Below are 268,155 nucleotides of genomic sequence, written 5' to 3'. Positions count from 1 at the left end.
ACAGCTGTCCTCATATCATAGTAATTGTGACGAGGGAAGAAGAAAGAAGTCTTTCAAATTGCCTAACTGGCATGAGGTACCTCCTACTTCTGTGGATGAGAACGAGGACCTCAGAAAGATGAGTAAGCTAATTATTCATTATGGTGTTGGATCTCTTCAAGTGGAGATAGTGAAAAGGACTGTACTAGTTGCTGTGTCGATATAGTCAGAGGATATATGCACCCTGCATCTCGAATCAGAAGTCCCAATGGAAACTGTTTATTTGCTCCTCAGAGCAACCACTGAAGCCAGAATGAAGGTCTGCTCAAAAGAATTCGAGGGACTTCGGAGTAATGTGGAAACTAAGGGTAACAACGATAATAAACAATTAGGCACAGTGGTTGCGTAGTGGTTAGTCGACGCTATTCAACTTGGGGCATTGGAGTTTGGAGTTCAATTCCAATGTCATCTGTACGTCCTCCCAGTGGAATACATGGGTTTTCTCTGGATGCTCCAATTTCCTGCCAGGGTTAAAAGACGTTAGTAGGTTAATTTGTTATTGTAAGTTGTCCTGTGATTAGGCTAGAGTTGATCGGGTTTATCGGGGGTTGCTGGGGCAGCGTAGCCAGAAGGACCTATTCAGAGCTGTGTTACTATATCAATAAATGTACTGCTGGTAGGTTAGTTAGTAATTGTAAATTGTCCCGTGACTTGGCCGGGGTGAAATCGAGGGTTTCTGGGCTGTGTGGTTTGAAGGGCTGGGAAGGTCTATTTCATGCTGTAGCTCAATAAATAAATAAATAAAGGTAATGTTCTATGGATTGTTCCTTAAGACACCCAAAAATTTACAGAGTGTCATACAAATCAGGCAGTTTAATGCTTGGCTTAGGAAATTTGAAATTTCAGAAGACTTTTCCTATGGTCCAACACATGTTTTGACCGGTATGGTTAAAGAGGGATATTATGCTGACATTGATTGAAAAAATGATTATTGGTGGGTAAGCAGTGACAATGGTGGTACCACAGGGCTCAATTTGGCCCCAACTATTTATTATAAACAATCTATGATAATGATCTGCACAACAGCAGCAAATGTCTTACTTCTAGTTTTGCTGATTATATTAATCAGATGGGATTGTGTGTTAGGAAGTGGACGTAAATAGAAGGCTTTAAGGGGGTAGAGAGAAGCAGCATGAATGGCAAGATGCAATGCAGTACACAAAACAGAAAAGCCGAGTATTTTTTTAAATAGTGAGCGATTGAGTGACGTTTGTTTTCAAAGGGATCTCGGTATCCCAGCACACAAGTCATTGAAAGCCAGAGAGGAGCTGTAGTGGGTGACTAGAAAGATAGATGGTCATAGCGTCATATAGCTATATAGAAATAGGTCCTTAAGCCCACCATGTCCATGAGGAACGTTGACCCTTATTGAAATAAGATTTGAATACAGGCTCGATGCTGTTTTATGCAATTATACAGGGCCTTGTTGAAGCAATGTAACATTTTGGTCTGCTTATCACATCTTATGTTTTTAGAAACATAGAAAACCTACAGCATAATACAGGCCCTTCTACCACCAAAGCTGTGCTGAACATGTCCTTTCCTTAGAAATACCTAGGCTTACCCATAGCCCACACAAAATGCTGGTGGATCACAGCAGGCCAGGCAGCATCTATAGGGAGAAGCACTGTCAACATCTCAGCCCGAAACGTTGACAGTGCTTCTCCTTATAGATGCTGCCTGGCCTGCTGTGTTCCACCAGCATTTTGTGTGTATTGTTTGAATTTCCTTGTGTTTACCCATAGCCCTCTATTCTTTTAAGCTCTATGTACCTATCCAGGAGTCTCTTAAAAGACCATATCATTTCTGCCTCCAGCACCACTGCCAGCAGCCCATTCCACACATTCACCGCTCTCTGCGTAAAAAACTTACCCCTGACATCTCCTTTATACCTACTTCCAAGCACCTTAAAACTATTCCCTCTTCTGTTAGCCATTTCAGCCTTGGGAAAAAGCCTCTGACTATCCACACGACCAATGCCTCTCATTACCTTGTACACCTCTATCAGGTCACCTCCCACCCTCCATCGCTCCGTGGAGAAAAGGCTGAGTTCACTCAGCCTATTCTCATAAGGCATGCTCCTCAATCCAGGCAACATCCTTGTAAATCTCCTCTGCACCCTTTCTATGGTTTCCACGTCCTCCCTGTAGTGAGGCGAACAGAACAGAGCACAATACTCCAAGTGGGATCTGACAAAGTTCCTATATAGCTGCAACATTACCTCTTGGCTCTCAAACTCAATCCCATGGATGATGAAGGCCAATGCACCGTATGCCTTCTTAACCACAGAGTCAACCCATGCAGCAGCTTTGAATGTCCTATTGACTCGGACCCCAAGATCTCTCTGATCCTCCATACTGCCAGGAGTCTTACCATTAATGTTATATTCTGCCATTGAATTTGACCTGCCAAAATGAACCACTTCACACTTACAATAGCACTTCTGTAGAACTCCTTGCTCACCACTGACCAGGAGAGACTTTGTGCTGTTAAATAAACTTTAGTTGGGAAATGAGACTTTAAAATCCTGCTTTCTGAATGTCCCACAAATCTTCGTTCTCATTAGAGGTATATATGGAATGGCTATGATTAAATTCAGGCGAGGAATTTATGAAATACACATTTACTATTTTACTGGTTGCAATAAGCCAACTTTGTTCAACAATGGATTTTTTAAATTGACAGATGTCATTCAAGATTAAACAAATCAATTCAACAAATCACAGTAAAGGGCACTAAATATAGCATTTATTCAGATTAACAATTATATTATCAACATGAGTCAACTGAGAATTATTATGAAACAATTGAAACAGTTTGCCTTTGTAATATATGGATCTATTTGTTTTAGAGCAATGACTCCCCTCGGCACTACGTATGAACTGTTGTCTATGCACGTACCTTGGTTGGTTGTCTACACATGCACATTGTTCTCTCTCTCTCTCTCTCTCTCTCACTGCAGTGTGAATACGCCCGTTAAAACTATCTCCCGTGTGTGTGCTTTTATTTAATTGATATGTAGTTACACAGACAAAACAAATTGATGATGAGTACAAAAATGAATGTCAGAGAATATCACCATCAGTTATGGGACGATTATGGGATGAAACAACGAGAGGAAAGAATTAAACAGTAGGAGTAGGCTGTCATGGACTCTAACAAAGGGACGCATGAGTAACTGCATAGTACTCAGTGAAAGACAGCACAACTAGCAAAATTTAAACAGAAAATAATGTGCTGACAGCTTTAGTCAGGAAAGTTGATGAATTTGATGGTGCTAATGAAGGCACCATCGAGAGGGTTGAACAGTATTGTAACCTGAATAATGTGGAGAAACAAAAGAAATCCCCCATGCTTCTTAGCTTAATGTGTGCAATAACATACAGTTGCTTACACAACTTAGTGACATCTGAAAAGCTAGCAAGCAAGACATTTGATGAAATTGATACAATTTTACAAGATCAACTGAGCCCTAAACCAGTGGTAATAGCTGAGAGATTTAGATTTTACAAACGAAAGCAGTCAAAGGATGAAAACATTTCTGAACTACGCAGACTTTCCCAGTGCTGTGACTTTAGAGATGGACTTTATGATGCATTATGTAACAGGCTTGTGTGTGGCATGCATAGTCAAAGCACTCAAAAGAGGCTACTGTCAGAATGGGACCAAACCTTAGAATGGGCATTAACCATTGCAATATTGTTAGAAACTGCAGCAAAGGATACAACAGAACTACAGAAAAAGAGTTTAGAATGTGAAATGCACAAAATGTCCCTGTCCCTGAATGGTACAAAAAGCCAAACATGTGGCAAATCTTCCTATAATGGAATTGACTGTTGGTTCAAAGATAACATTTGCAGAGAGTGTCACAGACAAAGTCACACAGACAGGGTGTGCAAGTCAGATAAAAAGTACAACCAAAGCAAAGAACCACTCTGAGTGAAAACTTTCAAACACAAAACTAAGCAACTGCTGAGAGTGGCAAAGGTGAATCAGAATCAGACAACATAGAGTCTGACACAGGTGTGATGTCATGTCTAGAATTGCATAGTATAACTGAAGCAGATCACAAAATCATATGAATTTCAATAGGTGTGTCTGCTATAAAACTGAAAATGGATCTGCATATGGGTCAGCTTTATCTATATAAGCAGTGGGGGTGCTTATCCCCACTAACCACCCACTCCGCTCCCTGGATAAGGCAACCTAAAGGAACTGATGATTTCCAAGGGTTATAGGAAAAATAACTACACTTAACCACTAAGCCCTTGATTACACAGTTAAATTTCTCCCTCAACATTTGGTAATGAAATTAAAACTGGGTGGATCCCCACCAGCCAGGCAATGCTCTCTTCTTGGTGCTGCCATCAGGTAGAAGGTACAAGAGCCTCAGGACCTGAGCCACCAGGTTCAAGAACAGTTACTACCCACAGCCATCATGCTCTTGAATGAAAAGGGGACAACTACACTCACTTACCCGTCATTGAAATGTTCCCAAAACCAAAGATCTCACTTTAAGGATTCTTTATCTCATGTTTTCATTATTTATTATGTATGGCTATTAAATAGCAATAAATAAAAATAATTCCTATTTGAATTTTCAAAGTTTGTTGTCTTTTGCACTTCATTGATCCTGTTATAGTTACTATCCTATAGATTTGCTGAGTATACCCAAAAGAAAATGAATCTCAGGGTTGTATATGGTGAACACATTTGATATTACATTTTTCAACTTTGAGTTCAACTGACATAGAATTGGATGAAAACAATGGCTGACTCATAATAACTCTGTAGCCATGCATGCATGTAAAATAATTTTAGTTCTTTTCTAACGTAACCTGTATTGAGCAGGGTTAGACTCACTTGTTTGTAACAGAACAGAGTAATAATAAGCAAGAAAACCCAGTGTTACCGGATTTAAAAACAACCATCATTCCGTTGTATGAGGTTAGAAATGATAGAGCCATTCCTTTACACACTGTTGAAATCAGAGAATAATTTGTTCCAGGCCCATCATATAATGCAACAAAATGATATTTGCAATTTGTTTCAAATTCTAACCTGTGAAGAAAGATCATAGATTACATAGAAGCATAGCAAAGTCCCAGCAGGTTTAAGCCATTCCCTTAAGCCAATGTGAACACAATGATATTATAGCCTGGGGCATTCCAGAGTTCAGAGTTCAATTCCAGCACCATCTCTATAGGTCCTCCCCATGGAATGCGTGGATTTCTCTGGGTCCTCCAGTTTCCTCCCACAGTTCATAGGCGTACCGGGTAGGTTAGTTGGTTATTGTAAATTGTCCCGTGATTAGGTTAGGATTCATGAGCTTTGTTAAGTGTTGCTGGCTCAAAGATCTGGAAGGGCCAACTCCACACCGTATCACTAAGTAAAATAAAATTATGTTCCTGCTCTCTCCCTATACCCTTTGATGCTTCTTGTGTCTATAAATGTATCCATCTCCTTGTCAAGCATATTGAGTGATGTAATCCCCACAGCCTTCTGCAGGTTTATCATCCTCCAAGTAAAAAAATTCTCCACATCTCAGTTCTACTCTGCATCTTGTGACTGAGATTTCTGTTTCCAGATGCTGCAGCCATTGGAAGTATCCTCCTCACATCCAATAAGTTTCAATTTGATCCATTCTCATTCTTCTAAACTCTAATAAAAACAAGTGTCGTCAATTTATTCTCTCCTCATTCAACATCTTAACAAACCTTAATTGCATTCTCTCTATGAGAAATTTGTCTTTTCCTAGATAAGAAGACCAAACTGCACATTGTACTCGGTGTGGTCTCATCAAGGACCGGTATAATTGTAACAAGACACACTTGTGCCTATATTCAAACCCTCTTGCTCTGATGGACATAACGAGTGAACATTACAGGAACACCCGAACCTGTCCGTGCGCTAGTACTTTCCAGTCTAAAAATACTGAAAGAATACATTCCTTTTTCTTTCCCTACCAAAGAGAATAACTTCATCCACAATGTATTTGTATCTACCATGTCTGTGCCTACTTGTTCAAAGACACCTTGAAGCCTCTTTACATCTTCTCTGCAAGTCATAGTAAAGTTTAGTGTCATCAGTGCACTTTAAAATACAGGCGTCCCCCACTTTACGCCACTTTGCTTCTACAAACGGCCTACATTGGTAACCTGTTTTCGCATTACAAAGAGGACTTTCGCTTTTATGAAGATTTTTCCCATATAAATTAATGGTTCTTTGCTTTATGCCATTTTAGCTTAAGTAAGGTTTCGTAGGAACGCTCTACCTTTGTAAAGGGGGAAGGGACACCTGTATTACATTTTGTTCCCTCATGCAAACAACTGGTATGTTATAACAGAGAGGCCCAGGAACTGGTCCCTACAGTTCCCCACTGGTCACATCCTGCCACCCTAAGAAGGACCCATTTCTTTTACCCCTTTTCTTATCAGTCAACCAATTTTCAGTACATTCCAATTTATTACCCTAATACTACGTGTTAATTTTAAACATTCATGTCTTATGTAGGACTTTAACAATGCTGCAGAAAATCAAGTATAACTCACCAATACCTTTCCCTCTCCAGTTGCACAATACATCATCAACAACGTTCTATACCTTTACAGAAGGCTGTGTTCCTTGTTTACTTTAAATTGTGATGGTGTGCGGCCGAGCAGTAACTGAAAAGCTTCGACACACATAGACTTTGTTGCCACACAGCTGCAATTTTCTTTTATATAATATTAATATAACTTTGAAATCATGCTAATATAATTCTGAAATCTATGGTAATATCATTGTGAAATACTGTAAGTATGAATATAATACATAATTTTTCTAAATAATATATGTACCAGAACCTTTACTTACTTTGAAACATTTTAGAACTTCAATGTATTTACATTGCTAGTGTTTCAAGTTACAATACTGTTACAAATTGTAACAATAAACACAAAATGGAAGTCGGTGTTAATAAATCATTAGATGCTGTCTAAGTTTTTAAGAAATGTGTAAAATTTTCTTTCTTATACTGTGATTCATTATACCTTTTAATTAATAAATGAGAAGTATGTGATTTTTCAATTTTCTTTCTAAATATTCATAGCATGCATGTTGCCAAAAAAGATATTTAAAGTGCCACTCAGTTTTCAGACCCTGTAAAAATTAAAAGCTGAAGGATGTGTACTAACTACCCTGAGGATAAGAACACCCTCAAGTTCAGCTGCAGGTTTTGACTGTAGTGAGGCAGCCTACTGTTTATTATAGTTAATGAAAGGAAAGTGAGAGTTTGATGCTGTGCTGTCATCACAAATAAAACAATCGTCCTTTGGCTAAGCAGACTCAAGGCTACCACATTCATGCATGTGGATGCCTATTTATTTACTTATTGATACAGCACAGAATAGGCCCTTTGAGTCTCACTGCCCAACTACTATCCCCTAATCCCCCTTACCAACCAGTACAATTTTGGACTGTGGGAGGAAACTGGAGCACCCTGAGGAAACCTGCATGGTCATGGGGAGAACATCTAAACTCCTTACAAGCAGTGGCGAGAATCGAACCCATGTCACCTGCACTGTAAAGTACAGTGCTAACCGCTACACTACCGTGCCACCTGAATCCATGAAGCATTTCGCAGAATTCAAGTGAGTTTTCTGCAGAAAAGTAGCTGTATTTCTGCCCAAGGAGTGCGTAAAACACCAATCTGCCATCCGACTGCGATCCACTCCTGCCATGCTGACAGTGATCTGGCTGTTGCCTAGCCTGGCAGCCAGCTCAGGTTTCTCTTGCAGGCGGAAGAAGGCCAGAATGCCTCAAACTTCAATGCTCAATAAATATTCCTGCATAGCCTGTTAGCATCCTGGCACCAGATGTGCTGCAGCCGTTGGGTAAGCCAGCTAGAGTACCATGACCAGTAAAGGAGCAGAGAGGACAGAGACCGGGGGAATGAATACACATGCTCAGTTAATGTTTATTTGTGGGAATGATCTGCAAAGATAATTTCTGCTTTCTCTATTGTTCTGTTCAATCTGTTGCTGTAGCCATCAGTAACAAAGGGATTAAAGCTCACAGGCTTTGTCAAAGCTGGAGACCAACCACAGCCTCAGCCCAGATCACCAGCAGGCTTGCTCGCCACAGCCTCTCACTGGCAACTGAAAGACAATCTTGGCAAACAACTACAGTCTCCTGACTTCATTGTATCATCATCCCTGAGACCTGACATAGTCATTCTGTCAGAAACCTCGAAACAGGTTGTCGTGGTGGTTAGTGCCTTGGGAAGACCGGATTAAGGAGGTGTTTGAACGTAAGAAAGCCAAATACAAGGAGCTGGTTGAGTAGTGCCAGAGACAGGGATGGAGGGCTCGATGCAGGGTTGAAAGGTGTTGCTGGCTGCTCGCTGTGCAGAACCTACCCTCCCCTTGGCAAGATGGGGACTGCAAAGAAAAGAGCCATCAGGACTGTCGCAGAGGCTGCTGAGCGAGACTCCAGATGACTAGGGATCAAGAAATGTGACCTGTGGACCAATGCTGCTGGGACTCCCTGATCAACCCTGGCTGGGTCACTTGGGTTAGAGTGCCTGACGTTGAAAGATGCAAAACACCCGATGACGCCAGGTTACATCGCTGATGATGTGTCCCAGCGCATGCTAGGATGTATCTTAGCATCCTAGTGGCCTAGAGAACTGGAAATGTGTTTACTAGGATCTGTTGTACTGTTATTGTTCTCAAAATAAAATGCTTATGTCCTTCAATCAGGAAGCTTTTCTCCTCCTCCTCAGCTTTTTGCAGCACAACTGCTGATGAAGGCTGAGTCCACATTGGTCCTCAATGGACTAATTCTGACACTTGACTGATAATGAGATGTTGAGTTGTGCCTGGTTCCTCGGACACTTTATAACACCTGCAAAGCCATTGTTTAAAGAGGAAATAAACTGGCAGTTTGATCGGATCAGGCTTTTCTGTCTCGAAAATTAATCAATGCGGCTGGCAAACGAGAGGAACATCATCCTAATTTAGTTAAAAAGTTGTCATCCATGTAATGAATACTCTTAAGTGAATCCATGGAGAATAATTATGTTAAGCAATAGATATCTCTGAAATTACCTATAAGTACCATGTGTAGGTAGTAATACCATTACTTACTGGATTTCTATGTGTTCTACTTTTACTTGTTAGTCCTTGTCCACATTTAAGTACCAGTTACACTGGGCATTGTTTGGATAATCATAGGGATAACGTGGAGAATGAAAAATTCCACGGTCAGCCAGAAGAAAGCCTCCACAGGTTATAATAACGAGCAATGATAAGAGATAAGTTATAATCAAATATCTTTCAGGAGACAAAAACTTCACTTTCTCTTCTGAAGATTTCTATTCTTCACTAGATTACTATTTGTTGGAAGGTGCCTAATAAAGTGCACCTCTCCCACAAAAGTAAGCCTTAACTGAAGATCCACAAGACTTTGCTCAGTAAGGCTGACCTTACTTGTTACACGCACCTGATATCAGTTCCTCCTAACTCCATATAAAACTTACTGAGTTTCCCCACTCAGTTTCATTTTAGAAATGATTGCTCAGTGCAGCATTAGTTCCATCATTGAATTGCTTCTGTTGAAATAACTTCACTTTAAGTTTGCTCACCTCGTGGCCATTCAGTCAATTCATCAAGTTATTTACTGATTGATAAGTTGAACACGTTTACAGTCACAGTGTTTGAGTGGAAGTGCAAATACTTACTTCAAATTAAGAAGATTCAATCTTATATTTCGGTTTTGTGACATATATATGTACCACGTGCATTCCATGTTATTTGGATAGTTCTTTGGATAACTGGGGCTTGTAAAATAACCATTGTTTTGAACAATAATTCCTCCACATGATTCTTCTTTATCTAGTAATAGTAAAGAAACAAGTAAGTACATGAAAATTAAACTACCTTTTCATCTCTTTTTCTGACAACATGAGTTTTTATTGAGTTTTGTAACTTCAAAACATTAAACTAATTCAGAAGAAGACTTGGGAGTCTGAAGTGCAAGTCTAACTTCAAGTTTACTTTAAACGGGGTACACACATATCATATGGTAGCACGATGATATATGCAATTAAGGTATTTTTACGTATAACCCATAATTAATTATTTAAATGAACAGGAGTCCTTCATCAAGCAAATACAAGATTACTCAAATACTATTGAAATATTAAATACACAACAGTTTCCTCTGGGTGCACAAGTTTCTTCACAGAGATGGATAAGTTGCTCCTCTAAATGCCCAGCTGTGTAGGTAAATGACGAGACTAGGGTGCTGTTGATGAGAATGTGGGGATTAATGTACAATTAGTGTAAGTATGATTCCTTAACATTGCTATAGCTGGGGGAGGGGGGGAGGTAGTAGGGATAAACTTCCACTACCTCCTTAATGGCGTACGACTCAAATAACCTCTGATAACCAAGTCCAGCTCCCGGCCTTCACACGTGGCTCGGCTACGAAGACCGCCAGAACTGTTGCTACTGACAGGAGAAGGGGCAAAGGTGGGTTACTGCCACCTTTAAACTAGTCGCTTGGGGCTGATGGGTCTTGTCAGCCATGGTTGGTAGCTCACCTAGGAGAAGAAAAGCGCTGATTTCTAACTTCCGCTGCCTTGCAGCTACACCGCTCACGGGGAAGGCTTTGGGAGTAAACCCCAAGGGAAAGATCCGGAACTGGAGTCCTTAAGGCTGTCCTACATTGAGTTCAATGCTGGCTGGCACCTCCTGCGATGCGGCTGGTGCCAAACTACTGTTCCTTTGTGGAGAGGGGGAGCTTGCTACATGGGCACCGGCTTTCTCTCTGTATCGTACTGCCCTGCTTGCATACCTACACAGCTAGGAGGCAACATTTATGTTTGACCCTGACCAATGGAGTCCTCTCAAAGTGTAACTATGCGGTTGACAATTGACATGAACTTGGTGAGTCAAAGTGTTGTTTCAATGGTATAACTCTCTTCTGTGACCCATTGTAAACACTGGGGTTTACAACTGAACAAGATTTTATTCTTTTCTAAAATTCAGGGTACCACGGTTACTGCGAGGCTAATACAGATCAGGGCGTTGGAGTTCAGAGTTCAATCCCAGCATCCTCCATAAGGAGTTTGTACATCCTACCCATGGAATGCATGGGTTTTCTCCGGCTGCCCTAGCTTCCTCCCATAGTTCAAAGACATAACTGTTAGTAGGTTAATTGGTCATTATAAATTGTCCTGTGTGTTGTGTATTTAATATTTCAGTGATATTTGAGTAATCTTGTGTATATATTGGTTGTTTAAGCATTATTGTTTATTTAAATAATTAATTATGGGTTATATGTAATTTTGTGTTAATTGCATACGTCATCACGGTACCATGTGAAACGTGCACCTCACTTAAAGTAATGATGAAGTTACACCCACATTTTTCTGACTCCTGTCTTTACTTGAATTATTTTAATTTTTTTGAAGTACAAAAAGTAACACTGTAAACGTCTTGCACACAGTTCACAAAACTACCTCTTCCCCTTCTTCTTTTAAATATGATTCTTCTACTAATCTGTGTGTGATTGGAGCCTGCAAATGACATGATTCTGGGACGTCTGAGCAATCTGGCGCTTTTGGCGTCTCCTAGGGAATTCGCTGCCGTTGAGAGCGAGGTTGTGAAGGCAGTGCAAGCACCTGACCAACTCCATTACTCACCGATCTCGCTGATGAAAGCATTGAGCAAGGTTGAAATTGACAAGGTCGGGAGAGGAAGTCAAGCGGGTGTTCAGCACTGCCTGCCTGCAGTTGATCAGTCTCCCACTGCTGCCAGAGGAAGGTGCAGGAGATTTGGATCTTGGGCAAGGCCTGATTGGCACAACTTTGTGGATTGGACTCATTATTAGAGGGCTCTGTGGTCCATGTTACACGTCTGTTTTGTTTCCAGTTACTCATTTTTTATTGCTATTTTGAGCAATTTTGATTGGGGCGCTTTGATGTGGACTCGCTCCGTGGCCTGCATTTAATGAACAGCACAGAGCTAAAAGGATTTGAACATTCCCAAACTGTTTCAAGACTGTAGTTTGATGCTTAATATTCTGTGTGTTATTCACTCATTTTTTGTTGTTTGCACGATCTGTTCTTTTATCTGGTGCTTGCATGTTTGATGTTTTCCTTGAATAGGTTCCACGGTGTTCCTTTGATCCGTGGCTGCCCATGGCAAGACAAATCTCAGGGTTGTTTTCTGTATAATCTTTGATCAAGGGTTGCTGGGCAACACGGCTCAGAGCCAGAAGGGCCTACTCCACACTGTGTCTCCCCCTAACTAACTAAATAAATAAAATAGAATTGTCAATCCAATTTTTTTTTGTAGGAAAACAACAAAGGAAATCCTGGTTGATTTTTTTTTTCATTTTTAAGCATTTAGGTTGACATTCTTTCCATCTCTCAAAGGATAAGAAAGGGGTTTTATTACCAAACTGAGGTTTTAATTAGAAAAACTCAGAGCCTGCGGAAGTGGGCCAGATCTTACTGTGTAATCTCAACAGTTCCAGAAGGAACTATTGATGATTAGCCATGTAGACGGGGGTAGGTCCTAAACTTGGTGACAGATTTGAGCTGGGGAAAATTTGTCCGTTCACCTTATGGTTGAACTTCACAAGGCAGCTTATTCTTGCTGAGATAGGACTGCAGTAAGGAATTACAGGTCCTGCATCAGGTTAGGTGTGATATAGGGTTTGACTCTCATCTATTTCAAAGGGGATTGAAGGGGGGTGCAGTGGTAAACAAAGGATATTATTTAAAATAAATTTTAATGCTGTTTTAGTGCTTGTAATGGTTTTAGTTCCTTTTTAAAAGATATGTTATAAACTAAAATTGAGAAAGTTTTAGAAATTCACAAGCAAATACTGATCTTATGATAAATAGATATGTGATTATATGTAACTAATTACATTTAGTCAAGGTATTGTTGCATCAGATTGGAAGAAATGTTTGAAGAAATAATAAACACAAGAAAGTCTGCAGATGCTGGAAATCCAAAGCAACACACACAATGCTGCAGGAGCACCAGGTCAAGCAGCATCTGTGGAAATGAATAGACAGTCGACATTTCAGGACCGAGAAGGAAGGGGGGAAAATGCCAGAATGGAAAGGTGGGGGGGAGGGGAAGGAGGCTGGCTGGATGGTGACAGGTGGGTGGGAAAGGTCAAGGGCTGGAGAAGAAGGAATCTGATAGGAGAGGAGAATGGACCACAGGAGAAAGGGAACGGGACCCGGTGGGTGGGAGGGGTGGGGGGTAGTAGGCAGGTGAGAAGAGGTAAGAGGTCAGAGTGGGGAATAGAGGAAGTGGGTGAAAAGATTTGTTTACCAGAAGGAGAAATCAATAATCAGGCCATCAGATTGGAGGCAACACTGACAGAATAAAAGGTGTTGCCTTGAAGAAATATCCGTTCACTGGCTTTTCCTACGCTTTCAAAACTGGGGCTACAGATTTGGCATATTCCTGGAGCTTAAATTAGTTATACAACATCTTATTGATGAGGGTGATCTGTGGAAATTAATCAGTTCTGATTTGAATTCACTGTTTGCCAGAGCTTTCATTCTCTAGGTAACTAATTTTTGGCCAGTAATTTAAAAATGTGATATTGTATCAGCTTTAAAGTGCAATGCCTAATTGCTACTAAATTGGACATTAAGCACCATTAATTGTGAATGAATTCCATTCCAATTTAAATTGTACGAAGCAGGACAGGAATAGTTCCATACTTACGTTGACACAAGGGCAAGGAGTGGTAATTTGCAACAAAGACACGATTACTTTTAGTCCTATCAGTTTTAAACCTAATGGTCATACTGCTAGACGTTGATTTAAATATATTGTTTGAAGAAGCACAAGATACAGCAATCAGAGCAGAATCTTCTGAAGGCCCATCGTGTACGGCAATGTGGTCACTTGAACAGCCTATGGAAACCTCCACCCTGTGGAGAGAATGATCAGAGAGTGAAACTATAGTCTTCACTGACCCCTTGTCATTTTCTGTTTTACTCGATGAAAATGATCGCCAATGTTCACATCCTCCTGCAATTTTCATTATCAACACTTGGTTGTCCTCATTCCATTCCTAATTTTAAAGCTGCGACTTCAGTCCCGTTGGCCCCCAGTTTGAGACAGGCTGCGGATGCACCGTCCACAGTGCACTACAGCCACTCACAGAACAATGGCCCCTACTGCCAAGAGCAAGAACACCCAATGCTCCGTCTGCTCTATGCCACATGCCTTCCTGACTTGGAGTTACTTTGCCATTCCTTCATTGTTGCTCCCCAAGCCTCGTTAAGCTCAGCCCGCAGCAACCTTGCCGTTTCTTTAGCGCTTGTCTGTTTTATGAGGCCAAGTTGCTAGCTCAATGCTCACCCCAGCACGAATGGAAAGCATGCAGGGAGTTGGTTGGTTTTGAACCAGAGACAACTCGCCCCGAAGTCCAGTGTAGATGTCACTACACCACTGGTTGCTTAATATTCCTTCACGGGGAGTGGTTTAAATAGATAGGTATCATATGGATAGGGGAATCAAGGGCTATGGGGACAAGACAGGAACCGGGTATTGATAGTAGATGATCAGCCATGATCTCAAAATGGCGGTGCAGGCTCAAAGGGCCGAATGGTCTACTTCTGCACCTATTGTCTATTGTCTATAAATCGCGGAAGGAATAGAAAAGGAATAAGAATGAATGGCAGAGATCATTGATACATTTTGACTGTCTTTAGTTAATTAGTTATTAGCTCTAGTTGATCGGTAAGGAATCAAACATGAGCACCAAGCAGAATGATAGGTCAGTGATCAGTAATCATTCTCGCCTAATCCTGAGGTAGGAAGGATGCAGGAATAGCTGGAATGCAATTAGAATAGCCACAGTGAAATCTAACCCCCCAACAATGAATGATGAGGCCTGGGATGGTGCAGTTCCTCATGCTCACCAAGCAAGACCTCTGGGTGCCTAGGGGAAGGGTGAGGATGGTAGCTAGGCTGTTTCTGGTATAGCATTCAGTCAGGGCAAGACAGCCCATTCGATTCCCATTGTGCAGGACACCCAGGCCCGGGTGAAGGCACAGGGTGATCAGACCATGTACTCATCTCTGTAATGACTGAAATAGATAAAGGTGGTGAAAGAAGCTCCACCATATCTCCGATTAGAATAAAAATACAAAATTCTGTACAATTGGAGAAGCATTAGCCGCCATCTCCCACCTCTGATTGAAACATCAGAGTGATTCTGTTTGATGTGAAGAGCGGTTGGTGTGAATAATCCACTCAACAGAAAGCTGCATTTTTCCTTAACTCAATAACTTGATACTGCAAATATGCTAACCCTTATCAATGTTGAATTATTTTCAATAGGGACCAGAGGGAGAAGCCGAGCAACATTTGGCCACAGAGGATTCATCTTAAATATACTCAGAGAGACATTTCCATCAACATTTCCTTCATTTTCTGCTTGCAGGAATGTCAGCTATAACAATTCCCAGCTGAAACATAAATTGAACAGTCATATCCTGACACACATTTTCTTTGATTCTAACGTACCCATGTAATTTTTCCATGAATTTTGCAAATTTTGAAAAGAAAAGAATTTCAGGATGTATATTGTATATATTTCTCTGACATTAAATGTACCTATTAAACCTATTGACCTATTGAGGAATAGTTACTAAGTAATTAATACCTTCTACATTACCTATAGATAAAATGTCAATGTGTAAACTCTATTGCTTACTCAATGAAAGTGAAATTCAAAACTATTCTTTTGCTCATGTCCACAGAAATGCTCCAGATACATTCCACATTATCTCAATAATCCATTGGATAACTGGGACTGGTGAAGGTTCCTCGGTCTTCAGTAAGAGCTTTTCCACATGTTTTTCCATCTAGTAATGGGAAGAAATAGATAGCAATTAAAAATGGATTTTTCTCTCTTCCATCCCATTACCTCATGTTGATCTTTCCTCTCACAGGTTGTAATTCAGCAGGTTATTTTCACTCTTTTTCACTTCTTTTAGCTAAAAGATCTTCTTCGTATCTTGTCAATAAGTGACCTATTTGGAGAGATTGGGTTGTTTTCTCTGGAGCATTGGAGGTTGAGAGAATACGTGATAGAAGTTTACAAAATTCTGAGAGACATAGAAAGGGTTGATAGTGGGTGTCTCTTTCCCAGAATAGAAATGCCATATACTAGAGAGCATAGCCTTAAGGTGAGAGGAGAAATGTTAAAGGGAGATGTGCAGGACAAGTTTTTTTAAAGAGTGATAGACACCTGCAGAGGGAAGTGGTGGAAGCAGGTATGATAAATGCACTTCAGAGCCATTTGTTAGGTCACATGAACATGAAAGGGCTGGAGCGATCTGGCTCACGTGCAGGCAGATGGAATTATTTTCATTGGGCATCATTGTCAGCACCAATATTGGAGGCTAAGAGGTCTGTTTCTTGGTTATTGTTCTATGTTCTGTGTTCTACAGATGTTGAGGGCATTGAGTAAACCAGCCAATGCAGATTGAGTATCAATTAGAAGGGAAATTTCAATTTAATTTTATAATTTAGTTCCTTATCAACTTATTCCATGATCATTTACTTCTTCCTGTCCTGTAAACATCTGTTCATTATTTGCCATGTTGTATGACATGGGCGATCATGGTCTTTCCATGACCATGATAGTTCTTGACAATTTTTTCTACAGGATTGCCATTGCTGCCTTCTGGGCTGTGCCTTTACAAGTCAGGTGACCTCAGCCATTATCAATATTCTTCATAGATTGTCTGCTTGGTGTCAGTGGTCGCATAACCGGGACTTGTGATATGCATCAGCTGCTCATACGACCATCCACCACCTGCTCCCATGGCTTCACATGGCCCTGATTGAGGGGCTGAGCAGGTGGCCTGCAGGCTAGCAGAGGGAAGGAGCACCCTACTCCTCATTTTGAAAGATGTATCTTCAGCCCGCCACCCACCCTATAAATGTACAGTGGTCATTGAAAGCAAACATGCAAGTGGAGTGATGTTAGGAAGACAAATGGTTCAATGGCCTTATGTAACTAGAGGTTTTGAGTGCAGGAGCAAGGTGTTTTTGCAATTATATAGGTCCTCAGTGAGACCAGCTTGGAAGGTAGTGTGTAGATTTGGACACCTAAGATAGTTTACATTAAACTATAGAGGGAGTCCAAGCTGATTTCTTGGATAATGGAGTTGTACTATGTGGAGAGATTCAGTCAAATAGGTTTGATTTTTTTTTTACGAGAGATGAGAAGAATGAGAGCTGATGTAGCTGTATCTTACAAAATTCCAACAGGGATTCATAGATTGAATGTAGGATGAAAATTTCCCCTGCTGGAGTATGTACAACAAAAGCTCACACTAACAGAATAGAGGATAAGAGACTTAGGACTGAGATGATGAGGAATTTCTAATCAAAGGTATTGGATCACTGGAATTTGTTGAATATTTTTAAGAAGTAGAAGGCGGAGATTGGGGCTGAGAGGAAAGCTGGATCAGCCATGATGAAATGGCAGAGCTGACTCGATAGGCTAAATGGCTTAATTCTTCTCCTATATCTTATGGTCTTATGTTCTAAGTCATATATGTCTCATCAAAACAAAAAAAAAACAACAGACAAATTGATCCTGCTGTGGCTATATAAATTGTTTTGCATTAAAGTTTATTATGCTGCTAATAATATTGGTGGCGGACAATTGGGGAAAATGTAGACTGCAGCAAAGGAGACACAAGACCACAAGACATAAGAGCAGAATTTGACCATTCAGCCCATCAAGTCTACTCTACCATTTCATCATGACTGATTTATTTTCTCTCAACCCCATTCTCATGCCTTCTCTCCATAACCTTCGACATCCTTATTAATCAAGAACCTATCAACCTCCACTTTAAATATACCCAATGACTTGTTCTCTATTAATATTTGTGGTGGACAATTGGGAAAAGTGTAGAATGTTGAAAAAGAAAAGAGAAAATGGAATACAGTAGTAGACCAAAAATAGTCAGGAAGGAAAGGATTATCTAAAATTAATATAGATCCCTTGCAGTCTGAAACAGGAGAGATTACATTGAGAAATAAAGAAATGCACAAAAAAATTAGTATTCTTCATGAAGAAAATGTGGTGAGATTTGTGGAAAGAGTTAATGAGCGGCTCCAAGAAATTAGCATTAATTTAAAAAACACTGGAAAAAATAAAGGGATTGAAAAACAATAACTTTCATGCTGACAAAGGAGATCATGGATGTACCATTTCCAAAATTCCATAGATTCTGAAATTTAGAATTTAGAAAGCACCAAATGTAATCCCAGTGCTGTATTTAAGAAATGGCTGAGACGAATAACAGGGAAGCCTTCTATCAGAAATGGGGAAAATTCTATCATTAAGGAAGTAGTGATAGGGTACTTGGAAAGATAATAATAAGTTTGGGCATGGATTTATGAAAGGGACATTGAGAAATTTCAGCTGCTGGCACTAAATTCAGCCACAATGAGCATAATCCATCAAAATTAACTATTTCTCTTTGTTGTGAAACATGATAGCGTACCCTAAAGAAACTATTCTTTGAACACCTTGAAGGAAGTTTCAGCTTTCTTTTATATGGAAAAGATGAAGAAGCTCATCTGTGGCAAAGGGTCTGCCTTAAATGTAAACACAAAACCCATCAAAATACATCAGGATTTTTACTCACAAACAAGAGAGAATCTGCAGGTGCTGGGTTGCTTGGATTTTTACTATCTCCATTTCCATGTGTCACTTTTCTAACTGCACAACTCCAGTCTCAACGGATAGATTTCAACTAATAATCTTTATAAACCTATCAACACCCACAGATACACTGATTATATCCCCCTTCATATGCTAACTCAATTCCATTCTCTCAGATTCTCTGTATCTGCTATATTTGTACTGATGACGAGACTTTTCACACCTTTGCTTTAAGATATCTTATATTTTCCTTAACTCTGTCTTTCTCACTCCCATAATTTGACAGCCTCCCAGTTCTGTTTTCTCTGCTTCCCACACTTCTGTTCTCAGCCCCTCTTTTTCCAGACGAAGGGATTCTCCATGTCCTCAGCCTCCACATTCACTGGATCATCCTTCATAATTTCCAATAGTATTGCCAATGGTATTCCACCAGCAGACTGAACTTCTCTCTTTTCAGCACTCTAAAGAAAGCATTCCCCTCACTAGTCACTAGTTTGCTCTTCCATCGTCACCAACCATTCCCCATCTCATGCAACAATGGTAAATTGAATACCTGCTTTTTTACCTCTTCTCTTCCCTTTCCACCTTTCAGAGATGTTACTTCTTCCAATTCAGTGTATTGCATTCAGCACTCACCATGTTTCCTCCTACATTGACCCAGAAATGCCTAATTTAAGCTCAATAACAGCATCTCATTTTCTTTTTGGCTACATGGCACTGCATTTAATTTTAGGTCATCGGTTTAATTTTTCGCTTTTTCAACACATGTGGTTAAAACTTTCTTTTTAAGTCTGTTTCTTTTTGACTTTACTGTCTCCAAACAGAGATTTTTGAAGAGATTGTAGTTTGACAACCTTGATATGAACAATTTCTGACATGCCCTCTTTTCTCTTCATTGTCCTCTTCTCTGTGGCTAAACTTAACTCAATTTGCTGTTTTATTGAAGATCTCTGACCCAAAGTATCAGCTCTCTTTCTCTTTCCCCGTGACATTGCTTTCTGCAATTTTTGCAGTTGTTTCAAACTCTACAGTTTTTGCTTTTGTTTTGCATTTATAAACTTAAAGCATTCACTTACAGCAGGGGTTCCCAAACTTTTTGATGCCATGGACCCCAGGTATGTTTATTCAAGGTATGGAAATCAATATAATCATTGCACATGTAGATCTTCAATAATCAATGAATCTTTCTCTCTTACCTTGCGCTTCACCCTAAGTACTTGACAAGCAAAACAGAAGCAATGAAGAGAACACAATAAGGAAACCCATCAATGGAAGCCATTTGGTCATTTATGAAGTGGTTTCAATCGAAGCCTTTATTTATAGACAGTTGTGTTGTTATTTGTCTAATTAGGTGTTTTTCTCTTTGCCAGATTACATATTGTTTGTTATAGATATAAAAATTGATATTATTTTGTTAATTATTAACCTCGCTGCCCATTGGCCATCATAGGCTGCAGGGGACCAATCAAAAGGCAGTTTAGTCAGTTACAAGAGCAGAGTGTTGCCATGAAAAGTTCTCTGAATTTTGTAAAAGACATTCTTATTGGGACAAGCTATGAACAAAATTTTTTTAATGAAAATAGAGTAAATAATCATGGTAAATTGCATCTGCACAGACACTGACAAATTGACATGGAATATTTTAATTACAATATATCATTCAACTGCAATATGGCTTGCTTTAACACGTGCTTTCCATGAAGGGAAGCTTATTTTCCTTCACGAGAAAGAAAATAGTGTAGAATAATTGTATAGAAATGAGAAAAAGGACAATGAGGGATTTCTCTTGGATGGGTAAAAACATTCTTCATAGGCAGTTGGAGATGGATTACTGATCATGTGACTTTTTCAAAATTTGCACTATTTGTTTTCTTTTGGACATTGTTTGTTTGTTAATCAGTCTTTGTTTATGTTGTTACGAATTCCTGTAACTGGATCACTTACCAGCAAAGATAGAGCGGTCCGTTGAAGTCTGATGGTACTATTTTTAAAAGTCTTTATTTATAACGGGGCACAAAAATAAGATTAATACAGACATTCAGATAAAATACATCCTCAATACTCAATCGAAAAAACGCGGGTATAATAATAATCTTCAATTAAGCAATAGCTCTATCATTTTTCTAGGGGATATTGTATTGTCCGATGGAAAGATAAAAGTCACTGTCCTTTCAAGCTGCAGCTTTTGGGTTTAAGAGAGATGGTTTTAAACTTGCCCAGGACTTTTATGAGGCCAATCCGTTGCGTCGGGGGAGTTGGTTCCCCGTTGTTAGTTCCAAGTCGTTTTCCGTGGTACCAGCCACCAGCCCCCCAGGCAAGGGAACCGAACACACGTGGCTTCCTTCAAATGGCTTCCCGCTATTGCGGGATCGCTAGCGTTTCTTCTGGTGCGTCTGAAAGGGGTTGTTCCCCCAGACCCTCTTTTATACTTCCTCACAGGGTCTCAGATGTCAATCAGGTTGGGATGATGCAATCTCTCTCTCAACCAGCCCACTTTGCCCGAGGGCTTGCACATAGCATAGTCCCCAATCCACAAGCGTGGTCTCCAGGAGACAATGGCCAAGTCTCTCTCACTTCCTGGGTCCTCTGAGCCAGCCCAATAATGCTCTTGCGATTCTCACAAAGGAGGGGGCTCCCCCACCCCTTTGGCCCCTCAGAGCTGTGGTGCATTCATAACAATGTAGTTTCATAAATTCTATTGTATTTCTTTATTTTCCTGTAAATGCCTGCAAGAAAATAAATCTTAAGTAGTATATAGTAACATATATGTAGTTTCACAATAAACGTACTCTGACTTTGACCTTGATGTTGATGAGTGTGTCAGGCAACTGAAGGAGTCGGGCACTGAGTGCAGGAATCAGTACTGAAGAGGTTAAAGTTTGGAAGCAGATTGAGAAACTCAAAGAGAGAATTGGCTTATTGCAACTTTATTGTTTGAACTTCTCACTTTTTGATATACACAAGTGAACTTGCATCATTACACATTCTTTTTGTCACCTTCAGCAAAATGAAAGGACTAATCAGATGTCATCTGCAATTTTGGTGCTGAATCACTTGTTAACCTTGGTACTTAGTTTCTGTTTGCCCCTGCCATAAACTGCACAGCGTGAGTCAATTCAACACTAAATCTGCATGGGAAATGCAACTGACTATGTAAGGTCCCTAAAGATGAAGCATTCGAAAGTAAATGAGATGAGAGGATTAGGGAAACATCTGAGGTGCAGCAGAAGATAAATGTCAAAGACGAGGAAATCTGCAGATGCTGGAAATTCAATCAACAACACACACAAAATGCTGGTGGATCACAGCAGGCCAGGCAGCATCTATAGGGAGAAGTACAGTCAATGTGGCTTCTTCTACTTCCTGTGTACATGATGGCACATGCCACAACAAAATACGTGGACGACAGTCCATCATCTTTCCTTTGATAAAATTAAAGAACAGTTAAATGTGGGTAATGTATATGCCTCAACCGCTTCCCCTGGCAGTGTGTTTCATATTCTTACCACTCTCTCGCATAAAAAAACTACCTCTGGAATCCTTCAATTACCTTTAAACTCTGCCCTCTCTTATTAGCCATTGCTGCCCTGGGAAGAAGGCTCTGCCAATCCACGCTACTGTATCTAAGCTTCTTACACAGCTCTACCAAGACACTTGCCTGTTTTAACACTCATGTTTGACATTCCTTCTTAGGCTGCCCTGCTTTGGCTTTCTCGTTTCAGTGTTCCTGTTCGAGGGCTCCTGTTTTAGCTCTCAGTTTGAGAAATGAGAGTTGCAGAGAATCAAAATCCTCAATGCTATTAACTGAGTGACCTTGAAGTTCTTAGTTCTAGATTCTCCCACAAAGTGAATCTTAAATAGTTAAGATAAGTAGTGCAAAAGCAGATACTTAAAAAAAGTAGTGAGGTAGTGTTCTTGGGTTGAATGTCCATTTGGAAATCAGATGGCAGAGGGGAAGAAGCTGTTATTGCATCACTGAGTGTGTGCTTCAGGCTTCTGTATATCCTTCCTTAGGGTAACAATGAGAAGAGGACATGTCCTGGGCATCTCAATCTCCTGGAAATTTTTTCCCAGAATGTCAAAGAAAGGAAAGGGAATAGACAGGGTGGGCGGCATCCTCGATGATACTATTAGCTTTCCTGAAGCTGTACACTGTGGAGATGGACTGGATCCTAGGAAATGGCAAGTCTGTGATAGACTGTCTGTAGGTTCAATTAGTCCACAACAGATTACTTGACATAACAGCTTGACAAGCTGAATGCTTACGGAATGCTTTATCAGTCGAGGCACTGAGTTTGGAAGTCAAGGAGTTATGTTGCAACTTTATGAAACTCTAGTTCGGCCACATCTGGAGTGCAGTTCTGGTCGCTCCACTATAGGGAGGATGTTGAGGCTTTGGAGAGCTGAACCTCTCAGACACCTAAGAAAGTACATACAGTGATAAAATTTCTTGATCACTGCATCGGAATGAAGGTATCCCTCTACCCACCCAGATGACGTTGTGGTGTTATGAATGCCCAGGAACTAAATGGTGTCAATTATCCCTATAGTCGCTCCATTGATGATGTCAGAGTTCTGTTCCTTCGGGTAACAATGATCAATTTCACCTCTCAAGTTTGCCATCTCTTTCCTGTACCCTTTATCTTCATTGTTATACAAATTACATAATGACCAGAACCCTTTTTCTCCAAGATCTTTAACAGTGTTGCTAAGCAGAGAGATCTTGGGATCCAAGGTCATGGCTCCTTGGAAGTGCTACTCAAGTCGAGGGTGGTTAAAGAAGGCTTACGGAATGCTTTATCAGTCGAGGCACTGAGTTTGGAAGTCAAGGAGTTATGTTGCAACTTTATGAAACTCTAGTTCGGCCACATCTGGAGTGCAGTTCTGGTCGCTCCACTATAGGGAGGATGTTGAGGCTTTGGAGAGGCTGCAGAAGAGGTTTACCAGGTTGCTGCCTGATTTAGGTTCATGTGCTATCAGGAGAGGCCGGATAAACTTGGATTGCTTTCTCTGGAGCGCCAGAGGCTGAGGGGAGATCTAATAGAGGTTTATAAGATTATGAGAGGCAGAGATGCAGTATAGAGGGGGTACCTATTTCCCAGGGTTGAAATGTCTAATACCAGAGGGCATTTATTGAAGGTGAGAGGCAGTAGGTTGAAAGGGGATGTGAAGGCTAAGTTTTTTACTCTGAGAGTGGTGTCTGGCATGGTCGTAGAGGCAAATACAATAGAAGCTTTTAAGAGACATTTAGTTTGGCACATGAGTGTGAGGTAGGAAGGTATGTGTTGAAGGTGTTTATGAAGGTAGGAAGGATATGTGTTGGGTGTTTATGAAGGTAGGAAGGATATGTGTTGGGTGTTTTCGAGTAGCTGCTTTGGCACAACATTGTGGGCTGAAGGGCGTTTTCCTGTGCTGAGCTGTACTGTTCTATGTTCTATGCTCAATGTTCTCGGGGAAATTTATTTTCACACTTCACTATTTTCACAGTTAGAGCATAGCAATATCTAAAGAAGAAGTCTTTGCTGTTGTCTTGTACTTAAATTGATGGCAAAAACAATTTCCCAACAAACACAACAATCTCAAATGCAATAAGGAGCATTCACCCAAGAATAAAATTATTGTAGAAATTGAAAATCTAAAATGAAAACTAAAAGTGCTGGAATTGCTCAGAAGGTCAGGCAACATTTGTGGAGAGGGAGAGACAAGCAGGAGTTAAACTATTGGCCCAATGACTATTTGTCAGCACAGTGATAATGATTGTCCGTGTTCTGTGCAAGGAAAAATGTATTGGACCATAACAAAGTAAGCATTTACACTTTGCCATTACGTGTCCTGCTCAGATTTGTTTCTCTGATGAACAGCACTGATTGCATTTTTCAATGCTGATGTCACTTACAATGCATTAAAACAGCATGAAAAGAGCAGAACGCCTAAACTGCTGCATATCTGCATTGATAATGTGCAGTTTTTAAATGGCAGTCTACAGAGATTTTATTAAAACAACACACACAACACGCTGGAGGAACTCAGCATCCGTGGAAATGAACAGTCAACATTTCAGGCTGATACACTTTGTCAGGTCTGAGGCCTGCTGACTTCCTCCAGTGTGCTGTGCGTGTTGCTTTGACCCCAGCATCTGCAGTGTACTTTGTGGTTTTATTAAAACAGCTGCTCCATAGTCTGAAAGCATTATTTAGCAATGACGCTGATATGTAGCAAATATTCAAACACATAATGTTTTAAAAAATGACCAACTGACAGTTTCCGATGGAGGAACACATCCATTTCTCCGTTTATTTAATATTTTGTAGATTTATTATTATTATTGGTTTATTATTGCCACATGCACAAAGATACAATGAAAAATTTGTCTTGCATGTTTTTCATACAGATCCTTATTATATCCTCTAATGTTACCCTCTGTGGATCAAGAGGTGTGACCCATAGACCAGTGTTGCAGGGGCTGATCATTCTGGCTGGGTCACCTGAGCAAGATGATTAGTTTTATTTGTCACATGTATATCGAAATGTACAGTGAAATGCACATTTACCAGATTATTTTGCTCTTTTTTCTGATGTTCAAGTTTCTATATCTCATAATTAGATTGACTAAGTGTGTATATTCCAGTATGTCAGTCGCATGCAAATACAAATACCAATTTGAATGATCAACAGGTGATTCACCACTGTTCTTTCAGGTACTATCTGAGTTATTCTTTGATATCATAATAACACAGCCAAAAAGTAACCAGTGGGAAATGTAAGAAGGAAATAAGAAAGTTAGTTTTCATTCAGTGTGGTCTCAGTGTGCCAAGTCACACAAATGTGTAGTTGCTTTTGTATGCTGCTTCAGTTAAGTTTTTTCCAATGTGACTGTACTCCAAATTCCTCATTCCTGGTTTTTTTTTCCAGTTAAGCCTCCTCCTTTAGATTCTTGGTGTCATGATGAATCATAGGGTCATAGAAAACTATAGCACAGAATCAAGCCCTTCGGTCCATCTGGTCTGTGCTGAACCATTTAACCTGCCTCATCCCGTTGACCTGCACAGGGTCCATAGCCCTCCATACCCCAAACATCCATGTACCTACCCAAACTTCACTTAAAATTGACATTGAAGTCACATTGGCAGGTCCTTCCACACTCACACCACCCTCTAAGTGAAGAAGTTTTCCCTCATGTTCCCTTTGAACATTTCACCTTTCACCCTTAAACCATGACCTCAAACTGTACTCTCGCCCAACCTCAATGGAAAAAGTCTTGCTTGCATTTACCTTATCTATACCCCTCATAATTGTGTATACCTCTATCAAATCTCCCCTCATTTTCATATGCTCTAGGGAATAAAGTTCTAATCTATTCAATCTTTCCTTATAACTCAGGTTCTCCAGTCCTGTCAACATCCTTGTAAACTTCTCTGTACTCTTTCAATCTTATATACATCTTTCCTGTAGGTAGGTGACCAAAACTGCATGCGATATTCCAAATTCGGCCTCACCAACAAACTCCACTTCCCCTTATGGGCAACAATCCCCTTGTCCTACTTGAGGAATGTTTGTCTTCATCGATTACCATACCTTTGTTTCTATTTTTTTCTATTTGATACCATTCTGCACAGATTGTCCCCTATGAACAGAAACACCATTTACTCACAACAAATAAAGATAGAGCGTAATTCATCACTTATTGCAGATTCTGAATAGCAATTCCAATTTTGTATGTCAGCAGTAATCTCCCTTAGAAGATAAAATTAATATTTACTCTGCTTAACTGCTTAAGATCTCTATTCTCATTTTGCACAAGTTGATTGTACTTGCCTTTACCAACAACAAGAATGTCTTTCAGTAATGTCACTGCCTGGATTACTGATTTCATGTTTCCCTGCAGATCATTACAGCTGATAACTGGGGGATTAATATTTAACAATCTAATATACTGCAGTCTCACAGATATCATTCTTATACAAACACTACATTATCAGTGACTTTCTGATTCTTTCAGCAAACAATCCATGTAGCAATTAAAAATCATCTGATTAGCAATGACAACACAGTTGTTTATTAATAAAAGATATAGGTCAGGACCTCATTTCATAATTGAAACAAGAAACTGGTATCCACACAAAGGCTTCTTTTAAATGTTTTCTCACTGCTTTGGATCTGCATGGCAGGAGCTAGGGAGAAACACAGAAGGTAAGACACTTAATGTTTTAAAAATATTAACAATAGCAATACTTAGAGCAACATGGATAATATGATGGATGCGGAGGATACATCAAAAAAGTTCAAAATATATTTCAAAATTAAGTCTAATATCGAAGTCCTTATATATCACCACATACTGTACAACCCTGAGATTCATTTTCTTACAGGCATACTCACTAAATCCAATGACCACAACAGAGTCAATGAGAGACTGCACCAACAAGGTGTTCAACCAGTGTGCAAAAAACAACAAACCGTGCAAATACAAAGTGAAAGAAATAATAATAATAAATGAATAAGCAATAAATATCAAGAATATGAGATAAAGAGTCCTTGAAAGAGAGTCCACAGTTTGTTGGAACATTTCAATGAAGGAGAAAGTGAAGTTGGTTCAAGAGCTTGATGGTTGACGGGTAGTAACAGTTGAGATAAAATAGAAGTTGAGAGGTGAATCCAATAATAAGGTTTGAATATGTGAACATGTCACTTTCTTTAATAAATGTATGTTGTTGCTATATTAAGAGTGTTATTGGAAAAGGGTTTTATAAATATTCACTAGTATCTTCCATCACATCTATGGCCTCATCCAGAGACACAAGGAGACCATCAATCTGTAATAATTATTTCAGAATTGCTTCACTGGTTACAGTGCACTTTCCTTTCGACCACAGGGATCAAACAAAGAATGAAACACAAAATAGTATCCTCATTCCAGTTCAGATCTATCTGTGACAATTGTAGCATCAGTTTGCTAGTTCTGCTTCGAACTGCTGCTCAGTGGTTAAAGCAAACGGGCCTAATAAATGTGTTTCTGTGTTGATTGATTTGATATCGGCTCACAATTTGAGGTTCTACTCCCTTTTGGAGAGGCCTTTTGAGTGGAATCTCACAGCAAAAGAGTTGGGAATGCTCTCCGTTCACTGTCCTTCAATGGGAGGACAGCTGGGCAAAACACAGTAAGCAATCAACAAGCTTCAAGGCTTAAAGGCTTCTGCACCTGCACAGGGCCCTAGGTCAGTAAGGGAAGGGTTGGACCGGAAGGTAGATGTCAGAAAAACTATTGAAAGACAAAATTGAAATACTGGGAATGATAGGTCGGATAGTTTGAAATATGTGTATTATAATTCTAAGAGTATTATGGGTAAGGGTGATGAACTTAGAGCATGGATCAGTACATGGAACTAAGATGTTGTGGCCATTACTGAAACTTGGTTGAGAGAGGGGCAGCAATGAGTGGTTAATATACCAGGTTTTTGAAGTTTTAGACAAGATAGAAGAGGAGGAAGTAAAAGAAGGGGTGGAATTGTACTACTAATCGGGACAATATCACAGCTGCACTCAGAGGACACATAATGGAGGGGTCAGACACTGAGTCCATTTGGGTGAAACTCAGGAATAGGAAGGGTGCAATCACACTGATTGGATTGAACTACAGACTGCCTAATAGCCACCAGGACTATTAATCAGATTAAGGAAATGTGTAAAAATAATAGGGTTGTTGTCTTGGGAGATTTCAACTTCCCTAATTTAAACTGGTATCTTCTTAGTGTGAGGGGTTTAGATGGGGCAAAATTTGTCAACTCTATCTAGGAAGGTTTTTAAAATTAATATGTGGATGATCCAATGAGAGAAAGGGCCGTAATGGACCTGGTGTTGGGTAATGAGCCTGACCAGGTGACTGAGCTTTCAGTGGATGGACAGTTAAGGAACAGTGACCACAACTCTTTATCTTTCAGGATCACTATAGATAGATAAGGATAGGTATAGTCCTTGTGGGAGAGTTTTAAATTGTGGTAGGGCAAATTACAAGGGTATTAGGCAGGAACTAAACAGTGTTAACTGGAAATAGCTTTCTTATGACAAGTCCACATCCGGCATGCAGGGAAGTTGATCTTAAAGATCAATTGCATGGAGTACAAGAAAGGTACGTTCCTGTTAAAAGGAAGAGCAGGGAAGGGAAGAGAAGAAAGCCGTGGATGTCCAGAGAGGTGATAAATTCAGTCAAGAAGAAAAAGGAAAAGTAGGCAAAACTTCAGAAGTCAGGATGCTCGATCAAATGATGCCTGCAAGCAGTACAAAGAAGCCAGAGAAGAACTAAAGAAGGGAATTAGGAAAGCCGGGAGGGGCCATGAAAAGACATTGGCAAGTAGGATTAAGGTGAATCCCAAGGCATTCTATATATACATCAAAAGTAAAAGGATAACTAGGGAGAGGGTAGGACCACTCAAGGAAAAAATGGGAGAGTGACATTTTCTTGCATGCAGAGAATGTGAGTGAGGTACTTAACGAGTACTTTGCTTCAGTATTTGTCAAGGGAAAGGATATGGATGACCAGGAGATCAGTGCTGAGCGTATGTTAGAGCATTTACAAGTCAAGGAGTATTAGGTTGGATAGGTTCTCAAGGTCTGATGGGATTTACCCCAGGTTATTGAAGGATGAAAGAGATGAACTTGCTGGGCCTTTGACCAGTATTTTTGTGTCCTCTCTAGCCACATGTGAGTTGCTGGAGAACTGGTGAGTGGATAATGTTGTACCTCTGTTTAAGAAGAGAACAAGGGAAAATCCTGGGAACTATAAACCAATGAGTCTCAGTCAGTTGTAGCAAAAATGCTGGAGAAAATTTTTAGGGATAGGAGGTATAAGCATTTGGAAACTCATGGCCTAGTTGAGGAGAGCCAGCATGGCTCTCTGCATGAAATTTGTGCCTTACCAACTTGACGGAGTTTTTTGGCAAGGTGAAGAGAGAGATTGGTGAGGTTAGGGCAGTGGATGTTGTCTACATGGATTTTAGTAAGTCTTTTGACAAGATCTCTTTTGGGAGGCTAATCCAGAAGATTAAGATTCATGGAGTCTGTGGCAAATTGTCTGTTTGGATTCAGAACTAACTTGCACACAGAATTCAGAGGGTAGTGGCTGAAGGGACTTAATCATGGTGGAGGTCTGTAATTGGTGGAGTTCCACTGGGATCTGTACTGGGGAGTCTGCTGTTTGTGAGTGTATAAATGACCTGGGTGAAAATGTAGATGGGTGGGTTAGTAAATTTGTGGATGATACCAAGATTGGTGGAGCTGTGGATAGTGTAGAAGACTGGCAAAGAATACAGCATGATATAGATCAGTTACAGATGTGGGCGGAAAAATGGCAGATGAAGCTTAACCCAGATAAATATGAAGGTGTTGCATGTTGAAGAGCAAATGCAAGGAGACAGCAGATAGTTCAGGAAAAGGTCCTTAGCCGTTTTGCTGAGCAGAGAAACCTTGGGATCCATGTTCATAGCTCTTGAAAGTGGCTACACAGGTCAATAGGGTGGTTAAGAAGGCTTAACTCTGGTTAGGCCACATCTGGAGCATTGCATACAGTTCAGGTCACCCCACAATAGGAAGGATGTTGAGGCTTTGCAAAGGGTGCAGAAGGGGTTCACCAGGATGCTGACTGGTTTGGAGGGCATGTGCTGTCATGAGAGGCTGGGTAAATGTGGCTGTTTCCTCTGGAGCGTTAGAGGCTGAGGGGAGCTCCGATAGAGGTTTACAAGATTATGCGAGACAGAGATAGAGTGGACAGGGAGTGTCTGTTTCCCAGGGCTGAAGTGTCTAATACCAGAGGGCATACATTGAAGGTGAGGGGGGTAGGTTCAAGGGAGATGTAAAGGGTAAGTTTTTTACTCAGAGAGTGGTGGATGCCTGTAATGGTGGTAGAGGCAAATATATTAGAGGCTTTTAAGAGATGTTTGGCTAGGTGCATAGTTATAAGGAAAATGGAGGGATATGGACATTGTGTTGGTAGGAGGGATTAGTGTTTGGGTGTCTTTGATTTGATTTTTAGCTGGTTTGGCACAAATTGTAGGCTGTATAGCCTATTCCTGTGCTGTACTGTTCTATGTTCAACGTTCATCTCATGTTCTTAATATTTATTGCTTATATATTTATAAATATGTAATGCCCTGGTTAAGATTTCCACTGCTATGCTGTGAGCAAGTTTATATTAGCAGTTTTCTGTAAAAGCAGTGCGTCATGCTGGAAGGTGTGTTCTGCTTTTGACAAAGATATGGAGCCATGTTGTCCAGCTGAGGAACGTGGGGCAGCCTATCAGGATTGTGGGATGTAAGAGGTCATTCTGGAGAGCTGCGGGGAAGAGTTTGCTGAAGGGCTGTAGTTTGGTTTGGGGTCATTTTGGTGGGAGGTGTGGAGCAGGGCACCAAGGAAAATGCTGCAGAAAGCCGTGGGAAGGAGAGTCTCAGTGCTTTGTGCAGGCGAATGGCTCCAAGCAGGAAGGGCCAATACTCCTGAGAGAGCCAGTTCATTCAAGATGGACTCCAAGGGAAGTTCAGAATGTGCACATTGGACTGATTTAACTATAATGGGCCCTTTCCTTTTCTTTTTTTTCCCCCTAATAACTGTTTGATAAAAAAATTGGTAAATATACTTTTTTATGATATTTTGAAGTGCACAATCAGTTATTTCTTGCCAACTGATAATTGTGCATGGGCAGTATTTACACAGCATTCACTCAAATCAAGGTTTCTTTGCTCGAAGCATCACGGCGTTCCTATTTGGTTGAACCCCAAATCATACCAAACCTAGACGTACTTCGTTTATGAAAGGTGACCAACTCACTCATGAGTCACTTGGCTGTTAGCAGAGCTAGTTAATGAGCCAATTTGCATATGAACCCAGAGAGAGGGTTAAAATTATAATTCCTTTCTTTTTGTATTTGCACAGTTTGCTGTCTTTTGCACACTGGTTGAACGCTCGAGCTGGGTGTGATCTTTCATTGACTCTGTTATGGATTTATTGAGAATGCCCGCAAGAAAATGAATCTCAGATTTGTACATAGTGACATACCTGTGTATGTACTTTGATAATAAATTTACTTTGATCTTTGACTTTGTGGAAGCTGCAGCAAGCAAGGGTTAACATAATGTCCAGCCAAGGATACACTGGAGATAGTGCAGGCTGTTCAGGCAAGAAAGAAACATCCTTCCCTTTGCACAGCAAGGTGGTCAGAGCCATTTCACTTCCTGCAGAAGAGATCAGAATGTAACAGAAGGATTCAAAGAACAGACATCAACTAAAATAAAGTATGGGAAGCAGAGGATTGAAAGTTCAGTGATGAAGAGCATTACCCCATTTAAAAAATGGACCTAGTGCTTTCCCAGTGTACTGTATGTGACAAATAAACTCTTCCCAGGCTTCCAGCTGAGTGCAGGTATCGATTGTAACCAACGTTTCGATGACAAACTCTGCCATCTTCATCAGAGATGCTGCTTGGTCTAGTCTGGGAGCATGTATACCCCCCGTAGTCCATCCTTCCTAATTGGTTAGTCCTCATCCAATCAGGATTCTGCTCTCCCACCTTGCTTATCATCGAAATTCCTGTTCTTACATGGAGCGAGACCTTCACCTTTGTTAAAATTCTTTTCCTTTACTTTTATTTCAATGGCTTCTTTACCAGGTGGTCCCAAAAGCCATTGGAATGCTTTGTAAATGTGGAGCAGCATATATCAGCCAGACAGGATGCATGGTGGAAATCCGTATCAAGGAGCACAGGAGGTGCATCTGTTTGAGTTACCCAGGGAAATCGATGGTAGCAGAACACTACATTCGCAACAGCCATTGGATTGACTTCAATGGCTTCTGGGACCGCCTGGTAAAGGAAACCATTGAAATAAAACTAGAGGAAAAGAATTTTAACAAAGGTGAAGGTCTCACTCTAAGTAAGAACTGGAATTCGATTACAAACAAGTTGGGAGAGCGGAAACTTAATTGGATGAGGACTTACCAATCAGAAGGGACAGACTGTGGGAGTATAAATATCGCTGAACTGGATGTGCCCAGGCATCATCCCTGAAGATGCTGGCAGAGCTCAGCATTGAAATGTCAGTTATAATTGATAGTTTTACCCGGCTGGAAGCCCGAGAAGAGTTTATTCGTCAGTATCCCATTTATTCCTACAATCCTTCCTCAGTTATAATACCACCGACATACCCTGCATAAAAATATAATAATTACATAAATCAGTCCAATTCTCTCAATAATGAAAAAATAAGTTTACGAATGTTACTGATAATATTTTGACTGAGATTTCATGTCACCTCTTATATAACTCTGAAAGAACACAGGAATTCTAGCTTCACTAACTGGGTAAGAAAAGATCTGAGTAGAGAAAGATTCTGGAAATTATTTAAGACCATAAGATATAGGAGCAGAATTAGACCATTTGGCCCATTGAGTCTGTTCCACCATTTCATCATCGCTGATCCATTTCCCTCTTAGCTCCAGTCTCCTGCCTTCTCCCTGTATCCCTTCATGCCCTGACCCATCAAGAATCTATCAACCTCTGCCTTAACTATGCCCAATAACTTGGTGTCCATAGCCACCTGTGGCAACAAATTTAACAGATTCACTGTTCTCTGGCTCAAGAAATTCCTCCTCATTTCCATTCTAAAAAGATGCCCCAATATTCTGAGTCTAAGACTCGCGCCCCTTCAATGGGAAACATCCTCTCCACATCCACTCTTTTGAGGCCTTTCTACATTTGATAGGTTCTGATACCTTTGCCATTGACTATGGTATCTAATATGCTTAAAACATAAATCACTTGTAGATACTCTGGTGCCATGTAAGAAATCTTCAATAATAGATATCAATTTGGTGAACTTAATACACATACATTCATGTTTAACTTGTGTTGTTACCTTTTTTTATTCTGTTATTTTTTACTTCTTTCAGGAGAAGCAACACAACCAACAACAGGCAAAGTGACTGTGCACATTAATCATGTTTATTCCAAAGCACACTGAACAATTATGAAGACATTATATTTTGCATTGTTATGATTCAAATATACATTATTGGAAAATCAGACCAACTACATGATGGATTAACTACTGAAAAGTCAGTACAAATTCTTTCTTAAAGTTTTTACACCAATCCAGTGATTCCAACAGTGAATCTTGTCATTTTGGTCAAACATTTAGTCATCCATATGACACTGACGGAGATATTGGTACCTGTTGAATTCCTTCTAATCCTTCCTCCAGGAAAGAGAAAGGACCGTGAGACATTTCAGTCACACTCATATTCAGCAGACAATTAATAAAACTATAAAGGATAATTAATTTTTCTAGGGAAGCCAATAGCACAGGCAAAGATTATGTCATGTTTATTTCAAATTGTTTATTTTTTTCATAGGACCATAGGGAAAGAACTCCGAATAAGACAACTTATACACAGTAAAGATATTAGTGAAATAATCTTTTACGGGAGCAGAGGTAAGATTCGCCAGCTTCTTTGAGCTCATCTGCAAAACAGCTTAATTTCTTCTCCTTAATGTCTCTTTCTTTCTTTTCAAGGTGGCTGGGGTTCTGTCAGAGATCTACAACTGTTCTCAAACTGCAGCTTGTCACGGCGGATTTGTTTCCGCTCCCGACGTTCACCAACCAGCTGTTTTCGATAGCTCCAGGAGCAGCCTGAAAGACAACCGCCCTTGGAGTATGGCTCTGCGGGCCTCTGGATGAACTGATTCCATGCCGGTGTCGCTGACTGAGGCGCCGTGGGAGGATGGAACATCATGACAGCGGATGTTGCTGTCGAAGGCCTCTGTACTTGGGCAATTGCACTCTTACCCTCTCTTTCTCTCGATTGTGGGCAGACTTTGCTGCCAATTCTCAAGTCACAGAATCTCGGAGTGAAAGCAACGCGGCAGACTATAACATTGCAACAGTGACTGCTTGTTTAGTCGGTCTCTCCTCTTACTGTGGAAAGGGTGACACTGCTCTGTCCCATGTTAGAGAGAGAGAGAGAGAGAGAGAGAGAGAGAGAGAGCGCCTGTGGCATGTCAAATTGCCGGGTGAACAATAGTTTTTTGTTGGCCTGCCGATCATGATCTCTCTTTGGGGGCTTTGCTATTGCTTGCTTGCTTGGTGCTGGGTGCTGATGCTTCCTGTTGAAATAAGTGAAGGAGAGATGGGGGAGAGTTGATGACTTGCTTCTGCTTGTGCGTGAGAGGGGAGAGAGGGGATCTCGGGGTCCTAATGGTTTTCTGTCATTCGTTTTTCTGTGTTCTGTTTTTGTGGATGTCTGTGAAGAGTAAGAGTTTCAGGTTGTATTCTGTGTACATTGAATGGGACCATTGAACCATTGAACCATTGAACCATTGAACCAATGGGACCATTCTTCATCTCTCCTTAAAGACTGGCTTTAATCCACACGACAGGACATGGGTTAGAGCTGGTAACTCACAAAGCTGGCACGTGGTTATGCATTAAGGCCAGCCGTAGTAATGATGCCAGCCAGTGGTGTAGTGGCCTCCATACCGGACTTCAAGGTGAGTGGGCCCGGGTCAAATCTGGCCGGCCCCTCGCAGGCTTTCCATCCGTGCTGGGTTAAGCATTGTGCTAGAAACTCAGCCTCATAAAAAACATAAATGCTAAAGAAGGAGCAGGTTTGCTGCCCAGTGCGCCACAAGGCATGGAGAGAAACAACAATAATGTGGATGGAATAGGTTGCGCTCTAAAATCATGTTAGAAACGTAGAAAACCTACAGCACAATACAGGCCTTTTGGCCCACAAAGCTGTGCTGAACATGTCCCTACCTTAGAACTACCTAGGCTTACCCACAGCCCTCTACTTTTCTAAGCATGTACCTATCCAGGAGTCTCTTAAAAGACCCTATCATATCCGCCTCCACTGCTGCCACTGGAAGCACGTTCCACGCACTCACCACTCTCCGTGTAAAAAAAACTTACCCCTGACATCTCCACTCTATCTACTTCCAAGCTATGCCCTCTTGTGCTGGCCATTTCAGCCCTAGGAAAAAGCCTCTGTCTATCTACATGATCAATGCCTCTCATTATCTTGTACACCTCTATCAGGTGTTAATGAAGTTGCAACATCAATTTTATGTGCATTCTGCGCTCTGCCAGATGGATGTGTGTTCATCCTGGTCTCGGTGTCTGATTTCCAAGACTATCTGATTTATTCTCTCCATGCATTGGCAGTTGCAATGCCACCCACATTCCCTGGATAAAAAGTTATCTCTGATCAATAATTGACAGCTATCTTTGCAAACACCTTGTCATCTGAGATTGGTTGTCACCTGTATTTAACGTAATTCTATGAAAAGCCAGGAAATCTGGCCTCTCCACTTGGAGACAAGGGAAGGGAAGATCTGAGTAAAGGAAGATTCTGGACACTACTTCTGATATTTTGGTCTGTGTTTATGGTTTCTGAAGGACCTCAGTCAATTTTTAAGATATAACGTTGCCCTGAAAAACTGATTGAACAATTTTAATTGTAGGAGTTAACCTGGCATCTTTAATGTATATTCATAATTGACTCCTGATGTTATTACTGCATTTTAATTTTAAACTGTGTACATTTTTCAGGAAATAACTCACAACCAACAGTAGGAAAGTGAATGTGCACATTGAACATCTTTATTTTAATGTAAAATAAAGATTTATTCTGAAATTATGTTTGTTACGTAATAAAGTAATGTTACAATAGCAGAAAAAATGTCAATGTTATTATAGATTAAGTAGAGTTTCACCAGGTCTGGCTTTTTACCAATCCCACATCACATTTTCCAGTTTAGTGATCCATATGCAAAACAAAATGGCTGAAGTGTTGATAGCTGGCAAATTTCTCTGTAATTTTCCTCAAAGGAAGGAGCAAGGAGAAAATTCAGTCATAGTCTGGCTCAGTAGAGTGCTCTTTCTGGACAGCTAACAACATAGCCATGGGGTATATTAATAGGAAACTTTTCCACTGTATCCATGTGCTCCTTACCTCCATTGAATCATTCAAGTGAATGTCCAATTTCTCCATTGTTTTATGTATACATTGTGTTCATCATTCCCTGAAAAAGAGATGCAATCATTACCATGAGAATGGTGCTGTTTATTAATTCTGTTGTGCTGGAATAAATAAAAGTATTTACACTCCATGGTGTGGGTGTGGTGAGAACCTTAAGGTGCGAGTATCTACTGAGGTGTCTCAAAGTTAGGGGTGAGACCCAGCCTGTTGGATTCTTCATGGTTCAGTTATGGAACTCATTGCTATGTACCTGAGTGCAGCCATTGGCGGGTAGAGTGTGATAATGTATGCATTGACCTTCTGACATCATGTGTGTCAATGTCAAATAATGTGATTCCTTTGGTCACATTATTTAGCCCATAAGACATAGGAGCAGAAGCAGGCTATTCGGCCCATCAAGTCTGCTCCGCTATTTCATCATGGCTTATCCATCTCCCTCTCAACTCTATTCACCTGCCTTCGCCCCATAGCCTTCCACACCCTGACTTATAAAGATCATACCAACCTTTTCTTTAAAATACGCCCAATAACCTGCCCTTCATAATTGCCTGTCACAATGAATTCAATAGATTAAAGAAATTCCTCCTCATCTCCATTCTAAGTGATGTCCCTCTATTCTGATGCCTCCTCCAACATTTCTTCACTTCCTTATGCATGGCTTCCTCATCCCACGCTGTTAAAATATATTTACCCGTCATTCCAGCTCAGTCATTGACTCCTCAGAGCAGAATAAGTTTCATTGGATCCACACATTCACTCTGTTCTGCCATTTATTTCCGCTAGCTGCCAAAAACTTCAGGAAATCATCAAGGATCTCCCCTGAATTTAGTAAATATTAGTTGGATTGGGCTGAAGAAGGCCACTCACATGATTGGTCCCAATGGTTAATTGGTCAAATCGGCAATGGCACAGTTAAGGCTAGCTGTTCTCTGAAGCACATAACCACTGTTCCCTCTAAGTGCACAGGTGCGTGACCACACAGTTACTGAAAGACTCCTGTGCATATAGCCTTTGTTGCTATGTAACTGGAATTTTCTTTTATATAAGTTTTTTTATTAAAGTGCTGCATAGTTTTCAGGCTGTGTAAAAATTTCCTGGTTGGTCTGGGCAGCTGTAAAAAAAATTAGAAGGAACGTTGCACATAATGCAGGACGTGGCATCAACTTTATAGTATGTCTGTTCTGCACCAAGTACTTAAATGCTAGATAATTCAAATCTCAGATGACCAAGGATATTCAATATATTCCTACGATCCTGAAAGTTGTGCTGCCAACAAAATGACCTTATGAAATATTCATCATTATATAATTCAATCCAATTCCTGTCAATAACCTACAATGAACATTCCCTCTACTTCTTTTGTACAGCTGCACAGACCAACCACTGCTCTGAGCAGGAAATTTTTACACAGCCTAAAAACTCCATAGCACTTTAAATGATTGTAATAAGCTGTTATGAATATTTGAAATGAAGATTGAAAGATCAATATTTATTAATTGAGGGGTATAATGAAATACAGTACAACAAAGAAAATCTTTCATGTTTCGTAAACTTTTTCTTCTCTGTCTTTATTCCAGCTGTGCGGTAACAAAGGCTATGTGCGTGGGAGCGTTTCGGTTACACCGCAGCCGCGCACTTGGGGGAAACAGTGTTACAACCACTCTTGCTGAATTGAAATGCAAACTTTTTTTTCTCTCTTTCCAGTCTACAATACTCCTCTCGACAATTTTAGCAACAACGACAGGGTCATCCATTCACCAAAAAATATTCATGAAGCTACTTTGAATACTGTTCATTATTCAGAGGAGTGATCTTGTATCCCTTTTTATTCCTTTGCAATAATCTCCTGATGTAAAACTTTTTTATCAAAAGTGGTTACAAGGCAAGAAGACATGTCAGTTTAATGACGAATTGGGATAGTCCAGTCCAAGATAATTGAACCATAATCACGGTAAGAATGAAAATGTTTCAGGAACAGCTTCTTCCCCTCCACCGTCAGATTTCTGACCAGACAATGAGTCCACAAACACTTCCTCAATATTTATTTTTTCTCATTTTGCACTACTTATTTATTTTTAATATGTCCTTCTTACTGTAATCTATAGTTTTTTATTAAGTATTGCAATGTACTCTGCCAGAAAACAACAGATTTTACAACATACCCACTGTCTGCCATGAAATATACGTCACATGTTTGTAGACCTGACCATGGGGAAGATGAAAATGAGTAAAAATAAATGGTACTTTTCTCCCTACCAATAATTTCATCTCCTTTCATGAATATGTTTCAGAACCAGAATCAGAATAAGTTTTAATATCACTGGCGTACAGTACTGTGCAAAAGTCTTAGGCACATGTATATAGCTAGGTCATTCGGACAGGACTGTATTTGTCAATGTGGAGTAGAGAGCGAGTTTGTAAAGCTGATAAGAACAATGGATGTTGGAAATGGCAAGGGTGGAACACCACAGGAGGGGCGTGGGACAAGTGGCAGAGAAGGAATTCCATGGGTGGGGAGGGTAGCACAGGTACAGACACACACACCTCTGAGGCACCAGGCAAGGTCATTTGATTCTGAACAATCGGTTTATTGATCATTACAGAATGTCCCTCTGGTTCTTCCTGCCCCCTCTCCACCTCTCCCCTTTTCCCAAGCTTGATTCCACTTTCCCACTCTCAGTCCACATTAGAGACACATTTCAGAATCAGAATCAGAATCAGGTTTAATATCACCGGCATACATTGTGAAATTTAACTTTACAGCAGCATTAGAATGAAATACATGATAATTAAATATGGAGAAAAAAGTCTGAGTTACATTAATTATATAAATATGTGTGTGTGTCTATTAAATAGTTAAGTGAAAAGAAGTAATGAAAAAAAAGTAGAGAGGTAACATTGATGGGTTCAATGTCCATTTAGAAATCATATGGTAGAGGGGAGCAGCTGATTCTGAATTGCTGAGTGTGTGCCTTCAGGCGTTCTGTACCTTTTTCCCAATGGTGACAGTGTGAAGAAGGCATGTCCTGGGTGGTGGGGGTCCTTAAAGGTGGATGCTGCCTTCCTAAGGCACCACTCTTTGAAGATGGCTCGGATATTATGGAGGCTAGTAACCATGATGAAGCTGACTAATTTTATAAGTTTCCGCAACTTATTTCAATCTTGTGCAGTAACAACACTCCCCCCACACCAGACGGTGATACAGCCAGTCAGAATGCTCTCCGCTGTACATTTGTAGAAGTTTTTCAGTGTTTTAGTTGACAAACCAAATCTCCTCAAACTCCTAATGAAATATAACTACAGTCTTACCTTCTTTATAGCTGCATCAATATGTTGCATCCAGGTTCGATCCTCAGAGATATTGATAATCACAAACTTGCTCACTCACTCCACTTCTGATCCCCCAATGAGGATTGGTTTGTGTTCCCTCGTCTTACCCTTCCTGATGTCCACAATCAGCTCCTTGGTCTTACTGATGTTGAGTGCCAGGTTGTTGCAACCAACTAATGGGTATACCTTGCTCTTTTCGACGTATCTGAAATTCTATCAGCAAAGTTTGCATAACCAGAAAACTTATAAATGACATTTGAACTCTACCTAGCCACACAGTCGTGTGTATAGACAGCAGAGCGGTGGATTCAGCACACATCCCTGAGGTGTGTCAGTGTTGATTATCAGTAAGGTGGAGATTGTGGCCTTCCGATTATGAAGTCAAGGATCCAATTGCAGAAAGAAGTACAGAGGCCCAGGTTCTGTAGCTTTTCAAAGAGGCCTGTAGGAATGATAATGTTAAATGCTGAGCTATAGTCAAATAAATAGCACCCTGACATAGGATTTCTGTGTTGTCCACATGATTCAAGGCTGCGTGGAGAGCCATTGACATCACGTCCAGGTCCTTCCTTAAGCAGGAGGTCATTCTGGCCATGAAGAACCTCTCAATAGATTTCATCACAGTAGATGTGAGTGCTACTGGACGATAGTCTTTGAGGCAGCTCACGCTGCTCTTCTTGGGCACTGGCATGATTGTTGCCCTTTTGAAGCAGGTGGAACTGTAGCAGTGAGAAATTGAAAATGCTCTTTGAATGCTCCTGCCAGTTCGTTGACACAGGTTTTCAGAGACTTACCAGGTACTCCCTTGGGTCTTGCTCCCTTGTGAGGATTCATTGTCCTGAAAGACAGCCTGACGTCAACCTTTGAGACAGCGATCACAGGGTCATCAGATGCTGCAAAGTTTTGTTTTGTAGGAAGTAATGGCCTGCAAACCCTGTCAAAGTTGATGTATATACATCCGATGTTGCCCCTAACCTCTCCCGGAATTGTTTCTTGGCTCTTGAAATAGTCCTCCGTGAGTCATACTGGTTTTCTTGTACAGACTTAGATCACTAGACTTAAGTGCCACAGATCTAGCGCACAGCAGACGACGTATCTCCTGGTTCATCCATGACTTTTGGCTTGGGAATGTGCAGTAAGTTTTCATAGGCACACACTCATTCACACAGGTTTTAATGAAGACAGTGACAACCGTGGCATACTCATCCAGGCTTGAAGATGACTCCTGAACACAGTCCAGTCCACTGATTCAAAGCAGTCCTGTGCCTCCCTGCTCCGTACCTTCTTGCTCCTCACTGCTGCTGCTGCAGTCTTCAGTCTCTGCCTGTACTCGGGGAGTAGAAAAACAGCCAGGTGATCAGATTTACCATAGTGCGGGCATGGGAGAGCACAGTAGGTGCTCTTGAACTTAGTGTAACAGTGGTCCAGTGTATTATTTCCTCTGGTATTGCAAGTGATTTGTTGATAATAATTATTTAGTGATTTTATCAAGCTGGCCAGGTTAAAATCCCCCAAAGTGAAGGCTAAGGCATCAGGGTATGCTGTTTCATGCCTGTTGATTACTTTACCCAGTCCATCTAGAGCCTGTTTGCCACTGTAAGTTTATAGATGATACAAAGATTGGTGGTGTTGTGTATAAGGGACAAGACTGCCAAAGGATACAGTGGGATATATATCAAATGTGTAGTGTTGTCGTTTGAGTTTTGAAATGTAAAGGGAGAGTACATTGATAATGGCAAGATCCTTAACAGAGTTGAGGTGCAGGGGGATCTTGGGGTCCAAGTCTTTCGCTCTCTGAAAGCAGCTACGGAGGTGTAGAGAAGGTATTTGTCATGCTTGCCTTTATTTGTTGAAGAACTGAGTTCAAGGTTACAAACGTAGAAAGTTATATTGCAGCTTTACAAAACTTTAGTAGACCTCATTCTTAGTAGACCTACATTCTCTGGGTGAGAAATTCAAATTAAGATCAGAAAATTACTCCTGTTTAAATTCATTGGAAATAAGTATTAGTCATACAAATATTACAACCAGGAGTGTTATATAATGTTTATTAATAAGGTCTGTTGGAATAAATTGCTGCTCCTCTAAGCTCTTAATGTGCAATGTAGTAACGTGTGCTCAATGAACTCATTTCTGAGTACAGACCCACAGGAACTCTACGCAGTGCACACATCCATTTCTACCAGTGGCATGTTTAGTGCCATTTGAAATTGATACTCTCATAAATACTGTACTGTGCTAAAGTCTTTGGCACATTTATATAGCTAGGGTGCTTACGACTTTTGCATAGCAACTGTAGTAATTTTATGTATTGCTCTGTACAGCTGCTCCAAAAAAAATCATATTTCATGACAATGATAAACCTGGCTCTAATGTGGACTGAGAGTGGGAAGGAGCAGGGAGAGGGGTATTACGGTTGGGAAAAGGGGAAGGGAGAGAGGAGGAAGTGTGAAGCAGCAATTGTGCAATGATCTATAAACCAATTGTCTAGAATGACACCACCCTCACCCTGCCCCTGGCACTCCTTCTCTGCTACCTGTCCCACACCCCTCTCCCAGCATTCCACCCTCACCATTCCCAAAATCCTTCACTCCTGGTAGATTTACAAACTTGCTCTCCACTCCACATTGACAAATAAAGTACTGTGTTAGGCACCCTAGCTATATACCGTAACACTTGGCGACAGCTGTGTAGGGATGGGGTTCGTATTCTGGAGATGGAAAGAACAACCGGAAGACAGCAGAAGAGAGCCAGGAGAATGCAGCCATGGTTGCCATCACTACCACATATACATGTCCCAACTGCAATCGAACTTGTGGGTCCAGGATAGGACTGTATGGTCATCAAAGATCTCACCGTTAAAGGAGTGGACGTCGTCATCGGATTCCGATGGACAACCAAAGAAGAGAAGCTATATACAGTATGTATGTGCCTAAGACTTCTGCACAGCACTGTAAGCCTGCTGGGTTGCTGCTTGCAAAGAGTTGTCATGCTCCGGTGGGATCTTGAGATGTAATAGAAGGCCAGACTATAGAAGTTACCAGAACTGAGTTATCTGTGTCTCTACGTACACTGTTAAAAGGTAATTGAAAGGATTTTCCTTTCCTCTTGTACTGTGCCACACCCTGCAAGTGGTATTTCAGACACCCCATCGCCATTTATAATTTCTAGTCTGCAGCTATAATTATTTAGGTGAAGATCTTTTTCTCCAATACTGTACAATGCAAAGAGGTAAGATTTACTAATTTTTCCTTTCATGCCATTTGAAGAGCAGGCTAATAAGTCTTTAAAAAATTACTCACATGAGATGGAATTATTGAACTGAAATTTCTGATAATTAATTATCAAATAAGAAAACTCTCAAATTTCAAACACAGCGAGTGCACATATATAGCACATTGTATTCCCTTTGACAACTATAGTGAAAAAACATTGCACTAAATCCAGAACCATATCTGGGGAAAAGCCACCAAATCTTCCTAATGTCATGGATTATATTTCCTACTTAACAAGATTCCATAGACAGAAGATGCAGATTCAAATTCATATGAGGATTCAGTGGCATCTTCAGGCCAAAAGCTTCTTTCATGAACACAATGCAACGAGCATGAGGTGAAAATAGATGTGAAGTTATATCAGAGTTCCTGCTTAAACTCCTTTGCATTAGCCTGGGTTCCTGTAAGTCAGAGAAATCCTTCAAAACTGTTCTATTTGTCAGATCTTTTCCTGGTCTGTCCATATCTGGTGTTGCTGATTTACATTCCTAAAACATCCAGAAGACATCATAAGCATTTTCGTGCTGGTGTCACTTTCTGAGTGTTACAACGAGCTCAGTAGCCAAGAATCCCTTACACATCTTCTCCTATAACAGTCAGCCTTTTTCTTCAGATAATGATCAATGAGAATATGTCAAGTTGAGTTTATTGTCATGTGGACAAGTACGGTGAGGTACAGGTACAATGAAAATCTTACCTGAGAAGCATCACAGGCACTCAGATACAGGCAACACAGAGAACATCAATTATACCCAAGTTACACATAAATTGTACAAGACACAGAAAAGAGAGAGAAGAAAAAGATTGCAAAGAAAGGACTTAAGTGCAAAGAAAAAGACTTTAAGAGAATCAGATAAGCTGTAGGCCAAATCAAAGCTGGTGATGAATCAGCATGTAGGAGGGAGGCTGAAAATCTGGCTGAGTGGTGCCATAACAACAACCTCTTACTCAATGTCAGCATTGCTTATTGACCTCAGGAGGAAGAAACCAGATGACCATAAGCTAGTCCTCATTGAAGGATGAATAAATTCCTCGGTGTTAGCATTTCGAAGGAACTCTCCTGGGCCTAGCACGTAAGGGTGAATATAAGGAAAGCATGGCAGTGCCTCCACTTCCTTAGGAATTCGGCATGACATCTAAAACTTTGACAAACCGCTATAGATGTGCAGTGGAGAGTATATTGACTAACTGTATCACAGCCTGATATAGAAACACCAATGCCCTTGAATGGAAAACCCCACAAGAAGTAATGGGTATAGCCCTGTTCATCACAGGTAAAGCCCTCCTCACCATTGAGCATATTTACACAAAGATTTGTCGCAGGAAAGCAGCATCCATCATCAGGGACTGTCACCACTCAGAACACGCTCACTTCTCACTGCTGTCATCAGTAGGAAGGTACAGGAGTTGCAGGACTCTCACCACCAGGTTCAGTATCAGTTATTACCCCTCAACCATCAGGCTCTTGAACTAAAGGGGATAACTTCATTTACCTTCACTTGCCCCATCATTGAAATGCTCTCACAGCCTATGGACTCACTGTCAAGTGCTCTTTATCTCATGCTCTTGATATTTATTACTTATTAGTATTATTTCTTTCTTTTTGTATTCCTACAGTTTGTTACTTTTTGCACACTGGTTGAACGCCCAAGCTTGTGTGATTCTATTACGGAGTTACTGAGTATACCCACAAGATAATGAGTCTCAGGGTTGTATATGGTGATGTATTGCATTTGAACTTTGAACTCTAAGATAGAATACGAAGGGTGTTGTCACAGGTCAAACATCTGGCTAAGGTCAAAGGCCATTTTGTGTGCTAGTAAATGTGAGGATCTGGGTGTGCTGGAGGCCAGGCTCAAAATCTTGTCATTCACTCTTAGCTACACCTCCCATACTAATAGTTTTAAGTAACCTATGTCTATTCTTCATTCTGTGCACGAGCACAATCTCATCTAGAAAGCAGAACTAACTTTTCTAATTTAATTTCCAGGAAGTAATCACTGGTTTGTGATACTGCTGCTCACCTCCTGATGTGGGGCTGCTTGAGACGTGACAATTCTGAATGAAATTAGAACGGAACAGGAAGTTAATGATGATTTTCCCTTTAGTATTGTTTGCTGCCTTCTTGCAACAGAAGAGCAAAGTAGTCGACCTTTGATGCATATTCGGGAAGATGCAGAAATACTCTGAGGGATCTGACTGTATGATGATGAACAGATATGATTTGCCTTCATATGAGGTGCTGGGGACCAAGAGAGAAAGAATTTTTCTCTTCAAACATTTCAGAGAAATATTAGGAATTTTAAACATTCATTAATGATATTAGAAATTCAAACAATGAATTTTCATTTAGGGGCAAAATAAGCATGTAGGATAAAGGAAACACATTCTTAAAATGTACAGTAGGTACTAATAGATTGTTAGTTATTTTGCTGCGTACACTAAGGCAAGATAATTCAAAGGTTTCAATAGGTACATTCAGTGTTAGAGAAATGTATACAATATACATCCCGAAATGCTTTTCCTTTGCAACCATCCACAAAAACAGAGGAGTGCCCCAAAGAATGAACAGCAGTCAAATGTTAGAACCCCAAAGCCCCCCCACCAGCTCCCCCTCCCACACATAAGCGGTAGAAAGCAACAATTCCCCCTCCCCCCACCGGCAAAAAAAACAGCATCGGCCCCCACCACTGAGCCCTCAAGCGTGAGCAAAGCAACAGCAAAACTCCAGGCTTGCAGTTACCCCAAAGACTTCATGTTTCACCCGGTATTCAACATACCACAGGTTATCTCTCTCCCTAATAAAGGAGAAAGAGATGTCTCCATTTCCCCAGTGAGCGGGGAGATATAACAAACAACTCGCTGGTTTACGATGTTAAAAGTCTGCAATGTCGCTTTTTTTTAGCTCTGTGCCCGGAAATCTGGGCACACAACCGCTGATATTCCAACTCCTCCGACAACACGCTGATCTCCTGTCATGGCACCGACCCTCGATCCACCCAGCTTCAAAGCCTCAAGATCCTAGGTTTCCAAATCCGACCTGGACTCTTGGGCCGAGCCCTTGGAGTGCCAAACACCAATGGCTAGTTATGAAACTCCAAAAGTGGGTCCCATTCCAGCAAAGAACTGTAGTTAGCATGTAACTCCAGGTCAGGTTCTTCAAAAGAACCCAGAAAGGTTAAAATAAAGATATGAAAGATGGAAATACAGCTGTTCCCGAAGATGCAAGCAAAGGAGTCACCGTTTAACACCATCATCATTCCACTTCGCCTTCTTGACTATTATGAACATAGGAAGATAAGATTAGGAGTTGGTTGGTTCTTCTATTTCATTTAATGACATTGTGGCTGAACAATGATGTCCTTCCAAAACAACACACTGTATATACAAACGTATGGATGAAGAGAAGGAGGAGAGCACATGGCCTCATGACCCAGCTCTGCTAATCAACTGGATAAAAGTTGATCTGAATATCTGAGTAGCCTCCAACCTGATGGCATGAACATTGATTTCTTGAACTTCCAGTAATGCACCACTCTTTTCACCATTCCCTATTCCCATTTCCCTTCTCTCACCTTATCTCCTTACCTGCCTATCACCTCCCTCTTTTCTTTCTTCTAGGGGCTTCTGTCCTCTCCTCTCAGACTCCCCTTCTTCAGCCCTGCATCTCTCACCAAATTTCCTGCTCTTTACTTCACCCCTCCCCCTTTACCGGTTTCACCGATCACCTTGTGGTTCCTCCTCTCCTCCTCCCCCCCCCCCACTTTCTTATCTGACTCTTCATCTTTTTTTCCCCAGTCTTGATGAAGGGTCTTGGCACAAAATGTTGACTGTACTCTTATCCATAGATGCTGCTTGGCCTGCTGAGTTCCTCCAGCATTTTGTGTGTGTTTCTCTACAATCTCCATCAGCACAGGAGCACTGCGGGGATGTGTGCTTAGCCCCTTACTCTATTTGCTTTACACCTACGAGTGTGTGGCCAAGTACAGCTCCAATACCATATAGGGGTTTTCTGATGACACCACTGTTCTGGTGGTGATGTATCAAAGGTGGTGATGAATCAGCATACAGGAGAGAGACTGAAAATTTAGATGAGTGGGGTAATAACAAAAACCTCTCGCTCAATGTCAGTAAGATCAAGGAACTGATTGTAGACGTAAGGGAGGAAACCCAAGGTCCATGAGCCAGTGATCACTGGAGGATCAGAGGTGGAGAGAGTCGGTAACTTTAAATTCCTGGGTGTCACTGTCACAGAGGGCCTGTCCTGGACCAATCACATAAATATAATGCCAAAGAAAGCACGACAGTTCCTCCACTTCCTCAGCAGTCTGCAGAGATTCAGCATTGTCATCAAAAACCTATAGATGTGTGTGGAGTTTACTGACTGGCTGCATTATGACCTGGCATGCGAACACCAAAGCCTTTGAACAGAAAAATCCTATAAAAGGTAGTGAATTCTGCCCAGTACATCACAGGTAAAACCCTCCCAACCACTGAGCACATCTATATGAAACATTGTAGAAAAGCAGGATCCATCATCAACGATCCTCACCACCCAAGCCATGCTCTTTTCTCACTGCTTTAATCAGGTGAAAGGTACAAGTCCTTCAGGACTTGCATCACCAGCTTCAAGAACAGTTACTATCCCTCAACCATCATGATCTTAAACCAAAGGGAATAATTACATTCATTGAATACCTGGGATTTAGGGCGGCAGGTGTTTACAAGATTTCCTGTGAATGTGAAGCAACACATATCAGCCAGATGGGTTGCATGATGGAAACTCACATCAAGGAGCATAGGAGGTGTATCCATTTGGGTTACCCAGAGAAATCATCAGTAGCTGAACATTGCATTCAGTGCCCGTAGGATTGACTTCAATGGCACAAAACTACTGTGTTGCGCCAATTGCTTTTGGGACCGCCTGGTGAAGGAAGCCATTGAAATAAAATTAGAGAAAAAGAAGTTTAACAAAGACGAAAGTCTTGCTCTAAGAAAGATCTGGAATTCAATCGTAAACAAGCTGAGACAGCGGAAACCTGATTAGATAAGGACTAACCAATCAAGAGGGGAGAATGACATGGATATATATGGGTATATGTACCACCTGACAACACATGACTAAGCATCAACCCTGGTGAAGATGGCAGAGTTTGTCATTGAAGCATTGGTTATAATCAAAACCTGTGGCTGGGAGCCACATTTACACCGGGAAAGCACTTGATCCTTTTTTACACTCATTCTACTTCTGGTGTTCCCACTTTAAGGACTCTTTATCTTGTTATTTCATGCTTTTTATTTATTACTACTTATTTATATCTGTATTTGCGCAGCTTGTTGTCCATTGATCCTGTTTACAGTTACTGTTCTATAGATTTGCTGAGTATGCCCACAGAAAAAGAATCTCAAGGTTGTATGTGGTGACATGTATGCACTCTGATAATAAATTTTACTTTGAACTTTGAAAAGAACTAAAATTTTCAGTATAGAAGTGTGCTAATTGGTGCAAAAGCCAGAGTGGGTTCTGTATAAGAGCTGTTGAGGCAAATTCCCAAGTTTGGGGATCATGCAGCTACAAGCAAATGTATAAAAGGTGGGAGTGAGAGATTTTAAGGATTCATGAGCAACTAACTTGGAAGAAAGCAGATTTCTAGAGGGTTTGAGGATATGGAGATGTAGAAAGTGAAAGGAAAGCTCAGGATTTCTGGCCTAATATTTCAGGGAGACAATTCTGGATACAGGTCAGTTAACTAGAAAGCTTTTAAATGCCAGTATCATCAATGGTGACTGCTGAAGTATAGAAATTCATCAAATTCACTGATGTTTACTTCAAGGTTAAGAAATCTGTCATTGTGAACTGAAAATCTGCAGATTCTGGAAGTCCAAGCAACACACACGAAATGCTGGAGGAACTCAGCAGGCCAGACAGCAACTATGGATAAAAGTACAATCTACATTTCGGGCCACTTTGAGACTCTGGATTTGGTTACATCTTCTGGCCAAGGGTAAATATGGATAGATAATAAATGGTGGTGTTGCAGGTGATTCATATTCCGTGACAGTTTTGTTAATTAATTTGCATACAAACATACCAAGTAGTCTAGTAAGAAAGGAATATGGTTGTTACCATATTGTCTGAAATCTCATCTCATTCAGCACACAGAAAATTATATACAGTTTACTCGTGTTCTGCTCGAGGTACAAAATGTTGCAACGTAGCAAACTGAACATTCAGCAAACTTCTGTGATTTCACATTTTGCTTTTATACACAGCTGTGGAAACTTAATCTCTGATTATAAATACAGATTACATGATAAGAGTGAATGAACTACATAACTTTGCAATTAGTTGGCATCAAAAGGTTACAGTGCAGAACACACTGCTTAGCTACACCAACAATATGTTGACAGTAGCCTGAAGTGTATGTTAAATTTATCAGATCTACAGATCCTCAAAGTTCAATCATTGACCTCAAATGTTGATTAATAAAGGAAAGACAAATGTACATTCCAATAAGCAAACACAAGGAAATCTGCAGATGCTGGAAATTCAAACAACACACACAAAATGCTGGTGGAACACAGCAGGCCAGGCAACATCTATAGGGAGAAGCACTGTCGACGTTTTGGGCCGAAACCTCTCGGCCCGAAACGTCGACAGTGCTTCTCCCTATAGATGCTGCCTGGCCTGCTGTGTTCTACCAGCATTTTATGTGTGTTGTTGTACATTCCAATAAACCTGATTGAGTCAGTTGTTTCATTTAGAGTTTCTAATGCTCAGCCATGAAGTAAGACATGGACTGTTTATCATGCAAGCCCGTAAGCATTGAATTTGTCATTTTGCTTTGCTACTGAACTCAGTGTGGATTCCTAGTGACAAGGCCAGATCTTGCTTGAATTCCCCAAACACCATACAGACTCTGTATCTGTACTGACCTGGTGCAGGAGCTACAATCATAATGAATTCAGTGAGGCTTGTCCAATTTTCAGGAGGCAACAGGGGGAAAAACACTTTTTGATACGTTGTTTTGTTGTAATGTATTTGATACTTTAGTTCTGTGCTTTTAGTCTAATAATTTTAAGTACAAAATTAAAGGGAGAACAGCTCTCCACATCCACCCCAAGCTATGCAGCCAGACAAAATATGAGGAGTTACTCCAAAGCTGAAGGGCCAGGGGCCAGATCCAATAATAGAACTTTGCCAAAGGATCTGTTAGTGTCCTTAACAGCATTTGAAAACTTGTTGCTTGTCCAAACCATGTTCTGTTGCTTCTTCATGGTACCCTTTCGATGACTGAATCCTGACTGAATAGAGTATTTTGAACTTTATAGCTCTTTGTAACACATCTGATTGTTCCTTACTCTTAACTAGTAAGAGCCTACAGTTAGTTATAGTTTAGGTCTAGTTTATGCTGTAGATTAAAGATTTTGGGCTGTATATTTACTTCAAATGATTATGTGGAAGAGGTTTTTAGTTTTAGTTTTTATCCAGGATATATTCTCAAAGTTAAAGTCATTTATTTTTCTTTGTGAATACAGTATTAATATCACAATCTATTCTCATCTTCCACTGAACAGCACTTTGCAAGCTCAGAAACAGCAGAAATGAAATTTCTATCACTGTAGCTATAATGAAATACTTAACTTTTCACTAAACTGCACTTAACTGTAAAGAGCATAAATTTCAGCTCCAATGTATCATTTATCCTGATATAAATACTGAAAGATCTGTAATATTTTTTCTGCATTTCTTCTACATTTATAAATATTAAGTTGAAATGGAGAACGTTGTGTTAATGATCAGCAAGAGAAACAAAAAATTCAGTCTCTAGCTCCCTCGTGTGTAACAACATTGAGAAGCACCAGTTGAGTTGATGAAAGACTGATGAAAATTCTAAAGAAATACACATCATCCTTGCAATAAGTATATATGCAAAGTATTCCTTTTTTTTCTCTGCATCATTTGGTTTCAAGGAAGACCCTCCCTTCTCAATATAGATTTATAAGTGACAGGGCCAACTGTCACAGTGAAACAGTAATTAAACATTGTTCTTACAGTCTGAGGCCTAAATTCATCAATAGTATTGCTGATTCATCCTGAGCAATGTATTATTACGTACTTAACATAAACAAGACTACCTTGTTGTAGAAGAAGCCACGCCTCCCCTTCTTAACCATAAATCTAGAATCTGACCTGACCCTGTTTGGGAGGAATGAAACAAATCAAGGCTCATAAAATGACGTGTTCCTTGAATAGTTTATTGTGTTATGAATATTAACACAGAACTACCTTTAACATTAAATAGGGTTGACTTTAGATCGGTTATGTCATTTTGTTTTAATGTCGATTTCAAACACCACTCACCTGAAGTGTATTTTTCTGTTGATCAAGGTCAAAAAGAGCAAATTAAATCCACTGGGATTCAATGCTGTAAAACAATAAAACATGAAAACTTCTGGGGGTGGGGGGTAATACTTTTATACGCACTGTATGCATTGCCAAATGGCATAGGTTAACACCACACCTCATGGATGAAATGAGAAAAAAAATTAGCAATAGAGAATTCTTTTACTTGCTTATTCTATAACTTTTGTTTTGAGATTCGCCCCCACACCAGAGGATTTACATCATTTTTAAAAAGATAAGCATATTCATGTGTAAAAGTGGTTGTTCATAGAATCATAGAAGTGGAAACAGACCTTTCAGCCCATTGTGTCCCGCTGGCCTTCAAGTATCGATCTATATCAATTTCACATTCCAACATTCCGCCTGCTATGCTGTGATTTTTCCAAATGCTCATCTAAATATTTCTTCATTGTCCTCATCATCCCCTATGGCAGTGTTCCAGATTTTAACCACTCCCTAGGAGTGGTTAAAACACACATTCAGCACACACCCTCTCACATCACAAGACTCTCTTCAGCACCCTATGGACAAAAACTTTTCTTCTGCATTGCCAACCCTTGGGCCATAGCAGTTCAAATGCTTGCCTTAGATAATTCTTAAATGCTGTCTGTGACCCTGCTTCAATCATTCTTTCAGGCAGTACTCAGTGCTCTCTGGGTGATAAAAGTCTGCCTCATATTCCCTTTGAATTTCTTCTTGTATCATAAATCTACCTCAGATACGGAGTTTCTGCAGTCTACCCTCTCTATATCCCTCAATAATTTTATATGCCTTAAACATGTGCCCTCTTAGCCTCCTCTGTTCCAGAACAGACTTAGCTTCTTCAGTCTCTCCTCAAACTGAAATGTTCTAACCCAGACATCCTGGTGAATCTCCTCTTCACTCTCTCTAGTGCTTTAACAACTTTCCTATAGTGTAGATCCCAGAACTGCACAGAATACTCCAAATGAAGCCTATCCCAATTTTTATAAATTTGGAGCATAACCTTCCAGCTGAACTGAAACCATAAGCTTTGCCAAGTAAAAAAGAATTTTGTTATTATAAGAGTTATGTTTGTCTATTATAGAGTGCTTATTGAGTGGTTTAGAAAATGGATGTGCCTCAGTCATTGTTTAAAAAGGACCCTCATTCAGTGCATGAAGATCACATTGAGGAAATAATTCTAAATTTAGCACTGGTCCAATTCCCAAGCCACATGCATAAAAATATGAAACCTATTCAATTTCTGATGGGCTCAATCAGGTAGTATAAAATAGATAGCTGGAAACAGTACTGGTCTTCAGGGCAACACAACCAAAACGCTGGAGGAATTCAGGTCAGGAGGGGTGTGAACAGTTCACACTTCAGGTCAAAGCCCTTCATTAGTCCTGATGAGGTTATGGCCTGGCACAGCAATAAGCCCTGATGAAGAATCTTGGCACAAACTATCCGTAACTTATTTCCCCTCTACAGATTCTGCCTGATCTACTGTGTTCTTCTTACCAATAAGCCTTCTGTTCACCAATCTGCTCATCCAAACCTTTCCTAAATTTATTTATTCATTTACTGAGATACTGCAGAGAATAGGCCCTTCCAGCCAAGCCACCCAGCAACCCGATTTAACCCTAGCCTGATCAGCGGAAAATTTATAATGACCAATTAACCTACTAACTGGTACATCTTTGGTCTGTGGGAAGGAACCAGAGCACCCAGAGGAAACCCATGCATACATAGGGAGAATGTACAAACTCCTTACAGACAGCAACAGGAGTTGAACCCGGGTCGCTGATATGTACTGTAGAGCATTGTGCTGTAATCACTACACTACCATGTATAAATAATGATCTAATAATTACTGTGTGAGTGGAATTAATCTAAGAAATGAATGCAACAGGTAATGGAAATTGACAATAGGCTGCAATGGACTAACTGGGGATAACACATTCAAATGGTGTGATTAAGCTATTAATAAAAATAATGCACAAACCGACAATGTCCTGATTCTGATTTACTTGAGGATATAATTCAATTTATCCCTCTTCTCAAATAAGACCAAAGTGAAATGCACTGACTCACCCATTAATACCGATGATGAATTTGTTGGATCTCCACAAATATACAAAAACTTAAGCACATTTTACAAAGCATATACATATGCTAATTTTTTGTCCTATCCAACTTTAAATTAAGTGCAAATATTTTTTTAAAACTGCAGTCATGTAGTCAGTTATATGGCATGGAAAGAGGCCCTTTAGCCCAAGCTGCCTCTCTGAGATAGTCCCATTTGCCTGTATTCAACCCACATCCCTATACAACAGAGCACAGAATGTAAATAATTGCCTTATATATAAAATTCAGATGGTAGATTCCAGTGACTCAGGAACAGAAAATCAATCACAGTCCTTCCCCTATCAATCCATCACCAGCAGGGTTATAAGCACCAATAGTACAGATTTGACTATTCTTTCCACAGTTTCTGCACCTGGCAAATTTCAGTCACTCTTTACAGTTACAGTGTTTAACAGGATTTACTACAGTCTGTCTGGACACCAACAACCTGGTCATTGAACTCTAAAATCTTAGCTTTGGAATCCCAATGTTAAATATGCTGCTTATTAAACATTCGAATAAATTTTCTGAGCTGAACTGATGGTAACTTCCTCATATGTCATGACAGTGGGAATGGTAGCTAAGGGAAGGGAAATTTTAGTTCCTACACAAAAAAAAACTAAAGATTCTAAATATTTCTTCTGACTAGGCATTGAAATGCATTTATAAGAGGCATAGATTGAGTGGACAGCCAGAGACCAGGAGCATAATTTTAAGGTGATTGGAGGAAAGTATAGAGGGGATGACAGAGAGTGGTGGCTATGTGGAACACCCTGCCAGGGGTGATGATAGTAGGAGCATTCAGAAACTCTTAGATAGGCACATGAATGATAGAAAAAATGGAGGGTATTTGTAGGAGAAAAGGGTTAGTTTGATCTCAGAGTAGTTAAAAGGTCACCAATAGTAGTCAATAAAAGGGCTGAAGGACCTGTGCGTGGTGTAATGTTCTACATTCTATAAGTTGTCTTGACAGTTCTTGCATAATAGCTTGACTGTTGCCTCAGAGGAAATCAATTAGGACATCTTCTGTATTAATATTATAACCATATAACAATCACAGCACGGAAACAGGCCATCTTGGCCCTCCTAGTCCGTGCCGAACCCTTAATCTCACCTAGTCCCACCTACCTGCACTCAGCCCATAACCCTCCACTCCTTTCCTGTCCATATACTTATCCAATTTTACCTTAAATGACACAACTGAACTGGCCTCTACTACTTCTACAGGAAGCTCATTCCACACAGCTATCACTCTTTGAGTAAAGAAATACCCCCTCGTGTTTCCCTTAAACTTCTGCTCCCTAACTCTCAAATCATGTCCTCTAGTTGTCCCTCATCCAAATCTTAAATATTGTCCCTCAACCAAATCTTACTCAGCTTTAAGTGAAGATAAATTAGCATATTTATGTTAATTTTCAATGAAAAAGTGTGGGCTAGTACTATTTAATTCTTCAGCACAGCTTTGTAGCAAGGAAATCCATTCTACTTTATACTGTCTTTGTAGATAGTTATACCAGAATATTCTGTGTGTATAGATAAATGAATAAACTCAGTGATACAACATGTAAAACCAAAGTGCTTTATCAAAGGATGCAAATTCAAAATCCTAACTCACAGAAACATAAACAGGTTTAATATCACCGGTTGATAACAATGCAATGCATAATAGAGAAAGAAACTGAATTACAGGAAGTACATGTATTAAATAGTTAAAGAAGTAGTGCAAAAAATAACAACAAAAATTAGTGAGGTAGTGTTCATGGGTTTAACGTGCATTCAGAAATCAGATGGCAGAGGGGAAGAAGCTGTTCCTGAATCGTTGAGTGTGTCCTTTCAGGTTTCTGTACCTCCTACCTGATGGAAGCATTGAGAAGAGGGCAGACCTGGGTGATGGAAATCCTTAATGACGGACGCCACCTTTTTGAGGCATCGCTCCTTGACGATGTCCTAGATAATACGGAGGCTAGTGCCCATGACGCAGATGACAAATTTTATAACTCTCTGCAGAAAACTTTGATCCTGTGCAGGAGTGCTCCCCAAACCAGACTGTGATGCAGCCAGTTAGAATACTCTCCACTGTACATCTGTAGAAATTTGTGAATGTTTTTGGTGACATACCAAATCTCCTCAAACTCCTACTGAAATATACCTGTCTTGCTTCTTTATAGCTGCATCATTATCTTGGGTCCAGGTTAGATCCTCAGAAATATTGACACCCAGGAACTTGAAATTGCTCACTCTCTCCACTTCTGATCCCTCTATCAGAAATGGTGTGTGCTCCCTCATCTTTCTTTTTCTGAAGTCCACAATCAATTCTTTGGTCTTACTGATGTTGTGCAAAGTTGTCACTGCTCAACTAGTTGATATATCTCACTCTTGTAAGCCCTCTTGTCACCATCTGAAATTCTGCCAACAATTGTTGTATCATCAGCAAGTTTATAGATGGCATTTGAGCTGGGCCTAGCCATACAGTCATTGGCATAGGGAGTAGCGCAGTGGGCTAAGCGCACATCCCTGAGGTGCACCAACGTTGATTGTCAGCGAGGTGGAGATGTTATTTACAATCTGCAGACTGTGGTCTTCCAGTTAGGAAGTCAAGGATCCAGTTGCAGGAGGTAGAGGGCCAAGTAATGGAGCTGTAGAAATGATGGTGTTGAATGCTGAGATGTAGTCAATAAACGGCATCCTGACATAAATATTTGTATTGTCCACGTGATCCAAGGCTGTAGGGAGAGCAAATCAGATCACACCTGCCATAGACCTATTGTGGTGAAAGGCAAATTGCAGTGGGTCCAGGTCCTTGCTGAGGCAGATGATTCTAGCCATAACCAACCTCTCAAAGCACTCATCACCATAGATGTGAGTACTACTGGATAATAGTCGATACGGCAGCTCACCCTGCTCTTCTTGGGCACTGTATTCATTGTTGCTGCTCTTTTAAAGCAGAAACCTGACGATATCAAAATCAGAATCACTTTACATCTGCCAACTGAAACAATCATGCTTTCAATCACCAGTTCCCAATGGCTGCACTGCATATAACACAACGGCACCATGGTAGTATAGAGGTTAGCCTGATGCTATTACAGCTCAGGAGTTGGAGTTCAGAATTCAATTCCAGCATCCCCTGTAAGAAGTTTTTGTATGTCTTTCACACGGAATGTGTGGATTTTCCCCAGGTGCTCTGGTTTCCTCCCATTGTCCAAAGATGTACGGGTAATTGGTCATTGTAAATTGCTCCGTGATTCGGTTAAGATTAAACCGGGGTTGTCAGGGTTGCCAGAAGGCCTATTCTGGGCTATATCTCTAAATAAAATAAAGACCCACTACAGTAACTCATTAAAGCTTCTATGATACAATCTCCCAAATCTTTGATTTCTATCACCTGGAAAATCAAGGGTAGGAGGCAATATCTTCAAATTCTTTAGGTTAGATTAGCAATAGACTAATGTGGGATAGGGTCTGGCTCAAACTGTCTCGGACTTTTCAAACAGGATCTCCTCAACTAACCTTAAAGCAGGTCTTCCCTGCTGTTAAAGCCTACTACTGCACAAGTTGACCACATCTAACATGTGGCAAAAATTTTTTTAGGAGAAAACTGCACAGTGGCATCAAGACTACTAGATATGGTTTAGTAGTATCTAACGTAATATCTTGTGACGTACAAAACCAAACCAACCATTCCCAAGCATTGAATGTCACAAAGGACCAAGAGAGAAAATCATTCATTCACAATCCACTTATTCGTTCATTTTTTTCATATAAATTCATTTGTGTAGGACACTATGCTATGAAATTTGAAGGCCAAGACATTTTTTGTACTGGAATTGATTTGGATTTTAATGCCACTTATGATGTCCAAATCCATCAAAACATTACTAATACCTCATGAATGCAAGCACGATACAAATTTTCTTTAATTTAAATATTTAATCACACTCATTTGTATCTTGGGTAATAAATGGCAGTCAATAAAGGGTCTAAAATCAGAAGTGAATGATAGAGAGACAAATAGAATATACCTGATAGTTTTATTAAGAATTACGCTAAACTATGCTGTTCATGTAATTTTAAGTTTCCAATGTACCCAAAAAAGCACTGGAGGGCCAAGGATCAATTTCAGATCAACTCTTCAAGGGTAGTACAAATATGAAAGAAAAATCAGTAAAACAGATTAAATTCATTCGCAAAGTTATAATGCTTTTTCACAAACATTATTTTTGTACATATTATAAATTTAACATTTAAATTTTTTTTACAGCAGTGCTGTTTTCAGTTTTTTCTGCTGACATGTTGAAAGTTTGCAGTAAATTTTGAGTGCCCAATATTTTCCTGTTAATCATTTGTATACATATGGATGGGTCATATATAGACCTTACTTTCTGCATCAACCTATATCCATCCAAACTGCCAGCTTTAAACAGTCTTTAGGATTTATCCATTAACACAGCAAAAGAATTAGAATTAGACTTTCAAAACTGGCAAGTTGGTAGGTAAAAAAAGATGTAGGAGTGAATTAGCTGGGTTAACTGGCCATGAATTAATGAGTGTATACATCACTCAAAGAAAAACAAACCAAACACAAATTTAATATGCATGAACCTCAAATTCATACAGCCCAAGTACATTGCGTAGACTTCCCTGCATTAAATGCTACATTTAGTGTTTCTCAAAACTAAATCTGTTTAGTTGCATTTTGAGGAGTGTGAAGTTACTTAAGGTCCTCCATTTGTTAAGACAGCACCACATTCAAAACTTTTTGTTACAGTCCTATTCACAGTAATATTTTCAATCAACTTGGTGAGCGAAACAAACTTTTTATCAAGGTCATCTTGCAATATAGTTAACCGATGATCAATATAATCCTTAAGTCTCTTTTCTACTGACTCCATATGTTCAGCGATATGCTTTTCCAATTCGAAACAAAATGTCTGTTGGTGTAGCCTGTGAAGAAAGGAAGCAACATAAATTAAGCAGACAGGTCTTAAAATATATATTTAAAAATATAACAGTTTACTTCCTGAACAATTCTTGATTAAAATAAGGTTAGAAAGTACAAACTTTGGGGCAGCAGTTTATCAAAAACAGCCAATGTGGCACAAAATGTGGGATCAATGAATTCCTACATCTTTGCAGTAAATGACAATTATCATATACATACTGGTTTGAGAGAATTAAAACCAAATTGAATGTAACCTTCAACAATCTGGAGAGCAAATTTTCATAAAATACTTTGTACAAGGATGCAGGCTCCATTTCCTTATAAAAATCATACCTGCTATTCATTCCATCCTCTGTTGTTGAATCATTTTTGACAGTTTTAGTTTTTTCTCCTATGCGAAGATCATTGACTTGGCTGGACAAATGCCGAAGAAAGGGGAGCATTTCAGAACTAATGGTGTTTTGCTCTCCATTATTTTGTTTGCACAAGTAAGTTGATACAGCCTCTTGCATATCTCCTCTGGCAAACTTCTGTTCATCTGCATCCATTGTGTCGGCTTCAGAAACACACACAGTTTTTGTATTATTTATTCCTGTAGCCAGGTTTGAAGCACCTGTTTTCTCTGCACATTCGACATTAGATACAATTATTTCTTCTGGATCCTTTGTTTCTTCCAGCCGTGAAATGGCTATTGAATTAGTTTCAATACTTTCATGAGCAGTTATCCTTTCCTTGGATTGTGCAGTTATCTGAGATGAACCAACTGCCTTTCCAATTTCTGCCAAATGTTTTGCTCCAAGCATTCCCTGAAACAATCCTCCTATTGCTGCTTGGTTATGCTGAAATAAAAACAAGGTTACAGCCATTTATATTCATTTGAAAGTCATAAGCAGACTGCCCAATTCTTAATGACTCAAGGTCACCTCAGATGTGATCTACAAATTCAAAAAACATAAAACCTTTGGGTTTAAGATCATGATAATAAGCGTAGGTCATCTGGCCCTTCGTCCAGGTCATGGATGATCCCATACCACAGCCTCACTATTATGCACTATCCCCAAATCCACTGGTTCTTTTAAAAAGCAGAAATCTATACATCTGTTTTGAATGAACTCTACAACAGAACCTCTGTAAATCTCAGTGGTTGATAATTACCACTTTCTAGGAGAAGAAATTTCTCCTCACCACAGTTCTAAATGAATTACCTTTTATTTTGAGACAGTGACTTCAGCTTCTATATCCCATTCAAGAAAATATCAGCCTTCGGAAGCATGTATGAATTGTGTAAGTTTCCATGAGGTCGACCACTCATTCATCTAAACAATGAAGAATAATGGCCAAGTCGCTTAGTGTCTTGCAGTAAACCCAACATTCCAGGAACTAATCTGGCAAATCATCACTACTCTGCTTTTATAGCAAGTACTCTGATTTTTAGCATAGGGATTAATACTCACAGGTGGTCTCACCAAAACCCTATGTAAGTATAGTAAGATATCTTTATTCCTGCATATATATCCTTTCAAAGGTAAGCATACCATATACTAATTTGTCACTATTTTAAAAAATGCTCTGTGTTGTGTGTCAAAATGAAGGACTTCACATTTTTCCAGAGATATCTGTCATCTGTTTATTCAATTTGTCTACAGCCAGTTACATAGTTCTCTCTATTCAGAATCCCACCTAGTTTTGCATGAACAAAACTAGATATCTGACATTTAGTCTATTTTTGTAGCCTTAAGTCACAGCCAAGAATGATCCATTTATTCCCACTTATTTTTTTGTCTGTTAACCAGCTCTCATTCCATGCCAGTAAAATGATACATGGTCTAGCTCTGTAGACCAACATCTTTTTTGGGACACTTTTCTTTTCTAATAACACCTTCAAAAGAACTTGAATGGCTAAACATCATTTCCTTTTGTTCAACCTACGCTGACTCTGCTCGATTCTATTATCCTTATCTAAGTGTTCTGTTATTGCATTGTCCAATACAGATTAAAGCATTTTCCCCTCATACTGAGGACGTTATATTGTAGTTCCATATTTTGTCTCATCTGTTTCTTAAATAGTAGTGTCACATTTACTATCTTCCAATTCATAGAGACCATTCCAGAAATTACTAACCCAATTCATCCACAAACTCTAATCCAATCTCTTTCAAAACTCTGGAATATATGCCATTAAGTTATTGGGATTTCTGAGCTTACAGTCACACCAACTTCTCTAGTAACATTTTTCCACAAATGATCATTTCCATCTGTTCCTTGCTGTCACCAGACCCTTGGTTCTCAAGTCTTTCTGACAGGATTTAAGTCTTCTTCCAGCAAGACTAACAAAGTATTTCTTCCTCTGCCATCATATTTCCTGTTACAAATTCCCCTCTCTCTGTATCCACACTTGCACTCAAATCTATCCTATTTACTGTTCCACCACTTTTTTCTCATATTTTACCTTCCCCTTTATCAACTTTTTAGTTCTCCTTTGCCAAGTTCAAAATGCTCCTAAATTTCAGGCCTACTACCACCTCAGGAAACTTCATAAACCTGCTGACTTAAACTGTTTTATGTTACTTCTGTCAGGTAAAACTAGACAATAACAATTATTTTTCCAAATAATAAATTAACAAGAGTTATTTATTTATTTAAATGATGGCTATTCCATGTCCTCGAATATTACAGTAATGTGCAAAAGTCTTAGACATGTATATAAAGCTAGGGTGCCTTATTTTTGAGCTGTACTGTATGTCTTTCCAATGACCAAATAAAACTTAATACTACTGAGCTAATACAACTCTAAGTGCTCTTATTTCTGTTTACCAGCAAACTTCCTATTTTAACCAAAACACAGAAATGTGCAAACCTTAGGCATTCTAACTATATATACGTGCCTTTGACTTTAGCACAGTACTGTATCTTTCAATAAGTTTGCATGCATCAATCTAATATTGCCTTCAGTAATTATTGGACCAAGATATTTGTTAAGTACCAACTTTCTCTCCAACATCTTTTCAAGACACTGCTGCTTTCAGTACTGAAAACAGTTGTGAACAAGCTATATAACCATCCATATTGTTGAATTACTATGTTATTTTCCTATCAATCTAATCCCATCAAACAACTTGTTCTGTCCAAATAAAGAAATATTTTTAAAAATCAATTTGCTCAAATGCGGGCATCTACTTTCCCAAACTGAGAGGATGATGCTCGCCACTTCCATAAGCTACTGCCATACATCTCGGGCTGACACTCTCCAAATATCATGCTTACAGAACTCCAGATAAAATACGAAGTGACAATGTAAAAACCAGGATATTGTGTAACATGAATATGGAACTACAGGTAGTTGTCTTCCTACATGCCTGTTGTCCTTGTCAGTTTCGTTCACTGTGGCTGCAGGTTTTGGTGGGTATACTTAGACCAGTCTAGGCAAGTAATTACAATGTGTTTTGTAGATAGTCCACAATGCTTTCGGGGCCAATCCAACAGTCTGCTATGCACCAAGCTTCTGTGGTACTGTTCAAGCCGTGGTCATCCAAGCAACACATGCTCTTGACTTGTGGTTTATAGTTAGGAATCTCTCACCTCGGATATAAAGTCCCTAAGCTGCTTTTCTAGTTACAGATTGTGTATGACTAGTTAAACTTCCAATCAATGATGATCTCCAGAATAATGGAAGGAAATGGGCAATGAAGTATCAAGATCATTAGCAGGACTCTATTTTTTTGTTGGAGATCATTGCCTTTCACTTGCATGATGTATGTATTATTTCCTGCAATTAACCTACAGTACAAAAATCAACACTTTTTGTATGCAACACACACAAAATGCTGGTGGAACACAGTAGGCCAGGCAGCATCTATAGGAAGAAGACCTGTCGACGTTTTGGGCCAAGACCTCCAGTGTGTTGCTTGAATTTCCAGCATCTGCAGATTTCCTCGTGTTTACTTTTTGTATGCAGACCAGTGAATAATTTTGACTTAAAACTGGCTTATGAGAGTGTGAGAAAAGGCTTAATTGTGGCAGAGATTGCGAAATACAAAGCAAATGTCTTGGAATCATGTTAAAGATGGAGATTCGTAGAGCCATCTCCTCCCATGAGCTGTTCAATGGGATTGTTTAGCCCTTCGTTTAATGTCTGCTACTATTGTTGTTTAAGATGTGCTCTGCCAGGCTAGGAACTCATTCATAGAATCATTTGGTGCTGAAGCAAAAAGAGTCAAAGTAAAAATACTTTAATGCAGAAAATACAAGCAATGCAGCCCTTCATCCTAAAGTAACTTACCTAAAATAGAAATACAACATTTTATTCAACTCTTTACATTCACTTAATATATTTTTCCTGTCATTCACCTTTTGTTGAAACTGGACCATGTTCAAAAGCTGCTGAGCTCCTGGTGATAGCTTTGTTCCCATTGAATCCATCATTGTCTGAACTCGCTGTAAGTTGATGTTTTTTCCTAATGGAGAAATGCCTCTGAAGATATCAACCGAAGCATGTCTTATGCCCAGCACTATTTCACCAATTTGTATTTTCTCCTTTCCACCTAAAGAAAGCAACTAAGAAACAAACAATAATCAGATTTCCTGACTAAAACATACCAAATAAATGCTAAATGCAAATTTCAACAGCTTACCTTCAGTTCACAGGATGAACTAGGAAATTCCAACTTAAAGTATTTCTTAAACATGATAACCTGCTTCTGGCCACTGAAAAAGATTTAAAAGGAATCCTCGTGAGTTAGAAAACACTCAATTACATCAATGCCTTTCAAACATCCATGGCACCAGTGCAGAAGCTACTACTAAAGTGAATCTTAAAGGATATATCTGAAGAGAGAGCTTGGGGATTATATCTGTAATTCCAGATAAAAGCCATGCATATGTTTGAATATAAGAACATAAGAAACAGGAGCAGGAGTAGTCCATCCAGTCCATCAAACCTGCTCCTTCATTTCATAAGGTCCGGAATGGACTCATCCCCACCTACCTGCCTCTTCCCCATAACCTTTAATTCCTTTAACGTACAAATTTTGTCATAATTTTAGCATACAAAATCTCCCTAAGGCACAACACTCTGACCAGCTTAACTTTTTCTCTGATATCCTTAGACAGGGAGCATAGCATAACTTTACATTGCTACCAATCTGGGTTCAATTCCCACCACTGCCTGTCAGGAGTTCCTCAATGTGAATTTGAGGGTTTCTCTAGGCACTCTGGTTTATTTACACATTCCAAAGATGCACAGGCTAGGGTTAGTAAATTGTGGGCATGTAACGTTCGTGCCAGAAGCACGGTGACAACTGCGGGCTGTCCACCAACCCCCGCCCACATCATCAGACTGTGTTGGTTATTGATGCAAACTGTACGTTTTATTGTATGTTTGATGTTTTTATGTATATGTGAGAAATAAAGCTAATCTTTATCTTCATGACTTAATGGCCACTTTTTCTTATGTATATGTGAATTCAAGCAATTTGTTTTTTTCTTATATTTGTCTTATTTAAAAGTTTGTTAAAACCATTAAAAAGGAAACAACTTCGAATTTTTCATTTGAGACACCACCACTATTAAAAAATGAAAGCTCTATCTCAAAAATAGTGTGATCATTTTAGAAAATAATTAAGAGCATTAACAGCATAGTTAGCTACACTGTGTAAATTGCAATCTGTCATGCAGATAGCTACTTTATGAGATATGGCACCGTACATACACCTTCACGTGGACTTATTTTACCTAACCTGTTGGTAGGATTGGTAGAAACTAAAAATTGAACTGAAAAATAATTACAGATTTCCACAAAATTACCTCATTTGCCATTTATAGGGTATTTAACCATTTAAGGATACAAGAATCTGCATTTGTTGTAATCTGAAGCAAAAAAAATCTTCTGGAGAAACTTAATGAGTCAAACAGCATCTAAGGAAAATGAGAGATGTTCAACATTGCAGGTTGAGAACCTGCATCAGGACTAAGAATGTAGAGGGAAAGAGCCAGAATATAGAGGTGAGCGATAGGGATGAGTCTAGAGCTGCAGGCGCTAGCTGGAACCAGGTGAGGTAGGGGATAATGGGCATGTGAAACCAGGTAGGATTGGGATGAAGTTGCAAGACAGAAGCTAAGGGAGCTTGGTAGAGATAAGAAGGGAGATAAAAGGAGGCAGTTGGAACCAGTTAGGGGAAGTCAGAATAGGGGTAGAGACAGAGGTTGGAATGTGATCAGTGGAGACACAAGGGACTGCAGATGCAGAAATCTAATAAGGAAGATGACGTGGAACCAAATAGAAGGGTGGGAGAATGATCAGCAGAAGGAACCAGTTGTGAAAGGAGATAAGAAACCCAGTAGATTAAGTGTATGGGCAATAGGTGGATGGAAGCAGATGGGGGTGGAAGAACCAAGGGTGGATCTCTATAGTTTCATATCTACATTTGTCATCTTTCAGCCACCATCACCCACAACTGGATCCTTGTATCCCTTTTCATTCCTCACTAATTTGTCTCTACCTATCACCCACCAGCTAGTGTCTACCAACTTCATCCCTCCCCCTCCTGATTCTGTCTGGCCATCATCGCCAGCCTCATTTGGGTCCACGTCACCTCCTGCTTTACCCCTCCCTCTCTACATAGGCTTTCTGCCTCCATTATTTTGCTTTTTCTAAAAACCCATTCTTCTCTCGCAGTTTCTAGCATCTGCAGATTCACTCGTGTTGCCTTCTCTCGTAGTTTGTTGTTTTTTGGTTTAACACCATCAATATCAAATATTGTATTGAAATAAGAGCAAAACAGCTATACCACAACAATTTCCTAATCGTTGATTCCATATTCATTGTAAAGTAAAATAAGAGATTACCTGTTTTTTTGTGGATTATCCACTCTTTGGCCTTGGCATGTTCCACAATACTCTTCTTCTGTGTAAACTTCCATTGTTTTTGCTTCACTAACTACTTCTACAAAGATTATCTCAGCAAGCTGTTCAGCACACTGGAGATACAAGATGCACAGCGTTTCCACAGCATTGGTTTCAGGTCTTTCCAAAGTAACTGTTTCTGTACTGAAGCATAACAGGAACATACAATAAGACATTTCCAATATTAAGATGATTTTCAGCTTTAATATTGTCACAATTTTTTATCATCCTTGGCCTGATACATGTTACTTCCACTTACAGTAAAACAGGCTTTGCATGTTTCCAATGTTAATTGAGATTTCCTAATACTCATTGTGCAGTGCTTTCCAGATACTGATAATATTCAATGCACTCACATTCAGAGCTTCATAGAAAATGGATTCACAAACAAGTGAAGATCTGCAGATGCTGGAAATCTGAGCAATATACACAAAATGATAGATGAACTCAACAGGCCAGGCAGCATCTATGGAAAAATATACAAAGTGTTGGGCTGAAACCCTTCAGGATTGGTGAATATAAAGTGGATTGGTGCTTTCTTCACATATCACCATCGTTACACAAGGACATTCTAAAAAAATCTACTAGTACTGTAATGTACTACCTCAAATCACTAAGCTCTTGAAAACAGCCAAAAGGATTGATGCAGATATACAGCATCATAATTATAACATAAGACCATAAGACATAGGAGCAGAATTAGGCCATTCAGCCCATCTAGTCTGCTCTGCCATTCCATCCTGGCTGATCCCAGATTCCACTAAACTCCATTTATCTACCTTCGCACCGTATGCTTTGATGCCCTGACCAATCAGGAAACAGTCAACTTCAGCCTTAAATATACGCACAGACTTGGCCTCCACCACAGTCTGTGGCAGGGCATTCCACAGACACAGAACAGTACAGCACTAGAAAAGGTCTTTCATCCTGCTGTGATGTTGTGCCGATCCAATTAAATTAGTAATTAATTTTTTGATATTTTTGTCCAAGGCTTGCCCCACAAATCAAGTGTAAATCATTTTTCATTCATAATGTTGACATAGATTATCACAGACAGTGAAGGATCCCAGGTATATTATCTTGAAGTCTTGGACACACCACCAACTTTTTTCTTTGGCTATTAGATTAGAAATATAATGGGTTACACAAGACACAGTAGATGCTGAGATCAGGACCAAAAAAAAAGTCTGGTAAAGAAACTCAGTGAGTTTCTTTGCGGCATCTAAAACAGGAAATGGACGTTGAAACCCTTCATTTGATGATCCTTCATCCTCTCCAACTGTCCATTTGCATCTGCATATGCTGTCTGGCCCACCGACATCCTCCAGTAGTTTTTTTTAAAACACAATGGGCTGCTTCGGGGCATACAATTAGCCACAAATGGACAGTGACTGACCGGTCAGCAATCACTTCTACCCGTTTAGCATCTCACTAAAGCCCAGCGCTGACACCGCTTCGTGGATCACGTTATAAGGTACTGCTTGTATTAAGAAGGGTGAAAGTCAGTGCCAACATTACAGCAGCATAAAACAGCGGTTTCTGGCACCCCGGCGCTGTTCTGCACCTTTGGGCAACTTTCTTTCCTGTGGGGAGGTTAAGTTGCAGCGGATAACGGCACCTGGCCTGGAAAATGGGAAACCTCCCGCCTCAAAGTACCGGCCCAGAGGCTGGAGAACAGTCACCCGTTCTGCCGCGACAGCAAGTCTTACCGCAGGGCCGTCTCCCCGCTGCCAGCTCCGCTCTCCGAGTCGGCCGCCACCAGCCTCAGCACCTTCCGCAGCCCCCCCTCGCCGCACTGCCAAGCGGCCCTGACACACAGGCCGGCCGTCGGCTCCATGCTCCCCACTCGGCCGCCGGGCGCTCCCGGAAGCCGCCGTGTGCGCAGGCGCCGTCGCCTCCCGCCGTCCCGCCGCCCGGCCGCGGGGCCGCGGGGCCGCAGGAGCAGCGCTTTCGCCGGCCTGGCTGCTGTCACTCCAGCACCAAGCCAGGCCCTTTAGCCTAACTGGTCCATGCATTTGTTCGTGTTGACCCATATCCCTCCTTTACTCAACCTGTTTTATACCATTAAGGAAGGGATCCGTGGACCCCTGCGACATTTCCTATCCCAGTAGTCCTGACGAAGGGTCTCGGCCCGAAACGTCGACTCTACTTCCTATAAATGCTGCTTTAAAAAGTTGTTAATGTACTTCCTCCGGCAGTTCATTGCTTATGCGTTCCACTCTCTGTGTGTAAACAAAAAGGCAAAAATCCCTATTAAATCTTTCCCTTCTCACATTAAACTTATGCCCTCTAGTTTTTAACTCCCCGGCCATGGAAAAAAAGACCAAATGCATTTGCCCTATCAATAGCCTTTATGATTTATGCACCTTCATACCCTCAGTCTCCAAGGAAAAAATGTCTCAGCCCGACAAGCCTCTCCCCATTTATTGTGAGTTAAGGGCACCGTATCCCCAAACAGCGAGTAGAATCAGCATAGACAGGGAATGCAAACTAGCAGGAAGCAGTGGACCAGGGATTAGATGGGAGTTGGGTGGAATATGGAACAGCATCCAGATCGTAAATCAAGTTGCCAGTAGAACTTAGTTGGTCTTTAACGAAACCCAATTTCCCTCGGGATCAATAAAGTATGTCTGTCAGCCTGCCTGCCAGGCTGAGGCTGTGGAATTGAAGGAAGGTCAATCTTTTGGGTCAAGATGCTATATCAGGACTGGATAAAGAGGAGAGGGGTTGGAGAGAGGCAGTGCTGGAAAGTGATAGATTTATCCACATGAGCTGAGGGGCAGGTGGAGCCAGTGGAGGAAGGAACGGTGGAGATAGTTACAGATGATAGTGGCGACAACAAAAAGCTGTAGTGCAAGGAATCTGACAAGAAAGGATGGCAATGAATAGAACCAGATAAGGGAGGTAAGCTGATAAAGGGGAAGAGATAGAGGACCCAATCAGATAAGCGTGTGAGTGTCAGGGAGTGGGACCAAGTGGAGGAAGGGGAAGTCATTGGGTAATGAAAGGGGAGTGGTTGGAAAGAAGGGAGCATGTGGGAGGACCTGGGAGGATGAAAAAGAGAAAGAAAGGAACAAGGCTTGCAGGTTTACTTGAATTTTGAGAATTCAAGATTCATACCATTGGGTTGTAGGTGGAATGTGAGGCCTTGTTCCTTTAGTCTGTGGCAGTGGAGTGTGGGAATTAGCGGGGAAGCTGAAATAGCTTACATCCAGGAGCTCAGGATAACTATTGAGGAGGGAGAGCACCTGCTTGGAAAAGTAGGACTTGGTCTTGCTAATGGAAAGGAGGCCACATCAAAAGCACTGAATGCAATAGGTGAGATTGGAGGAGATGCATGTGAATCTGGAAGGGCTGTTTACCTATTGTGCTCTGAATGTTGTGCCATACACCTGCCCTTCTCCCATCCACGTTCTGACCCCAACTCCCAGCAATTTTCCAGTCCCTGTTCCTGCCTCTGCTCCTGCCACTGCTGGTATAAGAAAGTTATGCCTAGCCAATATCTGAGAATAAATTAGAGGAGCCAGATTGGGGACCAACTATCCAATCAGTAAGACAAAGGAGATGGTGATGATTTGCTTCCTGTTACTATTGATGGTGAGGATGTGGATATGAGAGGACCTTCAGTATCTGGGGATGCACCTGGGTGACAGACTTGAACGGAGCACCGTGTACAAGGGCCAGAGTTGTCCTTACTTCCTGAGGAGACTAAGGTCCTTTGGAATATGCAGGCCTCTCCTTTACATGTTCTACCAGTCTGTTGTCACCAGTGCAATCCTCTATGCGGTGGTGTGCTGAGGCAATGGCATCAACACGGGTGATGCCAATAGTCTCAATAAACCGATTAGAAAGGCTGGCTCAGTTATAGAGTCAAATTGGACACACTGGAGGTTGTGATTGGACAAAGGCCCCTGTGGAAAATCCTGTCAATTCTGGAAGTTGTTTCTCACCCTCTGCATGCCACCTTGGCTGAATAGTGGAGCACTTTTAGTAACAGACTAAGAGAACTGCACTGCTCCAAAGAGCACTATATGAGGTCATTCTTCCCTTTAATGAGTCAACCTACAACCATGGAAGAGATGACCCCCTCCTGTTAGAGTTGACTTATTTTTTTTATTCTTTTTTACTTCCCTTCTAATATTTGTATATCTGTGCACTTGTAATGCTAGTGACACTGTAACTTCCTTTGGGATCAATAAAGTATCTGTCCAATAAAATGATAACCATGATGTTTGCAGGTATGTCAATTAAAGAAGATTAAACGTTAGCTTTATTTGTCACTTGTACATTGAAACATACAGGGAAATGTACATCAACTCAAATGAGCAAGGATTGTGCTGGAAGAACTCAGCAGCCAGGCAGCATCCATGGAAAAGAGTACAGTCGACATTTTGGACCGAGACCCTTCGGCAGGACTGAAGGGAGTCAGATCTTCTGGCCCTTTGAGCCAGGCTGCACCAGCAACCCCCGACAAACCTGATTAACCGTAACCTAATCATGGGACAACTTATTGCTGAAGGTTTTCAGCCCGAGATGTCGACTGTACTCTTTTCCAGGATAATGCCTGGCCTGCTGAATTCCTCCAGCATTTTGTGTGTGTCGCTTGGATTTTCAGCATCTGCAGATTTTCTCTTGTTTGTGATAGGATTGCACTGGGCAGCCCACAATTGCCGCCATGCTTCCAGTGACAAAATAGCATCTCTCTAACCCTAAACTGAAAGTCTTTGAAACGTGGGAGGAAACTGGGACATCCAGAGGAAACCCATATCATCATGGGGTGAACATACAAACCCCTTACAGACAGCAGCGGGAATTGAACCCCATCGTTGGGTGCCATGCTAGCGTAGCGGCTAGTGCAACACCATTATAGCCTAGGATGTTCCAGAGTTTGGAGTTCAATTCCAGCGCCATTCTGTAAGGAGTCTATACGTCCAATCCTTGTTTTGCTCCCACAGTCCAAAGACATACCAGGTAGGTTAATTGGTCATTGTAAATTGCCCCGTGATTAGGCTAGGGTTAATCAGGTTTGCTGGGACAGTGCAACTTGAAGTGCCAGAGGGGGTGACCCCATGCTCCACCTCTGTAAGTAAATTACAGCTGGTACTGTAAAGTGTTGCATGAACTGCTCCATTATTGTGCCATCCCCAACAATATGTGACCCAAACACCAAGTTCCCTTCTCACCAAGAATGTAAGTGAACATACCAAGGACAGAGTAGCAGACAGTCTCACCCTGGCTCCATTTAAAGTCGTGGAGCAGTAGAGTTACAGACACAGGCTCTTTGGCTCAACAAGTCCATACCAACCATGGTGCCCACCCTGCTAGTCCCAATTCCATGTGTTTGTTCCATTAACCCTCTAAGCCCCAACCCTCCATGAACTTATCCATGTGCTTCATAAATGATACTATTGTACTTGTCTTGACCAGTTCTCCTGGCAGCTCATTCCATATACTCATCATCTTCTGCATGAAAAAGTTACCCCTTTTAAATCTTTACTTTTTTCATCCTAAACCAATGTCCCCTACCCGAGGGAAAACACTTTTACCAGTCACCTCATCTATGCCTCTCATAATTTTAAATATTTCAATCATGTCACCCCTCATTCTGCTACATTCCAAGAGTGGAGATCTAATCTGGCTATCTTCTCCCTGTAATTCAGGCTGACTGGTCCTGGCAAGGAATCCTTCCTCAGGTGCTCCAATTTCCTCCCACAGTCCACTCTTGGCAGTTTAGCCACAACTTTCCTATAACAGGGTAACCAAAACTGTACACAGTGCTCCAAGTGCATCTGACAATAAACTTTACTTTCATAACAACCCTGAGCTCACCTCATCAGAGATATTTCTTTTGTCCTGTCCGTCTCCAGCCCACCTTCTCTGCAACTTTCAGCTGTCTTGTTTTCTTACTTTCCTGTGCCTGATAAAAGATCTTAAGTCATAAGTGTTGACTCTGTTTTCTCTTCCTGCATATGCTGCCTGACCTGTTGAGTGTTTCAATTGTTTTGCTGTTCTTACTTCGCTCTGAGCTCCATCAGAAGAAGAGGTTTTCAAAAGTTCAGAGGAAACACTTTTAGCACGTTCTCAAGCCTTACTGAAAAATGTAACACTCATGGAATCTTGGTGTACCCACCACTCACCATTGTGAAGGATCAGTTGGAATGACTGTGAACTTCAATCCAATTCATCAGGACCATGCAGACAGCCAAAGAAAATGGTGTGAGGAGTGTTCCACCTGCCACAATGCCCCTACTACCTGTCAGTCAAGCTGTCATAGAATAAACAGAAGCAGGCGCTCTTGGATTTCTAGGAGCTGCCCAAGAAGTAGACCTGCAGAAAAGACCTTTCCAAAAACTACTTAGTGCCATACTTTCCTCTGGAAGATGCTTCCAGTTACAGACCCTCCTAACAGATACTCTGGTACTCCGCTTTAACTCAATCACAAGGTTAAGGAATGGACATTCCGATCTAAATCTGACGCAAGCCATGCGAGGTTTAGTCTGATGTCATCAGTGGCCAAACTCGTTTCTCTGGTCCGTTTGGATGTTATTTATACCTGACTACAAGTTGTTTGGACCACATTTCTAGTGGTTGAAGCACAGAATGAGCCCTGGTCAATGGCGCGGGGTCTGATCACTGGGTGCCCGCCCAGACCGTCCAGTCGGATGTTACCTCTGGTAGAGCTTTTACTTCTGGGACTCTGCGTTAGCAGTGGGGCAGGTAAGGATAAGTGCAAGAACGGTTCCTTTGTATCCAATTGAGATTATTGTTCGATCCATTCCACTGAATGTATAATTACCGCAACCTTTTCGTTACGACCCATTCCTCAGACGGAAATTGGCTCGGAAGACGGGGCTTTTCGATAAGCAATTTTATTAGAAGGATTTAAGTAAAAACCAGTTCCTCGTTAGCAGCTCTTCCGTCTCAAAGAGCGTTTGACCAACCTTTCTGTAACTGTTTAAAATACCTTACGTTGTTTCCCTATACTGTTAAGCAAGACAAACACAAAAGACCGTGCTCAGAACTGGATGGCAAGCTGTAAATCTCACTGATAATCACCAAACTTGTCTCTCAGGAATCAAATTAGTCCTCAGGGTGCAGTCTGGGTGAGCATTACCCCCACCGCAGAATCACTTCAATTCCATCGTTCAATATTTCACCGTTTACTCCCTACCCCTGGTCTTCCTAAATTTAGTTCTGTACCGCCCACGAGTGTTTCGAGATTTCTTTCGACTTCACCTTGAAATGATTTACTGTGCGGGTGCCGTGCGTTCCATTCTCCACCAGTATTAAAGTCATATTCGATACAAAATCAATACTGGGCTTTCTCTGCATCGGTTCCACATACGCAATTCCTCCATTTCATTTCTATTTTCGCCTGTCTTCCTTGGATTGATATTGTGATCGGTTTATTTTATTCTGACAATAAAACTCGTTTCTCTATGCAAACAGATGCTTTTTGAACATCTGAATTATTCTAGCATTTTTTGTTTTTCTTTCATTTTTCCAGCATCTGCAAACTTTTCTCGCATTTATGTCTTTCCAAACTCCAATATTCAGCGGGACATTGATCAGTGGGAAATATGGACAGAGAATTGGTAGATGAAGTTTAATCCAGGCAGCACTCAGAAAGTGATGCCGGAACTCTGCGGGTCAGGCACCACACACCTATTTAAGTTCCTTGGTGTTATCATTTCGGGTTCTCGGTCCAGTCACGAATAAAGCACGGCAGCAACTCTACTTCCTTATAAAGTTTGCGAGGATTCGCATGGCATCTAACTTCTGTAGATGTGTGACGGAGAGTATATTTGGGTTGCATCACAGTCTGGTATGGAAACACCAATGCCCTTGAACGGAAAATCCTACAAAACGTAGTGTATAAGTTCAGTCCTTCTTGGGTAAAGCCCTCAGCACTATTGAGCACATCTACACGGGGCGTTGTGGCAGAACATCAGTATCTGTCATCAGGGATCCCACCACCAAGGATATGCTCTCTTCCCCTGCTGCCATCAGGAAGAAGGTACTCAGGACTCACACCACCAGGTTTATGAACAGTTATTACCCCTCCACCATCAGACTATTGAACCAATGGGGATAACTTCACTCACCCCATCACTGAACTGTTCCCGCATGGACTTGCTTTCAAAGAGTTTTCATCTCATGTTCTCAACTTCTATTGCTTATTTATTATTGTTAATATTTTCTTCTTTTTGTATTTGCACAGTTTGTTTTGTCTTGCACGTGGGCTGTCTGCCCTATTGGTGTAGTCTTCCATCAGTTCTATTATGGTTATTGGACTTACAGAGTATGCCTGCAAGAAAATGAATGTCAGGGTTGTATATGGTGATATATATATACAGTGTGTACTTTGATAATAAATTTACTTTGAACTTTGATCTATTCAATAAGTAATTGTATTAAAATATTTAAGTAAACTCAATTTTCATTAGCAACTCTTCCTAGTCAAAGGGGACCTACCTTTATGTAACCTTGATTGATGTGGAATGTCGACCACTCCTTTCTATAGATGCTGCCTGATATGCTGAGTTCCTCTAGCATTTTGTGTGTTAACTTGGATGCCAGCATCAGCAAAATTGCTTGAGTTTAATCCAGACAAATGTGAACTGTATTACTCTGAGAAATCAAATGCAAGGCAGAAGTATATAGTAAATGGCAGGACCAGGACCCTGAGGAGCACTGAGGTTTAGAGGAATATTGGAAGGAAAGTCCATAGATTCCTGAAATGGCCACACAGATAGTATAGATTGTGTAGTATTGAAGGTACAGGGTATACTTGCGTTCAATGGTTGGGTTGTTGAGTACAAGAACTGGCAAGCCATGTTTCAGCTTTAAAAAAAAAACTTTGTTTCAGCCACATTTGGAGTATCATGTGCTGTTGTAGTCAGCGCATTACAGGAAAGATGAGGAGGCTTTGGAGAGAGTGCACAACAGGTTCACTAGGAGAATGGCTGGATGAGAGATAAGGAGAGGCTAGACAAACTTGGATTGTTTTCTCTGGAGTTTCAGAAGTTGAGGAGAGATCAGATAAAAGTGTATAATTTTAAGAGGAGCAATTAATAGAGTAGATCGTCAGAGTCTTTATGCCAAGATGGATGAGGCTGATGTTAGGCTGTCTTTAAGGAGGGTGAACTCTCACAAGGTGGTAAGCCTCGATGAAGTACCTGGTAAAAAAAGCAACAGTAACACCAGTGCCTAAGAAGAGTAGTGTGAGCTACCTTGTTGATTATCACCCAGCAACACTCAGATCTATGGTGATGAAATGCTTTGAGAAGTTTGTCATGGTTAGAATGAACTCCTGCCTCAGTAAGGACCTGGACTCTCTGCAATTTGCCTTTTGGCACAATAAGTCTACAGCAGATGAAATCTCAGTGGCTCTTCACACGGCCTTAGAGCACCTGGACAACACAAACACAACATAACACAAACAGGATGCTGTTCATTGATCATAGCCCAGCGTATAACACCTTCATTCCCATAAGATCTTATCAAGATCTCCGAGGAGCTAACCTGGTCCCAACATATCAATAAAGAAGGAAATAGAACCGCTATATTTCAGCAGGAGTTTGAAGAGATTTGATTTGTCAAATAAAACACTTGAAAACTTCTAAAGATGTACCATGGAGAGAGCATTCTGACAGGCTGCATCACTGTCTGGTATGGGGGTACTACTGCACAGGACCGAAAGAAGTTAAAGAAAGTTGTAATATTAGTCAGCTCCATCTTGGGTACTCATCTTCTTAATACCCAAGACATCTTCAAGGAGCAAATCCTCAGAAAGGCGACATCTATTATTAAGGACCCCCATCATCCAGGGCAAGCCCTCTTCTCACTGTTACCATCAAGAAGAGGTACAGAGGCCTGAAGGCACACACTCAGCAGATTAGGAACAGCTTCTTCCTCTCTGCCATAGAATTCCTAAATGGGTATTAAACCCATGAACCTACCTCACTTTTCAAAAAAAATATGTATTATTTCTGTTTTTGCACTATTTTTAATTTATTCTCTCTCTCTCTCTCTCTCTCTCTCTCTCTCTCTCTCTCTCTCTCTCTCTCTCTCTCTCTCTCTCTCTCTCTCTCTCTCTCTCTCTCTTTCTCTCTCTCTCTCTATATATATATATATATACACACACACACTAATTAATTTGTTTATTCTTTCTATATTATCATGTATTGAACTGCTGCTGCTGTTAACAAATTTCATGGCATATGCTGATGTTAATAAAGCTAATTCTGATAGTAGAAGGAATTGTTTTAAGAGAGAGAGAGGGGGGGAAAGTTTAAAGGGGATTTTCAAGATAAGTCTTTTCCATTAAAAGTGGCAGGTACTTGGAAGGCACGCCCAGAGGAAGGGGTGGAAGCAGATACTACAGTAATGCTCAAAATCATTTAGAATGGAGAGATATAGACCACTGTGACTTGAGCTTCATCTTCAGATCTGAATGAATGCACCACAGTTGTCATCAACTCCATCAAGACCTATGTGGACGAGTGTGTTAGGTCTTTGGTCTGTTCAGGGTTGGCCAGCAAGGGCAGATATAGTTCCCTCCTAATTCTAATGCAGGCAATTGTCCACTCAAATGGAAAGGATAATCAGTGCATCCAGATCACCTTCATTCATAGATTGGTGATGCTATCTCATCTTTGATGGCATCTGAAAGCAAATGTTGAAAAGCGGCAACGAGCTCTTCTGAGTTCCACGGACTCTCAGCAGCTGGGGTGCAGAAGGAGATGGCATAATCACTGGTGCTGAGGCTACCATTGTGAAGTTTGAGGAGTCGTTTGGTTGCTTCGCGACCACTGACTGGGTAGTTGAAAACCGTCCACATCTTATCCATGAAGACTCGGTAACTGAAGCAAAGAGGTCCCTGCTGTGCCCAGTTGGGCTAACCCAAGCTAGTGCCTTCCCAGTAGGCAAGGTAACAACTAGGATATGAGGAAGATAGTTGATCAGAGCTGGACCCAAACACAAACTCAGCAATCCAAGATCTTGATGTACAGTTAAGATCCAGAAATGGCAGGCAGCAAGCAGACATCAAAAAGTACAGAAAAGACTCCACACACAATAAAAAACAGAGGCTCTTGTTACATAAAAGGTAACATTTCAAAGTTGAACAATGTAAGATACGGGAAGCAGGGTTTAAATAGACAGATGTTAATTACATTCAATGATCAATAACAAGAGGAGTCCAATCAGTTCTGAAAAAAATCCTTAAGGAACTATGTCTGCTCCCTGCTGGCCAACTCCAGAATGCACCGAGTCTGAACAGAGTGTGAGCCTTCGAGAATATACTGGTCATAACCAAACCAAAAGCTGTGAATGAACCAGGAGATTTGTAGTCTGCTGAGAGCTAGTTCTGGAGCATTCAAGATCGGTGATCCAGAACTATGCAAGAAGTCCAGGTATGACCTACAGAAGGCTATTTAAGAGTGAAGAAACAATTCTGATTGAAGTTTGAGACAGAATTGGAAGCATGTCAGCTGTGGTAGGATTTGCAGGCCATTACTTCCTGCAAGGTGAAACCTAAGATAATGAGTGTTTGTGTTGCTTCATTCCCAGATGAGCTAAATGCCTTTTTATGCATGCTTTGAAAGGTAGCATAAAACTATACTTGTGCAAATCTCTATAGCATCTGGGGAGACTGTAGTCTCTGTCTTGGAGCCTGACCCTTGATTATGGTGGGATAAGTCCAGTGACTGATGTTGTCAAGCTTTTGTACCTTCAGCCTGATGGGAAAGGGGAGCTGACAGAATGACTAGGCTGAGAAGGGGTCTTGAATAGGTTAACTGCATTCTGAAGGCAGTGGGAAGTGTAGACAGAGTCAATGAAGGGGAAAAAATTCTTGTGGGCTTGAGCAGAGCAATTGCTATACTGTGTTGGCTTTGTGGTACAACTATAACAATTGGTAAGAGACATACTGAATTTCCTTAGCTTTCGGAGGAAGTAAGTTGCTTTATTTGACCATTGCATCAATGTTGCTGGACAAGTTGTTGGTGATATTGATTTCTAGGAACTTAAAGTTCTCAACCATCTCCAGCCCAGCACCATTGATTCAGATGTGGGCACGTACTCCACCCTGCTTCCTGAAGTCAACTGCTTTATTTTGAAGGAAATGTTCTTCTGAACCATGCCACTTCCTGCAGAAAATCTCAAACCCGCCCACCATGGTGGTGTTATCAGCAGACTTGTGTATAAGTTAGTGTTAAAGTGGAATCTGGCCACACAGTCGTGTGTAAATAAGGAGTATAGTGAGGAGGTAAGGACCTGCCTTCTGGGGCACCCATGTTGAAGGTAATTATGGAGAAGGTGTTGTTGCCTATCTGATTGTGGACTGTTGGTCAGAAAGTTGCAGTGGGTGGAGGTACAGAGTTTTTGTGTTTGGAGATGAGTTTATTTGGGATTTTGATGATAAAGGTGGAGCTACGGTCGATAAATAGGAGTCCAATGTAGGTGTTTTTGTTACCCAAATGTAACAGAGAGGAGTGTAGGGCCAGGGAGTTGACAGCTATCATGGACCTATTTCAGTAGCAGGTCAATTGTAGTGAGTTGTGGTTATCTGGGAACTGCTTCTTGTATCTGAACATATGACCATAAGACCATATGACATAGGAACAAGATTAGGCCTTTTGGCCCATCGTGTCTGCTCTGCTAGTCTCAACACCATTCTCCTGCCTTCTCCCTGTAACCTTTGATGCCTTTACTAATCAAGAAATTACCAACCCCTGCTTGAAATATAGCCAATGATTTAGCCTCCACATCCATCTGTGACAAAGAATTCAACAGATTCACCAGCCTCTAGTGAATCTGTGCATGCTAAAGAAATTCCTACACATCAAGTCCTATTCATCCCGAAGTTTTGGAAGTTGCTGCATAAAGTGAAGTTGTTTATTCTGTAAGCAACACGTGATCAGTGTTTGGGAATGAATTGAGAAGGCTAAGTGTTGAGAACACCAATTGAGAAGGTTGTGGTAACATTGCTCATCTAGCAAAGTTTTGATTCCCTTAGAGCATCTAATCCCTTTCCTGTTACTGAGCAGATTTAATTTTTAAATTACAACATGCATGGATTGATAAATTGCAGTGGATCTTTGGGCAGCTGAACAAGACATTGAAATTTGAGGGTTGTTCTTGTCATAATTCTTATCTTGTTTTTTTATTTTGCTTTTTTATTAGGTGCATCATCCCAGCAAACACCTAACCTGCCTGGCTATGAAATCACAATTCCTAAACTTATACCAGAACGGACGAGACGAGATGTTGCCCAGGTACTTGGAATGTTTTAGAATTCCTCCTTTTGGGATTTTCATCATTCTCTTAAATATTTTTCATTTTCAGTGTTAGTCTGATTCATGAAATGCAGCAGAATAAAATATTAAAAGATTTAAAAGAACAGTAAAAAGTATTGTCAACTGTTGTATTTCATATTTTAATAGGCTTTTTTGGGCAGTCACTGAGTTTATAATTCCATAAGATGTTGACCAATGAAGATTGCTTTTACCAGTGTTTTGTGACTGATATAACCTGACATAGAATGGAATTCAGAATGAGATTTGTTACCATTCACATATGACATGAAATTAGTTGTTTTGTAGCAGAATTGCACTGAGTAAATGGTGATTGTGAGCATTTCCTGGATCAGATCTGAACTGATCATTGCACGTAACCTATGGAATCACTTTCAAGGACTCTACAACTCATGTTCTCAGTGTCATTTACTTATTTATTTTGTCTGTTTTTTTTCTGCATTTGCAGTTTGTCTTCACAAGCGCATTGGTTGCTTGTTAGTCTTTGTGTAGTTTTTCATTAATTCTATTGTACTTCTTTGTCCTACCGTGAGTGCCTCAAGAAAATGAATTTCTGGGTAGTATTTGTCGGTGATGTACATGTACTTTGATAATAAATTTACTTGGAACTTATTAAACTTTGAAGTTGTACAAGTTATGAAATTTGTCAGAGTATCTCCAGTCATAAATCATTGTTATAACCCCAGTGTGATTTCTGTGTCAAGAAATAATTCTTCATTTAACTAGGGGAACTTTGGGAATACCTAACATAGGGCATTGCTGGGACTCCATTCACTTAAGTATACAGATAAGCATGAAACCTCCATATCCTTGTGCTATCCAGCCCCATCTCGGCAGAGAACCATTCTCTGAACACCTCCATTTTGCACCTGCCCTGGATGTCCCCATTTGTATATCTCGGATCCTGTGTTCCTTTGCTCCACCCTCACCATTCCCAACATCCTTTGTTCCTACCATATTTACAAACTCACTCTCTGCTCCATGTTGACAAATACAGTACTGTGCGAAATTCTTAGGCACCCTAGCACCCCAAGTCTTTTGCACAGTACTGTAAATGTATGGAGTTTACATCACACACAAATGCCATTCCACAGCCTTATCTGCAATCTTTAGAGGACAGAGGACTCAAGTAGGTCTCAAGTAAGTCCAATGTTTTGGGCTGAAAGCCTGTCTTGAGAAGGGAAGAACATCATTGCAGGAGGCTTTGGATTTTTGTTCAGCAGAGAAAACTCTTGAACATTCAGACTTTTTGGGGAGGGGGAAACATAGCTTTTCCTGCTGTGATTGAGAGAATATACTTGGTTTGCCATCAATGTATATGCATTGCCAAATTCCACTAACAAAACTTATGAACCATGTTCACCTCAGAGCTTAACTCTACTACTTGTAATTCAGCCATCGCAAAGTGACATCAAACTATGTCTATAGCAACATCCGGCCAAACTTTAGATTTACAACCACTGGGAACCTTTTCTCATTGACAGCCTGATATATTTCAATGTCCATGTTATTGTTCTTATGTCCTTCACCTCATATTATTTTACCACTCTGGTTCTGTAGCCTTTCCCATTCTGGACTCTCCTTATATCTGCCCAACATTTGGAGTTCCTTCCCTTCGTTCTTTCCCCTTTCATTTATTTAAAGATATAGTGTGGAATAGCCTCTTCCTGCCCTCTTAGCCCCACCGACAAGCAATCCATGATTTAATCCCAGCTTAATCACTGGACAATTTACAATGACCAATTGACCTACAAACCCGTGTATATATTTGGACTGCAGGAGGACCTGAAGACAACCACGCATTTCACGAGGAGGACTCCTTACAGATGACTTTGGAAATGAACTTTGAACTCCGAGCTGTAATAGCATCATGTTAACCGTTAGGTTGCCATGGCATTTTCTTCCATTTTGCAATAAAAGCTGATTTGAAATTGCTTCCAGACAAGCCTCTGGTGAAGCCTTCAAACCTAACAGGAGGACTTCATGCTCTTTCCAAAGTGTCTTTGGATTTGTATTGGATCAGAGGAGTTACAGATTATTTTTCTATAAAACAGATAAATAGTCAAGCAAGAGTCTTTTGTCACCTGTATAAAATCTGAAATTAATTTTTATTGTTATTACTGCAGGAACAGAGGAAGGATAAAGTATCATATTCAATTGTTTTGGAAGGCAAAACATATATATTAAAGCTTGAAAAAAATAAGTAAGTATCAATAATAACTTATTTGCATTTTAAATATGTTGACCGAAAAATTACACTGCCTCTCTTGTGCAAAGTGTTGTGCATTTTATAACGTGGTTGCATTCAGCTGTGTACTTTCAATGTCATTAATGCAAGTCATGCCTTTGATCCATGATCTCTACGTTCACCTGCCTGTGATCCTCTCAGCTTCCTATGATCCTCTCCTGTTCTAGTGCTATTTCTAGACTATTCTCTCACCCATAGTCATCCAAATCCACAAATACCCTGCTCAATGTACTTCTTCCTTCTTCCACAATATTTCCCATCTACCATCTGCACTGCACAAAGCTTCAAGCCTTATCCAGGGTATCTGGGGCCTTGCACTAGACTGGCATGGATACCATGTCAAGGACATCAACACAATTTTTCAGGCATTTTACAATTTCCATGATGTTGTTTACTTTTGGGTCTTTGTAAATATGATGTTGAAATCATTGTAGTGTTGAAAATGAAGCTGTGTGTTCAACTACACTGATTCACTATGCTGTTATTCTACAAATCAAGAGGATTCCCCTTTCCGTCTTTGCTCTGTGCTGTTTGGCTGATTTCACCAAGGGTGGCAGTAGAGGGTCGCAATGGAAATGAAGTCACTACAGCAAAGGAGAAACAAAATAGTTCTCTTTCAATCAGGGTCTGAAAATGACTATTACAAAATGCAACTGTTTGACTTCAATGATCTGTTGCTCTTCATTTCTTGATCTCAAGAACGGTCCTTGATACGGATCACAAAAGATAGGCCTGTATTTATAATGTTTCATTATTTCTCAGAGGCTCATCTTGTTTTGAAGTTCAGCCTTGTTTATCGGGTGAGTTAGCCTTTTTGCCCACTGCAAAATAAGCTGCAGAGAGTTGTAAGCTCAATCAGCTCCATCACGGGCACTGGCCTCCGTAGTGTCCAAGACATCTTCCAGGAGCGATGTTTCAAAAAGGTGGCGTCCATCATTAAGGACCCCCATCAACCAGGTCATGCCTTGTTCTCGTTGCTACCATCAGGAAGGAGGTACAGGAGCCTAAAGGCACACACTCAATGATTCAGGAACAGATTCTTCCCCAGAGCCATCCGATTTCTGAATGGGTATGTAACCCATGACCACTACCGCACTACATTTTAATTTCTGTTTTTGCACTATTTATTTAATTTAAATATTATATATAGTGGCACTTCGGGGTTGGGGGGGGGGCTGTGGTCGACAGCCTGCCCCAGCATTCCTAGTGGTCAAAGCTATTTATTGTTCTTGTTTTAAAATGTTTTCGTAAGATTATGGTGGGAAGTTCAAGTTCATTCACTGTTACATTTTAGCTTGGGTTATACAGTTGTTCGCTTGTGTGTTTGCGGGTCACCCTGACTGTAACCAGGGTATGTAATAATCATCTCCCCATCTGTATGTGACTGAATGGGTTCTCTCCCTGGGTCATAGGGTCCAGTCTGTCACAATAAAACCTGCAGTTGAGCTAAACGAGCTTCTGTTGCTTGGTGTCAGGAGTGGAATTAGAAATTGGCCTGCACCGGGGAACCCAACTCTGTGGCCATGGGAGGACGGGCAGGGCCGCCAGAGCAAGAGCAAGGCAACAGGCCCCAGCAGCTCACGCCACAAGGTCCACCCTGAAGCTGCCCAGGTACCATGGTGCCAGCTGTCCGGAGCCTTACCTGGTGCAAGTCAAACTTGCCACATGGCACAATGGGTGGAGCCCCATTGAGATGGTGCTGCACTTACCCCTGACACTGGAGGGGGACGCCCTCCAAGGCCTCCTCGACCTAACGCCAGCTGAGCATCATGACTACACGGTCCCCCTAGTGGAACCGGAGTGGCACTTCAGGCAGAGGCCATTGGAGGAAACAATGAGAGAAGAACTGGGCTGCTAGCGGTGCCGTGTGGGAGAAAGCCTGGGGGCATTCCACTGTGCTTGGCATGGCTACCTCCTAGTTCCCTCCCGTGACCCAAGAAGAGCTTGACCTCTGTGCTTTAGGCAGCATGTTCACCTGACATCTTTGTCATCACTGGCAGAGGCAGAGAGAGCAGGAGCAATTTTACCCTTCAAAGGTATTCCAGCGTCACCCTGCACACCGCAAGCCCAGGATTGTTTCACCGAGGTGGAGGAGTAAACTGACAAGGAGGGGCCCGTGAGACGGGCCTGACCAGTGTCACACATCACGGAGCAATCTTTGCCTCTGGTGTGGAGAGGCAGGCCACACAGCCTGGGTCTGCCCCGCACCAGCACCACACCACAGCCATCAGGAGATACCGAGCGGGTGACCAAGGATTCCAGCAGAATACCTCTGTTGTCATCTCCCTGGGTGGGCCATTTGGGTAAAGAGCAAACGTGGACTGTGTGGTGGAGGGCATCAGATGCCGTGCGTCGATGGACATGGGGGTCAACCATCACTATCACACATCCCAGCGGTCTCCCCAACACGGACCAGCCGTCCCCGCCTGGGTGGACAACAGCAGCATTCGCAGTGGGGAAAAGCACAGTGGAGCACGAGGTGTGGCTTGCCAACATCTGGGAGTCCTACATCATTGGCCTGGACATGCTGTCCCACCGGGGGAAGCCATGTGGATGTGTCAGGGGCAACACTCTACTTCGACAATGAAGTACTGGCTTTCCGGAAGGGCAGCTCCGTGAAAGCGGACCTGGCGGGGGGCAGCAACAACTACCACCGGTCAGTCTTACAGCGGCCCGCCACAGTCCAATACACCCCGCAGCGGCCCAGTGCGATCCAGTGGAAGCAGCAGTCATTAGCACAATGTGTTTCATAGAGCAAAGTTGATTCACCAGTGACAATATAGACAGCAATATATAAATTACAATATACCGCATATAGCAAAACCTGAAGGAACATTGAAAACTGTCGGGGAATACATGCCTGATTTGCTAATTCAACACACAATGCAAAATGCTGGAGGAGCTCAGCAGGTCAGGTAGCGCCTATGGAGGTAAATGAACAGTCGACATTTCAGGCGAGACCCTCCATCAGGGCTGAGAAGGAAGCAGGGGGGAGATGCCAGAGTAAAAAGGTGGGGGGGAGGGGAAGGAGGCTGGCTGGAAGGTGACAGGTGGGTGGGAGAGGTCAAGGGCTGGAGAAGAAGGAATCTGAGAGGAGGGAGAGTGGATCACAGGAGAAAGGGAAGGAGGAGGGGACCCAGGGGGAAGATATAGGCAGGTGAGGAGTGAAAGGTCAGATTGGGGAATAGAGAAGGGGTGGGTGGATTTGTTCACTGGAAGGAGAACTTGATATTCATGTCATCAGGTTGGAGGGTACCCAGATGGAGTATACGTTTATGCTCCTCCACCTTGTGGGAGGCCTCATCTTGACACAAGAGGACTTTACCCCTTCTCACCTGCCTATTGCTTCCCTTTGGGTCCTCTCCTCCTTCCCTTTCTCCTATGGTCCACTCTCCTAACGCAAGCCTTTAACATACTGGAAGCAAATGTTAGCAAGATAAGCAAGTACCTCCTTGCTCTTTTCAATGTTCCTTCAGATTTTTGGTATATAACAGCATTTTGCAATTTATATATGATTATTTATCTTGCTATTGGTGAATCAGCTTTGCTGAATGAAACACATTATTTATTGAACTCCAAAATTAAATTGTTGATTTGAAATTTTTCTAGATCCTCCTGATAACATCAAATGCAGATCTTAAGCAAAGGGCTGTTGTTTCTTAGTATACTATTTAAGCTGGAACTTCATCAGCCAAGGACCTAGGATGATAATTATCATGATGATGTGTAATTTTGTTTTCTAGGAAGCTGCTAACTAAGGATTTTGTGCAATACACATTTGGAAAAGGAGGCAAAATGATGTCATCACAACCTGAGATTCAGGTAAATGCCAACAATACTTGGCAATATCATAAAGACTATTCAAAAATAAACTTAGAAATTCATGCCGTAGGTCTTTAAAATAACAGGGACATCCACAAAATCATAGAGGATTATGGAAAGCTGTCATTCGAGTCTGACAAATCAGAATACAAAGGGGCGGCACAGTAACGTAACGTTAATACGGCTCCAGCGATCAGCGATCAGGTTTCAATTCCCACTGTTGCCTGTGAGGAGCTTGTACGTTCTCCCTATGTAGGTTTCATCTGGGTGCTCTAGTTTCATCCCACATTCCAAGGATATATGAGCAACACACACCAAGTGCTAGAGGAACTCAGCAAGCCAGGCAGCATCAATGGAAAAGAGTACAGTCGACGTTTCGGGCCAAGACACTTCAACGGGACTGGAGTAAAAAATGATGAGGAGTCAGAATAAGCAGCTAGAGTCACCTGCCACCCCACCATTTTCCGCATCCCGTACGTAATTCTCTGTGACGTCCACATTTTCAATGGGGTCCCACCACCAAGCACATCTTTCCCTCCCCCCTACTTCCTGCTTTCCGCAGGGATCGCTCCCTATGCGACTCCTTTGCCTAGTTGTCTTCCTGACTGGTCTCCCTCCTGGTACTTATCCTTGCAAGTGGAACAAGAGTCTCACCAGCCCCTGCGCCTCCTCCCTCACCACCATTCAAGGCCCCAAGCTGTCCTTCCAGGTGAGGCGACACTTCACCTGTGAGTCTGTTAGGGTCATCTACTATATCCGGTGCTCATGGTGTGGCATCCTGTATATCGGCGAGACCCGACATAGATTGGGAAACCACTTCACCGAGCACCTACGCTCTCTCCGCCACAACAAGTGGGATCTCCCAGTGGCCACCCATTTTAATTTGATTTCCCATTCCCATTCCGACATGTCAGTCCAAGCCCTCCTCTACTGTCGCAATGAGGCCACACTCAGGTTGGAGGAGCAACACCTTGTATTCCATTTGCGTAGCCTCCAACTGGATGGCATAAACTTCGGTTTTTCCATCTTCTGGTAATGCCCTCCCCCTCCTTCACCATTACCCATTCCCATTTTCCTCTCTCACCTCAACTCACCTTCCTCTGGTGCTCCACCCCTTTTCTTTCTTCCATGGCCTTCGTCCTCTCCTATCATATTCCCTCCTCTCCAGCCCTGTATCTCTTTCACCAATCAACGTCCCAGTTATTAACTTCATCCCTCCCCCTCCTGGTTTCACCTATCACCTTCTTTTTCTTCTTCCCCTTACCCCACCATCTTGTACTAATTCCTCATCTTTTTTTTCCAGCTGGAGGATCTTGGCCTGAAGTGTCAACTGTTCACTCTTTTCCAGAGATGCTGCCTGGCCTGCTGAGCTCCTCCAGCGTTTTGTGTGTGTTGTTTGGATTTTCAACATCTGCAAACTTTCTCTTGATTGCCCATGGATATATGGTTAGGTTTAGGGGGTTGTGGGCATGCAATGTCGGCACCAGAAGAGTGGTGACACTTGTGGGCGGCCCACCACAATCCTCGTTGATTTGATTTGATGCAAAACAATGCATTTCACTGTGTCTTTTGATGTTTCAATGTAAAAATGACAAATAAAACTAAACCCTAATTAGAGTGTCAATCTCTAATAATCCTTTGCAAATAATTTGCTAGGAGCCTTTACTTTGACTGGAGAATTTTTATAGTATTCTGTTCTGCATCAATACTTTAGGAAGGAATATTGGGTATTCAGTATTAATGCAGAGCAGATTGATCACTTTGGGTACTAGTTGTTTGTTTAATGTAAGAAGAGGGAGCTAGTTCCTATGAGTCATTACAAAATAATGGGGAAGACCTTAGTATGGACATGCAAATTTGCTGAGATTCCACAGACCACCAGTGCATTTCAAGGAATTTAGATTAAAATTGATTAAGTGGCAATTGTACGAACACCGTTTTCCTGAAGAAGAGGAGCCCGGCTTTTACAGAACCAAACTAGAAAAGCTTTCTATGTGTGGAAGTGTGAAATGTCACAAACAAACCATAATTCAAAGATTGTGCTCAAGAACCAAAGTAGCTTACCCTTGTTCATATACACAGTTTTAAATGTGTTTTGCTTAATAAACATAAATACACAGAAATGCATTCACACAATGCTGGTTCCTAATGCTAAATGTAGCAGCCTGATCTTTCCAGTGCTGTGCTGGACTGGAACAATTGTCAGGGAACTCTCCTTAGCTTTCATCCTTAGGGTCTCTCAGCACTATACAATCCTTCTCCACTCTGCAGTCTCCAGCCTAACACCCTGAAATCTGTTATCTCAATCCTCTGATTCTTCAAGTTCTCCTACCTGCTCTGCCACTATACTTCTCATCATCAGGCACAGTCTCAGTTTCCCCATCCCCCACCCTGACCATAGACCCCTGTCATTGCTCTATCTCCTCCCCTGTCATTATACATAGCACCACAATACAGACTCTCCAAACACCTCCTTCAGCTCCAAAGCGCTGGGAACCAATGCCTTCCCAAGTTCTGAAGCCTTTCTGTGCTTTCCAAATGGGTCTGGGCTCCTCAGATGCAGTTTATGATGAAATACGGCCTATAGCATGTTTTTAATTAACCCATCCGGTTGTGCTCAAGTTCTTGTGTCCATTTGTTGGCAGGCCACTGCAACATCCATCTGGCACACCAGAAGGATGCACTAACAGCCCTAGGGCAGACAGTTTTTCAAGGAGATTAAGATATGCTCTATTTCAGAAGTCTGAAATTTTGCAACAAGGTACTTTCTTGGGCTTTGTTATTACTTAGGGTTAGTCTGAAAGAATGAGGATTCCCTTGTAAGAAAAGAAAAGGAAGGAACTCCAAATTGAAAACAGCCTCTCAGAACAGAGGAAATGCTGAGCAGCATTTGCACAGAAGCGAGACACACTGGTACAGGTGTCTTTGTAATTGTCAACACCCATGTAATGGGCCACATCTTAAAGCATTTATCTATATCCCTTTGTGTATCCCTTCACTGTGATTTGCCGCCATTCACTAGGCTGGAGCAAAGAAAATCGGTTCCTGATCACAGTACGAAGACCTCTGTTGAAAAATGTGTATGAATGTGGGTGTGGGTATATGTCTGCATTCTAGATGAACATAGGACTAATCAGTTTGTTAATCAGCCCAAAATAGTCTAGATAGCAAACGTATGAAGAATGACCAATTGAACAATAGACCAGAGAATGACTTCAGCCACAGAACTTTAGTGCAGACAAAGTAAACGGTAAGATGTAGAGAAAGGATTTAGAAATCATTGCAGCATACAGGAGTGAGATACATGAGTGAGTTCAGTGGTGTCACAGCAACAACTTTGCACTCAACGACAGTAAGACCAATGAGCTGATTGTGGGAACACACACCAGTCTTCATAGAAGGATCAGAAGTGGAAAGAGAGAGCAATTTCAGATTCCTGGGTGTCAAGATCTCTGAGGACCTAACCTGGTCCCAACATATTGATGCAGTTATAAAGGAGGCAAGACAGCGGCTATAATTTAATTAGGAGTTTGAGGGGATTTGTTTTGTCATCTAAAACACTCAAAAACTTCTACAGATGTACTATAGAGAGCATTCTGACAGGCTGCATCACTGTCTAATATAGGGAGACTACTGCACCGAATCCAAAGAAGCTACAGAAAGTTGTAAAATTAGTCAGCTCCATCACGGGTACCAGCCTCCTGAGTACCTAAGACATCTTCAAAGAGCAGTGTCTCAGAAAGGCTTCGTCCAGTATTAAAGACCCCCATCACCCAAGACATGCCCTCTTCTCATTGTTACCATCAGGTAGGAAGTACAGAAGCCTGTAGGCAGACACTCAGTGATTCAGGAACAGCTTCTTTCCCTCTGCCATCCGATTCCTAAATGGACATCGGGCCCATGAACACCACCTCATTCTCTGGTTTTCACATTATTTCTGTTTTGGCACTATTTTAACTTAACTATTTAATATACAGAAAGTTATGTGAAAATTATTTATTTATTTATTTTCTATATTATTATGTATTGCATTGTACTGCTGCTGCTAAGTTAACAAATTTCACAACATGCCAAGTGATATTAAACCTGATTCTAATTCTGAACCTTCTCTGCTGGCACCATACCAGGTCTATCACACTTATTCAAATTGTTACATCTTTTAGTTGATATTTATAATGAACTTTTCTTTTCAGATCCACTGTTACTACCATGGAATTGTGGAAGGCATTAGGAATTCAAAAGTTTTGCTCAGCACTTGTGTGGGCATTAGGTATTGTATAATAACAGCTTTTAAAGTACAATGAGAAATATTTTCTATATTTTTAAATTCAGCTGAATATTCTGCTTGAAATTATTGACTTAAACTTTATGGATTGTATTGTGCTTTTCTAAAATCTTTGAAAAAGTAAAATATGCATAAATTGATACATCATATTACAGTATTTGCTATCTCTCAAATTGTCTCAAAGCATAACAGATTCCATTAGTTATGTTTTTGAAATACAGCAGCCTGTTTTGATGGTAAATGCTGCCGTCATTTTGTGCAGAACTGTGGGTGAAATGGTGGCCAAGCCATCAACAGAGCACCATGCTCTCCCTCAAATAATACAGTGGCAATAGTGATGCCCTGCTATGGCAGTGACTAAAGTTAGTTTAAAATATTATACCAGGAATCCTACTTACAGGAATGCAGCCCTTCTTCAGTGCTGCACTAGACAACCAGCTTAGACAGCGTGCTCATTTGTTAGCGGGAAGTACAAACTCAAAAACTTCCGAACCCTGAGGTGGGCGTGTTGTAACTTGAACTGAGGTAGCTCCTTTGTTACCTCAGAGTTTCTATAAATACACAGGCGGACTCTGCCAGCCAACCTCATTTTCACTTGAAGTTGGGTTGGAGGATGGGCGATAATGGAGGAGACTATATTTCAACATGTTAAAATTATATAGCCCACATTACTTTAATATAGGAATTACATTTAAAGGAAAAGGATCAACTAATACAGGAGCCTTCTTTCTGTGTTTTCCAAAATTACCAAACAGCTTCAAGTACATGTCAAGGCATAAAGCACATTACTAGCTCACACTGGGGTTAAAACAAGAAAATTCTAGAAATGTCCAACAGGTCAGGCCACATCAGTGAAGACAAAGTCACTCTGACTGAATTAGAACTTCATGCAAAGTTGAAAGGAAAAAAATTAAATCTCTTCAGAGAAAAACCTGAATACTTTAAGGTGAGAATTCCTGAAAGAGGTGCGGCAATAAGTAGAATTCAAAACAAAACTGCACACATTCTGGAACAACCTTAAAATGACAATTGGACCTCAAATATTTTGTTGGCTGTAAATTGCTTTGGGATCGTTTGAAAAGAATGTATAAGGTGCTATTGAAATCCATTCTACATTTTAAAACATAAAAAGTAGATCCAAAGGAGGTTAGGAAATATTTGAATTATAGGTGACCAACCCAAAATGTTAACAGTATCTTTCTGTGGATTTTGCCAGGCTGCTATATACCTGCAGCACTATCTGTAATTATTTCAGATTTCCCACATACTCAATGTTTTGCATTAGATTTACGACAGAAACTTGTTGAATATCCTAACAGCAAGTGAGAAATTTCTGTGCAGAACAGGTATAAAGCTTTGGGTCACATGCTAGTTCAGTCAAGTCAAATCACTTTTTATTGTCATTTTGACCATAACTGCTGGTACTACTGTACAAACGAGACAACGAGACAACGTTTTTCAGGACCATGGTGTTACATGACACAGTACAAAAACTAGACTGAACTATGTAAACAACAACACAGAGAAAAACTACACTAGACTACAGATCTACCCAGGACTGCATAACGTGCACAAAACAGTGCAGGCATTACAATAAATAATAAACAAGACAATAGGGCAGTAAGGTGTCAGTCCAGGCTCTGGGTATTGAAGAGTTTGATAGCTTGGCGGAAGAAACTGTTACATAGTCTGGTCGTGAGAGCCCAAATGCTTCGAAGCCTGTTCCCAGACGGCAGGAGGGAGAAGAGTTTGTATGAGGCGTGCAGTTTGCTTTGCGGATGCAGCATGTAGTGTAAATGTCCGTAATGGCGAGAAGAGAGACCCCGATGATCTTCTCAGCTGACCTCATTATCCGCTGCAGGACCTTGCAATCCGAGATGGTGCAATTTCCATCAAGGCACTGATGCAGCTGCTCGGTACAAGCCCTGTAGAGTGTGATGAGGATGGTGGGGGGAGATGGACTCTCCTCAGCCTTCGCAGAAAGTAGAGATGCTGCTGGGCTTTCTTTGCTATGGAGCTGGTGTCGAGGGACCAGGTGAGATTCTCCGCCAGGTGAACACCAAAAAATTTGGTGCTCTTAACGATCTCTACCCCGGAGCCATCAATGTTCAGCGGGGAGTGGTCGCTCCGTGCCCTCCTGAAGTCAACAACCATCTCTTTCGTTCTGTTCATATTCAGAGACAGGTTGTTGGCTCTGCACCAGTCCGTTACCACTGCACCTCCTCTCTGTAAGCTGACTCAACGTTCTTGCTGATGAGACCCACCACAGTCGTTTCATCGGCGAACTTGATGATGTGGTTTGAGCTGTGTGTTGCAGCACAGTCGTGAGTCAGCAGAGTGAACAGCAGTGGACTGAGCACACAGCCCTGGGGTCCCCCATGCTCAGTGTGATGGTGTTGGAGATGCTGCCTCCGATCCGGACTGACTGAGGTCTCCCAGTCAGGAAGTCTAGGATCCAGTTGCAGAGGGAGGTGTTCAGGCCCAATAGGCTCAGCTTTCCAATCAGTTTCTGAGGGATGATTGTGTTGAATGCTGAACTGAAGTCTATGAACAGCATCCGAATGTATGTGTCTTTTTTTGTCCAGGTGGGTTAGGGCCAGGTGGAGGGTGATGGCAATGGCATCGGCTGTTGAGCGATTGGGATGGTATGCAAACTGCAGGGGGTCCAGTGAGGGGGGCAGCAGGGTCTTGATGTGCCTCATGAAGAGCCTCTTGAATCACTTCATGATGATGGATGTGAGTGCAACGGGACGGTAGTCATTGAGGCAGGACACTGAAGACTTCTTCGACGATGGTGGCGGCCTTGAAGCACTTTGGAATGGTGGTGCTGCTCAGGGAGATGTTGAAGATTCAGTGAGAACATCTGCTAGCTGGTCTGCACATCCTCTGAGCACTCAACCAGGGATGTTGTCTGGTCCAGCAGCCTTCCGTGGGTTTACCCCTGCACAGGGTTCTTCTCACATCAGCCACAGTGAGACACAGCACCTGGTCATTTGCAGGAGAGGAGGACTTCCTCGCTGCCACGTCATTTTCCGCCTCAAGTGTAAAGTGAACAGAGGAATTTTAATAAGGTTTACACCCAGGTGCCTCAAGGATGGTTTAAAACTGGTTCAGGTGGGAAATTGCCGTCTACATTTCTCTCAGCAATTAAAAATCAATTGTTCAAAACTATGAACCAAAGATCGACGATGATGGTATCTCAGGAGATACTGTTGATTACATCACATTTGGCAGCAGATAACCAGCCATTTGGACCAGCAAGTCTATGTTGATGTTCTCAGTGCTTTCTTCTTCCACATTCCTCTGTCTCAGCCTATTTCAACATTCTGGAATTTAGCATGTTACACAACTGGTTTTATACATAGCATCAAAAGCAGGTTTGGCAACAAACAGAAGCAATACCAAGAATGGAGCATCATTTTGTTTTGGGTAACTGCCCATATTTGCTGCGCATCTATTGCTTCATGCTTCTCTACAATTTGCTCATTCTCAAGCTGTCCTTTGAATGATAGATGGCATCAAATTATTCAGGAGGATTAGAAAGTGCATATGCATTCGACAGGTTTTCTATTCTTCATTCGAGTTTTCTTTTGGGCAGACAGTGAACAAATTCTAATGCTGTCCATGATAGGCAGTTTGGTCAGAAGGGGGAAAAAGTTCTTCTTGCATCATGGACTCTGTCTGGGCAGCATCTGTGTTTAAGCATCAGTATGAAATACACTTGTAGCAAACCTTTAAAAGTATTGCACTTCCCAAAGCACTCCACAGCCAGTGGAGCATTTTTGAAGTTCAGTCACTATTGCTTTTAAGAGAGCTATCACTTTGAACTTTGAGTTAAAGTAGTGAGATAAATTGCCTACAAGATATTGGGTATGTGTAAATAATAACTGAGGCACATGGAAAACTACCTTGTTCTTCTAGAGCAGGAGTTTGGATTCCCAACCTTTTCTTATGGGACGGACCAATACCATTAAGCAAGGGGTTCATAGACTCCAGGGTTGGAACCCTTGTTCTCGAGACAGGAGCATCATTGGGATTGAAAGACCAGATAGCGTCCTAGTTTAATGTCCTAACTGGAAGATAGGACTCCTTCGCACTCCTGCTGTAGTATCAATACTTGCCATCATTTGTGGAAAATCCATACCTTTGGCATCATACATTTTTGCCTGGCCTTGGGAAGGTTGTAGTGAGCCACTTCCTTAGCCTACTGCAGTGCTTCTGGTGAAAACATGCTTATGGTTTTGAGTAGGGGAATCTAAACCCAATGGTGATAAAGGGTTATCAGTATGTTTCCAATTCAGTATGATGTGCTCAAATTCCTGGAATGTTCTTCAGCATTTTGACCTTTGACTGGATGTGCTGCCACGGAACTATGACTGATGAAAATGGATCAAAGAACCAAGTTAGAATTATTTTAACCTTTACCTGCTGGACTTTTGACTGGTTGATAGGGAGTTTGCTAAAATGGCTTCTGCTCAGTGGAGCATTTTGGTAAATGTTGCCACCTTCTAAAGTAGATAGCAACCAGGAAGTTTGGAATCAACAGGCATCTGCAATCCAGGTTAGAACCGAAAGGCTCTTGTGGCTTAGCCTCTTAGGGGCTGGCAGTATTCTTTGCCTAAAGGTAGGGAACAATAGATTTGGTTGAAAAGACAGGGTGTCGGTTGGGATGGGAGCTGATTTTCTTTGTTCTTCGTGATTGTCATCTCCATGGCACTGAGACTATGAAGGATGTCCTGGCTGCTGTGCTCCGTGCCCGCTAATATGATGAACTGATAAGTGAGGCTTTGGGCCTGCTCCGGGCTGCTCTGGGGTTTGGACTTGAGGACTTGTTTTTTGGTTTGGAATGCTGTTGTTCACTTCAATAGCTTGCATGATTTGTATTTTTTTCATTCTCCTGCTTATTGTGCATTGGTCTTATATTTTTATTTTTATTCTTTTTTTCCCTTTACTTGGGTTTTTTTGCGTTTCCTGTTTTGTGGCTACCTGTGAGCAAGCAAATCTCAAGATTGTATAATTAATAATGTTTGATGATAAATGAATCTTGAATGCTCTTTGTAGGTTAGTAAGGCAAGGCAAGTTTATTTGTAGAGCACCTTTCAAACACAAGGCAGTTCAGAGTGCCTTACATAAAACAAGATATAAAAATCAAACATGAAATTTCAGACAATATAAAGAGAATAAAATCCCAGGTACAAATAAAGGACTAAGAGCTACACTTCAGGGGATTCTAATTAAAAGCTACAGCAAAAAGAAAAATTTTAAGCCTTGATTTAAAAGAGCATAAAGTTGGGGTAAACTCCAGAAAGTAATTCCAGATGTGAGTAGCATTGTAACTAAAAGATGCTTCACCCAGGGGATGGTAAGCAGACCTACCCCAGGTGACCTGAGAGCTCGGGAAGGTTCATAATGCAGCTGGAGATCAGAGGTGTATTTTGGCCCTGGACTATAAACTAGTAACTTCAGCTTTATAAACCAGTAGCAATATTTTAAAGTCAGTCCTCTGATGGACAGGAAGCCAGTGTAGCAATCTGAGAACTGGAGCAATGTGTTCTACTTCCTTGGTCTTAGTGAGGAGTCTAGCAGCAGTGTTCTGAATGAGCTGCAGCTGTCTGAGGGGCTTTTACAGAGACCTGTGACAATGCCATTACAGTAGCCAAGCCTACTAAAAATAAAAGCATGGATGGGTTTTTCTAGATCTTGCTGGGACATAAGCCCTTTAACTCTTACCATCTTAAAAATATAGCAGTAGGCTGACTTTGTAACTGTCTTAATGTGGCAGTTAAAATTTAAGTTGGTGTCCATCACAACACTAGAGTTTCTGGCTTGGTTTGTAGTCTGTAATGACAGGGATTCTAAAAGAATTTGAATAGTTTGTTTTTTTGGCACCAAAACAATTATTTCTGTTTTCTCTTTGTTCAACTGGAGGAAATTTTGGCACATCCAGTAAGTGATTTGTTCAATACATGTTTTTAGTGACTGTTACATAAATTTGAGTCTCATTCGCATAGTTATGGTAAGTTATTTAGAAGCTGTCACATTTCCTAGAGTATCCAATGTAATAATGTAAGGAATTATCTTTTAACACGATTAAATGATTACTTGTGGATCAAGCTCAAGTATGTAGTCCGTATGCAGTTAATTAATCTTCACTACAGCCACTGGTCATTGATGATTCTCACTCTCTTGTGTGATTATTTCAGGGGAATTATTTACATTCTTGAGAAAGGTTTTGTAATTGAGCCCTTGGGAGATTCATCTACATTTGAGCACCTAGTCTATCGAATGGAAGACCTAGAGGCAGAACCCTCTGTGTGTGGTGTATCTCACCACAACAGTCCTGCAACTCATAACCATCATCACTTGAACCATGGAAGGTTATCACAGAATTGGAGGGTAAATAAACTCTGTTTTATTGTTTCTTCAATTTGCAATCACATTGGTGACATTGAGACACAAAGATAAGAGAGGTTCTAAAGCATCTGATCAGTTCTTATCCGTATGTTGGAAGCGGATTACAGTTTGGGAATACAATACATTAGGGAAAAATGGTATCAGTGTAAGTGTCATGTAAATGGATGGTTGATGGACAACAATGACTCAGTCGGATAAGGGCCTGTTTACATGCTATATCTCTCTATTTTGGAAGGGACAGACCAATTGATCAGAATATAGCACATACCCCATAGCTAACAGAAGCTGGAACTTAGTGCGGTCATTTATTAAACCGATAGTTGGAATGTCAATTATACACACAAGGGAGTCTGCAGATGCTGGGCATCCATCGCCACTCACACAAAATGCTGGAGGAACTCAGCAGGTCAGGCAGCATCTATGCAAATGAATAGACAGTCGACGGTTCAGGCCGAGACCCTTCTTCAGGACTGAGAAGGAAGGGGCAAAGAAGGGGAGAGAAGCTAGCTGGAAGGTGATAAGGGAAGCCAGATAGTTGGAATGTTAATTCCCCTTTTAATTCATGGACTGATTTTATCCTGTGCCATCCAACAAAAAGTAAGCTAGTGGGAGGATTAAAGCTCCACAAGGTCCATCTATCTTCCAGGTGATCTGCTACAATGTTTTACAGCACAAAGCAAGAGTACCAATGTGCTTTTTAATTGCAATATTTCTTCATGCACAGTTCTCACAGAAAGACAAAGCTGCCAATCAAGTAATGTTTGGAATGTGCTTATGTTCTTTCATGAATTTATTAAACACAAGCACACAAAAACTGTTCTAACAGTTTGTTTCAAATTATCTGTGGAGCTGAATACTGGTCGAGACTTCTCCTTTTCACCAGTTATTTATAAAGAGAATCATTCAGAGTAAGAAAGATTCTTTATTCTGGATTGCACTGGCTACATGCTATCAGCAAAGGACTGCATTGGGAGCTTGCGCCTCCTGAATTAATTAAATTTTAATTTTAATCTTTCCAATAGTTAATACTTGTAAATTACAGTTTGCCTACTCCAAGGGAAGGACAATTAATAGATTATTCTCATTCCTTCGGTATTTTTATTACTGCATGAAGTAAATTGCATTCTGATTGTATTATAGATCTGCATATGTTAGCCAATTAAACTTATACAGATTTTAATGCACTTGGAACTTGGGGAAATGGGTAACTTTCCACATGATTGGTCTGAAATTGTTTCCCCCTTAAATATTACCAGTGCATTTAAAGCAAGGACCCCTACCATCAACCAAGGTCCAGGGACCCCAGGCTGGGAAACCCCTGATACCATTTTTATGACTATCCTGACATTGTAGAAACTAAGGTTAGATACTCTGTGAATTGAAAACTATGTATGAAAAATTCTTGTGTATAGCAAGCATAGATTTAGCCAGGAATTAGATTTATTCAGGTATCTGAGCTGCAATCTAATCTTATGTCCATATTAAACCATTAGGTAAAGCGAGTCGTACCAAAATCCCAATACGTGGAATTGGTCTTGGTTGTAGATAATGACAAAGTGAGTATCAGTTTATTTAAATTATTTCAAAAGTAGATTATAAAAAAACACCAGCCTCACATACTTCTGTGTTTTTCAGTTTAATCTTCACAACAGAAATGAAACTCTGATTCAGACTCAAATGGTTGAATTGGTTCATCTTGTAGACGGAGTACGTATAATTTTGTTTCTCAAAATTGGTTCTGTAATCTGAGTTCACCTTTGAACATTCATATAATATTTGTTACTCCTATGAGACATCAGTGTTCACTTGGTGTTGTTAGAGGCAAGTTGATTGGACCCATGGAATAGAGGCAACTGATCTAAAGCAGTGGATGGTCAGATATGCATGGACGGTCAGATATGATACAGTTCAGTGCTAGTTTACTTCTCATCTCTCTATCCACTCTGTTTTATTGTTTTTATTAGTGATACATCACAGCCCAATGAGCCCAAGCTGCCCATTTACACCCATGTGACCAATGAACCTAGCAACACGTACGTCTTTGGACTGTGGGAGGAAACTGGAGCCCCCGGTGGAAACTCCCATTGCCACATGGGGAAAACGTACAAACTCCTTACAGACAATGGCAGGAGCTGAATCCTATTCACCAGTGTTATAAAGCAATTGCATTAACCACCGTGCTACTGCAGCACCATAGAACACTTTAATCCAGCTGCTGTATTCCAGGCTTTTCCCAGCGATTTGCTGGAAGTAGTGACCTTAGACTGACTGCCACTTTACCATGGGGAGAAATCCAACGGAACGCAACTGGGGTATCCAGACAAGTGGAAAATCAGCACTGGAAAAATCACAATGTTTCCCAGGGATTTTATAGAAATATCAATTCATCAGATGATGGTTATTAACCGAGAAAGTGATGGCTCTGCATTCCCCAATAAAGTATACGTGAATGGAATATATTGGCTTTCCTGGCCTTGCTGGCCTACAAAAAATACTAAAGAATTTATTCACTTGGAACTCCACTTTGACTCCACTCCTTTGACAAAGTTCCACATGGAAGGTTAGTTAAGAAGGTTCAGTCGTTAGGTATTAATGCTGGAGTAATAAAATGGATTCAACAGTGGCTAGATGGGAGATGCCAGAGAGTAGTGGTGGATAATTGTTTATCGGGATGGAGGCCGGTGACTAGCGGGGTGCCTCAGGGATCTGTTTTGGGCCCAATGTTGTTTGTAATATACATAAATGATCTGGATGATGGGGTGGTAAATTGGATTAGTAAGTATGCCGATGATACTAAGGTAGGAGGTGTTGTGGATAATGAGGTGGATTTTCAAAGCTTGCAGGGAGATTTATGCCGGTTAGAAAAATGGGCTGAACGTTGGCAGATGGAGTTTAATGCTGAGAAGTGTGAGGTTCTACATTTTGGCAGGAATAATCCAAATAGAACATACAGAGTAAATGGTAGGGCATTGAGGAATGCAGAGGAACAGAGAGATCTAGGAATAACTGTGCATAGTTCCCTGAAAGTGGAGTCTCATGTAGATAGGGTGGTGAAAAGGGCTTTTGGAATGCTGGCCTTTATAAATCAAAGCATTGAGTACAGAAGTTGGGATGTAATGCTAAAGTTGTACAAGGCATTGGTAAGGCCAAATTTGGAATATTGTGTGCAGTTCTGGTCACCGAATTATAGGAAAGATATCAATAAATTAGAGAGAGTGCAGAGACGATTTACTAGGATGTTACCTGGGTTTCAGCAATTAAGTTACAGAGAAAGGTTGAACAAGTTAGGTCTCTATTCATTGGAGCGTAGAAGGTTGAGGGGGGATTTGATTGCGGTATTTAAAATTTTGAGAGGGATAGATAGAGTTGACGTGAACAGGCTGTTTCCATTGAGAGTAGGGGAGATTCAAACTAGAGGACATGATTTGAGAGTTAGGGGGCAGAAGTTTAAGGGAAACACGAGGGGGTATTTCTTTACTCAAAGAGTGATAGCTGTGTGGAATGAGCTTCCTGTAGAAGTAGTAGAGGCCAGTTCAGTTGTGTCATTTAAGGTAAAATTGGATAGGTATATGGACAGGAAAGGAGTGGAGGGTTATGGGCTGAGTGCGGGTAGGTGGGACTAGGTGAGATTAAGGGTTCGGCACGGACTAGGAGGGCCAAGATGGCCTGTTTCCGTGCTGTGATTGTTATATGGTTATATGGAACTCCTCAGAACAAGTATTGTTTGACAATAGATTTTGTAAAATTCAGTAATCTTAAAGATACAATATGTTAGACACATTGTCCAATGTCATTCAGTGTATATGTGAGCACTGAGTATTGAATGTCATTCAATGAGAAACCTCCAGGCTTTCAAAAACATCAAGAGGATAATGTCAGGGGTATGCAACTACTATGGACCACTAGGGATTTCTATCCAATCTCTGCATGTGCAATCACCCAACCACACCACTCCCATCAAATAAGTGGGGTTAAAAATAAAGCCATATATTTTAAGGTAATTATGCATAAGACTATAAGATATAAGAACAGAATTAGGTCATTTGGCCCATTGAGTCAGATCTGCCATTTCATCATGGCTGATCCATTTGCCTATGTATGTAGGTATGGAAAGCACTTGATACTCAAATTATTCTAGAGTTTTTCCTCTTTTAATGCTTTTTTAAAAAGTCCTTTCACCACTAAAACATGATGCTCTTGGCTTTATGATGTGACTTTCACTGGAAGATGTTAACTGGCCTTTCCTCATCTTTCAGATGTTTGACCCTTTGAATGTTGACGTCATATTGACTGGTCTGGTAATCTGGAAGGATGAAAATCAGATTGAAATCACTTCAAAAGCTGGGGAAGTTTTGAGTAATTTTGTACAATGGCGTCAACGAGTTCTGCTCCCTGAGAAGCAACATGATAGTGGACATCTGATTCTGTAAGTTTATTGGTAGGAGATATTCCCTGGATTTCTTCCTTCCTGTTACTGTGAATTCAGAGAATACACCTTTAAATATGATCAGTATTTTAAATACAGTTCAATATGCAATTCCTCCTTAAGTGCATTCAGCAGAAATTTAACAACTTTAGGTGAACCCTTTCTTTCCATGCAGTGTTAATTAAAGGGTCTTTCTATGATGTGTAGCACTTTCTCACCTCAAGAAAAGCACCATTTTAGATGTGAACTGAGATCTAGCTGGCTACTCATTACGGACAGCATCATAACTCAGCCCAATCTTTTTGTCAGTGTTAAATATTTTTCAGCAGGGATCACCGGAGAGTGATTTGCTAGATCCTCTTCTCTCGGCTTGAGCAATTTTAATATCATCACTAAAGACCGGTGTAGCCTGATTCAGCAAAAACCTGATTAAGTGTGCCGTCAAAATAATGTTCTTGCAGCGGCTACTCGAACAAAGCAATGCCGCTGTTAGAGACTGAGCAAGGGGAGTTACACAGCACGATGCACCTTCAGATCCGATCCAAAAATTATAACGTTCAAAGTCAAGAAACGCATTTGATCCTTTATTAAGCAAAAGCAAAGCAAACAATCTTGAAGTGATTAATGAAGCGAAAACTAGTGATATTAAACATCCTTAAGCAGAATTAAGCAGTCAGCAAAAATATATCATGCTCAGCTGCCCCTAGCTCAAACTGAACCCTAGACTGACAAAGTATGAGTAGGTAATTAAACCCTTCTCTTTTACCACAGCCCCACCTACGTAACTAACTACCATAACAAACATAATAAAGGCACTGCACAGAATACAGTGCAGACAGAAAACAGATACATGGCACCTACAGTGCTTCTGGCAGGTTGGTTTACTGTAAATCACTTGAGAAATAAAGCCTAATTTTATATTCAAAGAATGGGTGAATTAGACAAGGGTGGGAAATAAAACACAAATATTTTTGGCCCCTGTAATTCAATTTGTATTGAAATTAATCAAATTGAATATTGGACAGGCTTTATAATATACAACTGATGTGATGCTATAGATTTCTGTATGCCCAGCACCAGTTTCATTCATGATACTTTCAGCTGTAAGTATTCTTTGATGAATACATCACAGAAATAATGTTCTCTTAATTTTGAAATAGCAAGGACCTATCAGTTGTCACCTTCTCAAACTTCACTTCCTTTTTGTTTCTGTTGCAGAGGCAAAGCACAGTTTGGTGGGATTCTTGGACTAGCCTACGTAAGCACAGTCTGTTCTGCCAGGCTTGGAGGTGGAATTGATGTTGTAAGTTATCCGCTTTGTTACTTCAGCTAAGCAGTTGAATAAATCAGGAATTTAATATTGCCACATGTACATTGGATGCAGAAATGTAATCCTTTTCAATAATGTAGTCACTTTCAAAGTTTCAGAAACAAAGGGCCAATAACTACAGTATGATTTTGTCTTTTTGATAAATGTATGCTTACATATATTTATATACAGTACTGGGCCAAAGTCTTGGGCACATATATAAAGCCAGGGTGTCTAACACCTTTGCAGAGTACTGTAGTAATTTTATGTATTACACTGTACTGCTGCCACACAAAATGAAACAAATTTTGTGACATACCTGAGTGATGATAAATCTGATTCTGATATGGGTCTCTATTATGGACTGAGAGTGGGAAGGGGGCAGGGAGCGGGGAATCAATGTTGGGAAAAGGGTAGGGAGAGGGGAGGGACCATGAAGCACCAGAGAGACATTCTGTAATGATCAATAAACCAATTGTTTGGAATCAAATTACCTTGCCCAGTGACTCAGGGCTGGGTGTGTCTTCACCCGTGCCACCCAACCCCACTCCCCTCCCCCGCCTCTGGCACACCTTCTCTGCCACCTGTCCCATAACCCTCCTGCAGAACTCTGCCCTCGCCATTCCCAACATCCTTCGCTCCCACCAGATTTACAAACTAACTCTCCACTCAATGTCAATAAGTGCTGTACTGTGCAAAGTTCTTAAGGCGTGCTAACTATATATATATACGCCTTAGACTTTTACACAGTGCTGTATATAAATACATGTAAATGTATATTTTTAATATTTCGAGATCTGGTGCAGAGCAGGGCCTACCAGTCCAATAAGCCATGCCACCCAGCAACCTGTCTATTTAACACTTGTCAGGCCTGTACAGGCAACCACCTCCCCGTCTCCACCCAGGAGTCATCTGCCACTCCTTTTCAACTCATCACCTGCAGCCTATGTAATTGAACCCAGTCCTCATCCACAGTTCTTTTTCACCCATCGAGCCAGCCAGCCTCAACCAGTTGCTCCTCGCCTCCCACGCCCCTGTTGCTTGTGGTGTTTAGTACCTGTTCTCTCGTTTTGTGAACCCTCGTGGCTTGTTATTTTTGCAATTTTGTTATTAAAATTACCGCTCACTGCTGAATCGTCTCTGCTGCTCTGCTTTTGGGTCAAGCCTCCTCTACATTTCCTGTAAGTGCGCCTTGCTCCTTAAAATACTCTATCTTTGTTGGGAGCATCGACCTTACAGATATGCCTCGAAGTCACACACCATCCGGATTTGGAAGTATATCACCATTTCTTGGCCAAAATCCTGGAACTGCCTTTCAGCATTTAGCAACATCTCCAGGCCTGTAAGGGATAGGCAATACATTTTGGGCTTGTCAGCAACATCCACACTCCAAACAATGAAAGAAACAAAAATGACAATGTCAATTCTTATTTGATAGCATTCCTCTGTGGCATGACATATTTTGTCAGAAATTAAAATTCTAATTTATTATCAGTATAAATTATGTTTCACCATGTTGGAGATGCTTTGCAAATGGAAGTAACTGTTGTTGTAAGAGTTCTTTCCCTATTAGCAGTCAAATCTCTCTTTCCTTTTAACTAGTTTGCAAACAGTGATGTGGCAAGGGCTGCGACGCTTCTTGCTCATGAATTAGGGCATAACATGGGCATAAGCCATGACGGTCCTGAACGACATTGTAAATGTTCAGACTCTGCTTGCATCATGAGTCCAACTCTGACGTAAGTATGAACCTGGCCTATTGAATAGTTTTCCTGTGGATGTGAAAATGAGAGTTATCTTCTCTGCTTGCTTGATAATGTTTGAAGTTGAATTTCAGCTGAAGAGATGGATGGCAGAAGAATCTGAATATAACAATAAGGAACATTTACCGAAGTGGAGATCACTGAGGAAATTAACAAAATTAGTCCAGGCAATGAACAAGTCAAGTCTCAGAACCATTATCGATGAGGAAATGTCAAATAAGTTACCATGAGAAGAAATTGAATTGCTTACTGTAAATATATTCTGGATTGTGGAGAGAATCTATTCTGGAGGGAAAAGGGTATATGGGATTTAGTGAGAGATGTTCAGGTAGAAAGTAACAGCCTAGTCAGTGTAATATTTTCTCGTTACTAAGACCTCTCATTATAGAAACATGCATTTATATGGCACATTAGCAGCTGTATTATGTCTATGGCAGGTTTTTTAAAAGGGCTATCCAATTAAACATAGCATTACACAGAAAATGCTGGAGGAATTCAGCAGATCAGGCAGGATCTATGGAAAAGAGTAAACAGTTGACGTTTTGGGGTGAAATCCTTCATCAGGATAGATGAAGGGTCACAGTTCAGAACATCAACTGTTTACTCTTTTTCATAGATGCTGCCTGACCTGTTGTGTTCCTCCAGCATTTTGAGTATGTTGCTTGGATTTCCAGCACCTGCAGATTTTCTCTTGTTTCCAATTACGCATAAATTGGTGGAATTATTTCTGTTTTAACCACTTACCCAGTTCCCTTGTAAAACTGAGAATTAAATTTGCTTCTAATTTCCTTATTGATAACAAATTCCACATCATAATTAATACACACAAAATGCTGAAGGAACTCAGCAGGCCAGGCAGCATCGATGAAAAAGACTAAACAGTTGATGTTTCAGGCCGAGTCGCTTCATTAGACTGAGTTCATCTGACATTTTGTGTGTGTTACTTTGATTTCCAGCATCTGCAGAATTTTCCCTTGTTTGTGATTCCTCATCATAATTATTTATTACATCAAACAATTTCCTTACATCTGCCTTGCTGCTTTCACAACCACTAATAGTTGTCACCTCATTTAATTTGCCTTTCTGCCACTTGGATATGTTCTCCCATATTTGCCCTATTAAAACTCTTCAGAATTATGAGCACCTGAGAATCAGTATCTGGTTTAATATCACCGGCACGTGTCATGAAATTTATTGTCTTAGCGGCCACTGTACAATGCAATATATGATAATAGAGAAAAATTTGAATTACAGAAAATATATGTTTTTAATAGTTGAATTAAATAAATAGTGCAAAAATAATTTTTTTTTAAATTAGGAAGTGTTCGTGGGTTCAATGTACATTCAGAATTCTGATGACAAGAGGGGAAGAAGCTGTTCCCAAATCGCTGAGTGTGTGCCTTCAGGCTCCTGTACCTCCTTCCTAATGGTAGCAATGAGAAAGGGGCATGTTCTGGTTGATGGGGGTCCTTAATGGTGGACACTGCCTTTTTGAGGCACTGCTCCTTGAAGATTGTAGTTACTGCAGAGGCTAGAGCCCATGATGGAGCTACTAAGTTTACAGCTCTCTGCAGCTTACTTCAATCCTGTGCAGTAGTCACTCCCACCCCATACTAGCCACTTAGAATGCTCTCCATGGTATATCTGTCAAAATTTTGATTAAATCTTCCCTTACTTTGTTCATGGAGAACAATCCCATTTCCTTGAGAGTCTCCAGATAATTGAACTAAATCTCAAACGCTAGTACTAATTATTTTTTTCTCTTACTGAAATCAGTGATCAATGTTAGACTGTCATTACAATAGCTACTTTGTCAAGATTAACAACTAATTGCAAAGAAATTTAGATGGAATAACATACCCAGTCCTCCAGGTTTGGGGGTTCGGCTCAGCAGGGCTAACAACCCTAACTGGTCATAAACAATTGTATGGAAACAGCGATGAAGAATCCTCTGTATAGACAGAGATGGAGGACCTTCATTGCTGCCCTAAACGCCAGCGGTGTAACAAGTAGTAAGTAAAACACTCTAATATTGCATCTTCCATTTTATTACAGAAATTCCATGGAGTTCAGTAACTGTAGTGAGAAAGATTTTGTAAACCTGATTGCAAATGCAGGAGGATTATGTCTTCGAAATCAACCCAGGACAGAAGATCATTATTCTTTCCCATTCTGTGGCAATAACATTGTGAATGAGGGAGAGGAATGTGACTGCGGAACACCGGAGGTGAAAAATAAAACTTCATATTCTTTGATTCATTTCTATAAATGTCAGCCTTGTTCATCAGTGCAAGAGCAATCTTTGTCAACCAGTCTGACATGTGGTCCCATTTATTATATGTGTATTTAGCTTAGCAAACAGTTATCCCCATCTTATTTTGATAATTATAAATTGCAAGGAAAAAGTAAATACTGTTGTAATTCTACTTTTCTACTGATGTCTGGGCCTTTCAAAAGCTTTAGTGTATCAAAAATTTGGCTTCTTTAATCTCCTTCCTCCACATCTCACACATCACATTCTCCTCTGTGATTTAACATATTCACAAACCCCAGCACCTCAGATTTTGAAGTTTTTACCCTTTTACTGAAATTCCTCCACTGTCTTATTCCTTCTCCTTCCTCACATCACTTCTCAGTTCTGCTGTTTAATCCATGTCCCTTTGCCTCAGACTCCCAATTGCCCAGTTGCCTCTTCCTTTTGTCTCACTATCTGCACCTGTGGCTTCAGTCACAAGACCTGGACAATTCCTTTACCTTCTTCCATCCCACTGAGGCAAGGTGAGGCAGTGGGCCCTTCACTGAGAGCAAGGAAAACCTGAGGTTCGAGTACCGGGAAGAATCGGAAAGGTCGGGTACAGGCCGAATCGAGGTGGCAGGATCCAGGCCTCAGATGGAATAAAAGGTCAGAGTGTTGGTGCCCGAGGTTAGGAATGGGCCAGGGCAGCTCACTGCTACGTGATGCTTACTCAGCTCTGCGCTGTACTGAGGATCTGGGGCAGACTCACTGTGGACTTCAATTCAGAATGCTATCTGCTTGCATTTACTGTTTGTATGATCTGTTTTTTTCTGCACATTGGGTATTCATTGGTCTTTTTATGGGTTATTTTGAGTTTCTTTGTTTTGTGCTGCCTGTTAGGAGATGAATCTCAAGGTTCTATGATGTATACATACTTTGATAATAAATGCACTTTGAGTTTAAAACCCAGTTCTTTGATTAAGCTTTTGGTAATCTCTTTTCATATTTGTTTTTTTTGTGTCCCTGTTGTTTTCATTTCAATGGTTCAATTGTTCCATTTGATATCGGAGAATGTATACAACCTGAAATTCTTAATCTTTGTCGCCCATTACCCGCCAAGCAAGCACCCAAACAGCTCCTGATCTGCATTCCAACAAAAAATACAGTCCAAAACCCTACCACTTGGACATGCCACAGGCCATGTCCCTCACTTACAAGTGAAAGAGTGGTGTCACCATTTCCAGGAAGAAGGGAGATCGCTGTTTCGATGCTACAGTCCAAAGCCATGCTTATTGAGATCAGCTGACTCGAGAAGCAGCAGACCTCCCTCCCCCGCCCTCACCGAGAGAGAGCAATTGCCTGAATACAGAGAGCTACAATATCTGCACCTGCTGACTCGATGTTCCGATCATTGGATATTTTTCAATTTACAAAATACACATAGATTATTGATATCAAGGAGATAGTTTGAAAAGCTCATGGATTATGAGATCTAGGAGCAAAATTAGGCCATTTGGCCCATTGAGTCTGTTCCTCCATTTCATTTTGGCTGATGCAATTTTCCTCTCAGCCCCAATTTCCTGCCTTCCCCCCCCCCCCCCCCCGTATCCCTTCATGCCTGACCAATCAAGAATCTATCAACCTCTGCTTTAAATACACAGAAAGACTTGGCCTCCACAGCTGCCCGTGGCAAAGAATTCCACAGATTCACCACCCTCTGGCTAAAGAAATCCCTCTTCATCTCTGTTCTAAAAGGACGCCCCGTATTCTGAGGCTGTGTCCTCTGGTCTTAGACTCTCCCATCACAGGAACCATCCTCTCCATATCCACTGTCACCAATCAATAGGTTTCAATCAAGTCACTCTTCATATTAAACTGTTTTTCCTTCTTTTCTAACAATGTCAAAAAATAAAATTAGAATTATGCCTTCAGGTAGGCTGTGCTTTCTCGGGCATTCACTGCTGTCCTACAATTACATGATCACATTTCATTGTAGTGATAAAAAAACAAGATTAGGTTCAAACATACCACATAGCATTTAGAGTGGAACAGCCAATGAATTTCACTTTAAACTACAAGAATCAATTATTAATTTGACATTGTTAATTTTAATTTTCTTTTGTTGGCTCTAGAATTGTAAGAATCCCTGCTGCAATGCAGCCACTTGTACTTTGATGTCAGGATCGGACTGTGCCCATGGGAGGTGCTGCAAAGACTGCAAGGTAAGTTCAGTGATTCTGTTGTAAATGCAGGGGACTCGCATTTGAATCATGATTGCAAAATAAATTGTTTCTATGTTGTTAGATGAGCTACTCACCAGATTCTTCTTATTGATTTGGTTTAGTTGCAAACTTTGAAAATGATTAAAGACCAAATAAAAAATATGTACATCGGGCCCCATCAGTTATGGGTAACTTGATTTATGGGAATCCAAATTTGTACAACTTCTCCCAAACACTCTTAAACTATTTTACTTAATAGATATAGCCGTTCCAAACATACATTAAATACAAGAATCAATTAGAAAAACACCAGAAATATGCTGAATTAAAAGAGGAAATTCAAAGACAATGGAACATGAACAAGGTATACATTGTCCCAATAGTAATATCTACAACTGGTATCATCCTGAAGTAATAGAATCAAACAATTAGGTCTGTAAATCTCCAGAGAGCCACAATACTAGAAAACCACTAGAAAAGTCTGAAAGTTCCTAGCAATGGAGAAGTGATTGTGCTTGACTATACCCATTTGAGCTGAGAAAAAAATATAATAATAATTTAATTTATTGAATCAGATGAAAACTGGATATGAAATCAGAGAAAATCACCTTTTTTGACAAGGTGACGAGAGAAATTGATGAATGTAGGGCAGTGGATGTTGTTTACATGGACTTTAGTAAAACGTTTGACAAAATCCCTCAAGGGAGGCTAATCCAGAAGATTAAGATGCATGGGGTCCATGGTGAATTGTCTGTTTGGATTCAGAACTAGCCTGTGCATGGAAGTAGAGGGTAGTGGTTGAAGGGACACGTTTGAGCTGGAGGTCTGTAATTAGTGGAGTTCCAAGGGATCTATGCTGGGACCTCTGCTATTTGTGATGTAAATAAATGACCTGGAAGATGGGTGAGTTAGTAAATTTGTGGAAGAGATCAAGATTGGTGGAGTTGTGGATAGTGTAGATAACTGTCCAAGAATACAGAACAATATAGACTGGTTGTAGATATGGACTGAGGTGGTGTTTAACTCAGATAAATGATCGGTGTTGCACCTTAGTAAGGCAAATGTAAGGAGACAGTATACTGTTAGAGGCAAGGTCTTTATATTAGAGATCTTGGGATCCATGTTCATAAATCCTTAAAAGTGGCTACACAGGTTGATAACATGGTTAAGAAGGCTTATGGAATTCTTGCTTTTATTAGTCAAAGAATTGAGTTCAAAAGTTGTGTTGCAATATTATAAAACTTGGGTTAGGCCACATCTGGAATATTGTGTACAGTTCTGGTCACCCCACTAGAGGAAGGATGTTGAGGCTTAGGAGAGGGTGCAGAAGATGTTCACCTGGCCACTGCCTGGTTTTGAGCGCATGTGCTATCATAAAAGGCTGGATAAACCACCAGTGTTTTCTCTGGAGCATTGGTAGCTGAGGGGAGATTTGCAAGATTATGTGAGGCATAGACAGACTGGACAGAGAGCATCTGTTTTCCAGGGTTGAAATGTCTAAACCAGAGGGCATCCATTGATTGTGAGAGAGGGGGGAGGTTCAAGGAAGATGTGAGGGGTAAGGTTTTTATTCAGGGATTTGTGGATGCTTGGAATGTGCTGCTGGACATGATGGTAGAGGCAAATAGATTCGAGGTTTTTAAGAGACGTTTGGATAGCCACGTGGATAAGGAGGATGGAGGGATATGGGCATGGTGTAGGCAGGAGAGATTAGTGTTTTTGGTTTACTTTTTAGCTGGGTTGACACAATATTGTGGCTTGAATGGCCTGCTCCTGTGGCATACTCGTCTATGTTCTTATGTTCAAATGAATTATACCTTGACGTACCTTCTATACATTGTTGGTTTGAATTTTTTATACTCCTTCATCAGTAAAGCTAAAGCAATTAATTTAAATAGTGAACTATTTCCCAAATATATAAACATGGACTTTGGGCTGATTAAAGGTAGAAAATTAAACACAAAGAAAGATGCAATAGAGCGAGTGGAATATAAAGCAGAGCAGCAGGATACAAAACAACTGATGGATGAATATGAAACATAAGTATCTGCAATATCAAGAAGCAAAGAAAATAGATCATAGTGTGATAAAAGGAAAACTTTTGACAGAATTTACTTCAAGGCTTAAGAAATTCTACCAAACAGAGCTCAATGGTGAAAATATAACAAATGCAATAAACACTTTGGCTATACCCATACCAATGTATTAGAAACATAGAAAACCTACAGCACAATACAGGCCCTTCGGCCCACAATGCTGTGCCAAACATGTACTTACTTTAGCAATTACCTAGGGTTACCCATAGCCCTCTATTTTTCTAAGCTCCACGTACCTATCCAGGAGTCACTTAAAAGACACTATTGCGTCCTCCTCCACCACCATTGCCAGCAGCCCATTCCACGCACTCACCACTCTCTGCGTAAAAAATCTTACCCCCGATGTCTCCTCTGTACCTACTTCCAAGCCCCTTAAAACTGTTCCCTCTCATGATAGCCATTTCAGCCCTGGGAAAAAGCCTCTGACTATCCACACGATCAGTGCCTCTCATCATCTTATACACGTCTATCAAGTCACCTCTCATCCTATGTCATTCCAAGGAGAAAAGGTCAAGTTCACTTAACCTATTCTCGTAAGGCATGCTCCCCAATCCAGGCAACATCCTTGCAAATATCCTCTGCACCCTTTCTATAGTTTCCACATCCTTCCTGTAGTGAAGTGTTCAGAACTGAGCCGAGTATTCTAAGTGGGGCCTGACCAGGGTCCTATATAGCTGTAACGTTACCTCTTGGCTCTTAAACTCAATTCCACAGTTGAGGGAGGCCAATACACCATACGCCTTCTTAACCACACAGTCAGCCTGCACAGCAGCTTTGAGTGTCTTATGGACTCTTACCCCAAGATCCCTCTTGATCCTCCATACTGCCAAGAGCCTTACCATTAATACTATATTGTGCCATCGTATTTGACCTACCAAAGTGAACCACCTCACACTTATCTAAGATGAACTCCATCTGCCACTTCTCAGCCCAGTTTTGCATCCTACTGATGTCCCGCTGTAACCTCTGACAGCCCACCACACTATCCACAACACCCTCAACCTTTGTGTCATCAGCAAATTACTAACCCATCCCTCCACTTCCTCGTCTAGGTCATTTATAAAAATCATGAAGAGAAGGGGTCCCTGAGGTGCACCACTGGTCACCGAACTCCATGCAGAATATGATCCGTCTATAACCACCCTTTGCCTTCTGTGGGCAAGCCAGTTCTGGATCCACAAAACAATGTCCCCTTGGATCCCATGCCTCCTTACTTTCTCAATAAGCTTTATCAAATGCCTTGCTGAAATGTATATACACTACATCTACTGTTCTACCTTCAGCAACATGTTTAGTCACATCCTCAAAAAATTCAGTCAGGCTCATAAAACACAACCTGCCTTTGACAAAGTCATGCTGACTATTTCTAATCATATTATGCCTCTCCAAATGTTCATAAATCCTGCCTCTCAGGATCTTCTCCATCAACTTACCAACCATTGAAGTAAGACTCACTGGTCTATAATTTCCTGGGCTATCTCTACTCCCTTTCTTGGATAAGGGAACAACACCCCCAACCCTCCATTCCTCTGGAACCTCCCCCATCCCCATTGATGATGCAAAGATCATTGCCAGAGGCTCAGCAATCTCCTCCATTGCCTCCCACAGTAGCCTGGGGTACATCTTGTCTGGTCCTGGAGACTTATCCAACTTATCCAATGTATTCTTTTGGTGCAACACCTTGGTCCAAAACTGATCTGAAAAATTCACAAAGAAAAATAAGAACTGAAATGACAAATTTTAGAAAACACTATGTACATGAACACACTTAGGTTGACACTACCTCAGACAGAAAGAGAAAGAGGAGTAACAGGCATAAATCATTGACACAACAGCTAGACAAAACTTCTAAGGACATACTTCCTTCAGTAAAAGCAGAATTTAGCACACCGCATGAGCATATGCAAATCTGATCAGAAGTAGCTCAGGATTCACCAGCTTGAGCTGATAAAAAAAAATAATAATAATAATGAAATGTTGCTGGTGTTCATTAATGACTTGATAGAGTATACATTCAGTTGGTTTAATATGGGGAGTGTTAAAATGATAATTAAATTAAAGAATAATATCAAATATACGTATGGTACATAAAGCAATATGATATGGTTTGCTGTAGAAAATGGACATTTCTGACTCAGAAAGAAATCAGTTTGCAGACAGTTCTTACTTACATGACCATAGGACTGCCTCTAATTTTAAATGCTTAATGTAGTTAATGAATAAATAGTCTTGTTTTCCTGGGTTGACTGGTAAAAATAGAAGAGTTCTGCAGTCTGTTTCCTTATGTGTAATACATTTTGACCTACATCCTGATTACCATCTCTAGCCATTCTTGTTGATCAGTGCAACTCTGGGTCAGGCTCTGTTCTCCTTTCACGGGGGGAAATAAGGCAATATGTGGCTTAATGAACTGTTAGTGGAACGAACGTTGTTGTGCTGTATATCTGTTTGGTTTCAGGAAGCTTATATATTCTGTAGCAATGCAGCCCTTTCTCAGTTAGCAGTGGGGGAGATCCATATCACAGGCATTCTCTATGCCAGACCTCTCTCAGTTTATGGAAAAGCAAGGCTTGAAAATGTGTCTGAGGCTGTAGCATTGCACATTATATTGATGTTCTGCTCACATTAATCATTACAACAAATAACATTGAATTGGAATATCCAGCCCTGTGTCATAAATTGTTTCCTTCTCATTCCAGCTAAAAAGTTATGTAAATATGCTTGTTTTTTTTTGGGGGGGGGGGGGGGGATTGTCTTCTGTCTCAAGATATCTAATTCCTTACCTTTTAGGTGATATTGTAACTTCAAATGTTACCTCAGGCACAGCCTGATGCAGTGTAGAGGTTGCCCCAGTTCAAATGTCCCAGTCTACTCCCAGAATAGTTTTTACAACCAGCGAGGTCCTACCCCTAGGCCCAACAGCTGCTAAGGTTGTCATGGTTATTGAACATCTTTGGCATTTACAAACATTGTAAATTACTCTGGACCTATAACAATATAAGAATGGTTCCTTTTTTGAGTTCAAAGTAAACTTAGTATCATGGTACATAAATAACACCATATACAACCCTGAGATTGATTTTCTTGTGAGCATTCTCCAGAAATGCATAGAATGATAACCATTACAGAATCAATGAAAGACTGCACCAACTTGGGCATTCAACCAGTGTGCAAAAGACAACAAACTCTGCAAAAGTAAAAAGAAAGAAATAATATTTATAAGTAAATGAACAACAAATATCGAGAACATGAGATGAAGAGTCCTTGAAAGTGAGTCCAGTGGCTGTAGGAGTATTTCAATGTTGAGGCAAGTGAAGCTGTGTGAAGTTATCCCCTTTGGTTCAAGAGCCTGATGACTGAGGGGTAGAAGCTGTTCCTGAACCTGGTGGTGTGAGTTGTGAGGCTCCTGTACTTTCTTCCTGATGGCAGTAAGAAGAAAGCATGGCCTAGGTGGTGGGGGTGGGGGCATGTCCCTGATGATGTAAGCATGTCCCACATACACTTATACCAAGTTAATTTAATGTAACCGAAACAAACAAACATCTCCTGAAGCTTCATTCTCCCATCCATTCACTTCAGTTGGGCTGTTGTACCTACACCAGATTGAATCTAATATAAAGCAGGTATTCCAGCCTGGGGCTAGAGTGTGGGTCTGATAAACTCCAGGATGAGTCTGTCAGTACAGCGCTGTGGTTCATAGCACCTCAGAATCTTGTGTTGGAAGATGCAGTCATTCTCTTCAACCTGCCCCAGTCCAGAATGTGGTGCTTTCTACTGAGAAACTCAGATAAGTCCTGGAAAGTACTGGGATCAGACCCACTGACGCATTGCTTTAAATCATATATGTTACGTTATTCACCAGCTGTTGAGGAATTATAAGTAAAATATGCATTTTTATAAATAACTAAATAAACATTGATATTAATATATTGCTGGATCTGTACAGTTCCTTCCCGCAGGAACGTTATGCAGAGCTATAACTGATGTCTGTGACCTCCCAGAGTATTGCAATGGCTCATCATCCTCCTGCCAGCCTGATGTCTTTGTCCAGAATGGCTATCCATGTGCAAACGCGACAACGTACTGCTATGGAGGAGTATGTCAGACCTACGACATGCAGTGTCAGATTCTCTTTGGCCCAAGTAAGTGCAGAGGTTTTCATTACTTCAAGCACCGAAACACACATTCTCTTCAAATTAGAGAAAAAGATGTGTCAAATTCAATAATGTTCTTTATGTGAGTTAGATTCATGATAAAATGAAAAGTTTTAATTTATGTGGGTGAAATAACTCCCCTTGGACACAGCCCAAAATTAACCTTCACAGTGCTGTAAATATGTTTTCTGGTATTGTCCAGGTCCCAGAGCAAATAAAAAATGTTTCAACAAACCATTTTGAGGAAATAGATGTATGGTGGTACTTTATCTATGCCTGTTGATTTTCCCTGCCATGGATTTAGTGAAACGTCAGGCTATTTGGACATTGTATAACATCTCCTATGTCCACATGTGAGAGTACATGCATGCACACACCAACTTTCTGGGTCAGCATATCCAACACAGACCAGCAGTTACTGGAATAATTGCTGGCACTTCCTTTTGCTTCCACTAGGAAGAACCCTGCATCTATGGAGAAGCTTGCTGATTACTGAGGCAGCCACCCTGATGATTATTCCTTGACCTACCTCTGAAATCTCCCAGCTTTTGTTTCAGCAGGCTTTCCCCGTCAATCAGTGGTAGTGTTCTACTGAACACTTTCAGGACAACTGGATGGCTGGATGGTGAGACCTCAGCCTTTCTCGTGATCTCAGGGACATCCAGGGTGGGGCAGTGGTGAAGGGAGAATGAATCTGGTAGGCATTTGTTTGTCCAAACCAGAAATCAACAAAGCAATTGCTTTTCCCAGAAGATTAACTTGCAGACTTCAGTGATGTTTCACAGTGCTGGGCTTATTTCAGGTCGTGAGGACTTGGTATGAGGCCGCTCATCAGCCCAAGTTAAGGGCATAGCCAGGAAGCACGTCCATTAGTGTTTGTGTCAACCACCTGTGATATCTTCAGATGCGCAATGACTGACCATGTAGATGACCACCAGCAGTGTGGAATGCACTGTGGGCTTTGGCAGGCTCACTGAGAAGGGCATGGTGTCCAACATCAAGCCACTAAATGGCAGGTAGATGTTAGGTTAGATAATCCAGCCCCATGTACTGGAGAAGGCATCCTGGAAAGACTAAATAACGCTGTTATTTGTCAAGCGTCTCCACTCCATCCACCAAAAGTAGAACTTCCCGATGGCAAAACATTTTAATTTTGATTCTCATTCCTGTTGTAAGATGTTGGTCCATGGCCTCCTCAGGATGAAGGAGCAACACCTTTTATTCCATCTGAGTAGCCTTCAACATGATTGCATGAATATTGATTTCTCTTTCTGGTAAAAAAAAATCCCTCTTCTTCTATTCCCCACTCTGGCCTCATACCTCTTCTCACCTCCCCCTGAGTCCCTTTCTCCTATATTCTACTCCTTCTCTTCTCTTATCATATTCCTTCCTCTCCAGCCCTTTACCTTTCATGCCCACCTTGCTTCACCTATCAACTTCTAGCTACCCTCCTTCCCCTCTGCACACCTTTTTATTCTGGTGTCTTTTCATTTCCTTTCCAGTCCTGAAGAAGGGTCTCAGCCCAAAGCATCAACTTATTTTCTCTTTTCCATAGAAGCTGCCTGGCCTGCTGAGTTTCTCCAGCATTTTGTGCGTGTTTCTTTGGATTTCCAGCATCTGCAGACTTTCTTGTGTTTCTAAATCTCATGTGGATAGGGTGGTGAAGAAAGCTTTTGGTATGCTGGCCTTTATAAATCATAGCATTGAGTATAGGAGTTGGGATGTAATGTTAAAATTGTACAAGGCATTGGTAAGGCCAAATTTGGAGTATTGTGTGCAGTTCTGGTCACCGAATTATAGGAAACAAAATAGAGAGAGTACAGAGAAGATTTACTAGAATGTTACCTGGGTTTCAGCACCAAAGTTACAGAGAAAAGTTGAACAAGTTAGGTCTTTATTCTTTGGAGTGTAGAAGGTTGAGGGGGGACTTGATAGAGGTATTTAAAATTATGAAGGGGATAGATAGAGTTGACGTGGATAGGCTTTTTCCATTGAGATTGGGGCAGATTCAAACAAGAGGACATGAGTTGAAATTTAGGGGTAACACGAGGGGGAATTTCTTTACTCAGGGAGTAGTAGCTGTGTGGAACGAGCTTCCAGTAGAAGTGGTCGAGGCAGGTTCGGTATTGTCATTAAAGAAAAATTGGATAGGTATATGGACAGGAAAGGAATGGAGGGTTATGGGCTGAGTGCAGGTTGGTGGGACTAGGTGAGAGTAAGCATTCGGCACAGACTAGAAGGGCCGAGATGGTCTGTTTCCGTGCTGTAATTGTTATATGGTTATATGTTATATGGATATAAATAACACTATTCCTGTGATATATTCCACAGTTTCACAGCGTGCTCCACATGCATGTTTTTTACATGCAAACACTCAGGGGGATAGGTTTGGGAACTGTGGATACCAAAGCTCGGGTTTCATAAAATGTCCTCAAAGGTATGAAAAAAACTTGAAGAATAATTGAATGAATAAAAGTTTTCAAATTGATATTTTTGAACCTGAAATATAATTGTGTGCTCTTTTCATTTTCAGCGACGTTGACTGTGGTAAAATTCAATGCATCAAAGCAACGACGAGACCTGCAGGTGTTGACACAAGCACTGTAATTGTTAATGGTCATGAATGTGTGAATGCTAACTTCCATGTGGGCACAGATGTCGTAGATCCTTCATATGTGAATACAGGTACTGGCTGTGGCAAGAACAAGGTAACTATGAGCTGATGTAAATCAGTATAATGAAAACAATGATTAGGGATAATTAACACAAAAAACTTTACCCATTTGGTATTTCCTCAAAACAAATCAATGTTCAAAGTAAATTTACTATCAAAGTACATATATGAGGGTGATTGATAAGTTTGTAGCCTAAGGTAGAAGGAGTCACTTTTAGAAAACCTAGCACATTTATTTCTCACCCTCCTTTGGTGTTGCCACCAGGTCGTCGTGGACCTCCTTGGAAGATAAGCCCTTGTGAACGAGGTAGCGGACGACTACACGAAGGCCGATTTTTGTCCATTTTCTCAGACGGTGCTTACTTGTAATTTTCAATGATCTGAAACAGAAATACCACAAAAATTATTAACTTCAAACTTTCTGCATAATCAAAGAGTTGAACTGCACATGTTTGTAACGAGAGCAATATAACTCATCTCGTTCTACCTTAGGCCACGAACTTATCAATCACCCCTTATATGTCACCTTATACGTTTAAGATACGTTTACTTCTGGGCATACTCAGTAAATCCAAGAACAATAATAGGACCAATGAAAGACCACACCCAACAGGACAGGCAAATAATCAGTGTGCAAAAGACAACAAACAGTGAAAATGCAAAAAAGAAAATAATAATAAATAAATAAATAAACAATAAGTATCGAGAACGTGAGATGAAGAGTCCTTGAAAGTGAGTCCATAGGTTGTGGGAACAGTTCAGTGACAGGTCAAGTGAAATTGAATGAAGTTATCCTCACTGGGTCAAGAGCCTGACGGTTGAGGGGTAATAACTGATCCTGAACCTGGTGGTGTGAGTCCTGAGGCTCATGTACCTTAAATTCCAGTGCTGTCATTCCAAAAATAAATACAGAACCTGATGTAGACACTCAGCAGGTCAGGCAGCACGTATAGAAAGAGAAACTGAGTTAACGTTTCAGGTCGAACATTCTTCATCAGAACTGGGAAAGTAAGAAAGCAAGGTTAAAAAGTAAATAGTTTTCCAGGCTAGTTGTACTGCCTTTTTTGCGACCTTTATGTACGAATGGACATAAACACTGTAAATAAATGTTGTCTATTAAAACGGAGCAGTCCCTTTGCAGCACACTCCAATATCAGTTTCATAACGTTGGGGGAACCGCTCCATTGAGCAGCTCTGTCTCATCTACCGCAAGCAGGACCCCCCCAGTGGCCAAACAGTTTATTTCTGATTCCCATTCCTGTTCTACCCTGTCAGTCCATGGCCTCGTCTTGTGCTTCAGGGTGGAGCAGCAACACCTTGTATTCCATCTGGGTAGCCTCCAACCTGATGGCATGAATATTGATTTCTCCTTCCAGTGAACAAGTCCCATCCCCCCTCCCACTTCTTCTATACCCCACTTTGAACTTTTACCTCTTCTCACCCACCTATTACTTCCCCTTGTGTCCACTCTCCTTTCCTATCAGATTCCTTCCTCTCCAGCCCTTTTTCCTGGCTTCACAAATCACCTTCCAGTAGCCCCCTTCCCCTTTTTATTCTGGCATCTTCCTGCTTCCTTAAGAAGGATGTTGGCCCAAGATGTCGAGTGTCTATTCATTTCCATCAATGCTACCTGGCCTGCTGATTTCCTCCGGCATTTTGTGTCTGGATTTCCAGCATCTATAGGCTTTTTCAATTTTAACAATTTGCATGTTCCTTATTGTAGTTTTTAATGAGTATGTAAGACCATAAGACAGAGGAGCAGAATTAGGCCATTTGGCCCATCAAGTCTGCTCCACCATTCCATCATGGCTGGTTTATTATTCCTCTCAACCTCATTCTCTTGCCTTCTCCTCGTAACCTTTGACCTCCTTACTAATCAAGAACCTATCAATCTCTGCTTTAAATATACGCAATGACTTGGCCTCCACAGCCACTTGTGGCAATGCATTACAAAGATTCAACACCCTCTAGTTAATCAAATCATCTCTGTACTACAGGGACGAACTTCTATTCTGAGTCTGTGCCCTCTGGTTGTAGACTCCCCCATGAGTCAGCAGAGCTATATTATTACTGATAAACACATTCGACATTAGTACAATATAATAATAAGAACATTCAGAGGGAGGTAATTGAGACAGAATGGGAATATAATAGATGCTGGCTCAGGAGAAAAATCTGACAAAACATTAATTGCCATTGTTAGCTGTAGATGGATGCGAGGAGTTTCAGAGGACATGGACAGGCTAAGAGCTTAGCAAGAAATATGGCAAATGGAATATAATGCGATAGAACCAAAATTCTCTCTTCTAGTAGGAAAAACAGATGGGCAGTATATCACAAACACAAGAATAGGCAATATATTTTTTTGAATGGTGAAAGTTGAAAAGTGTTGGGATTCAGAGGGACCTGGGTTTCCTCCCAGGGTTTTGCACAAACTGCAGAAAGTTAAGAACAGGTATAACAACCAAATAGGAAGATAAACTATATGTCAGTGTTTATTGCAGGATAATTTGAGTATAAGAATAAAGACATGGTATTGGAGTTATTTAGGGCTCCTGAAGATTATTGTGTACAGGTCCAATCTTCCTAGCGAAGGATGGAAGCACTTCAGCTAAAGAGTACAACAGAATCCTAGGATGGAGAGTGCATTGGTTGGTGGTGTGCTCAAGATCAGCTTTAGAAGAACAGTTGCTCTCATATGGAGAAAAATCTTCAAGGGAGTGCCAGGGTAGATGAAGATTGCTGTCCTGGCTGGGATCTAGAACCAGGGATCAATCTCAAAATAAGAGATCAGCTTTCAGGACATCAAAAGGAGAGGAAATATCTTCATCTCTGTCGTTGCAAATCTCTAGGATTATCTATCCAACTGGGCCCTGGAGGGTCAGCTGCTGTCTATATTTTATTCAGAGCATGGTAAATTTTTGGATATGAAGGATCAGGAGATATTGGGTTGGTGTAGGGAAGTGGCTGAAGGTATTTCTTCTCATTGTGTTCTAAATTCTGTGTTGTGACATTTTTTCTCTCATTTATAACTTGTATCTTTTTCAGGTTTGCAAGGATTTTAAATGTGCTAAAGCTGACGTCTTGGGATATGATTGTAATGAGACGGTGAAATGCAATGACCATGGTGTAAGAAGTATTCCTTTCATATTCACAGTGTTTACTTGTACTTTTGCTTCCTTTGTGCTGTTGTGTTTTGCAAAGTTAACATCAACCACCCAGACCACATGAATTTCCTCCACATGCTCCAGTTTCTTTCCCCATTCCATAGACATATGGGTTGGGGTTAGTGAGTTGTGGGACAGCGACTGTGGCATCAGAAATACGGTGATACTTGTGGGTTGCCCAACGCAATCCTCGCTGATTTGATGCAAAAGAAGCATTTCATTCCATGTTTTGATGTACGTGGTCCGCTGGTCCTCGAGATCTGGGGGTTTGGCTCAGGGTTAGCAGCTCTGACAGGTCAAAAAAAAAAATTGTTACAGAAACAGCAATGAAGAGTTATTCTATGTCTGTGTATGATGGTGTTCCTGGGTCTCATGGCTGACAGTGGTGAAGACCGAGAGGAGGCTGCTGGCTCAGTGGGGGAAGCTCAGAGCTCCACCAAGACCAAGAGCTTCCAGAACAACCATACCTTGGGCACCACAAAAAACATGGCCGGGGACAGACAGAGATGGAGGGCCTTCATTACTGCCCTAAATGCCAGCAGTGTAACAGGCAATTGATGATTGATTATCTTTATATCTGAGTGCAAGTGATAGGAGGCTGAGAGTTCTGGGTTTGCCCCTGCAAACATTATCTATCCAATCAGGTTTGGATTCTCCAAAGTGGAGGAGACCACATCTTGAGGACTGAGTGCAATGCATTAAATTGGAATCATTGATTCACCTGGAAAGACCATTTGGGTCCTTGGATGGTGGGAAGGGAAGCGGTCAAAGAACAAGTGTTGCATCTTCCATAGTTGCATAGGAAGGTGCTGTGGGGAGGGAAGCGATTGATGAAGATGGAAATGCAATCCAGTGAATCAGAGAAGGAACAGTTCTTTTGGAATGCTCATAGGGTTGTGGTGGGTACAGCATGGGGAGAGTTGAAGGTTTGCCTGGTAGTGTCATCCCGTTGAGGGGTTGGAAGCAAAGGAGGATGAAACATTGCTGCAACTGTACTCAGTGTAAGCCTGAGGACCAGCACCTCATCTCTTGTCTGCATTTGTTACAGTACATTGATGGAGACTCAGAAATGAACTTATCAGTAACAGTTTTTTTTTTAAATTTCATGTACGTGCTTTCAATTTACCTCTACATACCAGTTTTTTAAGTAATTGTTACCTTGATAGCTTTGGTCTGCATCCTTATTATAGACATTCGGTTTTCTGCACCCCCCCCCCAAATCCATTGGAATTTAAACCACGTTTGCCTTCCTATTTTTCCCAATTCTAAAATAAATTCATTGGCCCAAAACCCAGGCTCTGATATTTTTTTCTCCCAGCTGAAGTTGCCTTAGTGCTTCCTGTATTTGTTTCTGCTCCAAGTTAAACTTGGTTTAAGTATGTTCTGCAAATAAGGGTGTCTATGACACCGTTATTTGCAAACTGATGGGATTACTTAGCTGTTACCACTGGGCAGGACCTTGGTTCTCAGGGTTGGCTGAACTCTGTTGAGAAAGTTCTCACTAAGAGAACTACATAGAATGACTGTGAACTTCATTTGTACATCAAAGTTGAGCCACAAGACTCCCATGACTGTTGAAAATATTTGAACCAATGGAAAAATAAGGGAAATGCCTACATTTTGGATGGTAGCTCACTTGCAGTGCTCTTTCATTGAAAGATTATTTATTTCCTAATAGATCTGCAATAATAAGAAGAACTGCCACTGTAATGATGGGTGGGCACCACCTGACTGTGCAACCAAGGGCTATGGAGGAAGCATAGATAGTGGACCCACACGCATAGGTATCGTAAAAATGTAAAATTGCTTTGCAATGTCCCAAGTGTAAACCCAACATATTTATAATACTTTACACTATTTGATTCATGCTAACTTACATATTGTGAAATGTTCTTGTTGAGACTATTCAATAATCTAACTTTATTAGTATTATATATTACTTTATTCAAATGCAGAACTAAAGTATGTTGTTTAGCTTTGTAAGTGTGCTTAGTTTTCATTGCTAGTGACTTCTGTAAGGCTCCTTTGCACCTGACTGTTCAGAGTACAGTTGTTTCTGAGACCCAACAATTATTGGAGATCACATGTTCTTAGTCATCATTCCCAAACCAAACCAAGTCCATCACCAGGATGAAGTCCCCATTGATTATGAACAGTATATTGCTCATCAAGAACTAGTCAATTATGGAAAAAAACTTTAACACAGCACCATGGCCCTAGAATTTCCATCAATTGAGTCCAAATCGAATATAGCAGTTAATAGACTAATCAACAATGGTCTAGGAAATATTTGCTTACTATCTCATTAGCACTTATTCAAAGCAAGAATAAAAACAGAGCAAATATTGTTGAGCAATAAACTACTATTCACTATGTGGAATTTCCTTGAGTGGTTTTCCAAACCTTTGTGGTGACCTTCGTGAGTTCAACAGAGGTCTATTGATGTTTGTATACAAAGGTTCTGCTGAAATCATGGTGGTGGAGTGGAGAGAGTCCAAAGACAGATTTTTAATATGAGGCCCTCCGTTGGTTGGGGTCAGTCATGGATATTGTGTCCCAGCTGTCCCCATGATATGAAAGCAGGGCAGTATGATATGGAGAGTGAGATGCTGACCATGCAGCAGGCAACCCCTCTCCACGCAACTGATGAATCCAAAGAAATGGCAGAGACTGGTACAGTTTGGCACCAGCGATGTCGCAGGAGTTGAACTCAACATAGGGAAAGGACCTTAGGGACTCCAGCTCCAGATTTTTCCTTGGGGTTTACACATGAAGCCTTCCCAATGAGGTATAGCTGCAAGGCAGTGGAAGTTTGGAATCAGAGTTTTTCTTCTCCTAGATGAGCCCCATCTGCCTGAAAATACAGTATATGCTTTGAATAACCACCAAATGCTGGCTTTAAGGCAAAGAAATAATACCTGGCATTTAACAAAACTTTATACTAATGGTAAAAAAACTTACTAAAATTTCGAGCTTTGAGGTAACTTTATAAAAGTTTTAATATTCTCAGTGTAAATCTAAATGAGAAGCCACTAAATCCTTCGAGTTTGTTATTAAAATGATACAAGATATTGCAAGTAACCAGTTAAGAAATCCTTTCTGTTCCTTTAGATACATCACTTCGAGATGGCTTGCTGATATTTTTCTTATTGGTGGTCCCGGTCCTTTTATTGATTGGCTTGTTAATTTTTTTCAAACGTAATGCAATAAAGCAATCATGGAGAAAGAGGAATTCCTCCGGCAGAAGGTAACTGGGATTTGATTAACTTTGACAATTCTTCCTGAGCTTTTATTAAATAGGTAGTGACTTCTATAATGATTTTGTTTCTTGAGCTTATTTTGTTATCTGTAGATATTTTACTTCAAGTTTGTTCTACTATGCAGTTTCTGTCCAATTATACTGAAGGTATTGGCTTACATGGTAACTGTCACTGGCTGCTCTCAAAGTATAAAGACCAACTCGCCAGCCTTCCTTGGTGGGTCTGGAGTATGAATTTTGACATGCATTTTTTAAATGAGGGCTCAAATTGTCCGGTGATCTTCGTCTCTCTGGCTGGTCTAATCTGTGCTTGCCATCAGGAATTGGTGGAAAGCAATGGAAAAAAGGAACTCTTCCCAGTGATACACTGAGATTTGCCTATACTGAGAATGTAAATTATGAGCACCACAGAATAGATTGATTGAAAAGTCTAATGTGGCAAGTACAGGGCAAATAATTAAATCCAGGAGAAATTCTGCAGAAGCTGGAAATCCAAATCAACACACAAAAATTGCTGGAGGAATTCTGCAGGTCAGGGGGCATCTATGGAACTAAATAAAGAGTCGACATTTCAGGGCAAGATCCTTCTTCAGGACTGAGGAGGAAGGGGGAAGATGCCAGAATTTAAAAAATGGGGAAGGAAGTGAGGAGGATAGCCAAGAGGTGATAATTGTATTGTCAACATAACATACTTACAATGGTATTGTTCCCTCACCATTAAAACTGAAAAGGAGAAACTGAAAATCTAACCTTGGAGAAAGAGCATGATCTGAAACAGTTCATTGCTAGCCATGCTATTTGATATTAAAATACTTGTTTTATTTTATAGAGCACAAAATAAACAGCAACAACAGAACACTTTCACAAACCGAGACAACCAGAAAATTGTTGCGGTAAGAATTATTGTCAATTTAGCAATCCCAGATCCCACTCAACCCCATGCACCTGCCTTCTCACCATATCCTTTGGTACCCGGACCAATCAGGAAACGATCAGCTTCTGGTTTAAATATACCTATGGACTTAGCCTCCACCGCAGTCTGTGGCAAAGAATTCCACAGATTTACTACTCTCTGGCTAAAAAAATACCTCCTTACCTCCGTTCTAAAAGACCGCTCGTCGGTTTTGAGGCTGTGCCCTCTAGTTCTGGATATCCCCACCAAAGGAAACATCCTCTCCACAACCACCCTATCTTGTCCTTTCAACATCCGGTAGGTTTCAATGAGATAACCCCACATTCTTCAAAATTCCAGTGAGTACAGGCCCAAAGCTGCCAAACGTTCCTATGTTAACCCCTTCATTCCCAGAATCATCCTTGTGAACCTCCTCTGGACTCTCTCCAATGACAACACATTCTTTCTGAGATATGGGGCCCAAAACTGTTGACAATACTCCAAGTGTGGCCTGACTCGCCTCTTATAAAGGCTTGCATTATCTCCTTGCTTTTATATTCTATTCTCCTTGAAATAAATGCCAACATTGCATTTGCCTTCTTTACCACAGACTCAGCCTGTATATTAACCTTCTGAGAGTCTTGCACGAGGAATCTTATGTCCCTCCGCACCTCTGAAGTTTGAACCTTCTCCCCATTTAATAATAGTCCCCACTATTGTTCCTTTTACCAAAATGCATTATCATATATTTTCCAGCACTGTATTCCACTTGCCACTTTTTTGCCTATTCTTCCAATTTGTCTAAGTCCTGCTGCAAACGCATTGTTTCCTCAGCACTACCTACCCCTCTATCTTTGTATCATCCACAAACTTTGTCAGAAAGCCATCAATTCTATTATCCAACTCATTGAAAAACAATGTGAAAAGTAGCGGTCCCAATACTGACCCCTGAGGAAGACCCTCATCATTGACAGCCAAACAGAAAAGGCCCCATTTATTCCCACTCACTGCCTCCTGCCTGTCAGCCGGTATCTTTCCTGTAACACCATAGGAATTTATCTTGTTAAGCAGCCTCATGTGTGGCACCTTATCAAATGCTTTCTGAATATCCAAGTAAATGATCGACACTGCCTCTCCTTTATCCATCCTGCTTGTTACTTCCTTGAAGGGCTCTAACTGATTTGTCAGGCAAGATTTCCCTTTACAGAACCATGCTGATTTTGACTTATTTTATCATTAGTCTCCAATTACGCAGAAACCTCATCCTTAAAAGTAGACTCCAACACTTTACCAACCACTGAGGTTAGGCTAACTGGCCTATAATTTCTTGTCTTTTGCTTTCCTCCCTTCTTAAAGAGCGGAGTGACATTTACAATATTCCAGTCCTCTGGAACCATGCCAGAATCAAGTGATTTTTGAAAGATCATGACCGATGCATCCGTTATCTCTTCAGCAACCTCTCTCAGGACTGGGATGTAGTCCATCTGGTCCAGGGGACTTATCCACCTTAAGGCCTTTGAGTTTGCCTAGCACTTTTTCCTTTGTAATAACAATAGCGCTCACTTCTGCTCCCAGACACTCATGGACCTCTGGCACACAGCTAGTGTCTTCCACAGTGAAGGCTGATGCAAAGTACCCATTAAGTTCATCTGCCATTTCTTTGTCCCCATTACTACCTCACCAGAATAATTTTTCCATGGTCCAATATCATTTCACACCTTTTACTCTTTATATAAATGCAAAACCTTCTGGTATACTGCTTTATATTATTGGCTAGTTTGCCCCAATATTTCATCTTTTCCTTTCTTACAGCTATTTTTTAATTGCTTTTTGTTGGATTTTAAAAGCTTCCCAAATATCTAACTTCCCATTCACTTTTGCTACCTTATAGGCCCTTTCCTTGGCTTTTATGCAGTCCTTAACTTCCCTTATCAGTTTTGTTGCCTACCCCTGCCATTTGAGAACGTCTTCCTCTGTGGGATGCCTTCATCTGTCCTGTGCCTTGTGAACCATTCCTAGTAACTTCAGCCATTTCTGCTTTGCTGTCATCCCCGCCAGTTTCCTCCTCCAAATCCACCTGGGCATGCTCCTCTCTCATGACTCTGTAATTCCCTTCATTTCATTGTGATACTGATACATGTGAGTTATGCTTTACCCTCTCAAACTGCAGTATGAATTTGATCATATTATGATCACTGTCTCTAAAGTGTTCCTTTACGTTAAGCTCCCTAATAAGATCTGGGTTATTACACAACATCCAGTCTAAGATGGCCTTTCCCTGAGTAGGCTCATACACAAGCTGCTCTAAAAAGCCGTCTTGTCGGCATTCAACAAATTCCCCCTCTTGCAATCCGACACCAACCTGATTTTCCCAATCCCCTTGCATATTGAAGTCCCCCATTACATTTGTGTCATTACCCTTATTACATGCCTTTTCCAGCTCCCTTTGCAATGTCAGCCTCATATCTTGGCTACATTTAGTGGCCAATACGTGTTTCCCATAATGTGCTTTTTTTCTTTAAACACTTGCAGTTAACTCCACCCACAAAGATTCAAGATTCTCTGGCCCTATGTCACCTCTTTCTAAAGATGTGTAATTCCATCTTTTACCGACAGAACCACACCACCGCCTATGCCTTCCTCCCTGTCCTTTTGACACAAAGTTTATCCTTTAATGTTTTTTTTCAATCTTTTTATTAATTTTTATAAAAAAACATAACATAGTATTATATTAAATAGGTTATGAATACATTAGACTTAGAATTAAATTAGTAACAAGATAACAATATCTTATTAAGCTATCAGCAAAAAAAGATTGTACAATAATCTATATTGATTATACATAAAAAAGATTAGAAATAATCATCAAAAGAAAAAAAAGTATAAAATACAAGAAAAAATGTATATTTAAACAAATAAAAAAAAATAAACCTAAACTAACCTGGGCAAATAATAGTGATAGTGATAGTAATAATAGTAATAATGATAGTGTCAGAAACTCCGGAACTCCATTCCAGAACAAGAATAAAAAGAATAAAGGTCTGGAAGAAGCCAGATTAATTCATATGAAAGTGTTGAATGAACGGTCTCCAAGTTTCTTCAAATTTAATTGGTGAATCAAAAACAGTACTTCTAATTTTTTCTAAACTTAAACAAGAAATAGTTTGAGAGAGCCACTGAAACGTGGTAGGAGGATTTATTTCTTTCCAATTTTGTAATATAGATCTCCTGGCCATTAATGTTACAAAGACAATCATTCGTCTAATTGAAGGGGAGAATCGACTATCATCTTCATTTGGTATACCAAAAATTGCAGTGATAGAATGAGGTTGTAAATCAATATTCCAAATTGAGGAAATGGTAGCAAATATGTCCTTCCAATAATTATGTAAGGTAGGACATGACCAAAACATGTGGGTCAATGAAGCCACATTTAAATGACATCTGTCACATTGAGGATTAACATGAGAATAAAACCGAGCAAGTTTATCTTTAGACATATGAGCTCTATGTACGACCTTAAATTGTATTAGAGCATGTTTAGCACATATAGAAAAAGAATTAACCAATTAACCATTTGTAAAATTTTTTCCCATTTTTCCGTTGATATATTGTATTGGAGTTCTTTTTCCCATTCCTGTTTAATTCTGCCCGATACCTCTGGTTGTATCTTCATAATCATATTATAAATAAGAGCCACTAATCCCTTCTGACAGGGATTTAAAGTAAAAATCATATCTGAAAAATCTATCAAAGTTGAATTAGGAAAGGATGGCAAAACTTTATACAAAAAAAATCTAATTTGTAAGTATCTAAAAAAATTAAATTTAGGTAACTTAAATTTGTTAGAAAGTTGATCAAAAGACATCAAACTACCTTCAGAGAAAAGATCACGAAAACATATTATACCTTTCCTTTTCCATATGCTAAAAGCTTGATCTGTTAAAGAAGGTTTAAAGAAAAAATTAAGAAAGATAGGGCTATCAAGAACAAAGTTTTTCAGAGTAAAAAACTTACGAAATTGAAACCAAATTCGTAATGTATGTTTGACAATAGGGTTAGATATCTGTTTATTAAGTTTAACTAAATCAACAGGGAGAGAGGAACCAAGAACAGAAAATAAAGAATATCCTTGTGTATCATTACATTCTAAATTTACCCACTGTGGGCACAATGGTAAATCTAAATCTAGTTTCCAATATATTAAATTTCGAATATTATTCGCCCATATCCTTTAATGTTAAGCTCTCAACTATGGCCTTCTTTCAGCCATGTTTCAGTGATGTCTACAATGTCATACTGACCAATCTATAATTGTGCCATGAGTTCATCCACCTTATTCTGAATGCTATGCATTAAGTACAGCATCTTCAGTCCTGCATCCTTTGCCTATTTGAATTTTGCCTCTGTGGTACAATTTAACTCTTTCCTCTGTGTTTATACCCAATTATTGGCTTATCCTTTCTTACATTCATGTTACATCTACATGTAAACCTGCTGGCTCATCCTCAGCTCTATCATACTGGTTCCCATCCATATTAGCTTAAACCACTCCCAACAGCTCTAGTAAACCTGCCCACAGGAATATTTGTCTCTCTCAGATCCAAGTGCAACCCATCCCTGTTGTACAGGTTCCAACTGCCCCAGAAGAGACCCCAATTATCCAGAAATCTGAATCCCTGCCCCTGCTCCAATTGTTCAGCCACACATTTATCTGCCACCTCTTTCTCCTCCTATCCTTACTGTCGTGTGTCACCTGCAGCAATCCCGAGACCTTTCAGGCCCTGCTCCTCAACTTCCTTCCTAACTCCCTGTATTCTGTTTCAGGACCTCCTCCCTTTTTCTATCTATTTTGTTGCTACCAATATATACCATGACTTCTGGCTGCTCACCCTCCCTTTTCAGGATATTGGGGAGCATCAGAAACATCGTGGTCCCTGGCATCTGGGAGGCAAACTACCATCCATGTTTCCTTTTTGCGTCCAGAGAATCGCCTGTCTGTGCCCCAGACTATAGAATCCCTTTCAGTTCTTCATCCTCTTCAGTTCCCTACCCTTCTGAGCTACAGACCAGACTAAGTGCCAGAGGCACGCTGCTGTTGCTTCCCCCAGGTAGGTGATTTTCCCAAACAGTACTCAAAATGGAGTAGGTATTACTGAAGGGGGTGGCCACAGGGGTGCTCTCCACTATCTGACGTTTTCCCTTCCCTTGCCCGACAGTCACCCATTTAACTGTCTCCTGCAGCCTTGGGGTGACCCCCTCCCTGTAGCTCCTCTCTGTCACTGCTTCACTTTCCCTAGCGAGCTGCAGTTCCAGTTCCCTAACACGGTCTCTAAGGAGATGCCTCTCGATGCACCTGATGCAGATGTGACCATCAGGGAAGCTGGTAGTCTCCTGGAAATCCCGCATCTGACAGTCAGAACAGAACACTGGCTTTGTAGACACACCCTCTAATCTCTCAAGAGCTAATTCAGACAAAAGGAATAAGAACTCAGGGATGAACTTACCTACTTACCTGAGTCCAGCCAACATAGCTCTCAGGGTCATTGAGGCACGCGAGCCTCCAAACCCTATGACAAGGTTGTGATCTTCTTGGAGGTTTAAGGTACAGATAACATTTATTATAATTTACATGGAACTAAACCTTGCCTAAACCTTATAAAAATATTTATTTATTGTCTAATTATACTCTGTAAGCCAGTCCATTCCTTGCATCATGTATAAAAAAGTGTTTTTTGCTAGATCGTTTCACCGTTAGATTATTAGTGACAATGACCAGTATTTTTTGGAGCATGATTTAACCTGAGACTATTTTGGGATGGTAGTGTACGTAATTCACCAGTTCTCCAATGCAAGAAATGAGTTAATGCCATAAAAAAGCTATGTAAGGAAATCTGAACAAATACATTTAAAATGCTTGTAATAGATTGCATAGCACAATGTTACCAAAATGTGACAAATGAACATGCTAGTTGCTTTTGCTTTGTTCCTAGACCGTTTCTACAACAAAGGCAAGTTACCACGAGAATATCACTCAACAATGGTATGTATGCTTCATGGAAATGCTGCTGATTGTTAAATTCACCCAAATGGAAATGGCAATACTGGCAAAGGTGCTGTATCACAGCTCAGTAACGTGGGTTCAATCTTTGTGGAATCTGCATGTTCTCCCTGTGAACATGTGGGCTTCCTCCACATTTTCTGATTTTCTCCCACGAACCAAAATAAGAACATGCATGTTCAAAATCGGAATCAGGGTGATTATCACTGACTTAGGTCAATAGGTCAGTTGCTAGGTTAATTGGCCACTGTAAATTGTTCCTTGCATGTAGGGGAGTGATAGGATCTGGAGAAGGTACAGGTGGGAGAAACATAATCAGGTTGTAAATTTTGTAGCAGTAGTACATTGTAATATATAATAAAAGCTATGAATTACAATATATGATTCTGCTCTGGAACTGTGCGAATACTGAGGAGTACTAGAAGAGTATATGAGAGAAAGAGCATCACACATAACACCAGTGCCCAGTGGCTGAAGGACCTACAAGTAAGACTCTGCAGTCTCCCAGAGCAAGACCCAGTCACTGTCACAGCAGTAGTTGTCTAGCAACAGGTAACAAGTATGAAGAACTGGACATCACCAGGGCCTACATGATCCATGCCTGAAACTACCAGCATTACATACATGGCTGGCAGCTCAAATGAACCAGCTGCTTGAAGCAGGCTCCCACCCCAACTCGCAAACTCAAGGAAGGTCAGTATTCATAACGAAGAATCCTCGCAAAGGAGCAACACCATCTAACTACTGGCCTATAACCTGCTTGTCAACAACATCAGCATCATAGCTACCAAGCTGAAGGAAATCCCTGAGCCCTGCTCAGAGGGGGATTGGCAATGGAACTAGAGGCTCCAATCACCAACTACTGGTAGACAAAGCAGCCATGTGAGACTCCAGGACCAGGCAAACCAACCTAAGCAGAGCCTGGATCACTACCAGAAAGCTCATGACTCAGTTCCCCACACATGGATCCTGGAATGCCTGTTTCTGTACAAGATCAACAAAACACTAAGGGCCTTCATCAAGAACTCAGTGGGCTATTGCAGGACAATGCTAAAAGTTAATTCAAAGCAAATAATACAGGTGACCATCAGATGTGGAACATACCAGGGGTGATGCAGTTCCCCACTGCTGTTCTGCATAGGCTTGAACCCCCTCAGTCAGATTATCTCAAAGAGTGGGTATGGGTACAGCTTCAAGAGTGGAGTGACCATCAGCCACCTCCAGTACATGACATCAAGCTGTATGCCAGAAATGAAAGAGACATTGACTCACTAATCCACCTGACAAGTGTGTACAGCAGAGGCATCGGGATGTCATTTGGACTGGAAACGTGCAGCTGGATGGGGGTGAAAAGAAGCAAACTCATCAAGATTGAAGGAGTCAAGTTACCTGAAGGCCACATACCAAGATGTACAGGACAGCTACAAATACCTGGGGGTCCTGCAGGCACATGGATGCCTTGATGAGGATACAAGGAAGGCTGCAACATCCAAGTACCTCCAAAGAGTGAGGCAGGTCCTAGAAAGCCAGCTGAATGGGAAGAACAAGTTGGAGCCATCAACACATTCGCCCCACCAGTCATCAGATACCCACCCGCAACAGTATCTGGCCAAAGAATGAAATGGAAGCCGCTGACATCAAGACCCAGAAACTACAACAATACATGGAGGATTCTATCCAAAGTCCAATGTCAAGCAACCATATTCCTGCCAAGAGGATGAAGGGGACTTAGAAATGTCAAGGCCACAGTCCTGGAGAAATGTGAAATATTCATGAGTATGTCAGGAAGAGGGCCCCTAAGGACAACCTGCCAGGAGAATACTTCAACAGCAGGCAGGGATATCGAAATAGAAGTGTGTGAAGCAGTGCCAGAGTTCCAGAGGCCATGGCAGGACAAGCCACTGCACAGGATGTACCATCACCAGATATCAGAGGTGGCTGACATAAGAAAGTCAATGGCTGGAAGTGGCAGGGCTGAGGAACAGCACAGAGGCACTGCTCATGGCTGCACAAGAACAGGTACTGAACACAAGAGCAGTAGAATATCACACCAGACAAGACCCAAGATGCAGACTGTGCAAGAAATCCATTGAAACCATCCAGCACGTAGTAGTAGGGTGGGAGTTGCAGGCAGAGGCAGCTTCCACTGAACAGCACAACTAAGTTGCAGGAATTGTGCACAGGAACGTCTGTGCTGAGTATGGATTGGACACTCTCAAGTCAAAATAGGAACCACCAAGAAGGAAGTGGAAAATGACAGAGCTAAGATCCTGTGGGACTTCCAAATACAGACTGAAAAGCCAGTAATGGCCAACCAACCAGACATTGTAATACTGGACAAAGAACAGAAGAAAGCAATTGTGATGGATTTGGCAATCCCAAATAACAGTAACATCAGGAAGAAAAAAAAGAGAAGCTGGAACAATTTCAGGGCTTGAAAGAGCAGATAGAAAGGATGTGTAAGGTTAAAGGCAGAGTAATCCTCATGGAGATAGAAGCACTTGGATCCGTGACACCTGGACTGGGGGAGTGGCTCCAACAACTCCTGGGAATTAAATAAGTAATATAAAAAAGGAGTGAGGCAGTGTCATAGGTTCAATGAGTCAGAGATGGGATGGCAGAGGGGAAGAAGCTACTCCCAAATCATTGTGTGCATGTGCTTTCAGGCTTCTGGACCTCCACCCTAATGGTAGCAATGAAAAGGGGGCATGTCCTTGGTGATGAGGTCTTTAATGATGGATGCCATCTTTCTGAGGCATCATTCCTTGAAGATATCCTGGATGTTGGGGAGGCTAGTGCCCATGGTGGAACTGAGTTTAGAACTTTCTGCAGCTTATTTCGATCCCGTGCATTGGCCCTCTCCCATTACCAGACAGGGATGCAGCCTGTCAGAATGCATAGAAAATTGAGTGTTTTAGCTGGCATTCCAAATCTCCTCAAACTCCGAATGAAAGAAAGCTGCTGTCATGCCTGCTTTGGACTGCATCAACATGTTGGTTCCAGGATAGAAGGCAGGTAGGTGAGAAGGTGGAGAATAAACTGGGAGAAGCTAGGATTAATCTAATGCTAAAATTGGTGTTTGATGATCAGTGCAGACTTACTGAGCAAAAAGGCCCATTTCCATTCTTTATCTCTTCACTTTCTTATAAAATGTTCCACTTACCAAAAATATTGGCAGCTTCATTGATACATTTCATATTTAGTGTAACAGTAGTATGGTTATGTTTAGCCTGGCTCGTTATCTCAGCCTTGTATTGAAGATCATAGGTGCATGTCCAAAACAGAGCTTATCAACTGGGCTAACTGCTCAGAGTAAGATCAACAGATGCTCCATTGTCAAGGGGTGTTGTCTTTTGTCTTATGAACCAAGGCTCTGTCAGACCTTCCACGTTGCTATGAAAATCCCCTGCAAACAAAAGCATAAAATTCTAGTATGAATTAGTATCACCAAAAAAAAACTAGTCATTCATTGCATTTCACTTAGTGAGAAACACTATATGCAACTGCCTGTAGCATTTCAACTATATTTCAAAGGTACTTGAAATGCTTTAGGATGTCCACAAAATAACTCATTCACAAAATTAAAGCATTAACAATTGGCATCCACCTTGTGACATGGTTTTGAAGCTGGAGTGATCAACAGTACAAAACTGTTATTTGCGCAATATAATTTCTTTACTGATTCTGTTAAGACTAGCTCTTAACAGAAGCCCCTTCCTGGTGATGTCTGGAATTTCTTATATTCTGTAAGGTCCTGTTTGTGTCCTTTCCTGTTGAACAAAGAACTTGACCACCATTAGAGTCAAAGTTATATTGGAAGTCAAAGTTTCTCTTCAATCATGGCTTCCAATGAAATAACCTTAGTGTCTGCAGATACATCATCACTGCTCTGTTCTAAACATCAAGCTCCCATCCCACTGATAATCGAGAAAGAGGTGAACATAGCAAGGACAAAGTAGCAAATGAGACTTTGTTACTCTGTACTTCATCTCCACACAAATTTATAAGATCATGGAGTAATATACTACGGGTACAGAACATTCAGCCCATAGAGTCCATCCCAACATAGTAGTAGAAACATAGAAAGCCTACAGCACAATACAGGCCCTTCATCCCACAAAGCTGTGCCGAACATGTATTTACAGTACCTTAGAAATTATATAGGGTTACCCATAGCTCTCTATTTTTCTGTGCTCCATGTGCCTATCTAAAAGTCTCTTAAAAGACCCTATTGTATCCACCTCCACCACCGTTGCCGGCAGCCCATTCCGTGCACTCACCACTCTCTGTGTAAAAAAACTTACCCCTGACATCTCCTCTGTACCTACTTCCAAGTACATTAAAATTGTGCCCTCTCATGCTAGCCATTTCAGCCCTGGGAAAAAGCCTTTGACTATCTACACGATCAATGCCTCTCATCATCTTGTACACCTCTAACAGGTCACCTCTCATTCTTCGTCACTCCAAGAAGAAAAGGCCGAGTTCACTCAACCTCTTTTCATAAGGCATGCTCCCCAATCCAGGCAACATCCTTGTAAATCTCCTCTGCACCCTTTCTATGGTTTCCACATCCTTCCTGTACTGAGGTGATCAGAACTGAACACAGTACTCCAAGTGGGGTCTGAACAGGGTCCTATATAGCTGCAACCAGGCAGCCGTTGTTCCCAGGGCATCATGGGTTTGCGCCTCTGGTGGACTGTGTCTTCTCCTGAGTGCAAGCCCAGACGGGAAGATTTGAAGAACCGGCTGTTGCCCATGCAGCGGGCTCCCCCTCTCCACATCACTGATGTAGTCCAAGGGCAGGGCAAGCACCGATACAGCTTGGCACCAGTGTCAGAGTGAAGTTGTAAACAATGTCAAACTGACTTAAGGACCCTGGCTCCAGATTTCTTCCTTGGGATTTACTCCCAAAGACTTTCCTATGGGTGGGTATGGCCGTAAGGCAGTGGCGGTTTAAAATCGGTTTTCTTTCTCCCAGGCAGATGAGCCCCACCTGCCTGAAATCCCAACACTGCCTCCCTCCAACTAGACCCAATTTCCGGCATTCAGCCCAATTCTCTCTAAGCCCTGTCTCTCCGTGTTCCTAACCAAGTGCTTATTAAATGATACTACTGTACCTGCCTCAACCATTTTCTCTGGTTGCTTGGTTCAGATACTCACCACCTCTGGGTGGAAATATTGTCACCTAGGTCACTTTTAAATATTTCCCTTCTCACCCTAAAACTACACCTCTTAGTTTTGGACTCCCCTAGCTTGGGGAAAAGACTGTTACCATCCACCTTATCAATGCTTCTCGTAATGTTAAACACTTCTATAGTTAATCCTCATCTGCCTACGCTTTAAGGAATAAAGATCTTGCCTGGCCAACTTTTCATTGTTACGCAGACCCCTACACGTGGCACCACCATTGAAAATGTTTTCTGTACTCTTTCCATTTTACTACATCTTTCCTATAACAGGATTACCAAAACTGGAGTACGCAGCATGCCAAGTGCGGCCTCACTAATGACTCAGACAACTGCAACATAACATTCTGACTCTTGTACTCAATGCCCTACTGAAGACCAGTGTGCTAAGTGCTTTCTCCACCACCCTGTCTATCTGTGACACCACTTTCAATGAGTAATGCACCATACTCTTAAGTCCCTCTGTTCCATTACACTGCCTAGTGCCCTAACATTCATAGTCGAAGTCCTATGCTGGTCTGACTTTCCAAAATGCATCACCTTACACTTACCTGTACTGAAATCCACTTGCCCCTCCTCAGCTGACTTCTCTAACTAATCCTGTTGTAATCTACAATAACCTTCACTATCTGTAATGTGTTTTTTGCAAACTTGGAGGAGTTTGCTGCACAGGACACTGTGCTTGATGGGTTGTACACTGTTTTCGGACATTATGAAGAATGTGAAAGGTGCCATATAAAGTCTTTCTATTATTTTCAAAGCTTTTTATCCTTCAAGCTTGGAGCATTAGGGACTGGTTGCCAGTCTGTATGAAGGATGATGAGGTAATGGAGAGGGTGCAGAGGAGATTCACAACAGTGTAGTGTGGATTGAAGCATTTCAATTATAAGGAAGGAATTAATAGAGTGGGTTTGTTTTCTCCAGGATAGAGGGGCTGAGGGGTGAACTGATGGAAAACTATGAGGAAGATTGATAGAGTCTACCCATGGAATAGCCCAGTAGACTAAGAAATAGATACAAACAGTGGCCTAGATATGATGTGAAATTAAGTCATAGAATCTTTAAAAGTAAGTGAACTGGTTCTCTATTTAATCTCCCGTATGATAAGCATCACTTCTTAAAAGTGAAATTTTGTGACCAATTTCCTGGACTGGATTTTGCATCTGGAACCTATTGACTGAGCTAGAGTTGACATTGTGTCTTCACAATATACCTTTAAATTTATATTATCAACAGATGAATAAAAATTTTTCTTTCTTTAGGCCAGGTATTTCAACAGAAAATCAAGCTCCCTCTGTACCAAGACATCAGATTCCTGTTGTACCTCCTAAACCTCTTGTGCCTCCAAGACCTACTGTGCCTCCCAGATCCTAAGGTCGATCCAGATCACTTAATGGAAATCTAGTATTTGAATTAGATTTCATTACATTACTGATTGCATGAAAATCTCAGAAAATCAAAAGACAAAACAATATTTTTGACTTCTTAATATTATCGCCAATTAAGACAATGGCTGTTAAGAAATGGTTATTCTAGGCTTAATCAGTTTTGTTGAAATTTTAATGGAAATGCAGATTTTTAGTGTCATAACTAGAATAACAGAGTCTAGGAAGAAAAGCTACAAATCTCAGAGGAATATTATTTTTTCAATAGAACAGGGAAGGGAAAAATTGTAGTTGTTAATAACAGTACTTTACAAAGGTAATAGTCAACTGATGGTAGCTTGATGTTACTACTTAGAAAATAACCACTGATCTTCAAAGCTTGGATCACATATACCATGTCTGAACTGCACATAAAATTGCTCAGGCAACTTATAGTCATCCAAAAATCATCTTAAATAAATTCTTGAAATATGCAAATGGAAAAACCACTGCAGGTGAAGGATGAAGACTTCAGAATTCTGATGCAAATGCAAGAAAACATCACAAGTACTAGCTATTCCCAGGTGTGGAGTGCCCTAACTAGCCAACCTGAAAAAATTCATGAAAAATACTGGATTCTTTTTTTTTTTGTTTACCTTTATGGGACTAGGAAGGCCAAAAGTCCACTCTGGACATCGCAAAAATTCTGAGCCATTGCTGGCCCACTCCATTCCACAGGCACAGGGTACTGTTAGTTCATAATGAAGGAAAGGACTTCACTGTCCTTCTACTAATATCCAAAAGCCTCCAGCTGAAATGGGCTAAGTAAAGCCATTATTCCATTGACTTTAGTTCTGGACAGTCAAATTTCTTCACTGATGTAATCAATATGTTCCTTTAGTTTATTTACTTTATGTTTATTTAGCTATTGCACTTTATTAATGTGCATGTATCGCGTAACTGTCACTACATGCTTCTACATTTATCTTACAATCACCACTATTTTAGTCACATGGACCTAATTTATGTACGTTTTGATGCAGAATAACTTTTGATCAAAAGTAATGTGCAAGTACTTTAGGGGGAAGGAAGTTGTCAATTCATTCACAATTTGCTTTTCACTTTCTGGAAGAATGCAATCAAATTGGTTGAAAGGTTTGTGATTTTATAATGTAAAAATAGGAAAACACCATTTTAATGTTGATTTAGGTTGAAATATTTTAAAGATGTTGTTCTCAAATGCTCCATGGGGAGTTTTTCAGATCATCAATTGCCTGCATTGCTTCAAGCGCATATTTACAAATGAGTTGGCAAAAATGAAATGTTAACAAATATTTTTAGTACACCTTCCTATGAGAACTTAAGTATCAAACCTCAACTTCCATTTAATTTTAAAATTATTAAATTATTTAAATCCAATTTTATTTCAACGACCTAAGCTAAAGCAACAAAAATAAAAAAATATTTCAATCTAATAGTTCATAATTTTTCTGCAAATCCAAATCAAGGTCCATTGCTGAGGCCAGATGAACTGTTCTGATATCGCTCTGATCACGTGAAAGGGTTAAATTTCAACCAATGTGTGAATTCTTGACAGTAAATATCAACTTTCTAGATCTCCACCTATAAAGGGACCACACCTTACATACAGAAATTCCTGGCTAACAACTGGAAATATCGTTTTTACTGGTGCATTCATTACAAAATTTGAGAGGATATAAAATTGTGGTTTAAACTAAAGACAAAAGAATTACCTAATAAAAACTTAAGGGATGCATTCACAGAATAGACTGACTTAATGACTAGAATATGCAGAAAGTAAAAAGTAAAGTGTGTACATTGTTAAATCAAAAGTAATCCATATTGTCATATTTCTAAATAGAACATTTTGTTCTTGGAAAAGCAACATCCTGTTGATATGCTCCTTTGACGTCAGCTAGATAGAAGCCAATGTTAAACATGCTTGCATTGATGAGTATGATTTGCTTCCTTGCCAAATTATAATCCATTCTTTAAAAAGTGGGATGGAAATTCATCCTTCAAGATTTGCAGTAAACACGCATTATATGATGGTTGTATGAAGTTCCAAAATTCAACTCTATTGAAGTTGGTGGAAATGAATTACAGAAGTGGAGTACCACACCCAATCACATCTCACATGCATATTTATTGCACAAGTACTTTGCACATGTCTTGCACATTGAAATACCTCCGGTGTTCCATTACTGCTAAAAATAGGGACTGATCTTAAATTAGACCTTGCTCCAAATATCCACTTTTTAAAATTTTCAATAGATTTGATTGATTTTGACCACAATATTTTGTGCTGTGGTAAATCATAATGGGATCACAATATAACTGCTATTGAACCTAAAGATATTACAATTAAATCAAGTAGTGTACTGTATAATACTGCATACTAAGAACTAGTTTGGTAAAAATCAACCATATTCATTCATTTGAATGCAGCTGATACTTGGATTATCGTTCAGTAAATTAATAGTTACACATGAAGGAAATCTTTAATTTCATACCTATTGTGAAAAATACAATGCAGTAGAATTTTTTACTATGCTATTATATTGTATGTATTCCGGGGGATGTGATGTCCCTTCATTTAGTTCAGAACTCAATGTTTTAATAAAATCACTGTTTTTCTAATGATCGTTTAAATGAAGGAAATGATAAAGCAGAAATTTATAGCAATATGATGGAAGCAATTCCAGAATTTATCAATTAAACATCACAAACAAATTCTGGTTCACCTCTCATTTCTAATCACAGTACCTGTTCTTATTGGAAATCACATTATTTCTATAACAATCACTTCTCTTTAGCTCAAAGCACTATTTCAGGTGTTCACAAAAGTTTAATATTTAATAAAGTTTAACAAGATTTAATAGAGAGATTGCAAAAAGCTTGCTCAAAGTTTTAAGGGATGTCTTAATGAAAGAAAGGATCATAGGGCAGCAGAAATGCTTAGGGAGAGAAGGCCTTGGCAGCAGAAGACATGGAGTCAGTCTCTGCACCCACAGCATCCAATTGAAACTCAGGTTTTGTTTGTTCACTGGTTCATTGCAGCAGTTACAAGGAAACTACACAGATACAAACTCTACACAATGATTTTAAGATCACAATCATGCAGACAGAACTGTACTCCAGACATAATTATATGTGATCTGTATCAACCAATTCAAAGGTTAGGAGAAATAACTCCATGAATAACTCAAGATGAGATAACTGTCCCTGGTCAGTATCCATTAATAAAGCATCCCCCTGATTCACTAATCATTCACTCTCACCTCTTCAGTGGTCATTTATGTTCAGAAGGCCTGTTAATAGTAACCACCACTGTTCCCTCTAAGCCTCGCTGGTACATGCCTGCGCAGTACTGAAATGAATCTGCACACACAGCCTTTGTTGCTGCTCAGCTGTAACTATCTTTTATATAATGTTAATATAACTTTGAAATTATGTTAATATAATTTTGAAATCTAAGTTAGTATCTTTGTGAAAAATCCCATAATTGTGTTAATGAATATAATCCATAAATTTTCTAAATAAGAAAGCAAACTTTAACTTCTACTTTGAAAGATTTTAGAGTTTCAACATATCTACAATGTCAAGTGTTTCAAGTTACAGCACTGTTACAAATTGTAACAATAAACACAGAATGGAAGTTAGTAGCTCATGATTAATAAACCACTAGCCTGCTGAATACCAGCGCTGTCTAGTCAAAATTCATGGTATGCATATTACAAAAAAAAACACACACACACACATTTAAAGTGCCACACAGTTTTTAGGCCATGTAAAAATTTCCTGCTCAGAGCAATGGCTGGTCTGAGCAGCTGTAAAAAAAGGAGAAAGTTGGCAGCCACATTTCTTCTGACGAAGACCTCTTTCTACCTTCCTGCACAAGTTAATCCCTTTAGCAACAAGTTTATGATATCTTTAACATTTTACAGCTATTTGATAACCTGCTCACATGGAGGCAAAAGGACAATGAGGTTTTTCCTGTACATCTCCATCTATAATTAACACAGACATCACAATTGTTGCAAATGCAATCTCATAAATCTCAGTTGCAAGATATTAAAGAGAACAATCCAGTGGGATTGTTTATTATTAATTGTACTTCCACTCTGCTCTTGGCCCGAAATGTTGACTGTTTATTGCACTCCAGAGATGTTGCCAGACCTGCTGAGTTTCTCCATCATTTTGTATGTGTTGCCAGGGATATTTTCCATTTGTATTTGGAAAACTTTTTCTTTTGCTTCCAATTTTCGATGACATGTGTCTTATCTTTCTACATTCCAACTCTGAACTCTACAGTTTTGTGTAGATAAGGTGAGATTAATGTTTATTTTCAAATCATTATTTGGTGTCATTTCATAAAAAGTGAATTTATTTAGATTTTTTAATTTTAAATTTCAACCTCTATATAATTAGTTCCTTTTTTACTTTTCAACAAAATAAGCACTTTAAAAACACTTCTTCTACTTAGTGTGTACAAATTCCATTTTTCACTTTAAGTTATTCAGTTTGTTGCTTTAGAAAACTATAGAGGTTGTGATTTTTTTAGCATTTAAAACAAACCCAGTTTGTGTCAATAGTTCCCCAACACTTATCTTTTGATATTTATTTATCTACAGCTTTAAACTTACTTAAAATGTCTACATTTTGCAAAGCATTTCCAGTTTTTTTTTCTGCTTTCTAGCATCCAAGGTATTTTGCTTTTGTACATTGTATGAAACAAATAAAACAAGTTAATTTATTTGCAATCTTTTAACAGATTTATTTGTTCTGAATTGCACAACAATTATACATGTTTTTGCCATGTATACCTCAACATGCAACAAGATGATACAAATTCTGTACAGTTCTCCAGTATTTGTGTTTTTCCAATTCAGACTGAGAACTGAGACAAACTGGAGAGTACTATAGCATATTAACTCAGAGATTTTAGAAAATTTCTCAGAATTTCTTCCTTTCTCTGATCAAATTCATGTGCAGACACTTGGACAATGCCATCAACATCACAAGGCTTTATAGGATTGCCCTTGGAGATCAGATGACGGAGGTCTTCCAAAAGCACAGTCTTAAGCTTGTTCAGTTCTTCAGACAGCAACTTCAAATTACACTTAGTTAGGTTCTTAGCTAGTGCAGAAATAATTTGTCAATGTGAGAAATGTTGTGAAAACAAAATATTAACAATTTCTAAATTTGAAGGCAAGTATAAATAGATTTTAATGGTACTTGAACAAACTGTATAGTCAAATTTGACCTGATGCCTCATTTTCTCAAGACTTCATTTTCTGTTTACTGTACTAAACCAAAAAACAATCTTATCTAAAGCATTTCATGTGGATATGTTTTCTCCTTGAATCAATGTTTGCTACCCATGCTGCGTTACGATATAAATGAACTACACAAAAGCAGGTTAGTCATATTGAAAGGATTACATGGGAAAAATGGCAAAGGAAACGGGCCATTTGACTCAACCAGCCCTACAAGCAATTTTACTTTTCTCATGTCTCCTCTCAAATTTCCTCATTTAAATCCATCAGTATACTTCTCTATTCCTTTTCTTTTTCAATGTACGTATCTATAGAATGCATGAAGCACTAATCTCATTTTTCTCCATATATTCTCATCATCTCCCCTACCTCTGCAATTCTCCAATTACCCACCTCCACCAGGAATAATTCAGAATAACCAATTAATTTACCAACCCACTTGCCTTTGGCATGGGGGAGGGAATTGGAACACTCAGAGGAAAGCCACAAAGTCACAGAGAAAATGTTAAAACTCTACACAAAGTGCATCCAAAGTAAGGATCAAACTTGGGTGCCTGGAGCCATTAGACTGTAGTTCTAATTGCTGCCTCAGCTTGAGTCTGTGTGTGAAAGCACTTGCACAGTTCTGTTGCTGAGGGAATTATCCAGAAAAAAAAATTGATGAATAATAACACATATCCAGTCATCCCCTGCTTTTATTTTGTATCCCATGTGTCTACAAGTTGTAGCTTTTTCTTCAGAATAGAAAATGAGAAAAATCAGTAGCAATAGGGAAACAAGAGTCTTTGTTTCTGAAATCTCTGTCCATAGTTGCTGCCTGCCCTCATGAGTATTCCCAGCAATTTTGGTGACAATTTCAGATTTCTAGTATCAGAAATCTTTTGCTTTGTCCAGTTTGATCTTTCCCCACTCTCTGTGATTCTTTCCCTTCCCTGGGCCCCCTCCCTGGAATCATGATGTTTCAGTTATATGTGTCATCATGTTTTCAAATGTCATTCCACTTAAGCTTTATCAATGCATACTCTCAGTTCCAAAATCATGCCCAGTATTACTGTATCTTGTTCACAATTTAAAGTAACAATTAGGTAAATTCAGAAAATATAATCTAAATGAAGTTTTATGAAAGTTTAACACAACCTCCCAACTTTATAATTCAGTCCTGTTTCAAATGAAACCCAGTGCCTGGCTTGCTTTTCTTAATGGACTCATGAAACTGTTTTCTTATGTTTTCCTACTATACAAGTTGTACCTTTTGCAGTTTTCATGGTTTGAGATACTAAACGACGGAAGGCTTGATCTACTTGATGAAGAACATTAGCTGCACAAATGGCACGATCTCTCTCCTATGTGAAGCCAAAAGCAAGTATTTTAAACAATTATATAATTGAGCTAAATCATTATTGTATTCTTGCAATCCTGAATTAATCTCAATAATTGTTGACTAAGTAAGTTGAAACTTAGGTAACTAAAAGCACGAAAGAGCAGCATTTATCAAAGCAATTTTTCCATAATAAGTTGAAACTGTGTTGATAAGCTTGAAAACCAAAAATAATAGCATTAGAGGGCAGGAACATATCTAACATATCTTCAGTTGCTGAAACACAATTGGGATGTCTATTGCTATAGGAACATAAGCCTTTAAATAAACAAATTTTTGATGCTGTTGAGGTTTGAGAGAAGATCTCAGACCTGTTTCTCACAGTCCAATATTGCCTTGATTGTCAATCACTAACTATGGTCATGCAGAACCCCCTTCAATTCATAAATTTCATTGGATAATAATTTGAAGAAACATGGTAAGATGATAAGACTCAGGAGCAGAATTAGGCCAGTCAGTCCATTAAATCTGCTCCACCATTTCCCTTTGGCTGATCCATTTCCCCCTCAACCCCATTCTCTTACCTTCTCCCCATAACCTTCCACACCCTGAATAAGACCATAAGACATCGGTGCAGATTTAGGTCAGTAGGTTAATAGTCAGAGAAATATATTACAAAATATTGTCCCAGAATTTCTACTGAAACAGGAACAGCCCACACTTATTTAACAGCACTTCATGAACATGAATCTTGATGCAAATCCCATTTGAGGAGTCAAAACAATGATGGATCATAGAGAAATTGAAGAAGAATCTGGCAGATGGCAAAGCTTAATCTTTCTGACTTGTTAGCTGTCAAATCAATCAAAATACAATGAACAATTCCAAATGTCTAACTTGCACAAACATTTTAAAACTAATAAAAATTAATCCAACTTAAAAATTATAAGTTATTTTAATTTTAAAAATGAAAATTAAAATACACAAGAACATTTAAGCCAACTGAATTAATTTAAATAAATCATAAATAATCTAACTGCCAATGTATCTTGCAGCCCTTTTCCTCCACAATAATGAATGGAGTTGCTTTTACTGCCTCAAGTCTAGCCTAGAACACCAGGGAGTTGCAGGATGTCTGCACTCTATCATAGGACTTCAGGGGGAGTTGGCAGTAAAACATAGTGTTTAAAATTCCACCAAGCAACCAACAAAAAGTCAGGTCTTTGTGCTTGTTCAAGCCTTAAGCCTATGCAAGGAAAAAAAAACGCTTTTGAATTGCTTGGAACACACCAAATAAATGCAGCCCTTGAGATTACCCACTTTCCGACACTCCACAACACCATCGAGTTGACAGCGTTAACACATGACGGTGATGAGGAGGCACACAGGACTGAGATAGATCCACTGGTTGGGTGGCATCACGACAACAACCTTGCACTCAGAGTCAGTAAGACCACGGGCTTGAGGATTTTAGGAAGGTAAGTCAGGAGAACACACACCAGTCCTCACTGAGGGGTACGAGTGGAAAGGGTGAGCAGCTTCAAGTTCCTGGGTGTTAACATCTCAGAGGATCTATCGTGGGCCCAACATATTGATGCAATTATGAAAAAGGCATGCCAACGGCCATACTTCTTAAGGAGTTTGAGGTGATTTGGTATGTTACCAAAGGCTTTAGCAAATTTCTACAGATGTAGTGTGGAAAATACTGTGACTAGTTGCATCATTGCCTGGAATGGAGGTGCCAATCCACAGTATTGAAAATGGCTACAGATCATTGTAATCCTAGCTAGCTCCATCATAGGTACACGGCTCCCGACTTTTGAGGACATTTTTAAATGGTGATGCCTCAAGAAGGTGCAATTCATCATTAAAGATATTCACCATCCAAGGCCAGCCCTCTTCTCATTACTAGCATCAGGAAGGAGGTACAGAAACTTAAGGACAAACACTTAACTTTTAAGGAACAGCTTCTTCAAGTGCAGATTCATTTATTTATCACATGTACATTGAAACATACAGTGAATGAATTGTTTGTGTTATCAACCAACACAATCTAAGCATGTGCTTGTGTAGCTCACAAGTGTCATCACACATTATAGTTCCAACATAGCATATCCACCATGTTCACATGTTCTTCTCCTCTGCTATCAGTATTCTAAACAGTCCATGCTATTTTGCTCTTTTTTTACAGTATTTATTTTTACACATTTGTTATAATTTACAATAATTCTTTCTGTGTATTTCAATGTTCTGTCACCTCAAAATAACAAATTTCATGGCATATGTCTGTAGTAATCAATCTGATTCTGATGACAAGCTATTGCACAATGATGGCCATTCACTCAATCTAGCCCTTCCTTTCAGAAGAAACCGATATTCCCACCACCTTAGCACCAAACCTCCTCTTAAGCAATACTGTTCTACAATTCTGAAGGCTATCATACTCGATCAATCTTGAGTTAAGCCTTCCTGACCAAAGACCTAAATGATCCTAAATATTTGCTCTACATTACCTAACTCTCTAAATGTGAAAGAGTGTCCCTGAAATTAACTATTCTATTCCACTACAGTATCTCAATAAAATCCACTCTCATTTGTTGAATAGCCTCTTAATCTCCTGTACTCACCTGAAAAATTGGAAGCAACCTCAGCCTACCAACGGTCGTTAACTCAAAGAGTGAAGACTCCATCAATTTGGGGTAAAATGTTAAAATGTCATTGTGAGCATCCATGCCAACCCTAACACCAGGGAAGTTCTCACAAGCACATTGTGAGCCTTTTCCTAAAGCTTCCTGGGCAAGGCTGACCCTGATTGCTGGTACAAATTGAAGAGGTGTGCTACATACCAAATTACATGGGATATATGGCAAATCAGTTGCATATATGGATGAAGAAACAGAAGATGGAGTTTAAGCCAGTCAAACGTGAAGTGTTACATCTCGGTAGGTCAAATGTAAAAGCAAGACCCTTAATGGAGTTGATGAGCAGAGGGATCCTGGGGTCCAAGTTCATAACTCTGAAAGTGGCTACACAGGTTGTTGGGGTGGTTAAGAAGATATATGGCATGCTTGTCTTTATTAATTAAAGCAATGAGTAGAAAATCCAGGAAATTGTATTGCAGCTTCATAAAACTGTTGTTAGGCCACATTTGGAGAATTGCACACAGTTCTGGTCACTCCATTATAGGAAGCTGAGGTTTTGGACAGGGTGCTTTACCAGGATGCTGCCTGGATTAGAGGGCATGTGCTATAATAAGAAGATGAACAAAGGTTGTTTTTCAGGAGCAGAGGAGATCTGATTGAGGCTTATAAGATAATTAGAGGCATGGATAACATAGACAGACAATATCTTTTTCCCAGGGTTGAAATATCTAATACCAGAGGGCATGCATTTAAGCTGATAGAGGGACGTTCAAAGGAGATGTGAAGGACAAGTTTGTTTTTTTTAAAATTAATACAGAGAGTAGTAGGTGCTTGGAATGCACTGTTGGGGCTGGAGTGAGGCATTGTTAGAGTGATCTGGCTTTGACATAACAGGCTTAGGCAAGAATGGGCTTGGGCAAGTACAGGCAGAGGTTCTAAGTAAACAAGTTTCTAGGAAGTCTTTCTTATGCAGTTGGCACACACAAGATTCTGTGGATGGGAAAGAGATGCCCAGATGGTATGTTACCTCCCAGGTGCCAGGGTCAGGGTGAACAGCTGGAAGTTGTGGTACATATTGGCACAACAAAATAGGTAGGAAAAAGGAGAAGGTCCTGAAGATTCAGTATAAGGAATTTGGCAGAAAGCTGAAAAGCAGGGCTTCCTTGTGAGAATTTCCCTGGTGTTAGGGTTTGCACTGATGCTTTCTGGATTGCTGCCTGGGCAGTAGGGTTAAGAATAGGATGATTCGGCAGATGAATGCATGGCTGAAGAATTGGTGCAGAGGACAGGGCTTTTGATTTCTGGATCACTGGAATCTCTTCTGGTGAAGGTATGACCTGTACAAAAAGGACAGGTTACACCTGAAGCCAGAGGTTTGCCAGCAGGCAGGTTCGCTAGAGATGTGAGGGAGGGTTTAAACTAATTTGGCAGGGGGACGGGAACCAGATTGATAGGGCTGACAATGAGGCATTTGGTATACAAGTGGATGTAGTGCATACTGAGACAGTGAGGAAGAACAGGCAGATGATAGAGCAACATTGCAGACAGTGGGATGAATTAAAATGTAACAGGCAGCCAAAAAAATTCAAAAAGAGTGATGAATACAGGACTGAAGGTGTTATATTTGAATGTACTCAGTATACGGAATAATGTAGATGATGTTGTAATGCAGTTAGAGACTGATAGGTATGATGTCGTGGGCATCTCTGAGTTGTAACTGAAAGAAGATCATAGTTGGGAGCTTAACATCGAAGGATACACATTGCATCAAAAGGACAGGCAGATAGGCAGAGGGGGTGGGGTGACTCTGTTGATAAAAAATGAAACCAGATCCTAGATAGAGGTGATAGAGGATCGGAAGATAGGAATAATGGGTAGAGTTAAAGAACTGCAAAGGTAAAATGATCCTGATGGGAGTTATATAACAGGCCTTTGAACAGTAGCAAGGATGTGGGTTAAAATTACAGTATGAGATAGAAAAGGCATGTGAAAAAAGGCAATGTTATGATAATCATGGGGGATTACAATATGCAGGTAGATTGGGAAAATCCAGATGGCGCTGTGACCCACGAGAACTTGTGGAATGCCTAAGACGGGGGTCGGCAACCCGCGGCTCCGGAGCCACATGTGGCTCTTTTACGTCTATGCTGCGGCTCCCTGTTGCTTTGGGAAATAATTGGTTGTGGCGACCCTTTTCCTGGCACATCCAAACCGGCTCACAATTAGATAGCCTACGGGGGTTTGCGAGCACAGAGCTTTGGAGCCTCTGCGCCATGGGGGGGCAGGTTGAGGGAGGCTTAAAAGTGAGGCTGAGGATTTCGAATAAAGTTTTTTCCTTCGACGGCGGTTACCGACTCCGTGTCGTAATTTTAGCGCTGCGTGTAGCACACCGCTACATGGTCAGTATTTAATTAAAATGTATTTTATGTTAGTTTGTTAGTTTTTGAAATGTAAATCTAAATTTGAAGATTATGGTGATCTTGTACAATCTAAATAAGACGTTGTGGCGACCCATTTCCTGACACATCCGAACCGGCTCACAATTAGCCAGCGTTCAGGCTAAGGGAGATAGCCTACGGGGGTTTGTGAGTACGTGTCTTTTGCAGCATCCGCGCCCATGGGGGGCGGGTTGAGGGAGGCTTAAAAGCAAGGCTGTTTAGTTCGAATAAAGCTATCTTTGACTACAGTTTACTGACTGCGTGTAGCACACCGCTACAACGTGTTTTTATCGCTGGCTGTCCAGAGGGGAGGTGCTGAAACGCTTTGTCGCGTGTCTGGAAGAAGTGAAAACTTTCCTGGGCAGCAAAGGGCTCAACTTTCCTGAGCTGGAACAGCCAGAGTGGCTGGAAAAGCTACACTTCATGGTAGACATGACAGCGCACCTGAACACGCTGAACACAGCTCTTCAACGGGGTAAGGACGTACAGCCCTGCACATGTTGGAGGATGTTTTGGCATTCGAGCGCAAGTTGACGTTGCTTGCCAGAGATTTACAGAAAGGCACATTGTCTCACTTCCACAATTTGAGAGAGTTCAAACAAGGTCACGACATGATAAATTCGGAGTATTTACATTCTGCAATCATCGCAATGCAAACATCGTTTGGGAAACGCTTCTGTGAGTTCAGAGAGGAAAAAAAGCACATTATCTTTCCCGGTCACTCCCCTAAGCATCGATCCATCCCTACTGAATACGACTGCATTGTCAGGTGTGAGTCAACCTGAACAAGTGTGATAAATACTTTAATTGCCTATTACTTTACGTATATTCATATGTTTTCATTGTTCAGTGAAATAGTCCTTTTATTTTTCAGGTTGACAGCTGGCTGACGTTATTTTTGGTTTGCTGATGGCGGCAAATTTAAGTTTGGCGTTTTTCATAAATACAAGAAGAACTCAAATAGACATTGAGTATTTTACTTAAAAGTAACCTTCAATCCAACCTCTTTTTTTCGGAGTTCAAAATGTTTTTGTTGCATGCAGAAATGTAATTTCGTTTTCTCTGCAGGAGTTCATCAATTTCATAAATGCAACACATTGTAGTTTGTTTATACATAGCATAAAGGCAAAACAAAACGTTGTATGCAGTGTTATTTCATTTTAAATGTCAAACGGGTTTTGCGGCTCCCAGTGTTTTCTTTTCTGTGGGAAACGGGTCCAAGTGGCTCTTTCAGTGGTAAAGGTTGCTGACCCCTGGCCTAAGAGATAGCTTTTTTGAGCAGCATGTGGTTGAGCCCACTAGAGGAATGGCAATTGGATGTTATAATGCCCAGATTGGATTAGGGAGCTTAAGGTAAAGGAACTTAGGGACCAGTGATCATGATAGCATTCGCTCTGCAGTTTGAGAAGGATAAGCTAAGATTGTATGTGTCAGTATTTGAGTTTAATAAACAGAGGAGCTGTACAAATCTGACTGGAAGAGGACACTAGCAGGGATGTCAGCAGAACAGCAATGGCGAGTGTTTCTGGGGGAAATTTGGAAGGCGCAGGAAGGATACATCCCAAAGATGAAGAAGTATTTTAAAGGGAGGCTGAGGCAACTGTGGCTGACAAGGGAAGTGAAAGACACCATAAAAGTAAAAGAAAGGGCATGTATCAAAAATTAATGGGAAAGTAGAGGATAAGGAAGCTTTTAAAAACCAGAGGACATCTAAAAAAGTCATAAAGAGAGAAAGGATGAAATATAAAGGTAAGCTAGCCAATAATATAAAAGATGGTACAAAAAAAAGTGTTCAGATACTGAATATAAGGAGTAAAAGAGAGACGAAAGTGGATATTGGACTCTGGAAAATATTGTTGGAGTGTTAGTAAGGTGAAGGTGCTTGGGAAGCTGAAAAGTCCAAAGGTAGATAAGTCACCTGGACCAGACAGTGTACACCCCAGGGTTCTGAAAGAGGTAGCTAAAGAGATTGTGGAGGCATTAGTATAATTTTTCAAGAATCACAAGATTCCAGAATGGTTCCTGAGGACATGAACATTTCAAATATTACTCTAGTTTTTAAGAAGTGAGGGAAGCAGTAGAGAAAAAAAGTATAAGTCAGTTAGCCTGACCTCCGTGGTTGGAAAGAAGTTGAAGTCTATTATTAAGGATGAGGTTTCGGAGTACTTGGAGGAACATGATAAAGTAAGCCAAAGTTAGCATGGTTTTCTAAAGGAGAAATCTTACTTGACAAATCTGTTGGAATTCTTTCAAGAGATAACAGGTAGGATAGGCAAAGGCAGGTCAGTAAATGTTGTTTATTTAGATTTTCAGAAGACCTTTGACAAGGTGCCGGACACGAGGCTACTTAACAAAACAAGAGCATATGGTATTATAAAAAAAATACTAGAATCGATAGAAATTGGCTAACTGGCAGGAGGGAAAGAGTGGAAATGAAAGGGGCCTTTACTGGTTGGCTGCTGTGACTAGTAGTGTACCATAGGGGGCAGTGTTGGGACCTCCTCTTTTCATGTTGTAAGTCAACCATTTGGATAAAGGAATTGAGGGCCAAGTTTGTGGATAATACAAAGAATGGTTGAAGGGCAGATAGTGCTGAGGAAGCAGGGTATTGCAGAAGGACTTAGACAAATAGGGGAATGGGCAAAGAAGTGGCAGATGGAATATAATGTAGGGAAGTGGATGGTCATGCACTTAAGCATAAGGAATAAAGGCACAGAGTATTTTCTAAACAGGGAGAAAATTTTTAAAAATCATAAGTGCAAAGGGATTTGGGAGTCATTGTGCAGGATTCCCTAAAAGTTAACTTGCAGATCGGGTTGGTGGTGAGGAAGGCAAATGTAATGTTTGCATTCATTTTAAGAGGACTATAATACAAAAGCAAGGATGTAATGCTGAGGCTTTAAAAAGCACAGGTCAGACCAAACTTGGGAGCATACTGAGCAGCTTTGGGCCATTATCTAAGCACATGCTGGCACTGGAGAGAGTCCAGAAGAGGGTCACGAGAATGATCCCAGGAATGAAAGGGTTAACATCTGAGGAGCATTCAATGGCTCTGGGCCTGTACCCACTAGATTTTAGAAGAACGGGGTGGTGAGGGGGAACCTCTCTGAAACCTACTTAATATTGAAAGGTCTGGAGAGAGTGGAAGTGGAGAAGATGTTTCCTATAGTGGAGGAGTCTAGGACTAGAAAGCACAGTATCAGAATTGAGGGATGTCCATTTTGAACAGAAATAGAGAAAACTTTCTGTAGCCAAAGGATGGTGGGCCTGTGGAATTCATTGCCACAGATGGCTGTGCAGGCAAAGTCATTGAGAACATTTAAGGCAGAGGTTGATAGGTTCTTGATTAATCAGGGTGTCAAAGGTTGCGAGAGAAGGCAGAAGAATGGGGTTTGGAGGGATATTAAATCAGCCATGATGGAACAGTGGAGCAGATTGGATAGCCCTAATGGTCAAATGGTCTTGTGAGCTTATTACTAATTTAATTGTTTCAGCACAACATTGTGAACCAAAGGGCTTTTTCCTGTGCTGTACTGTTCTGTATCCACCTAAAAACTGCAAGTGGTGTCTCATTAGAAACAAATAAAACATATTGGAGGGCCCATTGGATGACCAAGTGACCAACTCCTGTTTCTTGCTCAGTGGATGTATTCCTACCTGTTGAAGATAATTCTTACTTATTGCAGAGGCTAAAAAATAAAACAACCTTCAACAATTAATTATACATAATAACAAAGTACATTAAAAGTAACATTTTCTAGTTCAGATGAGAGGTGTTGGATCCAAAACAAAACTCTTATTACAACTGATAATGTATATACTGTGTCACTTTCTGTTCATATTGTTAGCGTACACAGAAATTAGCTTTTAAAATACAGTAGTGCTTCGGACAACTGTGGAAATAAATATATTTTGCAAATGATGTGTATGGATTTTCTAAAGAACCTTTTTTCACCAATCAGTTCCATCAATGCTGCTAACATAAGTTAATTTCTTCTCCTGCCAAAAGCCAGATCTATGTACCAAGCAAACACAAGGAGATCTGCAGATGCTGGAAATTCAAGCAACACACACAAAATGCTGGTGGAACAGAGCAGGCCAGGCAGGATCTATAGGGAGAAGCACTGTCGACGTTTCGGGCCGAGACACTTTGTCAGAACTAATTGAAAGGAAAGATAGTAAGAGATTTGAAAGTAGGAGGGGGAAATGCGAAATGACAGGAGAAGACCGGAGGGGGTGGGGTGAAGCTGAGAGCCGGAAAGGTGATTGGCAAAAGGGATACAGGGCTGGAGAAGGGAAAGGATCATGGGACGGGAAGCCTAGGGAGAAAGAAATGGGGAGGGGAGCACCAGAAAGAGATGGAGAACAGGCAGAGTGATGGGCAGAGAGAGAGAAAAAAACTAAATATATCAGGGATGGGGTAAGAAGGGGAGGAGGGGCATTAATGGTAGTTAGTTAAGTCAATGTTCATGCCATCAGGTTGGAGGCTACCCAGCCGGTATATAAGGTGTTGTTCCTCCAACCTGAGTGTGGCTTCATCTTGACAGTACAGGAGGCCATAGACAGACATATCAGAATGGGAATGGGATGCGTAATTAAAATGTGTGGCCACTGGGAGATCCTGCTTTCTCTGTCAGAGCGTAGGTGTTCAGTGAAACGGTCCCCCAGTCTGCGTCGTGTCTCACCAATATTTAACATACATTGACTTCTCTAACTTCCGTTAATGCCCCTCCTCTCCTTCTTACCCCATCCCTGATATATTTAGTTTTTCCCCCCTCCTCTTTTTTTTCTCTCTCTCTGCCCATCACTCTGCCTGTTCTCCATCTCCCTCTGGTGCTCCCCTCCCCTTTTCTTTCTCCCGAGCCCTCCCATCCCATTATCCTTTCCCTTCTCCAGCTCTGTTTCCCTTTTGCCAATCACCTTTCCAGCTCTTAGCTTCACCCCCACCCCCTCCGGTCATCTCCTATCATTTCGCATTTCTCCCTCCCCTTCCTACTTTCAAATCTCTTACTATCTTTCCTTTCAGTTAGTCCTGACGAAGGGTCTCGGCCCGAACCGTCGACAGTGCTTCTCCCTATAGATGCTACCTGGCCTGCTGTGTTCCACCAGCATTTTGTGTGTGTTTCTATGTACCAAGATAACATTTAAAAGCAAATTTACCAAACATAGTAAATGGTGTGAACCATTACATTTACCTTTTGTTCAATATTTTCTTCTAATGGCTTCTCTGGATTTTCTAACGAACTATCAAGCAGTTCAAATAGCTTTTGCCTATAAAACAAATTAGGAGTAACACATATGAAAATGAGCAGTAAAACTAAAATACATAATACTGGATAGAAACTTTATGTATGAGAAATAGATTTGACAATTATTTAGCAAAATTACTATTATCAACATTTCTTAGTTGATGGGAAATAAACAAACATTGTGAAAGTGTACAAGGGCAAAGGTGTTTTCAAAATTCCTAATCTACTATTTAAAATGTTCTAAAAGATTTTACTTTTCCTTCCTGAAAGTTAAACTCTTTGCTCATTTATGAACATACTTTCCTGGATGCAATTCTCAGTTGGCCCTGGTTTTAACGGTAGCATAGTGGTTAGCACAACACTCTTACAGTACCAGCCACCCAGGCTCAATTCCCACCGTTATCTAAGGAGACTGTACATTCACCCTGTGACCACGTGGGTTTCCTCCGGGTGTTCCTGTTCCTCCCACAGTCCAAAGACGTATCAGCTGGTAGGTTAATTGGTCATTGTAAATTGTCCCGTGATTAGGTTAGGGTTAAATCAGGGGGATTGCTGGACAGCACGGTCAAAGCACACTGTATCCATACTGTATCTCAATAAATAAATAAATAATCCTTGCTACTCAATTGTTACGTGCCTATCTGCACACTCTTTGATTAAACATTGCTTGATTCTTATCATAATATGAAACTCTATCTAGTTCTCAAATCTTCATACCCTGAGTACACCAAAACAAATTCCCATGGCAATTGATATATCATTTATTTTCAAGCAGAATAGAAATTACAGCATAATACTTTGAGAAACTGCATAACATTCTTCACCACAGTTAGTAAACTGCTACCTCTATTTAATCCAAAAGACAACAACAATGACTACATTTCTTCTTATTTGTCATGACACAAGACATTGGCAATTGGCTCATCAGGTAATTGTGGACTCTTACTAGTCCCATTCCCCTTGTAACTTATTCTCCCTTACGTGCCCATCAAGGACAAAATCCAGATCAGAATCAGTTATGTTTTCACTGTACAGAGAAGTCCTCAGGCTGAAGTGAAAGCATACATCAATCTGATATAATACAAAGTAAAGTTCCCTGGCAAGAAGAATAGGTTTGTCAAGTGATAAGTACAAATTTAGCATGCCATTGACTTCAGGCAAAATCTAGTAACCTAACAAAAAGTTGGCTTCATAAACAACTGACGTGCAGCTGGGATATTTCATCGCTTACCCAAGCAAACATGCATAAAAGTGTTAAAGAAGATTTATTCTAATTAGAAAATTAGAAACTTACATTTCATCTTCCATTATATTTTTTGAATTTTTCAGTATAATACTGTTCTTTTCCCATGAATTCTTCTCAGGGTCTGGCAGTTGGATTTTTGCTGACATTAGGACTATTGTTTCATCATTTACTAAAGAACCTCGCTCGTGATTTCTCTTCAGGCATAGTTCAACCGGACAGTCCAGAAACAGCTGCAAGAAGCCTATGGAATCTTTTAGAACAGGTGCAGTTGTTTACAGCTTATCTTAACATAATTTCTGTAATTATTATTATGAAATAGTAATCCTACTTCTGCATTAACCAATCTTTGATTTCGTTAAAGATGATCAGTTGAAAAAAAATTACTAGCTAGTTAGTACAGAAGCAGAATTTTTACAACATATCCAATATTAACAAAGATTCTAGTTCATATAAAGGATAATGCAGTTAGTGGACAATGCAGCATTAGCTCAGATCAGTCTCAGGCCAGATAAGGCACAGCTCAGATACAATGTGAATCATAATTTACAAGTTCTGATAAATCTCCATTCCTGTCACGTATTGAACTTTGTTTTACAACTACCTTCTTTGAATGAGACAATCACTGTGTCATAGACGCTGACCAATCGTCTTCACATCCCACTCCCCAACAATTCATCACCCTCATCCCAAATACCGATACGTCAAAAGAGTTTGAGCTACAAATCAGCTCATCACAGAACCAGCACCTCCTCCTTGGACCATCTATATTTCTTGTGACACCAATAAAGCAGCCAGCATAATCAAAGACCCCACCCACCCCAGACATTTTCTCTTCTGCCCTCTCCTATAACAGAAGATACAAAAGACTGAAAGCACGTACCACCAGGTTCAATGTCAGATTCTATCCTACTGTTACAAGGTTACTGAATGCCTCCCTAGTATGAGATAGACTCATAATATACTTCTTTATGACTATGATCTTGCACATTATAGGCAACCTGCACTGCACTTTTTCTGTAGCTGTTAACACTTTATTTGCATTCTGTTATTGTTTTACCTTGTTACTATCTCCATGCACTGTGTAATGAATTGATCTGTATGAACCTTGGTACATATGACAATAATAATACAATTCCAAATCTTTCTGAACTCAAGGGACCATGCTTTATCTAGGAATTTAGACAGTACAACACTTGCCAATTCATCACTGCCTAAACGACAGGAGAATTTATTTATTCAACATAGTGTCATCACAGCTGAATACAGTTCCAGTTCAGTTGTCATTCAATCATACACACGAATACAACCAGAAACAGCATTCCCCTTGGGTCAAGGTGCAAAACACAGAACCAACAGTCACACACAGCACATGCAACTATGACAGCAGAAAAACATACAGTTACAACAAAATATTTTTTAAAAATATTGCCCAAGTCTCTAAGTGTCATAACCCATAGATCGGCAGTGCATGGATGTTGTACTGGAGCCACATTTCTGCAAGAACAGGCCGCAGTAGTTCCTCATATTGCGCAGTGCAGTTGCAATCCAGCAGTCTCCCACTGAGCGAACACTGGAGGGCAGCAATAACAGGAGGGGCCAGTCTCCAACCCATTGTGGAATCCAGCAGCACAAAGCCAGCCCTGGTGTCTCCTTCCTTGGCAGATGCAACAGGCAAAACCTGAGGCATGAATGGGGCCCTGGTTTATGCAACAACCCAAACAATGCAGCTCCCCCAGTGTTGATTTCATCAGTGATTCAGACTCACAGTGTTCTATATCACCAATGTCCAACAGGCTCCTGTGATCATAAAACATCCAAGACAATCACCCACACCATCCGTTGGACCACACACCACGGATAGTCCAGTTCAGTGAAATTAGCCACATTACTTCATTATTGTTGCAGCTCAACAGATTGATAGGACTTGACTCTTTCATACTTTGTACAATCTAGTAACATACTTGGTTTATTTCACAGTATCTTGTTGAAAGGTCTGTCAGAACTGGTTTAAAAGTTGCATAGTCATTTTATAATTATCCCAAAAATTTGCCTATTATTTATAAAGTTTCTTGAGCTAAAAGCTAATAGAAGCCAGACTGGAGTCTGGGACAACAAGGTTCATGATTCTGGATGAAGAAACGGCAACTAGGGTTTATTTATAAACATGCCTAGAGAACGTTGGTGGCGTGGCCAAGTGACACTGTGAGAAGTAACATTCACAAAACTAGGACCCTGCAATTAGTGCTAATCAGACATCCGCTTACTTGATTTTAGTGCTAATTGGGCATCTGCTTAGCATGGAATTCCCCAAGCCTATCAAAATAAACTTAACAAGCTTAAACAGAAAGCACTAGGAAACCACATTACAAAGAGCGATTCCCTCAAGAAAAACGCAAGGAACTCTGAGATTAATAACTCTTAGTAAACAACAATTAACCAATTCTAAAAATCTCAGAGGCTAATGCTTTCTGTCCCGAAGAGCTCATTGTACCTAATCTCTTCAACAGTACCACAATTTCCATTGAAAACATTGCAATCCATTATTTATCTTAACTTTTAATGCACATTTTACAATTGCCCCATTGGTATTCAAGTTATTTAACACAGCAAAACATGACCTTCATATATAATACTTTACCTTTGGTTCAATAATGACTAAAAAATAATGGTCTTCAAAGAAATTTAAAGTACAGAAGCAGGCCCATAGCATCTTCTCATGCTGTGAACCAGACCTGAGGCCAGAGGATTCTTTTCAATCATACTATTTTTTAGAGGAAATCACAAGTAGGCTAGACAAGGGAGATGCAGTGGATGTTGTGTATTTGGATTTTCAGAAGGCATTTGACAAGGTGCCACACATGAGGCTGCTAAACAAGATAAGAGCCCATGGAATTATGGAAAAGTTACATACGTGGATAGAGTGTTGCTTGATTGGCAGAAAACAGAGAGTGGGATTAAAGGGATCCCATTCTGGTTGGCTGCTGGTTACCAGTAGTGTTCCACAGGGGTCTGTGTTGGGGCCGCTTCTTTTTGCATTGTATATCAATGATTTGGATTATGGAATAGATGGCTTTGTAGCTAAGTTTGCTGATGATACAAAGATAGGTGGAGAGGCCAGTAGTGCTGAGGAAACAGAGAGTCTGCAGAGAGACTTGGATAGATTAGGGGAATGGGCAAAAAAGTGGCAAATGAATTACAATGTCAGAACGTGTACGGTCTTGCACTTTGATTGAAGAAATAAACAGGCAGACTATTATTTAAATGGGGAGAGAATTCAAAGTTCTGAGATGCAACGCAACTTGGGAGTCCTTGTGCAGGATACCCTTAAGGTTAACCTCCAGGTTGAGTCGGTGGTGATGAAGGCAAATGCAATGTTGGCATTCATTTCTAGAGGAATAGAGTATAGGAACAGGGATGCGATGTTACTATAAGGCACTGGTAAGACCTCACTTGGAATACTGTGTGCAGTTTTGGGCTCCTTATTTAAGAAAGGATGTGCTGACATTGGAGAGAGTTCAGAGAAGATTCACTAGAATGATTCCAGGAATGAGAGGGTTAACATATGAGGAACGTTTGACCGCTCTTGGACTGTACTCCTTGGAGTTTAGAAGAATGAGGGGGGACCTCACAGAAACATTTCGAATGTTGAAAGGCATGGACAGAGTGGATGTGGCAAAGTTGTTTCCCATGGTGGAGGAGTCTAGTACGAGAGGACACAATTTGAGGATTGCAGGGCGCCCATGCAGAACAGAAATGTAAAAAAATTTTTTAGCCAGAGGGTGGTGAATCTATGGAATTTGTTGCCACAGGCGGCAGTGGAGGCCAAGTCATTGGGTGTATTTAAGGCAGAGATTGATAGGTATCTGAATAGTCAGGGCATCAAAGTTTGTGGTGAGAAGGCGGGGGAATGGGACTAAAGGGGAGATTGGATCAGCTCATGATTAAATGGTGGAGCAGACTTGATGGGCCAAATGGCTGACTTCTGCTCCTTTGTCTTATGGTCTATTTGCTGATTATACAGTGCCTATAAAAAGTATTCACCCCTCTCCCCAAAGTAATAATGTTTAGTTGTTTTACAACATTGAATCACAATGGATTTAATTTGGCTTTTTTGACACTGATCAGCAGAAAAGACTCTTCCGTGTCAAAGTGAAAACAAGTTTCTACAAATTGGTCTAAATTAATTACAATTATTAAACACAAAATAATTGACTGCATAATTACTCATCCCCTTCAAGTCAGTATTTAGTAGATACACCTCTGGCAGCAATTACAGCCTTGAGTTTGTGTGTTTAGGTCTCTGTCAGCTTTGTACATCTGGACACTGAATTTTTTTTCCATTCTTCTTCACAAAACTGCTCAAGCTCTGTCAGATTGCATGGGGATCAGGAGTGAACATCCCTTTTCAAGTCCAGCCACAAATTCTCATTTGGATTGAGGTGTGGACTCGGACTTAGCCACTCAAGGCATTAACTTTGTTGTTTTTAAGCCATTCCTGTGTAGCTTTGGTTTTATGGTTGGGTCACTGTCTTGCTGGAAAACAAATCTTCTCCCAAGTCACAGTTTGCTTACAGACTGCATCAGGATTTCCCTGTATTTTGCTGCATTTATTTTACCATCTAGCTTCACAAATCTTCCAGGGCCTGCTGGACTAAAGCATCCCCACAGCATGATTTCTACTATGGATAGTGTGTCTGTAATAATGTGCAATGTTTAGTCTGATGGCCAAAAAGCTCAATTTTGGTTTCAACAGACCATTGAACCTTCTTCCAGCTAACTTCAGAGTCTCCCACATGCCTTCTGGCAAACTCTAGCTGAGATTTTGAGAGTTCTTTTTCCAACAGTGGCTTTCTCTTTGCCACTCTCCCACAAAGCAGCACCCAGGCAACAGTTGTATGAGCAGTCTCTCTCATCTCAGTCACTGAAGGCTGTAACTCCCCCAGAGTTATCAGAGATCTCCTGGTGGCTTCCCTCACTAGTCCCCTTCCTGCACAGTCACTCAGTATTTGAGGACAATAGGCTCTAGGTAGATTTACAGCTGTTCCATATTCTTTCCATTTCTTGATGATTGACTTAACTGTACTCAAGAGGATATTCAATGACTTGGAAATTTTCTTGTATCCATCTCCTGCCTTGTGTTTTTCAATAACCTTTTCCTGGAGTTACTCGGAGTTTTCTTTTGTCTTCATGATGTAGTTTTTGCCAGGATACTAACTCACCAGCATTTGGACTTTCCAGATACAGGTGTTCTGTTTTTTTTTCACAGGTGTATTTTTACTACAATCAATTGAAACACTGTGACCACAAACAGGTTTCCAAAAGCAGATCTCTATTTAACTAAGTATGTGACTTCTAAAAGCAACTGGCTGCACCAATGATGATTTGGTGTGTCATATTAAAAGAGATGAATATTTATGTAATCAATTATTTTGCATTTTATATTTGTAATTAATTTAGATCACTTTGTAGAATTCTGTTTTCACTTTGACACAGAAGAGTCTTTTTGTGTTGATCAGTGTCAAATAAGCCAAATTAAATCCACTGTAATTCAATTTTGTAAAACAATATAACTTCTAAGGGGGGGGAGGATGAATATTTATAGGTACCGTATATCATGGTTTAAGGCAAATTTGTTGGTATCAAAATCTTATTTGAAAATATATACCAGAAAAGAAAGTTATCACTGAACCAGCAAAACCTAAAACACTGAAATTAGAATAAAATGCTACATGAAAGACTACAACACCTGAAAGTTTAAGCATGATTAAAGACATTAAATGGTTACATCTTCTCCGCATTTACAGAAAACATTTAAGTATTTTTTTAACTGAGAATGTTTCATATTTTCCTTGAAGGACAAACTGGAAATATGCTGCTGTTGGGGACTTACTTCGCCTCACCATCTGGTACACTTCATATCTCATGCTCTGATAGTAGAAGTTGTCATCCAAAATTATAACCAAGGGCTTTGAATGTTTGATGCAAATCGTGTACTGCTGAACTCCATGCTGGGTTTCTCCAGAGATAATTTGCTGTTGCTTCAGTGACTGTATGAAGCATTCCCACATTAAATCATGCTCATTGCCAGAAAGACAAAGGTGGCCATTCCCATTAATAGCTTGAATTAAGCATTCAATATATACCAGTAGTTTATGTCTGTACAATTTCCAAAATGAGCTCTGCAAATCAGAATAACAGAAATTTAAGAGTAAAAACTGAACACTGCTTAGCATTCAGTTCAAAGTAAACACAAACTTCCTTCAAACTGGATGAAGTCGACGGAACTACTACATAAAATACGAAAAGGATATTTACTATTCCTTTGTCAAATGTTAAGTCTGTGTATTAAGAGTTAATTTCATCCAGAATAGATAATCATTGTATTTTCAATCTAATAAAAGTATGTTTATTGATTGAGATGCAGCACAGAATAGATCCTTCAAGCGTGCTGCCCAACAATTATACAATTTAACCCTAGCCTAATCACAGGACAATTTATAATGACCAATTTATAATCTACCAACCTCCAGAGCAGCTGGAGGAAACCCATACAATCACGAAGAGAATGAACAAACTCCCTTCAGAAAATATGAGATTTGGGATCAGGAGGGAATTGAGGTCAGGAGCAAAATAAAAATATGGAATTACTACAGGAGTAGTGTAAATGCATAGATGTCAATTGGTGTGACTTACGGGATCAAAGAGTCTGTTTCTGTGCTTTATGTCATTATGGACATAAACAACCTGGTGTAATCCCTTAAATCTGAGTGTCTCATTAAAATTCTTTAAGCAAATTCAGCTATAAGATTTTGCACATATAATATTTTGTAATAGCTTCCCATACAATTTAACATTTTAAATACTGGTCACTACTAAAGCAAGTTGGGAGCTTATAATGTTGAGTTTTGCTTTCAATATAAACTGAAGATCACTGAAGTTTAAGGGCAATTATTGGTAACTAGAAAACACCAAATCTTAGAGCTGGATGAGGATAATGAATTCCAGTAATTTCATCTAAAGAAAAAAAAGGTTCAAAAAGCACATGACTGTGATCTTCAGAATAATAATGGAACTAAACTACAATGTAACTGAGCTACAAATTCATGGTTTATGTGATGAATTCCCACCACTGTTTGTACATGTTTGCACATTTTCTCTGTTACCATGTGGGTTTCCTCAGGTGCTCCGGTTTCCTCCCACAGTTCAAAGACGTACCAGTTGGGACGTTATTTGGTCATTGTAAACCATCTTGTTAAATTTGCGATTGCTGGGCAATGTGGTTTGAAGGACCCGAAGGGCTCATTCCATGCTGTATCTCAATAAATAAAATAATAAATAAATATATAACAAAAGGACCCTCCTACTACTGTTAAAATCTATAAAATTACAAAGGGAGAGGAAGATTTTTTTCCATCCCACACCCGCTCGCCCAACAAAGGATGAGAGAGGCTAACATGAATTACAAGAATTTTCTTCATTGCAATTTCTTTCTAAAGCAAAGCATTTTCTCCCCATATTTTCTTGGTATAGTTCTGCTTCCCAAGGTACATGCATGTAAAAGCTGCAGGCCAGAATTGAATGGATGAGCTTAATAGTGTACTTTCACAGAGAATACTGTGCTCTTAATACAGAATTTGTGTACATTTTTACTGCATTCATTTGTCTTTGGCCTGGTTGTGCAAACATTGCCAGCACAACACAATTTTAAAAATGCTGATGCTGTAAATCCAAAACTGGGAAAATGCTAAAAGTGATCAAAAAGTCTGACTGCATCAATGAACAATGGTTTCAGAAATGGTTATCCTTTTCGTGAATGACTCTCGATCTTAGAGTGCTTACCACTCAACAGTGGGAGAATAGTTAAGGAATAGTGACCGTTAGCTCCTTGAATTTTAAAATGTTTGAGATAAATATGGTTTTGCAGGACAGTATTAAATTGGAGAAGTGTAAATTACTAAAGAATTTAGAAAAGTTAATTAGGAACAGCTTCTGGTAAGTCCACTTCTGACCTGGGTTAAAGACCAACCGGACAGCGCGCGGGACAGCTGTGTTCCAGTCAGAAAGACAAGGAAGGGAACCTTGGATGCTGAGGTAGGTGGTGAATTCAATCAAGACGAAAAAGGGGACGTACCGGTATGTAAGGTTTAGGAAAGTAAAAACGGAGTCCTTGTGTTTTATAAATAAACCAGAAAAGAACTCAAGCAGGGAATTACGAGAATCTCATTCTGTTCAAGAGCACGAGGATAGCTCGGAAACGGCTGGAACCACCGTAAAGGATAGAACAGATAATTCTCGTTTTGTTTCTAAGAACAACTTATGTTTGATTAACATTCTAGAATACTGTGCTGCCTGAAATGGGCCTGGTACCTGGAGCTAGGTGAATAAAGTCGTCACTATAAAACTGCAACGCATAGATTGATCTTGTGAAGGCGAGTCATAATTTTAAAAAGCCGCTTGTGAAAGCTTTGATGTGCAACATGCTAACCGTTCCGGTGGAGCTGTCACTGCCCGCCTCTGTGGTAGCCAGGAAAGCTTCCCCGGGAATCACATCATCGTAGCACAACACGATCGACTCGGACCTCGGCTGCAGGAGCTTCGGCAGAAGGCGAGCGAGCGTGGTTTTCCCGGCAGCCGGGAGGCCGGCCAGCAGACACACACAGCCGGCCCGCATTGTACGCTGAACGGCCGCCGGGCCCGGCTGCAACCCGGGACTCCACCCACCTCCGGCGGCCGCACTTTCCGATTGACATCAGACGTAGACCAATCAGGATGGGCCAAGAGCTGGCGACTGCCAATCCGGTCCCGCGATGGGGGCGTTCACAGGCTGGTTAAGGTTTTTTTCGTTTTAGTGGGATTTTTTCTTTTGCTTAATAATGGCAATTTTTGATCTTTATTTGAATTGTTAAGAGGAGCTGTGGATATTGAGGAGCTCAATATTGTACTATATATGATGTTGACAGTGTACACTCCTTTTTTGTTGTTTGTACTGCCATTGGAATATGTATTTGATAATAACTTCTCCTCTGATTTGTGTTTGGCTTTATATAACTTTAAGTCAATAAAAAAAGATTAAAAATGAAAAAAAGGGTGTCCTGGCTTGCAGTAGAAACCTGAGGTGACCTGGAGAGTGGAGAGATTCTGCACAGCTACAGACACTTCCATGCAGACCATCAACCCCCACTTAAACTGCATTCATTTTTAAATTTTTTCCCCACATTCTTATCATCTCCTTCCAGATTCCATCGCTGACCAACACACTTGGGGCAATCAACAGCACCCAATTAACTTACTAAACTTGGCAAACTGGAGAAAAAGGTGGCTGCGAGAGATAATCTCCTTCTAAACCCATATTTAAAGGGACGACACTATTAGAGCGCTGTCCTGCCGCTGCTTTTCTTTCTTTCTAAATCTTTTTATTAATATTAGTAATATGGACAGAATACAGATGATATATTGATAAAGAAATTACCAACACACACATTCCATTACATATGAAAAAAAACATACATAATAGTTACAATATAAATAAGTTTACCAAGACATAAGCCATAAGATATATGTATGGACATAGTAAATCTAAATATTTCATAATGTATAATATAAAAAAAACAGAAAAAAGAAAGAAAAAAAAACAAAAAAAAATTTATATAATGCAAAACTAACTAATCTAATCTAATAACTATAACTAATAAGTAATATAAAAGAAAAAAAACAAACAAAAGAGAAGAAGAAAAAAAAAGTGGGCTGTTTATAATATCTCACAAAAATAAGTATTCATCAATGCCGTCACTTCCGGTCCTCTCAAAATACATAAGCTAAAAGCGGGAAATCAAATGTACTTGGCACAGGGTCATATTACATCATATGAAAATGTTGAATAAATGGTCTCCATAACTTTTCAAATTTAATAGAAGTCTCAAAAGTACCACTTCTAATTTTTTCTAAATTTAAACATAACATAGTTTGAGAGAACCAATTAAATACAGTGGGAGGATCAATTTCTTTCCAATTCAACAATATAGATCTTCTAGCCATCAGAGTTAGAAATGCAATCATTCGACGGGCTGAAGAAGATAAATGCTGTGAATCTAACATTGGTAAACCAAAAATTGCGGTAATAGGATGAGGTTGTAAATCAATATTCAAAACCGCAGAAATAATATCAAAAATATCTTTCCAATATTTCTCCAAAAATGAACACGACCAAAACATGTGAGTTAAAGACGCAATTTCAGAATGACATCTATCACAAATAGGACTTATATGAGAGTAAAAATGAGCTAATTTATCCTTGGACATATGAGCCCTATGTACAACCTTAAATTGTATTAGTGAATGTTTGGCACATAACGATGATGTATTAACTAATTGAAGAATTCTATCCCAATTCTCACTAGAAATACTAAAACTAAGCTCTCTTTCCCAATCCTGTTTAGTCTTATAAAGGGGCTCTGAACGTATCTTCATAATTATATTATAAAGTTTTGAAATAAGCCCTTTTGAAAAGGGTCTAATTCAAATAAACTCTCCAAAGTATCTGAGGGCACAAAATTTGGAAACGTAGAGAGTACAGAACTTAAAAAATGTCTAATCTGTAAATATCTAAAAAAATGAAATCTCGGCAAGTTTTATCTGTTGGATAATTGTTCAAAAGACATAAAACAATTATCTAAAAATAAATCAGAAAATCTTAGTAATCCCTTAGTTTTCCAAGCTGAATAAGCTTGATCTATAATGGAAGGGTGAAAAAAACAATTAGATACAATAGGACTATTTAAAACGAATTGAGTCAACCCAAAAAATCTCCGAAATTGAAACCATATACGCAATGTATGTTTAACTATCGGGTTGTCAATTCGTTTCGGCAATTTAGAAAGAGCAAAAGGGAGAGAAGTCCCTAAAATAGAACCCAAAGCATAAGCTGATACCGATTTAGTTTCTAAACTCACCCAACAAGGGCCAAAAGATCCACCCCCATCTTTCAACCAGCATAACAAATATCTAATATTAGCTGCCCAATAGTAAAATCTGAAATTAGGTAATGCTAACCCGCCTTCCTTTTTTGTCTTCTGTAAATATGTTTTACCTAACCTGGGATTTTTATACTGCCGTATATATGAAGAAATTTTAGAGTCAACATTAGTAAAAAAAGATTTCGGGATAAAAATTGGTATCGCTTGAAAAATATATAAAAACTTAGGTAAAATAACCATCTTAATAGCATTAATCCTGCCTATTAGAGATAGAGACAAAGGTGACCACTTAGTAAACAAACCTTTAATCTGATCAATTAAGGGTAAAAAATTAAATCCAAACAAATCTTTATGGTTCTTTGTGATTTTGATCCCTAAATAAGTAAAAGAGTCATTAACTAATTTAAAGGGTAAATTTCCATAAATTGGGACCCGTTTATTTAATGGAAACAATTCACTTTTATTAAGATTTAACTTATACCCAGAAAACTCACTAAATTGATCCAATAATGATAAAACTGCTGGAATGGATTTCTCCGGGTTAGAAATGAATAGTAATAAATCATCTGCATACAAAGATAACTTATGAATATCTGTCCCACAATTAATACCCAAAATATCCTGTGATTGTCTGATGGCAATTGCCAAAGGTTCTAAGGCAATGTTAAATAGTAATGGACTAAGAGGACATCCCTGTCTAGTGCCCCAAAATAGGCGAAAAAAGGGAGATCTTTGATTATTGGTAACCACTGAGGCTACTGGAGTATGATAAATCAACTTAATCCATGATATAAATATCGGACTAAAATTAAACTTCTCCAACACATTAAATAAGTAAGGCCATTCAACTCTGTCAAATGCTTTCTCCGCATCTAATGAATCACGCATTCTGAAGTATCATGTGAGGGAGTATAAACAATATTCAACAATCTCCTAATGTTAAAAAAAGAATAACGATTTTTAATAAAGCCAGTTTGATCATCTGAAATAATTTTGGGTAATACCTTCTCCAATCTAGATGCCAGTAACTTAGAAAAAATCTTGGAGTCTACATTCAATAAAGATATAGGTCTATAAGAAGCACAATTAGTAGGGTCTTTATCTTTCTTCAATATTAAAGAAATGGAAGCTCTAGAAAAAGATTGTGGCAAATTCCCTAATCTAATGGCCTCCTCAAAAACCTTACCTAACCAAGGGGAAAGAGTAGCGGAAAAAAATTTTAAAAAATTCAACTGTATAACCATCTGGACCCGGTGCTTTCCCAGAATTCATTGAGGAAATAGCCCCTTTAATTTCTACATCCGTAATAGGAGTATCCAATATCAAAAGATCATCAGATGATAACCTTGGAAAATTTAATTTCCCCAGAAAATCAGACATGGTATTATAATCTTGAGGAAATTCAGATTGATACAGGGAGGTATAGAAATCTTGAAATGCCTTATTTATCTCATCATGATTAACTGTCAGATTCCCATTCTGCTGACCAATCTTAGTGATTTGACGTTTAACCAGAGCATTCTTCAATTGACTAGCTAACAGTTTACCAGATTTATCACTATGTATATAAAAATCAGATTTAGTTTTCATTAATTGATTTTCAATCGAGGATGTAAGTAATAAACTATGTTCCATTTGAAGTTCAACCCTTTGTTTGTAAAGCTCCTTACTAGGAGCAATCGAATATTTCTTATCAATCTCTTTAATTTTATCAACCAATAAAAGAGTTTCCATCTTGATACGTTTCCTCAAACCAACAGAATAAGAAATAATCTGTCCACGTATATAAGCTTTAAAAGTGTCCCAAAGTGTTCCACAGGAAATATCATCTGTAGAATTAGTTGAGAAGAAGAAGTCGATCTGCTCCTCCATAAATTTAATAAAGTCAGAGTCTTGCAACAAGGTAGAGTCAAATCGCCATTGTCTAGCATTAAAAGCTGTATCCGTAAATTTCATAGAAAGTAATAACGGAGCATGATCAGAGATAGCTATAATATCATAGTTACAACCGACTACCAATGGAATAAAACAAGAGTCTACAAAAAAATAATCAATTCTTGAATAAGAGTGATGAACATGTGAGAAAAAAGAAAACTCTTTGTCATTAGAATGCCGAAATCTCCAAACATCAAAAACTCCATTGTCAGTCAAAAAAGAGTTAATACAAGTGGCCGACTTATTAGGTAAAGTCTGAATAGATAAAGGTTTATCCATCAGAGGATTTAAACAACAATTAAAGTCACCACCCATTATTAACTTATATTCGTTTAGATTGGGTAAAGAAGTAAATAAAGTCTTAAAAAAGTCAGGACAATCCACATTTGGAGCATAAACATTAACCAAAGCAACCTTTTTATTACAAAGTAAACCCGTAATTAACAAAAATCTGCCATTCGGATCCGAAAAAATATCATGTTGAACAAATGAAATAGAAGAGTCAATAAAAATTGAAACTCCTTTTACTTTAGCATTCGAATTTGCATGATACTGTTGACCCCGCCAAAATCTAAAAAAACGAAATTTGTCCTCCCTCCTCACATGAGTTTCTTGTACAAAAATGATATGAGCATTAAGTCTTTGGAATACTTTGCTGCCGCTGCTAAGAGTCTGTACATTCTCCCTGTGACTGCACGGATTTCCTTTCACATTCCAAAGACGTACAATTTAGTGGGTTAATTGGTCACCTGGGTATATTTGGGTAGCACAGGTTTGTTGAGCCTGTAGGGCCTGTTACCGTGCTGTATTTCGAAATAAAACAATTAATTTGGTCTCATTCTATCAGAGATACTCTGCTCTCTGCAAATGAAAACAAAGTATTTCCTCATTCTGACTAAAGGTTTGAAACCTGAACCAATAACTTTATTTCTCACAAATGCTACCTCACCTCATCTGAGTATTTACAACATGTTTTTATTTTGATTTTCCAGCATCTGCACTTTTTCTGAAGATTTTAATCAATAGGCAACAGTGGATACTATTTCACTGGCTCTGGAACGTCTGGGCAATAGAGGTGCGTGCATCACCACGCTCTTCATTGACTACAGCTCGGCATTCATGTTTAAGGACTCTATAATTCATGTTCCTAGTATTATTTGTATATTTATTATGAGGTTGTTTTTGTATTACACAGCTTGTTTGCCAGTCTTTGCCTATTTTCATTGAGTCTTTTTTAGTTCTTGGTTCTATGGTGGATGCCTGCTAGAAAATGAATCTCAAGGTAGAATATTGAGACAAAAGTAATTTAATAATAAATTTACTTTGAATTTTGAATATATTTACTGCTGTAATATGTAACTAATGGTAGAACATTTGTGGACATTATAGGTGCCTGAGACAATTCTAGATGAACAAAAAATGAATGGCATTCTAGTATTACCATGCATTTGTGTCAATTCAATAAGAATGTTGGAAAAGCTAGGTACAAGCCATACTTGGCACAGATTTTGAAGGAATTAGTAATCCATATATTTGCATAAACACAGGTCACAACCATACGATCACTGATGGGGTGTTTGCAAGCTACCGAAGACAGTATTCCATGGGCATGGGATATGCTGCCAAGGCCTAGCTTTACATATGGACTGCTTTACTTTGCAGGTATAACCTTGGGTGTAGAGGGTCCGCTTAGACAAGTAGAGGTGAGTTTGTGAGGCAGAGTGGATTTGGGAGTAGGCATTGACTCAAGTGTATATATATAATTAGTTTAAAATGAGACAGATTCTTAGCAGTTAGCATGAGAATCATTCATGTCTTGACATTCTCACTTTCTGTTGCATTCATGCAATTAATGTATTTTCTGTCGTACTGTTCTTAAAAAGATGAAACAATGATTGTTGCCAAGATAACATTATTTCAAGAAATGTTGGCATTATCAGGAACTAATTAGGAGAACAAGAGGCCTGTATGTTGGCACAATTTAGTGCTGCTTCCTTTCGACTCCATGGGCTTGGATTCCATCCTGCATGAAATTTGCATGTTTCCTCCATGACTAATTTCCACTTGTGGTAGGTACATTAGTTACTGTAAATTAATAGCAAAAATAAAATTGAGGGAGAGTCGATGGGCACATGTCAAAGTAAGTTGTAGGGGTGCAGGGAAATAAGAGCTCATGAGACCCGTATGACAACTTCACTGAGAGCTGATATGGACCTGATAATTTCTTCCATGTTGGTGTAAGGTAAAGCATAGAAAGAGGCCTTTTGTTCCACTGAGTCTGTGATGGTCCACAATACCCTGTCCAATATAGGGCACCTCACTATAGGGAGGTTACACTGTATCAACCAACTCTTGAAAGATGGGCTTACTTCCCTGTCTAGTCTCTCCAGCTATTCCGGGCAGTTCACTCATCTTTGGTCCCCATCAGACACTCACCTGTGGTTTCAGTGTCTGCACGTGACACTGGCCGCATCCCGATACAATGCTTCAACAGATGAGGGTACCTGGTGGCCACCTATCCTGGTGAGGCAGGGATATGTCTGTCTTAGCACGCAAAGTTTGATGCAGTGGACTGGGCAGATAAGATCTACAATGAGATCCAATTTCGAGGAAGGTGGTTCTGCAATGCTCCATGGAGAACAAAGGGCACGATGAGGCACAGATGCCATGGTCATCCACTGCAACCAAGGAAGACCCCAGTTGTGATGCTTGCTTGTATCACTGGACTAGGACCCCCAACCTCAAGAGTGTGGAACTGCCCCAGTGCAATAGCTTTTCCACTTTAAAAACTCTCCTGCACAGGTTTCAGGCACAATGGACAACAACCACCATTCTTAATGATACACATTTAAATTTGGACAAATAGTTCTCAACATACATTTAAAACTCAGGGGATTTCTGATTTTAAAAGAATCTGAATTCCAGAAGTTTAAAAACTACAATGGATTTCAATTAACAGGCCCAATTTTTACAAAAATGAGTTGCAGATGAAGGAGTCATCAGTCGCAAAAACCGATAGCTGAGGAATGAATTCTAGTTCTTCTTTCTGTCACCTCATCTTTGTCAATACTAACAATCCCAACACTTTCTAACATTTATACTGTTTTGCTGTAGTTAATATTATTTGCATGTAATGCTTTTCAGACACCTTTGCTGGGACAAAGTAATCTGGACAAATTGTCTAAAAGCTTCTGGAGATAATCCAGACATACAAAATTAATGGTGCGAGGGTTGACTCTCTGAATACACAAAGATCACGACTATTAATTGATCTTACCTGTGACCATGTCTGATGTACTAAGTCTCATGAAACGTCTCTTGATCTCTATCAAGATGAAACAAATAACTTAGCAGTAGTTGCTGGTTTGATGTAGGCCAATGAACATAATCCCATTGCTTTATGTTTACCTGATGCATGAGAACACCTTATGGTCACTTCACTTTTCAAACCAATCTCTTAGCAGCCTGTAACACACAAAAAACGCTGGTGGAACACAGCAGGCCAGGCAGCATCTATAGGAAGAAGTAGTCGACGTTTCAGACTGACGAAGGGTCTTAGCCCGAAACGTCGACTGTACTTCTTCCTATAGATGCTGCCTGGCCTGCTTCATTCCACCAGCATCTTGTGTGTGTTGCTTGAATTTCCAGCATCTGCAGATTTCCTTGTCTTAGCTGCCTGTGCTATGTAGACAGTACTATTCATTAGCAAAGGTGTCCTTTTAACTTCAGACAGGTTACTGCTTGCAATTTACATTAAGAACTTAAGAGTGGCTCTTGTTTACAATATGAAGCTGAACAAGGAATATTGGTTTATGACATTAACCTATTAACAACTCTGACCCTTTCTCAGCTATGCTAGAAAGCTGAGGTTAGCAATAAGCCTCTTGGACCGTGGAAAGTGAACATCCATCAGAGTCTGTGCTGACCATTCCCCACACATCTGCATGCATCTGATATTAATTCCACATTTTTTTCCTCCCAGTGTTCTCATCAGCTATATACAAGGTGCAATTTACGGTGTCTAATTAATCTACCAACCCATACATCCTTGAGGCGTAGCAGGAAACCAGAGCACGTGGCAGAAACCCATTTGACCGCAGGGTGGATGTGCAAAATTCACCGATTACATCTGGGTCTCTGGTATTGTGAGGCACTAACTTTACAGACACACAATCACTATCAGAGGAGATGGTGGATGCAAGTACTATATTTAGGAGATATTAGATAAGCACTTAAATAGGCAAACCACAGCCAGATACAGTTCTGAGGGTAAAATGTAGATAGGTAGAAAAATAAGCATGGACCTGGTGGGCCAATCCTGCATTGTACAATTCTCTTGTCCTTTCTAATTTTTGAACTACTGCTTTCATAAAAAGTTTAAATGAAAGTAAAATGTACTTTAATATTATATGGAAATCCACTTCAAAAATATTTATTTTTAACTTCCTCCTGTGAGAATCAGCAAAATTTTATATATCACTTATCAGAAGTAGCTTTTTTTCATTTTATCCTAGGTTATTACAATAGTAAGTAAAATAACCCAACCTAGTTCTTTCATTACATAAATTTTTCTGAGACGTTTACTATATCAGTGCCCTCGGACCAGTAATTAAGAATGTGAAGCAATGGTTAAGTTTATTATAATCACCAAAATTAATTGCATGAAATACCTGCAATCCTATATACTAATTATAATGAAACTCTGAAAATCCATTATACAAACATACTGAAACCCCAGTGATACTGCACAGTTCTCATGTTCCCTTGAGGCACACTGGTACCCAATTCATGTGCTCACTTGAAGCATACCAAATTTATTGGAAAAGTGCTAATTCTACAATGTAACACCGTAAAAAAATTGCATTAAATGGGGAATAACATCCAATAGTCTGGGGGAAAAAAACTGCCCATCAGGAACTATCTAAATCCAAAAGGTGCCAGATTAACTCTCTTGCTGTATCTGTTGAAACCATGATGTAGATTGTTAACACAGGAGTTTGCAGTGTTCAGTTTGTTGATTTATTCTGTTTTAGGGAAGCTCAATTTCTTGAGAGTGTACTACTTTAAGTGTTACGAATGTACCACAGCTCTGAGGGGCCGAAGGGTGCGGTGTAGCCCCCTCCTTTGTGAGAATCGCAAGATCACTATTGAGTCAGTTCAGGAGACCCAGGAAATGAGAGAAAGACATGCAGAATCCACAAAGAGTTGGAATGTGTCCTGGCCTCTGAAAGGCGGACCCATTGATACCGGCTATTGTCTCTTGGAGATGGACTTGTGTATTGCATCCTGTACGATGCATCGAAGCCCCCAGGCAATGAACCGAGGGGGAGGTTGGTGGAGGGATTGCATCATCTCAACCTGATTGACATCTGAGACCCTGTGAGTCAGGATAAAAGAGGGTCTGTGGGAACAGCCCCTCAGACGCACCAGAAGAAACGCTAGTGATCCAGTAATAGCGAAAGCCGGTGGGAAGGCCACATGCGCCCGTTTCCATTTGCCCTGGAATCGGTGGCCTTTACCACGGAAGAACAGTTTTTAGCTAACAACGGGGAAATCAACTCCCAACGACTCTCGAAGGATTGACATCATAAAAGGAATGGGCAAGTTTTAACCCATCTTTCTCTCCAACCAAAAAGCTGCAGCTTGAATGAACTAAAGTGACTTTTATATTTCCATCGGACAATACATTATCCCCTAGACAACGATAGAGCTATTTCTTATTATTATTATACCCACACAGGTAGATTTAGTATTGACGACGTATATCATCTGTATGTTTGCATTGCTGTTATTTTTGTGTATTTTTTAATCAATAAATACTGTTAAAAATAGTACCATCAGACTTCAACGGACCTCTCTATCTTTGCTGGTAAGTGACCCAGTTACGGGGTACGTAACATTTGACACTGCCACAGTTCAAAGGTTTAACAGCTACAGACTTCTGTGGTGTAATCATTTTATAGGTGCCTGGATTCAGAAAGAATTCCAACATAATTCCAAGCTAACATAAAACAAACCCCAGGATAAATGCAGCAAATGTGGAAATAATCAGGGATGGCACCATAAAAATATATTCTCTACAGATGTGCATACATGTCATCACACATCTTAGCAATGCAGAAGCAGATTTATTAAAATATCTGAGAAAGTTCTTTTTTTTGATATTTCATAAATATATATTCCATCTTGCTGAAAATGAAAGAAAATGTACACCTTTATAGAAAATGTAAACTTTTATCTTTATTACACAGAGCATAAACTCCAGTTAAAGCAACAAAATGTCTTATACAAAACAAATCTCAAAAAGAAAATTCAATTGGTTAAGTCTTTTATTTTTTTTAAAAACACGATTCAATTCTAAAACATGAACAATATTTGAACAGCCAATGCCACCAGATAGTGCATTCTATTGCAACAACTTGTTTGGGCATAGAATTAGATAATCTCACAAAAGTGTTAAAGGAATGACTTTTATTAGGATATATTTTTATTAAAATAGAAACCTTTAAGCTAGTTTAAACACTTGCCTGTTTTTCTATCGAGCACAGGTACCAAAGGGAGCAATAGTTTCTTAAATAACAATTCAATCACGATAGTTTATTTACATTTTTACAGTACTTAAACTGTTAATTAAATTTATATGCACTTGTTAATGTGTATTGATATACCAACAGCATTGCTGAAAAGACAACACAATTCAAGCAAATGACACTCACATTTTACATTAATTATCAAATATAACAAAACTTTCATTAGATTGTATATAAATTGAACCAAATAAAATCTGGAATATAAAAGAACATGACAAAGCATCAGGATTCAATAAAGGCTTGGAATAATCAAGCCAAAATTATAACTGTCTCTTTATTCAAAGTCCTCAAGTTCTACTTAAAGTGCTCAGTGATGTCTACCGGCACATTAATCGACATTTATATAGTTACAAATAATCAATTAATGATGGAATACTGGACTTGGATTTAGTGAGAGTGAAAAATCTGGGAATAATTACTAATATGAAGATCTTGTTGAACTCTTCACCATTTTACACTGAGTTGAGAACTAAAATCAAAAGCCATTATACAAAATCTAACAATACTGTCCTTTATACATTGTTAAACTGAAAAAGTGGAGTTTTTTATTGACATACTATTTTCTTGTTGAAATCTACAATATTTCATAACAGAATAAGTGACATGCATTTTAGCTTGAGATACCAGAAATTCTGCAACCATTCTGGATACCAGTAATATATAATTCAGCCTAATTTTCATCTGTTCCAGTTTGAAAAGATGACTAGCATTTATTGATGCATCTTTTTGTTTTTACATGAACTGAAAATTAGTGGATTTTATTATAATGTAACTGTCTAATTCAGCCTGCTACTATTATCAGTTAGTTATGACTTGCCACGTAGGAATGTTTTACTTTTGATCCCATGGCCTTTCTCGATTTACATTATCGGTAAAATTCTATTTAGTCAATGTAAGTGCCCTGTTGTTTGTATCTTAACTAGTACAAAAATCCTCTTCACCCAACAATCCCTGTTCATTGATATGTAGGTAATCTAATCTTAAAGAGGCAAAGCAACAAATCAAAAGTCTCATCCGTTTAGGTTCACGTCTATCCATGCCATTATTTTTCCTTATATTTTAAAACTCCTATTGTCCCAAAAAAATCCTAAGTAATAGTGTTCCTCCACCTTTCAACTTTTGTACACCTTGAATCTTTCATTGCCAGCCATTCCTTCATCCATCTAGGTCCCAGGTGTTGAATTCTTTCTCTGAACCTCTCAGTTTTTCCTCTCCTCTTGGAGTTCTTAAAACTCATTTCTTCCCTACATCAATTATCTGACGGTGTCAAATGATAGTTTATGGTGCTCTTATAAAAGTCCATACAACATTTTGTTTTATTAAAGAGATATTATAGAAAACAACCTGTTATTTTGGCAATTTCAAATAACAATTTAGAGGCATTAAGATTGGTCTAACTCCTCTCAAACTTCTAATTACTGTGATAACTGTTAAGGTATCATTGTAAAACAAAATTAAAGATTGAAAATATTCTGCCTTTTGAGACCAACCCAGCTCCATTCAGAAGTACTGACTCTAGTCCTCTACCCAAAACCTTGTGTGTTTTCTTTCAAGTAACTGTTTACTGCATCTTGAATATCATATATTTGTCTCTGCTTCTACCAGAACATTCCAGATTCTAACCACCCAGTGCAGAGGTTTATCCTGTTATACTTAGTTCTTTAGCCAATTACCTTCATTCCACTGTGCAAAAGTCTCAGGCACATATATATAATGCGCGTGTGCGAGTGTGAGAGTGTACCTAAGACTTTTGTACAGTACTGTATATGGTCTAATTTTTGAATTTGTCACCAACGAGTACAATTTCTCTCTATGTACTCTGTCCAATATGGAAGTTAGCAACAAACACAAGTAACTATTGGGACAGACTGAAGGACTAAAGGACTGCATTGGGCAGACAGAATTATTTAATATTTGCCTTGTATGCTGCCCTCACACAATAGTAGCCCAAGAAAGCAGCAAAATATATTCCACATAAGAAACATCTCAGAAATATCAATGAAGAACCTGTTAAAATCACCTTTCATTGGCATTGACTGAAGAATGCCAACTACAGAACTTATTACTGTTCTTCAATAATATTACTGAATATAATTCCTACAAAGTAGACATGTCACAGGAAATCATCTCCAACACTAAAACGCTCTCAGAACATAAATACAAAGCCTAAATTTTGCACTAAATATCCAGTACAACTAAGCTTTGTGCATTCTGATACAGGGATATGATTCTAAACTGAACCTAGATGTGACATACTTTCATTTAATATGTGTTGTCAGTGACACTGCTTCAATTAATCCAATATTCCATCATCAAAATATCACGTTATGCAAATATGTTCAGCTATTGTGTGTTTAAAGCAATTGTGTGGATATATTTTAAAAAATGGAGTTTGGCTTATTTAACAATGTGTATATTGGAAGCTTATAAGTGACTATGACATCTTTATATTTACAATGTATTCATTAGGCACCTCTGGTTATTAATTTTTTAAAACTTAAAACTGGTTTGTTTGTTGAAATTTCATATTAGTCAATGTGCATCAGAAGTAATTGAATTTGATGAATGTGTAAGTGAAGCCCATTATCTATCAATCAGTATTATTACCAATCATTCATTTGTCAATTCCATTGTAGGGCCAATTTTAAAAAAACACAGGTAAATAGACAACATCATTTCAGATTTGTATATGGTAACTGCAAAAGCAGAGGACAAGTAATGTTTACAGCTGTTACCATTTTGTGCTAAATATTAACCAACTCTATTAGAACTTATTAGGTGAGATCATCTGAAGGCACAAAAGGTATGTAACATTAGTTCCCTTTGGTGGCATGCCTCAATGGAGCAAGTTAAAGGACAATCTAAAACTTAACATCAACAGTGCAGAGTTACCAATATAGTGAAATACATCCTACAAATGTAAGTTTATTTTGTTACTGATGTTCACAAGCTGAGCTATGATAGAGGCTACCTTTCCTAACAAGCTGCAGTGGAGACACATACACTCTGAAACACATTGCTTTTTGTAAAAGTTGCTGGTTAACTGCATTAAGAATTTCTGCTAGATATGGAAGTATATTCCCTAGCAAAACCAGAAGACAAGCAGCCACAGACCTCAGAAGTGCAAATATGAAGGACAAAGTTCTCTGTGTTTATTTCACTCCAGGAGCTGACCTTAACCCAGCTGATGATTCGTAGTCATTTTTTAAAAAAAATGCATTTACAATGCTCTCAGTCACTAGAGTAAGAATCAACCAACAGTAGGTGATCTGTTCATCTACTGTCAGCTCTTGCAAAATACAAAAAGTGCTTTGAGTATTTCACATAATAATTCATAGTACTTTAAATCTAATAAAGAATACTGTATGTTATATATAAAAATCATACACATTTGAAATATCTATTATCCTTGAAGCAGAGTAATAAGCAATCTAATCGCTTCTTTAAATTATTTACTTTTTAAACCACTTTTTGCAATAGAGTTTACTAACCCATGTAATTAACAAATTGTGCAATGGAGACAGAAATTCCTGATGTTTGGTTTAAATAATGAGAGAAGCTGTTGAAGAACAGAAAGGAAACCATAATTCCCAACGGTGTGAGGGATATATGGAAGGAATGGTAGACAAGGAAAAATTTTAATAGTTTAGAACATGATTTTTAGTACCATGTTTAAAAAAATGCATAGAGACTACTAAGAAAGAGAAATAAGCACCAACATTATGCTGCAATGCTTCAGAGATGAACCAATGCTGGTGTACAAGAAATGCCCAAAAGAACAAGAAAGTATTGGTTCTATGTACAGCCTAATCATTTAAGCTTGCAGAATGTTTGCAGATTGAGCTGCCATGCAATTGTTCTAAATGGGCATTTTGTCTATATACTGATGATATCTAACAAATTAACTTCACAGACTGAATGTTATAAAAAGTGTACACAGCAAGAAAGTATTAAAACCAATTAAAATGTTTTAGGTCATAAGCCTCTAATAAACTTATTACTATAAACTATCAACATGCCCGTTCCACAAGTATTGCATATATTGGGTTTATATTGATTTAATTATAGCCATTGATCTGAACATTATCTTGAATCACGTGCCAGCATTATATTAAATATATACAATTTTAATGTTTTTGTTGCAAATCAGCCTTCCACTGGCAGACATAGCAATGTAGAAAAGAAACATTAACTTACTTGCATCTTTACAGAATTATTAGAAACACAACCCTGGACTTTATATTGGTGTGGAAATGTTTCTCCAGATCTCAATTAGCATAAAGAAATGGTAAGATTTAAAGGTGCAAATGCTTGGTTTAATTGAGTTCAACCATTTACACAACATTTTGCAATAAAATACTGCAACTATTGAATAATAAACTGTTAACACAAGTTTCGTTGTTAAAAAATGATGGTGCATTTGAAGTTCACTTGCTTCAGCTACAACTATTGCTATCTACTTCAAAACAACAGATCTTTAAAAGGCATCTTATTTGAATTTCAGAATTTTTAATGCGAAGAGCAAACAGCATTTAAAATAACATACACAGTTAACTCATTGCTATTTCAAACTACATTAAAACACAGATGGAGAATACACCCTGGGACTGAAAAAAAAGGAGAGGAAACAGTTACTTTTATACTCTCAATATTTTCTCTCCCCAGTCTCAGTAGAATACAAAACAAAACCAGTTCTCTGTAAGAACATGACTTGTTTATACAACACATTGCCCACGATAAGATCACTGCAATATTTTTAGAGGTAAGAATGATGGTACAGCTGAAACTTACACCTTCCTATTTCTGGGAAATAGCATCAAGTGCCACTGTACCAATACACTTTAAAGTAGCATGAACTTTATTCATGCCCTCTTCTGAAGACTGAAGAAATTATATTTTAAGAAAGTACACGAGGGAAAAGAAATTAGACAAATGAATCTCTCTTAATACATTTAATATTTTCAACACAAACCAACATTCATCCAATATGTACTTACTTTGAATAACAGGACTTAATCAAGTGTTAATTCTGCTTGTGTTGACCTCGAGCAAAATGACAAGCAAAATCATATTTGTTTTTACATTTGCATCCGCATATATTACACTGAAATGGATTCTTATAGCCATGACACCCCATATGAATAGTATAAAGGATATTGTCTGCAAAATACATGTCACAATGTTGACAATGATGAAGAAGCTGGGGATCTTGACCTTGATTTGGCGGAGTAGGGGTGCTAGGCTGGCTGTTCGTCATGCTGGGTGTACTTGTGTGAACACTGTGCTCACTACTGGGACCTGCCACAGGACTGAAGTTCTGCTGATTGTGTGTGGGACATGCATCTGGACTGATAGGGGATGAGCTTTGCGCCACACTGGAAGCTACTGTTGAAACAACTGGTGCTGTAGACTGTGAGATCACATATGGTTTTTCATCCCTGCAGGCTACATCTTCAGGAGATGCTGGAGCTTGATTTTCAGGTGGAAGGCTGGATAATTGGCCTGCTAAGGTAGAAAGCTGATTTAATGGATTATCCAACATGATATCTTGAGTGTCCCTCGAGATCCCACCAGAATGAAGTTTTTGCAAATTCTCACAGGAATTAGCTGATACATCATGACAGAAGTCATTGAGGTAATCTGGCTTCTGTACCACCATGGAAGGAGGACTTAGATTAATCAGAAGTCTTGGCCCATAATTCACAGAGTTGCTAGATTTTTTCTGTAAAGCTCCCAACATTTTCTTATTGGCAAGGCAGTTCCTTGCAGTTTTCAAGGGAAGAAGTTTGTGCCTACGTCTACGGTGATGGGACAAATTACTTCGATCACTGCAGCAGAAAGAGCATAGCTCACATTTGTATGGTTTTTCACCTGTATGTGAGCGCATGTGTGCTTCGAGGTGACGCTCATACGCTGAAGCAAACGGGCATAGGTGGCATCTGTGGGGCTTCTCACCTGTATCAGAAAGAATACATCAGCAACCTTGCCATTTAAACCCTCTTTTCATTTATCCTCCAAAAATTATCTTATACTTCAGCTGGGCGTGCTGAAGGAACCATGGAACTCTTAGGTTACCGTTAAAACTGCGACTTAATTGTCAGCTGATAAGAAGCATTTGCTGCAGTTTTGCAAATCTGAGAAATCACACTTTTTTTTGAGGTAAGGAAAGATGAAATTCCTCCCACATGGCTGATATATTTACATTGTATTTATGTCTCACAACCCCACCAATTAATGGCTAGAATTTCAGTTTACTGATAAAATATGATGTAATATATTATCAGCATTATTTCTACTATTTTGTTAAGATACTTAGGTCAGGCAGCATTTGTGGAAAGAGAAACAGATAGCCAATGAAGGATCTTGGATTTGGAACGTTCACTCCGTTTCTCTTTCCATAGATCCTACTTGATCCACTCAGTGCCTACAGCATTTTGCTTTTTTTTTGTTTCACGTTACCAGCGTTTGAATTTATTTTTATTTCCAATAATATTACTTGAATTTCAGGATGCCCAACACCTACTTGTATACAGAAGTTCATTGAAAGTGTTCACAAAAAACATGTGTCAAAACCAAATGCAAATTGTCATTTTTAAAGGAGTGGCAACAAATATTTCTGTGTTTGTACATACAACTCAAAGCTGACATGGCCATTCATAATACCACTTAACATGTAATTACAAATGAAAGCTGTAGCAGTTGAGTGCTGATGTAATAGCATCTAATACTCTGCACGGAACAGTACTGTACTTTGCTATAGTTATCTCAAACTACCAATGATACTTTACACTTAATCAACCCTTTTTCATCGCTCCTAGCTCAGTTCATTTTAAAATGGACTCACCATCAGTACCTCTTTTAAAAAAACATTAAACTGTTACAAAGAATTGTGATCAAATTTCCTTTTGCTTTTAATGTGAACATTTTGTTTAAAGGAAGGCAATGAACTACTATTGAAACAAAAAATCACCTAGCCAGTGTGAAACTGAATAAACAAATATCAACAATTAAAATGACAGGAGAGTCACTGATGTTTTTATTAAAATCAATCCCTCTCTCTTACATTGCTGATCAGCAATTATAAAATATTTCTAGTAATGAGGATGTCACTCACTCGTGATCTAACAACTCCAATCTTAACATGGAGAAAAATACATCAACTGCAGTTGTATAATATTTTGGAGGTGGGAGTGGAATGTCAGATGGTGAGACTCTCTTAATAAATAACACGTTTGAAATAAAGCTGAATGGTGATTCAAAGTTCAGAGATCTATTTAAATGCTTAACCTGAATTTCATTTAGGACTTAACTGCTGCAATAAACCTATTGAAAAGAGAATAATTTATATGAAAAGCTGAGCTCTCCTTGAATTTTGCAACTTACCATCTTTGTAATAATCTTTAATTTCCAAAAGGTCCACCAAATTATTTAAAATTAAAAATCCAGCGTTTTACAGAGAAGGTACAGGGAATTCAAATGTTTGTATTATCTTCCAGAATGCACATTACTGAGTAAATTTTCACTGTGTTGTACTGTATTGCTCCTTGATAGAAACAAATTTAATAATTCCTTCTATTTTATAACATTTGTAAACCAAAAGCATTTAGCCATTACCTGTATGCATTCTCATGTGCTCAGTCAGTCGTGCAGTCCCTTTGCTAGCATAGTTGCAGTAGCGGCACTTCAGTTTTCCATCATACGTCCTTTCCAACCCATCATTGATGAGCCCTGAGCCATCATCCAGTGAAACTTCAACTGAAGCATTATGTATTCCATTCTGATCACCTTCCGAACCCGCTAATGATAATAAGTCCAGAAAAAAAGTGAAAAATTAAAATCTCTCTGCATCCTAACATCAAAGGTGGTCAGTATTTGACAAAATTTACAGAGCAAAACATCATTCAACCTGGGTGGTGAATTGAGTATATATTTTTCTACATGAAACATCTTAAGCATAAATTACTGCACGGAAGACATTTCAAAAAATGCATTTTACACTTTTAGTAGATCCCCTGTGCATTCTTCATGGAGACAAGAAATCTGCTATTTAATTAAAATTTTATTATATAGTATTCTGATCAATTTTCCCAGGCCTGTGGATTACATTGGATATTCATAATCTTTACCTATATAACCATATAACAATCAAAGCACGGAAACAGGCCATCTTGGCCCTCCTAGTCCGTGCCGAACCCTTAATCTCACCTAGTCCCACCTACCCGCACTCAGCCCATAACCCTCCACTCCTTTCCTGTCCATATACCTATCCAATTTTACCTTAAATGACACAACTGAACTGGCCTCTACTACTTCTACAGGAAGCTCATTCCACACAGCTATCACTCTTTGAGTAAAGAAATACCCCCTCGTGTTTCCCTTAAACTTCTGCCCCCTAACTCTCAAATCATGTCCTCTAGTTTGAATCTCCCCTACTCTCAATGGAAACAGCCTGTTCACGTCAACTCTATCTATCCCTCTCAAAATTTTAAACACCTCGATCAAATCCCCCCTCAACCTTCTATGCTCCAATGAATAGAGACCTAACTTGTTCAACCTTTCTCTGTAACTTAATTGCTGAAACCCAGGTAACATCCTAGTAAATCGTCTCTGCACTCTCTCTAACTTATTGATATCTTTCCTATAATTCGGTGACCAGAACTGCACACAATATTCCAAATTTGGCCTTACCAATGCCTTGTACAACTTTAGCATTACATCCCAACTTCTGTACTCAATGCTTTGATTTATAAAGGCCAGCGTTCCAAAAGCCCTCTTCACCACCCTATCTACATGAGACTCCACTTTCAGGGAACTATGCACAGTTATTCCTAGATCTCTCTGTTCCTCTGCATTCCTCAATGCCCTACCATTTACTCTGTATGTTCTATTTGGATTATTCCTGCCAAAATGTAGAACCTCACACTTCTCAGCATTAAACTCCATCTGCCAACTTTCAGCCCATAAATCTCCCTGCAAGCTTTGAAAATCCATCTCATTATCCACAACACCTCCTACCTTAGTATCATCGGCATACTTACTAATCCAATTTACCACCCCATCATCCAGATCATTTATGTATATTACAAACAACATTGGGCCCAAAACAGATCCCTGAGGCACCCCGCTAGTCACTGGCCTCCATCCCGATAAACAATTATCCACCACTACTCTCTGGCATCTCCCATCTAGCCACTGTTGAATCCATTTTATTACTCCAGCATTAATACCTAACGACTGAACCTTCTTAACTAACCTTCCATGTGGAACTTTGTCAAAGGCTTTGCTGAAGTCCATATAGACTACATCCACTGCCTTACCCTCGTCAACATTCCTCGTAACTTCTTCAAAAAATTCAATAAGGTTTGTCAAACATGACCTTCCACGCACAAATCCATGCTGGCTACTTCTAATCAGATCCCGTCTATCCAGATAATTATAAATACTATCTCTAAGAATACTTTCCATTAATTTACCCACCACTGATATCAAACTGACAGGTCTATAATTGCTAGGCTTCCTTCTCGAACCCTTTTTAAACAATGGAACCACATGAGCAATACGCCAATCCTCCGGCACAATCCCCGTTTCTAATGACATATTAAAGATCTCCGTCAGAGCTCCTGCTATTTCTACACAAACTTCCCTCAAGGTCCTGGGGAATATCCTGTCAGGACCCGGAGATTTATCCACTTTTAAATTTCTTAAAAGCGCCAGTACCTCCACCTCTTTAATTGTCATAGGTTCCATAACTTCCTTACTTGTTTCCCACACCTTAGACAATTCAATATCCTTCTCCTTAGTGAATACCGAAGAGATCATTCAAAATCTCTCCCATCTCCTTCGGTTCCACACATAGCTGACCACTCTGATTCTCTAAGGGGCCAATTTTATCCCTCACTATCCTCTTGCTTTTAATATAACTGTAGAAACCTTTTGGATTTACTTTCACCTTATTTGCCAAACCAACCTCGTATCTTCTTTTAGCTTTTCTAATCTCTTTCTTAAGATTCCTTTTACATTCTTTATATTCCTCGAGCAATTCCTTTACTCCATGCTGCCTAAATCTATTGTAGACATCCCTCTTTTTCTGAACCAAATTTCTAATATCCCTCGAAAACCATGGTGCTCTCAAACCTTTAACCTTTCCTTTCACCCTAACAGGAACATAAAGATTCTGTACCCTCATAATTTCACCCTTAAATGACCTCCATTTCTCTATTACATCCTTCCCATAAAAGAACTTGACCCAATCCACTCTCTCTAAATCCCTTCACATCCCCTCAAAGTTAGCCTTTCTCCAATCAAAAATCTCAACTCTAGGTCCAGTCCTGTCCTTCTCCATAATTATATTGAAGCTAATGCTATTGTGATCACTGGACCCGAAGTGCTCCCCAACACATACATCTGTCAGCTGACCTATCGCATTCCCTAACAGGAGATCCAACACTGCCCCATCTCTAGTCGGTACTTCTATGTATTGTTGCAAAAAACTATCCTGCACACATTTCCACAAACTCTAAACCATCCAGCCCTTTTACAGAATGAGCTTCCCAGTCTACGTGTGGAAAATTAAAATCTCCCACAATCACCACCTTGTGTTTACTACAAATATATGTTTCATAATGATTGTTAAGGTTGTGAATACATGTAAGATTAATGCCATTTTTCCATTTCATTCAATGACTGGATATCATCAGCACAGTCAACATGTAATGCCTATTCCCAATTGCTCTTTGGAAGGCGATGGTGAGTCATCTTCATGAAACATGACAGTTCACTCATTATGGTGCTGAGCAGGGAATCCCAAATTTGAGTCAATGTCGTTAAAGGAATAGTGATTTGGAGGAAACTTAGAGCTAATGGAATTTATGTGTTTTTACAGGATGAAGATTGTATGTGAGACAGGTGTGTTTGAAGAAGAATGCTGAACCACTGCAGTCTCTTTTGTTGATGGCAACAGCTGCAGAAATAACATACCAATATCAGATGAGTGAATGGTTAAGGCTACTTTGTCCTTTATAATGTACAATTGTATAAATGCTGTTGGAATTGCATTGATCCAAGCAAAAGCAGATTACACCCTGGCTTGTGCCTTGTTGATATTATAAAAGTTAAGAAATTCACCACGTCATACCCTTTGATACTTACATTCCTGCACTGGTAAAGGTAAGCTTTGCAGTCCAGTTCCCGATCCACTACCTTGTAGACTCTATTTCTAATACACTTTCATGATACGAGTTCCAGTTCCTCTGAGTGAAATTAATTCTGAATTCCACACTTCAAATCTACACATGGTTACTGATGTAAAAAACATTTTTCCTATCCAGCCCTCAACTATATACATCTTAACTAAACCTTTCAGCAATCTCTCTTCCAAAGAAAGCAGCACCAAACTATGCAATCATTTTAGAGAGTTACAGTTCTCAAGACTGCCTAATATCCTCTTAAATCTCAACTGTTTCCAGTCCAGTACAAACATAACCTGGTCATAACTTGGTGAACAGAAGCATTATGAAGTAGCTTACCTGTAATCTAACCACCATTTTACAGAATTTCATTGTCAACTCCCATTTCTTATATTCTGTTACCTCTTCTCACTTGCCCATCGTCTCCCCTGGTGCCCTTTCTCCTACGGTCCACTGTCCTCTCTTATCAGATTCCTTCATCTCCAGCCCTTTACCTTTCCCACCCACCTGGCTTCACCCTATCACCTTCCAGCTATCCTTTCCAGTCTTGAAGGAGAGTCTCAGCCCAAAACGTCAAATGTTTATTCACTTCTTTGGATGCTACCTGACCTGCTGAGTTCTTCCAGCATTTTGTGAGTGTTGCTTTAGATTTCCAACATCTTCAGAATTTCTTGTCTTTATGTAGTATGTCTTCCTATCCAGTTTATTCACTAGTCCATCTTCCAAAATTTGCAGATAGACATTTAAACATCTCCATACAGTATTTCCTTTCACTTGCCGTATTTGCACTCGCCAAATTAATTACCTCACCTTTACCTGACTGAAATCCAGTTTACTATCATAGAACAATCAATTTATTTTCACAATTTATTTATGTGCCTTGGAAATTTCCAGGGCGCAAGCTTGGGCAAAGTTTTTTTATGGAAGACCGGCAGTTGCCCAAGTTGCAAGTCTCCCCTCTCCATGCCACCCATGTCCAAGGAAAGGGCACTAGGACCCATACAGCTTGGCACCGGTGTCGTCACAGAGCAATGTGTGGTTAAGTGCCTTGCTCAAGGACACACATGCAGCCTCAGCCAAGGCTTGAACTAGTGATCTTCAGATGGCCTTAAGTGGCCTTAACCACTTGGCCACACGCCAACATGCTATAAAAGTGATACATGATACAATTAAATAGTATAAGTATAGATACTAATGTATCTAAAACTACTTTGGATTATTGCATTAATAATTTTATTATTGAAATTTTAGCAGCAAAATTTAGCTAAATCAAGTATTCCAAAATTCAATTCATTTTAAGCCCAAGCAGTCATCGTTTATGTATGAAAACATCCTCAGTGACAAGATGTAGCTTTGCCATTTAATACTAAACTTAGTCAGCAAGCAGTCATAGATAATAAGCAAATTAGTTTGAGTTTTGCCAAAGCTATAATCAAATCACTGAAATCAAAATGAAAAAATGCAATGCTTTTGTTATGAATGTTAAATCTCACTATCTTCATTTTGCCAAATTATGCAAAATGCATTGACTAACTATCTGATACATTGACAAATTACATTGTACAACAAAGATTTTGCTTGCTGAATACTTTTGGGTGTATCTTATGGATTTTGGGCTGCTGAACATGAAAATCATGAAATTGTGCACTCATTTTTTTAAAAATTGCCTATATTTGTTATTTCAATTCGTAATTCAAGTCAATTAAAACGTTGCCCACAATGTAAGCAAAAAAAAAGTTTTCTATCTTGTCTAGGCATGCCTGGGGATGCATAGCCTGGGTGGATGCTGCATGGCAGGACAATTTTTAGAAAAGCACACTGTTCTATGTATTGCACTTACATGGGTCGGTTTGCAATCACATTGATGTGCACGCTCTACACACATAACACGTTGTGTGTACTTATTAAAATAAAGCAACTGCATTTTCAAGAGTATTACTTATAGCAAAATATTCCGCCAATGTTTCAACAGCTGTAATACTTTCTTTATATATGTGGTGAATATCTGCTTAAACCTCAAAGACAGAGCATGTCTCCTCTCAGTAAGGAAGCCGACAAGCTTTACTTTGGGTGTAAAATTGGCAAACCAGACAAAACCTGGGCACATCTGTTGCGCAACATGCACTGTTATCTTAGAGCTTGACTCAGAGGTACTTGGAATGCCATTCACCATCCCGATAATATGGTAAGAGCAGAAGGATCATGTGACAGACTGCTACTTCTGTCTGACCAATGTGTCTGGTTTCTCTGTTAAAAGCAAGAAATCCACTGAATACCCCAATCTCCCTTCAACCATGAGGATCTGTGCCGCATAATAATAGTCTTCCAGTACTAAAGCTACCAGAGACATGGGGTCTAGAGGAGGTAGATAAAGATGTCATGATGCACGGGCCAGGAATGGAAAACAACACTGATACTTATAACTTTATGTTGAGTGAGCCTCATCTGATAACTCAGAGTTAAATGACCTGGTCAGAGTCTTGGGTTTGTCAATGGCAAAAGTAGAATGACTGCGTTCAAGACTGCAAGGATGGAATCCGCTGTCACCAGGCACAAACATTTCCATGAAGGATTTTGATATTGAGACAGATGTGTCCCAGAGTAACTGATACCAAGATTAAGGAAGACATTTAAGCAGGTTATTGGAATTTTTCTTGACAACTACAGAGCACCAAACTAAAGTTGTTAGGTTGAAAGGAAAGGTTAAAAGTTTGAGAGAGCCATGGTTTTCAAGGGATAGTGGAAACTTGGTTCAGAAAAAGAGAGACATCTACAATAGATATAGGCAGTATGGAGTAAATGAGGTGCTCGAGGAATATAAAGAATGTAAAAAGAATCTTACGAAAGAAGTTAGAAAAGCTAAAGGAAGTTACGAGGATGCTTTGGCAAGTAAGGTAAAAATAAATCCAAAGGGTTTCTACAGTTATATTAATAGCAAAAGGATAGTGAGGGATAAAATTGGTCCCTTAGAGAATCAGAGTGGACAGCTATGTGTGGAGCCAAAAGAGATGGGAGAGATTTTGAACAATTTCTTTTCTTCAGTATTCACTAAGGAGAAGGATATAGAATTGTATAAGGTAAGGGAAACAAGTTGGGAAGTTATGGGAACTAAGACGATTAAAGAGGAGGAAGTACTGGCGCTTTTAAGGAATATAAAAGTGGATAAATCTCTTGGTCCTGACAGTATTTTCTCTAGGACCTTGAGGGAAGTTAGTGTAGAAATAGCAGGGGCTCTGACAGAAATATTTCAAATGTCTTTAGAAATGGGGATGGTGCTGGAGGATTGGCGTATTGCACTTGTTGATCCATTGCTTAAAAGGGGTTCTAAGAGTAAACCTAGCAATTATAGGCCTGTAAGTTTGACGTCAGTGATGGGTAAATTAATGGAAAGTATTCTTAGAGAAGGTATATATAATTATCTGGATAGACCAGGTCTGATTAGGAACAGTCAACATGGATTTGTGCGTGGAAGGTCATGTTTGACAAATTTTATTGAGTTTTTTTGAAGAGGTTACTAGGAAAGTTGACGAGGGTAAAGCAGCAGATGTTGTCTATATGGGCTTAAGTAAGGCCTTTGACAAGGTTCCGCACGGAAGGTTCAATCTTTAGGTGTTAATATTGAAGTAGTAAAATGTATTCAACAGTGGCTGGATGGGAGATGCCAGACAGTAGTGGTGGTTAACTGTTTGTCAGGTTGGAGGCCGGTGACTACTGGTGTGCCTCAGGGATCTGTACTGGGTCCAATGTTGTTTGTCATATACATTAATGATCTGGATGATGGGGTGGTAAATTGGATTAGTAAGTACGCAGATGACACAAAGATAGGTGGCGTTGTGAATAATGAAGTAGGTTTTTAAAGCTTGCAGAGAGATTTCGACCAGTTAGAAGAGTGGGCTGAAAGATGGCAGATGGAGTTTAACGCTGATAAGTGTGAGGTGCTACATTTTGGTAGGAATAATCAAAATAGGACACACATGGTAAATGGTAGGGCATTGAGGAATGCAGTAGAACAGAGTGATCTAGGAATAATGGTGCATAGATCCCTGAAGGTGGAATCTCATGTGGATAAGGTGGTGAAGAAAGCTTTTGGTGTGCTGGCCTTTATAAATCAGAGCATTGAGTATAGGGGTTGGGATGTAATGTTAAAATTGTACAAGGCATTGGTAAGGCCAAATTTGGAGTATTGTGTACAGTTCTGGTCACCGAATTGTAGGAAAGATGTCAACAAAATAGAGAGAGTACATAGAAGATTTACTAGAATGTTACCTGGCTTTCAGCACCAAAGTTACAGAGAAAGGTTGAACAAGTTAGGTCTTTATTCTTTGGAGTGTAGAAGGTTGAGGGGGAACTTGATAGAGGTATTTAAAGTTATGAGGGGGAAGATAAAGTTGACTTTTTAGAGTAGGGAAGATTCAAACAAGAGGCCATGAACTGAGAGTTAAGGGACAAAAGTTTAGGGGTAACACTAGGGATAATTTCTTTACTCAGAGAGTGGTAGCTGTGTGGAACGAGCTTCCAGTAGAAGTGGTAGAGGCAGGTTCGATATTGTCATTTAAAGTAAAATTGGATAGGTATATGGACAGGAAAGGAATGGAGGGTTATGGGCTTGAGTGCAAGTTGGTGGGACTAGGTGAGAGTAAGGGTTCAGCACTGACTAGAAGGGCCGAGATGGTCTGTTTCGGTGGTGTAATTGTTATATGGTTACATGCAGCCGGTTAAGAACATGCTTCAAGCAAACAAAACCATGAAATGTAACTTGTCACTAAAGATTAATTTTCTGCATTCCAATTTAGACTTCTTCCCTGCAAATCTTGGTGCTATCAGTGACAAGCATGGTGAAAGGTTTCACCAAGACATTGCAGTCATAGAGAAACAGTATCAGGGCAACTGGAATTCATCAATGACAGCTGATTGTTGTTGGACACTTAAGCAAGAAGCCTCCGAAGCTAAGTACCAATGAAAACACATTAAAAAATTTGCTGTCCAGTGTTGGTGCATTAATACTGGTCTTAAAGAATATATGACAATTATTTAATAATTCATTATCCTTCGACAAGTGGATTGAAATTGAGCAAGTCCTCTGAAGGCTATACTGATTAAAGTTTATTCCAAAATAAAACCAAATAGTTGACATTACTAAGTAATCTTTTATCATTTTTAAAAAAATTATTCAGCTTTTTATACAAAACAGAAGCAGCTAGAAACAATAGAAAAAAAGGTGTTTTAAATGGCATGCAGAATGCATTCCATTAATAATCAAGACCAGAGGTCATTATAGAACAACTGTAGCTTAGTGATTTGCACAATGCTTTACAATTCATCTGATCTGGGTTCAATTCCTGCCGCTGCCTGTAAGGAGTTTGTACATTCTCCCTGTGACTGTGTGGGTTTCCTCTGGGTGCTCCAGTTTCTTCCCACGATCCAAAGATGTACTGATTGATAGATTAACTGGTCATTGTAAATTGTCCCCTGATTCGACTAGGAACTGGGTGGTGTGGCTCAAAGGGCCAGTGGGCCTGTTCTGCTCTGTATCTCAATACATAAATAGTGAGCCCATAACTTGAGTACTGTGAATAGCCCTGGTCATGATATAAGAGCAAAGATATCTTTGTACTTCAAAGGATGTTCAGCCTCTGTCAAGTTCATTGACAGGACTAGAGATTCAATAGGTTGGGATTATTTTCTTTCTAGCAGAAGAGGAAGAGTAGAAACTTAATGGATATGACAAAGATTATGAAAGCCTAATTTGGAGTAATTGGAAGAACATTTCTTGTTCCAATAATCAGGTGGCTTTAATTGGTAATTCATAGAAGGGCTGGAAGCATAATGAGGATTTTTTCCACCCGAGGGCTGTCAGGGCCCGGAAGTTACAGCTCAAAACAGGACCTCTGCTGCATTTAAAATATTCATATCTGTTCTTGAAGAGCACGGTTATGGAACTAGGCAGCTTTAGGGGCAGACATGTCATAAGAGGCCAATAGGCCTCCTGTGCCATAAATCTTTCATGCTTCTAGGAATTCCAAATAAGAGTTCAAAGAGCTCTTACCAGTCTGTAAAGACTCTGACTCCTTCTCTGCACCAACTGAGCCAGATATCATGTTCACATGATGGGTTTGTTGAGTGAGATATTCCTGGAAATCCTTCACGAAGTCCACAGAAACAGCTCTTTTTTCATCCATGTTCTTGGTGTTTTAAGAAATTGTTTATTTCCTGTAAGGAAAATGTTATCAGGAATTTACACATCACCAGTCATAACAATGAGCTACATAAAACTACGATTTTGCAAGAATAATAATTCATCAAAGTCCGATCAGGGCAGAATGACACAGGTGATTTTTGGGAAAGAAGAATTTCAAATGATCTATACTAAAATTGGAGTACTGTGTTAAATACAACATCAAAAGCATAATCAATAGGAGTGGGCCTCTTCACCATCATTCATCACTAATCTACATTTTTACAAAATCAAGGTTGATCTTTAACATAATGTTTACCCTGTCACCCCTTCTCAATATGCTGTTATTTGCCTAGTGTTCAAAATCAATTAATTTTATATATATATTCTGCAGTTGAGCAGCTACGAACCTCAAGGTAGAGAATTCCAAAGGTTCTGATACTAACATGGCTCTCAAGAGTCAATTTCCAGTTGCTTTGAAGAAATTCACATCTTTTATAACACATAATATCTAGATAAAATACAAAAGATCTGACAGTAGCTAGCAAGTTACTGGTTCCAAATTACTGCCTATGAACCGAAAGAAGTAACTTTCATAGAACTATGGCCAGACATTTTCTGACAGAGAACTGCATCTCATGGAAAGAAGCAACAATAATCCAAAATGTTACAGAAACTTCATACATGATAGATGCTTGTGAATCAAGAGGGATAAAAGAAATAAAGCAAGTAGATGGATTACATACAGGATCACCATGAAAAGCAAAGCAGGACTGATGTTTGGATACCACCTCTTTTAAAAAGCAGTTTGTTTCTTTGATGTTGTCCCAAGAAATAAATATTATAGTTTCACACAAAACATCACATTAACATTTGGAATGGCATTACACAATATGGGTCTGGGACCAAGGGCACAGCTTCAAAATACAAGGATGCTGCTTTGAATAGAGAGGAAAAAGAATTTCTTCAGCCAGGAGGTGACGGATCTGTGGAATTCAGAACCACGGATGGCTGTGGTGGCAAAGTCACTGAGTATATTTAAAGTGGAGGTGGATAAGATTCTTGATCAGTAAGGGAGCGAAGGGTTACAGGGAGAAGGCAAGAGAATAGGTTGAGGGGGATAACAAATTAGCCATGATAGAATGATGGAGCAACGTACTGAACAGCTTAATTCTGCTCCTATGCCTTATGGACATTCAGAACAACATCACAATATTAATGTTAACAAATATAGTGTGCTCTATGAGCATGCTTAATATTAACAAGCTTTGTTATTGTAAGTTATAATGACAGAACTTTTGAGTTAAGGCTTCAAGCAACCCCCACTTGGCCATAAGACAAAACAGCAGAATTTGGCCGTTTGGCCCACTGAATCTGCTCCATCATTCCAACCACATTCCCTCTCAACACCATTCTCCTTCCTTCTCCCCATAATCTTTGACGACCCAATTAATCAAGAACCTTTCAATTCCACAGATTCACCATCTTCTGTCTGAAGACATTTTTCCCATCTCTGTTCCAAATGGATGTCTCTCTATTCCGAGACTGTGTGCTCTGGTCTTAGACTGTCCCAGTAGAGAAAACACCCTCTCCACATCCACTCTATCTAGGCCTTTTAATATTCTGATAGCTGACTGGCTATCTTTTAAAAAAAAGGTAAAGTCTCAAGTTCAAGTTTATTGTCATTCAACCGTACCCATGTATACAGCTAAACAAAACAATGCTTCTCTGGATTCGAGTGCAAAACATAGTACATTTACCACATAAGATAATATTAACAATAATAAATATTCTGTAGATGTACAAGTTTATAAAAAGTGCATATACTACATGAAGTTAAATAGACAACAGTATAATGCTACTGGAGCTGTTATAAGTAATGTGTACTGGGTGGTAGTAGGGCGTTCAGCGGTCTTACAGTCTGGGGTAAAGAAGCTGTTACCCAGCTTAGCAATCCTTGGTCTTATACTGCAGTATCTGCTGCCTGACATTAGGAAGTCAATGAGATTGGGGATGGACGGGAGGGGTCCTTGACAATTAGGGAGGGCTCTGTTTACATGTCCCAGATTTGGGGGGGACAGAGGAGGAAAGAGACCCCCTTGATACAATCAGCAGTGCTCACAATCTGTTCCAAGGTCTTGAAATCAGATGCCTTGCAATTCTCCTACCAGATGGGTGATACAGCTGGTCAGGACACTCTCAATGGTGCTCCAGTAGAATGTGGGTGTAGGGAGCCCAACTCCCTTCAGTCTCCTCAGGAAGTGGAGACGCTGCTATGCTTTTTTCTCTACAGAGGTAATGTGGGACAGGTGAGAATGATATGCACGTGTCAAAGTCATACAAACAATTTTTTTTCTAAGCTATTTCATTCCTAACGTTTTTTATTCCTTCATCATCAAAGAACTTTATTTATACAAGCTATAATGAATCTGCCCACATAAAAGTTCTGTAATTTACTAGAGGATATTTCAATTTCACACTAACATTTTTCAGTGCCTGCCACAAATGTTTGATAAAATCATATAAACAACACATGTATATAAATTTTGCTGTTGTGTTATCTACTCAATAACATGCTAAAACACAGTTAGAGAGACATTAGGCATCCAAAATATAGTGATTTTATCAATTGTGCTTCCAAAAAAATTAGACTAGGATTTTTGTGGTTTCTAGTGTCCTTACTGAACACTTGTCCAAGCGGCTATTTCTTGTGCTCACGTGGACAGAGAGTGCAGGCAGCCCACTTGATAAAAATATAAGACACCGCTAGAATGAACAGCAACCATCACTAAATCTACTTCCTTGACTCATGCAATGAAATCAAATGTAACAACTCAGTTGCCACCCTAAGTAACATCACCCACTGCTCAGCACAAACAATAGAATTCATGTGGCCTTCTCTACATTGGTGAGACCTGTTATAGATTGGGGGACCAGCTGGTTGAGCACAATCACTCTGCCCAAAGCAAAAGGCAGGATCACCTGGGGATTAGCCATTTCAGTTTTACTTCCCATTCCCATCCCAAGGCTTTATATAGCATTGGTCCTGGGTACGGAGATACTAAATAGTCTTAGTGAGTTGCCTCATTGGATGCTGTAGATGGAACAATCTACTGCCACTGTGTTTGAGATTGTGGATGATGCGCCTATCAAATGGGCAGCCACGTCCTGTATGCTGTTAAGCTTGTTGAGTGTTGTTGAAGCTGCACTCATCCAGACAAGTGGAAAGTATTCCGATTACACCTGTGAGCGACTGACTCATGATGTGGATCCTGCAGGTGGTGAACAAGGTTTGGGGAGATAGGAGGCAAGTTACGCCCTGCTAGATTCCTAGCCTCTAGCATGATCTTATAGCTACATTATGTACATGGCTGCCCCTTTCAGGTTCCGGTCAATGGTAATACTAAACACTATAATATATCAGCCATTTTTAAAATTACAATTTCTTTTTAAGTATGGTGCATAGATAGGGTGGTAGAACAGCAATTACTTCATCAAATTAATCATCCAGAAACCAAATTCCAATTAATAATCTAAAATTTACCACAAACTAACACAAAATATGCTTGATTACTGTAAAATATTCACACAAATTTGACTAGCAACCTTTACAGTAGGATTCCCCAAACTGCGGTCCATGGATCCCCATGGTTAATGGTAGGGGTCCATGACATCAGAATGATTGGGAACCCCTGCTTTTGGTACAACAAATTTGCCATCCTTACTTGGCCCGGCTTACTGCACATGACTGACTTTTAAAAATGCCTCTAAAATAGCCAAGCAAGCCACTCAGTTCTCAATATGTTCCTGGGGGACAATAATTGCCGGTCTTGCTTGAGATCCACAATTTTGGATGATTGCTTGACTTGCTGCACCTCATTTTCACATTTGTTTTAAATTAAATCCCTTGCTATGTGTTGTTGATTCCTAATGCTACCTATCCTCACCCTAGTGATTCAACTCTTGGTTTAACACAATCCTGTAATCAGTGTGTCCGATTGATTTGAAGGGTGCAATATTTTTCCAGTATCATGCTGGCAATGAGAAAAGTGTGTAACAATACAATTTCCATGATTAAGTCAAATGCTAATCATTTATATATTGACATGATTTTCACAAAATCTCAATTGCACAACCTAAGCTATTTCAATAAACAATTAAGACAAGGTAACCATCTGTAATTTGCTTGTCCATGTTTCTAAAGTATTACTTTGTACAAGGGCAAAGGACAAGTTTATAGACTACAAGACCTTTCAGCCTGGAAAAATTCTAACAGTGCAAGTGGGTTGCAGGTTAATGTTCATTTAAAGGGGCCTTAAATACGAGTACAACATGAAAGGAAAAAGAACGAGTGATGTTTGCCGAGGATAGATTAAGAATAACAAGACTGAATGTGTAGCTGCTGTTCTCCAAGTTGCTAAACTGGCAAGGCTGTATGGTTGACATGACAAATAACAGAATTCTTTCTTTTCCTCAGTTCCTCTGTCTTGACTGCATCTGCTCTCAGGATGAGGCTTTTCATTCCAGAACTAAGGAGATGTTCTCCTTCTTCAAAGAAAGGGGCTTTCCTTCCTCCACCATCAATGCAGTCCATACCCACATAATCTATTTTGCACATGTCTGCTCCAACCCATCCTCCCACCACCCTACCAGGGATAGGATTTCTCTTGCCCTCACTACCACACCAGTAGCCTCTGCATCCAGCACGTAATTCTCCGTAACTTCCACCACCTCCAACAGGACCCTACCACCAAGCACATCTTTCTCTCCCCTCCCATCATTCCCTACGCAACTCCCTTGTCCATTCATTCCTCCCCACCAATTTCCCTCCTGGTACTTATCTTTGCAAGTGGAACAAGTGACATACCTGCCCCTACACTTCCTCCATCACGACCATTCAGGGCCCCAAACAGTCATTCCAGGTGAGGCGACATTTCACCTGTGAGTCTGCTGGGGTTATCTACTGTACCTGGTGCTCGCGGTGTAGCCTCCTGTATATCAGTGAGACTCGACGTAGATTGGGAAACCACTTACGCTTTGTCTGCCAGAAAAAGCTGGACCTCATGGTGGCCACGCACTTCAATTCTACTTCCCGTTCCGACATGGCCTCCTGTACTGCCGCGATGAGGCCACACTCAGGTTGGAGAAGCAACTCCTTATATTCCGTCTGGGTAGCCTCAACCTGATGGCACGAACATCGATTTCTTGAACTTCATGTAATGCCCCCTCATCACCCTCTCCTTCACCATCTCTCACCGCAACTTCCCCCCACCTCTGGTGCTCCTTCCCCTTTTCTTTCTTCCAGCACCTTCTGTCCTCTCCTATCAGATTCCCTCATCTCCAGCTCATTATCTCTTTCACCTATCAGCTTCCCAGCCCCTTACTTCACCCATCACCTACCACTTTGTACTTCTTCCTCACCTCCCCCACCTTCTTGCTCTAAATTCTTATTTTTTATCCCAGTCCTGAGCATAAACATATGGTTTTACTATCACAAGACACTACTGGTTATTAAGAACATCAAGTACTACAGGTCCACCTCACTAGCAAGTTGCTCAATAGTGGAGGAGCTGGACTTGGTATGGTCCATATTGCTGCCTGCTACAGGAAAGTGTCGAAGTCTAACAAACTGAGTGAGTAATTGTCTTGGATGTTCTTCCTATAATTGCAAGACCAGACTGGTAATGTGGAATACAGCAAGTCTGATTCACTGGTTCAACGGCTACGTAGCCTCGGTTGGGGACCACCTGTTACAGCTGCACAGGAGAGGAGACACCGAAAGGGGTGTGGGAGAGAGCAGAGGTGCAGCAGGCGGGCTTTAGTCCATGCTGGGTTGGGGGCTGGGCACTCCCAGTGCTGCTGCCCTCCAGAGTTTCCACGATGGAAGACAAGCCGGATTGTGTTCATTTGCAGGCTGCAGCAGACTTGTTCTCGCTGACAACATCCTTGCAGCATCCGTCTACAGGTCATAACACTCAGGGACTTGGGCTAAATTATATGCTTTTTTCTGTGACTGTATATTTACTGTTATTTCACGTCTGCCTTGTGCAATATACAAGTAAAATTTGATATTAGCATACATATGTCACCACATATGCTGTGTGTAACTGTTAATACAGTGTTTTGCACCTTTGCCCTAAAGGAAATCTGTTTTGTTTAGCCTTGTTCATGTATGGTTGAATGACAATTAAATGTGAACTTAAACTTTTCAGCCATATATTAAAACAGACATTAAACGTGTGAATCACAAGTTCAGTTAAAATGCAAGAAATTGACATTTAGAATGACTTTTCCCTTTCTACAGACGTTGACTGTCCGGGCCCAACATTTTTTATATTTCAGGCTTCCAACAACTGCATTTTTAAAGGGATCAGAGTGAGGGTTTTGTTCACCTACTGCTTAGCTTTCTGAGGAAGAAGAGCTCATAGATATCTTATAGATATTGGGTCCTACTGGGCGGTCTAGATTGAAGCTGCCTGGGACTATCAACTTCATAGGAACAGGGCGGTGAAGGAATCCCGAACCGCCCAACATCTACTTTACCTCATCTGGGGGAGGCCTGCCCCGAGCGTGACCTCTCCTACCAATCTACTGATCGATTGGACACGAGGGTGCGTGCCTGCCGATTCCGATTGATCCGCAGGAACGTCGATCACAAGCAACCAGCAGGTTCGGCGGCGTTAGTTCGTTTGAAAGGTAAAAAGTGAAAGGGGGGGGGGGGAAGAAGAAACATCTCACTGGGGATTGAGGCCGAGGAAGCTGCCGCTTCCAAATAAACATCTCACCCCTCAAGGGAGAGATCAGGCAGCGTCGTCGTTACCTGACGCGCTCGTTAGTAGAGTTAAAGGGCCAGAGTTAAACCGTCACGGCGCCAACACGAATCCACATAAATCCGAACAGCCGCTCTAGTGCAAAAGGCTCCGTAGTTCAGTAGTTGAGCATTTCTCGGCGCCCGGGCTGGCGTTTTAAATCTCAGCCTACCTTCCGATGCAGCGTCTACTCGGGACACACCAAGCGCAGCACCACCCAGCCCGTGCCGGCGGCGGAACCCCACGGCGCCGTGTGCGCGGCCAGCCGCATGGCGGCTGCGGGCCGATGGATTTAAAGGCGCTCTCTCGGTCCGTAGAGTTCCTCCACCAACGGCTCGAAGAGGCGGCCGAACAAAAGCCGGGGTCAGAGTTCGGCAGGGAAGGAATCAGTGCGACGGCTTAACGGGTCCCTACGGAAACTGTCACCCTGGAAACGGCGGACCCAATGATGACGTACCCGTGGCGGAACAATGAGCGCGGCCTTCGGACGACGGAAGGATCTACCGAGCATTCCTGTCCATCGGCATTGTGTGTGTGTGTGTGTTTTGTTACCCGTTTTGGCGTGAGTTTGGACTGCATGGTTCGTGCATTGCTCGCCGACCCGAAGCAGATTGCATAGTATGAGCATGAATGGTGTGTTGGCTCTATTAAATTCATCTGAGGGTGCAAGCATTTAAAATGTATGATTTGGTTATTTTTGCACTCCTTATTTTCTTTCATTATTTTATATATTTACTGAAATTCACGTTTTTTATCCTTTTATGTATTAAATCGCACTGCTTCCGCAAAGACAATTTTCACGATATCTGCCGGTGATATTAAACCTGAACTAATTCCGGCCCGAGGCCTTGGCATAAGCCGGCCTTCAGCCTTAGAAGTTGCACTGGATACTTCTTAGCAAAAGGCAGTATAAAGTGGTAATTCTCAATGTCAAATACTGGTTGTTCTGTTAGTTATTGGGTAACAACCAGATGGGGGAGGAGAGGGGCAATGCGCGATCGGGGCAATAATTGGAAATATTCCTATTGAGGCCCGTTCTACGCTAGTAACAATGCAAATTGATTTGTAACAAATCACAGCCCCACAACAGTTAGTTTAAAGTACTATTTAAGTTACAGTACCCATTGAAAGTTCCAGTTTAATTCAGTGTGTGGTTTCACGTAAAAGTATTAAAATAATTGTACACTGAATACACAAGGTTTATAGTGAAATGTGGAGTATAATTCTCCATCTGTTAGCACTTACTCCAGAAAGATAGTGGTCTAGTAATTGTTTCGTGGGATAGATATCCCATTTGAGATATTAGATACATAATGATAAATTTAATAGACATTTAAACTACTACTTCAGTAACATAGCTAGAATTGTCTTTATTAGAAATACAGTATGGAACAGGCCCTTCTACTTCAATGAGGTGCATTGCCCAGCAACCCACCTATGTAGCCTAATCACAGGACATTTACAATGACCAGTTAACCTACTAACTGGTACCTGTTTGGACTATGGAAAACCCATGCGTGCATGGGGAGAATGTACAAATTCCTTACAGACTGTTAGAATTGAGCCCCAAGCTGCAAAGTCATCGCACCAAACGCTGTGTGACTGTGGCGCCCGTACGTGGAATATGACGGAGGAATTAAGGTAAAGGGTGGAAAAATATGAAGAATAGAATTTGCTTCATTAGATGATGCAAATTTGCATCATTACATCAAGATGCAGTACATTTGTGCAAGTTAATGCTGGAGCATAAAATCTGATATTGTTTGAGCTAACTGGCCCATTTCTGTAATATTAAGAAATTTTCTGAAAAACACAACAGGTCATACATCTTATGTTAGAAAGAGAATCGAAGTTAATATTTCATATCAAAGGTTCCTCATCACAATTGAAAAATTGGGAAAAGGTTTGCTTTAAAGGTGAGAAAGAGATAGAGCAAAGTGAATCAAATGTTTACAGGGACATCTGGTTAAAAGTTGAATCAAGGCTGATAGAGAAGAAGACAGAGGGATGTGCGATGTGAACAGTTGCAAATCAAAACTATTGTTGAATCTTAAACCAGAGTATGCTGGAAATGTGTACCGCATCAGGCAGTGCCCATTTCAGGGACTCCCAGCCTTTTTTTTTTAATGCCATGGATCAATACCATAAAACAAGGGGTCCATGGACCATAGTGTGAAGAAAACACAAGGTAATGTTGTAGATGTGTACCTTAGAGTAAAACTGACCAGTCCTGATGTGACAGACCAGGCCTGCCACGTAACTTCCCTCCCCTTCCCCCATGTACACCAAAGTAAGCCTTTAAGCAAGGATCTCTAAAAGGAGTAGTCCTTTGAATGTGTTCTGAATTAGACGCATTCAGACATAATCTCGTACCATTGCTCTATCACACTATAATGAACAGAAAAGGAAAAATGCAGAACAATGTTGATAACCTAGCACACTCAGGGCTTTGTTAGTGCCAGACTGACAGATTTATCACATTATTGCATGCACTTCTTGGTCCCCTTCAATTCTATGTTACACAGTATAAATTTTTCAGTAAGTTGGGTAAGCTGAAAAGGTGAGGGTGGGGAAAGGGAGCACAACAGATGTTACCCGGTGAGCCAGCTATAAAACCATCAGGTTCTCTGAACAGTTGGATAGTGAATTATTGGAGCTCTGGTGGTACCTGCAATTGCTGAAGCCAAAGGCTTCAATGTGTCCAGGAGGAAAATGAAGTGCAGGTCTTCAAGTTTGTGTTAGGCCTGGTTAGAACAAGAGGCCAATCAAATTGATCAGAATGGGACAGAGAAATAAGTTCCAGGCAAATGGAAGCTCAGGGTCACCTCTGCAGATCAAGCAGAAATGCTCTACAAAGCAAGCAGCTAACTAATCTGTAAGACCACATCATGAGCACCAAATGAAACACTCTGGAAAGGAAGTGCAAATACACCATGATTTCACCTGGAGTATTTGTCCAGATTGCCCTGATGTTGTTGTGTGGGAAACTCCGATAAGGTAAGTTGGTGCAAATGAAAGGGCAGATCAGAGTCACAAATGAAATGGACACTTCAGAAGGATGAAATGGACATTAAGGAGAGAGATGTCTGATTGGTGGAATCACTTTGAAGATTTCAGAAATTTGAAAAGAATGATCCATTGTAGGCAGAGTCTGGAATGGTGGAAAAGGATCAGAGAAACACTGTCCTTTCTTCACTGAGTGGGGAGGGTAGGAGCAGAGGCATAAGAAGTAGATCAGGGAAGCAGTCAACAGCTGCTATCTGTGAAAGAGGAAAGCTAAGTTTAAAAGGAAAACATCTCAGAGGCACCCGAGTTGGAAAATCACTGGATAACAAGCTATGACAGAGACAGGAAATGGAAAAAGTTGCACAATAGCACTTTTGTTAGTGTATTTACCTCAGAGTTCCAGCAAACCAGGCCTGCATCCTGACTCGTCTGTGTGGAAAATGCATTTTTCCCAAGGATACATAGGTGCTGAAGTTTCTTTATAAATGGCTATTATAAATTGTCCCTGCCATGGGTGGATGATAGGAAAATCAATGAGGTATAAACAGATACATGTGTGAGAGGGGATAGGTGCAAGGGAGCAAATTGGGCAATGTGATTGCTATTGAATGACATCTTTCCATGTCACAAATAAATATCTAATGGAGTCTCTGAAGGAAGCAAGGTGGGATTAAATTTCGTCAAGATCTGTAGGCTTGCGATGGACGTTTACGCTAACCCAACCCAAGATGGAAGGAATCAGATGGGCCAGATTAAAATCCTTAAAACTGACAATTGGGGGGGGGAAAAAAACACAAAAGTTTGGGATGTTAACACAAGAGCAATGGAGCTAAAATCTTTGTGCCAAAGAGCTGACAATTGCAAAGTCAGCACTGGGAAAATTTAATTTGGAAATGTGAAATTTGTGGGATTAAAGCAGCAGCCGCAGATAACCTAGAATTGATAATGTGCTCTCTGATCATCCTACTAAGTCACTTGCACAGTGTAAACACATTCATTCCTTTATTTTCTTCCCATTGGAAGTAATACCAGGTGGATCAAGCAAGTTCGAGAGAGGATTTTGCCCATTTGCCCCCTCAGATGAATGCAAAGGATTGCATAACATTATTTGTGGTTGCAAGTGCAATTCTCCTGCTCCTTTGGCTGATGTGCATACTTAAATCTGTACGATTTTATTAATTAAAAATGTTAGCCTACAGTTTCATTGTTTCTTTCTCCTCCCACCTGCTATCTGAATTCTCTTTTTACCTTGCATTAAAACACACAAAACAAAAATAGAAGGAAATAAGGTTTTTACATTCAGGACTTGGGAATCCCCTAACTATATAATTAAAGTTCAAATACATTTTACAGGGTAACATTTTTAAATTGTATGACTTGTTTTATATTAAGAACAAAGTAGATACCTGAGAAGTCTGAAAGTCAAGAAAGTCTGCAGATGTTGGACATCTAAAGCAACACACAAAATGCTACAGGAACTCAGCAGGTCAGGCAGCAAAAGAGTAAACATTTGATATTTCAGCCTGAGACCCTTCTTCAGGACTGGAAGGAATGGGGAAGATGCTGGAATAAAAAGGTGGGGGGAGGGGGAGGAGGCTAGCTGGAAGTTGATAGGTCTAATCATGTGGGTACAAAAGGTCAAGGGCTGGAGGAGGAATTTGATAGGAATGGAGTGTGGACCATGGGGGGGGGGGGGGGGGTGGGACTGAGGGAAGTGATAAGCAGGTGAAAAGAGTGGCCAGAGTGGGGAATAGAGGAAAGGTGGGGTGAATTTTGTTTATTGAAAGGAGAAATATATTTTCATGCCATCATGTTGGAGGCTGCCCAGACAGAATATAATATGCTGCCCCATCATTCTGAGGGTGGCCTCTTCATGGCACAAGAGGAGGACGTGGATCAACATGTCAGAACAGGAATGAGAATCAGAATGAAAATACTTGGCCACCTGGAAGTTCTGCTTGTGGTGGGTGGAGCTGAAGCTCTCAACGAAGCAGTCCCCCAGTTTACGACAGGTCTCACCGATGCAGAGGAGGCCACATCCGGAGCATCGGATATGGTAGACAACCCCACCAGATTTGCAGGTGAAGCGTTGCCTCACCTGGAGGGACCTTGAGTTTATTTGTCCTTACCCCATATAAATATGATCAATGGCAACATGATCCTTCAAGTCTTACGTAATTTTAATAACATACTTTTGAATCATCAACTACCTTTTGTAAATATAAAGAAATTCTTGATAGCCTCTTCTTTAGGCTGCTAAGATTAAAAAATCTAATTGTGTTTTTCCCAAATTATTTTTTCTCTCATTCATTGAGTGAAATGCCATTGGCAATACTGCTATTTATTGTCATTCATCAATATTCAAGATTGTTCTTGGAATTAGAAATGAAAGGATTCTGGATTTGAGATGTTGACAAAAAGTAATCCTGTTTTTTTTTTGAAAGCATGAGGTTAGAATTTATGATAGATGTGAGAGGTGGCAATAATTTTATTAATAACATTTTCCTATTTGACACTGGAAAGCATCTAAGAAGAGTCCAAGAAAAATATCAAGAGACTTACCTTCCTTGAAGTGCCTGACACGTTTTGTTACCTTCCACACAGTGACCAAATCTAAATTGACAATTTTAAGACATTCATTCTCATTGTAATGAACTTTACTACAACTTTGTTGGAGCTAACTATCAAATAGTTTATTTTACTAACAGGCAAGTTATCCTGAAAAAGAATACTGGGATTCTAGTTTAGAATGGTATGCATGTTAAAATCTCACCATGGGGACATAGTACAAATTCTTTCGCAATCTCGTGGGAGCAAGTGATTTTGTGAATTCTGAGGTGACTAACAAGGCTAAGTTTGTAACCAGATGAGGTGGTGGTTGCCTGAATGGGGAGGACTGTTTGAGGTGGTGTGTTCCTTGCTGTTCACAAGAAGTTTCTGGGTGCTCCTGATGAACTAGCTTAAGATTCCCAACTGCTCCTTTTCCACTTTTGAGCTCAACAGCTCCAAGCATGCTTATATTTTAGCCTTCTAATTTTTATCCTAAACCCCATTATCCTTGTACTTATCTACATAGTTCTACTTACCTCGTCATGCTAGCTTTCTGCACATTGGGTGTTTGATGGACTTTATTTTTACAAAACAAGTTCTTTTGGGGTTTCGTTGTTTTATGAGTGCCTGTAAGGAGACAAATCTCAAGGTTGTATATTGTATTACACAGTTTGATAATAAATGTGCACTGAACTTTGACTTCCCTCCCTGGAACTAATCTCACATCCTCAGTTCCCCTGAACTCCCCCTGGATTTTATCTATGTGTGGCACTCAGTTCTCTTCTCGTCATCCACCTTGTTAAATGCTTTCATAACTATGAAAAATATTTGTTTTGCTAGCAAAAAAAAATCCAGCCTGTTTAAAATTTCCAACCCGGTTACAACCTGTATCACTATAATTCTAATTAACATTTTTTCCACCATGTTTATAGTTCTAGATTTGAGACTGGAATGGTTCACTCTAAATAAGGTACAGTCAAAATTAGTTTTTCTTCCGATGAAAGATCACTGAAATCTTTCTATGGATGCTGTGAAACCAGGTTAAGTATTTACAATGTTTTAATTAATAAAGCATATCAGTATAATAAAATAGCAAATCTGTATATAGGATGTGCTGAAACTGTCTGATTGGTGCAGGGACCACAACCTATCGCTCAATCAACATCAAGACGACAAAAGAAATATTTAACTTCGGGAAGGCAAGAGGTCCCGAACAAGCCCTGCTACTCATAGATGTTGAGGTGGTGGCAAGTTTTTGGGGATGAACATCACCAGGGTGCTCTCTTGGTCCATCAACACAACCTTGATGGTAGGTAATGCACAACATATACTACCTGAGGTTCTTAAGGTGAGCTAATCTTCCCAAAAATTGCTGGCCAACTTTTATCAATGTACAAGAGAACATGCTGACATTTGGAATGACAATGTGGTATTCTAGCTGCAGCAAGATAGATCACAAAGTACTCCAGTGGGTTATTAAGATGGCTCAGCACATTAGTAGTACTCAACTACCGGACCTGGAGATGATCTACATCTTAATGCCTACGGCAAACTCATTAAAAATCATTCCATCCCAGACACCGTCTGTTTAATCTCCTGCCATCTCACAGGAGATACAGAAACATCTTAGCTGAGACAGCAAGACTGAAAACCAGCTTCTTCCCAAGGGCTCTTGTGCTGCTGAATAATGCTACACCCTGGCTTGCCAATGGCCTTTGAGTGTAATGAGTGTCATTTGTTCCATGTAATTTTTTTTTTTGATTAAGCCATATCACATGCATTGTAAATATGTTTTGCATGAACTGGAGTAGCACCACAATCTTGTCTTGAGCAATGACAACAAAGTTCTATTCTAATATTTGTTTCATTTCAACCGTCCTTAGTATTTACCACCAATTTGTATTTGTGCTTAGTCATAATTGTTCAAGTTTTGAATCATTATGGTCCCTACATTAATATTTGTAATAACATCCAATACATCTGAAAACATGAAACTCACTGCATAACACAAAATTAAGTAGATTTCCTCACGAAGGTATTATAGCTGCCTGTGGCACTGCTGGGGCAGAGAACAAAAATATTTTTGGAATAAATTAAGTAATTTAAAATTTAAAGAATTCAATATTAGTATTTAGCTGGACAAATTGCTCTTTCAGTGTACAACTGTAAAGACCTGTAAAGTCAGTAAGGCTCTCATGGTTCAATCTTCACCTTGTGACTACACGTCAGTAGAAATCAATTCTTGGGGGAAAAAATGATTAAGAAATCAATACCTAGGGTATCTGCAAAACAAAATCAAGAGCAAAAAAAAAGTGAAAAATATGAGGAATGAATGAATGAACTCTTCTCAGGCTTCCAGCTGGGTACAGATATCAATTATAACTGATGTTTTGATCACAAACTCTGCCATCTCCATCAGGGATGATGCCAGGGCACGTTTAGTCTGGTGGTATTTGTACCTGTACAAACCCTCCTGATTGCTTAGTCCTCACCCAATCAGGTTTCCGCTCTTCCACGCTGTTCACAACCGAATTTCATTTCTTACTAAGAGCGAGACCTTTGTCTTTGTTAAAATTCTTCTGCTCTGGTTTTATTTCAATGGCTTCCTTTACCTTGCAGTCCTAAAAAGCATTCACATGATGCAGTAATTTTATGCTGTTGAAGTCGACCCTGTGGCCATCGTGAATGCAATGTTCTGCTGCTTTCTCAGTGTAACCCAAATGGATATTCCTCCTATGCTCCTTGATGCAGGTTTCCACCATGATAGTTCCTCTATATAGAAGTATGCTGATGCAAGGGTAAGTTCACATATAAGGAGGTATAATGGGAACTACTATGAAGAAGCAGACAGAGTGGTCATGGGATTGTCCTTGTTGCTGTCTATTGCCAATTTCCACTTGGAGGACTTTGAGGTAAGGGCTCCAAGTTCATCACCGTTACTCACCAAATTCTTCTTCAGATACGTTGATGATACCTTTATGGAGTCATGGACGCCCAGAATTCCAGCAGTTCCATGACCATCTGAACAGTATACATCCAAACATTAAATTTACAATGGAGATGGAGAATGGTTACCTCCCATTCCTGGACATTCTAACACAACAGAAACTGGATGGTAGCCTCAGACATGGCATGTCGGAAGCCCTCTCACGTGGACTTGTACCTCAACATTAATAACCACCATTATGCCTCCAAATATGCAGCAGTTCTTTCTGCTTCAATTGACCACGCAAAACTTATTTTGGACCTGGCAAGTCTCCGAGGAAACAAGATTATGTACGACATTCTTACAGAATGGCTACAAGGTGAAGGAAACCAATCGGGCCCTTAAAAGGGCCGAGGAAAAAACCAGGAAACCTAACAACAAGGAGGAACCCGTAGCTATCACCTGCCTTCTCTATATTTCCAAGGTTTCTGGAAGAATCACCAGGATCCTGAAGAAATACCGGATTAATACCATCCACAAACCTGTCAGGAAGCTCAAGTCGCAGGTTATGCAGGTCCAAGATGACCTGGGATTCAGGTTGGTTGGAATTTACAGGATTCCCTGTGAATGCAGAGCAGCATATATCACCTAGATGAGATGCATACATAAAGCCCACATTAAGGAGTACATGAGGTGTATTCATCTGGGTTACCCAGAGAAATTAGCGGTAGCAGAACATTGTTTTCACAATGGCTATAGGGTTGACTTTGACAGGTCAAGACTACTGTCCTGCACCAATGGCATTTAAATAAAATAAGAGGAAAAGAATTTTAACAAAGATGAAGTCTCACTTTACAAAGGAACTGATTGTGGACTATAGGAGGAATGGAAACAGGCTCACCTTTCTTGACATCAATGGATCTGGGGTAGCGAGTGAACAGTTTTAAGTTCCTCTATATACACATCACCGAGGACCTCACGTCATCTATACATACCAGCTGTGTGGTGAAAAGAGCAAAACAGCACCTCTTTCATCTCAGCCGGTTGAAGAAGTTTGGCACGAGTCCCCAAATCCCAAGGACTTTCTACAGGTGCATAATTGAGAGCATTCAGATTGGCAGGACTCGGCAGAGAGTGGTGCCAACCGTCCAGTGCATCTGTACATGTTAACTTCGCACTATTCAGGATGTTTACAGAGACAGGTGTGTAAAAAGGGCCCGAAGGATCATCAGGGACCCGAATCACCCCAACCACAATCTGTTCCAGCTGCTACCATCCGGGAAATGGTACCACAGCATTTAAGCCAGGGCCAACAGGCTCTGGGATAACTTCTTCCACAAGGCCATTAGACTGATTAATTCATGCTGACAATTGTATTTTCCAAGCTATATTAACTGTTCTGTTGTATATACTATTTATTACAAATTACTATAAATTTCATATTCAGGCAGAGACGTAACAAAGATTATTATTCCTCATGTATGTGAATGACGAAGGAAATAAAGTCAATTCAATTATAGTAAAAACTAGAATTTGATTGTAAACAAGGGGGGAGAGCAGAAACCTAATTGGATGAGGACTAACCGATCAGAAAGGACGCACTATGGGGGTATAAATACTACAGGACTAGATACACCCAGGCATCATCCCTGATGAAGATGGCAGAGCTTGACTTTGAAACGTTGGTTAGAATCAATACCTGTACCCAGCTGGAAGCCCAAGAAGAGTTTATTCATTATATATGCCGGGAAAGCACTAGATCCTAATGAGGAATATTTAATTACACAAAGACTATAGTATCCAAGGTTTGAATTTTTCCATGTTTTATAAGTCTATAAAACTGATTCCAAAATAGGACTTCAATGTTATGAATTTACCGTAATCATCTTTAGTGACACCCACGAAACAGTTCTAAATTCTTTACACCTTAAATTTAGGCAGGACTGCATTAGAAACACTGCAATTTGGCAACTACAAGCTGGATAGTGCACATTTGTCAGAGAGATTCAGTGCATATTACTTCAGAATCATATTCCGAACAGCATAAATGTGGACTAGATCTATATTGATTAGAATGTTCCCTCCACCCTGTTATTGCTACCTTGTTTTAAATGAGCACCTTCAACTCATTCCACACCATATGCCAGTAACGTTAGGGAAAAATTGGTTGGAGAAAATGCAAATTCCTTTCAAGGTCTCTTATCTTTTTATCTATTTGCAAATATTATTTTTCCCACTGCACATGATAGCTTCCAGTTTCAAGTTTTAAAATTGACTCAGGGCAGAAAGGATGGACCAAACAATGGAATTAAAACACTGGTGGCTTGGAAAACACAAGAAAATTTCACTAGTATGTATTTTCAGATTTTAAAATATAAACTAATTTGAGTAATAGTTCTATACAGGATAAAGCTTCTTTCTTTCAAAAAAAATCTGATCAATTTAAATGCTTTATTAATACAAATAACATTAAATTTGCTTATGCTGACCTCTGGCAAAATGACAAGCAAAGTCGTATTGGTTTTTACATTTGCATCCACATATGTTACATTGAAATGGGTTCTCATAACCATGGCATCCCATGTGAATGGTGTAAAGGATATTGTCTGCAAAATACATGTCACAGTGTGGGCAATGATGTAAGAGCTGGGGATCCTGCACTTGAATTGGAGGAGTAGGAGTGCTACGTTGGCTGTTCGTCATGCAGGGCGAGCTCATGTGAGCACTGCGCTCACTACTTGGACCTGCTACAGGACTTAAGTTTCTCTGATTATGCACCGGATGTCGATCAGGACTAGCATTGGATGAGCTTTGTGCCACACTAGAAACCACAGTGGTAACTGTTGGTGCTATAGAATGTTGTACCACATACGGTTTTTCATCCCTGCAGGATGCCACATCTGAAGATACTGGAGCTTGGTCATCATGAGCAAGGCTGGAGAGCTGGCCAGCTAAGGCTGATAGCTGGTTTAATGGATTATCAACCATGTCCTGTACGTCCCTTGAGATTCCACTAGTCTGTGCCTTTCCCAGGCCTTCATAAGATTCAGCTGATATGTTATGAGAAAACTCATCAAGATAATCTGTCTTCTGCACCAGCATTGGTGACGGGCTGAAATTAATCATCGGTCTTCTTCCGTAACTCAGGGTGTAGCCAGACTTTTTCTGCAAGATTCCCATCATTCTTTTATTGGTTAATGATGTCCTGCGTCCTTTTAGCGGGAGGAGTTTATGTCTGCGTCTACGATGGTGAGACAAGTTACTTTGATCACTGCAACGGAATGAGCAAAGCTCACATTTGTATGGTTTCTCACCTCTATGTGAGCGCATGTGTGCTTCAAGGTGACGCTCATAAGCCGAAGCAAATGGACATAAATGACATCTGTGGGGCTTCTCACCTGTATTGGAGGAACAAAAGAACAATATAAATTAAGAGTCTGATTCAGTCATTTGAACATTTAAGCCTGCTCCTCTGTAATAAGCCCAACTGTTTGGTTTCAGTGTATTCCTACTACACCTTATTGGAATTCAAAAATAATCTTAAATTATTGTTGTTGGTAACCACTTTCTTTAAAATAATACTTTTTATAAGATTTGTACTTTTTAAGCAAACTCATGTATTTTTCACACTCACTGGCATAAAGTGGTATGGCAGCTAAACCAACGGTTTATCACCATTCTCATTTTTCATTGGCTAAGTATTAGCACATGATCTAATCGTTTTAATTAGGCATCCTAATAACTTGTTGAACTCTAAGGAATTTCCTCATCTTATCTATAGACTTATCTTTTTAGGAGCGCCATCTTTATTCTTTTATTTTAGCATTAATTCTTCTCTTAGCATCTTTTCTCAGCTCTTTGATTAGTTTGCTTAGCACTTGTATGTTTGTTTTACTCTAAAATAACTTGAAATCTTGGAATTAAGACTGCTCATCATTCCTGAAACAACCTTAAGGATTAGAAAATAAACAGAGATCCAATATTATATTCAACAAATGGCCACTATTCTGAGAGAGTTGCAAAGATTCACTGCCCTTCGACAGTAGAAGTGTCTTGTCTCATTCTTTACTGCACTCAAGGATGATGACACCTAGTTCTAGATTATCTGGTTTTAAAAAAAACCACTGTGTCAGATTTTTTTTATTGACAGGAGATTGCCAGTTGCTAACCCAAGCCATACTGTTTCTTTCATCTTCACCCAAGGGTGAAGTTCTTCTGGGAGTGTGGGTGTACTTCCAGCATGTTGGCATAGCAAAGCACAGCGCTGAGTTGTCTCAGGGAAGGCAATCTCACACAATCTCAAAACACTGACAGCTTCACCCTTGCTCATAGTTGCCAAAACAGACTGATTAAATGCTATTGAATGTTTTTGATGTTCAAGTATTGAAAAACTTGGACCCTTTAAACACTGGCATCAGGCTTGTGGAAGGTCACACTACACCAAGGAATTCATCAGTAGGAGGCAGGAGCAGCTGGCAGCAGGTCAGGAGATACTGCCACAAGCTTAGGCCCACACAAGAACTTGAATGGTGAAACATGCTAAAATCCAGCATTAATGCAAGCATTCATCAAAACCTCCAGATGTTGCTCTCAATTAAGACTTAATTGTTCCATTAAAATTGCACTGCTTTTAGATTTCCAGAAAAGGCACAGCCAGTTTGCTCCATCACTTCAGGAAGTAGTCTAACTGAACTTGTGTTACACGGCAAAAACATTTTCAAGATTAGGAAATGAGTGATGAACCCAATATAATAATGGAAGACCTCTTTTGTTGCTTTCCCTGTGTAGTAAAGAATAACATGCCATTTACTATCCCAAACACAAACTCTTATCTGTATACTGGCTTTGGTACAAGGGCAAAGATTCTTTGATTCCTCCAAATATCACCAATTTGCAAATTTGCTATTTAAATTCACCACCTGAAATAACTTGATATTTTCACGTGCTGCTGAAACAGCTGCATTCCTGTCTACAGTTGTTTCATATATTGTATCCCTCCCATAATTTGTGCCATTCTCGCCTTGTATCAGCAGCAAATCTGGATGCATAATCCTCCTCCAGCATTCAGGTAGGTAACAAGTCATCCATAGACTAATTCTTGTGGTACCAAATTGAAGGTGATTCATTTACAGCGAGCCTTTTTCATACCATTAAACAATCCTCAATATTTCAGCTAATCCACATGCCATGAAGGATCAAAGACCTCAAACATCAGCTATTCCTGCACAGATGCAACCTGACCCGAGTATTTCCAACACTTTTCATTTTGGCTTCTTTGCATCTGCAGTTATATTTTTCTTCTAACAGTTTATTAGCCATCTCACAAGAGTTTGTCTGATCGGCTCTAACATTACAACACAATGGCTGTTGTCATTTAAAATGCATCAACAAATATACTGTGCAGTCTATTACCCGTGTGCATTCTGGTGTGCTCCATAAGTCGTGCTATCCCTTTGCTTGCATAGCTACAATACTGACACTTCAACTTTCCATCAGCTGTTCTTTCCGGCCCTTCTCCCATCATTCCAGAGCCATCATCGAGGGAAACTTCAACAGAAGCATGATGGATTCCATTTTGATGGTTTTCTGTTCCAGCTGTTAATGAAAATACAAATAATTTATAAAGTTGTTATATAAAAATACAAACTTTAAGAAACTAATTGTTGCATTCTGTTCATTTGGGCTATGGAAGCATTTATGTTCAAGTTTCTTGCTGTAGGCACGCGCACGAGGGGCGGTTATGGTAATGTTGGGAAGAAAATAGCAGCCTAGTGTACTAAACTTAAATGGAGAAAGTTGTAAAAACTAAAGACCATCTTGTTTTGGATGTATGAAAGTTATCACTAATCACTGTATTGCTAGACTATAACTTGACCTTCCAACATTTGCAAACTTTATAGCCTTGTTTTTTTGCTGATCCACCAAAGTCAACTGGGCGTGCATTTCAGTGCAATTCACGCCAAAATTGGATCAAGGTCTCATCCTTGAAATAGCTGAATGCTGCTTGGCAAAATCATGTCCCAATCTTTAACAGTGGTTAATGACTAAAATCTTTTGAATGCTAGAAATGTCCAAAAAAATTTTCAAAAATGTAAGTAAAATCTGAATCACTTAAAAGTAATTCTGTTTCAATGCCAAGTCTAAACTGGTGCAGGTTTTGTGGCAGATTACCCAATGCTAACAACTAAAGAACTGCAGCAAGTTCATAACACTATAATGGCTTTTGTGCGAAGTTCAATGTACATATGCAGTTTGGCATCACCAGCAGCGCTTAGATAGCAAGTCTGGGACTTCAGCATTCATGTGGACATCCTGAGCTTCTTCCCAGAGATAAGCAAGGTAAATGTGAGCAGCTTAGTGTGCAATTGTTGGCATTCCCTAATGAATTCTCACCCAATAAACATGAATCTCTGATAGATAGTATATACATGTGAGATACATACATTCAAAATGTATACAAATAAGACAAGCTGGAATTAATTGCAGAAAGTTCATTTTTGATTTGGCAAAACAGATATATAATGCACATGACAAATCAATCTGAAACTCACTTACTACAAAATGGTGAGCAGAAATACAAAACAGACAACATAACTCCAGTAACTCCCTTAATCTAGGTGGAGAGGGTCAGCAACTTTAAATTCCTCTGTATTATGATTTTGGACATCCTGTGCTGGGCCCAACATGCAAGTGTAATTACAAAGGAAGCATTAGCAGCACCTCTACTTCCTTAGAGATTTGATGTGACATTTAAAACTCTGACAAACTTCTATAGATGTGTAGTGGAAAGTGTATTGGCTGGTTGCATCATAGCTTGGTAATAGAAACACCAATGTCTTTGAACGAAATATCCTACAAAAAGTACTAGATATGACCCAGTCAATCACAGGTAAAGTCCTCCCCACTATTGAGCACATTTACATGAAACACTCTCAGGAAAGCAGCATCCATCATCAGGGTCCGCCACCACCCAGGCCATGCCCTCTTCTCGCTGTTGCCATCAGGAAGAAGGTACAGGAGCCACAGGATTCTCACCACCAGGTTCAGGAACCATTACTACCCCTCAACCATCAGGCTCTTTAACCAAAGAGGCAACTTCACTCAACCTCACTTGCCCTATCATTGAAATGTTCCCACCAACAGACTCATCAAGAACTCTTCATCTCATGTTCTTGATATTTATTGCCTACTTATTATTATTGTATCTTTTGTATTTGCAGTTTGTCATCTTTTGCACACTGGTTGAATGCCTAAGTTGATGCAGTCTTCCACTGATTCTCTATAGACTTATTGAGTATGCCAGCAAGAAAATGAATCTCAGGGTTGTACATGGTACATATATGTGCATTATTTGGATAATAAATTGACTTTGAACACCATAGGGTAATATTTTTAAAAGCATGAATAAATGTTACTGTATGGGGAGTTTTAAAGAAAGACATCGTCAGGATAAGGTAATACGTAAAAAATAGAGAAAAGTACAAACTTGGATTTTCATTTCTTGAAACATCCCACATTCTTAATAGCCAATAAAGCTGTTGTAGGAAACACAGGAGCTGTATAGCACAACAAGGCTTACAAAGAGCTTTGTGATAACTGCCAATGGTCATAGAGTTGTTCAGCATAGAAACAGGCCCCTCAGCCCACTGTCATACCCGGTCTATTATTCTTACAATCCCTAATGGAGTCTGCCAAAATTCGGACCTTAAAGGCAGAGTATGTAAGCTTTGCCTCTGACTATGTTCCTAACAAGCACTACAAAGTAGCCAAGAAAAGATTCTTCAAAGATGTGAGGTAATGGTTCAAAGAGGGAATTAAAACTATACAAATAATTACAATTAGACAGACAAAACTGGAAACAAGCTAGAGAGAGAGAGAGAGAATGGTGGGGTTGACTACCAAAAGCTTTTGAGATCAGATGGATAAAGAGACACAGCACATAACAAGAGGGAACTTTACACCATTTTGGACAGCTTTGGTTTTTTTAAAAATTTACTTTGTAGGGTTTAGGAGTCACTTTTCAGACTGGTATTTAGTACACATCCAAAACATCCCCTAACTACATGATTTCACTAGGCCATTTCAAAAGATAACTATAGTTTGATCACATCATGGGGTTTGAAAGTCATATAGTCCTCATCATGGACTTTTAGCGGATTCATTCCCCTGAAAGATTTAAGGACTCTTGAGTACATTACATGAAAAAGAAACACTACTGAGATGATAATTATGTCAAATAACCAATAGTGCATAATTGAGATGTTTCAGAGTGATATTTTCAATAATATTATATTGAAGATAAATGGTAGGAATAGCATTATAATGCTTAAAGCCTCTTGAACACTAATAACATTTATATATTAGTAAACTGGCCATTTTCTTACCAGGCTGAAGTAGTTCCGGTTCCTTTTCATTGCAAACTGAACCAGAAATCATGTTTACATGCTGTGTTTGTTGAGTGAGATACTCTTGAAAATCCTTGACGAAATCTACAGAATCATTTCTCTTTTCTCGCATATTCCTGATTTTGATTGAAGACCTTTAATTCCTAAAGGAAAGTTACCATATTGTGTTTTAGATTGCACAGTGAACTGCTGTTTACTAACATTATTAAGATTAGAATACATTCAGAAAACTTTGCTTATTAGCATAAATCCAGAGCAAGTTTCTCAAGATTTTATTCTTTTTTTAAGGATCATACGACGCTGCTTTCTTCTACCATAATTGACCCAAATTTTGAGAATTACAGAATATATTCTTGCCTGTGACTTATTTCTAGAACTGAAATTACAATTACCATATATGGTTAATGTCCAGCTAATAGAACTTAATTTACCTTAATGTAAGAAATACTGGGAACTCTCACATCATGCATTTCCAGTATATTCTTTTCACATTACAGAATTCCAGCATCCAGATTAATCTTTTGCCTTCAGATTAACATTACCTGCTTTTATAGGCATTAACACTTCTATATGATGCTTTTGGGAATGATGGTCTGTTATTAAAACTATTTTGGAAACTTTGAAAGTACTTATTGGAAGTACCCAACAGGTCAAATGTTGTGCCAAGATGAGGCCATGCTCAGGGTGGAGGAGCAACATCTTATATTCCATCTGGGTAGCCTCCAACCTGATGGCATTAATATTGATTTCTCCTTCCAGAAAAAAAAAATCCTCTTCTTCCACTTCCCACTCTGGCCTCACCTCCCCTGGGTCCCCTCCTCCTTCCCTATCTCCTATGATCCACTCTTCTCTATTAGATTCCTTCTTTTCCAGCCCCTGGCTTTACCCATCACCTTCCAGCTTGCCTCTTTTCCCTCCCCCCATCTTTTTATTCTTGTGTCTTCCCCCTTCCTTCTCAGTCCTGAAGGATCTCGCTACAAAATATTGACTTGTTTACTCATTTCCATAGATGTTGCATGACCTGCTGAGTTCCTCCATCATTTTGTGTGTGTTGCTTTGGTCAAATATTTTCCCAAAGCTTCTTAAAAACTAGGTTGTCTACTAATTTTGTGCTAAACTTCTATCTGATGTGATGCATTTCTATCAGCTATAACAGATGAGACAATACAACTGCATCACTGGAAACAAGCCACATCCCTGTTAATCTGAAAGGAGACCAATCCTGACATTATGCGCCAAACCAAGTGATCCAGTGGGTGGTAAAAGGATAAACCCTCGGCCCACTGGAAATCATGAAAATCGTCAGCCACAGTAAAGCAGAGACCCTGGCAAACTTAAAACTAGACATCTTGTGCATACAAGAAACTCATAGGCTGAACAACCAACCCTATGTGCCAGGAATCCACTTGATTATTGAGACCTCTAGCCAGACTTATGGAAGTGCAATCTTTGTTAAAGATAAATCTATAGTAATGAGCACAGCAAACATCCAAGCTGGCTCAATGGAAACTTCTTAAAGTTAAAACAAAATACATAAGTATCATCTCAGTCTACAAAACCCCTAATGAACCATTCATGTGGCCACATAACCAAGATCTCTAGGACAAAATGTACCTCATTATTGGTGACTTTAATAGCCATAGCACCAACTGGGGATACGAAGATGACGATGTAAATGGAGAAGTTGTATAATGGGTTCTAAACAACTGCCTTGAGCTACTATACGAGTCAAAGGTGCCAGATGGAGAAAAGGATACAACCCAGACCTTGCCTTTGTTACCTCAGCAAGCTCCAACCTCTTCACACGAATAGTCCTCCAACATATACCCAAGTCCCAACACTATCCAGTCCAGGTAGAATCCCTTCCAGTTCTGAGACCTGTACCAAAGTACAGGTACTACTAAGGTAATAGTAGTAGGTACTACTAAGATTTAACCTGAGAAAAGTGAATTGGACATCTTTCACAGAATCCCTTGATCAACTTATCGATTCAATACCACCAGAAGCTGATCATTATGATGAATTTGTCCGACTAATCTGGAAAGTAATGCAGCAGAACATACCTAGAGGCTGCAGAACCAAATATATTCAGGGATTGACTAGTGATATCAAACAAAGTTATGATGAGTATGTCAACTTATACGACCAAAACCTGTTTGGTCAAGACACAAATGAAATGGGAGAGTCAGTTCTGTCCCTACTGAGCCAAGAGAAACAGCGTTGGCAGCAACTAACAGAAAACACAGACATGACCACAGTAAGAAGGCATGGGCAACTGTCCGGAAACTCAACTCAGGCAATAGACCACCACAGAGAATTGCTGCCGCAACACCCAGTCAGGTTGCCCACCAACTAATACTAAATGGTCGACCAAATAACAAGGAATGGAAGCAAAAGGAAAAGCAACATCAGGAGATGGAGTCAGCTCTCTCAAAAGGGACTAACAACTTCCCACCTCTCGCCCTAGAAGAATTAAAGGATGAAGTATCACAGCTAAAATCCAACAAAACTGCTGGCATAGATGGGATTCTTAATGAATTCCTTAAACATTTTGGACCTAAAGCACTCCACTGGCTTCTGTCCCTTTTTAAATTGTTGCCTAAGATCATTAAAAATACTCAAAAAGTGTAGAAGAGCCAAAGTTGTTGCTCTCCTAAAACCCAATGAAGACCCTAACATTCCTAAAAATTACAAACCAATTTCCTTGCTCTGCACCCTCTATAAACTCTACGAAAGACTCATACTAAAAGAATGTCCCCCTTAGTCGAAGATCTTCTAACACCAGACTAAGCTGGGTTCAGGACAGGCTGCTCTTACTGCAGTCAAGTCCTGAACTGAACCCAGTATATTGAGGATGGCTTTGAAATGCGACAAGTTACAGGGGCATTATTCATTGACTTGACAGCAGCATGACACTGTGAATCACAGAGGCCTTCTACCGAAATTATCTAAAATGTTAAAGATCGAAACCACAGTCAAAGTAATAAGAAGCCTCCTAGAAAATTCCAGATTTTATGTAGAAATGAATAGAATTAAGAGTAGGTGGCATCCACAAAAGAACAAACTACCACAGGGATCAGTCCTGGCACCTCTACTATTTAATGTTTACACAAACGACCAACCAACCTTTCCTAACAACCGCAGGTTTATCTATGCAAACAACCTATACAGACACAAGCTAACTCCTTCCAAGAAGTTGAAGTACGACTTACAGCAGTCCTCGAAGCAATGAAGCTCTCTGAACCCAAATCCATCAAAAACTCAAGTGTATGCACTCCACCTGAGGAATTGAGAAGCAGCTCAGAGACTCAAGATCTTCTGGTTTGGAAAGGAGCTCAAACACCATCCAACTCCAACTTACCTGGGCGTGACACCGGATAAGAGACTCTCATTTGCCACCCACATCCAAAGACTCCGAGGGAAAGTTGGCTGTCACAATTCTCTTGAAAAAATTAGCAGGCACGAAATGGGGAGCTAAAGCTCACACACTTAGATCAACTGCTCTAGCGCTCTGCTATGCACCTGCAGAACATTGTGCACCTGTGTGGGCAGATCAGCTCAAATGAAGAAAATCGACCCACTGCTTAACGAAGCCTGCTGAATAGTCACGGGCACACTGCGCCCCACACCCACTAACATCATTTACAGACTTTCAGGCATTGCTCCCCCAGAGATCCGCAGTTACACTACAACAAAAATTGAAAAAGGTAAACAGAACTCAGATCCACGGCACCCACGACATCATCATGTGCCAGTTTCCAACCGCCTAAAATCAAGGAAAGGCTTTGTTACAGTGGAGGAACTACCACACAGAACATTCCCCCAAACGTACAGGATTGACCTCTGGCAACAAACAGAAGCCAGAACCCCACCAAACAGTACAGTTCAAGACCCCACAGAAATGTTGCCAGACGGGGCAGGCGTGACAGACGGAAGTGATGCACTCTTTCTTTATCAATCTTTTTATTAGTTAAATAAAGTGTGTGCGTGTGTGTGTGTGTATATATACATATATACACACACACATATATATACATATACACACGCATACATACACACACTTTATTTTTTTATATATACACACTATATTTAATATTAAAAAACAAGGAGAGTTATCACAAATATCTATATCAATAACAGATCAAAAAGGAAAAATAAATGTTATCAAAATCAAACATAGTATTAATCTAATAGTATATAATAAAGAGAAAGGTAATTGAGTCTCCTCTTATCCATAAAAAGAAAAAAAAGATAAAGAAACTTGTATAATTGACATACAGAAAAAACCCCAAAACACAAAAAACAAAAGAAAAAAAGAATTGGGCAGCTCAAACTGAGAGCGAAAGCAAAAAAAGGGAAAATTTTCTGATCAAATCCAAAACTTCAAAAAGATAAATGGAAGGGCCATAAGTCAAGAGCATATGAAAATACTGAATAAAAGGTTGCCAAGTTTCCTCAAATTTAGTGTATGTATCAAACATCCGACTTCTTATTTTCTCTAAACTTGAAAAGACATAATGGAGGTAAGTCAATGAATAACAGTAAGTGGATTAGCATCCTTCCATTTAAGAAAAATGGCTCTCCTAGCCAATAAAGTTGTAAAAGCTATCATCCGTTGAGCAGAAACAGGAATATCTCCTGCTTCCGATGGAATGTTCCCAAAAATTGCTGCAAGTAAATTCGGTTGTAGATCCAAATTCAGAACCTTTGATAAAGTTTTAAAGACTTCTTTCCAAACATTATCTAACTTGAAACACGACCAGAACATATGTGTTAAAGTAGCCACCTCAATATTACATCTATCACAAATAGGATATTAGAAAAAATATGGGCTAATTTGTCATTTGACATATGTGCCCGATGCACTACCTTGACCTGTATCAAGAAGTGACGGGCACAAATAGAAGAGGTGTCTACCAAATGAAAAATTTTATCCCACTTGATTATCTGAAAGTGACTTTCGAAACTCCAGTTCCCACGCAGCTTTAATTTTATCATTAGATAACATATGCAAATTCAATAACCATTAGCACTGCTTGACAGACGGAAGTGGTGCACTCTCAACAGAGCGAGAGTGGGAGTTTGTAGGACGGGAGGCAATGTGGTGAAATGGGGTTTAAAGACCAGCGAATCCTGTGAGTGTGGCGAAAGGGTGCAGAACATTGAACATGATCTGCGCAACTGCCCACTCTCACCTGAATTAGCTGACACTGACCTGCCCAGCATCAACCAAACAACACTACAGTGGCTGGCTGTCTGCTGTGACAAGCTATGATGAACTGGAAACAAAGTTTTGCAAAATAAATTATATAATTTGAGGAAATGTTTTACCTTTTTGCAGTTATTATTGAAAAGATATCCAATAATGTTATAAATATAATGGAAAGTTGATAAGGCAAGGCAGTGGATGTTCTCTACATGGACTTTAGAAAGGCCTTTGAGAAGGTCCTGCATAGGAGGTTGGACAAGAAGGTTCAATCGCTTGGCATTCAGGATGAGTTAGTAAATTGCATTAGATATTGTCTTTGCAGGAGAAGCCAGAGAGTGGTAGTAGACAGTTGGCTCTCTGACTGGAGGCCTATAACAAATAGTGTGTTGCAGGGATTGATGTTGAGTCCATTGTTTGTTATCTGTATCAATGATCTAGATGGCAATATAGTAAATGGGATCAGCAAATTTGTGGATGACACCAAGACTGGGGACATAGTGGACAGCAAGGAAGGCTATCAATACTTGAAGCAGGATCTGGGCCGGCTGAAAAAATGGGATGAAAGCTGGCAGATAGAATTTAATGCAGACAAATATGAGATGTTGCACTTTGGGTGGACAAACCAATGTAGGACTTACACAGTGAGCAGCAAGGTATCGAGGAGTGCGGTAGAACAGAGGGATCTGGGAGTACAAATCCATCATTCCTTGAAAATAGCATCACAGGTTGATAGGGTCATAAATACATCTTTTGGCACCTTGGCCTTCATAAATCAAAAGTATTGAGTTCAGTAGTTGAGATGTTATGTTGAAGTTGTATAAGATGTTGGTGAGGCCTAATTTGGAGTATTAGTTGCACTTCTTGTCACCTAGCTATAGGAGAGATGTCAATGTTTGAAAGAGTGCAGAGAAAATTTACAAGGTTGTCGCCATACTTGGGAACCTGATTTTTGTAAGGAAAAGATGAAAAGGTTAGGGCTTTATTCTCTGGAGCATAGGAGAATGAGGTGAGATCCGATAGAGGTATACAAAATTATGAGTATAGATAGGGTAAATTCAAGCAGGCTTTTTCCACTGAATTTGGTTGAGACTAGAACTCAAGGCCATGGGTTAAAAGTGAAAGGTAAAATGTTTAACAGGAACATGAGGGGAACTTCTTCAGTCAGACATGGTGAGAGTATGGAACAAGCTACCAACAGAAGTGGTGGATGCAAGTTTGATTTCAATATTTAAAAGAATTTTTGATAGGTACATGAATGGGATGGGTATGGAGGACTATGGTCCAGGTAGAGGGTCATTAGGACCAGTCAGGTTAATAGTTTGCCATGGACCAGATGGGCCAAAGGGGCTGATTCTGTCCTGTTGTGTTCTGTGGCACTAAAATATGTAGTGCAGTACTGTGAATTCTTGGGATCTGCCCAAGAATTAACTACACAATTCTTAAATATGAACTGAACTTAAGTCTAAACTCTTTATTTAGGAGTAATTTTGTTTGAGAATACTAAAGAAAATATCTGGATGATGAAATACTGCTCACACTAGTTATCAGATGTGGTTGACTGCAAATCCTTTAAGCTGGTAATAAATCCCAGACATTTTCATTAAGTTTCAATACTTGTGTCTGGAAAAGCATCCGAGGTTTTGGGGATAAAGGTTGACTCGTTTTTCAAACATGTCATACCTTTCAATGAAACCATTGATGGTCAGAAACTTAACTTTTTAAAATTTTATTCCCCATAGCAAAAAGAGGTATCAACCTCAGACTTTAAATTTAACATTTGATATTTTTGTCATTTGCAAAAAAGAAATTCCAAGTTCCAAGAGATTAGGTTCCACATTCTAGATTATACCCATTTTCCATGGATTCTCCGTTCAGCACAGTTTTTTAAATCCACCTCATCAGTTCTTAATAGCTTCAAAACATTCTTTAAACTTTAGAAGTTCATAATTTTCACTTCAATCAAAATACATGAGATATAAATAGATGAAAGCCATACACCAGGAGCTGATAGAGCAGTGCCAGAGGTCACAATGTGAGCCTATAGAGGTGGGGTGTGGAGGTTTTTGCTGGTTGCTCGCTGTGCAGAACCAACTCTCTCCTTGGCATTACCAGGGCTGCAAAGAAAAGAGCCATCAGGACTATCACAGAGGCTGCTGAGCGAGCATCCAGTTGGCTCAGGGTCAAGAGGTGTGACCCATTGGCCAATGCTGCTGGAATAGAAGCCATGTCCTGATCAACCCTAGATGGGTCACCGGGATATCTTAGGATGTATTTATTCATACTGTCACGAGCATCACACCCATGAACCACACCTCTGTGATACCCCTCTTCTTATTGATATAAACAAATTAATTACTACTATCTTGTTGCTGGTGAATTTGTGGACAGACTACAACTAAAATTCAGGAAAGATAATAGTCCATTTAGCTCATTCAACATGACTGATTTCCTCTCATTAATCTCTAATTTGCCTAAAATAACAATTTAATTTATTAAATTCCAGAATGTAGAGCTCTTGATAAAATTCACTTTGCAATCCCAACTCAGTCAGGAGCTTTCCCCACACCTACAGAAGAATACAGAAGCACAACTGTAGAAGTAAACAAAGAAAATCTGTTTCTAGTTCTCCAAAAACACATAGCTGCAGAGATAAATTTAAAACAATAGATAATTGACAGTAGGTGCAGGAGTAGGCCGTTTGGCCCTTCTAGCCAGCACCACCATTCACTGTGATCATGGCTGATCATACACAATCCATACCCCGTTCCTGCCCTCTCCCCATATCCCTCGACCCGGCTATCTATAAGAGCTCTATCTAACTCTCTCGTGAATGCATCCAGAGACTTGGCCTCCACTGCCTTCTGGGGCAGAGCATTCCACATATCCACCACTCTCTGGGTGAAAAAGCTTTTCCGTATCTCTGTTCTAAATGGCCTACCCCTTATTCTTAAACTGTGGCCTCTAGTTCTGGACTCACCCATCAGCGGGAACATGCTTCCTGCCTCCAGTGTGTCCAATCCCTTAATAATCTTATATGTTTCAATCAGATCCCCTCTCATCCTTCTAAATTCCAGTGTATACAAGCCCAGTCGCTCCAATCTTTCAACTTATGACAGCACCTCCATTACGGGAATTAACCTTGTGAACCTACGCTGCACTCCCTCAATAGCAAGAATGTCCTTCCTCAAATTTGGAGACCAAAACTGCACACAATACTCCAGGTGGGTCTCACCAGGGCCCTGTACAGCTCTTTACTCCTATACCCAATTCCTCTTGTTATAAAGGCCAGCATGCCATTAGCTTTCTTCACTGCCTGCTGTAGCTGCATGCTTGCTTTCATTGACTGGTGTACAAGAACATCTAGATCTCGTTGTACTTCCCCTTTTCCTAACTTGACTCCATTTAGATAGTAATCTGCCTTCCTATTCTTGCCACCAAAGTGGATAACCTCACATTTATCCACATTAAACTGCATCTGCCATACATTTGCCCACTCACCCAACCTGTCCAAGTCACCCTGCATTCTCATAACATCCTCCTGACATTTTACACTGCCACCCAGCTTTGTGTCATCAGCAAATTTGCTAATGTTACTTTTAATCCCTTCATCTAAATCATTAATGTATATTGTAAACAGCTGCGGTCCCAGCACCGAACCTTGCGGTACCCCACTGGGCACAGCCTGCCATTCCGAAAGGTTCCCGTTAATCACTACTCTTTGTTTCCTGTCAGCCAGCCAATTTTCAATCCATGTCAGTACTCTGCCCCCAATACCATGTGCCCTAATTTTGCCCACTAATCTCCTATGTGGGACTTTATCAAAAGTTTTCTGGAAGTCCAGGTACAAACACTACATCCACTGGCTCTCCCTTGTCCATTTTCATAGTTACATCCTCAAAAAACTCCAGAAGATTAGCCAAGCATGATTTTCCCTTCATAAATCCATGCTGACTCGGACTGATCCTTCTACTGCTATCCAAATGTGTCGTAATTTCCTCTTTTATAATTGACTTCAGTATCTTTCCCACTACTGACATCAGGCTAACTGGTCTATAATTCCCTGTTTTCTCTCTCCCTCCTTTCTTGAAAAGTGGGACATGAGCCACCCTCCAATCAGCAGGAACTGTTCCTGAATCTATAGAACATTGGAAAATGATTACCAATGTGTCCACGATTTCTACAGCCACCTCTTTAAGTACCCTGGGATACAGACCATCAGGTCCCGGGGACTTATCAGCCTTCAGACTCAACAGTTTATCCAACACCGTTTCTTGCCTAAAATAAATTTCCTTCAGTTCATCCTTTACCCTAGTTCCTTTGGCCACTATTACATCTGGAGATTGTTTGTGTCTTCCCTAGTGAAGACAGATCCAAAGTACCTGTTCAACTCGTCTGCCATTTCCTTGTTCCCCATAATAAATTCACCTGTTTCCGTCTTCAATGGCCCAATTTTGGTCTTAACTATTTTTTTTGCTATTCACATACCTAAAGAAGCCTAAAAAACCCTGGGATCATGAAATTTCAAATAAATTTAAATTTTAAAAATCATTAACATTTTCTTGTCATGAAGCAACTGTAACAGTCATCTCTAGAACACAGTTTGTGTTCATTGCTTCATCTTCTCTTGACACAGGGCCAAATTACACTCAAGTTAACAGCATGTAGAATATCACTCTACCATTTATCAACTCCACATCTATCATTACTTTTGATTCATATGTCTGACTTTGGACGAACCAACTCAATGATTTTTCAAGTACTTTAAGTATTTTTACTATCAGCTACTATCACCTTTCTTATTCAACCTGGGCCATTGTATAATCCAGATTTGCCCCAGCTAAACTCATCAAGGTAATTCCTCTAGAGAGCTCATGAAGATGGTATGGACGAACCTGGATTCAAAATTGATTATTGGACTGAGTGCAAAGATTAAGAATCTTTGATTCTTGCACCCCAGCTATTCACTATCTATAAACACAATTAGACCATGGGGATCACAAATGTGATATTGTCAAGTCTGCCACAACTGTGAGGAACTATAAGCAGGGGTTAAACGAGGATTTATAGAAACCATAAATTGAATGAGTGTTCAAGAACATGGCAAATGCAATGTCATATTGAAAATGTGAAGTTATTAGCTTTGATGCACAAAACAGAAAAACAATATTTTTAAATTGTGACAGTTAAGGTAATGTTCTAAGAGTGTTCACGTACACAAGTCACTGAAAGCTTGTACAGAAACAGGCAGTTAGTATGTTGACTTTTACTATGAAAGGATTTAAATACAGGGCTAAAGATGCCATCTTGGAGTACTGTGTACCATTTTGGTATCTATACATATTGTAAGATAGCTTTATAATAGAGCGGCAAAATTTACTATATTGGTTCAAGGGGTGCCAGATTTGCTGACAAGATAGATCAAGTAGACTAGGACTGTATTCAATAGAATTTAGAAGAATGAATAGAACTCATTCAGACTAACAAATTTCATCAGAATTTAATGGATCTAATGCTGGGAGAATGCTAAGGAGTTCAGAATCAGGAATTGTGCTTTTAAAATAGAAGGTAAAATTAAAATAAGAAATTACTTTATGCAGGGAGTGGTGAATCTTCTGAATTCTCTGAAAGCTTAATCATTGACATCATTCACAACAAAGATCAATAGATTTATAGATGTTAAGAGAATTGAATACATGGGGATCCTGTTGGAAAATGGAATTCAGGTCAAAGGACAGCCACAAACGAATAACAGAAGAGTGAAATGGCCTTTTCTTCCTCCAATTTTTGTTAATGTATTCCTGCCCTAGTAAATGGCTTCTAACTTTTTTAAAATTTTCTTAACTTTTCCAGATTTTTCAACCATTGAAAACAGAACCATTTTTCCATCCACTCCATTGAGTCAATCAGCTTGTTTTGTAAACACAAGCACAGCCTCACTATTCTTGCTGTCTTTTCAGCCTTTCCACTCTGCAAATCCAACTGTGCAGCGCACCATTGTCATCTCAGATGCCTTCTCGGGACCTTGAGGCTTTTCTTCCTTAACAGTCCATTTCATTCCCATCAATTATATTTATATTATTGATAAACAAAACATCTTTACAGCTGTTACCCAGTCTACTACTTTCAAATTCCCAGCATCAGGCTTTCCCTTTGCAGCATTTTCTTTACTACAAATACAGCATTTTATTTTCAAAAGGACAACTCAGGGACTTCAACATTTAAAAATATATTAACCTCCAGTTTTCTATCAATCTGTATCTTATTTTATAAATTAATATATTTCTGTCCATTTTTATTATTTTAAGATATTTAAATACAGGTAATTAAGAGGTTTCTGTTGTTCTGCCTCCTATATTAATCAAATCGTCAGAAGCTTGGATGCACGACAGCACCTGTGGTTATATGTTTTTGTTGCCCAATTTTTGAATATGTCTACTCATATTATGTAGGTCGCTGTACAGGTTTGGGGTGACCTGTATGTACAGACGTGGATTTGAATTACTTCTGTTCATGTCCCAACCTTTGAGGGACCAAAGCAGAAAAACGATTTGGAGACTGCGACGAACACATTAAATAAATACACACTGGTCAATTTTGTTTGCATGTTTTCTACATGCAAGTCAGCCAAACTGCTCTGCGGTGAGATTTTGTTAAGGGAGATTCCAAAACAACCCGCAGCCAGACCGCTTTGGTTTATAAATGGCTTCTCCGACGACTCCATGAAACCGGCCTCGACCAGCGTCCCGCCCTCCCATCGCCCTCATTGGTCCAGCGACCGCAAACACCGAGGTAGTCCCTCCTCCCATTGGCGAACCGACACGTCGCTCATATGGCGTTGCGCATCAAGCTGGAGTCCAGTGGGCCGCGTTATTTTGAAATGCAGCACGACAAAAACAATTACAAAATATTTCACGAAGGGCTGAAGGAGAGGAAATTCTGCATCGGGGTCGGGTAACCCATCACCGGCGGCTTCATTCGCCACCAGCTTTCCCTCCCTCCCCCACACCACAGAGGCTTCCGACAAGTTCTGTCCGTTTACTTTCAAACCGGGGTCCCGACGAGCTGAGGGGGGACGACGCTCAGATCGCACCGGAGGGCTTCCCCCCCGCCCGCTTTCCTACCTCCGGCTCTGGCTTAAACTCCACTCGGCAGCGGTTTTAAACATCCAAGCATGTCGCTCTCACAGCAGATGTGTGAGACGGCAGGGGAAGCGAGCGCTCGGGGCGGGGGACGGACCGCTGACCATGCAACCGCCCCTTGTGCTGTGCCGTTTCTCGGAGCAGAGGGAACAAAAGCCGATGTCACGGTTCGGCCCGGGCACAGGCGGCTGAATGGAAGTGACATCAGCGGGGCGGGCTGCTGAGCAACTCCTCCTCCGGCCGCCCGCCCGCCCGCCGGCCGCTCCAACCGGCCCCGAAAGACAGGACCGTCACCACCGCCTGCACCTCATACCTGCTGCCTTTTGCTTTTGAAATCCTCACCGTTTTCATTCTTTACACTCTCAGTCCACGCATCTTTTGTTTAAAAAAACATGGTGGTGGCTGAAGTGACGACTTCCGATTAGTTGAATATATTATTTTCGCACAAGGCTCGGTGAAGGACAACGGGAAATAACCTCTGTCTCTCTCCGCACTCTCTGGTTCTGCACACAGTCTGCCGGTTGTTGCAAGAGACGGAATGGCCAATTACTTACCGTTTTCTAAGGTGAGCAATGTTCCTGTCCTTCGCAGAGAGCTATTGTAAACTTGAGGGGTTTCATTAATCAAATCGTTTGGTTCCCTGCGGCTTTAAGGTGAATATCACATCTAGAGTTGGGCTAAAAGCGAACCAAACCTCAAATGTCGCATATATGAAAATAGAAATACAAGAACATGGGTGGAATAGGCACATTTTAAAGAGTGCTTCAAACCACAAGGCCTCGGCATATGGATTAATCGAGAGGCAGGAATATGTGGGCCCATGGAAGGATAATAACAACCAATATAAACACTTTTTTTAAAAAAAAGTCTTTGAACAGTAATCAGTATCAGAAGAAGGTTTCTTTGTCACTGACATATGTCGTGAAAATTGTTTGCGGCAGAAATAAAAGTAAACTTTAAGTTATAAAATAAATAAATAAAGACGAACCAGGAGGCGTTGCCGATGGTTCAAGGTCGGGCACGGCCGGATTTCGGGTAAACTGAGTCTACAAAACCGATTAAGACAGGAATTCTTTGGACAAATCAAGACTTGAGGATATTATTACCAGGTAAACTAATGCTTCTGAAATGGAAATGGGCATTCTCAGCCCGGCGGAAATAAGTGACCGGAAGCTTATCTTACAGATAAGTACATAACCAAATATCCACTGTCCTCTCCGATCTGACTCCAGCTTCTCCATCTTTCACCTCCGAACTTCTCACATCCTTCCCGCTTTCATCTGGAATCACCTCCAATGCTCTTTTTTCCTGTCGTGATGAAGGGTCTCTGTCTGAAGTGACTGTAAATGCCTATATAAGCTACCTTTCAGCATTTTGTGTTCCAGATTTCCAGCATCTGCAGTCTTTCTTGTGTGTCCTAATAACAATTCCAGTTTATTCATTATAAAAATTGTTAAATAAAATACAAATGATTTGATTTGACTATGTAAAATGCAATTCAATTTTAAGCGTTACCTTTTAAGAATCAGACTAACTTGTATTTATATCTTGCCAAATGATATTTTATAAAGGAAGAGGATATTAATTTTTGATTTACACTTAAGTCAAAGTACAGTAAACTTGTTATCAAGGCACGTGTATGTCACCATATACTGTTCTAGTATGAGATTTATTTGCTAACAGGTATTTACAGAAAATTTATAAATAGAGTTTATGAAAAGCTATACATAACGAAGAATGACAAACATCCAATGTGTAAAAGAGGACAAATCATTGCAATAATAAAAATGTAAATAAATAATACTGATAACATGAGTTGTAGAATCCTTGATTGTAGGTTGTGAAGTCAGTTCAGCTCGAGGTAGTAAAGTTCTCCACGCTGGTTCAGGAGCCAGATAGTTGTAGGGTAATAGCTGTTTTTGAATCTGGTGGTGTGGGACCCAAGGCTCCGGCCTGGATGATAAGGGTCCTTGCTTTTTTTGTGGCAGGGCTTGGTGTAAATGTGGTCATTGATGGGGAGGGCTTTGCCTGTGGTGAAATGGGCTATATCTGCCACCTTTTGGAGAATTTCCCACTGCTGGGCATTGGTGTTTCCATACCAGGCTGTGATGCAACCTAACTGGATACTCACCACCACACATCTATAAAAGTTTCTCAAAGTTTTAGATGGCATGTCACATCTATGCAAACTTCTAAGAAAGTAAGGGCATTGTTCTGCACTCTTTGTGATGGCACTTGTATGGTGGTCCCAGGACATGTCCTCTGATTATAGTAACACCAAGGAATTTAAAGTTACTGACCCTTTCCACCTCCGATCCCCTAATGAGGACAGACTGACTTCCTCCTGTTGTCAATAACCACCTGTTGGTTTTGCTGTGGTTGAGTAAGAGGTTGTTTGTTTATTATTTATTGAGATGCAGTGTGGAGTCAGTCCTTCGAACCACACTGCCCAGCAAATCCTGCAATGTAATCAAAGCCTAGTTATGGGATAGTTTACAATGAGCAATTAACCTAGCAACCAATACATCTTTGGACTGTGTGAGGAAACCAGAGCACCTGGAGGAAAGCCACAAGGTCACAGGGAGATGGTACAGACTCCTTGTAGGCAGCAGCAGGAATTGAAGCCTCATCACTGGTACTGTAAAGCTTTGTGCTAACCACTACACTACTGTGCTGCCCTTTTATGTTGTTATGTTGATATTTGTCAATCAAATAGCAGTTCTGAAATCAGAGACTGCAGCATTCCTCCATAAGCTACACAATGCTGCAAGCCACACCTTGCATTGTTTTCAATTGCTGCAGCAGCTTGTATTTTATGTGCTGCCTCTGTCTTGTGTATGTAAGGTACCTGTAGTTGTTTAAATTGCTGACAAACTCATCACCAAAACTTGGGGATTTGTCCACCAAAGCTAAAGTACACTTTTAAAAACTATGCATTTTAGTGTTGCCAAAGAAGCTACCAACTACTACATTTATCATGTAAAGCCATGATTTGTAAAAGTAATTTTTATTTCTTGCTCTCTGTATAGGTACCAGGTTTGGCAGAAGTGTACTATTCCAGCTTTGTTTATATATAAGCACTAGTAGTTGAGGCAGATAATCCCATCACATTTGAGGGGAAATGGATTGAAGTAGATTCATATTTTTTATTTAATCACTTTTAACTTTGTCAAAGTTTGTTACCCATCTCTTTTTTTAAAGTCCAAAGTGAAATTTATTATCAGAGTACATACGGCATAGAAAATAGAAAATGAGATTATTTTTCTGCAGGCATAATTAGCAAATCTATTGAACAGTAACTGTAAACATCAGGAGCTATTAACTATAAACAAACTGCAAAAACAGATATAAATAAAAAGCAATAAATAATGATGATGAGAATACAGTATATCAGAGTCCTTAAATAAGTCTAGCTATCCCCCTTTGTTCAAGAGCCTGTTGGTTGAGGGGTAGTAATTGTTCTTGAGGTGGTGCAAGTCCTGAGGCACTTGGACCTTGTACCAGATGGCAGCAGCAAGGAAAGAGCATGTCCTCGTTGGTGAGGATCTTTGATGATTGATGCTACTTTTCTACGGCAACATTTCATGTAGATGTGCTCAATGATTGGGAAAGTTTTACCTGAGTTGTACTGGGCCTAATCTACTACCTTTTGTAGGATTTTCTGCTCAAAGGCCTTGGTGTTCCCATACCAGGCCGTAATGCAGCCAGTCACCACACAGATATAGAAGTTTGCCAAGGTTTTCAATAACTATAGCTTTAGCCATGCTAAAGTGATGAAATTACATTTGTGGGACTGCTGCAGTACTTCAGATGAAGATGCTTTGTCGTATTGTTGGGTAGGAAATTTTTGGAGTTGGATTTGGGAATTGGGATTTACTTCAAAGTCAGGGTAATGTGTGCTTTGAAAGAAAGATTACATATGGTGGTACTCATATGCCATATGTCCCAGTGCTGAAAGAATGAATGCTAGGATGTGGATTGGTGTGAATCAAGCACGCCAAGTATATAAAAATAACATTGGCATGACCTATTTGATTGAGTAATTATTCTATGAAAACCATGTAATAATAACTTTTATTAGTTCAGACTGCAATTCTTTGCCAAATTGACTGATGAGAACCCTCAATCTATTGAAGGGAATTGCTCCTGAGAATGACTAGGAAAGTGGACTTTTCAAGAAATGCTGATTACTGTCCAAAGTTCAAAAGTAAATTTATTATCAAAGTGCATATATGTCACCATATACAACCCTGAGATTTTCATTTTCTTACAGGCATACTCAATAAATCCATTATAGATTAATAACCGTAACAGAATCAATGAAAGACCCCACCAATTTGGGCATTCAACTAGTGTGCAAAAGACAAACAAACTGTGCAAAAAAAAAAGCAATAAATATCGAGAACATGAGAAGAAGAGTCCTTAACATTGAGACTATAGTTTGTGGGAACATTGCCATGATGGGGCAAGTGAAGTTATCCCCTTTGATTCAGAGCCTGATGGTTGAGGGGGTAGTAACTGTTCCTGAATCTGGTGGTGTGTGTTGTGAGGCTCCTATACCTCCTTCCTAATGGCAACAGTGAGAAGAGAGCATGCCCTAGATGAACGAGGGCCCCGATGTTGGATGCTGCTTTTCTGCAACAATCCTTCAGTTATGTGTGTGTGTGTGTATTCCATAGATTCCAATATATATAAGTAATTCTCTATTATCTATATTTTCTAGAAATTGAAGTGTTGAACTAAGGTTGATGGCCACCTATGTAGTTTCTGTTCTTCCCTCTGGTGTAGATGCCATCATGTTTTAGGGTTAGACTTAGCACTTTGTCAGTTTTATTCCCACTATTTTGCTTATTTACTTTTAATTCTTTGATATTGTATGCAATTCTATGTACTCTGAATATGCATTTACAAAAATAATGGGTCCTATCTACAATTGTGTGACTGTTTACATTAATTTGTTTCATCTGAAGCTTCAGCAATTTGGTTTATAGAAATTTAACCAGAGGAGGCTTTTTTGGGCCTGCAGTCTTCTGACCTAAAATAATTACCAAATTGGCATTGGAATCCCTTTTAGATGTACCAGATATTGTAGAGTGTATTTGCATTATTTTGGTCATTAATTTATAGAAAGTACTGACTCATTGCATTTCCTCGTTCAATGCCTGGAGAATTGTTAGTTCACTGGTCAGCAATAAGTGCTTGTGAACTTCATGATTTGGATGAGAGACTATTGTCAGGCAAGCTCAGTAAAATATAGGTTGAGACCAAAGGCTTTGTCAAAGTAATGGGTTTTAATTTTAAAGAAACAATGAGGAGAAATTGGAAGGAGAGTGGTAGAATGGATGCTACTCAGAGCAATAGATAGCTGTCAATTATGGCATATTGAAAGAATGAACAGAGAAAGAGCAGTAGAGTGGGGTGAATATAGTACAGGAGGAGCTGGGGTGATTGGTAAGGGGTAGTTGGTAGAATCTCAAATCATCAAAGAGCATGGTTGAAAAGTCTGAGCTGCAGCTGCTGAAAGAAGTGCAACCAATGTAGGTCACTAAATGTTACTTGTTTTAGCTAAACATTCCACCTTTACTTATTCGGATTGCATGTGTTAATGATTGGATTACCACCCAGTGGCTCTGACATTTACCATCATGAAGTGCTTCAAAAGGCTGGTCATGGCATACATCAGCTGCAACCTTGACACATTACAATTTACCTATCACCAAAATTGATCTGGGGTGGACACTCTCCCTGGCTCTACAGTCATCCTGAAGCATCTGGACAGTAAGGACACTTACATAAGACTTGTTTATTGACTGCAGTTCTGCCTTCAATGCTATTATTCCATGCAAGCTCATTACCAAATTCTGGACTCTGGGAGTCAATGCCTCCTTCTGCAACTGGACCCTTGACTTCTTGACCAACAGACCACAATCAGAAAGGATAGGCAGCAACCGACTGCTATGATTATTCAAAACACTGGTGCTTCACAGCACCCAACTCCATTTTCTGTACACTGATGATTGCAAGGCTAGATTCTTCTCTAACTTCACCCAAGTTTACAGATGATACTGCTGTAGTGGGTCATATCTGAAATAACAATGAGTCAGAGAACAGGAAGAAAACAGAGAGCTTCATGACGTATCATGACAACAATCTTTCCCTCAATATCTACAATTTAAAAAAGCTGGTCATTGACTTCATAAAGAGGCCAGTGCACATAGTCCTGTCTACATCAGCAGTGCTGAGGTTGGGATCTTTAAGTTCCTAGGTGAGAACATCACCAAAAAAACTGTCCTGGTGCAACTATATTGAGGTCATGGCCAGAAAAGCTTATGAACGCTTCTATTCCTCAGGAGGCTAAAGAAATTCAGCATTTCCTTGTCAACTCTTGCCAATTTTTGTTGATGCATCATAGAAAGCATTCTGTCTGGATGCACAGTAGCTTCTTGTTGGGATTCTTTTTGGATGCAGAACACCTTGTTATGGCTCTGCATGTGACTGCAAGAAACTACAGAGAGTGCTGGACACAGCTCAGTATATCACAGAAATCAGCCTCCCCTCTATGGACTGTCTGTGCTTCCACTGCCTCAGTAAAGCAGCCAGCATAATCAAAGACCCCAGACACCCTGGGCATTCTCTCTTCTCCCTCTCCCATTAGGCAGAAAATACAGAACCTTGAAAGCACATACCACAAAGCTCAAAGGCAGCTTCTATCCCATTGTGTTCTTCAACAAACCTCTTGTATGATAAAATGGACTCTTGTTCTTAAAATCTACCTCATTATGATCTTGCAATTTGTTGTTTATGAGCAGTACACTTTTTTTGGCAGCTTTTAAGCTTTTCGGCATTATTGTTTTACCTTGTTCTAGCACAATGCACTGTTTAATGATCTGTATAAACAGTACGCAAGACAAGCTTTTCACAGTATAATGGTACATGCGACAATAATAAACCAATTACAACTTAATGGCCCTGCAGGGTTAACTAGTATAATTGATCCATTAAGAGAATATTGAGCAATTACTATTAGAATCTGGTCATTTGGATATAGGATGCAATTGGAGAAATTATTAATTAAATGATTTCCTTGAGGATTTTTGAGGAAGTATTATTTCAAAGCAATGGAAACTCATAACAGGTTTTCAAGTGGCAAATTCATGGATTGAAGGGTAGAAAATTAATGATTTAAGTGCCATGCTGGGAGTTATGTGGTTACTAACTGTATCAATGACAAGTTGTTGAAACAATGAAAATTGATCAAATTTAGGGGAGGAGATATTAATTCTGACGAGACAGTCTGGCAACAATTTGGATAAAGAATATACAAATTATATTATTCAGTATTGAATATAAGAAAAAATAAATGAATATGACAACTTTAAGATTGATGTTTGAATCTGGTTATGCTTCTAAATAAGATTATGCATTTCTATGATTATAGAATGTGTTGATTTCAAATATAAGTCAATAGGGAATGCATTTTATTAATGTTGGCAATGGATATTTTTCTCTTTGTTTTACTATTCTCCTTGCATAAATGACCAAAAGCTGGGAAGAGTTATTGTCAGACCCTGGCGTTCAGCATTTCCAGGGGTTCAGCCAAGGCTTTCAAGATCTTCCAATGCAGAAGCTGCTGTTGTTAACAGGACAACTAGTGGCTGCATTCATGCACCACTACAGAGTTTCACAGAAGAAGAGATAATGATGAAAGAAACAGGTTTGATGTTTAATTTGATTTTCCTACTATAGTTTGACATTATAAAGACATGTCATTTTACCAAAAATTACAAGCCAGTAGAATGCAAATGTGAGGGACTCATTCTTAGAAAGCTGGGCTCAAGTAGGGCTGAAGGATAACTACTCCAGTTGTTTCTCTTTGGCCTGCAGCTACACTCGAGTTTTGTGCATTCTATACGTTGATTTAGGCAATTCCAACAGTTCAGACAAAATCTTTTAAAGTGACAGTTTCCCCTCCTAACTAATACACTGCTGTATTGCTGGATTCTAGTTCCTTTCTTAAAGACTTTTGTATTGGCCCCAGTTTCTCCACTATGATTTTTATGTGAGTAATATTGCAGGATTGACTGATGCATCATGAAAAATCAGTTTGTAACTTTAATCACTTTTACTATTGTTTTTATTTCATGATGGAAGCTCACCTAGACAGACCATAAGACATAGGAACAGAATTAAACCATTCATTCCATCAAGTCCGCTCCACTATTTCATCATGGCTGATCCTGGATCCTATTCAAACCCGTACCCCTTCCCTCTCATCATATCCCATGATACCCCAACCAATTAGGAATCTTATCAATTTCCACTTTAAATATATCCACAGACTTGGCCTCAAGGACAGTCTGTGGCAGAGCATTCCACAGATTCACCACTCTTTAGCTAAAAAAAAATTCCTCCTTCTATTCAAAAAGGTAGCCCCTCAATTCTGATACTGTGCCCTCTAATTCAGGATACCCCCAATAGAGGAAACATCTCTACATTCACCTTATCTAGTCCTTTCAACATAAGGTAGTTTCCAATTAAATCCCCACGCATTCTTCTAAATTCCACTGAATACAGGCCCTAAGCTGCCAAACACTCTTCATATGTTAACCGCTTCATTCCCAGAATCATCCTTGTGAACCTCCTCTGGACTCTCTCCAATGACAATACGTCCTTTTTGAGATAAGGGGCCCAAGACTCCAAGTGTAGCCAGATTAGTGTCTTATAAAGCTTTAACATTATCGCCTTGTTTTTTTATTCTAATGCCCTTGAAATAAATGTCAACATTCCATTTGCCTTTTCTACCACAGACAACCTGTGAATTAACCTTCTGGGAGTCTTGCACAAACACTGCTAAGTCCCTTTGCACCTCTGATTCTTGAATTTTCCTCCCATTTAGATAATAGTCTGCACTATTGTTCCTTTTACCAAAATGTATTGTCATACATTTCCCAACATTGTATTCCATCTGCCACGTTTTGCCCATTTTTCCTGTTTGTCTGAGTCCTGCTGCAATCGCATTGCTTCCTCAGCACTACCTACCCCTCCACCTATTTTTGTATCATCTGCAAACTTTGCCAGAAAGCTGTCAGTTCCACTATCTAAATCATTGACAAACAATGTGAAAAGAAGCAGTCCCAATACTGATCCCAGAGGAACACCACCAGACACTGGCAGCCAATCAGAAAAGGCCCCCTTTATTCCCACTCGCTGCCTCCTGCCTGTCAGCCATTCCTCTATCCATTCCCGTATCCTTCCTGTAACACCACTGGATTTTATCTTGTTAAGCAGCCTCATGTAAGGTCAGTTGGAATGTTTTCATCTGGGGTAGTTTGATTTCCACTCTTTATTAAACCCTGTATGTAGTTTGAAATTAATTGAAAAGAAAATGCTATAGTATATAGCATCTGTTCTACTTTTGCCTTCATTGACTGGTGCGGTAACGACAACCTTGCACTCAGTGTCAGTAAGGCCGAGGTATTGATTGTGGACTTCAGGAAGGGGAAGTTGAGGGAACACATACCAGTCCTCCTTGAGGGATCAGCAGTGGAAAGGGTGAGCAGTTTCAAGTTCCTGCATGTCTACATCACTGAGGATCTATCCTGGGCCCGACATATCGATAAAGTTATAAAGAAGGCACAACAGCGGCTATATTTTATTAGGAGTTTGAGGAGATTTTGGTATGCCACCAAAGACTAGCAAAGTTCTACAGATGTACCAGAGAGCATCCTAACTGGTTGCATCACCAGTCAGAAAAAGCGGCAGAAAGTTGTAAACTCAGCCAGCCATCATGGACACTAACCTTCCCAGCTTCAAGGACATATTCAAAAGCTGATATCTTTAAAAAGCAGCATCCATCTTTAAGGATCATGGTCAGAGGAGGACACCAGAGGGAGATGGTAGGTAGGAGAAGAGAATGGAACCAGAATGGACAGTGGAAAAGGAGAGTAGGGGGTGGGGGGGAGAAATTATGGGAAGTTGGAGCAATCACTGTTCATGCCATCAAGATGGAGGCTAACCAGACAGAATATGTATTGTCTTGAGAGTGCCCTCATCTTAGTACTAATAGAGGCCATGGGGCAACAAGTCGGATTGGGAATGGGGAGTGGAATTAAACTGGTTGGCCACCTGGAATTCCTCCCTGTTATAGTCCTCCAGTATATGTTGGGTGTGATTGTGTAGAGGAAACTGCACTGGGAACGCTGGATACAGTAGATAACCCCAGTAGACTTTCACGTGAGTTGTTGCCTCACCTTGGATGGACGATTTTGGTCTTAAATGTCAGTGAGGGAGGAGGTGAAGAGGCAAGTTTAGCACTTGTGCTATTTGCAGGAATAAGTACCAGGAGGGAGATCAATGGAGAGGGAAGAATGGACAAGTGAATCGCAGAAAATGATCCCTGCAGAAAGAAAATAAAACCCTGCTTTCAAATTTGGTCAGGTTTTCAGTAAACCCTGGATAACTCAGAGCATGGATTGGCGCTGAAGACTGCAATGTTTTAGCCATAACAGAAACATGGCTGAGTGAAGGGCAGGTCTGACAGCTCAATGTACTAGGATACAGATGCTATTGGTATGATAGAGGTACAGGTGAGCAAGGAGAAGGTGTAGCCTTTTTGATAAGGATGGATGTAACAGTAGTACTTAAAGCTGACATTCTTGAGGGGGTCATTGAACAAGACTTTTTGTGTAGAACTTAGAATTCTACAAGGGGGTGGCCATTCCAGAGGGACTGCATAACAGACCCCAAAATAGTCAGCGGGAACTCGAGGAACAGTTGTATAGGGAAATTGCTTTTGGTGATGAGGATATTAGAATTGTATTATTGGGAGACTTAAATTTCCCCAGCTTCGACTGCGCCACCCAGATTGTTAAGGGACTAGTTAGGATGTGTTGGATGCTGATGTTGTTGATTTGAGGTTCTTCAGAATTCAAGAATGAGGCACAAAAAATCACTGCTTACGATCGTTTATGAAGAGCTAAGGACAAAGGGATTGGGAAAGAAGAGTAGTGAAAACAAGAGCCCAGTAGCAAGAGAAGGTGAAAGCAGGAAAAGAACAAAGACAAAAGAAAGCCAACGTGCTCTGTTCTTTTTCTATCAGTTTGCAATAAATACCATTCAGATTTTGTAGATAAGAGTTAACTAATCCGATAGTCCCTATTCAAATAATATAATACCCAAGAAACTTCTGTAACGAGACAGAAGAAACTCAAGTGGAAGTCTCGGGGAGTATTTTTGCCCTGGTGACCATCATTCTCTTTGTTTTAAGATAGTGATGGGAAAAAGATAAACCGTTCAACAGGTTAGTGCCCTAAACTGCAGCAGGGCTAATTTGGGGGGGGGGGGGAATTAAGCAGGATCTGTATTTTTCTGTGATGGGTGTATTTGAAAGGAAAGGAACTAAAGGCATGGGAGGATTTTAAGAGAGTGGTAGCAAGTGTCCAGGAGCAGCATGTTCCTGTTAGGGTAAAGGATAAATCTAGGAATCTTAGGGTATCTTGACTGATGATGGACATTGAAATTCTGGTTAGTTAGGTTAAGCTCATCCAATTGACTACACCTTGCAAATGATCTGGAAACTCAGACTGGATAAATTATCTATAGTTTCAGACTTAGGAGAAATGGAGCAGGTGAATCTTTTAATGACTGGAAAAAGATTAAGAATGCTTTTGAGGAAAATCGGGAGAGCAAATAGAGGGAATGAACTGGATCCTACAGGTAAGGTTAAGGAAAATCCCAAGTGGTTTTATAGTTATCTGTCTATGGAAGTTCTCAGTCAGCCAGGTCATTGTATATCAAGCAGCAGTAAATCAGGCAACTGGGCTTGCTGTATTGTTTAAAAGACATTTTGCCACTCATCCAAGTGGCTTCTTGAGTTCTAATCCATGGTGGGTAGTTCTCCAGCTTATAAACACTGAGTTGTTTCAAGGTGTAGCAGTTATATAATGGTCACTAAGAGTTGTAGAGGCAATGAGATGGTCATTAATCTTATCTTTACATGAAAGGATGGCCCAACATGGGAGGGCTAACTCCTCAGGTCAAGACTCAGCTGTATATCTACACCTAAAAGACAAAGGACATTCCTTTGATAACAATGTGCATATTTTGGACAGGTAGTTTGAACGAGGGGTTAAAGAAGCCAATCTTTGTCAGCTGGAAAACCTGTCCCTGAACAGAGGGGATGGGTATGACACCACCTATCAGCTACTTACAATACAGTCCTAATATTTCTATCCTGGCATCTCCACACAGTTCACACCAACATCCATGCAAGGATGGAAATTTGGACTAGCTGGTGGGCACTTGGATTTGTTGGGCTGCGAGCCTATATCTGCACAGAATTGCTCTATGACTCTATAACTCTAATCTTTAATTCCAGTAGTAAATATACAGTGGATACGGCGAGGTAGCAGTGAAAGAAGAGCAACTCGCTCTTCACTCCTTCACAGGGGTATATCCTGATTCATTTATTTTAATATTGTTATTTCAGTTTGATATTGGAGAAAACATACACAGTCTTTTTGATCATCTTGTCACTCGTCACCTTTTTCCCCCAAAAGATTTTTTCAGTTACCTGCTTGTGTTCATTATTAGGACCGAGTGGGAACCTTCTTCAACAATTACCACCACCCAGCACCAAAATCAATCTTAAATCTGTCTTACTGTTTTTATGCATTTCTTCCATTTTGCTGACACGTTTAGTAAGAAACACTCATGGGAAGTAACTAGAAACAAACTAAATTAGAAGAAATATTAGACAGTATGGGTAGCAGGGTGGAGATATGTTTCTACCAAAGGAGGTGTAAGGTACTCCTTCCCTCCGCTAGGTTGCAGGTCATCCTTGGGCAAGGTGTAGCACCTGCTTAGCCCTACCACCCCCCCCCCCACCAAATCAGGGTCACATGAAGCCATGGGAGCAGATGGTGGGTGGTGGTATGAACAGCTGGTACATATCACAAGTCTTGGTTATGCAACCACTGACGTCAGGCAGACAATCTCTGAAGAGTATCGATAATGGCTGGAGTCACCTGTCTTGTAAAAACACTGCCCAGAAAAGGGCAATGGCAAACCACCTATGTAGAAAATTTGCCAAGCACAATCATGGTTGTGGAAAGACCAGGATTGCCCACATCATATGACATGGCACATAATGATGATGATGTTAGAAATAAAGAAGAATAACTAGAAATTAATAGCACAAGAAAAAGACATGGAGGAAAAAATGGGACATTTTAAGAAACAAAGGCTGTGATTTGTTTAACTTTTTTAATCAATATTTTACATATAACAATGACAGTGTGTTCGAAATTCAACCGGTGGATGGTGGATCCAAGATAAACTTGTGTTATGGAAGATAAGATGGGGTTTAGTATGAGCTACAATTGTTTGTTCACTCTAAAGCAATTTGATTTACTAGTGGACTTATAATGAATGGACAACATTTAGTTGGGGTGAGAGCACATGAATATTTTCAAGGATTAGACCAAACTTAATAGCAACTTTGGATTTCTTCAACTAACTAAGTATTCAGATGCCAGTAATTAATTTTCTCAATAATAACCAACCTCTTGCTGTTTTCCAGATCATTATGTTCATGTGAACCAAAGTACTGATCAAGTAATGGCAAATATAAGAGTTAATGATAAGTAATGATTGTACCCTGCATTTAATTCTGTTGTACTATATTAGTAGATTTCATTGTGTGACAATCTGGCATTGCTATTATTAAGAAGAGTATCTAGACAATGAATAATGTGTAGTTTTTTTTTTATGGTTTGCCCTTTTGTAAAATTTGCAATTCTATAACCATTCGGAATGGTTTTTTCTCCATATAACTGCAAATAACTTATTCTGTCCTTTGCATTTTGAGGTGAAAACTAGAGCAGGTAGAGTTTTAACAGGAGATTAAATCAGTAAAATTTCATTCTGTGATCAAGGTATCTTTCAAATTGTAATCCTGGTTCATTCTGAGAGGTTAGCTGTATGGACATGTTTGATCGGTTTTGGTTGTTATTTCAATGTATATTTTTCCTTATTTTTAAATCCAGGTTTTGAGTTAATCACCTTTTTATAATGTTACTGTAAGAAGAGAGTAGGAATTAAGATCTACCAGACCTCAGACCTCAGTTGCTTGCTTCAGATATTATCGAAGATATTTCTTTTCTGGTTTAGGTGCTATATCAACCTCTGAATACATGATACTAACACTGTGTAGAGTAGAAAAATGTCACTCCTGCTGGTGGGATCCATCACTCTGATGAATAGATAAGAACATCAAAAAGAAATGGATGATATAAATTCCTAACTGTAAACTATGAAAAATACTGTATACTTTATTTCAGTATCTTTACTTTTTCAGTGGGGTGAAGTATAATTTTTTCTTTCTGACAACTTTGAATTTTTTTTAGTTGCGAAGTTTGCTCAGGAGCGAATATCACCACTGGTGCACAAAATGGATGAGCAGTCTCACATGGATGAATCTGTCATTGCAGGATTGTTTGAACAAGGGGTTAGTAATATTTTGTTGGAGAAGTCTTATGTTTGTTACTCTGTACCAAAACTCCAAAGGTCATGGATATTAACTGTATGCTTCAGATGATTGTGTTTAGAATTTTTTCCAGTGCCAAAACTTTGCACATAATTTGGTAAATCGTTGCTTTTTGTTTATCTTTAAATTAGCTAAAACAGTATTAAATTATATAGCTAATCATCAGTTTCTCAGAAAGTTATGTTTAGTCCAGTATGGACTAGAGGTATGCACATCCTCTCTAATGGTTTAAAAATTTGAAGTTTGTTTGTACACTCTACATGTTTGTCATGTGGACAAATTACTGGTTTCTTTCTTGTACGTACATTGCACAAATTAGTTATGTACCTGGTCAGGCTGCTTAACGGCAATTAAAGTGTTGGGGAGAAAGTACAATTCTCTGAACACTGAGCAAAACTCCTTTTATCAGTTTTATACAATACATATAATTTAACCTTGGATAGTAAGGATCCTCGGTGAAGTAAGTAAGGAACTCTTCCATATGGAAATTAACAGGCCATGGATTCATAGAGAGATACAACATGGAAACAGGCCCTCTGATAAACATCACCAATCTTTTTGCACTAATTCTACACTATTTGTTTAAAGATACTCTCGCAACTTCTCAATTCAATGAAAATATCTGTGTCCAAACATGTTTTTGTTAAACTAGACATAGTATTATTCTTACATTGTAAGTCTTTAGTTTGGGTTGAAGCTTATTGCACTTTTGCTTTTAAGAGCTCTACATTTGATGTGATTTTGAGAAATGTATAACCTTTTCAAATTGTCAACATTCTGTTGAAATAAATTGGAGTAGTCTAATTGTCAAGTGAATTTGTAGCATAAAACATCTACTTTAAATGCAATCTCTACATTTGCAACTCTGAAGGGAATGAAATTTGAAAATATTTTTCAGAGGGAAGGATTTTAATATAAGCTTCTGACAACAGAGGCTTGATAGAACACTTAGTGTTGGGAGTTTTTCAGCAAAGTCCACTGAAATAATAGACTAAAGTAGAGGGTATCCTCTCACAGCTTATTTGTCATGGTCATTGTGCAGTTATCTAAAGTTGTTCTACCTACTCTATAGTAACAATGAGCACTGCTCTCCTCAACTGTTATAATTAGCAAAGTTCAATTTGTTGCACCGAGCAATTACAAAGGGAATTATTGAACAAATAGAGAAAATGCAGAGTTGTGTAGGAAAAATGTTTTAAAGCTGATTTATAAATATGACTATTTAGTTTGGCTGTTTGTAACCTCTCACCTTTTGATGAACAAGAAAGATTTCAAGGTTCATTCTAAGAATTTTCTGAGCCTATATCTATCTTTATATTTCCTTACAGTGCTAAACATGTTGAATTGTTAGAAATGTGCTCTTCTGGTTAAGATGTTAAATTAAGATTTGACTGAAAGGTTGGGGAGCCATGAAAGATATCACTAACATATCTCTGGAAGGAGTACCTTCTTTCATTCATCTCTTTTGCTGTTTCTAGAATATAGATAGCCATGTCCAAATTAATAAGATCTGTCTATGATTTGAAAAAGAGAACAATTTTTATTAATTCACCTTATTTATTCATACTTATTGCAAGTTATAATTGATGCCAAAGTGACAATTTATATTTACTTTCCTCCAAACCTATCAGAATTTAAAACTGTTGTGCTAGATTAATACTTTATTTTTAAGCCATCACCGGTTGTTGTATGTAACAAAAATGTAAGATTCTTAACTTTTCTACATTGAGTCATTTTACTAATGTTGCACAGATAAAGACAAAAAGTGGTCACGCCTGCCTTTGATTGATTTCCTCATTAATGGTGGGGAAATAGGTATTATGTTTCAAAACATTTTAGGCCTAAAAATTCAAATCCATGATGCTTGTGTTTTTCAGCATTACATCATTGAAAATTGCCTTTATCCACTCAGATGTCAGTTCATTTCGCTCCTGAGATTTAGCCAGTGTGTCTTCAAATAATTCACCTTTGCACACACAATATAATTTCCAGTGCCTTTATCATCTGGTGTTCTTGGAACAATAAAGTAACAATACTGTGAACTTCGGATTTAGACTCTGGAAGATCAAGTGCCATATACTTGGATTTGGACTTAATTTCCCAACCTCTCCTCACCACCATACCACTCAAAAAAACAATCCTATTTCTCACAAGGGCTTAATCTCTCACCTGCCTCCCCCCATCCCACTTCATCGAGTTGTCCCTCTATCTTCATTCCCTTTGATCATAGACCAAGTTCCCAAATAGCTTTGAAAACCCCCAATTTTTCTCACATCTTGCTCAGTATCCCAGGCCCTGATCCTTAATGTCTAGATGGAAGCCCTCTTGTTTTCTCATCTTCACAATCTCAGAAAATCCTGCTATGATTGTTCATAATTTTTTGATTACAAACAAAATACTTGTTCACTCTCATTTTCAGTTAGTTATTAATGATTCCATTCTTACATTTTGCTCTCTTCTGTCTCTGGTCAGGATCTTGACTCTAGTTACTATTTGAAGAAAGCTGAAAAATTGCAAGTTACCATCAAGCTATGAATAGTGTTTTTCATGCTGTTTCATTTGTGCAGCACTGTGAATAGTGTCGCATTTTAAACAGATTACCAGCTGGCATTTTCTTTCCCATGCCCCTAGGATATTTTTACATGCCTGACACCTGCTGTGCAGTTTTACTATTCTTTTATTTACCATCAGCACTTTTATCATTCCTAAAATAGAGTCAAGAACTCCATTCACAAGTAAGTGGTTCTGATATCCTCTAACACAGGCGGACCCTTGATATAGCAAATATGTGCATCTCTTGAAATTCTTTTCCTGCTCTAAGCATTCTTATTTATTTAATTGCATTCCCTTTACTAGCATAATTATTTATTTTTCTCTAAAATACAATCTTAATGTCACAAAAAATCTATTTTCTTTAGATGTTCTGATTTTATAGAAACATTGTCACTGATTTTGTATGCAGTCATTTATTTATCCATGTTCATCAGGCCTGTTGCAAAATGGAAGTGAAAGTGTCGGGTTTTCATTTAGTGGAACTTAATTTACCGAATGTGACATAATTTTTTGAATTGTTTCTTACTTATGATTCTTTGTTTTTAGTTGATGGGAATTGAAATTCAGGAAAAATATGGTGGATCAGAATCAACCTTCTTTTCCTCTATCCTCGTCATTGAAGAGTTGGCCAAGGTGGACCCCTCAGTGGCAGTCCTTTGCGACATACAGAACACCTTGATCAACACATTATTAATGAAATGTGGCACTGAAGAACAAAAAAGAAAATATCTACCTCGACTTGCCAAAGATATGGTGAGTTGTGAATGGAAACTTTTGAACTCTTTAAGTTTTTTTTGTATTTGAAAGATAACTACATCTGAAATGTTGGCTTGATTAAATGCCCAGAATTATAAAACAGCTTTCAGTGATCTAAAATGCTCTAAAGCACTCTAAGGTTCTACCAAGATATAGTAACCATGCATTTTTTTCCTCCTCCATCCTAGTACAATTTTTAAGGATAGCCAGCAAAATGATTAGTTGTATTCTATTATTTAATTTACTTATTTACCGATACAGCGCACAGTAGGCCGTCACAGCCCTTCGAGCTGGTTCACCCCAGCAACCCCCAACAAACCCAATTAACTCTAATCAAATCACAGGACAATTTACAATGACCAATTAACTTGCGCAGTACATCTTTGGATTATGGTAGGCAAAAAACTGAAGCACTCTTTGCGGTTGTTTGAAGAAAGTTTGCTGCCATTATACTGCGCATGAGAAATAAGTCAATGTTTGATTGGACAATGCAAATGTGCATTATTGTAGTGATAAATATGCAGTGTAATATTAGTTTATGAAAAATTGGCAGTGATTTGAAGATTAAATAAAGTTTATTTTCATTGCTTGTTCCATGACAGACAAAATTTAATCCTGAAATTTTTCTTCATCCGTTTGGGTGCACCAACTGGATTTCCAATTAATTGGTTACAGAAGATCAACTATTGCAATTTCTTTCAGTCAGACTGCAGGTATTTTCCTAGGCTGGATTTGGGAGATTAGCAGCCACAAGCCCAAACAGCAGCTGGTCTTGGGGGAGGTTGGGGAAGTTTGGTCATTGGTGAATGGTTCAGAATCAAGATGGGCAGCGTTCTCAATGGATGAAATTTTTGGAAGGGGAGACTTGATGTACTATTGTGAGATGCTGCCAAGGATAGCTACTAAGTTTGCAGGCAATTGTGTCATCACGTGTGCTCTGACATGGAAATGATATGGTTGCAAATTTGATTCGTTTCAGTAAGTGCCTGAGTGATCTCATGTTATAGAGGGTGTTTGAGACATTTGTCTTGCCTGCTATTGGTTATTTATTTCAGATTACAGTAGTAGCAATGTTGCTATCCATAAAACATGTAATCTTTAATAACCATTTTCAATATTTTTAGGTTGGCAGTTTCTGTCTTTCAGAAGTTGATTCTGGAAGTGATGCATTCTCTTTGAAAACTAATGCAGAGCAGCATAAAGATTACTACGTTATCAATGGCTCCAAGATGTGGATTAGTAATGCTGATTTTGCTGGAGTATTTCTAGTTATGGCAAATGCAAACCCCTCAGATGTAAGTTTCAGATCTAATGTTTTTACTGTGAAGAATTCAGGAAACTATACAAATGCTTAGAATTTTCATTTGAATAAATATGTGTACAGTAATATTGTTTCAAAGTTCAAAGTACATTTATTATCAAAGTATGAATAGTTTATACAACCTTGAGTTTCGTCTACTTGTAGGCAGTCATAAAACATAGAACCCATTAAAAAATGAAAGAAGAGCTTCTTCCCCTCTGCCATCAGATTCCTAAATGGACATTGAACCTGTGAACACTACCTCACTTTTTTTAATATATTATTTCTGTTTTTTTGCTCAATTTTTAATCTATTCAATATATGTATACTGTCATTGATTTACTTATTATTTTTCTTTTATATTATGTATTACATTGAGCTGCTGCTGCTAAGTTAACAAATTTCACGACTCGTGCCAGTGATGATAAATCTGATTGATGTGCAGAGAGAAGAAGAATAAAATAATTCTTAAACAATAAAGCAAATAGCATTCTGAACTGGAGTTCACAATGCTAGGCATCACTGCAGCCAATTCAGAAGTTCACTGATGCCAAATCAGAAGAGTTCATTTCAGCACCGAGTTGACAAAACCCCATGGAGCAGCGAGCCGGTATTTCATCTCTGACCCTGACACCCCGACCATTTCAGTCTAGCCCAGAGCTTGAATTGTCCAAACCTTGGGATGCTCCTTGCCCCCGGGCTTAAAAAGGCCAGTGCCCAACTGTTCCAATTTGGCTTGGCTCTTAAATCAATCAAACCTTGGATCTTTCCACGCCTCACCTCTGCTTCACCATATTGACTTGCTTCCAAGTCCACTCTGGATCTGCTGCAACCATCCTGCCCCAGTGCAATAGTCACACTGCAGAAACACCCGATCATACACGCAATTCAGCTCAACTCCGACAGGGAAGCCACAGGCCATTATTTGTAGCAATTGTTTACTAGCTAAAGTGGCAATAACAAAGAATTTAGTTGTTTTTTTAAAATTTCATTGGGCACTAGCAAGTTGTCACTCAAACCAGTAGTTAGCGACAGCTTAAAGTGGAAGAATAACCATAACATATTTATTAAGTAATTTGCATCCAATACAAACAAACTATTCTTGACAAAACTCATCACAACCTTTTCCTCAACCCTGGAGAGTTAATCTCCCTCAAGGTGTTCATGTTGTGGTCTCCTTTGTCCCTGTTGCCTTGAGGTTCTCTTCCTGGTGTGCTTGTACTCCCTCTTACTCTGTCAATCCTCCTTCTCATGCTCACCTTCTCTAAGATTTTTTTCTCATTGCTAATTAACAAACTGTTTAGCTATATTGCCCTTTATTACTTTGGTAAAATATTTTTTCATTAATAGCCCCATTTCTTATTTTGTGCATTGAGCTATTCCTTATCAATCAGAATTTTCTTGTCTGAGACCTTTGTGGGAATTGTCTCTTATTCTACCAGAAATACCTTCTGTGTCGATGCAACAATCCTGTGGATATTTCACTTTCCTATTTCTTAATCTGTATTCTGCCGCTGATTGTAATGTGGGAGGGCAGGTTCGAGGATCCAATGAATGAAACGGAAGACACATATTTAAGAATGGGTATTTTAATTATTTATTTAGAAATCAACAGTGAAACAATAAACCAGGCACCTAGCTAAACAAGCATTTGTCTAATCTACCCAAGACCACTATATTGTACATTCAGTTGCTCTTTAATTGAACAGATGTGCTGCTAAATCTCCCAGAATTATAAAACCAAAGAACTAAGCTTGCTATGAATGGATACTTAACGATACCAATGCAAGGGGCTCATTTACATCTACAATGCTCTTTCTCAATGGACTTTCAGCGCTGGTCACGACTTCAGCTGGCCCTATGGATGGCAGGAGCAAAAGAGAGCAGACCTCTAGCATGTGCTACTCTTGTACCCCCAAAATGGGCACCGTGGCGCACAAGCCAATCAATGGGAAAAGAGCATTGCGGGCTTTAAATGAACCAATCAACGCCCAGCATGAAGGAAGCAGCTTTTGACCGGCAAATAAGGCATGCCCTCACACGCCCCCACACTTTAGTTCTCAGTTCTCATACTTCTTTGGTATTTTCTTATGTTACGTACCCCATAACTGGGTGTCTAACCAGCAGAGAAAGAAGAATTCGTTGGAGTCTGGTGGTATCAAACTAAAGGTGTTTATTAATAAAAATAAGCAAAACCATATCAATAATGCAAATATACATATAAAACAAGTTAGCAGTAATAAACCTAAAAGTGTAGGAATAATAATAAACAAGCTCTATGGATGTCTAGGGGTAAATAAATTGTCATAGAGAAGTATAAAGTTCAGTTCAGTTCATGAGTGCATGATGTAGTTATAGTTGTTGTGTTGTAATCGTTGGAGAGAGAGAGAGAGAGAGAGCGAGCAAGATGTAACAGCTACAGTCAGGCAAACCTTCCTTTGCTTTCTTAATCCGTCGTATTGGTGTGGTCATTCAGTTATGACCTCTCCGTCCTTCTGCTAGACCGTTCTTCTGTGGTGGACTCGTCACGCTGGCATGAGTGGACACACACACACACACAATTCCCCACCGGCCCTGCTTTTACACTGATAGCCTTAATGACCAACCTCCTGGTTCGGTCTTCAAAGCCCCCACCTTTCTTGTGGGTTCCAACACTCAATCAGTATCCACTGGCGTGTCTGGAGGGTGTCTCTCCAGACCTGTCTTTTATCCCTACTAACGGGGACTCAGCTATCCATCACTTCTGAATGACTGTGTCCGTCAAATAAGGCCACTCCTTCAGTCCACTGAGGAATGTTTATGAACAAACTATTGCCTTGCAGCAAAACTGTAAATAATTTTTAAAAAAAGGAGTCACAATACGGTTAATCAGCAATTCCCCCCTCTCTCTTATCTGTCACAGATGTTCTTGCTTGTTTTTCCGTCTCTCTTTCTCATGGTCAGCATAGCAACAGTAATAGTTCGTGGTTCTCAGGAGGGGAAATGGTTAACTCTGTACCCCATTGTCCTTCAGGTCTGTTCATCACTCATAACACTTAGTAGATTCAACGTACTCATTCTGTTTGTGGTTATCAGCCTGTTTCATACACCACATTCTTAATTAATTTGTTGAGTTCACTATTCTGTAAGCTTTAAAGGCTGTCCTGCTTCACCATATTCTTGACAGTGTTTATGATGTAACAAAGTTAAAAGTTCAGAGTTAATTTATTATCAAAGTACATAAATGTCACCATATACAACTGTGAGATGCATTTTCTTGCAAGCCTTCACAGTAAGTACAAGAAACACAATAGAATCAATCAAAGACCACACCTAACAAGATGGACAAACAACCAATGTGCAAAAGAAAATAAATTACAAATACAAAAAGAAAGGGGAAAAAAAAGAAAATAATAAAATTAAGCAATAAATACAAAGAACCAGAGATGAAGAGCCCTTGAAAGTGAGTCCATAGGTTGTGGGAACAGTTCAGTGATGAGGTAAGTGAAGTTATCTCCTCTGGTTCAATAGCCTGATGATTGAGAGGTAGAAACTGTTCCTGATCTTGGTGGTGTGAGTCCCAGGGCTCCTGTATCTTCTTCCTGATGGCAGTAGTGAGAAGTGAGCATGTGCTGTGTGGTGGGGGCCCTTGATGATGGATGCTGCTTTCCTGCACCAACATTCCACGTGGATGTGCTCAGTGGTTGCGAGGGTTTCACCCATGATGGACTGGGCCATATCCACTACTTTTTGTAGGATTTTCCATTCAAGGACTTTGGTGTTTCTATACTAGGCTGTAATGCAACCAGTAACTGACCCATAGTTTGCTGCTTGATCTGTCACCTTATTAATATAAAGTTTATATCTATTATAGTTGTTTTAACATATTTAAATACTTTTTCATTATGGTGGCGAGTGCAATATTTAAAGATCAAAGTAAATATTATTGCAATTACAAGTAGCTTCAGTCATACTCAACTTGCATTCAGAGCTTAATGAGCAAGAACTAAATTTTAGTGAAGAATTTTATCAAAGTCATTTCAAAGTTTCTGCTTTAGAACAGGATAACTTGAGATTGTGCAAAAGATGAATTAATACACCTGTGATATTTAGACAGCAGAAGTTAGTAATTGCAAGTCAATTTTATTTGGTAATATTCTTGCATGATATAAAATGACATCTTCATTTGTTTGCATGGTTGAACATAGCACTAAACTTAACACTAAAAAGATTTCACTATTCTCACTTCAACAGCAATGGCTCATATGAGAACATTCAGTCTGGGGTGCCATAGTATTGCAGTGCCTTATAATTCTTCATCTCCCTGGTGCTTTTACTGAAATTTGAATGTAGTGACTTTTCTTATACGCATAGTTGTGACATTATGGTTTTCACCCATATTTGTTTTTTTTTGTCTTTGGATGTTTGGATTCTTTACTACATCAATTTGAAGCTAATCATTAGATGTGTGATGCCTGGTATGATCACATTGACACACACCATTAGCAATTAATTTTGTGATGGCTTCTCTACAGTTTGTTTGGTGGAAGGGCTAGGAAATTATCATTAAAGTTTAATCCTTAAGTTTGGGACTTTTACATTTGCTTTGAAATCCTGAATTTGCCAGTACTGATGAGGGATAAATCGGCAGAAAGCACCTGGGATTTCCTAGCAAATTCCAGCTCCATTCTATTGGAGTGAATTAGAAACCAATTGAAAGCTAGTAAGATCTGAATGTCAATAAATACTGGAAATTGATGGATAAAACTAGGTTCCTGTTTTCACAGGGATATAAAGGAATCACGTGCTTCATAGTGGATAAAGATACTGAAGGTCTCCAAGTAGGGAAGAAAGAAAATAAGCTTGGGATTCGTGCATCATCTACCTGTGCCATCAATTTTGACAATGTCAAGGTATATATTTTATAAATGCATATTTAATGGTCACAGTAATATTAGGTATAAGAGTTGTTTACAAATTTCTCTCTGTCTTAAGGATTGACTTTTGGTGTAGATATGGCTCTATGATTACCATTCACCTATCTTGCTACCTTAACTAAATGGCCATTCCTTCCTACTTATTGTTGGCAACTATTTGAAAAATAACAAAAGCAAATGGTATGTTCATTTGACATCAATGCATTCATTGACTTCAGCAGTAATGGCTACTTAGTTTATGGGATCGAGTAGTTTCGCCAATTCTTTCCTCATTGAATTTTCATATTAAATATGGCACCATCATTACTTGTCTTAAAATTTAATTCTCCTCATTATCAAGTGAGCTATTGGAGAACTTGAGTATTGAAAAATTTTGACTTGTAATGCAAATAGCTCTTAAGAACTTTGTACTTTAATGTAATATAATAGATCTGTAAATTATGTGTAACAACTCTTACCTAGATGGCAGTTGCTTACCTGGATAGTGCCTGAAGACCAGTTCTCAAAATTGGAAACTTCAGATAATTGTAATAATTCACAAAACTCATGGCAAACAGGGATTGATGTTCTAAGACTCTGGGTTTGATTTCTGTTCTTGGACCATGATACAACCCCTTGCTCAACTTCATTGTCTGTTTTAAGGTGACCAGAATTTAAGTGTGAAAAATGGGGTATTTGGTAGAGATCAGAGGTCTGTTACATTATTTACTCATGTTCCTTCACATTTGCCGTAACTGACATTTGGAGCAGATTCTTCAATTAATTGCTGAAGAGAAGCACTGAGACAATAATTGATTTATATGAAGCTTTACACTTGCCAAAGTACTCATTTCAACAATTAATTTGTGTTTAGTGAGTAAAATGCTAGTTTGCAAAGAGCTATGCTGAATTCATAATTGAAATTTTCTTAGAAATGTAAGAAGAAATTTATTACACTTGAAATTCACTTACATTTGAAATTTATTTTAAAATTTCCTTTGGGTTTCAGAACTCATCACCAAAGTTTGCCGGAACTCATTGTCCCAAATGTATGTTTATTATCTCTGTTGCCTCCTATGAAAGCAACCCCACCCCATTCTACCTCCAACTACAATCTAAAATGCCAGTGTTGGATTGTTTTTCCAAAACGGTTTTTACCTTTTTACAGTAAATGAGATGAGCATAATTGTGTAACTTGTTCAAGTATTTAATTACTGTTTTCAGTACTTTTCTTAGTTTGAAGGGAGATTACTGACGTCTTTGTGGATACCCTGCATTAGCCGAATGCAAAGATTTGCCGCGTATCCTGAATGAATTTAAGAGACCTTAACTGAGGCCAAACTTATTTTTAAATAAAATGTTTGGAGAAGCTATGAAGATATACACTTAGTTGCCACTTTATTGCGTACACCTATTTGTTAATGTAAATACCTAATCCACCAATCTGTTGCAGCAACTCAATGTATAAAAGAATGCAGACATTGTAAATTGATTCAGTTGTTCAGACCAGACATCAGAATGGGAAAGAAATGTGATCTGAGTGATGTTGACCATGGATTGATTGGTGCCAGGTTTGAATACCTTAGAAACTGCTGATCTACTGGGATTTTCACGCAAAATAGTCTCTAGAGTTTACAGAGAAACAAAAAGCGTTCAGTGAGCTGCATTTTTCTTCAGACAAAATGCTTTGTTAATGAGAGAGATCAGAGGAGAATAACCAGACGTTCAAGTTGGCAGGAAGGCAACAGTAACTCAAATAATCATGCATTACAACAGTGGTGGGCAGAATAACTACATGTCGAGCCTTGAAGTTCTTGGGCTATAGCAGCAGTAGATCATGAATGTACATTCAGTGACCACCTTATTTAGGTACAGGAGATAGCTAATCAAGTTGCCACTGAGTATAAAGTGCAGGGGAGGACAGACATTAAGTTTTTCTCTTCTCCAGTTTCTGCTTTTCTGCATTATCTGCATTTGGCTTCTTTCCGGACAAAAGGGAACAGCCAGAAGCTCCACTTGGATTAATGAATAATGAACAACCACAGTCTTATACTCGTTATACCAACACAATTTGGTAATTCAGTGGGAAAGATGAAGAAGCTTGCTGTTACTCTGAGGTGAATAATGAGGCCAATATAGCAACTATAGATTCTTTCACAGCATTATTACACTGTAAGCTATACACAGACCTCTGTACTCAATTCACCAAACTGCGGGTGTAAAATATCAAAACAAATAACAGTACTTGAATTAGGAGATGGAATAACCCCCCTACATTTTGGATGCTATCTCTCTTGATTCATTAAAGGAATTTAAAAGTTAAAAGCCGTTTTTTTAAAAAAAGTGATTCCTATCATTTTGGGAATATGAATGCTGTTTGTTATCCACTTTTTATATTTGAGTTTGGGTACTAAGGTCAATAACTTGGTTACCCATTGAGCATAATGTCAGAAGTCCCTCATCCACTTCAATTCTATATTATGCAAAATAATTAATAGTGCCCTTGTTGTGATGTATAATTTCACAATCCACATGGCTCATTCTTTACCTATCTGTCACCTAACTACACTTCCTATCTCATATCAGTGTAACTTACATGGGAAATGCCATAAAAATCCAATTAATTATTATCAATATGATTTTTGTATTCCTTAACTTACTTTCTCCTCTAAATTGAATCTTTTATATTTACCTGTTGTAGGTTCCAGAAAGTAATATTTTAGGCCAACTAGGTCATGGCTACAAATATGCAATTGGAATGCTGAATGAAGGCAGGATTGGGATTGCTGCACAGGTTTGTAAATCAATGCATGAATACCTTTTCGATTGCAAATATGTTTTCTAAGTACCTGATGGCATTGATGGGAAGTAATCCTATCACTGGGTAAAATACCGAGGTAGCTGAGCAGCAAATGCTGGCTAGGAAGTCTACTATGCAAATTGTTTTGTTAGTTTGACTACGTTTGTCACTGCCTTATTAAAGCAGTCAACATAAAGACACCACCCACCCTCAATTCTTTTCTCCTCCCTTCCATCAGGGAGAAGATACCAAAGCTTGAAACCACATACCACCAGGCTCAAGTACAGCTTATATCCTGATCTTATAAGAAGACAATTGAACTGTCCCCTTGTACATTAAAACGGACCCTTGATCTCATAATCTATCTCGTTATGGTCTTGCACCTTATTGTCTATCCACTGACTTTCTCTGTAACTGCAACACTTTATTCTTAATTCTTTTATTGCTTTCCCTCTTACTACCTCAATGCACTACTAATGTGATGAAATAACCTGTATGGATGGCATACCGAACATTTTTTAATGTACATCATACGTGACAGTAATAAAACAATTTAGGAAATGGACTGAGTAGTTGGGAACTTGCAGGATCAGTACTGGCTTTTCACAGTATTAGGTATTCTTGGATGGGGTCTTTTGGCCTTTTCGCCCCAGAAGAAATGAGCAATCTTCATTGATTTTGTAAAAACAGATTTGTTAAGTGTTTCTTTATTGAACAGTAGTGTAGGGGAATGTTTTGAATAAATGAATGTATTAAATTTTAGTTCTTTTAACCATTAATGGTAGTTTCTAATTCTGTTGTTTACAGATGCTTGGGTTGGCACAGGGTTGCTTTGATAACACCATCCCATACTTAAAGCAGCGGGTGCAATTTGGTAAAAGAATATATGATTTCCAGGTACAGTTATCAAATTTGGTTTCATGTTTCCTTGTTTTACCTTCTTTAAAATAATTTGTTCTTTCACTGGCCCTTTCTGAAAGCCGTTCCTACATTCTCTGCTGACTCTACATTGAAACTGAAGAATATAAATTTGAAAACTACTTGCTCTTTATAAAGAACACCACACACAAAATGCTGGTAGAATACAGCAGGCCAGGCAGCATCTATAGGGAGAAGTGCTGTCAGAAGGGTCTCAGCCCTGGAGGCATCTGCAGTTTTCCTCGTGTTTGCTCTTTATAAAGGACCACTTTTGAGATTGCCACCTTTTGTAAATGAGAATAATTCGTTTTGAACTGATAATTGCACTAGATAGTGATCAGATTATGGAATATAAAAGGAATTGACTTGAGTTGAGTGTTTGTTAAAATTAAGAAGGTTGTGGCCTGAAATTGAAATTTTAAAATCTCCAAGGTTATATCTAGGTTGTTTATTTGGAAATACGTTGTTTCTAGAGGAGGGTACCTTTGGAACTAGATGCAGGAATTACACAAGGTATCTCACGAATATTATTTCAAGGGCAGTTGGGGATGTGCAGTTAATACTGGGTTGAGTATTCACATCAAAAATTGATTAAAAGATGCATATCCAGCATCTACACCTTTTGACATTGAATTAGATATTCTATCTTCCACCTGCTGAGGTTAACAATTCATCTCTTCTAATTTCAAGATGCTTACACAATTGCTCAGCCTGTTAACTTGGGTACCAAATTCACAGTGGAAACCATGACTGAATTCCATGTTCCACTTCAAAAACTGTAAAGAACCTTCCACTGCATACCATAACATCCAGGCCATTCAATTCTACTAAAATATCTTGCAACAGTTTGATTAATGCATCCCAAACAGTCCTTCGCCTGTGAATCTGCTGGGGTCTGTTCTGTTTGGTGCTCCCAATGCGGCCTCCTCTACGTTGATAAGACCCATTGTAACTTGGAGAACTGCTTCATTGAGCACCTCCGTACCATCTGCCACAAGTTGGACTTCCCAGTGGCCAAACATTTTAAGTCCCATTTCAGTGTGTTGATCCGTGATCTCCTCTTGTGCCGCCCTCGGGGAGGAAGAGCAACACCTTATATTCTCTCTGGATACCCTCCAATCAGATGGTACAAATATCAATTTCTCCTTCCGATGAACAAATTTCCCCTACCCCCTTCCTCTATTCCGCACCCTGACCTTTCACCTCACCTACCTATTACTTCACCTGGGTCCTCTTAAACTTTCCCTTATTGTCCACTCTCCTCTCCTATTGGATCTTTTCTTCTCCAGCCCTTGGTCTTCCTCACCAATCTGGCTTCACCTGTCACCTTCCAGCTAACCTCTTTCTCTTCTCCCCCATCTTTTTATTCAGATTTTCTCATGTTTGTAATGCACTAAGTTATTATCAGGTGTAAAAAAAAGAATAGAGTAAGTCACTGATTTTATGAATACCTAGTTTTTTAAAAAAATGAGAAAATATGCAGTTACTGGGAATCCAAGAAACACACACAGCAGGATTTTGATTCCCGTTCCTCCAGCATTTTGTGTGTGTTGTCTAGTTTCAAAATGTTGAATTATGCTTGGGTGTAGTGGTTCAATTAACAATAGTACTTTTTGAATTCCACTTCAACTACTTAAATTCATTCCACCCTTATTGATACAGGGCATGCAGCATCAGATTTCTGAGATTGCTACCCAGCTGGAAGCTGCACGATTGCTTACATACAATGCTGCTCGACTGAAAGAGGCAGGGAGACCCTTTATTAAAGAAGCATGTATGGCAAAGTACTACACTTCTGAGGTAAAATAAAACGTGGAACGGGCAAATCATTTTGGAGGTTAAGAGAGGTTGAAATATATTTGATTATTTTAAGAGTTGAATCAAACACGCTATTTCCTTCAGTAAATTTTAAAATGCAAATTTTAAGCAGCAAGAGCGACTGTCCAGCTTTGGGTCTTTTAGACATGTTTGGAAAAGGGTTGCATATTTCTCATTAGGGGCAGTTAGAAAAGAAAACAAAAACAGAAGGATTATTCTGGAGTACCACTACAGAGTGCCTGATAATAGCCTGCTTACTCATTTTAAAGAGAAACATGTTCAGTATTTGTTTTCTTTGGATGAGCGAATGAATAGTAACATACTGTATATTAGTGACAAGACTACTTATCTATTATAGATCGCAGCCAAGACTTCTGCCAAGTGTATTGAATGGATGGGAGGAGTTGGCTTTACCAAAGATTATCCCATAGAAAAATACTATCGAGATTGTAAAATAGGTAAAGAAAAACTGCTTTTCATGATTTCACTTGGCGTGATCAAGGCTTAATTGTAGCATGACTTTCAAAGTGGTAACTAATTTCTCTGCTGTTAATCACTGCATTAAAATCTCTTGTGAAGTATTTTGTGTATAGCATTTGATGCTCGTAATATGGTGTTATCTATGTTGAAGAACCAGACACAGACTGGCTGAATATTTTGTAGTTTTATTATCTATGCATTTATCATCTATCTATTTATCCTCTTCTGTGTCTTTGAGCCATGCTACCCAGCAAGCCCTAATTTAACCCTAGCCTAGTCACAATTTACAATGACCAACCCTTGGATGGGGGAGGAAGCTGGAGCACCTGGAAGAAACCCATAAAGTCATTGGCAGAACATACAAACTCCTTATAAGCTGCGGTGGGAATCGGACTTGGGTCACTGGCACTGTAAAGCGTGATGCTAACCACTACATTACCATGCCGCCCCTGTGTGGTCACAAGAGTAACTCTGATTGTCTGGTTACCTCCCTCCTTAATTTTCCATCTCACTCCCAGCCTGATGTCTTTGGGCTCTTGCACTGTTTCAGCAAAGAGTAACGTAAGCTTGAGGATCAGCATCACATCTTCATGGTTCATTTCAGCTTTATATATTTTTGAATTTAAATCATCATCTCTCAACTTTAATGTTTAAATTTACTTTTTATTTTGTAGTATTTAAATATCTCTAAATACCAAAACTTAAAACAGTTTTTAAAAGAGAATCCTCCTAGGGATGCAGAAGATGCGACTGTGGTTTCAGCCCACATTAAAGGCTGTCAGGGACATTCCAGACGACAAACTCTTTATTTTGCTACCTGCTCCAACTTATCATTGAATCCTCACCAACTCCTGCATTGTGCGATCGTCCACTAATCCAGCACACAGTACCTGGTCGGGTGGGATCCATGGATGGCTAGTTCACATGTTTGGTTTGTCAGTAAGACAAGCTGCAATATCTAAAATAAACCTATTTTGTCTTGAGCTTTTGGATTTATTTTTCCATTTGCAAATTGTAATTTTATTTTTTGTCCTTTTTCAGGTTCAATATATGAAGGAACTTCAAATATCCAATTGAATACAATTGCAAAATTGATAGATCAAGGATTCTAGCATTGCTGCATAACATAGTATGAACACAGTTTACTGCAGATCAACAAACTGCTTTTCAGCAATTACTGTCCATCTTATGTACTTTATTATAAAGTTTCACGAGTAAAACAATTTCAGTGGTTCTAAAAATATTCCCCTGAACCACCTCCAAATAATGTTACAAAGTGGTGGATTGAGTTCTGTTTTTGCATTAATAAAGATTTTTTGCACAATTTCTTTGGTATCCAGAAGGTGGTTTGTAAATAATCCGTATTTATGAAGCACTACTTGTAAGAGCTGATCTTGGTATTAATAGAAAAACATTAATTACTGTCTATATTTAACTATCCTCAAAATGAAATTGTGTTTGAGATTGTTTCTGACATTGATTACAAACAATCTTCACTTTGTGGTTTTCTGTTTGCATTTAATTGTCTGTACTTTTCATAATAAACTGTAAAGTAAATGCACATCTTTCAGTTACAATAAGTATATTTTCTCTGATAATTGGGTTAGTAAACTGGAGTTGGCGATTCAAGGTGATTAGCAAAAGAAAGAGTAAATTGTTGAAAAAAATATTTTCTTTCAAATTTAATATCTGGAATATACTCCCTGAGTGTGGTGGAATCAGATTACATAGAACCTTTTCAGAAGATAATTCAGCACAGTGATTGAAGTGAATTAATTTGCAAGGCTCTTGAGGAAAAATACTGGAGTGTAGGACCAAATTGAATAGCTCTGTCAAAGAGCCTGCACAGACAAGATGGTTTGAAAGGCTACCTAAGAAATTGTGCCTAGTGTTTTTGTTCCTCAAATGCTCTGAATGGTGAAATGCCATCATCTCATGAGAATATATTTTTATAATGTCTCATTTCTCCTTCTGCTTAATGGAAGCCAGGACGCAGCTGTCTGATGGTTGGGTCAGCTAGTTTTGTGAAGGTTTTGGCCACCATTTCCATGCTGGAAAATATGGGCCCTGTTGGATTTAATGAGTCACTCAGCTTTGTACATTAGCATTGTAGCAAATTAACAAATGTTACAAGCATTTCAGCCACCTTCGTAAGGCAGCCCTTTTATAATCCTTATGAGAACCTGCTTTGCTAGAACTTACACAGCCTCTCTGGGAAGCTGACACTCAGGCTATCCTTTTCCTCATGGCTTTTCTGCAGCCTTCTTCATGCCACTTGCCATCCCAAAACTACTGGCTAAATGCTTCACTAATAGGCTATTAGTAGGGCATCACTCTGATATGCATTATGAGTTCTGAAAATTAGCTCACACCACAGGAAGATTTTTTAAGTGTAGTTCAACATTGCAGTGAGAAAGTTTGAGAATAATATTTGGTGCAAGTGACCCAGCCTTGTTTGGTGTGGGTTTTCCTGAGAATGGTTCCATTATACATCCATTGGAGATGAATTTGAGGAGGATGTTCCTCCAGATAGATGGAATTAAAAGGCTTTGTGAAATCAAAGAAGACTTCTTAGTATCTCTTACCAATTTTTATCAATGTACTGCACCATTTGGATGCACAACGGCTTGGTAAGGCAACTGTTCTGCACAGAGCCACAAAAAATTGCAAAGAGCTGTGGATGTAGCTCAGAAAATTATAGGTACCAGCCTCGTGTCTGTTGTCTCTGTCTATACTTCGTGCTGCCTCAGTAAAGGAGCCAACATAAGGCCACCATCTGCCCACCACGTTCTCACGATACCCCCTCTCCTATCGGACAGAAGATACAAAAGTCTGAAAGCACGTATCACCAGGTTCAAGGGCAACTTCTAGCTCACTGTCATCAGACTCTTGAATGGATCTCTGGTACAATAAAATGGATTCTTGGCTTCACAATCCACCTTGTTATGATCATGCACTTTATTGTTGACCTGTACAGCACTTTATCAGTAACTTTTACACTTTATTCTGCATTCTGTTATTGTTTTACTTTATTCTAGTTCAATGCACTGTGTAATGATTTGATCTGTATAAACAGTATGTAAGACAGTTTTTATTGTATTTTGGTAGATGTGACAATAACAAACCAATACCAATATAGTAACTGGGACTGTGCCCTGCATTATGTATTAGTTGAGATCACATTTACCATGCCTCTCCTGTAGATGGAATTTGTATTATGATTCCCGGGCCAACTCTTAGCTCAGTGGAGGAGTTTGGGGTGGTCTCTTGTGATAACTTTCTCTGCAACAGACAGATGAGCCCTCTGACCTATCAAAAATGCAATGGTCCTTCCTCTTGTAGGCTTCTGAAACCTGGATGATAGCTACAGCATGTGTTTAAATAGGAGCTGAAACCCGGCACAAACATCATAGGCTACCAGGGAGCAGCAAGCCCTGGATAATCTACTTTAGTTACCTCAAAACATTGGTGATATCTTCCCCACTAATGTCTACAAAATCCTACATATCCATTGGCATGACAGACAAATCGACATCAGCATTTTCTCCCAGCCACCTTCACTGCCACAGAAGTCCTGAGTGCACATGGTAGGTCATATTGTCACGTACCCAACTAACAAAAACAAGCATCTTAATGTACCAGTGAATTACCCAGTTGACAGAGGGAAAGGTCTACGAATAATTCAAAGCCTTCCTAAAGATGCATCACATCCCTACCAAATTGTAGAAATCCTTGGTGCATAACCACTCAAAGTGGAGAAGCAGCTTCAAGGATTGCAACAAGAATTCTTGATTAATTTGTCAAGTAAAACAGAAGCTGAGCATAAATGGTAAAAGGAACATAAATCTCCCAAACCACTATCTCCCTGTCCTGTCAAACACCTTTGGTAGAGTGTGTGGCCCATCACTAACCTCACCAGCAACCTCCTTCTTCATCTTCATTCTTCACTTCACATCTCCTTTTCCCTCTCTCACTTTATCTCCATGCCCACCCATCGCCTCCCTCTGGTGCTTCTGTCTCCTTCACCAATCAGCTTCCCAGCTCTTTACTTCATCCCTCCCCCTCCAGGTTTCACCTATCGTCTGATGTTTCTCTCTCCCCACCCCCCACTTTTTAAATCTACTCCTCAGCTTTTTTTTCTCCAGTCCTGTCGAAGGGTTTCAGCCCGAAACATTGACTGTACTTTTTTCCATAGATGCTGTCAGGCCTGCTGAGTTCTTCCAGCAATTTGTGTGCATTGCTCGGATTTCCAGCTTCTGCAGATTTTCTCTTGTTTGTGAAGAAATTCTGAGGCGGCAGGTGGTGCTGTTAGCTTAGTGTTTTAAAAAAATCACTGCCTATCAGAGCACCTATTCTCCAATTGATAACTATCTTTTGCTTTGCACTGACATGGGCGTTTCCTAGGAATGTAAAAATCCTCTGAGACTGAGAATCATTCTGTACCGACTGGTGTTCAGAAGAATGAGACGGGATATCACTGAAACCTATTGAATATTGAATGCCAGAGTGAGCTAGAGAGGATGTTTTCAATAGTGGGGGAGTCTAGGATCAGAAGGCACAGCCTCAGATTACATGTACGTGCCTTTAGGGCAGAGATAACAGCTGTGGAGGCCAAATCGCTGGGTATATTTAAAGGGAGGTTGTTAGGTTCTTGATTAATAAGAGTGCTAAAGTTTATGGGGAGAAAACAGGAGAATGGGGTTGAGAGAGATAATAAATCAGCCATGATGGAATGGCAGAGCAGACTCAATGGGTCAAGTGACCTACTGTAATTCTACTCCTATGATTTACAGCCCTATGGAGAGTTGAGCATATTCCAAGAGTTCACTTTAGTCTTATACTGAACAGGTGCGAGGTTATTTGAGATCTATCACCTCGTGATATAATGTAGAGTGGTACCTTCAATTTTTTTGATCAAATTAAATCAGTTCAGTATAATCAAAGATAATTTTGGTTCCACGGTAAACAGAAACTATAGTGTTCACTATAGCAGGAGCTATCACTTGTGTGAAGTGATACACTTTGGAGGAGATTTACTAGAATATTACCTGGGTTTCAGCACCTAAGTTACAGAGAAAGGTTGAACAAGTTAGGTCTTTATTCTTTGGAGCGTAGAAGGTTGAGGGGGGACTTGATAGAGGTATTTAAAATTATGAGGGGGATAGATAGAGTTGACGTGAATAGGCTTTTTCCATTGAGAGTAGGGGAGATTCAAATAAGAGGACTTGAGTTGAGAGTTAGAGGGCGAAAGGTTAGGGGTAACATGAGGGAGAACTTCTTTACTCAGAGAGTGGTAACTGTGTGGAATGAGCTTCGATATTGTTACTTTAAAAAAAAATGGATAGGCATATGTACAGGAAAGGAATGGAGGGTTATGAGCGAAGTGCAGGTCGGTGGGACTAGGTGAGAGTAAGCATTCGGCACAGACTAGAAGGGCCGAGATGGCCTGTTTCCGTGCTGTAATTGCCACTGGGAGATCTTGCTTGCTCTGACGGATGGAGCAAAGATGCTTGGCAAAAAGTCTCCTAATCTATGTCGGGTCTCACCGATGTACAAGAAGCCGTACCAGGAGCACTGAACACAGTAGATCACCCCAACAGACTCACAGGTGAAGTGTTGCCTCATCTGGAAGGACTGTTTAGGGCCCTGAATGGTGGTGAGGGAGGAGGTATATGGAAAGGTGTAACACTTGTTCCACTGGCAAAGTTAAGTGGCGGAGGGAGAGACGAATGGATAAGAGAGGCACATGGGGAGTGGACTTCTTTAATTTAACCATTGAGGGAAAATGTCTTCCAGGACAGAAATCACAAGAAAGCAATCTGGACACCAATCTACATCCATTCTTTTCATAATTGCTGATTTTTTTTCCTCTTTTCCAGTCACTGTGGTTAATGAAGTTCCCACAAATCACTATAGCAACAACCTTTAACCAATCTGTTTAACATGTCCTTAACACATTAATTATTACCATATGAATGCTTTTTGATAAGCTAAATAGAATGCATAATATCTGTATTCAAAACCAATTAAAAATTATTTGCTGCCTTCCGCATCATACTCCACATTTATGAGGAGAGATTGGATTGGCTGAGATTTTTTTTGGTGATTATGACAAGGTAGGCAGTGAAGATCCAAGACAAGAGGTTATAGTTTGAAGGTGAAAGGTAGGAGGCTTAGAGGAGATCTGAGGGGGATTGTCTTCACTCAAAACGATGGTTGGAGTCTGGACTGTGCCAGCAGAATAGATGTTGGAAGCAATCAATCGCACATCATTTAGTAAGCATAAAGATAAGTACCTGAATTCCCCGAGGCATAGAGGGTAATGGAAGTAAAGTGTGTAAGTGGGATTAGTGTAGCAGGATGGATATAATAGGCCAAGGGGCCTGTTTCTGGATGGACAACGTTATGAACCAGAGACTCAGAGTCTACAAGGACTGTACAATGTCCACAGCTTGTACTGTTCTAAGGTCCACCATTACTAGCACCTGTGAAAAGAGTCTTTTTTATTCCATCATCAACTTGCCATTGAATATAAAATCAGGAAGTCATGTTCAGAGACTCAAAGTACATTTGTTATCAAAGTATATATGCAGTATATACATCTTCCCACAGACAGCCATGAAACAAAGAAAACCATGGAACTCTTTCAAAGAAAAACATTCAAACCCCCAGTGTGCAAGTAAAAAGAAACAAATCAAACAAAGGGCAAAAAAACGACTGAAAAACAGAATATAAAACACTAACCCAGAAAGTCATTGAAGGGCTTCAACAATATTCAGTACAGCTCGGTGCTGTGTCTTTCATTATCTGTAGGCTATCCGACCAAACGCACAAAAAAAGCAACGAGAAAAGGAGCAGCCAGAGACCATGATGTGAACGACAGAGTCCAATCCTCAAACTGTGTCAATTAAACCTTGCCCCAGAGCCAGGACTCTGGGAGAGAGAGAATGCAGGGACATTCCTCCGGGAGTAGTGGTCGAGAGGGAGAGAGAGCATCACGTGCAGACACCTTTCTTCACAGCAGTGAGTGAGAGGCTGGACACTTATCTTCTGCTCTCACCTTGATGATTTCAATCTTCAACACTTTAATCAGCAAGATCGGTGAAGAATAGAATCAATGATGGGTTCATGCCCCATCTCCAGGCTTCTTGGCCTTGAGGCTGTACACCACTCGAAATCCTACCAAACTCCCTCAGAGACAGCAAAGTGCCAGATCACTCAGTTGGGCTGAAAACACACCTCCAGAATATAGATAAAAGGCTCCAGGGATGTCAGAGGATATGGGAAGGCGATGAGATCTCCAGCGTCTCAGATGACTACAGCTGTAAGAAGTGCATTCAGCTGTAGCTTTTTTCAGAACCTGTTAAGGAATTGGAGCTGGAGCTGGATGAACTCCAGATCATTCGGGAGGCTGAGGCTGATTGATAGGGAGGTAATTACACCAAGGAGCAGGTCACATTAACTGTCCCCCTCAATAACAGGTACAGGTATACCAGTTTGGATACAGTTGGCGGGGGGGTGGGGACAACCTAGCAGAGGACAGCCACAGTGGTCAGATTCTCTGGCACTGAGTCGGGTTTTCTAGCTCAGAAGGGTGGGAGAGAGAAGAGGTGAGCTGTAGTGATAGGGAATGCAGTAGAGATGCCAGGCAGGATCTGGGAAGGCTGGGAGATCTCCAGTGTCCCTGATTACTACAACTGTGAGAAGTGCATCCAGCTACAGTTACTAACAATCTGCGTTAAGGAGCTGGAACTGGAACTGGGTGAACTCTGGATCATTTGGGAGGCTGATAGATCAGACATATAGAGATATAGTTACTCCCAAGGTATGGCACACAGGAAACTGGGTGACAGTCAGGAAGGGGAAAGGTGTTAAACAGTCAGTGCAGAGCACCCCTTTGGCCAACCCCCCTCAACAACAGGTATATCACTTTGGATACTGTTGGAGGGGTTTGACCTAACAGAGGAAAGCCACAGTGGTCTGGCCTCTGGCACTGCGCCTGGCTCTGCAACTCAGAAGGGAAGGGGAAAGAAGAGGCACACTGTGGTGATAGGGATTTGTTAGATAGGGGAATGGACAGGAACAAGATTCCCGGATGGTATGTTGCCTCCTGGGTGCCAGGGTCCGGGATATCTCAGACCAAGTCCTCAGTATTCTTAAGGGGAGGGTGAAGCGCCAGAGATCATGGTCTCTGTAGGTACCAATAACATGAGTAGGACAAGTGGCGAGGTTCTGCATGGGAAGTTCAGGGATTTAGGTGCTAAGTTAAAGGGCAGGACCTTCAGCATTGTGATCTCAGGATTGCTTCCCATGCCACGTGCGGGTGAGGCCAGAACTAGGAAAATCATACGGTTTAATATGTGACTAAGGAGTTGGTGTAGGAGAGAGGGCAGAAGATTTTTGGATCATTGGTCTCTCTTACAGGGAAGGAGGGACCTGTACAAATGGGACAGTTTGCACCTGAACTTGGATTTTCAGAAGACCTTTGACGAGGCACACATGAGGCTGCTTAACAAGCTGGAACTCTGTGGTATTACAGGAAAGATTCTAACATGGATAAAGCAGTGGCTGATTGGCAGGAGGCAAAGAGCTTTTTTTATGTGTATTTAATGCAGAGGTTGATAGATTCTTGATTAGTCACAGTGTGAAGGCTCGTCTACTGGGACTATTTGGCTGGAACTGATGAATAAGAAAGGGATGACCACGTTAATGGGATTATATTATAGACTACCTAACAGTCCACGGGATGTAGGGGAGCAAATTTTTAGAGAGATCAGACTGCTGCAAGAAACATAAGGTTATGAGAGTAGGTGACTTTAACTTTCCCCATATTGACTGGGACTCCCATACTGTAAAAGAGCTGGATAGGATAGAGTTTGTCAAATGTGTTTAGGAAATATTCCTTAATCAGTCCCAACTAGAGCGTGCAATACTAGATCTCCTATTAGGGAATGAGACAGGGCAGGTGACAGAAATTTGTGTCGGGGAACACTTTGCATCCAGTGACCATAATGCCATTAGTTTCAACGTAATTATGGAGAAGAATAAATCTGGTGTTTGGGCTGAGATTCTAAATTGGAGAAAGGCCTAATTTGTTGGTATCAAGTGTGGATTAGGGCAGGTTGTTTTCTGGCCAAGTGTACACGGTAAGTGGGAGTCCTTCAAAAGTGAAATTTTGAGAGCACTGAGTTTGTATGTTCCTGTCAGAATAAAAGGCAAGGATAGCAGGTTTATGGAACCTTAGTTTTCAAGAGATATTGACGCCATGGTTAAGAATAAGAAAGAGGTGCATAGCAGATATAGACAGGAATGAGCAAATGAGGTTCTTGAGGAATTTAAGACTTGGAAGAGAATACTTCAGAAGGAAATCAGGAAGGCTGAAAGATATGAAGTTGTTCTTGCAGAAAATGTGAAGGAGAATCCCAGGGGCTTATAATGAACAAAAGGACAGCAAGGGACAAAATCAGTCCTCTGGATGATCACACCTATGCATGCAGTCAAAAGAGGTCGATATATTGAATCTGCATTTACTCAAGAGATGGACACAGAGACAACAGAATCGAGGTAAAGCAACAGTGAGATCGTGGACCATATACAGATTACAGAGGTGGAGATGTTTGTTGTCTTGAGGCAAATTAGGGTGGGTAAATCCACAGAGCCTGACAAGGTGTCCCCTCAGACCCTGTGGAAGGTTAATGCCAAAACTGCAGGGGCCCAACCAGAGTTATTTCAATGGTTTAATGGTTCAGTTTAATATCAGAGAATGTATCAGAGAACCTGAAATTTCTACTCTTTGCAGACATCCACAAAACAGAAAAAACCCAAAGAGTGAATGACAGAAACATCAGACCTCAAAGCTCCCCTCTTACTCCCACACACAAGCAGCAGGAAAAGCATCAACCCTCCCACTCCCCCGTCCCCATTTGCACCATCAGAGGCCCAGACTGTCAACCCTCCCATCAACCCTCCCACTCTCCCGTCCCCATTTGCACCATCAGAGGCCCAGACTGTCAACCCTCCCATCAACCCTCCCCACTCCCCCGTCCCCATTTGCACCATCAGAGGCCCAGACTGTCAACCCTCCCATCAACCCTCCCACTCCCCCGTCCCCATTTGCACCATCAGAGGCCCAGACAGTCAACCCTCCCACTCCCCCGTCCCCATTTGCACCATCAGAGGCCCAGACTGTCAACCCTCCCATCAACCCTCCCACTCCCCCGTCCCCATTTGCACCATCAGAGGCCCAGACTGTCAACCCTCCCATGAACCCTCCCACTCCCCCGTCCCCATTTGCACCATCAGAGGCCCAGACTGTCAACCCTCCCATCAACCCTCCCACTCCCCCGTCCCCATTTGCACCATCAGAGGCCCAGACTGT

At 39.9% G+C, this 268,155-nt stretch overlaps 6 protein-coding genes across 10 annotated transcripts; 2 read left to right on the top strand and 4 right to left on the bottom strand.

The window, feature by feature from the left end:
* Nucleotides 1-57,894: 57,894 nt before the first annotated feature.
* On the bottom strand, nucleotides 57,895-67,580 carry c22h10orf88 (chromosome 22 C10orf88 homolog). 2 transcript variants are annotated; one of them, XM_059947764.1, is made up of 6 exons: nucleotides 67,429-67,580; nucleotides 65,663-65,863; nucleotides 63,451-63,523; nucleotides 63,167-63,373; nucleotides 59,153-59,658; nucleotides 57,895-58,821 (listed from the first exon to the last, which is right to left on the bottom strand). In XM_059947764.1, the coding sequence occupies exons 1-6, from the start codon at nucleotides 67,554-67,556 to the stop codon at nucleotides 58,593-58,595; spliced, it is 1,344 nt and encodes a 447-aa protein (XP_059803747.1). In that variant the 5' UTR covers nucleotides 67,557-67,580; the 3' UTR covers nucleotides 57,895-58,592. The 2 variants fall into 2 exon arrangements, with proteins under 2 accessions (XP_059803747.1, XP_059803748.1); XM_059947765.1 differs by having other exon boundaries at nucleotides 65,663-65,858; nucleotides 67,429-67,568.
* Nucleotides 67,581-72,272: 4,692 nt separating this feature from the next.
* On the top strand, nucleotides 72,273-139,370 carry LOC132379630 (disintegrin and metalloproteinase domain-containing protein 9-like). Its single transcript, XM_059947768.1, has 22 exons — nucleotides 72,273-72,436; nucleotides 78,908-78,999; nucleotides 81,165-81,241; nucleotides 85,030-85,108; nucleotides 89,302-89,378; nucleotides 95,597-95,789; nucleotides 97,301-97,363; nucleotides 97,443-97,514; nucleotides 100,064-100,233; nucleotides 101,452-101,536; nucleotides 103,145-103,281; nucleotides 105,361-105,532; nucleotides 107,674-107,763; nucleotides 113,806-114,001; nucleotides 116,345-116,450; nucleotides 116,547-116,721; nucleotides 119,736-119,816; nucleotides 121,533-121,638; nucleotides 122,966-123,101; nucleotides 123,943-124,006; nucleotides 129,999-130,048; nucleotides 136,515-139,370. The coding sequence occupies exons 1-22, from the start codon at nucleotides 72,334-72,336 to the stop codon at nucleotides 136,624-136,626; spliced, it is 2,436 nt and encodes an 811-aa protein (XP_059803751.1). The 5' UTR covers nucleotides 72,273-72,333; the 3' UTR covers nucleotides 136,627-139,370.
* Nucleotides 139,371-141,385: 2,015 nt separating this feature from the next.
* On the bottom strand, nucleotides 141,386-163,845 carry LOC132379627 (L-seryl-tRNA(Sec) kinase-like). Its single transcript, XM_059947763.1, has 6 exons — nucleotides 163,295-163,845; nucleotides 160,700-160,988; nucleotides 154,858-155,059; nucleotides 153,510-153,585; nucleotides 143,166-143,259; nucleotides 141,386-141,776 (listed from the first exon to the last, which is right to left on the bottom strand). The coding sequence occupies exons 1-6, from the start codon at nucleotides 163,478-163,480 to the stop codon at nucleotides 141,568-141,570; spliced, it is 1,056 nt and encodes a 351-aa protein (XP_059803746.1). The 5' UTR covers nucleotides 163,481-163,845; the 3' UTR covers nucleotides 141,386-141,567.
* A 10,137-nt stretch (nucleotides 163,846-173,982) lies between these two features.
* LOC132379626 (zinc finger protein Pegasus-like) lies at nucleotides 173,983-199,410 on the bottom strand. Of its 3 annotated transcripts, XM_059947762.1 has the most exons (5): nucleotides 198,650-199,410; nucleotides 192,079-192,179; nucleotides 191,540-191,703; nucleotides 181,922-182,104; nucleotides 173,983-180,262 (listed from the first exon to the last, which is right to left on the bottom strand). In XM_059947762.1, exons 3-5 carry the CDS (start codon nucleotides 191,670-191,672, stop codon nucleotides 179,331-179,333), a joined length of 1,248 nt encoding a protein of 415 aa, XP_059803745.1. In that variant the 5' UTR covers nucleotides 191,673-191,703; nucleotides 192,079-192,179; nucleotides 198,650-199,410; the 3' UTR covers nucleotides 173,983-179,330. The 3 variants fall into 3 exon arrangements, with proteins under 3 accessions (XP_059803745.1, XP_059803744.1, XP_059803743.1); XM_059947761.1 differs by lacking the exon at nucleotides 192,079-192,179 and having other exon boundaries at nucleotides 198,212-199,410; XM_059947760.1 differs by lacking the exon at nucleotides 192,079-192,179 and having other exon boundaries at nucleotides 198,650-199,408.
* Nucleotides 199,411-209,393: 9,983 nt separating this feature from the next.
* On the bottom strand, nucleotides 209,394-227,899 carry LOC132379625 (zinc finger protein Pegasus-like). Its single transcript, XM_059947759.1, has 4 exons — nucleotides 227,695-227,899; nucleotides 215,344-215,507; nucleotides 212,372-212,554; nucleotides 209,394-210,357 (listed from the first exon to the last, which is right to left on the bottom strand). Exons 2-4 carry the CDS (start codon nucleotides 215,474-215,476, stop codon nucleotides 209,429-209,431), a joined length of 1,245 nt encoding a protein of 414 aa, XP_059803742.1. The 5' UTR covers nucleotides 215,477-215,507; nucleotides 227,695-227,899; the 3' UTR covers nucleotides 209,394-209,428.
* A 92-nt stretch (nucleotides 227,900-227,991) lies between these two features.
* On the top strand, nucleotides 227,992-259,338 carry LOC132379624 (short/branched chain specific acyl-CoA dehydrogenase, mitochondrial-like). Of its 2 annotated transcripts, XM_059947756.1 has the most exons (11): nucleotides 227,992-228,277; nucleotides 235,258-235,426; nucleotides 242,118-242,218; nucleotides 245,357-245,563; nucleotides 246,691-246,861; nucleotides 251,633-251,758; nucleotides 254,463-254,555; nucleotides 255,369-255,458; nucleotides 257,142-257,279; nucleotides 257,656-257,755; nucleotides 258,819-259,338. In XM_059947756.1, exons 1-11 carry the CDS (start codon nucleotides 228,251-228,253, stop codon nucleotides 258,887-258,889), a joined length of 1,293 nt encoding a protein of 430 aa, XP_059803739.1. In that variant the 5' UTR covers nucleotides 227,992-228,250; the 3' UTR covers nucleotides 258,890-259,338. The 2 variants fall into 2 exon arrangements, with proteins under 2 accessions (XP_059803739.1, XP_059803740.1); XM_059947757.1 differs by lacking the exon at nucleotides 235,258-235,426.
* The last annotated feature ends 8,817 nt before the right edge of the window (nucleotides 259,339-268,155 follow it).

This window comes from Hypanus sabinus, chromosome 22 (assembly GCF_030144855.1).
Source record: "Hypanus sabinus isolate sHypSab1 chromosome 22, sHypSab1.hap1, whole genome shotgun sequence".
NCBI classification, from domain to species: Eukaryota; Metazoa; Chordata; class Chondrichthyes; order Myliobatiformes; family Dasyatidae; genus Hypanus; species Hypanus sabinus.
The sequence above is the reverse complement of the archived record's forward strand: the minus strand, read 5'-3'. Positions and strand labels throughout refer to the sequence as shown.

Bases quoted from the DNA above. Each gene is read 5' to 3' on its own strand.
- c22h10orf88 (XM_059947764.1), bottom strand. From the start codon at position 67,556: ATGGAGCCGACGGCCGGCCTGTGTGTCAGGGCCGCTTGGCAGTGCGGC. The intron at 65,864-67,428 runs GTAAGACTTGCT...GTTATGCTTCAG, and splicing joins AGCGGGGAGACGGCCCTGCG to TACAGAAACAGTTACTTTGG. The intron at 58,822-59,152 runs GTATGATTTTTA...CTTTCTTCACAG, and splicing joins GAGGATGGAATGAATAGCAG to GCTACACCAACAGACATTTT.
- LOC132379630 (XM_059947768.1), top strand. From the start codon at position 72,334: ATGGCGCGGGGTCTGATCACTGGGTGCCCGCCCAGACCGTCCAGTCGG. The intron at 85,109-89,301 runs GTAAATGCCAAC...TTTTCTTTTCAG, and splicing joins CATCACAACCTGAGATTCAG to ATCCACTGTTACTACCATGG. The intron at 119,817-121,532 runs GTAAGAAGTATT...ATTTCCTAATAG, and splicing joins TGAAATGCAATGACCATGGT to ATCTGCAATAATAAGAAGAA.
- LOC132379627 (XM_059947763.1), bottom strand. From the start codon at position 163,480: ATGCGGGCCGGCTGTGTGTGTCTGCTGGCCGGCCTCCCGGCTGCCGGG. The intron at 153,586-154,857 runs GTAAGTTTCTAA...TTTGTTTTATAG, and splicing joins AATATAATGGAAGATGAAAT to GCAAAAGCTATTTGAACTGC. The intron at 143,260-153,509 runs GTAAATGTAATG...GGCTTCACATAG, and splicing joins AAGAAAATATTGAACAAAAG to GAGAGAGATCGTGCCATTTG.
- LOC132379626 (XM_059947761.1), bottom strand. From the start codon at position 191,672: ATGGATGAAAAAAGAGCTGTTTCTGTGGACTTCGTGAAGGATTTCCAG. The intron at 182,105-191,539 runs GTAAGAGCTCTT...TATTATCATTAG, and splicing joins GTCAGAGTCTTTACAGACTG to CGGGTTCGGAAGGTGATCAG. The intron at 180,263-181,921 runs GTAATGGCTAAA...TTTCTGATACAG, and splicing joins GCACATGAGAATGCATACAG to GTGAGAAGCCCCACAGATGC.
- LOC132379625 (XM_059947759.1), bottom strand. From the start codon at position 215,476: ATGCGAGAAAAGAGAAATGATTCTGTAGATTTCGTCAAGGATTTTCAA. The intron at 212,555-215,343 runs GTAAGAAAATGG...TTTCATTAACAG, and splicing joins ACCGGAACTACTTCAGCCTG to CTGGAACAGAAAACCATCAA. The intron at 210,358-212,371 runs GTAATAGACTGC...CCTCCAATACAG, and splicing joins GCACACCAGAATGCACACGG to GTGAGAAGCCCCACAGATGT.
- LOC132379624 (XM_059947756.1), top strand. From the start codon at position 228,251: ATGGCCAATTACTTACCGTTTTCTAAG. The intron at 228,278-235,257 runs GTGAGCAATGTT...AATGACCAAAAG, and splicing joins ATTACTTACCGTTTTCTAAG to CTGGGAAGAGTTATTGTCAG. The intron at 245,564-246,690 runs GTGAGTTGTGAA...CAATATTTTTAG, and splicing joins CTCGACTTGCCAAAGATATG to GTTGGCAGTTTCTGTCTTTC.